Source organism: Salmo trutta, chromosome 12 (assembly GCF_901001165.1).
Source record: "Salmo trutta chromosome 12, fSalTru1.1, whole genome shotgun sequence".
Classification (NCBI taxonomy): Eukaryota; Metazoa; Chordata; class Actinopteri; order Salmoniformes; family Salmonidae; genus Salmo; species Salmo trutta.
The window spans coordinates 55,109,261-55,397,618 of record NC_042968.1 but is presented as its reverse complement, the minus strand read 5'-3'; the positions used below and the strand labels follow the sequence as shown (position 1 = coordinate 55,397,618).

At 42.3% G+C, this 288,358-nt stretch overlaps 4 protein-coding genes across 14 annotated transcripts; 1 reads left to right on the top strand and 3 right to left on the bottom strand.

Moving 5' to 3' along the window:
- Window positions 1–60,320: 60,320 nt before the first annotated feature.
- On the bottom strand, window positions 60,321–60,977 carry LOC115202577 (transmembrane protein 174-like). The gene has a single exon (XM_029766690.1). It carries the CDS (start codon window positions 60,975–60,977, stop codon window positions 60,321–60,323), a length of 657 nt encoding a protein of 218 aa, XP_029622550.1.
- Window positions 60,978–98,072: 37,095 nt separating this feature from the next.
- On the bottom strand, window positions 98,073–200,711 carry fcho2 (FCH and mu domain containing endocytic adaptor 2). 8 transcript variants are annotated; one of them, XM_029768840.1, is made up of 28 exons: window positions 200,441–200,711; window positions 178,385–178,476; window positions 171,684–171,758; window positions 171,152–171,293; window positions 169,708–169,860; window positions 169,194–169,298; window positions 161,126–161,224; window positions 153,415–153,511; window positions 142,999–143,043; window positions 142,619–142,691; window positions 141,974–141,998; window positions 141,643–141,699; window positions 141,492–141,552; window positions 141,088–141,263; window positions 134,573–134,597; window positions 131,593–131,635; window positions 131,278–131,354; window positions 121,002–121,616; window positions 120,390–120,502; window positions 120,043–120,175; window positions 119,731–119,817; window positions 119,444–119,503; window positions 118,608–118,719; window positions 112,518–112,673; window positions 111,539–111,671; window positions 110,999–111,198; window positions 101,941–102,170; window positions 98,073–101,626 (listed from the first exon to the last, which is right to left on the bottom strand). In XM_029768840.1, exons 1-28 carry the CDS (start codon window positions 200,471–200,473, stop codon window positions 101,604–101,606), a joined length of 3,240 nt encoding a protein of 1,079 aa, XP_029624700.1. In that variant the 5' UTR covers window positions 200,474–200,711; the 3' UTR covers window positions 98,073–101,603. The 8 variants fall into 8 exon arrangements, with proteins under 8 accessions (XP_029624700.1, XP_029624699.1, XP_029624701.1 ...); XM_029768839.1 differs by having other exon boundaries at window positions 131,278–131,357; window positions 200,441–200,710; XM_029768841.1 differs by lacking the exon at window positions 119,444–119,503 and having other exon boundaries at window positions 131,278–131,357; window positions 200,441–200,710.
- A 6,047-nt stretch (window positions 200,712–206,758) lies between these two features.
- Window positions 206,759–267,778, bottom strand: tnpo1 (transportin 1). 4 transcript variants are annotated; one of them, XM_029768836.1, is made up of 24 exons: window positions 267,431–267,778; window positions 266,242–266,317; window positions 258,190–258,339; window positions 250,797–250,903; window positions 232,230–232,363; window positions 231,109–231,190; window positions 229,959–230,081; window positions 229,452–229,570; window positions 229,025–229,085; window positions 228,384–228,561; window positions 225,496–225,648; window positions 225,052–225,277; window positions 224,583–224,754; window positions 223,560–223,646; window positions 221,827–221,934; window positions 221,176–221,334; window positions 219,984–220,071; window positions 219,777–219,875; window positions 219,556–219,651; window positions 215,828–215,903; window positions 214,552–214,651; window positions 214,297–214,371; window positions 213,527–213,666; window positions 206,759–210,546 (listed from the first exon to the last, which is right to left on the bottom strand). In XM_029768836.1, the coding sequence occupies exons 1-23, from the start codon at window positions 267,533–267,535 to the stop codon at window positions 213,559–213,561; spliced, it is 2,682 nt and encodes an 893-aa protein (XP_029624696.1). In that variant the 5' UTR covers window positions 267,536–267,778; the 3' UTR covers window positions 206,759–210,546; window positions 213,527–213,558. The 4 variants fall into 4 exon arrangements, 3 of the variants coding, with proteins under 3 accessions (XP_029624696.1, XP_029624698.1, XP_029624697.1); XR_003880258.1 differs by lacking the exons at window positions 206,759–210,546; window positions 213,527–213,666; window positions 215,828–215,903; XM_029768838.1 differs by lacking the exons at window positions 206,759–210,546; window positions 213,527–213,666; window positions 214,297–214,371; ... (2 more) ...; window positions 219,556–219,651; window positions 219,777–219,875 and adding an exon at window positions 220,978–221,014 and having other exon boundaries at window positions 220,026–220,071.
- Window positions 267,779–275,835: 8,057 nt separating this feature from the next.
- LOC115203815 (MOB kinase activator 1B) lies at window positions 275,836–279,898 on the top strand. Its single transcript, XM_029768835.1, has 6 exons — window positions 275,836–276,172; window positions 276,996–277,162; window positions 277,897–277,990; window positions 278,090–278,223; window positions 278,362–278,525; window positions 279,553–279,898. The coding sequence occupies exons 1-6, from the start codon at window positions 276,159–276,161 to the stop codon at window positions 279,628–279,630; spliced, it is 651 nt and encodes a 216-aa protein (XP_029624695.1). The 5' UTR covers window positions 275,836–276,158; the 3' UTR covers window positions 279,631–279,898.
- The last annotated feature ends 8,460 nt before the right edge of the window (window positions 279,899–288,358 follow it).

Below are 288,358 nucleotides of genomic sequence, written 5' to 3'. Positions count from 1 at the left end.
AGTCGCAAAAACCATCGAGTGCGATGATGAAACTGGCTCTCATGAGGACCGCCACAGGCAAGGAAGACGCAGAGTTACATCTGCTGCAGAGGATAAGTTCATTAGAGCTAAAAGCACCTCAGATTGCATCCCAAATAAATACTTCACATAATTCAAGTAACAGACACATCTCAACATCAACTGTTCAGAAGAGACTGCGTGAATCAGGCTTTCATGGTCGAATTGCTGCAAACAAACCACTACTAAAGGACACCAATAAGAAGAAGAGACTTGCTTGGGCCAAGAAACACGAGCAATGGACATTAGACTGGTGGAAATCTGTCCTTTGGTCTGATGAGTCCAAATTTGAGATTTTCGGTGTCTTTGTGAGACTCAGAGTAGGTGAATGGATGATCTCCGCATGTGTGGTTCCCACCGTGAAGCATGGAGGAGGAGGAGGTGTGACAATTAGTGGGACTAACATTTGTTTTTCAACAGGACAATAACCCAACACTCTGATATATGAACTCTCTGATATATGCTATGGGGGAGTATTGCCATTAACTGATGCAGAAAAACAGGAGCATTTGAGCAACACTGTGAAAGAAAACAATGTTATTTTTGAGAAAGCTCAACAAAACATGAGATGTCAAGATGAGGGAGAGAGTGCAGAGGCATTCATCACAGCTGTACACAAGCTGGCTGAGCATTGTGACTTTGGAGTGAATGAGTGTAGTCTGGCCCAGGAGTGTGAAGGTGAACGGAAAGGCACTGGAGCAACGAACCTCCCTTGCTGTCTCTGCCTAGCCGGTTCCCCTCTCTCCACTGGGATTCTCTGCCTCTAACCCTATTACAGGGGCCAAGTCACTGGCTTACTGGTGCTCTTCCATGCCGTCCCTAGGAGGCGTGCGTCACTTGAGTGGGTTGAGTCACTGACGTGGTCTTCCTGTCTGGGTTGGCGCCCCCCCTTGGGTTGTGCCGTGGTGAAGATCTTTGTGGGCTATACTCGGCCTTGTCTCAGGATGGTAAGTTGGTGGATGAAGATATCCCTCTAGTGGTGTGGGGGCTTTGCTTTGGCAAAGTGGGTGGGGTTATATCCTGCCTGTTTGGCCCTGTCCGGGGGTCTCATCGGATGGGGCCACAGTGTCTCCTGTCCCCTCCTGTCTCAGCCTCCTGTATTTATGCTGCAGTAGTTTATGTGTCGGGGAGCTAGGGTCAGTCTGTTATATCTGGAGTATTTCTCCAGTGTCCTGTGTGAATTTAAGTATGCTCTCTCTAATTCTCTCTTTCTCTAATTATTTATTTCTCTCTCTCGGGGGACCTGAGCCCTAGGACCATGCCTCAGGACTACCTGGCCTGATGACTCCTTGCTGTCCCCAGTCCACCTGGCCGTGCTGGTGCTCCAGTTTCAACTGTTCTGCCTGAGGCTATGGAACTCTGACCTGTTCACCGGACGTGCTACCTGTCCCAGACCTGCTGTTTTCAACTCTCTAGAGACAGCAGGAGCTGTAGAGATACTTTCAATGATCGGCTATGAAAAGCCAACTGACATTTACTCCTGCGGTGCTGACCTGTTGCACCCTCAACAACTACTGTGATCATTATTATTTGACCATGCTGGTCATTTATGAACATTTGAACATCTTGGCCATGTTCTGTTATAATCTCCACCCGGCACAGCCAGAAGAGGACTGGCCACCCCTCATAGCCTGGTTCCTCTCTAGGTTTCTTCCTAGGTTTTGGCCTTTCTAGGGAGTTTTTCCTAGCCACTGTGCTTCTACACCTGCATTGCTTGCTGTTTGGGGTTTTAGGTTGGGTTTCTGTACAGCACTTTGAGATATCAGCTGATGTAAGAAGGGCTATATAAATACATTTGATTTGATTTGATTTGAGTGCTCAATGAACCGATAAGAGACAGAATTCTTGTTGGAATAAAGAACAGGAAGCTGTCAGAACAGCTTCAGTTGGACTCAGACTTGACAATGGCAAAAGCTATTCAAAGAGTCAGACAAAGTGAATCTGTAAAGAAACAACAAACATTACTGCACAGCAATGCAGTAGGAGGAGAAACCACTACAAATGTGGACTCCATCAAAGAAATGTTTGAATAAAGGAAACAAATTCAAGCAAAGTGCACAGACAACATACAAAGGGAAAAACGAAACATATGACAATCCAAGTGAAAAGGGATGCAAAAGATGTGGAGGAGGACGAAAACATGGATGGAAGGACTGTCCAGCCAAGGAGGCTGAGTGCAGAAAGTGTTGCAAAAAGGGACATTATGCAGTAATCTGTTGTTCTGCTTAAGCTGTACACACAGTCACACAAGCACAGCCCAACACCGAACCACAAGACTATGCTTTCTTAGGTGAAGTGTTGTCGGAAGGTGCACAGCCGTGGATGGAGAAAATTAATCTGAATGGAGAAGTCATCAACTTCAAACTTGACACAGGAGTAGTTGGAACGGCTATAACAGAGAAATATTTCAAACAGCGTGATGATAGTCTGGTTAGAACAACCAAGAGGCTATACGGGCCGGGGCACTATCTGCTTGATGTGATAGGCTGCTTTAACAGCAAGCTGATAGCAAAAAGGGCACAGCACGGAACAAGATTTGTACATTGTAGCAGGATGGACACAACCACTCCCAGGCATACCAGCCATAGAGGCCTTACAGTTACTGCACAGAATCAAAGAAGTGATACAGCCAGAGACCATCTTCACCGCCGTCTATCCATCCATCTTTCAAGGACTGGGAAAACTCCAAGAGTCATACAAGATAAAGCTCAAAGATGGAACATTAAACAGTGCTCTTTCAACACCATGACGTGTTCCGCTCCCCATGAGAGAAAAAGTATATGGAGAGCTGGTCAGGATAGAGAACATGGATGTCATAACCAAAGTGACAGAGCCCAAAAGATGGTGCTCCGGAATGGTGGTTGTCCCGAAAGCAAATGGAGACATCAGTGTGTGTTGATTTCACACCCCTGAATGAATCAGTGATAAGAGAGCACTTGCAATGTTGACAAATGCAAAAGTCTTCATGAAGCTGGATGCTCGATCTGGATTTTGGCAATCACCCACTCACTACCTTCATCACACCGTTTGGGGGGTACCACTTCAACAGATTGCCATTTGGCATTTAATCGGCACCTGAGCATCTTCAGAGATGAATGTCTGAAATGTTTGAGAAATTCAAGGGTGTTGTGTGCCATGCTGATGACATTCAGGTGTTTGGACGTGACAGACAAGAACACGACAAGAGACTTCATAAAGTACTTCAGAAAATGCAGCTGGAAGGTCTAACACTCAACTGAACAGTTGAGGGAGAGCGAACCGTCTTTTTTTTGGCTCCTTGGTTTGCCAAGGATGAAATTATCTTCTTGGGTCACAGAACTGGAGCCAGATCCCAACAAGGTCAAGGCAATCAGGGAGATGCCGGAGCCTACATGTGTAGTGGATGTTCACCGACTGTTGGGCATGGCGAACAACCTTGCTAAAATACTATTTTTCAGAAGCTCAAGGAAGAACTGAGTTCTCCAAAATTGCTCACTCAGTACTCGTGCACGGTGGAGACGACGATTGCAGCAGACACATCGTCATATGGCATAGGTGCGGTGCTGACTCAGAAACAGGGTGACAACACTTGAAGACCTGTGACATACATCTCAAGAGTAATGACTGACACAGAGAAGCGCTACGCACAAGGAATCTCAAAGTGCCAACCAAGAGCCAAGCAATCAGTGTGGTGGCCAGGAATTGCAGCCCAGATCCGATAAGCAGTTGACAGGTGTGAAATCTGTCAAAAATGCAGAACACAGTACAGAGAGCCGCTCATACTTACCTCAGTTCCTGAACGACCGTGACAAAAGGTGGGAATGGACATGTTTTAGTGGAACAAGAAAACGTGCCTGCTGATTGCTGACTACTTCTCAGATACATTGAGGTAGCTGAAATGAGAGTGACTTCGGCAGAGGCCAACATCAGAGCTGTAAAAGAGGCCTTTGCCAGCCACAGAGTTGCGGAGATGGTAGTTTCGGACAATAGACCTCAGGTCTCAGCAGAGATCTTCTGAGTATACTCTCAAGAGGACAACTTCACACACATCACAAGCAGGCCGCAGTACCCGCAAGAAAATGGAGAATAATAATAATCTCTTGAAAAGAGACATGGACCATAGCAGAGCGCTGTTGGCATACCAAGCCACATCATTGGAGCGTGGATTCTCTCCAGGACAACTGCTTATGGGGAGCCCTCTGCGGTCAAGCCTACCACAAACAACAACCAAACTGGATCCCAAGAGGCTAGATGTGCAGACTTTCCCGCAAAATGGATGAGGAAGGAAGGCGGAAGCAAGCAAAGACCTACAACCGTCACCACCGCTCAAGATCACTACCAGAGCTCACATCTGGACACAAAGTTTGGATCACTACAGAACAAACTCCAGGATCACTTCTGAGAACAGCCACAACACCGAGATCCTACTTGGCAGAGACTGACAAGGGCGTACTCAGGAGAAACAGAATTCTCCTTTGTCCTACTTGTGATCCCCCAGTGCAAGAAACTTTCACTAGATCAGGCAAGGTTTCAAAAGCTCCAGAAAGGCTGGACTTGTAAAGACTGAAAAGAAACCTGAGTTCAGTATGCTAGAAAAGGAACCGTTTTCTTGGATAGAGAGAGAGAAAGAAAGAGAGAGAAAGAAAGAGAGAGAGAGAGAAAGGCAACGCTAAAGATTGTACCAAAAGCAGCAGTCAAATTATAGTTATTATAGTTTAGTTATTAAATTATAGCTATAGTTATTTGCTCAAGCAGGGCTGTGCTCTCCCTCTCTCTTAAGGTATAAAGATCGTTCCACCAATTCTGTGCCTTCTGAGTAGTGTAACTTGGTGGGAGAAAAAAACGTGCTTTATTTAACCTAATTAAAACATTCCGTCATAAAGAGATGTTCAACTTAATAAAAACATATTTTCCCATCGAGGTTAAATAACAAATTACTATAGTATGTGCCTATTAAATGCTATATAAAGTAACAGGGTTGACCATAACAGGGTTGACGACTTCATCTTAAATCAGCCATGAATCTCCTTGTGACAGGCATGAATGGAAGCTTGTTGTGTGCAACAGGAGGAGGCAATTGAATGCAAGCTTCACACATTTGTTTCAATTGTTCAAACTTTTCTTGCCTGTCTATCTATGGGTAACAGGGTTGACGTGTTATGCTCAACCCTCTCAGTTTTTCACCACAAAACACCAGAAAATGTCCAAAAAGAGTAGAACCATCTTACCTTTTTTTAAACTATGATTTGAGTGTTCAATGTCTCTTTTGAATATTTTCACCATATTACAACAAGAGTTCAGTTCACATATACGTTATAACCCTGTTACAACAGTGTTGACCTTAAAATGAGGGACAGGGTTTTTTATTTAACCTTAAAATGAATACCTGATAACATTAAATAAATAATAATCTTCAGAAATTACTTTGTCAAGGCAACAAAATAACTAGGGCTTAACAATGATGGTGAAAACATAGAGACATGTTGGGGTGAAGTGGGTTAAAATCTTCCTATAAGTCACAGAGGACGCACAGAGGGACATGTCAAAATGCCACATTATGCACTTTATTCATATAAAGAAATCTGATTTATAGAATTTCCAGTGTGGTCTATAAAGGGGACTTCATTTAATACAACAGGCTTTTAAAAAGCAATATTTGTGCAAAATGTCAAAATATCAAAGGGCATTCATTTTGTGGAACGACCCATAGCCAATTCCTTAACCTACTCTCATACTTCCTTGTTTAATCCAGAACCATTTATTTTCCAAATACAATTTCAAAGTTATTATGTAATTAAAAATTGTGTTTCGCTGCTGAAAACTTCAAAGTGGATAGCTGTTTTCAAAGACATTGTTTGCCGCTGATGAATTAATTTCCCTTGGATATTGAAGGTAAACACATTAGGCCCGAAAGAATTCAAAACTTGTCTCCGACTATAACGCCTGGGCCTTTTGATTGGCGTGAAGCGTGGAACGCTACTTTTCAGTGGAATCCTATGGGCCGTTCCCCTAATAGCTGACGTCTCCATGCTCCCAGGCAGTGTCAATTATAGGATAATAGGGTGCAGGCGATTGCAATGTCTGTTTATTCAATCCATTTCTTCACACAAGTTCCCATTGGCTTGTTCCTTCCCCCTGCCTGTGTGTGTGTGGTGGTCCTCTGATCCGGCTGACCCTGCCCATGTGTTTTCACTTTCTGCTCTGATCTCAGCTCCGAGACCAGCGGGGGAACCAAATACAAATTGAATAGTAACCATTCACAGGCCACCCTTTTCATAGCACTGTTAGGCCAGCTTTGTCTTCCCCAGGAGGGGCTGAAAGATAGATGGATGTTCAGTGTTTCGTCCCCGCCCCGCAGACCACGACACTCTTTTCTCATTTCCTCGAGTGTGTTCTGACCATTATTGTTGCATATGCAGTGTTTGGAGGCCTAAGTCGGATTCCTGAGAGATGCTGGTTTATTGCAGGCTGTAGAGTAGAATTTGATAGCCACTAAAATCCAAATCACAGTGTCGTCTCCTTCAAAGAATAGCAGGGCTGCAAAACATTGGACTACTAATAAAAATGCTTTAGCGTTTACTTAACTTTTAGGCTTTTGTGAAAGCAAGGCATCTACAGAGAGCAAGGCATCTACAAAGACAACCAATAGTAGAGCTTGATGGGTGGTGTTTGGGTGGCGTGTGTTTTATTATTTCTGTTAAGGTGACGTTTTCATAAGGCCCATAAGCCTCCCTTTTGAAAGCGAGACCTTTTTCTGTGAAACTCACCGGACAGCAGCAGCTCTGCTTGCAAGTGGCAGGGTATGTTTGTTCAGCTTTTATTGGAAGTTAAAAAGAACCCTTTTGTTTTCACTGGAGTTCGTCCATGTGCAAGCGTTGGTTCATTCTCTCCACACTGAAAACAAGAAGGGGGAGAAAAGTGAATCCAATATTTCACATAAAAAGAAGATAAACTTTCAATTGACTCCATGAATAACCTCTCTAAGATACTGTAGATAAGATTTTGACTTGATTTGGCGACAGCTAGTCTTACTGGGTTCCGACACATAACGAAAAAGACATTACAGACAAAAGACTTTACAATTTACATACATTTAAGCACATTAACATGTGTGTCAGTACATACACACAAGAACTGTTACATGGGGGAGAGGCGTTGTGCAATAAGATGTTTCTTTATTACATTTTTTGAAACCAGGTTTGCTGTTCACATGCGCAATATAAGATGTAATGGAGTTCCATGCACTCATGGCTCTGCATAATACTGTACGTTTCCTTGAATTTGTTCTAGACCTGGAGACTGTGAAAAGACCCCTGGTGCCATGTATGGTGGGGTAAGTGTGTGTGTCAGTGCTGTGTGTAAGTGGACTATGCAAACAATTTGGAATTTTCAAGAAGTGACGCAGTCTGTCTTTCCTCAACTCTTAGCCAAGAGAGATTGGCATGTATAGTATTGATATTAGCCGCAGCTTTAATAGGTCATTCTTTGCAGCATGTGACCATATGATTGGACAATAATCAAGATTAGCTAAAACTAGAGCCTGACAGACTTATTTTGTAGAGTGTTGTGTCAAAAAAGCAGAGCATCTCTTTATTATGGGCAGACCTCTCCCCGTCTTTACAACTATTGAATCTATATGTTTTGACAATGACCATTTACAATCTAAGGTAACACCAAGTAATTTAGTCTCCTCAACTTGTTCAACAGCCACACCATTCATTAACAGACTCAGCTGAAGTCTAGAGCTAAGGGAATTATTTGCACCAAATACAATGCTCTTAGATTTAGAGGTGTTCAGCACCAGTTTAAATACGGGCCACCCATTCCAAAACAGACTGCAACTCTTTGTTAAGGGTTTCAGTGACTTCATTAGCTATGGTTGCTGATGTGTACATGGTTGAATCATCAGCATACATGGACACACATGCTTTGTTTAATGCAAGTGGCAGGTCATTGGTAAAAAAAGAAAAGAGCAGAGGGCCTAGAGAGCTGCCCTGCGGTACACCACACTTTATAATAAAAGGCTGCACTGAAATCTAACAGTACAGCTTCCACAATCGTCATATTATCAATTTCTTTCAACCAATCATCAGTCATTTGTGTCAGTGCAGTACATGTTGAGTGCCCTTCTCTACAAGCATGCTAAAAGTCTGTTGTTCATTTGTTTACAGAGAAATAGCATTGTATTTGGTGAAACACATTTTTTCCCCAACAGTTTGCTAAGAGATGGCAGCAAGATGATAGGTCTACTATTAGAACCAGTAAAGGCCGCTTTAACATTATTGGGTAGCGGAATGACATTGGCTTCCCTCCAGGCCTGAGGACAAAGACTTTCCTCTAGGCTCAGATTAAAGATATGACAGATAGGAGTGGCTTTAGAGTCAGCTACCATCCTCAGTAGCTTTCCATCTAAGTTGTCAATGCCAGGAGGTTTTTCATTATTAATTGATAAAAATCCACCTCTTCCTAACTTTACATAAAGCTAACTTATAATGCTTTTCTTTCATAATTTTTTTTTTATGCATGAGTACGATGGCTCACTGTTTGTTGTTGGCATTTCCTGCCTAAGTTTGCCCACTTTGCCAATGAAGTAATCATTAAAATAATTGGCAACATCAAATGGTTTTGAATAAGTCATCTGATTCGATGAAAGATGGAGTTGAATTTGTCTTTCTTCCCATAATTTCATTTAAAGTAGTCCAAAGTTTTATTTGTTCTTTGGGTTCTTCTTTTTTGTTGTTGAGTTTAGTCACATAATTTCTCAATTTGCAGTAAGTCAGCCAAATGTGCAGCCAGACTTATTATTTTTTTAATTGGCAAGTCAGTTATTAAGAACAAATTCTTATGATGGCCTACCGGGGAACAATGGGTTAAATGCCTTGTTCAGGGGCAGAACAACAGATGTTTACCTTGTCAGCTCAGGTATTTGATCCAGTAACTTTTTGGTTACTGGCCCAACACTCTAACCACTAGGCTACCTGCCACCCTTCTGCACCATCTCTTTCAAACATACAGTTTTAACATTTCTCATCAATCCATGGAGGCTTAACAGTTCTAACAGTAATTTTATTAACAGGTGTATGTTTATCAATAATTGGAAGAAGCAATTTCAGAAATTAATCAAGTGCAGTGTCTGGATGCTCCTTATTAATCACATCAGACCAACAAATATGTTTAACGACATCCACATAAGAGTCACAGATAAATATTTTGTATGATCTCTTATACACTATTTTAGGCTCAGCTTTTAGAGCCGCTATATTGTGATCACTGCATCCAGTGGGTATGGATACAGCTTTAGAACAAAGTTCTGCAGTATTAGTAAAAATGTGAGTAATACATGTGGATGATCTTGTACCTATAGTGTTTGTAAACACCCTGGTAGGTTGATTAATAACCTGAACCAGATTACAGGCCCTGGTTACAGTGAGAAGCTTCCTCTTGAGTGGACGGATTTATAAAAACCAGTCAATATTCAGGTCCCCAAGAAAGTAGACCTCTCTGTTTACAACATATACAGTATCAAGCATTTCACACATATTATTTATATACTGACTGTTAACACTTGGTGGCCTATAGCAGATGAACCTGCAACCACAACACTTGACATAAGATCTCTCTAAGCATTACAGGGATATGGCTCTGTATACAGCAACACCTCACCCATAAGCATTCTTGTCTCCTCTGTTATATCCTTGTATTGCTAGTGCTGTATCATCAAATTATCTAAGTCAGTCTCAGAAATTGCTATTTGAATGTTGTCTGATATTAACAAGTTATTGATTACAATAACTTTATTTCTAAGGGTACATATATAAATATGAGCGATTTTCAGCCCTTTCATGGGTAGCTTAGACATAATATGGAAAAGAGAAAAAAACGCAAGAGAAAAAAATATACATTCAGCAGTCCATTAATCAGTTGGTGTGTGTAAGTGTGTGTGTGTGCTGCAGGGTTAAAGCTACGAACCCTTAAGCTTGGCTCTCTCATCCCTTCCAGGCTTTTGGGAGAATGGGTAGACAATGAGCCTGTCATTGTCCCCACGCGCTCTGGCAGCTTTCATGGCTGAGATAAGTTTTTTCCTCTTCTGGCTCACAGCTTCAGGATAGTCCTCATTGAGGAAGATATGTGTTCCTCTCAAGTTCTTGGATCTTACCAGAACAGCTACCTTGTCCTTGAACCTCAGGAACTTGACCAATATCGGCCTGGGCCTGTCACCTGTGCTGGTGGTGGGTTTTCCAGTCCTGTGGGCACGATCCACCTCAATCTTCCTGTGGTCCATCTTCAGTTTCTCCGAGATCATTTCCCTCACTTTGTCCTCAGACTCCGTCCAGGTCTCATGTGGAGATTCTGCAATTATTACATTTACATTTTAGTCATTTAGCAGACACTCTTATCCAGAGCGACTTACAATAGTGAATACATACATTTCATTTTCATTTCATGCATTTTTTTTTTTTTTTGTACTGGCCACCCGTGGGAATCGAACCCACAACCGTGGCGTTGCACACACCATGCTGGCATTGCAAACACCATGCTCTACCAACTGAGCCACAACCATGTTGTTCCGCCTTGATTATGCCTCGAGATAATCTGATTTCTCCATCATTGTTATCATGGATTCACATACAGAACTGATGTCCTCTCTCAATGGCTTACAGAGTTCTGTCATCTTGCCGTTTTCCTACTTAAACTCATCAAGCTGAACCTGGGAGAACTGCAAGCTGTTTTTCAGGTCCTGGACCTCTCTAGTCAGGCTGTCCATTCTTTTATTAGTTGACTCCACCAGTATTTGGACACAACACTTGAAGCTATTTTCTTGTTTTTGTAATTACTGCTTGTAGAATAATTTTTGTTTGTTTTAAAGATCCTTCACCTGTGATAGAGAGACACCACTGTCCTCAATGGTACTCCAGCCAGCTTTGGTCTTTGTCATGGTAGCAACGTCTGTTACACTGTTACTCCTCGCAGTTCCAGACAGGGCAGTTCGCAGGAAATATTGTAAACAACAACAAACAGCAGGGATCTAGACATCCACAAGCTGGGGACAATCCACAGTCCCAGTCACAATGGCTAACTGTGTCGTGGGCTGAGTTCAAGCCCTCAAGAAAACCCTGCTAACTTGACAGGCAGCTAGCTAGCAGCTAGGCTAGTTGCTACGCCAAGCAGCTCCTCACACCCGTCACGGTCACTGGACAGCAGTGGCGGTCAGTGCCGTTTAAGATGAGGGAGGATGATAAAAAATGTATGAGCATGGGGTTATTTATATTACAGCATATTGGATAACTGTCATTCATATTCCATGCACCCAGTTCAATATAAAATCGATAGATTTAGGCTACTACATAATACTGAAATGTTCCCTATACCCATCATGAGGCTGTTAAAACCTAGCCTATGAATGAAAGTTTACAATGTACAGTAGCAATCGAAAGTCTGCACACGCGCATTCAAGGGTTTTTCTTTATTTTTCTTATTTTCTGCATTGTAAAATAATAGTGATTGATGTCAAACTATGAAATAACACATACAGAATCATATAGTAACCAAAACATTGTTAAACAAATCAAAATATATTTTATATTTGAGATTCTTCAAAGTAGCCACCTTTGCCTTGATGACTGCTTTGCACACTCTTGGCATTCTCTCAACCAGCTTCATGAGGAATGCTTTTCCAACAGTCTTGAAGGAGTTCCCACATATGCTGAGCACTTGTTGACTACTTTTCCCTCACTCTGCAGTCCAACTCATCCTTAACCATCTCAATTGGGTTGAGGTCAGGTGATTGTGGAGGCCAGGTCATCTGATGCACCACCATCACTCTCCTTCTTGGTCAAATAACCCTTACACAGCCTGGAGGTATGTTTTGGGTCATTGTCCTGTTGAAAAACAAATGATAGTTCCACTAAGCGCAAACCAGATGGGATGACGAATCGCTGGAGAATGCTGTGGTAGCCATTCTGGTTAAGTGTGCCTTGAATTATAAGTAAATCACTGACAGTATCACCAGCAAAACATCCCCAAACCATCACACCTCCTCCTCCACAATTCACGATGGGAACCATAAATGCAGAGATCCTCCGTTCACCTAGTCTATGTTTCACAAAGACACAGCGATTGAAACCACAAATCTCACATTTGGACTCATCAGACTAACTCTGCGTCTTCCTTTCCTGTGGCGGTCCTCATGAGAGCCAGTTTCATCATAGCGCTTGATGGTTTTTGCGACTGCACGTGAAGAAACATTCAAAAATCTTGACTGACCTTCACGTCTTAAGGTAACGTTGGACTGTCGTTTCTTTTTGCTTATGTGAATGGTTCTTGCCATAATATGGACTTGGTCTTTTACCAAGTAGAGCTATATTCTGTATACCACCCCTACCTTGTCACAACACAACTGATTGGCTAAAACGCATTAAGAAGGAAAGAAATTCCACAAATTAAATTCTAACAAGGCACACCTGTTAATTGAAATGCATTCCAGGTGACCACCTCATGAAGCTGGTTGAGAGAATGCCAAGAGTGTGCAAAGCTGTCATCAAGGCAAAGGGTGGCTACTTTGAAGAATCTCAAATAAAAATTATATTTTGATTTGTTTAATCAACACTTTTTGGGTTACTATATGATTCCATATGTGTTATTTGATGTCTTCACTATTATTCTACAATGTAGAAAATAGTAAAAATAAAGAAAAACCCTTGAATGAGTAGGTGTGTCCAAACTTTGGACTGGTACTGTAGGTGCACCTAGTCGAGAGAAGGACTTGAGGTGACACATGGACAGACAGTGACGGGGTGTAATCATAAGACTAGACTGGACTACATTACAGCCTTAATTCTAAAATTGATTACATCAACCTACACACAATACCCCATAATGACAAAGTGAAAATAGGTTTTTGGAAATGTTTGCAAAACTTTAAAAAATTATTTGCATAACTATTCAGACCCTTTGCTAAGAGACTCAAAATTGAGCTCGGATGCATCCTGTTTCCATTGATCATCCTTAAGATGTTTCTACAACTTGATTGGAGTCCACCTGTGGTAAATTCAATTGATTGGACATGATTTGGAAAGGCACACTCCTGTGTATATAAGGTCCCACAGTTGACAGTGCATGTCAGAGCAAAAACCAAGCCATGAGGTCGAAGGAATTGTCTGTATAGCTCTGAGACAGGATTGTGTCAAGGCACAGATCTGTGGAAGTGTACCAAAATATGTCTGCAGCATTGAAGGTCCCCAAGAACACAGTGGCCTCCATCATTCTTAAATGGAAGAAGTTTGGAACCACCAAGACTCTTCCTAGAGTTGGCCGCCCAGGTAACTGAGCAATCGGGAGAGAAGGGAGGTGACCAAGAACCCAATGGTCACTCTGAAAGCACTCCAGAGTTCCTCTGTGAAGATGGGAGTACCTTCCAGAAGGAGAACCATCTCTGCAGCACTCCACCAATCAGGCCTTTATGATAGAGAGGTCAGACGGAGGCACGTGACAGTAAAAGGCACATGACAGCCTGCTTGGAGTTTGCCAAAAGTCTCCTAAAGGACTGTCAGACCTTGAGAAACAAGATTCTCTGGTCTGATGAAACCAAGATTGAACTCTTTGACCTGAATGCCAAGTGTCACGTCTGGAGGAAACCTGGCACCATCCCTACGGTGAAGCATGGTGGTGGCAGCATCATGCTGTGGGGAAGTTTTTCATTGGCAAGGACTGGGAGACTAGTCAGGATTGAGGGAAAGATGAACGGAGCAAAATACAGAGAGATCCTTGATGAAAACCTGCTCCAGAGTGATCAGTCTGGGGCGACGGTTCACCTTCCAACAGGACAATGACCCTAAGCACACAAGACAAGCAGGAGTGGCTTCTGAACAAGTCTCTTAATGTCCTTGAGTGCCCAGCATCTCTGGAGAAACCTGAAAATAACTGTGCAGCGATACACCCTAGCCAACTTGACAGAGCTTGAGAGGATCTGCAGAGAAGAATGGGAGAAACTCCCCAAATACAGCTGTGCCACCTTGTAGCGTCATACCCAAGAAGACTCGAGGGTGTAATCTTTGCCAAAGGTGCTTCGACAAGGTACTGGCTAAAGGGTCTGAATACTTATGTAAATGTGATATTTCCGTTTTCTAACTTTTTAATACATTTGCAAAAATTTCTGAACCTGTTTTTGCTTTGTCATTATGGGGTATTGTGTGTAGATTGATGAGGGGAAAACACTATTTAATCCATTTTAGAATAAGGCTGTAACATAACAAAATGTGGAAAAAGTCAAGAGGTCTGAATACTTTCCGAATGCACTGTATGTTTATCCCTGTTTTATTCCATTTGATTCTGTTCGCAAAACGTTTTTCAACAGAATCGGCGGAATGAATAGACCCCTGATCACACGCAAAAAGTTCACTTTCATAGCCAGATACAAACAGCTTGTTGTATTACTTCTTACATCTACGGGCTCTTCCTCTCTCACCTCGCTTGTGCAATTCAGCTGTCTGTGACCAGGCAAAAAAAAACTTTCCAAGTCAAACCTTCATAACAGCTACACACAGCCTACATCGTTGTCATCATATTAGCTAAAGTAACGTCCTAGTCAACATAGCTAAAATAACTGACTCGTTAGTAAACCCGCTACAATCATGCAGTACAGTCAGTAAACAATAATTTTTATAAAAATTGTATTTAACCTTTATTTAACTAGGCAAGTCAGTTAAGAAAAGATTCTTATTTACAATGACGGCCTACCAAAAGGAAAAAGGCCTCCTGCGGGGACAGGGGGCTGGGATAAAAAAATAACAAATAAAATAAATATATAGGACAAAACACACATCGCGATGAGAGACACCACAACTCTACATAAAGAGGCCTAAGGCAACAACATAACATGGCAGCAACACGACAACACAGCATAGTAGCAACACAACATGACAACCACATGGTAGCAACACATGGCAGCAGCACAACATGGTTGCAGCACAAAATATGGTACAAACATTATTGGGCAAAGACAACAGCTCAAAGGGTAAGAAGGTAGAGACAACAATATATCAGGCGAAGCAGCCACAACTGTCAGTAAGTGTCCATGATTGATTCTTTGAATAAAGAGATAAAACTGTCCAGTTTGAGTGTTTGTTGCAGCTCGTTCCAGTCGCTAGCTGCAGCGAACTGAGGAGCGACCCAGGGATGTGTGTGCTTTGGGGACCTTTAACAGAATGTGACTGGCAGAACGGGTGTAGTATGTGGAGGATGAGGGCTGCAGTAGATATCTCAGATAGAGGGGAGTGAGGCCTAAGAGGGTTTTATAAATAGCATCAACCAGTTGGTCTTGCAACGTGTGTACAGAGATTACCAGTTTACAGAGGAGTATAGAGTGCAGTGATGTGTCCTATAAGGAGCATTGGTGGCAAATCTGATGGCTGAATGGTAAATAACGTCTCCGTAATCTAGCATGGGTAGAATGTTCATCTGAATCAGGGTTAGTTTGGCAGCTGGGGTGAAAGAAGAGCGATTAGGATAGAGGAAACCAAGTCTAGATTTAACTTTTTCCTGCAGCTTTGATATGTGCTGAGAGAAGGACAGTGTACCGTCTAGCCATACTCCCAAGTACTTGTATGAGGTGACTACCTCAAGCTCTAAACCCTCAGAGGTAGTAATCACACCGGTGGGGTGAGGGGCGTTCTTCTTACCTAACCACATGACCTTTGTTTTGGAGGTGTTCAGAAGGGCAGCGAAAGCTTGTTGGACAATACGCTTTGTTGTAGAGCATTTAACACAAAATCTGGTGAGAGGCCAGCTGAGTATAAGACTGTGGCAGTAATTTTGTAAAACCAAAAGCTTACCTTGACTTGGAAAAGTTCCCTTGTTGGATAGTAATAGCCAGCTAGCTAACATAGCATTTCTTTCTGTTTGAGCTGGGTGTTTGAGAAGGCTAAACTAGCTAGCTGCATTTGCTACATTAATTTGTTCAAAACTGTTCAACTATTGTCTTTCTCTCTCTTTGCGTCAACTCCTTTCCACATTTTATGCACTACCTAGCTGTAGCTTATGCTTTCAGTACATTATCCATTCTCTGATCCTTTGATTGGGTGGACAACATGCCAGTTCGTACTGCAAGAGCTCTGATAGGTTGGAGGACGTCCTCTGGAAGTTGTCATAATAACTGTGTAAGTCTATGGAAGGGGGTGAGAACCATGAGCCTCCTAGAGTTTGTATTGAATTCAAGGAGGAGGACAGAAGCTAGCTGTTCTCTTTCTACACCATGGTGCTTCCCTACAGAGGCTACTGTCGACCTTCATTGCAAAACAGTGTGGTTTTAATCAATTATTTGGTGACATGAATATATTTAGTGTAGTTTAATCTGAAAAGGATAACTTTTCAAATGTTTCACTATTTTTATTTTCATGAAATTCCCTGAGGAGGTTGGTCCTCCCCTTCCTCCTCTGAGGAGCCTCCACTGCTGGACAGATAGTAGCGGTTCAGGCAACTGATGCCAATCGTGTCGCGGGATCCAAACTCATAAGGTAGCTAGCTAGTAACCAAACTTTTTCAATAGACTTTCAAAACTTTCCAAAACAACAAACTGAGCTCTCCCTCGTTTTGCGTTGAAGATGAACATGGGGAAAGCAGTGAGCTACATATTTCGTGGTAGAGGTTACCAACATCAAAGATATTGATGTGCTTCTTCAGCCTGCTTCAGATGGATCTTTTAACTGAAAAAAGTATAGTATAATTATTAACCAGGCTACACTGTTCACTGGTGGTGAGATAATACATAATATTTTATCAAAAGATTATATGGTCAATAATGATTAGATTTATTGGCTATTCGTGTAGTTTTCCTTAAAGTAACTGTCCAGTGATAATCTCCCTTTTTAAAAGTTAATATTCTATTCATTAACCTACTGGGCACAAACTGGTTCAATCAATGTTGTTTCAACGTAATTTGTCAATGTATTGTGATGTGGAATCTAAGTGGAAAATACAAAAAAGTAATCAATTGTTGTTTTGAGGGTGAAATTTCAACCACAGGATTATGCCATCATGGTAACAACATTTTAACATAGACAAACCTTGTATAAAATATGTTGAATTTGTACCTTTACAACAACAGATCTTCAACGTAATATCCACGATCAGAAAAGCACCTCCTACTGGAGAACTGATCTATCTACAGCTACCCTTTCATCACCCATCCAGGGTTTTAACCAAGCCCAGCCCAGCCCATCTTAGCTTTGATATTTGTCACTGACAATTACCAATGTGCCATTGTAAGAATGACTGTTGAGAATCAATCCAAAGGGTAGGTTTAACAGAGCAAATTAAATGTGACCATACTTTGACTCATATATCATCAATGATGCTATTTAGGTCTACATAGCATTTGCTAAGTATTCAACAGCTATTGTTTCAATTCAGCCCAGGATTAAACTAAAATAGACAATACATATAGGCCTAGGGCTTCAAGCTCTGGTTGATTTCAAATTGTAATGATATTAAATTGTGTTTGGTTGTCAACGCAACCAAATATCAACATTTGAAGGAGATGTAAGTTCTGCTTGGATTAAAGAATAGGACTAAATCAATCTTTATTTAAAGTGCATTTAAAATTTAATTTGATTTTTGGTTGATATGGAGACGTGAATCCAACATATCAATTATTATTTTGTAGACAAAGTGGAATTAACGCCAGCCATTAAAGTCTGTTACGGATAGAATTATCCAAGCAGAAGATGCATCTCCTTCAAATGTTGATATTTACAAACACAGTTCAATATTACTTTTGTAATACAGTAAATACACTGTAAAAAAAATCCTGTTGTTTTTACGGTAACTTACTGGTAGCTACTCGTACACTGTAAATTCCAAATAAACTTTGGTTTAAGAGTACATTACTGTAAGATTTACAGTTCAAAAGTCTTAAACTAATGTAACATTCAACCTTAAAATGAGTAACACATCCATGGCCACATTTTGTGGTTACTGTAACTATAAATGTCTTAAGTAATCATGTAAAGCGTGCCTGTTCAAGATAGCATGCATAGGTTATCGCAGGTATGTGGAGATGTTCACAATTGCTGTAATAATATGTGCAGAATCTCAAATGGCATTGATCACTTTTAAGGTAATCTTAACTGCATGCCAGCTCATTTGGTTCGACCATTAGATGAAGCAGTGATAACACATTCATCTGTTGTATAAATAAACAAAATAACTGACATTGTATTCCTATTTGACATCATTTTTCCATTGGAATTTTGTTGTGCTTTTAGATGGATGAAGGCATAACGATAACACATAAGAAAGTCAACTAACTTTTGGCTGTATTTGTGAGTGGGTGAATAAAAGTTGTAATGTCATTGACCAATGTCTCAGCCAAATATTTACCAAATTATCCATGTTGAAATGACGTGGTGTGCCAAGTGGGTGAGTATGACATGTCTAACACCCAGGAAGCTCCAATTCAAACTCCCATTAGACAGCTCTGCAAGCGTTATAATGTCAAAATACGATGAGCAACTATGTTCATTTATTTCCGTTACGGATGGATTGTACGTCCAAAAAAGGTCTAAAGAAAAATATACAAGCTACCGAAATGAGTGAATGGAGGTGCCAAAGAAGCATTTTTTTCGGTAACTTGTACATTTTTATTTAATCATTTTTTGTAAGTACCTACCGGCCTTAACTGAAAATAGTTGCTCATCAACACTCCATATTTTGTGAGTAATTAGCGTATTTAGACATTATAACACTTGCAGAGCTGTCTAATGGGAGATTGAATCGGAGCTCCCTATGCGTTAGAGAGGAGACACGTTATACTCATAAATCTGTAACGTACAGATACTGGGGCAGGGTACGCCCACACCATTCCAACACAGAAAAGCTGCCTTTTAACATGCATAATTAAACATTTTGGAAGGTAAACTATTTCACTCATATTGTAAGTAGTTATAGGTGCCATTTCATAGAAATCTGGAAACACTAGACAGTTACTTTAACACCCTCTTTGAAACCAGGAAGTAACCTACACAATCTCAGATGGTACATGTTGATTGGCAGTAGAAAAAAATTGTTCTACAGATATTTTATATGTAAGGGTGTAGTGTGATTTTTAAACTCTTTTCCTCACCGTGAATCCTTTTTGGAACCTCTTTATTGGTATAAAAACACATCCATCACCTGTTTCGCATTAAACTTTCACACATTTTTCCCCTCTTCTTTTCCCCCTTAAATGATTCTTGTAAACTCTGTTTGGTTTACTTAGCCTGGCTTTCATTGCGGCCGTTTTGCACGGTTTACCTTTGTTTAGTTCATTAACCCAGGGGATTACTTAACCTAAACATCCCTGTCGAATACTTTGGCTTTGGGTTTCAAAGTTTTTAACAAAATTTGTTTTCTTACGTCGTTGAAAGTGACAGGGGGTGAGGGTGTCAGAGTTTATGGTCCGTGTTTACAAACCGTTACGGTTGTCAACCGGGAATAACAAATCGAATAAGTGACATGTTAATCAAAGAAACATTTGTAACATTCTGCTTATTTGACTGGGATACCACACATAGCGCTCAGATCAGGATCTGTAATATTAAAGCCAAGTCTAATAGTGGTTTACAAAAAATGAATCTTACACAATTAAGTTGGAACTTTACTATTTTATTTATTGTTCCATTCTCAAACCTTGTAAAAATGACGCAATGAAATAAGGGAAGTTGTCAGGGTGTATATTTTCATTAATTCAGACCTAGTACAATTTGTTAAATAATGTTATAATATTTACAATAAAAAACCTGTAGCAAAATAAATACAATTAAACCCTAAACATGTGTCTTTCCCATTTTTCGTGGTTCAATAATTCTGTCTTAAATATCAATATGATTCACTTCTTCCTCCAGTATCACTACAGAGCTTCATCAATTCCGACAGCACATGCTTGGAACCCCCATAGGAATAGGCTTAAACAAATAAAGGCTTAAAGTGGCATTACAGAGAAGGCACCGGGTCTAGGCAAAGATAACATGTTCTTGCACTGAGAGTCACTGAGAGTCAAGTGAGACCGTCCTCATTTACAAACCCCCCCCCAAAAAAATTCCCCTGAAATAACTGCAGTGGTGCTTCTGGTGGGTGACTGACTTGGACTCTTGGTTCCCATGCTCCACCAACATTGTTATGCTGCTTCTCCAGCTGCAGAGTGAGGCAAGGAAGCAGTGAGGCAGGGAGGCACTCATGGGTGGTCCGCCTGGCCAGGCCCCACATGGTTTTCACTCCTCCTAGTGTTCTGTGGTTTGTACCCTTACATCTGATAGCAGTGGCTTTCAGCAGGGACTAGCTGGCGGTGAGAGCTTTTATTTTGGGACATGAATGAGGACAAAAAAAAAACATCCAACGACTGATGTTTTAAGTCGACACTGGCTGGAGCTGTTTACTTGTTCTTTCACCTGGCCCGGTGTTCACAGGTAGTAGTCACATTTCACATTGATTTGCCATACATTGGAGATTCTGTAATCATTAGTATAAGACCACTACTCAAAGCCATAGTTTGTTTCAGCGGGGAATCATTTCTATAAGGGATGATTGAAAACTCCTCTTTGATTTATTCTCAGTATTCTAACCACTTTCAAGTGAGGCACAATGCCATTTAAACATTGTCTCTTAGTGATCATAACTAGCATCTGATCTCTCTTACACACCATAGTTCATCTTAAACATTGCCTCCGTAAAGACCAGTTCACATGTACTGTTGGCTTGGGAGAGTCTCTCATACGTGAACTGTAACCCATGTCTTCCATACGAGATCACTAATCAAGTTTGCACGGCCAGAAGGTTTTCGCAACGTGAATGACGTAATTATTTAAAACTTGACTCACCAATCGTCATGTCAGTATGAAAAGGACTGTCTCTGGTGGATCATTTAAGTTTAAATCAAATGATCCTCGAAGCACACAAATGCACAGTTACATTTAAGAGGTTACCTTGAGACCTAAGTAACCACAGTTTAATGGAGTCTCATACCCTCACAGCCTAATCTGCAGAAGCTCCCAGACACAATTTGCTTCCTAATAAGATTTTATGGGAATCATCTAGAAAGCAGAGCCTACAGATGTTGGGGTTGGGGCTGTAGGGCCTTCGAGTGTGGTCCTCTACTTCTCACTACAGACATTGGGCCTTTCATCCTCTACACAGTTCTCTTCAGCAGAGAGGCCAGAAGCAATGATCCCTTTTACCCCAACCACACACGTACAAAGATGAGGTCAGTTGTAATGTCACAGCAAATTGTCCTTCATTTTGCCAGAGAAAAGGGGACTTACGAAGGGAAATGAACTGAGGTAAAAACACTAAATCATGCATATTAGGGTTAACATCCATTCGTTCTAGGATATAGAAGGGGGAAAAAACTACTGTTATTGTGATCCCTCTTCAAATGTAAGGTATTACCCCATGGAGATGAACTTGATGAAAATAATCGAATATGTTCTTGAATTTAACTGAAGTAATCTCACTCACACACACAGTCGCCTACGCATAACAACCATGTACACATCACTTTAGATTTGGTTAATCAGATCAATGTATTAATGTTGTTGTTTACATTCTGTCATTCCCACCCCTTCTCACCACCCCTAGGAGGGGTGCGTCACTTGAGTGGGTTGAGTCACTGACGTGATCTTCCTGTCCGGGTTGGCGTCCCCCCTCGGGTTCGTGCCGTGGGGGAGATCTTCGTGGACTATACTCAGCCTTGTCTCAGGATGGTAAGTTGGTGGTTGAAAATATCCCTCTAGTGGTGTGGGGGCTGTGCTTTTGCTAAGTGGGTGGGGTTATATCCTGCCTGTTTGGCCCTGTCCAGGGGTATCGTCCACAGTGTCTCCTGACCCCTCCTGTCTCAGCCTCCAGTATTTATGCTGCAATAGTTTGTGTCGGGGGGCTAGGATCAGTCTGTTATATCTGGAGTATTTCTCCTGTCTTATCCGGTGTCCTGTGTGAATTTGCCTACATGGCCTGATGACTCCTTGCTGTCCCCAGTCCACCAGGTCATGCTGCTGCTACAGTTTCAACTGTTCTGCCTGCGGCTATGGAACCCTGACCTGTTCACCGGACGTGCTACCTCGTCCCAGAGATACTCTGAATGATTGGCTATGAAAAGCCAACTGACATTTACTCCTGAGGTGCTGACCTGTTGCACCCTCTACAACCACTGTGATTATTATTATCTGACCCTGCTAGTCATCTATGAACATTTGAGCATCTTGGCCATGTTCTGTTATAATCTCCACCCGGCACAGCCAATAGAGGACTGGCCACCCCTCATAGCCTGGTTCCTCTCTAGGTTTCTTCCTAGGTTCTGGCCTTTCTAGGGAGTTTTTCCTAGCCACCGTGCTTCTACACCTGCATTGCTTGCTGTTTGGGGTTTTAGGCTGGGTTTCAGTACAGCACTTTGTGACATCAGCTGGTGAAAGAAGGGCTTTATAAATACATTTGATTGATACTACTACTCCTACTACTACTGTAGCCCTCCACAAGAAACATTGCACTTCAAAGAACATCCCTTAATTAAAAGGACATGTTTCTTTAAAGGTTTCCTTAGCACATGAATTATAAAATAAGCATCAGAAACAGACAGAAAATTGTGCCTTACACTTGTTGACAGGTTAATACAGTACGTATTGTCATCCTTGAATGATGCATCGCTAGCGTGAGTGTGACACATTCACCCATCCGTCCATACTGTTTGGATTAAGCCTCGGTCTTGGGTTAATTTTTTTACAAGCTGACGATGGTTGTTTCCATGGTTTAGTATGTTTGTTTGCCACCCTGGTTATAGGCACTCTTCCTCCACCCCTGGTGGGTGCCTCTTAGCTTGGACACAAGCAACATCAAAACTAACATGGCTGCATGTCCCGTGTAGCTCAGTTGGTAGAGCGTGGTGTTTGCAATGCCAGGGTTTTGGGTTTGATTCCCACGGGGGACCAGTGTGAATAAAGTATGAAAATGTATGTACTAACAACTGTAAATCACTCTGGATTAAAGTGTCTGCTAAATGACAAAAATTTACATTTCAATAATCAAAAAAGTATTCCTCTCATTGCTTCCTCTCTGTCATATGCTCTAAACTAAAAATACAATATGGTGGGTGCCTTTTTGGGAAGGCTTTTTGTATTCCTGTTCTTTTGAATGAAGAGTGGACTAAGGAAAGGGAACTAGGAAAAGTAGTTGCTTTACAATTTTAGACTATTGAGATACATCCCTTATGTAAAGACTATTCTGTAATTTGTGTTATGGTGGATGGTGGCCCCTTGTTTTTACAAGTGGTCACTGATAGAGATTGACTCTCTGGTCACTGCGGGCAGTTCTGAGGGGACACAGTTGACTTCTCAGCTTAGCCACTGCATTAGCCACTGCAAGCTTTACGTCAAGTGTGTCTCTGCTGTGAGTTTCATTGAGTGAAATGAAATAGGTATGAGTGGTGGGTGTGGGAGACAACTCAGAGCAACCTTTAACTCTACATTTCTCTGTTCAAGACAGAGAGAGCGAAAGGGAAAACGGTGAGACGCCTATTAGGTATGTGTGGGTGTTTGTAAGAGAAAGCATTGTGGGTATATGTCGGCATGCTGACAAATGTGCATGTGCCTGATTTCAAAGAACAAAGGAAGGTAAATGAAACGTAAGCCTTGAGAAGCAAAGCTGACAAAACATACCAGGCCCAGGTGGTTAATGGGCCAGAGGGATGACCAGTTGACCAGCCAGAAGCACCATAGAGGACTCCATTCTGGGGCTTACGTCCCAATTGGCTCCCTATTCCCTATAAAGGGCACTACTTTTTACCAGGGCCCATAGGGCTCAGGTCAAAAGTAGTGCACTATGTGGGGAATATGGTGCCATTTGGGACAGACACCTGGGGTGCCCTCTCCCGTGCAGGCCCATCTGCTAGATATTACACCCCATCAGAAGATCTTGTGTTTGTCCAACACGTGTTATGGATGGGTGGTCTTGAGAACACAACACAAGGCCCACGGTGTCACTCAATTACTGAGGGTGTCTGTCTTTATTTTACTTTTCTTTGTTTTATTCTTCATAAGAACTCCTGCCCATCTCACCATGTATACTGACTAATCCATAAAGAGATTACATGAGTAGATGCATGAAGTCAGCCCATCACCTGACTTTCCCTACCCAATATGTTTCTAAATTAAGGATGTTGTCATTATAGCTGTGTGTAGGGCCAGCAAGGCTTCGTAAAAAACACTTTGTAAAACCATTTTAGTTAATATTGGTTCACACTTGTTCACTTTGTCAGGCCAATTCTCCCATATCACACAACGCAGGAAACACAAAAATGGTGTAACAAAAAACAAAACATGCATGCATACATACTTCTTTTCTCGTTCTTTTTTAAAATGCTAAATCCCTGTTAAAAAATGTGCTGACCAATATAGGAAGTCATTCATGGCAGATGTTTTCCTGACTCGTCTCTGGCATTGTTTTTCTCTGGTTAAGCAGAGTTTTTCTTTGGTCTTCAGCTGTGTCCAACAAAGTTATGTTCATATGTTGTTTGCATCACATTTTAGTAATTACTCTGCTACTTCCAAAAAGTAAGATCAACTAACTAAACAAATGTACCAATAAAGGTGGCACCATTTATTTGAAAGCTCCGACCCAACTTTGCTACTTTGTGATTATTTTGGCGTTTATTTTGACTTTACCTTCACGAAATGTATATAATAACTGACAACTTTGAACATCAGGTCGCCAGTTACTTTAATACCTCAATTCTGGCTTCAACTTCGACTTTGACTCTTATTGTAATTCCGACCCAATTTTCTGGGTATCCAATAGGAAACGCTGGTGTTGCGAGATTAAGGGGAAGGGAAAACTGGTAAATTAGACCACGAATCTGTACTCCTGCTTTCTGTTTATAAGCAGAAGCTCAAACAGGAAGTACCCGTGACTCGCTTCTTTGAGAAATTGACATCAGAATCAGAGATTATGCTACAGGACTGCTTTGCTAGCGCTGATTGGAATATGTTCCGAGACGCCGATGACAACATCGAGTTAACCACCTCCTTCACTGACTTCATTAGGAAATGCATCGGTGACATTGTCCCCACAGTGATGGTTCGCTGCTTCCCCAATCAAAAGCCTTGGATTAACACAGAGGTTGGCGCTAAACTAAGGGCCATCGCAGACAACTCTGAGGCTATGGCTGAGGACAGGAACAAGTACAAGAAGTTTCACTATGACATCTGCAGCTTCAAACGAGCAAAAGGACAATATAACAATAAGGTGGAATCGTATTACACAGGTGCCGATGCCCCTCACCGGTATGTGCCAGGGGCCACATTCCATTACGTATTACCACGGAAGACCCAGCCATGATCTGCCTAACTATGCCGCTCTACCAGCCGACAATAACACTGTGTCACGCGTCATTTCAATCTCTCCTTGTCCCAGTCTGTAATCCTCCCATGTCTTAAGCTGACCACCATCATTCCTGTTCCCAAGAACTTTAAGGCTTCGTGCCACAATGACTACCGCCCTGTAGCACTCACATCTGTAATCATAAGGCGCTTTGAAAGGCTGGTTATGCCATACGTCAACCGCATCATCTCAGACACCCTAGACCCACTCCAATTTTCATACCACCCCAACAGATCCGTAGACGACGCAATCTCAGTTGCACTCCACACCGCCCTGACCCACCTAGAAAAGAGGAATACCTATGTAAGAACGCTGTTCATTGACTACAGCTAAGCATTCAACACCCTTGTCCCCTCCAAGCTTGTCACCAAGTTTAGGACCCTGGTACGCCCTCTGCAACTGTATCCTGGACTTCCTGATGGGCCGAGCCCAGGTGGTGAGGGTAGTCAGTATCACCTCCGCCACGCTGACCCTCCTGTAATCCCCTGTTCACCCACGACTGCTGGCTACGCACGACTCAAGCACCAGCATCAGGTAGGTGTTTGATGGCGGTAGTAGGCCTAATCCAACGATAAAGGCATAAAGGCTTGCGCTTTTTTAAATTATTTGTGTCTCGCTGTTGACGGTAGGTGCAGTTGATTCAGAAGCCCTGCGCATGGGTAAGCAATGTGTTCCCATTGTGAACCATTTCATGCGTCTGAAAATACAAACTTCCCCTCTACCGGCTGACCAGGAGATCTGTGGCTAAATGGAGTGTGTCTATTGCGCTGGCCAATCGGATAGCTCAAATCACCGTGTCTACAGAGCTTACACGAACCCCGGCCACAGCAGAGTTTGATACTACCCTGCGTAAGATTCAATCACTTTTAAAACCATGGCCACAGAGAGACTGTCAAAGAATACAGCAAAGAGCTGTTGTGTTTTTATAAGTGAGTTCATGTTAAATGTTTTATTCAGCAAGGTCACTGATTTTATTCAACACTATTACAAAACATGAAACACGCTTCTCTACTACTTCCAGCGCTGCAGCTGCAATGAATGAGTAGCCAAGTGCATTGATAGCCCTGTGTTTTTATTATTAGCTGCTCGTGGTGTCTATTTTAATATCTAGGAATATTTCACTTTCTCTGGTCATAAGAACAATATGAATTTGTGCTTGAGGCAGATGCGGTGTGACTTGACTTTTGCCATCAGGTGGAAGACGGTGTCCCCTCTCTCTGGTCAGTCTCACCGGAGGAAAGGAAGGAGAGAGCAGGGACGTGAAAGACGGACCCTCTGCTGTTCTCTCCCTCTCTCCATTGACACTAATGCCGTGTTCAAAACAACTGGTAACTTGGATATCTCAGACTTCAGTGAGTTCAAGACAACTGGGAACTCGGGGGGAAAAAACTAGATCCACCTGGGAAGAATCGTTTTGAACGGTCATCCAGCTCGGAATTCCAAGACGGATACTCTGGCATCTTTCTAGACCTCTGATTTTCCGACCTGAAGATCACTGACGTCATGACTTGACGTCGTTTTTTTACGGGTTCCCAGCTGTCTTGAAAGCACCATGACCATCGGATGCAGGTACCATCAGTCCAGTAAAATAAAAAAGCTATTTGCTAATTATTTCAATTTATGCTTAACTATGTCTTTCAAGTGCTACATCAACTGATCTATTTTGTAATCAAAGCTTGAGTTTTGATATATAATATGGTCTGAGAAGAATAATATTGGCAGGCCAGGCATATAGCCAATATGCTATGATAATGTATTAGGCCTACTGCACAAATCCCAATCTTACATAACTATTTTTATTGGGTTAATGTTACCTTTTTAAAATCATGTTTAAAAAAAAGTATTGCTTTTTGACTGCAAAAGTGATCTTGAATCAAAAAAGGGTGGTGACCACTGCTCTACATGCATACACATTCACATACAATCATCCACTGCTGTTTATCATATATCCTGATGCCTAGTCACCTTATATATAAAGTTTACGTACACTCAATTAGCATTTGGTAGCATTGCCTTTAAATTGTTTAACTTGGGTCAAATGTTTTAGGTAGCCATCCACAAGCTTCCCACAATAAGTTGAGTGGATTTTGGCCCATTCCTCCTGACAGAGCTGGTGTAACTGAGTCAGGTTTGTAGGCCTCCTTGCTCGTACATGCTTTTTCAGTTCTGCCCACAATTCTTCTGTAGGATTGAGGTCAGGGCTTTGTGATGGCCGTCTCCATCCTGAGCAGTATGACGGCTGCGTGGTCCCATGGTGTTTATACTTGCGTACTAGTGTTTGTACAGATGAATGTGGTACCTTCAGACGTTTGTAAATTGCTCCCAATGATGAACCAGACTTGTGGAGGTCCACATTTTTTTTGAGGTCTTGGCTGATTTCTTTTGATTTTCCAATGATGTCAAGCAAAGAGGCACTGAGTTTGAAGGTAGGCCTTGAAATACATCCACAGGTACACCTCCAATTGACTCAAATGATGTCAATTAGCCTATCAGAAGCTTCTAAAGCCATGACATCATTTTCTGAAATGTCCCAAGCTGTTTAAAGGCACAGTCAACTTAGTGTACGTAAACTTCTGACCCACTGGAATTGTGATACAGTGAATTATAAGTGAAATAATCTGTCTGAAAACAATTGTTGGAAAGATTACGTGTATCATGCACAAAATAGAGGTCCTACCCGACTTGCCAAAACTATAGTTTGTTAACAAGAAATTTGTGGAGTGGTTGAAAAACAAGTTTTAATGGCTCCAACCTAAGTGTATGTAAACTTCCGACTTCAACTGTATCCACCTCTATCACTCCAGTATCCCTGCACGTTGTAAATATGGTACTGGAACTGACCCCATAATTACTTCTGCTGTTCTTATTTTTGTTCTACCTTGTGTTATTTTTAGTACTACATTGATATTGATTACTGCATTGTTGGGTTTTTAGCTTTCAAGAAAGGCATTTCACTGTACTTGTGCATGTGACATTAAAACTTGATATACAGCAGAAAGGTTTCTTGGGCCTGTGAGTCCATTACAACATGGTTGCATAGAACAGCCATAGTAGTCCGTAGGACATCTCATTTATTGTGGGGTTGAATGGGTGAGCTCTTTCTTGTTGTGTCTCGAGAAACACATCGACAATGACAAGGACTTAGACCACAACCATCTTTTTACTGGTGTAATCCTTGTGTAACCCTTCGCCAGGGAGCCAGAACTAGGGGTTGGAGGGGGTCAAGGGTTAGAGGTTGAGGGTCGGAGGCTGTGGTGTGGGTGGTGGTGGTTTTGGGGAAGCTGGGGATCGATTGGATGGTCTGGGACAGACAGACACACAGATCATCCCTATTCATTTACTGAGGCTAATCACAGTGGATTCTCTTTGACAAGAGAGATTACAAACACAGATTGGGGCTGGACAATGGGGATTTGGCTGTCATGCAATGTCTTCACATTGCAGAGAGGACAAAAGGCTGAATCAGACAAGAGGAATGTGTGTGTGTGTGTGTGTGTGTGTGTGTGTGTGTGTGTGTGTGTGTGTGTGTGTGTGTGTGTGTGTGTGTGTGTGTGTGTGTGTGTGTGTGCCAGCCTGCCTGCCTGCGTCCATTCATGTGTGTGTATGTGTACCACCTTTTGGACAGCGTGCTGACGGGGAGTACAGGGGGGGTCAGGGACCCTCAGAGCACAAAGCTCAGGCATCCCACAGGTCTGCTATGACACTAGACAGTGATCAACATGTGCATTGACCATTGTGAAGGCCCATAATGGGACCAGAGGGCTGTGTTTACTTTTAAAAGGGCCTATTTGAAATGGAAGATGTTCACCAGGGGTAAAGAAAAGAGGTGGGCGGGCCGCGGGGGGTGTTAAGGGAACCTCTGACAGTGCAGGACAAGACAAGACAGAGACTTGTTGTAGGGCTATCAGCAACACTCAAGTCGATGGTACTTGTGGGAGTTTATCATTAGGCCTTAGGAGTATGTCCTTTTCCTATATGGCCAGGTTTATGATTGTGAAGTGGCCCACACTTAAGGCTTCACACTTTTCAGCTGGAATAAGAGTGGCTGTTTTTCTGTCGTACTTTACTGTACCTGCATGTTCTCTGAAAATAACATACATTTTAGAGAGGAGATATTTTTCTGAAGATGAGACCTATTTTCAAAGTGTTGGTCTTAACTTGAGACATTTAATCTCTTGAGAGAATTTTTCAGGCATTGTCCTCTCAGGGATGTCTGAAATGCACACACATACACAGACAGACAGACAGACAGACAGACAGACAGACAGACAGACAGACAGACAGACAGACAGACAGACAGACAGACAGACAGACAGGTGTGCATTTCAGACATGGTATTCCCTGAGAGGACAATGCCCGAAAAATTCTCTGTCTGTCTGTCCGTCTGTCTGTGAGAAAGAGAGGAATTAGGTCTCAAGCCACCAACCGCATGGAAAGCTCATAACTCAATGAGACAGGCCTGGCCATAGTGGTTTCTATGATATAGATGACTTTCACAGAGACAAAATTATCACATGCCAAAAGAAGCATATGTAGTGCGAATATACTATATTGAATGAGCTGGAGGTTCCAGAGGGCTTGCGTTGGTGGTCTAATTAATGCTACATTACATTTACAGACCTCATATAATAGGACCTAGTTATGATTCAGAGGTTGTCATGATAGTCAGCCTCAGACTCACCCACAAAGCCACTCTAGACACCCCCCCCCCCCCCGACCATCTCACGTTGGATGCTTTTTAGTACTTTCTTTAAAGCCACAGTCGGTAAGATCTCTATTAATTTAAATGAATGAAATAAAAGTACCCCATTGATTTAGAAGAATATGGCTTATAAATACCTTCAAGTGGCAATCAGCAGTTGGAACGATAACAAAGCGCTCTGCCCAGCCCTGTTTTAGTAAAAAGCTGAGGGACATAGCTATGGATTCAAGGACCGGCCAATCCATGATATCAAAAATATAGTTTTAATCATGTTTTGAAGTTATATAGTATTTATTTACATTTACTTTGTGTACGAAATGTGGTGAAACAAAATCCTAGTTTGGGTTCTGATTTGGTACAACAGTTAAACTAAGCTCATGTGGCATTTATGGGTACATTGCATTAATTCAGAAGTCCAAAGATGGATGAAGCAACTGCAGATTGCCCCTTTAATGAGGTGTTTAAACAACCTATTATTCCATTGCTTATGTTTTGGTTGGCAGCCCACACATTCATGATATGCATATATTGCAGAGTGTGGCTTTAATGCTCATGGAGAACTGACTTGGATGAAGTCTGTGCAATCAACCTGAATCGCCATGCAGCGGAGCAGAATTAAGAGGTATGATCAGACTCTGCAGGGAGCAGTTCCTGAATGGTGAGGGGCCATAGAGGGAGGTACCCTACTTCCTACTTATCGCAATCACATGACTTAATAGACATACTTTGATTAGAGCACGATTGTCAGGCAGACCAATGGAGAACAGGCTGGGGCGGCAACCATGTTGGATCTGCAAAATTGTTACCATGAATGATAATAATGCAAAACTGTGCTAATAGTGGCATAAGGCGGGATATGTTATATCCCTCATTTAATTTGATGATGGATTCTGTGTCTAGACTCTGGAGTGAGACTGTCTGTGGATCAGTTCAGGGTTCTATGTTCCATCCCCTCTGTGTGGATCCATTCATCTACCCTTCATTTGTTTTCTCCTCCTTTCTTCTCCTCTTATCCCTCTCTTTCATATCGACTGACTGTGGGCCATGTGAGACGTTTGATGGTAGTTTCCACGCAACATCTTGAACAAGTCTGTGAAAGCAAAACTGCCGGGCTTGGTTTTTATTCCTGTCCACGCTTTAGAGGCAGTATTTCCCTGCCTGTCACCCGGGACCACCAAAGATGTGAGCTGTTTGAAAACAGTTCCTCAAATCAATTACAATCTCTCACCCAGTCTGAATGAATATCCCTGTACTCATCAGTGAGGAGTTTCTCTCGCTGTCTGACATCTACTATGGAAAGCACATACGAGGTTTTTTATTTGTATTTGTGTGTGTGTATGTGTGTGTGTGTGTGTGTGTGTGTGTGTGTGTGTATGTGTGTGTGTGTGTGTGTGAGCACGCGCGTCAATGTACTGTATGTGTGTAAGTGTGCATGCGAGTAAATACATGAGTACATGTGTGTGTATAGCTTAACAAATGAAACCCTCCACACAGCTCTTTAGTACCTATCTAGCATCATCACATTAACAAAGAGAACAAATTAACTTCACAAAATGACTAAATGTAATGTGACTGAACATAACCTCTGGTTGCATACAGGTCAGAACCTCTCACAGGAATTTGGAGCGTTCACATTTTTAGGATAACTCACTTATCAGTGAAAGTTGGAAGTGGAACTTCTGAACCTATGAGCCCCATAAGGAACTTCTCAGCTCAAACACTCCATCACATCTAGTACTTTAATTCTCACGGTTACAGAGAAAAATATGGTGTCTCGAAAAACACCATGCTAGAAGAAGAGAAGGTAGGAAGAAAAGGACGATGTAGAGGAGGTGGAGGGTCACGACTGTGGTGCCTTGAATTAACAGCTGAAGTTTCTTTTGAAAGCCCAGTGCATATAAAAGCCTGCCATCAACACGTATAATCTCTTAGCTGAGCCCATTGAAAGCTGGGTCTTGGGGGTTAATTCACCAATCGCTCCGCGTTTGAATCAACTCTAGACTCACATTGAGATGAAAGGCCGTGTAGTCCCGGGACCGAGGGCTGCAGCTCTGGGGCCCGCTGAGCCAGGACGACTGGGGCTGATTATTGCATGTTCGTCTGGTCGGACCTCCATCGGGACAGGGAAACTGAAAAGAAAAACAATAATTAGAGATAATTGCTTGTGTCCAAACACGAGCGTTGAAGCCCTCATCTCCCCCTACCCCACCCTCCTCCCTCCATCCCCCCTTCTTCTCCCTTCTTCTCCTTTGGTAGTATGTGAGGTGGAATGAAAAGGACACCCCCCTGTTTGGACAGCTGGGCAGGCGAACATAATTTGTGACAGCTGAACTGAAACGTCTTTAACCATGAAGGGAGAGTAGAGAGAGAGAGAGAGAGAGAGAGAGAGAGAGAGAGAGAGAAGAGAGAGAGAGAAGGAAGAGAGAGAGAGAAGGAGAGAGAGAGAGAGAGAGAGAAGAGAGAAGGAGAGAGAGAGAGAGAGAGAGAGAGAGAGAGAGAGAAGAGAGAGAGAGAGAGAGAGAGAGAGAGGAAGACGAAAGAGAGAGAGGGGGTGAGGAAGGGAAGAAGGGAACCAGCTGAAGAGAGAAAAAAAGAGAGGTAAGGAAGTGAGAGAAAAGAGAGATGGGAGGGGAGACAGCAGAGAGAAGTGGGGAGGTGGAAGGGAGGTATGGGAGCGCTGGGGTTGGACACGCATCATAAACTAGCAGGAGAGTGTGGATTTGAAACCATCCGCAAAAACGGTAGACTGGAGACCAGCTCGACATCAAACGCTGTGCAATTGGAAAATAGCTAAATATTTAACGATAGAACGCCGCTGAACATGGTGTCATGCCAGGTTTGACGCATTGGGTTAATTTGCTGCTCCCTTCACCTCCTGGTGGTCGCGGGGTCAAGCTAAACTCAGAATGAGGCAGCCAAAATCATGTCACTCTGGGGAGGCAGGTCAGGGGTCAACGCTGAGAGTCCCAGTATGTAGGCCAAAACAAGGACCATATGTGAACGGATACACATTTTAAACAAATATAACTCCAGATTTTCCACCCCTTCTCCCTGCGGCTCTCTCACTCCCCACCCTCCACCCCCCCACATGTCGACCCACCACAGATATTCTGCTCTAATTCAATAAAGTCATAAATACCTCTGTAACGGTAAATTGACATATGTTGGCAGCGTGCCCTAGTGAATTCACAGTGGCAGAAGTTTTCCCGGAGGGAAAATATTACCACAAACACAGGATTATTTTGACAAAATAACCATGCTTCCAAAATCTCCCGTGTTTACTTTTCTCCTCAATCCCAATTTCTGTTCATTTGAAATGTAGTACTGACTAATGTATTTACCCATAGGGAGGGATAGAAACGGCATGGGAAGTTAGTCATGTGACTGATGCTGTTGGAAGTTGCTACAGGCTAGATAAGCAGGTCTCTCAAAGCGTTTAAACTACTGTGAAACCTAATTCTCACTATATCCCAATAGCGATTTCATGAGTCGTTACCTGATTATTTCAGTTTTTGATAGCCTAATAAAGTATAACTGTGTGGGCTTTCAATGACAGTTCTTTGAGTGCATTGTTGTTATCATTTTAACATATCTATTTAGATTGATATACAGTACATGGATCTAGTGTTATTGATGTATATCATTTGCTTTATTGCTATTGATTTGACTAAGAAGTGTTCATGACTGAATGTCTAAGAGTGACTCTCTAAGGTGTAAGAGGGCACACAGGTGTCAGCATGTCACCTCAATTTACATCCCAATTATCCAATCAGTGATTATAGTGCAGGTGGCCTTAGAGGGTGACTAGCTATAAGAGTGCTATGTTCAATGTGTTCTTCTGTTCAGAACTTTATTATTGATTCAGTCTGGCTTTAAGTCTCACTTTAATGTTGAACAACCATGGAATTCATTTGGAAATGTACTTTAAAAGAATTGCAGTTAATAAAAGTGTCTACATTTGATGGTTGGGAGTTTGAGGCCGGTCTTATATCATGCTGTTTGGATCGAAACCCTACATAGATTTAGATTTAGGGGGGATCCTGATGCTGGGGGAAAAGAAGTGAGAGCAGACTGAACTCCTGTCCTCACCTTTCTGGTGATTTACTGACACACACTCAGTTAATAGAGCTCTTAATACACAGCTTATTGCACCCTGATACACAGAGGATTGTGTGTGTGTGTGTCAAATCGAATCAAATTGTATTTGTCACATATGCCGAATACAACAGGAGTAGCCCTTACCGTGAAATGCTTAGTAACAAGCCCTTAACCAACAATGCAGTTTTAAGAAAATAAGAGTTATGAAAATATGGACTAAATAAACTAAAGTTAAAAAAAGATATATACACAGGGTGTGTGTGTGTGTGTGTGTGTGTGTGTGTGTGTGTGTGTGTGTGTGTGTGTGTGTGTGTGTGTGTGTGTGTGTGTGTGTGTGTGAATTTAATAATCTAAATTCTCAGTCAGACATATTCTGACGAGACCACAGTCTTGCCAGATAGCTGACAGAGTCACTGAGAAACGTGTTAGTCCCCTAAAACAGTTCCCTGAAGTTCACATACCTTACAGCCAAACAGATAGCATCTGTTTAAATAATCAATCAAGCGAGTTCAGGCTATTTTGATACATGATCATTTTGGGTCATTCTTACACAGGAAAAATCTGTCATATATAGCAAAAGGTATCCGTAAAACATATGAACAGACATTTTATCAAATGTGTCTACTTTTCCCATTTCATTCAATCTTCAGTGCATCTGTCATTGATATAACCAAAGAAAAGGGTAATACACTGAATGAAATAAGCGTAAAGCCAATAACGCTTCAAAACATACAACATAATATACATGTACATACAGTATTTACCACACTTCACATACAAATAAAAGTGGAAGCTCATCAACGAACTAATAACTAACAAAACTGTGGATGCACGTACAGGTGTAGGATCTTAATTTGATCACCCCGTTGTGTCACGGCTGTTCGAAGTAGCGGACCAAAATGCAGCGTGTTCGTAGTTCCACATATTTATTAAAAGTGAAACTGAATGCAATACACTTAAATACTTGAATATACAAAAACAACAAACCGTGACGCAGAGAGGAAAACACACTACTCAAAAGATAATAACCCACAAACAACAATGAGAAAAAAACCTAATTAAATATGATCTCTAATCAGAGGCAATGAGGGTCAGCTGCCCCCAATTAGAGATCAACCCCAAACAATCCCAACATAGAAATACAAAACTAGAACTTAAACATAGAAATAGAAAACATAGAACAACCCAAAACACCCCCTGTCACGCCCTGCCCTACTCTACTATAGAAAATGACAACTTACTAGGGTCAGGACGTGACACGTTGCAGGAGAACTTTCCATGTTTAACTAGTAGTGTAATTGAGTTTTAAAAAGGCTTCTGAAGTTTAGAATTTCCACTTATACGTTTCAGACTTGATTTTCCTTTCCGAAAAATATATCAACCCCTGTAAAAATGTCCATTAATTATAATCCACATAATAATTCACATTTCCAGCTGCTGCAGGATTATTTTCCTGCTGTAACAAACTGTCTTAAATTAAGATCCTACATCTGTACCATAAACATACAGTACATGTTTGCTATACAGTAATGTGAAAAATGACATTGACCCTTAGACCAACATATACAGTATGTAACACATATATAACCGTACTCAATAACATATATGTCTACCTCAGCCTCTGCTCTGTGGATTAGATGAGTAAAACACCTGCTCCTAGAGACTGAGCTAGGGGCCGAGTCTGAATACCAAATGAGACCCTATTCTCTATATAGTACACTACTTTTAACCAGAGCCCTGTGGCAAAAGTAATTCAATAAAAAAAGGATTAGAGTGTCATTTGGGATGCAGCTTGAGTCTCAGGCAGTAAAAGATGTGATGAGGAGCACTCTAAGAGGGTCCAGAGAGAACTGCTGCCTCCTGCCTCCCAGGCAATGGTTTTCTCAGGGCTCACTGCCTGAGTCAATGAGAGAGAGAATAAGATGACTACTGCTGATGTGTTTGCCACACTACAGCACCACCCCTGGATAACCAGGGTAGAGTACATTCATCTCAAAAGTCCCACTGTACTGTCATACTCCAGCTCGCCCACAACTGATGTGAAATTCCCTATGTGATGATTAGGTAAATAAGTGTGTGTACGAGTGTGCGTGCACACTTTTGGTCTGAGAGTAGTATGTACATGTGTTAGGGGCAGATTGCGTGTATGTGTGTGTGTGTGTCTATGGTCTATAGCCCAGCACCATATGTAAATAACTTATTATGCTGAGCAGGCCTGCAAATAATTTCCTGTGGACTGACTATTTATCAGATCCCCTTGAGCTTTACTGTTGGATGCTCCTCGTACAACAGCTTGGAAAGTGTGTGTGTTTAATCTATGTGTTTGAGTATTTGCACGTGTGTCTTTGGGTGTGTGTATGAGTTTTTGTTTGTGCGTAGGTCTGTGTGCATGTCTACCGGTATGTGTGTGTCTGCATGTGTGTGTGTACAATACTCTCTCCATCCATATACAGACCCAGACTTGCTCGCTGGGTGGCGACACTCCTGGCAAACAGACTGAAAACTGCAAAAGACAAAAGCTGGAACAACAGGAAGATAATTCGGATTTGATTGTTTTCACGTGTTCTTCATAAACAACAAAGTTTTCCTGTGCCTCCAGCGTGTTTTCCTGCAAACATGGAATCCATTTGTCCCCCAGTCCCCATGCCCTTTAGTTACGCTGAGTTACGTAACACGTTACACACACACACACACACACACACACACACACACACACACACACACACACACACACACACACACACACAGAGAGAGAGAGAGAGAGCTGGCAGAGACCTGGCCCTAGCCCACTGTGACTGTGGTGGTTATCTTTGATATAGAGTCAGGAACTTATTTCCAAAAGAGCCACTTTCAGCAGCTAAAAATAGTCCCGAGGGACCCAAAGACTGAAATATAACTGTCAAATGTCAGATCTGCCTTAGCCTGTGACAAATCAAACACACGTAATTACTAACAATGTCATGAAGGCAACTGTGCGCCCTCTACAATGTGATTTTAATGAAATGGTGCGTGTGCAACTGTGTGCATGTGCTTGTGTGCACAAATACATTGAAAACACATTTCCTACATGCATAATGCATACGTACACACACAAAAATACATTCATCCTGTTCATATATTATTATTATTTGTTTATATCATTAGTGGTAGTATTTTTTTGTATTTATTAGGATCCCCAATTATCTGCTGCCGAGGCAGCGGCTACTCTTCCTGGGGTCCAAACAGGAAACAACAAATGAAATACATAATAGAAATAAATATACATACATAGCACTACATTTACAATACAATTTAACCATTCAGCAGACGCTCTCATCCAGAGCATCCCACAGCTAGTGCATTTATCATAAGCTTGCCAGGCGAGACAACCACATATCACAGTCGTATCCCAACCATGTATCACATACATAGTACAATATATAATACAATACAAAATACAATACAATATTCATAACAATGTCTGTGTCTCTTCACAATCCTCGCCTTGCCGTAAGGTGTTCTTTGATCTGATTGAGTTACCTCGGGTGGCAGAGAGTTCCATTTAGTCACGGCTCTATTTAATGATGTGTTTCCCAGCCTCTGTTCTGGACCTGGGGACTGTGAAGAGACTTCTGGTTGCATGTCTTGTGTTGTACTGACGAGTGTCCGAACTGTGTGGCAACTGCTTGAATAGACAGTTCAGTACCTTCAACACCTAGTACAAAAACCAATAGTGATGCAGTCAATCTCTCCTCAACATTGAGCCAAGAGAGATTGACATGCATGCAATTGACATGCACCCGTCTACATCTAAGTACAATACATGCTGCTCTGTTTTGGACAAACTGCAATTTTCCTATGTCCTTTGCCACACCTGACCACGCAACTGGGCAGTAGTCCAGGTGCGACAAAACTAGGGCCTGTAGAGGCTGTCTGGTTAACTGAGATATCAAGAAAGCAGAGAAATGTGGTAGAAGAGTTGATGTAGAGTAATAGTTTATCAGTCATAGATTTAGTTGTGATATACAGTGCATTTGGAAAGTATTCAGACCCCTTGGCTTTTACCACATGTTGCTACATTACAGCCTTATTCTAAAAATGTATTAAATTGTTTTTTCCCCTCATCAATCTACACACAATACCCCATAATGACAAAGCAAACACAGGTTTTTAGAAAATGTAACAAATTTATTACAAATAAAACTAAAAAATGACATTTACCTAAGTATTCAGGCCCTTTACTCAATACTTTGTTGAAGTAGCTTTGGCAGCGATTACAGCCTTTAGTCTTCTTGGGTATGATGCTACAAGCTTGGCACACCTGTATTGGGGAGTTTCTCCCATTCTTCTCTGCAGATCCTCTCAAGCTTTGTCAGATCGGATGGGGAGCGTTGCTGCACAGCTATTTTCTGGTATCTCCAGAGATGTTCGATCGGGCTCAAGTCTGGGCTCTGGCTGGGCCACTCAGGGGCGAAAATCTGATATCAACTTTGGAGGGGACTATTACATGAAATTTTCTCAAGAGCAATTCCTGAGGGGGACACCAAAAGTAGTGCTGTAACACATAGCCTACATTGTAATATGGAAATGTATATTGAGGAACCAAAGAAATAAGGTGTTTGCCGTACTCCTAACTACCGGTACCCAAAACTACACAACTAATCACAACAGCAATACCATTGCCTTTAACAAATGTTAGTTCAGTCACCAGTTTAAGTTGAGAGTGGGGGTATCCATGGCATTTTCCAATTATGTTCCTATTTTACAAGTTAAAAAAATTGAGAACCTTTCATGATGTTGCCAAACAAAGACTCAACAAACTTACCTGAGACTCCCTGTCTCTGCCAGTCTGTCCCTGCATATCTGTCCCCAACTCTGCTGTCTGTGTGCCATCTGTTGCCTGCTCTGCCTAATGACATAATTGTGAAACATTTCCATTAGAATTTCATTTCTTTCTTATGAACATTTTATCAACTAGTCTTTGAGATATTAGGCTACTAGGGTTCTGACTATGCGTTTTGGTGTATTGAAAAATACTCTGATGTCCGTCTTTTATTTTTCTGCCATTTTTCTACCTGGCTGGCTGGCTGGCTACACACACACACACAGTGTGTAGGTTATTTACAGTAGGAGATGGGCTTCTATCATCTTCTATCATTCTATTTGGGCTTCGATCTAAAAGGTAGCTAGCAAATGTGAAACGGATTAAAATGACAAGAGTTGACAGCTGTATGAGTTCACCATTTACACAACATATGCTGCAACCTTTTGTAATTTTAATAGTTTGTTTCATATTGGCTGGCTTCCAACAATAACTGAATTTGCAAAGCTAGCGAGCACCAATTCAGTTTCAGTGGTGTTTGCTATAATCTTTGCTACCCGGGTTAAATAAAGGTGAAATAAAATAAATAAATAAAAGTTCCCTTGCGACAATTTAGCTTTTGCAACGAGACCATTAAATATATTTAAGACAATGGTAGAAGAGAGTGTATTTCTGTTCAGTTTGGACTTCAGTTTATCGCTAACCTTATCGCAGGGACTTTGAAGCACTAACTTACATCATCTGCATGCTGATCTTGGAATAAATTAACGATAGCAAAGATTCCATCTTTGACGAGGCCACATAAATGGAATAGGTACTAGCTAGCTTAATAGTTAATATTTGCGCGCTAGCTCTGCATACTCAGCTAGTGTGTGTGCGCGATTGACTGGATTAACCTTACGTCAGTTACGTTCATTGAGTGCCTTTCAGACAGTAGACACGATCCCTCTGTTACCTTGCCAACTAAGGAACTGGCAGTGGATCAAACCATTGTGAGGCAAAGGGTGGGGGGGTCGCAATCTTTTGAAACTTAAAAATGTGCTATTAAGTGTCTATAATCAGCACAATTGCTTTCATTGCGTATTATTAATATTATTTAAATTACATAGTTATGTTTCAGTGATATATTGAGGGGGACAAATCATATTTTTCCCAGGATGGGGGGGTCATGTCCTCCCCGTCCCCCCCGGGATTTCCGCCCCTGGGGCCACTCAAGGACATTCAGAAACTTGTCCAGAAGCCACTCCTGCATTGTCTTGGCTGTGTGCTTAGGGTTGTTGTTCTGTTGGGAGGTACCTTTGACCCAGTGTGAGGTCCTGAGCTCTCTGGAACAGGTTTTCATCAAGGATATCTCTGTACTTTGCTCTGTTCATCTTTCCCTAGTCTCCCAGTCTCTGCTGCTGAAAGTCATCCCCACAGCATGATGCTGCCACCACCATGCTTCACCGTAGGGATGGTGCCAGGTATCCTCCAGACGTGATGCTTGGCATTCAAGCCAAAGAGTTCAATATTGGTTTCATCAGACCAGAGAATCTTGTTTCTCAGGGTCTGAGAGTCCTTGAGGTGACTTTAGACAAACTCCAAGCGGGCTGTCATGTGCCTTTTTACTGAGGAGTGGCTTCCGTCTGGCCATTCTACCATAAAGGCCTGATTGGTGGAGTGCAGAAGAGATGGTTGTCCTTAAGGAAAGGTTCTCCACAGAGGAACTCATGAGCTCTGTCGGAGTGACCATCGGGTTGTTGGTCACCTCCCTGACCAAAGCCCTTCTCACCCGATTGCTCAGTTTGGCATGGCGGTGGTTGGTGATTCCAAACCTCAATGCTACCCTTCCACAGATCTGTGCCTCGACACAATCCTGTCTCGGAGTTCTACAGATAATTTCTTCGACCCCTCATGGCTTGATTTTTGCTCTGACATGCACTGTCAACTGTGGGACCTTATATAGATAGGTATGTGCCTTTCCAAATTATGTGAAATCAACTGAATTTACCACAGGTGGACTCCAATCAAGTTGTAGAAACATCTCAAGGATATCAATGGAAACAAGGATGTACCTGAGCTCAATTTTTGATACTTATGTAAAGGTATTTCTGTTTTTCATTTGTAATAAATTTGCTAAAAACTGTTTTACTGTGTGTGTAGATTGATGAGGAAAATGTTTAAAGAATATATATTTTATAATAAGGCTGTAACGTAACAAAATGTGGAAAAAGTCAAGGGGTTTGAATACTTTCTGAATGCATTGTATCTCCCATTGAGCTGGTCTTGGATTGGATATCACTATCAGATGTTTAGGATTAAAAGTTGTCTGCTTTGGGTTAGTCTCTTGTCCCCATGTACCCTCCCCCGCTAGAACATAAATAACCATTAAGCCCGGGTGGTACCTTCTCATTCATCGCCTGTCGATATGGACGTTCTCAGGAGATTTGTGGTAAACGGTTCTGTGCACTTGTAGAGCCCTCTTTCATTTCAGAGTAGTTTAAACGTTTGACGTGTTCCGTAATACTTTTAGAAAATGGCTCAAATGCAACAAAACTGCAAAATAATGAGCCTTGTCGGCCACCCACATTTTACTGTGCAGCAAAATTAATGGAAGTCACATTGAGCTGCGGTTTATACATCTACAAAGACAAAAAAAGCAACAGTTTTCACACAGTTTTAAACTGTTTTCGAAATAAGGAATTTGCACTCTTATTTCGGTGGGAACCATATAGGGCTATCTCAATTTGGGGGAATTTGTGGTTCAACGCTTCAAGGTTCAAAGCAGTTAGAAAGTGCTATTTTTGCAGTCATTATAACACACACACACACACACACACACACACACACACACACACACACACACACACACACACACACACACACACACACACACACACACACACACACACACACACAAAAACAAAGCCAAAGGAATTAGGGCTAGCCAGTAGCCTGCTGCCATCACTATTTCATTCCACTGCTTGTACAGTGGAATGTTAGCTAAAACGACTGGTACCCAGACTAAATTAAGGGTGCATGCTTGCCAAAACCAGTAGGTAGCCTGACTCACCTGTCTTCGCAACCCCCTGGTCTTGAAATAACAGCCTGTAGTGTGATTTAAACGTCATTAATGAGATGTATAGGCCACATGAGGAATCACGCGATGGGCATTTGCCAATAGCCTATTCGGGCTACATTAAATAGGCCCTGAGCCTAATAGAAGGTTCTGTATACCTACATGCTGTATTAGGGCCATGTTTTTTCCCCGGGTAAAAATGAGAGTTTCCTATTGGCACCTGTTAGGCTATACAACCTTTGTTGCAGAAGAACGTTGGGGCTGTTATGAACTTATATAATCATGTGGGCTGCACAAATATTTTCACTCTTCGTATTTAGACTGAACCTAAGATTTGTGAATTGTGAAACATCAAAACGTTTAAAATAGAGTTTATAATAGCCCAAAATTCCCAAAACTTTCTGTAAAATTATAGATTGTGGAACCACTTAGACAGGCCTATATGTTTTTTACAGATCAAAGTAGAGGCATGAATAACAAACCCGCAACGTCTACAGTAGGATACATTTATTTTGGAGTAATTCAAAATTAATTCCACTTCAAATAAGAGGAACTATGTTTCCAAACGTTGGATGCAGCAGAAAAGTGGTGATTCATCTTAATACAATTGAAGACAAATGTTTTTTGAGAGAGTGAGTTGTCAGACTATATTCATTTGCAGTAATTTTATTCGTCGTGATGTTTTATTTATTTTTGTCTTTGATGGGCACACTATGAATGGAGTTGCCTGATATTATTCAACTTGAGCGTTGCAGCTATTTTGAATGAAACACTTGTTGGTAGCCGAAGTAAAATTGATTAGTCTAAATGTGTCGAGTAGAATTAGAGTAGGCAAATTATTTATTTACGGAATGGTCCAAAACTCAATGGCCATGGTGGCATGATCTTCATCAGTTATATCATTAACAATGTGTGTAATTGAAGATAATTGGACATAATTGAACTTTCAGCCTTAAATGTTATTCAGATATAACAGTGGTGCAATTAGGCTAACATGTGGTAGCCAATAATCAACAATATCAAAAAGGCACAGGTGAACTGTTGCAAACTTTGGTGAACTCTATCATTGATGTCTCATATAAGATACTATATTTTTATGGAAACAATTGTAGGCTATTTAGGCTATTTAGTGGATATTTTGGTAGCAATTCCTTACAAGTCTAACCGTTTAATGTCAAGTCAATGTATTATTAGTAGTAGTAGTAGTATTAATACTATGATTATTATTAGGATTATTGTGATGTTGATTTTTTGGTTTTATTATTATTATTATTAGGCTACCAGCACCAGCCAGCCAGTTGTCTGAGCTGCCCCCGACGTCTGAGACCAGACTTGTCTGACCTGACCTGGAGACAGACAGAGGCTATATTGATTCCCTCAGTGTTTCCGCCCCCATGTGGTTAAGCAACACTTGCATTTAACCGACTGCGCCCCGGTCCCGTGGGAGGGCACCAACTCACTTAAGGTTCACGGCTTGAGACAAACGCTGGTGTCTTACAGCGGGCACTTTCAAATCAGTTATTCCTCTAAAGATAACGGTATAGGTCCTAGAGGAACATAGCCAGCGACGTGGAGTTTTTATTCCACTCAGGCCCTCATGTAAAATAAACAGCCACTGGGCGCCAGATCACTTCCCCAAAGCTATGGGATGGGATCAGTTACCTATACTATAGGCTAAGGAAGGAGAGCTGGGACATGGTCGAAATAGAAAGCTCTTGGAAAACGTATTGTATTGAATTGTATTGAATCCAAGGGACGTTTTCATTGGGTTTGATTAAATAATTATAGATAAACTGTAGAGTTTCAGTTCCAACTGGATTGTGGCCCACTGTTAGCTAAGTGATTCTAATATACCATCAGAGACAGAAAAGAGACATGCCTATATTTATCCAAAATGTAGGTTTACTTGTATTCATATACACATTCAATTAAAAACTGTAGGGGATTTCCACATAACACAATCATTTGAAAAGCCACTCTAGCTTCACCCTCATGTGGCTGCTAGCAAGCAGGCTAGGTGGTGCTAGGTATCAACAGCCAATTCAGTAGGGGCTGGATGCTTTAGTGAGCTTCGATTGGTCAATAGTGTCGTGATATCGCAGAGTATTTAAAGTTCAGCTTTCCCCAACTTTGGTCCCTCCCTGTTCACACTACCTCGTCCATGCTTGCGTCGCCCAATGGTCCCCCACCCACTTCCCTTCCGTCCATTGAAAATGAATGGGGCTCCGTTGTTTCATCGCCCCAACGTGTTAAGTGGAAATACATTGTCAAGCAAGGCCCTGCAATCTCCCGTTTACACTATACAAGGGGCCATCACCTAGCCACACTAGCCTTGCAAATGGTTAAGATGGCACCGAAGAGGATGGCTGACGTTTTACATGCTCCTGACCATTTGTGCTATTTTGTTAGTTTTTTCGTGTTGTTTGTAACTTATTTTGTACATAATGTTGCTGCTACCGTCTCTTATGACCGAAAATAACTTCTGGAAATCAAAACAGAGATTACTCACAACAAACTAGAAGAGGCTTTTCCTTTAACAAGTCCGACGAGAAGGATACACTGCTCTCCCGGGAACAGGCCGAAATCCCTGTCATTTGAAGAAAAGACGTAGGAACAGAGGATGCAGATCGGGCTGCCTTCTGAGAATCCATAGGCGAGTGAGTAAACTCCCACTACCGTTCTACTTTCTAACATGCAATCGTTGGAAAATAAAATTGATGATCTACGATTACGATTATCCTACCAATGGGACATTAAGAACTGTAATATCTTATGTTTCACCAAGTCGTGGCTGAACGACGACATGGATAATATAGAGCTGGCGGGATTTTTCATGCACTGGCAGAACAGAGATGCTACGTCTGGTAAGACGAGTGGTGGGGGTGTGTGTCTTTTTGTCAATAACTGGTGCGCGATGTCTAATATTAAAGAAGTCTCGAAGTATTGCTCGCCTGAGGTAGAGTACCTTATGATAAGCTATAGACCACACTATCTACCAAGAGAGTTCTCATCTATATTATTCATAGCCATCTCTTTACCACCACAGACCGATGCTGGCACTAAGGCCACACTCAACCAACTCTATAAGACAAAAGCAAACAAGAAAATGCTCATCCAGAAGCGGCGCTCCTAGTGGCCGGGGACTTTAATGCAGGCAAACTTAAATCAGTTTTACAAAATTTTTACCAGCCTGTCACATGTGCATCCTGAAAAAAAGAAACTCTAGACCACCTTTACTCCACACACAGAGATGCATACAAAGCTCTCCCCCGCCCTCCATTTGGCAAATCTGACCATAATTCTATCCTCCTGATTCCTGCTTACAAGCAAAAATGAAAGCACAAAGTACCAGTGACTCGCTCAATGCGGAAGTGGTCAGATGACGCAGATGCTAAGCTACAGGACTGTTTTGCTAGCAAAGACTGGAATATATTCTGGGATTCATCCAATGGCATTGAGGAGTATACAACCTCAGTCATCGGCTTCATCAATAAAGCATCGGCGATGACGTCCCCACAGTGACCGTACATACATATCCCAGTCAGAAGCCATGGATTACAGGCAACAGTCGCATCGAGCTAAAGGCTAGAGCTGCCACTTTCAAGGAGCAGCACACTAATCCGGATGCTTATAAGAAATCCTGCTATCCCCTCAGATGAACCATCAAACAAGCAAAGCGTCAATACAGGATTAAGATTGAATCCTACTAAACTGGCTCTGATGCTCATTGGATGTGGCAGGGCTTGAAAACTATTATGGACTACAAAGGGAAACCCAGACGTGAGCTGCCCAGTGATGCGAACCTCCCAGACGAGCTAAATGCCTTTTATGCTCGCTTCGAGGCAAGCAACACTGAAGCATGCACGAGAGCACCAGCTGTTCTGGATGCCTGTGTGATAACGCTCTTGGTAGCCGATGAGAGTAAGACCTTTAAACAGGTCAACATTCACAAAGCCACGGGTACAGATGGATAACCAGGATATGTACTCAAAGCATGTGCTGACAAACTGGCAAGTGTCTTCACTGACATTTTCAACTTCTCCCTGACTGAGTCTGTAATACCTACATGTTTCAAGCAGACCACCATAGTCCCTGTGCACAAGAAAGTAAAGGTAACCTACCTAAATGATTACCGCCCCGTAGCACTCACGTCGGTAGCCATGAAGTGCTTTGAAAGGCTGGTCATGACTCACATCAACAGCATCCTCCCGGATACCCTAGACCAACTCCAATTCGCATACCGCCCCAACAGATCCACAGATGACGCAATATCAATCGCACTCCACACTGCCCTTTCCCACCTGGACAAAAGGAATACCTTTGTGAGAATGCTGTTCATTGACTACAGCTCAGCGTTCAACACCATACTGTCCACGAAGCTCATCACTAAGCTAAGGACCCTGGGACTAAACACCTCCCTCTGCAATTGATTCCTGGACTTTCTGACCGGCCGCCCCCAGGTGGTAACGGTAGGCAACAACACGTCTGTCACAATGATTCTCAACACTGGGGCCCCTCAGGGGTGTGTAGTTAGTCCCCTCCTGTACTCCCTGTTCACCCACGACTGCGTTGCCAAACCCGACTCCAACACCATCATTAAGTTTGCTGACGACACAAGTGTCAATTTTTTTTTAAATAAATATGTTCCTCCAATCCGGCAACCAATCTGTAGATAGGCCTGATCACCGACAATGATGAGACAGCCTATAGGGAGGTCAGGGAACTGGCAGTGTGGTGCCAGGACCACAACCTCTCCCTCAATGTGAGCAAGACAAAGGAGCTGATAGTGGACTACAGGAAAAGGCGGGCCAAACAGGCCCCCATTAACATTAACGGAGCTGTAGTGGAGCAGGTTGAGAGCTTCAAGTTCCTTGGTGTCCACATTACCAACAAACTATCATGGTCCAAACACACCAAGACAGTCATAAAGAGGGCACGACAAAACCTTTTCCCCTTCAGGAGACTGAAAAGATCTGGCATGGGTCCCCAGATCCTCAAAAGGTTCTACAGCTGCACCATCGAGAGCATCCTGACCGGTTGCATCACCGCCTGGTATGGCAACTGCTTTGGCATCTGACCATAAAGCGTTACAGAGGTTAGTGCGTACGACCCAGTATATCACTGGGGTCAAGCTTCCTGCCATCCAGGACCTATATAATAGACTGTGTCAGAGGAAAGCCCATAAAAGTGTCAGAGACTCCAGTCACCCTAGTCATAGACTGTTCTCTCTGCTACTGCACGACAAGCGGTACCGGAGCACCAAGTCTAGGACCAAAAGGCTCCTTTACAGCTTCTACTCCCAAGCCATAAGACTGCTGAACAATTAATCAAATGGCCACCGAACAATTACATTGAACCCCCCCTCCATTTGTTTTGTACACTGCTGCTACTCGCTGTTTATCACCTATGTACAGTCACAACCCCCTGTATATAACCTCGTTATTGTGTTACTTTTTTATTATTTTTTACTTTAGTTAATTTGGTAAATATTTTCTTAACTCTTCTTGAACTGCATTGTTGGTTAAGGGATTGTAAGTAAGCATTTCACGGTAAAGTTTACAGTTGTTGTATTCGGAGCATGTGACAAATAAAGTTTGATTTGATGTGGGTGCTAACAAGCTAGCAAGCAAGCTAGTGGTACGTATCAACAGCCATTGTCAGCTATCTAGTAGGGGTTGGAAGCTGTGCGGAGCTTCGTTTTGTCACTCGCGAGGATTTGATTGAAAAAATGTCAGCTTTCCCCAACTTTAGTCCTGCCCTGTTCAGCTCCCTCGCCCACGCTAGCGTTGACCAATGGTCCCTGCCCACTCTGCTTCTCTCACTTTCCTTACATTGAATGAAGGGGCGCAACTTTCACTGGGGATGGGGGGGACATGACCTCCCACCTCCACATTCTGAAATTGCATTTTTGGCCCCTCCAGTTGTATCATTGGAATGTGATACAAAACGAGGCAACAGTGTGCTTTAGGACCGTGCGGATGCCTCCGAGCGGTCGGGTAGGCTGTGTGAAGTGTTAATGCTACTGGATACAATAACTATAAAAACAAACAAATTATGTCCCCCCTACTTCTAAAACCAAAGTAGCACCCCTGATTGATTAATGCATTAACAAGGAAAGAAATTCCACAAATTAACTTTTAACAAGGCACACCTGTTAATTGAAATGCATTCCAGGTGACTACCTCATGAAGCTGGTTGAGAGAATGCCAAGAGTGTGCAAAGCTGTCATCAAGGCAAAGGGTGGCTACTTTGAAGAATCTCAAATCTATAATATATTTTTATTTGTTTAACTCTTTTTTGCTTACTATATGATTTCATATGTGTTATTTTATAGTTTTGAGGTCTTCACTATTATTCTACAATGTAGAGAAAGAAAACCCCTTGAGTAGGTGTGTCCAAACTTTTGACTGGTACTGTATATCCCTAGATGTTTCATGGTAAATGCAGAGACGGAAGAGGAAGGAGACAGCCAACTAGCAGTTTTTTTTGTTTTCAATGAAAGTCAATGAACTAAGTAGACTTGACCCAGCTGCTATTGCATTGGTGTCTATGGAAGACACAACCAGTTAAATGTCAACTGCCCCTTAAAACCAACTTCTCTGGTTGTAAACGCCTATGTGTTATCGATATGAGTCAGAAACATTAATTATAGTGTCAAAATGTACTACAAAGTGTAAATAGAATCATTTTGGTCATAATGACAGTCTCGTCCAAAACTGTGTATTGTAAGTGAGCTTGTCACGACTTGGGTATGGATTTTACTTACATGCCCACTTTTGCCAACGATGCCCAATTGCCTAGAGACAACACGTTGTGGTCCGCCCCCACCTGCCATATGGACATTTGTTGTCAAGTCTGCATATGGGTGCAATGATTTCGCTTGGCAAATATGAAAATGGGCTTCCATAAAGTTGGTGCAAACTTTAATTGCGTTTGCAATATATTGCCATATGGTCAGGAATGGATTATATCCGACACTCTCACTTCTGCTGCCCGTCAACTGTCAAACCACTGGTGTTGGGGGGGTTCCCGAGTGGCACAGCGGTACAAGGCACTACATCGCAGTGCTGGAGGTGTCCCTACAGACCCTGGTTCGTTCCCGGTTTGTATCACAACCGGCCTGAATGAGTCCCATAGGGTGGCGCACAATTGGGCTAGCGTCGTCCGTGTTAGGGGAGGGTTTGGCCAAAGGGACTTTACTTGGCTCATCACGCTCTAGAGACTCCTTGTGGTGGGCCGGGCGCCTGCAGGCTGACCTCGGTCGTCAGGTGAACGGTGTTTCCTCCGACACATTGGTGCGGCTGCCTTCCTGGTTAAGTGGGCGGGTGTTAATAATCGCATTTTGGCCCATGACCCGGCCTTTGCCTCCCAAGCCCGTTGGAGAGTTGCAGCGATATGACAAGATCGAAATTGGGGAGAAAAAGGGGGTAAAATACCATAAAATTATGTTAAAGAAAACACTGGTGTTGGTTACTACGTTAGCAATGTAGATTGCTGGTGCTAGCTAGTAGATACTTTTGCTTATACAACATTATTTAATAATGATAGAAAGCCATGCTATGATACCACAGATGAAAGGGAAATGATAAGTAGCTAAATATATCAAGATTATGTGTAATGTGATGTAGTATGTCAGAGGAAGATGTGTGTAGCTCATTTTAGCTAGCTTCCTTGCTAACAACGGCTAACTGTAGCCCATTGACATTGTCAATATGGGGCAGGCAATTGGATACTAGCTTGCTAGTATCCAAGATACTAGCTTGCTAGCTAATCATAGGATGTAAGCAGTTTACTTTCAATAATGTTTAAACTCGAACTGGCTAGCTAACATTAGCTAGCTAGCCAACTCATTTCAACTTGGACAAAGATATGATAACTAACCTGGATTCGCAAGTTAGGTAGCTAGCTAGCATTCAGGGGCTTAGTCTGCTAACCCAAAACAACATGCCTGTTCTCATAAAAGTTGGTTGTGTATATTCTAGGACCACAATAAATGAAGGATGGTACTTAAATAAATGAAGGATGGTCTACTACAAATATACTGTCACACCCTGATCTGTTTCACCTGTCCTTGTGATTGTCTCCACCCCCTCCAGGTGTCCCTTATTTTCCCCGGTGTATTTATCCCTGTGTTTCCTGTCTCTCTGTGCCAGTTCGTCTTGTCAAGTCAACCAGCATGTTTTTCCTGTGCGCCTGCTTTTTCTATTCTCTCTTTTGCTAGTCCTCCCGGTTTTGACCCTACCCTGCCCTGACTCTGAACCCGCCTGCCTGACCATACTGCCTGCCCTGACCTCGAGCCTGCCTGCCACTCTGTACCTCCTGGACTTTGTTATGATCTTTTTGCCTGTCCACAACCATTCTCTTGCCTGCCCCTTGGATACTAATAAATATCATAGACTCAAACCATCTGCCTCCCGTGTCTGCATCTGGGTCTCGCCCTGTGCCCTTATACTACGAACTGGCCATGACAGACCAAGCAGACTTGGACCAGCTCCGCACCAGCTCCGCCACTCCTGCAGGGAGCCACTATTGGGGGGCATGTACTACTACTGGACCTTTTGGAAGGGCTTCGTTCCCTGACGGAACGCCAGGACCAAGGGTTTAAGGCTATTATGGAGCAAATCAGGGAGTTAGCTCATAGGCAGCCTGCCACCTCTGAGAACCCCAACTACCCAGTAACCTTTTTTCTATTAGTCGTGAGTTTGTACAGCCTAACCCGGCTCCCCGAGAATCCCGCTTATCTCCTCCGGAGCAATATTCTGGGGATCCTGGAACCTGCCAGGGTTTTCTTTCTCAGTACTCCCTTATTTTTGAGTGACAGCCATCTTTGTTCTCTTCGGACCGATTGAAGATAGCGTATATTATTACGCTAATGTCAGGAAGGGCGCTCTCCTGGGCTACGGCAGTTTGGGAGCAACAATCCGCCATTTTGTCATCATCTAGAGGATTTTTTGGCTGAGGTGAGAAAGGTGTTCGATTCTCCGGTATCCGGGAGAGAGGCGGCCCGAAAACGACTGGAATTACGTCAAGACTCCCGTAGTGTGGTAGACTACGCTGTAGACTTTCGCACGTTGGCCACCGAGAGTGCCTGGAATCCGGAGTCCCTTTTCGATACCTTCCTCCGCGGATTATCAGAGGTAATAAAAGATGAGCTAGCTGCTCGGGAATTACCAGTTGACCTCAATTCCCTCATTGCTCTCACCATTAGGATTGATGGACATCTACAGGAACGCAGGAGTGAGAGGAGGTCTGACCTGGGTCACACTCGTTCATCCACTATGGCTCGCTCACTTCTGAGGGATTCCGTAAGTCCCCAAAGACTGTTTTTCCGAGATGATCTGAAGACATCCAAGCTCCCTCGAGAATCATCGACGACAGGTGAGTCAGATAAACAGGAACCTATGCAACTGGGAAGAGCTAGATTATCGCCTAGGTAAGGTTCACATAGGCTAAGCTCCAACAGTTTTATTTTTTTAAATTTTTTTGTCATTTAGCAGACGCTCTTATCCAGAGCGACTTACAGTAGTGAATGCATACATTTCATACATGTTTGACTCCATACTGGCCCCCCGTGGGAATCGAACCCACAACCCTGGTGTTGCAAACACCATGCTCTACCAACTGAGCCACACGACACCAGTTGTCTGCATTGTGGGGCTGCGGGGCATTTCATAGCTACCTGCCTGCCCTAATTCATTAGTAGGTACAAGTACACTGGTGAGCCAGACTGGGAATCCTCAAATTCCTATTACCCGTACCCCTTTTTCTGTTATCCTGCTGTGGGGAGACCAGTCAAAGTCTCTTCGGGTGCTCATACGCTCTGGGGCTGATGAAAGTTTCATGGACGCTACCCTGGTATCGGAACTAGGTATTCCCACTCAACTCCTCTTCTTTCCCATGGATGCCAGAGCACTGGACGGACGTTCCATTGGTAGAGTCACGCACAGCACAGTTCCCATTAATCTGCGGGTATCTGGTAATCACAGTGAGTCAATACAGCTTCTCCTCATTGAGTCTCCTCACATCCTTGATGTTTTGTGATTTTCTTGGCTCCAGAAGCACATATTGACTGGAACATGTGTTCAATCCTGGGTTGGAGCCTGTTCTGCCATTCACACTGCCTAAAGGCTGCGCAGCCTTCCCTGGAACGTCTGCCTCCTGGGTTAAGTACGGCCTCGGATCTCTCTGCTGTTCCCGCAGAGTATCATGACCTCTGGGAGGTTTTCAGTAAGGCTCGTGCTATCTCCTTTCCTCCACATCGTCCTTACGATTGTGCAATAGATCTCCTCCCGGGCACCACACCACCTTGAGGCCGGCTATATTCTCTGTCTGGTCCTGAGACCAAGGCAATGGAGGAGTACATTGAGAACTCTCTGGCTGCTGGGAGCATTCTCCCTTCTGCCTCTCCTGCCGGCACAGGGTTCTTCTTTGTGGGAAAGAAGGACAAGACCCTGCATCCATGTATTGATTACCGGGGCCTCAATGACATCACAATCAAGAATCGGTACCCGCTACCACTCCTCTCCTCGGCTTTCGAACCTCTCCAGGGGGCAACCATCTTTTCTAAACTGGACCACCGGAATGCCTACCACCTTGTTCGGATACGCGAAGGAGACAAGTGGAAGATGGCTTTCAACACAGCAAGTGGACACAATGAGTACCTGGTCATGCCGTTTGGACTCACTAACGGTCCTGCTGTCTTCCAGGCCCTGGTCAACGATGTGCTCCGTGACATGTTGAATCGGTTTGTTTTTGTCTACCTTGATGACATCCTGGTTTTCTCCCGTTCTGCCCAGGAACACGTTCTCCATGTTCAACAAGTCCTTCAGCGCCTCCTGGAGAACCAGTTGTTTGTAAAGTGCGAGTTCCACTGCTCCACAATCTCTTTTCTGGGATACATCATCACTGAAGGGAATGTTCAGATGGATCCGGAAAAAAGTGAGAGTGGTGGTGGATCGGCCCCAACGCACGTCCAGGGTGCAACTACAATGGTTTCTGGGGTTTGCTCATTTTTACCGCCGTTTCATTCGGGGCTACAGCAACCTGGCGGCTCCCCACTCTGCACTCACCTCTCCCAAGGTACCATTCACATGGTCCCCAACAGTGAATAAGGCTTTTGTGGATCTGAAACAACGAGTCACCACCGCCCTCATCCTCATCCATCCGGATCCGACCCGTCAGTTTGTGGGGGTGGTTGACGCTTCCGACGTGGGAGTAGGGGCCATCCTTTCCCAGCGATCCATCCAGGACCAAAAGCTTCATCCCTGTGCCTTCATGTCCCATTGTCTCACCTCGGCGGTGAGGAACTACTGGGGCCGTGCATTATCATGCTGAAGCATGAGGTGATGGCGGTGGATGAATGGCACAACAATGGGCCTCAGGCTCTCGTCACGGTATCTCTATGCAATCAAATTGCCATCGATGAAATGCAATTGTGTTTGTTGTCCGTAGATTATGCCTGCCCATACCATTCGTGAACTTTGCTGGCGCAGTGGTATAAGCAGCGGACTCCGGCTCTGAGCATCATGACTTCGTACCCTGTGCTGGGCAGTTGTTTACAAGCATTTCGCTACAACCCCAATAACATCTGCCAAACACGTGTATGTGACCAATAAAATTAAATTTGATGGGGCACCCTGTTCACAACATTGACATCAGCAAACCACTCACCCACACGACGCCATACACGCTGTCTCCCATCTGCCCGGTACAGTTGAAACCGGGATTCATCCATGAAGAGCACATTTCTCCAGCGTGCCAGTGGCATTTGCAAGTTGGTTATGACACCGAACTGCAGTCAGGTCAAGACCCTGGTAAGGACGACGAGCACGCAGATGAGCTTCCTGAGACGTGGGACAAACACTTTATATGTTATGTTTATATTTTTGTTCAGCATACCTATGGCTCTGGCAGCAAATAGAAAAACGTATCAGCAACGTACACCGCTGGTTGCATAGTAATGGCTATTATGTAGTTACAGTCCCTCTATTAGCATATCAATTATTTCCAAACCAGAGAAAGACATTTTATTTAATTCACAGGGTAAGTACAAAACCTGGTGGAGTTGTTGTTCAGCAGCGTTGTGGGAACCCCCCTACCATATCAGAAGCTGTTTCAGAAGGCTGAGGCAGTGGCCAGACACCAGTCCCGCTTCAGAGTAATGGAGGATACTTGAATCAGGTTGGTCACATTTGATCTGGTCAAAATACTATCTGTCCTTGAATTCACCTAACCACCATTGATAATGTAATCGGTTCTGTGTGTATATGTGTGTATTGTATGTTGTAAGGAGGTGACACCTCCACTGTGCCAATGGACTATTCCTGGGCCCGAGTGAGTAATGCCAACCAGTCAGTGCCATGCTGGCACATGTCCCTTGTGAATTAGTTGTCAATCAGGATCTCTGATTGGCTATGTTCAACTGTGTATTTACTGTTGGCTTCCATGACTGTATGGTGACAGTCTTTCTCTCTCTCCCTCCCTCTGTGATCTAAGAGCTGGGTCGGATATAGGAGCCGAATTTGGGCTCCTTCATGACCAGTATCTGTGATGAGAGGAGCCTGGAGATGATCTACACTGCCATGCCCATCAGACGTTGGCAAACACCTCAGAAGGGACAAATGGTAATTTCTAATAAGACTGTACATCACAAGTGTTTAGTAATATCACCTTTTCGGTATTCTTCAAACATCTCAGGGAACTCCTGTCTTATACGGGACACCATACCGGAAGGTAGAATATTTGCACATTGTTAAATTAGCAGAACACTGCTTCTACAGTATTACATGGAACTGTTACACTCGAAAGTGATCAACACACTTTGTTTAGAATATCTACACAAGTTCAGCAATTGCACTCTTCTCATATTACTCTGTAGGCCGCTTCCTCCTGGAGGAAGCTTTGAATTGGTCAGTAGCCTACAGAGTGGTATGAGAAGAGTGCCATCCTCCTGTATTTCACATCTACCTGTAGTTATTAAACTCTACCTGCTGGACCCATAGGTTGAGGCAAACTCTGTCATATACAGGATGGAGTGCCACCTGACTGCACCTGTCCATAACCTGTAATGCATTACATAGATGGAAGGGACTTAATCACTCACTGGAGACTTGAAGACAGAACCTCACCCAGAGAGCTGCTCATGTCAAAGTGTACGGTTAGACACCCAAACCCTTAGATTTGGCCAAATAGACAAATAGAATGCCGTTCTAGTTCTGGTTATACAGCTGAAGTTGTACTCTACACACAACGTATTTGTATTTGCTAGGTAAGTGTATGCATACTGTCTTCATAAGCACATCAATATGATATTTACAGTATACATTTTTTTTGTCTTTGTAACATGAACACACACAAGCTGGGCGATGTTTGTGTAATGTCCACATGAAGCCTACACCAGTTGTAGGGATATTAGTACTTCTGGGATTTGTCCCGGGAAAGATCAAACAGAGGACATAAGGAGAAACGAGACGAGACAAAACTAGCCAGTTATAGAATATTGTGTTAGGACAGCTGAGCTGATTCAAGACCGGACATTCAATTCACAGTTGATACAATTTTCACGGTAACGTGTATTTACATGATGTGGTGAAACTAAGTTGCAAGCTACTTTCTTAGCAAGGTGTTGTAGAACAAATGTCTCATGAAACACATTATAGACACTGGCTCTTGCTATCTTGCCATAACTTATTTGAAAGATAAATATCAGCTAGATAGGATAACCAGCTACAGCTATCACCCAATTATGCTAGCTAGCTGCTTTCAGCTTGGCTAAACACAAGGTCTGTGCAGGCTTTAGCCTACACATAGAACTGAATTAGCTGGCCATATTGACATGGCGAGTCAGTCAGGAGGGGAGTCAGTCAGGAGTCCTCAACTTCAAAACGTTGTTCTCTCCATAACAAAACTAGCTGTACTCACTACTGTCCTTGTTTGTTGTGATTGAATGGTAAAGACACACCCAAGAAACACCCACATCAAACCACACCCCCAAGACAACTCTTGTTTGCCTTCAGTCCTTTTTAGCATTTCTTATTGATGAAAAACAATGCCAAATCAGGAAGTGCAGTCACCCTTTAAAGGTGACAGGCTCCACAAAAACCATAACACCTAATAATAATGCTCATTTAGGCTTCATTAAATAAGCCTGAACAACATTGTTGTCTATGACTACATTTTAGCTGTCATTTCTACATTTTGGTGAAGATGTCCGGCCATAGAATGCAAGAATGACATCATTTGAGGGGAAAAATAAAATAACAATGGCTTACTGCAAGGAAGACAAGCTACAGACATGGCTTTTATGAGTCATTGTCTGGATCATAAATTAAACAAATGATACTGACATGATGTGAGAAGACACTTGTATATCTGGGAAATTAACATTAACACGTATATCTGGGACATTAACACTCATATGCAGATAATGAGATAAGATCTAACTAGTTAGCTAGCTATAGCCAGGCAGTGTGTTCCCAATCAATTTGATTTATTTATTTATTTATTTCACCTTTATTTAACCAGGTAGGCAAGTTGAGAACAAGTTCTCATTTACAATTGCGACCTGGCCAAGATAAAGCACAGCAGTTCGACAACATACAAAAACACAGAGTTACATATGGGGTAAAACAACATACAATCAATGATACAGTAGAAAGAAATAAGACTATATACAATGTGAGCAAATGATGTGAGATAAGGGAGGTAAAGGCAAAAAGGGCCATGGTGGCAGAGTAAATAAAGTATAGCAAGTAAAACACTGGAATGGTAGATTTGTTATTTGAAGAAAGTTCAAAGTTAAAATATAAATAATATGGTGCAAAGGAGCAAAATAAATAAAATAAATTCATAAAGTAGGGGAAGAGGTAGTAGTTTCGGCTAAATTATAGATGGGCTATGTACAGGTGCAGTGATCTGGGAGCTGCTCTGACAGCTGGTGCTTAAAGCTAGTGAGGGAGATAAGTGTTTCCAGTTTCAGAGATTTTTGTAGTTCGTTCCAGTCATTGGCAGCAGAGAACTGGAAGGAGAGACGACCAAAGGAGGAGTTGGCTTTAGGGGTGACCAGAAAGATATACCTGCTGGAGCGCGTGCTACAGGTGGGTGCTGCTATGGTGACCAGTGAGCGGAGATAAGGGGGGACTTTACCTAGCAGGGTCTTGTAGATGACCTGGAGCCAATGTATTTGGCGACGATTATGAAGCGAAGGCCAGCCAACGAGAGCGTACAGGTCGCAGTGGTGGGTAGTATATGGGGCTTTGGTGACAAAACGGATGGCAATGTGATGAGGCTGCATTTCAAACAGCTAAGACTAGCTGGCTAAATGTTTTTGTTTACTTGTTGGATAACACAACACATGTATAATGAATGTTAGCTAGCTAGCTACCTAGCAAATAAACTTATAAGAAATATCCCAAGATGCAAACTCTAGCTAGCTACACTGGCTGCAGCCATTAAATCATTCAGCTACTTCTGATCAAATGTCACCATATACACTGAGTGTCCTAATATTGAGTTGCACCCCCTTTTGCCCTCAGAACAGCCTCAATTAGTCAGGGCATGGACTCTGCAATGTGTCCAAAGTGTTCCACAGGGATGCTGGCCCATGCTTCCCAAAGTTGTGTCAAGTTGGCTGGATGTCCTTTGGGTGGTGTACCTTAAATATTTTGTCTTGCCCATTCACCCTCTGAATAACACACATATACAATCCATGTCTCAATTGTCTCAAGGCCTAAAAATCTTTCATTAACCTGTCTCCCCCTTCATCTACACGGATTGAAGCGAATTAAACTGGTGACATCAATAAGGGATCAAGCTTTCACCTGGATTCAACTGGTCAGTCTATGTCATGGAAAGAGTAGGTGTTCCTAATATTTTGTACACTCAGTGCATAGCTAGCTAGACCCTTTCTGACAATTTCACTGTGAACACAAGGCTAGCTAGCTGAATAGCTGGCTAGCCAACATTACCTAGCTTAAGTGAGGCTTAGCTAGCCAATAATAGCCCTGGTCATTAAAAGCATTTTCTCAATCACAAATACTCTTACCACTTTGAGCAGTCTATAAATAAAGATCACTGTAGACAGTAGTTGTTTCAAGTGAATTATTATAGTTAGCTAGAAGGAGAACAGCGTCTTGTCTTCTCATTCTGCAGCATAAATCCAACCCACCACGGACTGTCACAGCGCAGCACAAGTGAAAAATGAAAACTACTTTAAAATCCCGGCACCCGGTTATTTCCTGAATGGAATACCTGGATCAAATGTAAAACTTAGAATAGAGTTTTGGTTGAGTTCTCAACAGTACAATATCGTGCATGTGAGCTCAGAGATGTGTGAAATAGTGTACTCAAATCAGATAACGTTTGAACCTTTTCAAATGATGGAATTTTCACAATGCCCTCATGACACCGTTTCCAAGCACTCCAAAGGAGCTTGTTGACAGGCAGACATGCTTCTTTTAAAACAGGGAAATATTTGCCTGACACCTTTTATGTAGACCAGAACTGACCCTTTCTTCAATGGTTAACGGCCTGAGTGAACTACCTTTGTTTATCCACCAGCTTTGGTAAAAGCACAGAGTTTTTAAACCCAGAGGCCCTACATTGCGAGACTTCCGGGAACGCTTGTGAAATAGACTTGGCAGACCAAAACGGGATTTGGGGTTTGAGAAGTCAATGTGAGAAGTGAAAACATCTTCCTAAGTTATTAATATCCTCTAAATCTAACAACCTAGATTCAAGCCAATATCTTAAGTAAATGTTATTACTCCAACCTTGTGAAAGTGACAACCTGATACCCTTTCATTTTCATCAAAAACAACTATATATTGAAAGGTGCCTTTGATTTGACAGCCTGCACATGCGCAGTTCGGGGCGTTACACCCAATGACCTGTGTCTGTGCATTAGCTTAGCTAGCCAACTTCGCCATGACATTGCCTACAAGCATCATAAGGGATTTCTATTGGAAAAGCAGTTTCTACATATCTTCAAACTAAACCATCATTGATAAAAGCGCCCCGAGGAACTCCAAATAAGCAGCAGGTCAGTTTATGGGGAAAACCATTTCCGTTGTTGTTTTACAGTAGTAGTAGTAGGAGGCATCAGGTTGAGGTAGCCGTCAGACAGTTAGAGAGGGGTAGATGGTTCTGTATGCTGGGGGAGGTGAACGAGGCTCAGTAGAACTGCTTCAGATCATTTTCCATCATCTGGGTGCTCGGTCCACACTGTTAGCCTGTTAAAGAAAATAGGTTATAGAAAACATGAAAGAATTATAGGAAATAGTTTGGGTTTGCTTCACATTTGGTTTTAATGTGAAGCAAACCCAATTCTCCATTCCTGGGCGAATAAAGGAAACTTGACTTGATATTATGCAGGGTGAGTGTTAGACCATACATAGCTAATTAAGAAATAAGGCCAGAGGGGTGTGGTATATGGCCAATATACCGCGACTAAGTGGCTGTTAGTATGCACCACGCAATGCAGAGTGCCTGGATTGGCCATATAACACAAACCCCTGAGGTGCCTTATTGCTATTATAAAGTAGTTACCAACGTAATTAGAGCAGTAAACAAGTAATTTTGCATCATACCAATGGTATATTGTCTGATATACCACGGCTTTCAGCAAATCAACATCCAGGACTCAAACTACCCGGTTTATAATAACACATTCACTATAGAGTAATGGGATCCATGGGGCTGCCCCTATTGGCTGAAGTTCATTGCTACAGGATCCCATCCTCAAGGGACACCATAGTAAAGAGAGAACAGATGAAAGTCAATTGGTTCACACTTGGTTGACAATTGTGTGACAACCAAACTAGCCTCTCAGTCGTCTTCCAATGCCAACAGACCATGGCTAATTAACTATTCCGCTTTAAATTGTTTCCTTCAGACCTATTGTGAGGAACATGGTGTTAAACAGTAGCTATCCAAATTGCTCTCTATCATCCCTAACAAACATTAACTTGTTAGCCATGTATTACCATCCACCTGAGTACCTGTTGCTGTCTTGTAGGTTGAGAGTCACACTATGACAGACAAACCCTCCAAACAACGTGCTTGATTGCGCTTTCCTGGTGCAATGGAACCAATGGAATAGTCTCATACGTGCCAACAAACCCCGCCCAACTGGCACTTTAGACATTCTCAATCAAACACTCAAAGTATTGAAACGAAAACAAATACTATTTGAACCCAGGTCTCACCTGGTCTATACATTCATTCATATGTTCCTACCTGCTATGTCTGCCATCTTGTCTGCAGTTGTTGTTTGGAGGGCTTTTGTTGTCTCCTATAAACGCTGGGTTACCCAATGGGCACACGGTGAAGTATTGAGGTGGCAAGGTTCTGGGAACCCCATTGGCTGAGCCAACATTGGGCTGAAACACATTGGATGGATTCACTTCCTGTGTAACAAATTCGTATGGAGCTTGGATATACTGCACTACCGTGGCTCTGTAAAACATTATTGGCTGATTGATCCCGTTGAACACAATTGATTGGCAGGACCCTGCGATCGCCAGTGACTCGGAAAACTCTTCGGCGTGGTCCTTCGGCTTACACACCCGGCAGGAGAGCATCCTGAACATACAGACGCTGATGAGGATGAAGGTGCCTCCTACAGACAGCAGGATGGGGTCGAGCAGCTGGGTCCAGTCGAAGCTGCGGCTGACGTCGTACTTAAGCCAACCCATGACTATGAACGTCATGCCCACCAGATCCAGGAATATCCCAGAGAACAGGAAGGTGGCTACCCTCTTCTCCCCGTCTGAGACCGACACGTGGCTGTCTAACTGGCTCAAATAAGGGATGGATCCGATAGAGATAGGTACCACCTTCAGAGAGAGATCGTCAAAGGTGCCGGTAACATTAGCGGCAGTTACTGCCATGTCTCCTCTGCCGGTGTTGTCGGCTGAGACCGAGGCTGCTGGCCCGTCATGCTCTTCCAGAAGTGGCGAACTCCAGTCCAGTCTGTCACCTCACTAAGGAGTGCTCTGGTTGCTTCTGTGTTTTGTGCTTTTAGTTGGAGCCATGCCTCCTGTCACTGTGGGTATTGATAAACTCTCTGAATTTCAACATTTCCACCACTAGCCCGCAGCTTGCCCCTACCCCATAGTCACTCCTGCAGATATGAAACAATCAGATGGAAATTTCCATCAAGCCTATCAGAAGGCAAGGTGACGCTATTACCATAATGCTTGAAACTGATCCAAAACTCTCAGCTCTGCAGAAGTGCCTAAATGGTAGAACTAAGGGGTAGGGGCTAGGAGCAGATTTGACATTCAAGAACATTCAAGAAGTGTCCATCTATTACGACACCGGCTAACCCACTGGCTAACTCAGAGAGCAGGTTGTTGATTAATATACACAGGGCTTTTGTTTCTCAAGGGTTTGTTTTCCCACATGGTGGTTGGTTCCTGTGTCCGTTCACATGTTTAAGCCCTCAGAACCGTGTCAGGTGAGGATGGACATGTGCAGAGCAGACAGAAATGGTGTCTCCTGAACATTCATGACTCAACATTTTCATATTGTAAAGATTCTTTTCACTGTCCATAGTACCGGCCTATTTGGGCAGATTCAGTGATCTGAATGAATTACTAATTACTCCTAATCACACAGGATTTGTTACACCCGGCCAAACAATAATAACAACATGCAGATACAGTAGGCTATATTGGATCTTCATGACGCTTGATCACAACTTGTTTACTTTAAGTTCATGACCTCACATAGCTGCTGCTGTGCTTGTTGTGGAAGTTGATGTCTTAACCACGCAGTTCATCTATTCGGACTACAACTCATATTTCATTGACAGAGATAAAAGCAAACCCAATCAACAGGTTTGGTATCAATATTTGAGTCAGTTGTTACACATCTCATTATCCAAAGGAGAACTACAACGCATGGAGAGTTCGAGAGACGAGAGTTGTGTTTGAACACACAGGAGTGTTCGATGTCTAACCCAGCTAGCACATAACAATCTGAGAACCATATATTTTTTAGAGCTTGGTAAGCCCGTTCTTGTCCTATGGTTATTTTGCATACAACCTTCCCACAACTTTCTGGGAATGGTGCAAGACAGTTGCTTGGCTATGAAACATTCTAAGGACATTTAAGGAACTTGGCAAAAAAAAACAATTTTCTTGGTATTTCATTACTTCAACAAAACGTTTCCTAAAAGTTTAAACATGGTTACATTGAATTTCAATTTGGTAATGTTCTAGGAACGTTCTCCAACTGGTTTGACATTAGGCATGTTCTCAAATAGTTCAGAGAACGTAAAGAACCAATGTTCTTCTGTGGGAATTTCAGTACTTCAGTATAACGTTTCCTACAGGTTTCCTTGTGGTTCTATTTAAAGTCGTCTTCTCAAATTGTTCCGGGAACATAAAGAATACATTCCATAAAAGCCAATGGAAAGCCTTAGTAATGTTCAGAGAACGTTCTAAGAATGTTATTTAAAAACATATACACTACCGTTCAAAAGTTTGGGGTCACTTAGAAATGTCCTTGTTTTTGAAAGAAAAGCACATTTTTTGTCCATTAAAATTATGTTTTCATGTCCAGATGTTGTCCTGTCCTATTTCATGTCTGTTTATTCATTAAATGTTTACTCCCTGTACTTGATTCTCGTCTCCAACCGTCTGTCCTCACAACTTCTGTTCTCAGAATGTCTTTTAAATGTTCTGTTTTACCGGTCAGGAAACACATGGCTTCGTTCTCACAACCAATGTGAAACCAAAAACATAAGTTCCCACAACTTACAAGGTATCAAGTGTGCTAGCTGGGAAGACAGAGGAGGGGAGAGAAAGAGAGGGAGGGAGAAGAAGTAGAAGAAGAAAGGGAGGTGCCTTCCTGCACGCACAGACCATGGAACACGAGCTGCAATCCACCTTGTCAAATATCATTTCACATGATCGCATCTCCAATCGCACTGTTATACATAACTTATCACCATCAGCCCCATATTGCAATTGTTGAACAATCAGTGTAGCATGGTAAGTGCAGGGGATTTAAAAACACAGGCATCACGCAAGACATGTCATCGGGAAGTGGGTAACAAGCTGAGCGTTGGGTAAAAACCAGCGCAACACGCAGTCTGCCTGCTACAGCAAAATAGCAGCCTAACTTGTAAGATACAGAAAGTCTCCTAACCACTTAACCCAAGGCGATTTCTTAGGCACTCAGTAACACATTAGATGACTTGGTTGCTAAGTTAGGCCCAATTTAGTCCCCAACACGCACGCACGCACGCACACACACACACACACACACACACACACACACACACACACACACACACACACACACACACACACACACACACACCGTTGTTCTGGTAGATCAAGTTAGAGGCACACTTTCACCCCTTCAATAGATTTGAACAACGCATCTATTCTATTAGGGATATCTTGCGACTGAAAAAACATTCCAGAAAATAGCCCATTCACTTGAGGTAAAATACATGTGATGTCTTATTTCAGGCTTCCCCAAAAAATGACCAAGAAAAAAAGACTCTCTGTGTTTTTTAAATGTCCTTCAATTATTTTTGTATGATTTATTTCTCACTGGAGAAAGCATCCAAGCAAACGAAACATGTAGCCCCTCTGTCTCTGTACATGTAGCCCATCTATGCTGGCTGGTCAAAAAAAGTATGACATTGTTGCAAGCATTTGGCCTCCCTTTATACAAAAATGATAAAATATTAGCCAAACAGTTCTGAGTTAAACTGAGCGAGCTCAACTGTGAATGGTCCTGGCGCACCAAAACAAAAGTGTCAGGGGAAGCCAGTTTGGATTTGGCTTCACAGCAATCACATCACGTTAGAAGCCAAAAGTAATTTACAGAAAACTTGAATTGTTGCATCTAGTTGTGCCGTTGTCTTTCGGTGGCAAGCTAGCTAGCTAAAATCAGCCCTTTCCTAAAAAAGCCATGGACGGCGATAGGGATTTGGATTTGTGGCTTTCGCAACAGCTAATGGGTATCCTAATAAAAAAAATACTTAAAACTTATTGGCAAGAATGCATTTCTGCACTTTGCTAAAAGCTGCTCAAAATCAAGTAAACAATTGTCAAATGATCACCCCCAAAGGAACATCAATGTGAAACTAAAAGTACTCAAGGACACTTGACGTAGAGTACACATTAATTCTTCGAGAATATGAACAACCTCGTGGTCAACTCACTATATGTGTATTTGTGCCAACCCTCAGTGAAAGTGTTGTATCAGTTTAAGTGTTTGATGGTCATGCCAATTCAACTAAAGCACCTCCTTTGACACTGTCTGTTATGCAGAACTGCAGAACGGACTATGTCAAAAGTGGTGCTCAACCAGGACTGTTGCGGTGACCATATTACCGCCACACCACACACTGACGAGTCATGAAGGCAGTCAAATTCCACGTGATTGTTTAGTCACAGTAATTAGGCTACTATGTCTCTATTTAGGTTTGGTCAGGGTGTAATTTGGGTGGGCATTCTATGTCTGTGGTTCTATGTTTGGGATTGCTTTGTTTCGGCCGGGTATGGCTCCCAATCAGGAACAGCTGTACATCGTTGTTGCTGATTGGGAGTCATACTTATTAAGCAGCCTGTTTTTCCTTTGGGTTTTGTGGGTAGATGTTTTCTGTTTAGTATTTTGTGACCTGACAGAACTGTTGGCTGTCGTTCATTTTCTTGTTTGTTTTGAAGTGTTTCTTATTATTAAAACATTAATATGAACACTCACCATGCTGCGCTTTGGTCCCCTTCTCTCTTCAACGACGGCCGTTACAGATCTACCCACCAAAAACGGACCAAGCAGCGTGAAGGGGAGCAGCACCAGGAGTGGAGGAAGCAGCGTGCTCGGGAGGTGATGGCATCCTGGTCGCTGCAGGAATTGGAGGGAAGAATAGACTGGACTTGGGAACAGCTATTTGACCATTGCAACAACCTGCCGGGGAAGCAGGTGGAGGTGAAGAGGCAGCCCCAAATATTTTTTGGGGGGTGGCACACGGGGAGATTGGCGGAGTCAGGCATTAGACCTGAGCCAACTCCCCGTGCTTACTGGAAGCGGCGTGGTACTGGTCGGGCACCGTGTTACGCAGTAGAGCGCACGGTGTCTCCACTGCGCGCTCATAGCCCGGTGCGCTACATCCCAGCCTCCCGCAAGCGCCATGCTAGAGTGGGCATCGAGCCAGGACGGGTTGTGCAGGCCGTGCGCTCTAGACCTCCAGTGCGTCTTCAGGACCCGGTCTATCCTGTGCCTGCGCCCAGAACCAGGCCTCCTGCATGTCTCCCCAGCCTGGTGAGTCCTGTGCCTGCGCCCAGAGCCAGGCCTCCTGCATGTCTCCCCAGCCTGGTTAATCCTGTGCCTGTGCCCAGAACCAGGCCTCCTGCATGTCTTCCCAGCCTGGTGAGTCCTGTGCCTGCGCCCAGAGCCAGGCCTCCTGCATGTCTCCTCAGCCTGGTGAGTCCTGTGCCTGCACCCAGAGCCAGGCCTCCTGCATGTCTCCCCAGCCTGGTGAGTCCTGTTCCTGTGCCCAGAGCCAGTCCGGAGCCGCCAGAGTCGCCCACCTGTCCGGAGCCGCCAGAGTCGCCGGCCTGTCCGGAACCGCAGCCAGAGTCGCCCGCCTGTCCGGAGCCGCAGCCAGAGTCGCCCGCCTGTCCGGAGCCGCAGCCAGAGTCGCCCGCCAGCCGGGCGCAGCCAGAGTCGCCCTCCAGTCCGGGGCCCGCTGCGAGGGTCCCCAGTCCGTGGTCGGCGGCAGGAGATCACGCTCTAGGGGAGCCAGTGAAGTGGGGTCAGCCAGTGGTGGAGCGGGGTCTGCGTCTCGCTCCAGAGCCTCCACCGCGGAGAAATCCCTCATTTGCTGAACCTGACATAGAGAGCCTTGACCAAAATGAGATGACCCACTCTTTCTGTGAGCCAGCACAGCCTGTGTGTGTGTGGAGGGGGGTCTGGAAAAAAACAAACAATTAACCTGATTTAGGGCCAGACTAGTTACCATAATTTTATAATTATAATTATAAGGCTTTGCCTTTTGAGTATGTTTTTGAGTTGTCATGTGTTTTTTTTACATCACTAAGTTTGGCGTAGAAATCAGCCTTACAATACAGGCAGTATGCCCATGTATCATCTCCAATAAACGGCTTCAACCCGCCTTTGAATTCAGGGTTTGATTCCCACTCCTTTCTGTATTTTTGAGTGTACAGTTTAGACTGAGACATGATGAGCTAGCCAGCTAGATGTTTAGCTTATGTCACAGAGAAGCACACACACACAGTGGACAAGGTGAGTAAGTGACTGAGGCTGTGTGAGTCAAATGCAGTGATTTATTTTTGTGCAGTGATTTATTTTAGACAATGAACATTTTACATTTACAACCAGCGGCGGCTTCCCGCATGCGCGATTCCTTTGCAGTCTGGACGCGGATGGGTGAACATTTCCTGCTCTGACTGCAGCTGGGAGGGACTGCTGCACGAGGACTGGGCCGCCTGTGAGTGCTTTAGACCATGCCCCCAAATATGTTAATGAGCCCCGACAGCACATTGGCCACACATACATTTCAAAGTGCAGTAATGATTGTTCCTTATGCTGAAATTCGTAACCAAGTGGGACGTGGAAATGTAACATATGACAGGGAAAAATCCACTTGAATGGCCCCCCAACTGGTAATTACTAGTGGGAAACGCATCTATCATCCCTGAGGTCCAACTTCTCCCACATGCTGACGTCACCTACTAAGGAAATTACCTTTGAAAACAGCACTTCCAGCAGTTAAACGTAACAACAAAACACTATTTATAAAATGTAAACTATTAATATTGTTTTTGAACCTCATATAAATATCTTGGAATTTTAATTGATGACGGCCTCTCTTTTAAATTGCATATTCAACAACTTACAAAAAAATTGAAGCTGAAATTGAGATTTTATTTTAGGAATAAGGCCTGTTTTTCTTTTGAAGCCAGAAGGAGGCTAGTATCAGCTACATTTATGCCTTTACTAGACTATGGAGATATTTTATATATGAATGTTTGAGTGTTTGAGATCAATTGACACCCTTTACCATGGCACTTTGAGATTTATTTTAAACTGCAAAACCCTTACGCACCACTGCACCTTGTATACCAGGGTTGGCTGGCCTTCTCTAGTCACTCATATGCTCAGTCACAGCTTTACTTTTATTTACAAAGCCATTTTGGGTTTACTACCTTTTTATTTGGGCATTTTTATTGTTCAGAAATGTGGTGGGTACACTCTTCGTTCGCTGGACTTTATCCTGCTAACTGTTCCGAATGTCCGAACTGAATTTGGTAAAAGGGCTTTTATATATTCTGCGCCAACGTCTTGGAACGCCATACAAAATACTTTTAAACTGGAAGAACTTGTCCCGATTGGTATTTTTAAATCACTGATGAATGATCTTGAGACTGATTCCCTGACCTGTCAATGTTTTTAATTTGTTGTTTTTGATTTTGTTATATTCTTGTGAATTCTATGGTTTTTACTAGATTACTTGTAGTTTTTCATGTTGTTTGTCTGTAATTTTTGTAGTGACTTGGTGCTGCCTATCTTGGCCAGGACGCTCTTGAAAAAGAGATTTTAAATCTCAATGAGCCCTTCCTGATTAAATAAAGGTAAAACATTTTATTTTTTTAAAGTTTTGTCACACAACACAAGGCCACAGATGTCTCAAGTTTTGAAGGAAAGTGCAATTGGCATGCTGACTGCAGGAATGCCCACCAGACCTGTTGCCAGAGAATTTAATGTTAATTTCTCTACCATAAGTCGCCTCCAATGTTGTTTTAGAGAATTTGACAGTACATGCAACTGGCCTCACAACCGCAGACCACGTGTAACCACACCAGCCCAGGGCCTCCACACCTGGCTTCTTCACCTGCGGGATCGTCTGAGACCTGTGCCCTCCCAGGCCCACCCATAGCTGTGCCCCTGCTCAGTCATGTGAAATCCATAGATTAAGGCCTAATTAATTTATTTCAGTTGACTGATTTCCTTAAATGAACTGTAAAATCGTTGATATTGTTGCATGTTGCATACATTTTTTTGTTCAGTATATAATACCTCTCTGCACATAACGAAAGTAGCAGTGCAGTGCTCTTTTGCTCTCAGTTATTCTGACTATTCTCTCATCGTGGATTTAATTGAATCATTTCAGCAATTTGAGGGTTTTCTGTATTGTTGTCTAATGTTGGTGGGGTATATTATTTTGTTTTATGTTACTCCTGAATCACTTTGATACATATAATCGATTTTCTTCAGTGTATTTTTAACAAACCTGAGATCTACTTTGAAGTCCAAAGTGTAAAAATACAGGTGAAATCAGTTAGAGACACAGACATGGTGGCATAGCAGGACGATTGGAATGCTGTGAAACAAGAGGTTGTGAGTTCAAATCCCAGGCAAGGCCATGTTAAATAATACTTAAAAAGGCATTACTGTATAAATATACAATGTGGTCAGGTGTGTCAAATATTGTGTGTTAAAAGCCCTGTGTGCATATCATAATAACACATTTTTGTTCGCAGGGCATTACTTGTGAAATCTCATGTGAAAATTTGAATTCACATGTGAAAGTTTGTGATCACGTGAAAATCCACTTCTGAAACTTTATTTAAAATATCATCACATGTGAAGTGTTCCAAACACATGTTTCAAATTATTTCACATATTCAAAACATGTGGAAATGGCACATGTGAAATCATGTGTTTTTCAATAAGGGGTGACAGGTAAGTGTAAAATATGCGACCGTAAATTCATTTTCCAGGCTAATAAACAGCATGCAAAAAAATGCATTTTGGCCGACCTTATAACTTTTAAATTAAGTCCATTCGTCTGTCCTTATATCACTGACTGCTTCAATCAAATAATTCTGTATTGTGTGTGATGCATCTGAAAACGAATCCTTCGTCTTTTTCAGCAAAGGGAGGCTATACAATAACTAAGGATGTAGCTGCTGTTAGCTCAGTTTACACCGTAGTGTATCTCTTTCCTAAACAATATTACTTTTATCCGATGTGCTCACCAGAGATGTGCTAAATTGTAAACAATTCTAGCTGTTAGGTCACTAGCCTATTTTTTGTTTTCTGTCAGCAAAACCTGTCATTTAGATAGGTTCACATTTCGTTTCATAAAGCTGCCTAAATGTTTTGTTTATGGACAATATTTCTTTGATGCGTTGGTTTTATCAAGATAGAATTCCGTTGTGATAGGACTCTTTTCGTTGTCATTTTGAATTGCATTTATCAGACATTTCGATAGTTTAAAAATGGGCATTTCGTTAGAAATCTTGTAGATATTATTTATGCATTATTTATTTATCATCATAATGCGTAGTGGAACGGTTACACGTCAATATAGGCATTTTGAATGATAGCAGTTCATATCTGTCGCACAGATGGATATGTTGACATCATGCACCATGCACGGTCACACTTGCTACGACACACGAAATAGGACAAACCAGTATCTACAGCAGGAGTTGTGTGAATGAATTCATGAATTAATTCACCTCGGTCTGTCCTGTACATTTGCAAGGCATCCGTTCATTGATAGCCATTTAGGGCCTCATTTCCCATAGTTATTGATACCCAACTTTTTAAGAGTGTTTCCCAAACAAGCACATAGAGAGAACGTTTGCTAAGTGCGTCTTTAGACCATGTGCCAATACTGATATGATCGAAATAAAAGCAACGCTACTCTCGGATCAGCCTTCTCCACTCAAAACGAATTATTCCACAATACTGACAACAGATCAGCTCATAGAGCAGGGGTATTCAAATCTTACTCTATGAGGTGGTTTTCTGTTCTACCTGATAATTAATTGCACCCACCTGGTGTTCCAGGTGTAAATCAGCCCCTGTTTAGAGGGGAACAATGAAAAAACGCAGTGGAACTGGCTTCAATATCCATAGTTGAGTTTGAGGGACCTATAGATACCTTATTACCACCTATGGCTGCAAATATTGAGGCAGCTTATTATGCTTTTTTTAAGAGCAACATTAAACGAAATGCTCTGGGAAACAGATCGGCTACTAAAGATATTTTTATTTTATATAACTAGTTAAGTAAGTTAAGAACAAATTATTATTTACAACGATGGCCAATCCCAGACAACCATGGGCCAATTGTGCACCGCCCTATGGGACTCCCAAACCCAGCCAGATGTGATACAGCCTGGATTTGAACCTGGGACTGTAGATGCGGTCCCAGGTTCTGGGACCTTTTGCACTTAGATGCAGTGGCTTAGACCGCTGTGCCACTCGGGAGCCCAAACATCATAATGATGATCTCAGCACTATGATGGCTCTGGGAAACAAGGCCCAGAGCGACTTCTCGCCATTCAAACTTCCCTCCAGTTCATTTCCAACCCTGCAGCCTACTATACTCTTAGTTAAAACAATTGCTCAAAAAAGTGACTAAAATATATTGCTATTCCTGAGCTATAGACTACTCCTTCAGTACAAGAGCTATTAGGAATAGAGAGAGGAGAGGGGAAGAGATAGAGGCCAGTGGAGCTGTATGCCAGCAGTGTTGAGTGAATTGTACAAGACGGAACAGTGAAGAGAGAGATGTGTTAATTAGAAATGTGGGTAGGCTAATTCATATCTTAATCTAGACATATTTAAAAATGTGGTGTCAGCAATCAGCCACACTAAAATGGCTAATGTGGTTGTGCATTTCATCTTCATCATATGCCTATGTAGCGTGGTTCATTCTGCGTTGTGTACTTTTAATTAGAACACTGTCACAACTGGAATTATGATGGTTGAATCATGTTTATTCGACCTGCACACGAAGAGACAACACACAATATGTTAGCCCTCGGTGCAGTCACAGCTCTCGGGCACCTTGCTAGTTGAAGGTCCGGCAAAAGAGCGGGAACTGCATACATACATTCAGTGCCCAACAGCACACTATACAATTAAAATTATATACAACATATTCGGAACAAAATAAAAGACATACCTGCACACGAAGAGACAACACACAATAGGTTAGCCCTCGGTGCAGTCACAGCTCTCGGGCACCTGCGTGAGCACATAGCAACTCACTCAAACACGGTCCCAAATACTCCCGAGTTACAATAGGTACCCTAATTAGCGAGCTTGGTGAAAGTTGTTAACATAAATCTTTATAATTGTTCACATTGTAACAAAACCTATAGTTGCGTAACAGTACTTTATGTAACTTTACCACAGTTTTAGATTGACAAATTACGGCGCCAAGGACAACATACCTTGCTAGCTGAAGGTCCGGCAAAAGAGAACGATAACAGGGTCCGCAAGTACGGATAACCCGCGATGGACCAAAATATACAAACTTTTACAATTAGGTGTATTTACAATATAGATATCAAAACATTTTGTACACCGAAAAATAACATTAACTATGCTGCTGTAATTAAATAAAGAAAACACATTGAATTATTATTATTGTTATTAACTTATTAACATCCCCTCTTGACCTGGCCTACTTGAACTGTCCTTGCATGCAACTTGGTGCATAATCTAGGGGAACAACATCACTCTACTACACCTAGTGTCTCATAGCTGTCTCTCTATCCCCTTCAAACTTTCCTTGTCAATTAATTTGATAGGCTACATTGTTTTAGCATTATCCTATAGGCCTAGGTTTTTAATAGCCTACGTTTTTGGGAAAGGATAAATATGATTTGCTGTTGTGTGTTTGAGATGCGCTGGGGGCTATGATTGATGGGTCCTTTTAACTGGTGTGCACGTGAGTTCTCTAATTCTCTCAATGTTCATTCAGAAAGTTTCCTAAAGCAAATTCATTCATTTCTGTTGTTGCATTGTGATGAGACTGTCGTGTTATCAATTTGACCGAGTGCTCCCACACCCCGAGATGTACAAAACAGACAAGTCGCCTTTCCCAATTAGTTACATGCCACCACATGCCACTGTATTCTGATTTACATTTATTTTGAAACCACAGTTGGTTAAATACGTTTTTGCCCTGGGCCCCATAATTTGTTTCTCTGGACCATATAAATGGCTCTGTTCTGGAGTATATTTGAACATTGTTAATGCTTTGCTCATTAGTTTTATTTTTTATTTAACCAGGTAGGCCAGTTGAGAACAAGTTCTCATTTACAACTGCGACTTGGCCAAGATAAAGCAAAGCAGTGCGACAAAAACAACAACACAGAGTTACGCGTGGGATAGACAAATGTACAGTCAATAACACAATAGAAAAATCTATATACAGTGTGTGCAAATGTAGTAAGATTAGGGAGGTAAGGCAGTAAATAGGTCATAGTGGAAAAATAATTACAATTTAGCATTAACACTGGAGTGATACATGTGCAGATGATGATGTGCAAGTAGAGATACTGGGGTGCAAAAGAGCAAAGCAAATAACAATATGGGGATGAGGTAGTTGGGTGGGCTATTTACAGATGGGCTGTGAACAGGTGCAGTGATCGGTAAGCTGATCTGACAGCTGATGCTTATAGTTAGTGAGGGAGATGAGTCTCCAGCTTCAGTGACTTTTGCAATTCGTTCCAGTCATTGGCAGCAGAGAACTGGAAGGAAAGGCGGCCAAAACAGGTGTTGGCTTTGGGGATGACCAGTGAAATATACCTGCTGGAGCACGTGCTACGGGTGGGTGTTGCTATGGTGACCAGTGAGCTGAGATAAGGTGGGGCTTTACCTAGCAAAGACTTATAGATGACCTGGAGCCAGTGGGTTTGGCGACGGATATGTAGCGAGGGCCAACCACTCACAGGTCGCAGTGGTGGGTAGTATATGGGGCTTTTGTGACAAAACGGATGGCACTGTGATAGACTACATCCAATTTTCTGAGTGGAGTGTTGGAGGCTATTTTGTAAATGACATCACCGAAGTCAAGGATCGGTAGGATAGTCAGTTTTACGAGGGTATGTTTGGCAGCATGAGTGAAGGAGGCTTTGTTGCGAAATAGGAAGCCAATTCTAGATTTAATTTTGGATTGGAGATGCTTAATGCGAGTCTGGAAGAAGAGTTTACAGTCTAACCAGACACCTAGGTATTTGTAGTCGTCAGAACCATCCAGAGTAGTGATGCTAGTCGGGCGGGCGGGTGCGGCAGCTTTCGGTTGAAGAACATGCATTTAGTTTCAATAGCATTTAAGAGCAGTTGGAGGCCATGGAAGGAGTGTTGTATGGCATTGAAGCTCATTTGGAGGTTTGTTAACAGTGTCCAAAGAAGGGCCAGATGTATACAGAATGGTATCGGCTGCATAGAGGTGGATCAGAGAATCAACAGCAGCAAAAGCGACATCATTGATATATAGAGAGAAAAGAGTCGGCCTGAGAATTGAACCCTGTGGCAACACCATAGAGACTGTCGGAGGTCCGGAAAACAGACCCTCCGATTTGACACACTGAACTCTATCTGAGAAGTAGTTGGTGAACCAGGCGAGGCAGTCATTTGAGAAACCAAGGCTATTGAGTCTGCCGAAAAGAATGCGGTGATTGACAGTTGAAAGCCTTGGCCAGGTCAATGAAGATGGCTGCACAGTACTGTCTTTTATCGATGGCGGTTATGATATCATTTAGGACCTTGAGCGTGGCAGAGATGCACCCATGACCAGCTCGGAAACCAGATTGCATAGCGGATAAGGTACGGTGGGATTCGAAATGGTCGGTGATCTGTTTGTTAACTTGAATTTCGAAGACTTTAGAAAGACAGGGCAGGATGGATATAGGTGTGTAACAGTTTGGGTCTAGAGTGTCCACCCCTTTGAAGAGGGGGATGACCACGGCAGCTTTCCAATCTTTAGGGATCTCAGACGATATGAAAGAGAGGTTGAACAGGCTAGTAATAGGGGTTGCAACAATAATAATTTTAGAAAGAGAGGGTCCAGATTGTCTAGCCCAGCTGATTTGTAGGGGTCCAGATTTTTCAGCTCTTTCAGAACATCAGCTATCTGGATTTGGTTGAAGGAGAAGCGGGGGGGGGGGGCTTAGGCAGGGTGCTGCGGGGGCGGGGGGTGCAGAGCTATTGGCCGGGGTAGGGGTAGCCAGGTGGAAGGCCAGAAACCTGTTGGTGGAAGATTTGTTTCATATACAGTACATAAATAAGGCATCAAATAGAGTGGAGAAAAGAGGAATCAAATCTCAGCCCTGCTTCCCGGCAGTAATGTGGGTATGGAAAGGAAAGCAAAGGATGGAATTCACAAGTGCAGATGAGGCCCTGGACACAGTGGAAGAATCCCTTCCAGTTGAAGGAGAGCCCCCTGCTTTGAGGAGAGGAAGAGGCGGGAAAAGGTCATAAACACACTAGGCTACATACATGGATGCCTATGACCAGCTCATCGTAAGTTGAGACAATATTCTTCCCCCCAATACAATCTATACTCTACCTTCCCCAAGTAATTATTATTCTTTATACAACGGGTGGGTCTAATCCTGAATGTTGATTGGTTAAAACCACATTCCAGCCGGTGTCTATACCACAAGTTACCACCGGCTAAGTCTATTAAATTAAAATACCTATTTAGTCTGTTCCATCTGACTGCGCAAGTCACTGTCCCATCAGCCCAGCCAGGTCATTTATAAACTTGATCTCCCTTATAAAAACACCAAGACATTATCTCACATTTCTTTTAGACTAACATGTAGTTTCAACATTGGAGATTTGTATAAACCTTGCTGTCTGTCTCGCCGACATTTGCAACATTGTTTCAATATTTAAATTCGATCTCCAGCTGTCCCATAGTAATTAACGTGTAGGGAGTCTTAACGAGACAGGCAGGCAGCGTTTCTCAGCCAGTCGAAATCATGAATCAGCTGGCATAATTTCTATGAATATATACAACCAAATGTCAATTTAAAAAAGGTCAAACGAAATGAAGTGCAGCTAGTTTGCAGTCTTTCCAGCTTCAGTTTGAAGTGATTGTGTTAGCTGCGGTGTTGGCTAGCTCCTCTGGACAACAGTGTCCTGGCGAGAGAGCACATCTTCTATGCCAGGCCAAATTGCTCTTCATTAGCTCATTGTTGTGGATGTATCAAAATAAATGTCTCTAAAAAACAGCTTAAATAAATGCAAATGCAGCTACTCTGTTGTTATTCTGGCTGCACTGTTTGATGTGACTAAGTTAGCCGTAGTTGGCTAGCTAGCAAGCAAGGGATAAGAACATTGCCAGCTAGTATGGGCTATACTCGGCCTTGTCTCAGGATGGTAAGTTGGTGGTTGAAGATATCCCTCTAGTGGTGTGCGGCCCGTACTTTGGCAAAGGGGATGGGATTATATCCTGCCTGTTTGGCCCTGTCCGGGGGTATCGTCGGATGGGGCCACAGTGTCTCCCGACTCTTCCTGTCTCAGCCTCCAGTATTTATGCTGCAATAGTTTATGTGTCGGGGGGCTAGGGTCAGTCTGTTATATCTGGAGTATTTATCCTGTCTTATCTGGTGTCCAGTGTGAATTTAAGTATGCTCTCTCTAATTCTCTCTCACTTTTTCTCTCTTTCTCTCTTTCTTTCCTCTCTCGGAGGACTTGAGTCCTAGGACCATGCGTCAGGACTACCTGGCCTGATGCATCCTTGCTGTCCCCAGTCCACCTGGTCGTGCTGCTGCTCCAGTGTTAACTGTTCTGCCTATGGCTATGGAACCCTGACCTATTCACAGAAGTGCTACCTGTCCCAGACCTGCTGTTTTCAACTCTCTAGCGACAGCAGGAGCGGTAGAGATACTCTGAATGATCGGCTATGAAAGGCCAACTGACATTTACTCCTGAGGTGCTGACCTGTTCCACCCTCTACAACCACTGTGATTATTATTATCTGACCCTACTGGTGATCTATGAACATTTGAACATCTTGGCCACGTTCTGTTATAATCTCCACGCACCACAGCCAGAAGAGGACTGGCCACCCCTCATAGCCTGGTTCCTCTCTAGCTTTCTTCCTAGGTTCTGGCCTTTCTAGTGAGTTTTTCCTAGCCACCGTGCTTCTACACCTGTATTGCTTGCTGTTTGGGGTTTAAGGCTAGGTTTCTGTACAGCACTTTGTGACATCAGCTGATGTAAGGGCTTTATAAATCAATTTTATTGATTGATTGATAGTATGGTAATGGAACATTTAGAACGAACAACTGGGTCGCGTCCAATGATACTGGGTTGCATCTCAAGCAACCAAACGGATAGAATGAACGACCAGCCAGCTTGGGTAGCAACCCTAGATTTGTGTCGGGTCTATATCTTGTGGAAGGATGTTTTTAATGAAAATGCTTTGAAATAGTATGAATAAATTTGTCAAAATAATGTTTTTAATGAAAATATGTCAATATGTTGGTAATCCGTTGTATAAAAGTGATAATTCTTTAACATCTAGCTACATATGGAATTCTATCCATCAAGCCAGGGGCACAATGTAGGAATCACCGTTATAATCACTGGCCAGTATGAAGTTTAACCACAAGTCCAAATCTCCATCTCCATCCATGGCTAATTTAGCAAAGGGACAATTTTAGCCAGCTAGCTAGCCACCGGAGGACAACAACACAACGAGATGTAACAATTCAAGTTGTTTCTATCAATGACATTTGGCTCTCGATGTGATGTAATTGGAGTGAAGCCAAATCCAAACTGGCTTCCCTTGACACTTTTCTTTGGTGCACCAGGACCATTCACAGTTGAGCTCAATCAGTTTAGCTCAACGCTGATTGGCTATTATTGTATTTTTTTATCAAGGGAGGCCAAATGCTTGCTGGCTTCCCTTTCTTGCATTCAATGCTACGGGTGGTAACAATGTCATACGCGTTTTGACTAGACAGCATCAGAAAGATTGCCTACACATACAGAGATCCTCATGGGTGCTGTTTTGCTCGCTCAGATGCTTTCTCCAGTGAGATACAGTCAGAAGAGAGAATAAATAATTTAACTATATGAAATTGTAATTGTATTTATTTTTGTGACTTTCAAACATGCTGTAAAATAAATAAGAGTTCTGGTAAGGAGATAAGGAGATAATGTTTATCGTTATTATTATGTGTTTGTTATTATAACTAAGATACAATGGTGGTTATTGGTGAGGGCGGAGAGGTGATTGGGACGGGGTGACTGGGAGGACATCAGACACTTCTTTGAGGTGTGTGTGTGAGGCCTCCACTCACCTCACTTCAGTCTCTCGGTGGACCAATTCTCCGCAATTAGACTCCCACCAGCAACTATAATTACATTTCATTTACAAGGTATTACAAACTGACCACAGTACTTAAGTGTCAGTCTTTCTTCAATGTATGTACTCCCCTGACTTTTGGTACGTTAGGAGAGGAGTTGGAGCGTAAAAGCCCTAAAAAGGTACAGCACCTCAATGTACAAAGATGTACTTTGCTTTATGTTTTTTGTGTGTTTTTTGTTAAATGTCTGCTCAGCCCATATGCTCACATGCTCTATATATGTAATGTATACAATAACTATGTATTATACTATGATCCTCACATGTTATGGAATGCCCAACGCCCTCATCATGTCTGCTAAAACGTTTTATTTGGTTCTTCAACGATAGACGGAACAGATAAGGTTAACGTTGATACAATACAGATTCTATACAGTAAAGACCAACAAAATCCACTTTATCACATGGAATGTGCACAGGTCTATGATGGAAAAAAGCATATGGTTCTCAAACACTTAAAGAGATTTTCAGCAGATGTGATTTTTTTGCAAGAGTTACATCCAAATTGTTTTTTGAAATGTAATATTTAAAGATGAGATTGGTTGGAGAGGCCTGTGCTGCCACCTACTGCAGTAACAGCAGGGGTGTAGGCATTCTGATAAATAAGAATACACAATTTCCCCTCATATGCCAGCACGGACCAAGAAGGCTGTTTTCTAATGTTGAATTGTACCTTACATGGTGAACAATACACATTGATTTAATTGTATATCTGTTTTTTTTATCGAAGTGAAGATATATTAGATCAAATCCAGACAGGAACTATTATTTTAGCAGATGACCTAAATCATAATTTTGATGAGATTGACAGTGGTAGTAATAAAAAAATACAAATTTAGGGAGCTCCAAAGAGGCTGAAAATATTCATCTCTACAAATAATTCACCTGGAGATTACTATTCCCAACTACAAAATACTATTCCTTTTTTTCACAAAGTACGAAAAGCTATTCATGTAACGGCTGTCGTCGGGGATAGAGGACCAAAACGCAGCAGGAATGTGGATGCTCATCTTGTTAATTTATTTTAAATCAAGAGAACACCAAAATAACAAAAACGAAGAACACACGAACAACAAAACAGTTGTCACGCTCACACAGGCAAAACAAGAAACAATCTCCCACAACACCAAACCAAACAATTACCTATATATAGGACTCTCAATCAGAGGCAACGAGAAAGCACCTGCCTCCAATTGAGAGACCAACCCCCCATCAACCTAAACATAGAAATACAACAAACCAGAAAGAACATAGAAATACAAAACATAGAACATAGACCAAAACCCGGAAATAATAAATCAAACACCCTACTACATAAATCACCACCCCGAAACACATAAACAAAATACCCTCTGCCACGTCCTGACCAAACTACAATAACAAATAACTGGTCAGGATGTGACAATTCAAGAATTGACACAATTTTTATTTCCAAAAATGCACTAAACAATTTACTGGATTAAAAAATGCATGATATAGTGATATCGGATCATTCTCTGGTATCATGCCTACCAACAGAAAATACACTTAGCGACAGAATATGGACCCGAAATGGACCCGAAATGTATTAAATACGTAAAACAAAATAATATTTTTTTAACCATTACAAATGTAGACAGAGGACAGAGAAAAGCCGACCCCCAATATAATTTGGAAAGCCGTACATTAGGGGACAGATAATTTCATACTCTGCAAAATAAAAATGACATCTGATTTAGACATTTTCGTTAAAGAAAAATAAATTACTCTTAGAAAAAGCCCATACAAAATCTTTACAAGGCAAAGAAGAATTTTCTGAACTTAAGCAAGAATATGATATTTTACTTTTGAAGAGAGTCAACAACTACAGGTTATTAAACTCAAATTTAGCATAATACTTCATGGCAAATAAACCTGGTAAATATCTCACAGCTCTCACAAAATGAATACACACTAAACCAGTTATAATTTTAAAAATATAAAGATACAAATGCGTTGATTACAAACAACAACACGATTAATGACAATTTTAAAAGCTTCTATGGAAATGAATATAAATCAGTTTGACAGATCATATTCCCTTCTTAGACTCAACAACCCTGAAGTATTTATCAGCAGACAAAAAACAATCACTAAAAACAGAGATGAAAATATACTGCTCAACAAAAAGAAAGGGAACACTAAAATAACACATCCTAGATCTGAATGAATGAAATAATCTTATTAATTACTTTTTTCTTTACATAGTTGAATGTGCTGACAACAAAATCACACAAAAATAATCAATGGAAATCCAATTTATCAACCCATGGAGGTCTGGATTTGGAGTGACACTCAAAATTAAAGTGGAAAACCACACTACAGGCGGATCCAACTTTGATGTAATGTCCTTAAAACAAGTCAAAATGAGGCTCAGTGGTGTGTGTGGCCTCCACGTGCCTGTATGACCTCCCTACAACGCCTGGGCATGCTCCTGATGAGGTGGCGGATGGTCTCCTGAGGGATCTCCTCCCAGACCTGGACTAAAGCATCCGCCAACTCCTGGACAGTCTGTGGTGCAAAGTGGCATTGGTGGATGGAGCGAGACATGATGTCCCAGATGTGCTCAATTGGATTCAGGTCTGGGGAATGGGCGTGCCAGTCCATAGCATCAATGCCTTCCTCTTGCAGGAACTGCTGACACACTCCAGCCACATGAGGTCTAGCATTGTCTTGCATTAGGAGGAACCCAGTGCCAACCGCACCAGCATATGGTCTCACAAGGGGTCTGAGGATCACATCTCGGTACCTAATGGCAGTCAGGCTACCTCTGGCGAGCACATGGAGGGCTGTGCGGCACCCCAAATAAATGCCACCCCACACCATGACTGACCCACTGCCAAACCGGTCATGCTGGAGGATGTTGCAGGCAGCAGAACGTTCTCCACGGCATCTCCAGACTCTGTCACGTCTGTCACATGTGCTCAGTGTGAACCTGCTTCATCTGTGAAGAGCACAGGGCGCCAGTGGCGAATTTGCCAATCTTGGTGTTCTCTGGCAAATGCCAAACGTCCTGCACAGTGTTGGGCTGTAAGCACAACCCCCACCTGTGGACGTCGGGCCCTCATACCACCCTCATGGAGTCTGTTTCTGACCGTTTGAGCAGACACATGCACATTTGTGGCCTGCTGGAGGTCATTTTGCAGGGCTCTGGCAGTGCTCCTCCTGCTCCTCCTTGCACAAAGGCAGAGGTAGCGGTCCTGCTGCTGGGTTGTTGCCCTCCTACGGCCTCCTCCACGTCTCCTGATGTACTGGTCTGTCTCCTGGTAGCGCCTCCATGCTCTGGACACTACGCTGACAGACACAGCAAACCTTCTTGCCACAGCTCGCATTGATGTGCCATCCTGGATGAGCTGCACTACCTGAGCCACTTGTGTGGGTTGTAGACTCCGTCTCATGCTACCACTAGAGTGAAAGATCAAAACATCAGCCAGGAAGCATAAGAACTGAGAAGTGGTCTGTGGTCACCACCTGCCGAACCACTCCTTTATTGGGGGTGTCTTGCTAATTGCCTATAATTTCCACCTGTTGTCTATTCCATTTGCACAACAGCATGTGAAATGTATTGTCAATCAGTGTTGCTTCCTAAGTGGACAGTTTGATTTCACAGAAGTGTGATTGACTTGGAGTTACATTGTGTTGTTTAAGTGTTCCCTTTATTTTTTTGAGCAGTGTATATATTAGATACTGTTAAAACATTCACGTAGAGAAAAGCAACATGAATGGGTTGCTTTCCCATAGAATTCTATTTAACATTTTGGGACAAAGTAGTGCCGCTATTAACACAAATGACAACACACATGTCACTCAAGAGGAGTATTTCTGTCTGTAATAAAGCCCTTTTGTGGAGAAAAACTCATTCTGATTGGCTGGGCCTGGGTCCCCAGTGGTAGGGCCTGGCTGCGTGTGGGCTTATGCCCTCCAAGGCCCACCCATTGCTGCGCCCCTGCCCAGTCATGTGAATTCCATAGATTAAGGCCTAACAAATGTATTTCAATTGACTGAGTTCATTATATGAACAGTAACTCAGTAAAATCTTTGAAATTGTTGCATGTTGCGTTTATATTTTTGTTCAGTTGCACTAAAGAGGAACAATGGGTACATATTGAAGATGCACATGCTCATCACCAGAATGATTCTACGTGGCTATTTTCAAAGGATAGAGCTAAGAACATTAACAACTTCATAGTTAAACATAATAACAATATGGAACAAAATGAAAAGTATTTTCTTCAAGAACCAATATCACTCGCTAAAAACACAACCTTGTGGAACAATCCTTGGATAGGTTTTCTGAATTCACAGATAAATTGGTCTACAAGGAAAACTAAAGGCATAGAAACCGTAAATGACTTGAAATGCATTTATTTCAATATCAAAGCCATATCAAGGGCCACACGCCAGGGATGTCCAATTTCACCTCTGTTATTTGCCCTGGCGATAGAACCCCTTTTTATTATGCTAAAAGCCACACCCTCAATACATGGCATCTGCAGATGGGGACTGGAACACAACATTTCCTTGTATGTAGATGACCTGCTTTTATATATCTCAGACCCTGAAGTGTGTGTCCCTGAGGTAGTGGACCTACTGCGTAGGTTTGGTGTGTTTTCGGGTTATACATTTCATTTCTCAAAAATGTTTTCCTATTAATGAATTAGCATTGCAAATTCCACAGGATACTATTCAATTTCGTATGTCCAAGTCTGGCTTTAAATATTTAAGGAACAATATCATCCGTACCTTGTCTTCCTTCCATGAAGAGAACTTTATTCCCCTGATTAGCAAACTTAAACTGGACTTTCAGAGATTTTTTTTCTCTTTTTTCCAGTCTTTTTTCACTTTAATTGGTAAGATTTTATATCTTTTATGGGGTGGTGGGAATCCAAGAATGGAGGACTAGCCCTTCCAAACTTTATGTATTATTACTGGACAATGAATATACAAAAGATTGTTTACTGGCCCTCTCACCCCAGAAACTGACTGGTGTCAAACAGAAGCTTTATTCACCTCCAATCTCCCTCTTTCAGCTTCGCGCTACACATCCAATCCAATTGTTGTCAATACTCTTAAAATGTGGGCTCATTTCTGTCAACATTTTACATTTTGTGATTTTTCTATTCAAGGTCCTATATGTAATAATCACCTCTTCCTTCCAGGCAAACTGGATTCAGCTTTCAGGCTGTGGCAGAAGAATGGTCTTACTAAGTTTAATGACCTTTATATTGATGGCACCTTTGCCGATTTCGAGGACCTCGCTACCAAATTTAATCTATCGCATTCAAGTTTATTTAGGTATTTCCAAATCCACCAGTTTATTCGCACTCAAAGCCCAACCTTTCCAATTTGATCACCCGGATCTGGGCTGGATGCCCTTTTGAAGACACCTTTTCAACTAAAGGGACTCATATCCTGTATTTTTTAGATAAGTATGTCCCTTTATAACCCATTACTCAATACAAATCCAATCTGAGGAGGAAAAGGAACTTGGTGGAGAGATCTCTGATGAAGTCTGGAATAGTGCCTTACTTAGGGTAAATGGAAGCTCCTCTTGTGCCCGGCTCAGCCTTATACAGTTTAAGGCACTTCACCTTATCCATTTCAGTTAGGCCAGATTGTCCAAATTCTACCCAAATATTGATGGTACATGATGGTAAAAGCTCCTTGGTGGACTTGACCCACATGTTCTGGTCTTGTCCCCGTCTGACAGATTATTGGTCCACTATATTTAAAACCCTTTCTGAAGCATTTGATATAAAGTTGCAGCCTAGTGCAGAAATTGTTATTTTTGGAGTACCAAACAACAATCCTTCTCTGACCAATAGACAGCTAGATGCCATTGCCTTTGCCTCTCTGTTAGACCGCAGACCGATTTTATTGAATTGGAAATCTATCAATCTCTTTAGCTCAAAGATCTGATGCTTTTCCTAAAATTAGAAAAAAAGTATAGCATTTGAATGTCAACCAACTCATTTTATTCCACCTGGAACCCGATGATATCCTATTTTGAACAGCTCCAAACACTTACTCCAGATTAGTACTCTTGGCCCCACCCCCACCCCTTGAGATTACTGCTTCATAGGCCTTTAAAATCACCTAATCCCCTGAAATTGTTAGCCTATTACATTTTTGCTTGTATTGAAGTAACATTATTGTATACTTTTGTTTTGTTTTCTGACATGTAACTCAATGACTTTCTCTTTCTTTTTAAATGTGTTGCAAGGCATTTAGATTTTAAATCTTTTGGACATCAAAGCAACCTTCAGGGAATCTTATTTGAGTCAGAAAATGATGTTCATATGATAGTTAAGATATACTGTCACGTCCTGACCAGTATAGGGGTTATTTGTATTTGTAGGTTGGTCAGGACGTGGCAGAGGGTATTTGTTTTGGTTGGTTCGGGGTGGTTGGTTGTGTTTAGGGTGTGTGATTTGTTAGTTCTGGGTGTTGGGTATGTTCTAGGTTGTATTTTCTACGTTCTGTCTAGTTTAGTTTTTCTATGTTTAGGTTTGGGTGTGGACTCTCAATTGGAGGCTGGTGTTTCTATTTTCCTCTGATTGAGAGTCCTATATATAGGTATGTGTTTGGGGTTGTTAATGGTGGGTAGTTGTATTTCGCACTGCTGTTATTATTGTAGCCTGTGAAACTGTCTTTCTTTGTTTTCCGTGTTCACGTTTATTTAATAAATTATAATGATGAGCACGCAACCCGCTGCGCCTTGGTCCTCTCTCTCCTACGACAGCCGTTACATATACAAAACATTGTAGAGAGCATATCCAACTTACAATCTCTTAGAAAAAAATATAAACTATTGGAAGCAAGACTTAAAAAGAACTGATGTTGGCACAAGATGGAGGGAATGTTGGAGCATAACTAATGAAATTACAATACCAAAGTTTATAATTTTTTATACGAGAGACAAAATTCACAAATTCTACTGCACAATGGCAGAGTCATGTCTTAAGTATAAAACTAACAATGACTCAGTAATCCATGCTTTCTGGGAATGCTGCTCAGTGAAATGTCCTGTCCTGATTTGTCTTAGACGCTTGCTAAAAAAACTTTAATGAGCAAGCCAATCGGCTTTTGTCAATTGGTATAGAATCAGCTTGATCCCCCTCTGTCGAAGAAACTTGGAGCTTCTTTTTTGATGTCTTCAGTGATATTGTTAACAAACACGCCCCCATAAAGAAAATGAGAATTAAAAAGAGGTTCAGCTCCTGGTTCGACTGTTATCTGGCAGAGTTACTCCACCTCAAGAATTGCATTTGGCAAAAGTCTCTACACACACATACTCAGGCTGACTGGCTCTCGTTTAGGCAAATGAGAAATAAGTGCACTCAGGCTATCCGGAAGGCCAAAGTTAGTGACTTTAAGGAGCAGTTCTCTCTCTATGGGTCTAACCCCAAGAAGTTCTGGAAAACGGTTAAAGACCTGGAGAATAAACCCTCCTCCTCACAGCTGCATATGTCCCTTAAAGTTGATGATGTGGTTGTTACTGACAAGAAGGACATGGCTGAGTTCTTTAATCACCACTTCATTAAGCCAGGATTCCTATTTGACTCAGCCATGCCTGTCCAACATTTCCTTATCTCCCACCCCTTCTAATGCAACTAGCCCCGATGCTCCTCCCTCTTTTCCCCCTGCCCCGCTACAAAGTTTCTCCCTGCAGGCTGTCACTGAGTCCGAGGTGCTAAAGGAGCTCCTTAAGCTTGACCCCAAAAAAACATGTGGATCAGATGATTTAGACCCTTTCTTCTTTAAGGTTGCTGCCGCTATAATCGCCAATCCTATCTCTGACCTTTTTCACCTGTCTCTCCTCTCTGCGGAGGTTCCCATTACTTGGAAGGCAGCCACAGCCAGTCCTTTATTTAAAGGGGGAGATCAAGCTGATCCTAACCGTTATAGGCCTATTTCTATTTTGCCCTGTTTATCAAAAGTGTTGGAAAAACTTGGCAATAATCAACTGACTTGCTTTCTTGATGTCTATAGTATTATCTCTGGTATGCAATCTGGTTTCCGCTCAGGTTATGGATGTGTCACTGCAACCTTAAAGGTCCTCAATGATATCACCATTGCTCTTGATTCTAAGCAATGTTTTGCTGCTATTTTTATTGACTTGGCCAAAGCTTTTGACACGGTAGACCATTCCATTCTTGTGGGCCGGCTAAGGAGTATTGGTATCTCTGAGGGGTCTTTGGCCTGGTTTGCTAACTACCTCTCTCAAAGAGTGCAGTGTATAAAGTCAGAACATGTGCTGTCTCAGCCACTGCCTGTCACCAATGGTGTACCCAAAGGCTCGATCCTAGGCCCATGCTCTTCTCAATTTACATCAACAACATAGCTCAGGCAGTAGGAAGTTCTCTGATCCATTTATATGCAGATGATACAGTCTTATACTCAACTGGCCCCTCCCTGGATTTTGTGTTAAATGCTCTACAACAAAGCTTTCTTAGTGTCCAACAAGCTTTCTCTGTCCTTAACCTTATTCTGAACACCTCCAAAACAAAGGTCATGTGGTTTGGTAAGAAGAATGCCCCTCTCCCCACAGGTGTGATTACTACCTCTGAGGGTTTAGAGCTTGAGGTAGTCACCTCATACAAGTACTTGGGAGTATGGCTAGACAGTACACTGTCCTTCTCTCAGCACATATCAAAGCTGCAGGCTAAAGTTCAATCTAGACTTGGTTTCCTCTATCGTAATCACTCCTCTTTCACCCCAGCTGCCAAACTAGCACTGATTCAGATGACCATCCTACCCATGTTAGATGTCATTTAAAGATCAGCAGGTAAGAGTGCTCTCGAGCGGCTAGATGTTCTTTACCATTCGGCCATCAGATTTGCCACCAATGCTCCTTATAGGACACATTACTGCACTCTATACTCTTCTGTAAACCGGTCATCTCTGTATTCCCAACCCACTAGTTGATGCTTATTTATAAAACCCTCTTAGGCCTCACTCCCCCCTATCTGAGATATCTACTGCAGCCATCCTCCACATACAACACCCGTTCTGCCAGTCACATTCTGTTAAAGGTCCCCAAAGCACACACATCCCTAGGTCGCTCGTCTTTTCAGTTCGCTGCAGCTAGCGAATGGAACAAGCTGCAACAAACACTCAAACTGCACAGTTTTATCTCAATCTCTTCATTCAAAGGCTCAATCATGGACACTCTTACTGACAGTTGTGGCTGCTTTGCGTGATGTATTGTTATCTCTACCTTCTTGCCCTTTGTGCTGTTGTCTGTGCCCAACCATGTTTGTACCCTGTTTTGTGCTGCTACCATTTTGTGCTGCTGCCATGTTGTGTTGCTACCATGTTGTTGTCATGTTGTGTTGCTGAGAATTGTAGCCTATACTCTGTCTCCGGTGTCCCGTGTCTGATTCCAAATCCTGCTACGCACGCACGCACGCACGCACGCACGCACGCACGCACGCACGCACACACACACACACACACACACACACACACACATATATATATATAAAGGGCCTGGTGATCCAGTTCTAGGCTGAATGTATTGGATCGACTTGCCACTTTTTTCAATACATTTCTTTAAAATTATAATAATAAAAAAAATTCACGATCAATGGACACACGTTAACAATGTTTTATTTTTTTTATTTTAAGCATTCAGGTGTTCATACATTCAACAAGGTGTTAGTAAGGCGTTCAGCTGCTTGCCCCCTTCGGTTCATTTATGGCCTTCATCACCCTTCGTGTGTGTAATCTGCCCTGCAGTTCATTGAATGTGGTTGGGTTTTTACAACTGCGAACACTAATGAATGCAGGGACCGATGACTATACATAGAATCCATATGAGCACAGAGTGTTTAAAAGAACCCACCAGAATTGGAGCGCCACACATTCTTTCAATTAAGACAAGTCCAAATATTTATAATCAGAACATTTCCTCTCTGGAGCTAGTGTGTGTGTGTGACGTGGGGGATCGATGACTCTGTGTGTGTCCTGCTGACTCATTTAGAGTTCAAATTGATTCCCTGTGTTCTTGCTTCACTTCCCTTCACTTCCCACTTTCCCTAGATCTACACCATCTATGAACAAGTTCATAAAAATACACATTTATAACTCCTAATAGTAGAGCAAAGGGAAACATATGACGGCCTTTCTTTGAATATCTAAAATTATTCTGGATGTTTTTTTAACTTTCACAGAAAAGTTACTGTCTGTCTCTCTCCACACTACACCCCTCCCTCCTTCCCTCTCGCATGCTCAGCTGCACACAGTCTTTAGCTGCACGCTAGGCTAGACTCCAAGCGTCGCTCCTTGCCCTCTGCCCGCACAGACAGATGGACGGACGGATGGGACATGGTGTCTGACCATGGAACGCTGTCCTGATTCGCCACCACACCCTGCTTTTACAATCCATTTCCTACATTAACCACACCCACCATAATACCACGCTACGAGTCCACAGCTGCTTTGATTGAGACAATGTACTTTTTTTGTGTTCATGATTGTTACATTAAAAGTCTCAGTTCAGAGTACTTTGCACTTTACCCAGGGAGGGGTTGAACTAGAATGACATGGTTGTAACGTTCGTCGTATGGAGTGAACTGCATCTTCTTTTATTGAAGGAAAAACCAAAACACTTACACAAAACAAACGACGAAACAGTCCCGTAAGGTGCATAGACTAAACATGAATCAACCACCCACAATTGCCTCTAATTGGAGGTCGTTCCAAAACCCCAACAAAGAAATAGAAAAACTAGATAAACACATAGAAATAGAAAACATAGAACATCAACCAAAAACCCTGAAACACACTAAACAAACACCCCCTGCCACGCCCTGACCAAACTACAATAACAAATAACCCTTTTACTGGTCAGGATGTGACAATGGTAGTAGTCTGTGATGTCTTTCTCTGAGGTCAGAGGGGACTAGAGAGGACAGGGTCCTTATGGAAAAACACATGAACACGGGATCTTGTATGATAACGTGACAACACGTGAAGCAACATGCAACAACGTGAAGCAACATGTGATAGCATAAATCTACACATGATCTCATGTGAAATAAATGTGACAACATGGGGGATGCAGAATTTCAACATGTGATAACATGACACTACACGTGACAACATGTGAGTGTAACAGGGTTATATTGGTGATTCCCCTTGCCACTTTATTGTTAACCCAATCGGTTTTTGATTTGATTTTTGTCTTGCCTTCACCTACCCAACATGGCATCTTATTGGTTGGTTTGCGTAGCTCACTTACGGGGGAGGATGTTTCAGTTAACATCGTCCCAGTGAACAAGCACCAAACCAGCGTGCGTGAGTGCAGAGTTGGATGCTGAGCCGTACATTGCATGACGTGCAATTGTGTGCTGTTCCTATCAGAATAAAGCTCCGCGACTGGTGGTACAAGTTGGAGTTCGTGTCGATGATTGATTGTACACAACGGAAGAAGAGTACTGTTACATGAGCACATGTGGAAATGCAATCTCATGTGAATAAATGTGGCAACATGGTGATGCAAAATGTCAACATGTGATACAGCTCTGACAGAGCTCCAGAGCTCCTCTGTGGAGATGGGAGAACCTTCCAGAGGGATCATCTTTGCAGCACTCCACCAATCAGGTCTTTATAGTGGAGTGGCCAGACGGAAGCCACTCCTCAGTAGAAAGCACATGACTGCCTGCTTGGAGTTTGCCAAAAGGCACATACAGACTCTCAGACCATGAGAAATAAGATTCTCTGGTCTGGTGAAACCAAGATGAAACTCTTTGGCCTGAATGCCAAGCGTCACGTTTGGAAGAAACCTGGCACCATCCCTACAGTGAAGCATGGTGGTGGCAGCATCATGCTGTGAGGATGTTTTTCAACGCAAGGTACTGGGATACTAGTCAGGATCAAGGGAAAGAGCAAAGTACAGAGAGATCCTTGATGAAAACCTGCTCCAGAGCGCTCAGGACCTCAGACTGGGGTGAAGCTTCACCTTCCAACAGGACAACAACCCTAAGCACACAGCCAAGACAATGCAGGAGTGGCTTCAGGACAAGTCTCTGAATGTCCTTGAGTGGCCCAGCCAGAGCCCGGACTTGAACCGGTTCAAACATCTCTGGAGAGACCTGGAAATAGCTGTGCATTCAACCTGACAGAGCTTGAGAGGATCTGCAGAGAGGAATGGGATAAACTCCCCAAATACAGGTGTGCCAAGCTTGTAGCGTCATACCAAAGAAGACTCGAGGCTGTAATTGCTGCCAAATGTGCTTCGACAAAGTACTAAATAAAGTGTCTGAATACTTATGTAAATGTGATATTTCAGTTTAAAATGTCTAAAACCTGTTTTTGCTTTGTCATTATGGGGTATTGTGTGTATATTGATGAGGGAAAAACAATTTAATACATTTTAGAATAAGGATGTAACGTAACAAAATGCGAAAAAAGTCAAGGGGTATGAATACTTTCCGAATGCACCGTATATAAATGTTTTGTTGATGTTCTGAACCCACTGACCGCAAGTCGTCGTTAAATTCTCATCTGCGCTTCAAAACCAAAAACAATCTTGATTGTTCACCAATGACCAGTCATTAGCTTTGGCACACAAAGGCGGGCGTGCATGTCCAAATTAGAGACCAATTTTGGTAAACACAGAGTAGGCCTATGTTTATTATCCATAGAAAATACAGTTGAGCAATCTACTACTGACTCATCTTTGCTAGAACAATAAGTTTCACCACTGATGGGGGGAATACACAGCTGTCCTTGATTGTGAGCTAGGATGAAAAGTTGAATGAAATATGTCCGACAGAAGAAGTAAACAATGGTTTTCCATCAATAGAATCAATATAGGGAGGTAAGATGATAAGCCAGATCATTCAAGATTGATGTAAAAGTGTGACTTCTATCCATGTCCTGAGGACGTTGGGAAATGCCTCCTAAACTGGCCACTAGGTGCAACGGTCAGCGCTATAACCATCAAGTAGGCATAGGTTTTGCTAAGGTGTCCTTATGGAAAAACATGAACACGGGATCTTGTATGATAACGTGATTCAATGTGAAGGTCATGTGAAGGTAATGACTCTGGATCAGAAAGTTGCATGTTCAATCCCAGTCTTGGACACTTTTTTTATTTTGAGTTTTAACCTTATCACAAACGTTAATCCTTACCTTAACCATTGGAATGAGTGCCTAAACTTAACCCTTAACTTCGAAATTTGATGTTTCGAGAAATGGAACTATACAGAGCAGCAGGATCAACAAAAACACTTTGAAATTTGATGTTTGGAGCAACTTCTACATTTTATCATAAGGGAATTGCTTAGACCACACTTACCAGTAGGACTAGTTATCTCACGCTCTCTGGCAGAGAATTAGCCTATATGTGAGTGCTTTATCAGCAGTCTAAACGCACAGTTAGAGTATCCATCATCAATAAATGAATGAACTTGAGGATGGATTATGCTGCAAACAACATGCTTCTATTAGACCACCAGAATTTCCTACAAAAAGAGGTTTGTGACAGGCCTTCAATTGAGATTTGCTTGGTAAGCAAAAATATTGATTTGAAAGCATCCTCGAGAAGGAGTGGCGAGGGGGTTGCAAACTAAATCCTCACATTGCAGGGATCAACTTGCTGTGGCAGTTTTATAGCCTCATGCAGTAGTAGCAGTAATAATAATAATAATAATAACAAATTATTACTAGTTTTATATTATGCGCAGGCTGACGCAGACCGATTTGGCTATTTCAAATACTTGAAGCTACCAGGAGTCAAAAGCAAAAACATTTTGGAGGTGGGCATGGATTATTTGGACAATAATGTTGTGTGGAGTCCTTTTTATTAGTGGGAAGAAGTTTAATTAATATCTAATTATGGTGTCTTTGGTAAACAAAAGTGACACAATATTTATCAATCAGGGCAGTTGAAGCCGAACAGAGATCATCATGCCTTCTGCCAAACCTGGTCTGAAATCGCAAAGAAGATTAAATGAAACATCACAGCACAGTTGAAAAATATATGGCAAATACAAAACTGGATAATGTTCAGAGATAGATGGAAGGGGTTGAGTGGAGATGAAGGGTGGGACTGAAAATAACAAGATAACTAAAGTAAAATGTACTGTGTTCGTAAAATGTGTACACAGTACCAGTCAAAAATTGACACACCTACTCATTCAAAGGTTTTTCTTTATTTTCCATATTTTCTACATTATAGAATAATAGCGAAGACGTCAAAACTATGAAATAACACATGGAATCATGTAGTAACTAAGAAAGTGTTAAACAAATCAACATTTTACATTTGAGATTCTTCAAAGTAGCCATCAATGCTATCTTAGTGCCAGCCTCTGACTGTGGTGGTATGTAAATAGCTATGAAAGATACAGATGAAAACTCTCTAGATAGATAGAGTATCTCATGATAAGCTGTAGACCACACTACCTCAGGGAAGCAATAGCTTGAGACTTCCTTAGATATCGTGCACCAGCTGTTATTTACAAAAATACGTAGCCCGCCGCCCTTTGTCTTACCAGATGCTGCTGTTCTATCCTGCCGGTACAGCGTATAACCAGCCAGCTGTATGTTGATAGTGTAGTCATTCAGCCACGACTCCGTGAAGTATAAGATATTGCAGTGTTGAATGTTCCATTGGAAGTTTAATCTTGCGCGTAGGTCATCGATTTCATTTTCCAAAGATTGCACATTTGCTAGCAGAATGGAAGGAAGTGGGGGTTTATTCGATCACCTACGAATTCTCAGAAGGCAGCCCGCCCTCCTGCCCCTTTTTCTCCACCTCCTCTTCACGCAAATCACAGGGATCTGGGCCTGTTCCCGAGAAAGCAGTATATCATTCACGTCGGGCTCGTCAGACTCGTTAGTCTTCCCTGTGGCTCAGTTGGTAGAGCATGGTGTTTGCAACGCCAGCATGGTGTGTGCAATGCCAGGGTTGTGGGTTTGATTCCCACGGGGGGCCAGTAGAAAATAAATATATATTTTTTTTAAATGCATGAAATGTATGCATTCACTACTGTAAGTCGCTCTGGATAAGAGCGTCTGCTAAATTACTAAAATGTAAATGTAAAAAATGTTAAAAGAAAAAAAGGATTCTGCCAGTCCGGGGTGAGTAATTACAGTCCTGATGTCCAGAAGTTATTTTCGGTCATAAGAGACAGTAGCTGCAACATTATGGACAAAATAAGTAATAAAAGAAGTTACAAAAAACGCTAATAAACGTACAAAAAAACACAATCGGTTGGGGACACATAAAACGTCTGCCTTCTTCTCCGGCGCCATTTTCTTAGTGTGTTATGGAATATACAAACACAGAATACCAATTGAGAAGAGACTGTAATTTTGATAATAAGATTTAAATACTGGATACTTGATGTACGTACTTTTCTTCATGTGACATGCCAATGCATGTGAGTCAGTAAGTGAATACTCAACTTGACAAATACACTAGAAAAAGCAGGGAAAACAGTACATGCATGCAACTGAATAATAGCTAGAGATACATTTTCTATCACAGGCCTGAAACCTATCCTTTTGTTCCTATTTTCAGTGAGCGGGGATGAATAGTTCAGGGACTGCGTCCCAAATGGTACCCGATTACGTATATATAGTGCACTACTTTTGACCAGAAACCCATAGGCTCTGGTCAAAGTAGTGCACTACGTAGGGAATTAGGATACCATTGGGGATGCACATGGGGCTTGAGCTGCTCTTCCAAAGGAAAATATGATGAGAGATCATTCACTTGGATGTAAACTGTACTACTTCAAGCTCTGAGTTATACTGAAGAGGTCTTCTGGGCTTTAGAGCATGGCGAAGGAGGATAGGAATCCATATTAATGTAATAAACTTACACCATCCCTGTTTGTTCAGATGGTTTTCCTCGTGTTTGAGAGAGATCAAATAAGCACATCAATTAAATGTAACTGATGTTGCTCTCGTTCTCTGATTTCTAAAATAACTCATGTCTATGGCTCCACTGGGCCTCTGGACAAATATGACTCTGTGTGTGTGTGTGTGATGGCAGCCAGCAAAGGCCAACTGCTCCCTGTGCTCCAGGCTCAATTGGAGTCCATCTGAGGCCCAGACCCTCTCAATCTACACCAGACACACAATCTCAATCTATACCAGATACATATCCTTACAGAGTACATCAGACACACTGACCCCCTCAATCCACACCAGATTCATAGACCTTCAGGGCTATAGTCTAAGTGTACACTGTAGTCTCTCAAATAGATTTTGTTCAACCTACACCACCCTCATAGACCCTCTCAGTCAACTCCAGACTCACTGATCTGTCAGGTGCGTCATAAAAAGTGGACCAAGCGGGTCTCGTGCTCATGTTCCTTATTTATTTGGATAAGCGTGAACACTTAACAAAATTAACAAACAACGATGAAAAACAGTCCTGTAAGGCTACACAGCTATACATGGAACAACTACCCACAAACACAGTGACAAAAAAAAAACGACTTAAAAATGGCCTCCAATTAGAAGCAACGAAGAACAGCTGCTTCCAATGGAAGGCCAAACAAACCTGAACATAGAAATAGACTAAATAGACATTCAAACATAGAAATAGACAACATAGAACATTACCCAAAAACCCAAGACACATAAATCAAACACACCCCTGCCACGTCCTGACCATACTACAATAACAAAATGACCCCTTACTGGTCAGGACGTGACGAGATCAGTGGTTCCCAAACTATTTATAGTCCTCTTCAAACATTCAACCTCCAGCTGGTACCCCCTCTAACACCAGGGTCAGCGCACTCTCAAATGTTGTTTTTTTGCCATCATTGTAAGCCTGCCCCACTCTATACAATACATTTATTAAACATAAGAATGAGTGATTGAGTTTTTGTCACAACCTGGCTCGTGGGAAGTGACAAAGAGCTCTTATAGGACAAGGGCACAAATAATAATATAATAATAATCAATCATTTTGGTCTTTATTTAACCATCTTGCATATAAAACCTTTTTTGTTCATCAAAAATTGTGAATGACTCACCACAGGTTAATGAGAAGGGTCTGCTGGAAAGGATGCACATATGTTGGGTTGTGATGGAGAGTGTCTCAGTCTTAAATCATTTTCCACACACAGTCTGTGCCTGTATTTCGTTTTCATGCTAGTGAGGGACGAGAATCCACTCTCACATAGGTACGTGGTTGCAAAGGGCATCAGTGTCTTAACAGCACAATTTGCCAAGGCAGGAGCGCAGCCCAATCCAGAAATCTGGCAGTGGCTTCTGATTAAATTTTCACAGAACAGCTTGTTGCAATTTCGATGAGGCTCTCTTGTTGAGATATTAGTAAGTGGACTGGAGGCAGGACATGAAAGGGATAATGAATCCAGTTGTTTGTGTCATCCGTTTCATTAAAGTACCTGTGTAATTCACTCAGGTGCTTCGTTATATCACATTTGACATTGTCCGTAAGCTTAAGTACATTTGCACACAGAAAATCATACAATGATGGAAAGACCTGTGTGTTGTCCTTGTTAATGCAGACAGAGAAGAGCTCCAACTTCTTAATCGTAGCCTCAATTTTGTCCCGCACATTGAATATAGTTGCTGAGAGTCGCTGTAATCCTAGATTCAGATCATTCAGGCGAGAAAAAACATCACCCAGATAGGCCAGTCGAGTGAGAAACTCGTCATCATGCAAGCGGCCAGACAAGTGAAAATTATGGTCACTAAAAAAAACTTTAAGCTCGTTACTCAATTTAAAAAAACGTATCAATAATTTCCCCCTTGATAACCAGCGCACTTCTGTATGTTGTAGAAGCGTTACATGGTCGCTGCCCATATCATTGCATAATGCAGAAAATACACAAGAGTTCAGGGTCCTTGCATTAACAAAGTTAACCATTTTCACTGTAGTGTCCAAAACGTATTTCAAGCTGTCAGGCATTCCCAAGGCAGCAAGAGCCTCTCGGTTGATGCTGCAGTGTACCCAAGTGACATCGGGAGCAACTGCTTGCACCCGCGTTACCACTCCACTATGTCTCCCTGTCATGGCTTTTGCGCCATCAGTACAGATACCAACAATTATTGACCACCAAAGTCCATTTGATGTCACAAAGCTGTCTAGTATTTTTAAAATATCCTCTCCTGTTGTCCTGGTTTCCAGTGGTTTGCAGAAGAGGATGTTTTCCTTAATTGACCCCCCATAAACGTAACGGGCATATACCAGGAGCTGTGCCAGGCCTGCCAAGTCTGTACACTCATCCAGCTGTAATGCATAGAATTCACTGGCTTGGATGAGAAGCAGTAATTGTTTCAAAACATCTCCAGCCATGTCACTGATGCGTCGTGAAACAGTGTTGTTTGATGAAGACATTGTCTGTATAGTTTTTTTGGCCTTTTCCTCCAGCATTGTCCCAGCCATATCTGCAGCAGCAGGAATAATTAAATCCTCCACAATAGCATGGGGCTTGCCTGTCCTAGCCACTTGGTAGGTCACCATATAAGATGCTTCTAGTCCCTTCTTATTAATGGTATCTGTTGCTTTTATACATCTTACTACTCGGAAGTCGTCTTTATTCTCGCTCAAAAAACTCCTGTGGTTTATTTTTCAAATTGTCATGTTTTGTTTCTAAATATCTGCGCAAGAGTGAAGGTTTCATCGAGTTATTAGATAGTACTTTTGCACATATAACACCTTGTGGCTGAGGAAAGGCACTACTCCCAATATAAGTGAACGCAAAATCAATGTAGTTCTCATCATATGTGCGCCTCTTCGATGGTCCAACGTCCCTGTCTGTTGTTCGGTGCTTTCCCGAGTAAGAGGGCGGTAGCTCTTCAGCTGCGTCAGATTCTATCAGTGTCCATGCTAGCTGGGCTAACAACAAATGTAGAATTACTGATGCTAGCATTGGATGTGCTCGTGGAAGCAGAACAACTTGTGTTGACAACAGGTGCAGGTGTAGTACTGCTGGTAGTAGCAGTACTAGCAGTAGAGATGGTATGTGTCTATGGACGCGGGCCTTACATTTTTTAACCATTTATCAATTTTCGAGCAAACGGAATGAGCAGCAGCTACGTTTGGCTACATACGGACCGTTACTGGAATTCCCGCGAGAGAGTAATGGTTAATGTGATTGGATATTCATTATTTTACTAGGTTACCTGTATTTTGACATTGTGTTGTTATTTCGCTGAACACTAGATATGGTTTAATTGTATTTTTGGCAGTGAAACAAGGCTACTCAGGCAAGAGAAAAAAGCATCACCCAAATGTATAGCCATATTGGGAAATGTTTGAAAATGTGAAGATTTTTTACAATAATTTCTTTATAAAAAATAAATAAATGTGAATCACACTTTTATTTGGCGTACCCCCGACGGCATTGTGCGTACCCCTTGGGGTACGTGTACCCCAGTTTTGGAATACCTGATCTAGATTAATGCTGTTCGTGGACTAGACACATTACACAGGTTCCCCAAAAAATATGATTATGACATTGAACTTGTGCGCACACACACAGACGCACATAGTCCATGCCCAGCACACACCACAGTCAGAGGTCCACCAGGGAGAGAGAGAAAGAGAGAAGGGAACATGGTGATGGTTCACACATGTGCCTGTGGACCGGCGGGCCGACCGACCAGGCGGCTCAGAGAAGCTTAATTTCAATTAGCAAGGAGGTCTGGAAGTGGAGCAGCTGTGACATAAGGCATGACTGGCTGTGTAAATATGCACAAGGAGTCGATGTAGTGCCCGTACGCACACGCCATTACCTCAGCCTCAGAGCCTGATGCTCTCATCTCGTCTCCCGTGACACACTCCCTCTCTCTGATGGTTGGTCTACTGTAGGCCACTGCTTTTACATCACATGTGAAATAGCTTCAATGCCCTCATTATGAAATACTCAGAATGATACATCTTGAATAGAGTATGCTGTACAGACAGTGGTCGTATGGAACTTCATGAAACAAAATAGTCAGGACATGAGCAAAATGAAGCAATGCACGCACACATACTCACACATCGTACACATGGGTGGGTGGGTATGTACACAATGTCTCACAGATTGTGAGTGTCAGAGGCCTAATTAGCTGAATAAATTAGGCTAAAGGTATACCAGTGAATTTATTGGATGTGTTTGCTAGTCTCTGAAGGCCAACTCAGCCTGCCTGAAGAAAAAGAAACACGGCCAGGACCGTTCATATGAGTATATTAAGGCTATCAGGTTATATTTATTCCACTTCAAGTCCTTTCCCCTTATACTAAAATCAAAAAACTCTGAGAATATTGTCATCCTAACAGTAACCGGTCATTTGTTGACTTAAAAACTCTAAAGTCATTGTGGGGCTGAATGAAGAGAGGCAAAGGAGAAGAGAGGCAAAGGCCAGTCAGTTGGACATAATAAGGTCTCTGGAAGGTCAGTGAGAAAATTGCTCCAAATGCTGCTGTAATAGGGTTCATACTAACAAGGTCTCATCATCCTCTGTTTTCCATTCAGAGCCTGGGCTTGTTGAGATCCCCAAACACAAATCAGACCTAAATCGAGGCTCTATCTCAACCCAGAAATCAACCGTCATCTCTTAAAAAGCAATATTATGCAAGTGTGTCTCTTACAGATTGTTCTTGCACATAGTGACCTAGTTATGAATCTACCTTTAGTTGACATAAGGTTCATGTCTGATTTTTTTTTAACATGATAGTGATCTCTGAATGATCTCCCCTTGACAATAGCCTTATAATGCATCATCAGGAATTTAGGATCTACATTTAGAATCTAGATGATTCACACAGGTGCACGGGAAGAAAAACAAAAACAAGAGACCATTTTAAGTAGTCATTTTTATATACACATTTATATATTCATATATTACACATTTAATACAGGCATATTGAGATTGATCATGAAGAGAAGAACAGAAAAAAAGTGGCTGAGATATTTGTAAAAATGTACATTTCATGAGAAATCATATACACACACAATTTTGCTTTTTTGACTCTCCTTTTGACAGACATACATATAAAGAATTCCCATAATGACAAGCTCCCCCCCAAAAAATCACAGGGTGTTATGTAGAGACAGCAAGAACCAGCTTGCTAAATATACGTTGCATATATATTCCCGTTTCTGTGTGGGGTTTCTCTGATCGGAGGGGTGAATCGAGAGTAGCCTGTGCTGTTTAAAGGAGAACTCCACAAAAATATGTTGTTCCACTATAAACATTCCTCACCTGCTACATTTCTTTTGCATGATAATGCTTTAGTTTAGTTAAACTCCATTCAGATAACCTCACATCATTTGGTTGGGACAGTATGGTGTCATATAGTGTTCTTGAAGAGATTTAAATAAATGTTGAATTTTTTTGTGTATTATTTTACCCATCATACAACTAAAGTAAGTATCTGCCTCTACAATGCTACTGAAGGTTGCAAATCTCATCTTTAAAAAACATTGTACACACAATTTAAACATTTCCAATAAAAACAGTGGTGATTCAGATTAATCCGTGCCCTTACAAAACGAAATATTGACCGAATCGTACTGTGTACAAAACAAATAATATTTTAAACATCAACATTGTTAAACAATAATTACTTCTTTCTCATAGTTATTAAAATCTGTGGCCACATGGTCTAAGTATTTTGTTGTTATACTGAACAGTTTTATTTGAGGATAGGTTGGATACAGAGATACATAGAGATAGATAGAGAGGAGTCTAGATGGATATATATGGAGATGAGTCCTCTAACTATCTCTATGAGCGGATCACATATTAACTAGTAAGCGATGCGATGTGACGAAAGGCACCTTTTTATACAAGTAAGAGAAAGGCTTGGATTAACCAGATCTACTCAGAGTGCCTCTGAAATGGCACACTATTCCATAGTGCACTACTATTAAACAAAATAATTGAACTATATACTGTGGGGCATAGGCTGTCATTTCAGAAGCAGCAAGAACGTTAACAGTATCAAACCCTAACTGTTCCAAAGACCAGGTGTCTACAAGGATACAGTGGTCAGATGGCCACATACAGGATGGACATTAACAGTACAAATCTAGTATTGAAGTAACCTACAATGCCTAGAGGGGCCTTTAGAAAATAGTCCACAATCACAGTGTTGCTGATGTGCCCATTATCAATGTTTGTAATGACAATACAGTACTGATCATTTACCTATACCTATGTCAAAACAATGGTTTGGGGGAGGAGGCATTGGATGAAAAAGGCATACAAAAACATGTTTGTGATATTGATAGAACTAACTGCTACATAACATGTATGCATATCCCTCCATCTAGGAGATGTAACCCATCTAGATACTGGTCCTCCATTGTTATATAAGGCAAGAATGAATCCCTCAGTATGACATCGAGTCAGCACCAAGAACCTTTGTCTGTCTCTCTCCTCACAGGCAAACATGGCAGTTACAGTATGTAAATTATCCCATCTGGATAGAATTGTATTACCGTTATCAACAGATGTCAAGGTATATTTTCTTAAGGCATTTCTAGAATTGATTTGGCCTGATTTTGATTAAGAAGCTAGGTCAGTAGGCTGTCCAGTGCTCTTAAATAGACAGAAGGCTTTTTGGGAACAAAGATCTCTCTCTGATCAAAGAGAGAAAAATACCCAAGATTGAAAAGACTTTCAAAGGTGACATGGTAGCAAAGAGTGAACTGAGACAGTGAGTCCACTGGATCAGTGGTTTCTGGAAGACAGATGCCTTTGGGTTTGACTGGTGTAGAAACTGGAGGCATTTTCCTTTCAATGTCCGAAAACAGTACTATTATAAAACAACAACTGGCACAAGATTAGTGCTTTCTTTTTTGTTAGCAGTGTTTTTTAACATACAAAAAGGGCAGAAAGAAACGATAGGCACGTTTCTCCATGAATTTATCCACAGTAAAGAAGAGGCACTGAGGTCAGTTAAGTATGAGTTGCGCCTGTTACTCGGCCGTGTCATTGCCATTGTTATCAATGTTCTAGACGTCACAGCCATTTTGATACCCAAAAGTAAAACGTGGGCTAATGACTTTGAACGGGGGCTAATGACTGTTTTGTCTAAATTACACTATAGTGGCATGGAAATACGATGACATTGCTCAAGTAGGCAAATATTTAGTAAGAAACAACTTTGCCATCATTATCATGCTGTCAAATGTACTTCATGCAGATGGAAATGTTGTCATTACATAGCACAGTTCGTCCAAAATAGCTAGCAATGCTAACGTTAGCTGTCCGGTGAATTCCACTCAATCTTAGCTAGCCAGAAAACATTATACTGCATCTAAAGTTAATATAGAAACATCAAAATGATGACAAAAGGTTTTCCTACAAATTATTTGCCTTCTTTAGTAATATAATTATATTTCCAAGCCACTGTAATGCACTTTTGATTAAAAATTCATCATCACAAATTGACAATGCATTGAGTGGAATGATCAGTCGGGCATCAGTCCTAAAACCAATGTTCAAAACAATATTGTGACGAAACGTGCAGCCCACAAATTGTTTTTTTCCTTTGAACAAAAACACTTAAAATGTACTTTGTATGGTTGTCTGAAGCAACATACAACCAATTAAGCTTGTGCCATGACAGTTTTAGAGAAGCTGTTTAGTTTAAGGCAGCTTCTACTTCAATTTCTTCATTGCACACAATCAGAATAGAAAAAGACAAATCTGTAAAAAGAGGTCGAGTTAAGTCTTGCAAAGTACAATCAATACTCAGCAACCGTATTTCGATTGGAGAAGAGAAGGAGAGGGGGGTGAGGGAAGAAACTATGTCCTTTCCACATCTTCTCTTCTCACTGTTTTACACAAAACCTTTGTTACTCAAGAGCTTCATTGGAACACAGAACATTTACAAAGGAAAGAAAATAAAATGTCCGGAAAGATTGTTAGTGCAGAATTTTTTTCCCAATTTTTTTGTGTGGATATAATATATATATAAGCCATAAATTGTCACCTATACATAACAAAACACTACGATTCTGACTTTATAAAAGCCTGAATTAAATCAGAAAGCATTACACTTCTCAATATCTATACCTTTACATTTCCTGACAGCTCAACGTTTATTTTTTATTTTTTTTAAACAGTGTTCAATACTCAGTGCTGCTTTACTGCAGTAAGAAGCTCTCTTCTCTCTTCCCGGGGACAGACAGGTACATTGGGACATAATATTAAGACTGTTTCCAAAATGTCTGGATGTGTCACAAAAACCTGTTGTATTCGCTGCACCTCTCCCCTCTAACCCTCCCTTTCCATAAATATGAGAGAAATGACTACAATATTAAAAATAAAAGCTTTCAATAGAGCCGTTGTGCTTGGGGGTCCAGGCCGGTGTGCCTACTCAACAGTCTGCCATGTAACGACCTAGGAGAATAAGGAACACAGACATTAGACCCCAGTGTAGACCACATCATTCACATTTGACTAACCAAAAGGGCGTGTCTTCACCTCAAGTCACAACAGATACATTAAAACAATAAATTGGTGACAAGTTAGTAGTTATTACCTGTAGCTATTCACTTATAGCTAGGTAAGAATAGTGTATGTGGTGAGTAGGAAAGAAAGAATCTACCATACATGATATATGCTCCTTTGCTTTATTCCTGCACCCATATGTTTTGGCTGCAGAAGCCTTTATCAGGTGTCAGCTTGTGTCTAGATCTTGGTCCTATACGTACCTGTGGCAAACCTCTTCTTGTTGAGGGACAGTCTGTACCCGGCTCCCAACAGCTCCATGTCCACCCCTGACAGCGTGCTCCCCTCGCTCATAAACTGCACAGCCAGGGTGGATGGGGTGGACGGGCCGTCCGACAGCTCAAACTTAGCCCTCAGAGACCCCGAGCCTTCATTATCAGACTTCTCTGAGATATCACTCAGCTTCCATAGAGACTTATTCAGCTCTGAGTTCCTGGTGGAAAGAGATGAAAGAAGACATGTGAACATGTATCTTACACAAGTAGTTGCACATCCACTCTACCATAGAGACATGACAAACACAGATACACTATTCAGTGTTTCCCCTAAATTCATTCATTTTAAATCGTTGCCACAAAAAAGGTACATTGTGAGTCTCATAGCAAAGGGTCTGAGAATACTTATGTAAATAAAGTATTTCTGTTTATTATTTCAAAGATTTTGCAAAAAATTCTAGAAATCTGTTTTTGCTTTGTCATTATGGGGTATTGTGTAGATTGATGAGGAAAAAAAGATATTTTATACATTTCAGAATAAGGCGGTAACGTAACAAAATGTGGAAGAAATCAAGGGGTCTGAATATTTTCAGAATGCAATGTATATATAAAGTATATATAGAATTCAAATGTTTTTCTGCACAGATGGGCTTTTAAAATCAGAGTGACAAGTGGCAAAGTTACATATCTTCAGATTCTCATCAGATGGTCCGAGAAACCTCCAAGGTAACTAGCTAGCTAGCGTGTAATCCTGGAAGTGTAGCCAATAGACACATGTAATAATTGTTAGCTAAGATGCAGTAATGTTAAGCTAGCTAAATTCTTTGGGGGTTAATATAGAATTGGCTGGTGATGTCATTGAGTTCAAGAAATACAATTAAAACAGTCCTCGATTTTCAAATGTGGTAAGAAAAATGAATTTCAAAAGTAAGAGAACATAATTAAATGTTCATGCATTTTGGAGTAGGAATGTCCTTTTAAAAAAAGTGTTAAAAAATGACCTCACAGTCATTCAGGAAGACCCCACCCTCACCACTACCTCTGCCCCAATCCTAGAGGAAACACTTCTGTTACTACAGATATACAACAACAAAAACACACATGTAATGCTAACGATTAGTACAGTACAACATTAACCATGCTCACAGCTGATGCCAGTGCTGTGCTGTCTTGACTGTTGTGGTCTGTTTTTGTAATGGAAAATCAATTTATCAATATGAGTCAGTCAAGTCGAATCAATCAAGCAAGCAATATATCAAAGCATCAGTGACTGGCAGGTGGCAGCGTGGTAGGAACAGCTTGTCCCATGAATTAAATCACAAAAATTGAGGATTAGCTGATAACTATGAAACAAACATTCTGGATAATATAGAGAATCTGGAACTACTTATTAATCAGCATTTTGATATGCTCGAAAAAGAAGCGAACAAGAGAAGACCTTTAATCGAGTTCTGCGAGCAAAACTGAAGAGAAGCCGTCTAAAATTGCAAATGTAACATTGGAGGGGGACGTTTTTATAACTAATGTCTCCAGAAGATAGAGCATTGATTACAAGTATGAGCGAGCAGTTAAAAAAACTGGATCTATTTCCTGGGCTACTGGGGGAGGTTTAGGCCTTAAAAACAGGAATGGATTACAGTAATAAAATGATGGAAGAAGTACGAGTGGATAATAAGATATTAAAACTACCGTGGACTCCCTACAAGACACTACAGAGAGGCGCTACGGTATGATAATAAAACAATGAAAGCCGAATTACTTGATCTAAAGTGCAGAAGTATGAAAAATAATATTGTTATAATGGGAATAAAAGGAAAGTCAAGGTGTTCATGAAACGTAATCTCAAGATGACGGACGAACAGGTGGAAACAATTGATTTTCAAAAAGGGCTCACCGTTTCGGTGGCAATGCAGAGGGAAGGCCACGTCCGATCGTAGCTATGCTAACCCACTACAAAATGAACATTGCCTAGTTACGACAGGGTAGGGAATTGAAGAACACCCATTCTCAATTAATGAACAATTTCCCCATGAAATAGTGGAGAGACGACGTGCCCTGTACCCCACTTTCAAAAAGGCTCTGAGCAGAGAAGCAGAATGTTCGTCTAGTGGTCGATAAATGATATGTAAACAACCAAATGTTCAAGGACTCAAAGATTACAACGTGGCTGTGAGTGACAGCTACCTCCTGTTGAAGTAGTTCCCGATACATATTTGCACCGCATTACACAGTAAACATATATATATTTTTTTTTACTGCTCCTCTTTAATTACTTTTATCTCTTATCCGTATTTTTTGAAACTGCACTGTCGGTTAAGGGGCTCGTAAGTAAGCATTTCACTGTAAGTTCTACACCTGCTGTATTCGGCGCATGTGACTAATAACATTTTATTTGATTCATTTGTTTTTTACATGAATGACTTATTTGTTTTTTTCATGCAGTATGGAACCGTGGACTATGTGGACTTAAAATAAGGTTGGACTTATGATAATGCAGAATGGGTATGATGAACTTATCCTTTTTCTATTTAGGCAATATGGAACTTTGGACGTAATATCAGGTTTTGATTCAGGGGAAGGCGAAGTTGGGTAAGGCTGATCTTTTTTTCTGTATGACTGTTTATTTATTTAATTCGAAGATTGAACATTAGAACTACCAAGGTTGTTTTTTTAGTTTAATATGATATGGCCTAATTGTAGAGGTCGGGTATATTATGACTTAAAAGCTGTTATATAGTGCAGCCCTTGTTCGCCGATGTGAATCGGAACGATTTGCTTTTAAGATAAAAACTTAATAAATATTAATAGATTTATTATAAGGCTAAATTATTATATAACTAAAAACCGGTTCTCCATTGGAATAGGCCTATACGATCCTAAAATAATTGGTGTTGTTACCCTTTTACATTTAAAATATAAATCTCAATATAAAAAATGTAAAGGATGATTATTGTTCCGATACACACCGGCAAATGGAGTAGGTATTGTCAACAGGGTTGTTGTCTCTATTAGTGTGTGGCGGGCTGGTTAAGACGGATAAACTGATTGAAGTTAACGGTAGAATTAACACAATCACTGGCTTATGGAAGCACTTCTCTAAGCGAGAGAGAGGTATATTATATTTCTATATAAGCTATTTATGCTAACTTTTATATTATTGACCCTAATGATATAGGCCTATGTGTAAAACAGCCGAGATGATAGAGCAACGACCCTGGAATAAAAACAAAATGTGTATCGGTGGAGAGAAGGTTGGATTTACAGGTTTACTCGCTCTGGATTGTCAGTAATGCATGTATTCTTGGCTATCGTGCCATGGCTGTGTCAGAGTCGATCGTAAGTTAAACTTGGGTATTCCTTTATGGGCAGTGTGATGCCTAAGACACATTTTTACTTGTAGTCATTAGCGGCCGTTAGAATCTATGTTCCTTTTTCCTTCCTCCTTTTTTTGTCGGAATACAACAGGCTATATGAGGACTACATGAAATATGTCTTGCATGTAATGGACATTAAAAAAAAGGACTGGTCTTGCGATATATGTAGGTTGTTTTGTCTTCTTTTTTAATTTATTTTTTCGAACAATTGAATCCAATGAACTGAGCAGGCTGGGCTGACATGCTTATAGCCTTGCTAGGACTTTCAAAATATGAGCATGCATTTATGAAATTGTGCTGTTATTATTTCTATTAATATGATCTATTATTGGTACTATTTTTTTTCTGACTATTTTCCATGTTATTTGGTTAGTTCCCTTAAACACCCTCATAGTTATTTATGTTATCATGGGACTGCCCATATTTCCCTCTGGGCAACTCCAATTGGCGGCCAAGGGTTTGCGTCACGAGTCAGGGAGATGGTTGAACAGACCTAGATATGGGGGGGAGGTTTTAGTGGGTGGAATATTAGGACAATTGGAGGTTTACAAAGTTGCAAATGATTATGGTACTATCATCATGGTGCTTTTTAATGGTAAGTTTACAAACATTGGTTGTGGTAAGTATAATTGAAACTTGGGTATCATTACGGTAAGTGCGGAAATAAGTATAGCAGATCATAAAAAAAGATATACATTTTTTACATGGCTAAAAGAGAAATAATATAATATCTATTGTTTACAGGAAACTCATTCTACAAATATAGATGAGGTTGGGTGGAAAAAGGACTGGGAGGGAGAAATAGATTTTTGTCATGGGCAAAGAAACTCAAAAGGGGTGATTATACTAATTGATACAAATTTTGATCAGATGGCACAAACAGATCTGCAAGGAAGATGGATTATTTTAAATATGCTATTGGACCAAAAACAGATCTGGCTAATTAATCTATATGGGCCAAATAATGATGACCCACACTTCTTCGAAAATTTATATAATAATTTATTGAGCTCACAAGCAACAAAATAATCTATTATTATGGTGGGAGACTATAACACGGTTTTGAGTACATCGATGGATTGTAAAGGAAATCATTCTACAAACTATCACCCTCAAGCACTTAAGGAGATCCCAAAGATCATGTATACATTAGAACTAGTGGATATATGGAGGTTGAAAAACCCTGACCTAGTGAGATATACATGGAGGCGGCTTAATCAAGCTAGCCATCTTGATTACTTCCTAGTCTCATTCTTCCTGAAATCAAAAGTTTTAAAAAAGTATTAATAGGAGACCGAATGCGATCGGACCACCATCTAATTGGCCTCCATATAACTCTTACTGAATTTCCACGGGGATATTGGAAATTTTAATCAAAGCCTATTGGATGACAATTTGTTCTTAACTAAGACAAAATAATTTATCATTTACTTTTTTTTGCACAACATAGGTACAGCATATCCCCTTATTGTATGGGACACTTTCAAATGTACTTTTAGAGGCCATCCAATACAATACTCAGCATTAAAACAAAAGTAGTTTAGGTCAAAAGAGATTAGACTAATAAAGGAAATAGAGGAAGTAACATCGCAGAACTGTACTATAGAGGCACAAAATAGGAAAAACAAAAATAAATGGAGGTACTTATTCAAGAACGATCAAGTGTAATATATTACAAAATAAAGTTAATTGGATGGAAAATGGTTAAAAATACACAAAAATAATTTACAGAAACTTGTTACAAATGGAGTTATCCATGATTCACCAAATTATATTTTGAAAGAGGAAGCAAAATATTTTAAGCATATGTTTTATTTTCAGTCTCTTCCATTTCCACTGAATGATGTAAGGATTTCTTTCCTAATAATAATCATCATCATGTAAAATTAACACATTTACAGAAAGACCTGTGTGAAGGCCAACTTACAGAAGAATAACTTTTTGATGCAATAAAATCTTTTCAGTCTGGAAAAACACCAGGGCTTGACAGTATACCAGTAGAGGTATATCAAACCTTTTTTATGCACTCAAAGATCCATTATTAGCCTGTTTCAATTACTCTTATACAAATGGTAGACTTTCAGGTACTCAACAAGAAGGTCTGATTTCATTACTACTAAAGCAGTATCCAGATGGTAAGTATAAAGATCCAGTCCATTTAAAAAACTGAAGGCCTTTAACACTTCAATGTTGTGATGAAAAAAATCACAACATTGTAAAATAGTAAATAATGGTTACTTCTCGGAAAGTATTGAGCTTTTAAGAGGAGTAAAACAAGGCTGTCCGTTGTCTCCATATCTATTTATTATGGCCATTGAAATGCCAACTATTAAAATTAGATCCAACAAGAACATCAAGGGGTTAGAAATCCTGGGGATAAAAACAAGTGTCAATGTATGCTGATGAGTTTTTTCTTAAGTCTGCAATCTGGATCTCTGCACAGTCTCATTGAAGATCTTGATCACTTTTCTAGCCTCTCTGGATTAAAACCTAATTATGACAAGTGTACCATATTACGTATTGGATCGTAAAAAAATACAGTGTTTACACTACCTTGTTTACCAATAAAATGGGCGGATGATGAAGTAGACCTACTTGGTATTCACATCTCAAAAAATATAAATGAACCAGAATTTCAATAGAAAGTTAGCAAAAATAGATAAGATTCTGCAACCATGGAAAGGTAAATACTTATTTATGGAAAAATTGATTAACTCTTTGGTCCTATTACAGTTTACTTACTTACTAATGGCACTGCCTACTCCAGAGGACTCGTTTTTTAAATAATATGAGCAAAAGATATTTCATTTTATTTGGAATGCTAAGCCAGACAAAATTAAACGTGCCTATTTATATAATGAATATGAGTTTGGGGGGTGGGGGGTGGGGGGCTAAAATGATTAAATATTAATGCTTTAAACCTCACTAAAATCTTCACTCATGCATAAGTTATACTTAAACCCAAAATGCTTCTCCAGTAGATTATTAAGAAAGGCTCATCCTTTGTTCAAAAATTGCCTTTTGCTTTTATACAACTTCTAATTTCCGACTAATTGAAAATGTAATTTTGTTTAAAGTATCGCCCTTTTAAACAAGCCATACAAAGCTGGTTACAATTTCAGCTTTATCCTCCATAAAAGATAGAACAAATATTACAACAAATGTTATGGTTAAACTCAAATGTACTGATTAATAAAAAAAAATATTATATTTATTCATGATATTATGAATAGAAACGGAGGAGTTATGTCATATGCAGTTATCGAAAATATATGGGAATATCTGCTCAATCCAAACTTACAACCAACTGATTACAGCACTACCACAAAAATAGAGGAGGCAAGTGGAAAAGGGAGAAGGTAGGGAACTTGTTTGCCTGCCAAATATTAAAGATACAAAATGGCTGAAAGGAACTGGCATTAATAGAAAAATATACCAGTTTCATTTGAGGACAAAATTGTTGACAGCTGAGCCATACAGGTTGCAAAATAAATGGGAAGAGACTTTCAATGTACCAATTCCATGGCATATGGTTTATGAACTGGTACAAAAAACTACACTTGATTCAACAGAGTTTTTCAATTTAAATGATTAAAATCAGCAAAAAAAGAAACGTCCTCTCACTGTCAACTGCGTTTATTTGCAGCAAACTTAACATGTGTAAATATTTGTATGAACATAACAAGATTCAACAACTGAGACATAAACTGAACAAGTTCCACAGACATGTGACTAACAGAAATGGAATAATGTGTCCCTGAACAAAGGGGGTGTCAAAATCAAAAGTAACAGTCAGTATCTGGTGTGGCCACCAGCTGCAGTAAGTACTGCAGTGCATCTCCTCCTCATGGACTGCATTTGCTAGTTCTTGCTGTGAGATGTTACCCCACTCTTCCACCAAGGAACCTGCAAGTTCCCAGACATTTCTGGGGGGAACGACCCTAGCCCTCACCCTCCGATTCAACAGGTCCCAGACGTGCTCAATGGGATTGAGATGCGGGCTCTTTTCTGGCCATGGCAGAACACTGACATTCCTGTCTTGCAGGAAATCTCGCACAGAACGAGCAGTATGGCTGGTGGCATTGTCATGGAGGGTCATGTCAGGATGAGCCTGCAGGAAGGGTACCATGAGGGATGAGGATGTCTTCCCTATAACGCACAGCGTTGAGATTGCCTGCAATGACGACAAGCTCAGTCCGATGATGCTGTGACACACCGCCCCCAGACCATGACAGACCCTCCACCTCCAAATCGATCCCACTCCAGAGTACAAGCCTCGGTGTAATGCTCATTCCTTCGACGATAAACACGAATCCGACCATCACCCCTGGTGAGACAAAATCGCGACTTGACAGTGAAGGGCACTTTTTGCCAGTCCGGTCCAGTGACGGTGGGTTTGTGCCCATAGGCGACGTTGTTGCCGGTGATGTCTGGTGAGGACCTGCCTTACAACAGGCCTTCAAGCCCTCAGTCCAGCCTCTCTCAGCCTATTGCGGACAGTCTGAGCACTGATGGAGGTATTGTGCGTTCCTGGTGTAACTCGGGCAGGTGTTGTTGCCATCCTGTACCTGTCCCGCAGGTGTGATGTTCGGATGTACCGATCCTGTGCAGGTGTTGTTACACGTGGTCTGCCACTGCGAGGACGACCAGCTGTCTGTCCTGTCTCCCTGTATCGCTGTCTTAGGCGTCTCACAGTACATTGCAATTTATTGCCCTGGCCACATCTGCAGTCCTCATGCCTCCTTGCAGCATGCCTAAGGCACGTTCACGCAGATGAGCAGGGATCCTGGGCATCTTTCTTTTGGTGTTTTTCAGAGTCAGTAGAAAGGCCTCTTTAGTGTCCTAAGTTTTCATAACTGTGACCTTAATTTCCTACCGTCTGTAAGCTGTTAATGTCTTAACGACTGTTCCACAGGTGCATGTTCATTAATAATTGTTTATGGTTCATTGAACAAACATGCAAAACAGTGTTTAAACCCTTCACAATGAAGATCTGTGAAGTTATTTGGATTTTTACAAATAATTTTTGAAAGACAGGTTCCTGAAAAAGTGACATTTCTTTTTTTGCTGAGTTTATAAAATTCTTGCCACCAACAGATTGCTATATATATGGGACATACAACTATCTCAGCTCTGAAGATTTTGCTACAAAGAGACAGAATCAATAGATAATTTATTCTGGTATTGCCCCTATGTAGCTTGTTTTTGGTCACAGGTTCAGGAATTGTTAAAAAATAAAAAATCACAACATGCACTTAAAATTAACTTTACAAATAGCATTGTTGGGCGATTTGGAAAGCCATTGTCAGTCAATAAATAATATAATAATATTCGTAGGAAAGGTTTTCAACTTTAGCTCACAATCTGTGGATACTATACGATTAGATTTTTTTGGTCTATGGTGATAGGCTGAGAGTGGCTGAGGGTTGGGATTAAAGAGTTTATGTTTGGTATTGTATTATTGTTATGCGACTGCTTTAAATATAAAAGTAAAATTTGTATGTAAAATGTGTATACTAAATTTGTATGTAAAATGTATGTATATGTAGCAAAAATAGCTGTAAAAAAACTAAAATATATTCGTCCTCTGAAGAGGTGGAGGGGTTAATAAAAAAAAAAGATATAAACTAAATAGTACTGCTGTCCACATGTTCTCTGGTCGTTTCGCTCACCAGACAGCATTGGGCAGGGACTGCATGTTGATGACCTCTCCGTCTACGGGCACTAGGACCTGTACGTTGGAAAGAGGGCCGGGGCAGAGCATGGACTCTGGGTTGTAACGGTAGTCCAGCCTCAGGTCAGTGGTGGTGGGGGTACACTTCCAGTACACTGCCAGGTTCAGAGGGGTGGACTGGATCCCATTAGAGGACACCTAGACAGAGGAACAGGTCAGAGGTCAAGTCAGTGGTAGCGGAGGTGCACTTCCAGTACACTGCCAGGTTCAGAGGGAGGTCGACTGGATCCCATTAGAGGACACCTGCACACCCAGTGATACAGCATAAGGTCAGAAGGAAAACAGCAAAGATCATATTATTGGAGAGATGCCAAAACAATTAATAAACTAACAATATGTGAAATAAATACATTTACAAACACAAATTGGATGGTAATAAACGTTTCATTTTTGAGTATAACTTATTTTACTTCTGGAGTATATACTGTAGGGGTATACAATATACTAAAGTGAGTATTTAGTTTAGTCTGGGACTAACCTGGTATTTGAGGATGTCCACATTGTAGTAGGATGCAGCAGGATTCTGCTCTGATGCTTTCCTGAGGTAGGATGTGAGAGCTTGCATGTTGAACCAAAAGTCCTTGGTATTAGTGTCACTTTGCGAGGGATCACTGGATAACACACACACACACGAAATTATCAGAGACTCAAATATTCATTGCTCTGTGTGTGTGCATGCGCACTTGCACAGAGCTCCAATAGCTTGGAAACCCTTTTATTGCCCCCCAGCTATTAAAAAATGAATTCCGTTTGATTCAATTAGTCCAGCCATGTGGACTCAGAGTTACCCAGAGGAAGCAGACCGAGAAGGACAGAAAGAAAACAGGGAAGAAAAGATCCTCTTTTCCTTTGGGGGAAGAAAGGAATCCACTCTTCAAAGAGACTCTCAGGTGGCTGTCTGTTTTCCACTGATGATTCACTGCTAATAAGTTGGCTAGGGCTAGACACATGGTGGCTATGCTGGAGAAAACACAACATGAAGCTTCAATTTAGAGGTGATATTGTAGCTTGTTGAGAGTTGACGCAACACTCCTCTAGACATGGCCTGTGGAGAACCTGATGTCTGAAGAGGAATGGTGGAAAATAGTTCGCTGCCAGGATAATGATAGGTTTATGACCGATGCTAATAGAATTTCCCCTCAATGACGCAAGCTAGGTTTTCCCTCATCACCCCACAACCCCTATTCCCTCCCTCTCTACGGGCTGCCACCCTGATATGCTTCAGTCTTGTCCACTGGTGTTCAACCAGTGTTACAGCCTTTCATTGGGTCCAAACGCGCGCACACACCTGTATTGGAATCTGGTCTTTACTGATATAGCTGAATGATTCTCTTTGGTCCTGTATGCCTGATTGATGCCACACATCAATCAGGTTCATTAAAACGTTGTATGAATGTTTATGTTAACCACATTAACTGTGAATAAAACGTTATCAGAATGTTGGAATCTCCACTCACCTGAACAGTAGTGTCTGGTTGGGGAGGATCTGCTCCAGTTTGGAAGTGCTCTTCAGTTTGAAGGTGAGCACGGCAGGGGAGGGGTTACTGGTGAACACCTTGATGATACCCATGGGGAAGGACAGGGTCATGTCACCAGTGATCTTTACTATGCACCTAGAGAGTGAAGGAGAGCAGCACGTAAAGGGTTAAACCTGTGATCTTCACCACACCTGAGGAGACGAGAAAAGCAGCAGAGAGAGCAGGCCCTACAGCTCACGCAAAGAGACAAATTTGCCACCACACTGGATAGTTTTGTTCACGTGACATGCGGATGTTGCAGCACATCAGAGATTGTACTGCCGCGGATGCGCACAGAAAAGGAAACAGTATGTGGGACATGTCTATGCATGAACTCAAAGCATTTATTGCACTCATATTAACTTGGTCTGATAGGTTTGAGGTTTTTCCCAAGAGACCATGCCACGCAACCGCTTCTGAGAGATTATGAGACACCTGCATTTTGATGGCAAGGATACCAACACGAGTGCAGACGGACGAAGATCACCACCGTCTCAGACACCTGGAAATGTTGTGTGACGAACTGCATTGCCAGGAGAGAATAACTGTTGATGAGCACCTATTCCAAAACCAAATCTCGATGCCATTTCACCCAATACACGGCCAACAAACTGGACACAAGTTTTGGTTGGCCGCCGATGTTGAAACCAAGTACTTGCTCAATGGCTTTCCATATCTGGGGAAAGATGAATCCAGGCCAGCGGGTGAGCGACTGTTTGAGCCTGTGGTTTTGAGACTCAGAGCGTTACATGGGCAAAGGCAGTGACAACGGACAACTGCTTCACATCAATTTCCCTGGCAGACAAGTTGATTGCAAAGAAGACTAGCCTGCTCGGAACCGTGAACAAACAGAGTAGGGAGCTGCCGCCCTCTGAGCAGAACATACCAGTGGAGCTGTACTCCATACCAGTGATGGAGAGTGACAACTGCCTGGTTATATTATCTTTCACTTCCTACATTGTCAAAACTGTATTACTTACGATAACTCTATTACCAATCAAATCTACAAATAAAATTGATCAAATGTATTACACTGTAATGTTTTATTGTAGAGAACGAAAATATAGCGTTTTTCACTAGGACTTTGTAGAACGTTACAAAACTTATCCTTGACTCTATCCAAACAAATAACGATTGTTTTAATACCTTGTCATCGATATATTTCCACATCCTTTATAATTGTTTATGCACTATTTAGCAAATCAAATTTTTATTAGTCACATGCACCGAATACAACAGGTGTTGTACAATAAAATGCTTACTTACGAATCCCTAACCAACAACGCAGTTTAAAGAAATACGGATAAGAATAAGAAATAAAAGTAACAAGTAATTAAAGAGCAGCAGTAAAATAACAACAGCGAATCTATATACAAGGGGTACCGGTACAGAGTCAATGTGCGGGGGCACCGGTTAGTTCAGGTAATATGTGCAGTTGAAGTCGGAAGTTTACATACACCTTAGGAAAATACATTATAAACTCAGTTTTTCACAATTCCTGACCATTTAATCCAAGTAAAAATTCCCTGTCTTAGGTCAGTTAGGATCACCACTTTATTTTAAGAATGTGAAATGCCAGAATAATAGTAGAGAGAGTGATTTATTTCATCTTTTATTTCTTTCATCACATTCCCAGTGGGTCAGAAGTTTACATACACTCAATTAGTATTTGGTAGCATTGCCTTTAAATTGTTTAACTTGGGTCAAACGTTTCAGGTAGCCTTCCACAAGCTTCCCACAATAAGTTGGGTGAATTTTGGCCCATTCCTCTTGACAGAGCTGGCGTAACTGAGTCAGGTTTGTAGGCCTCTGTCACGGTTGTTGTAAGAGACGGACAAAGGCGCAGCGTGTGTTGAGTTCCACATATTTATTTAAAGTGAAACTTCTTCAACAAAACAAATAACAAGCAACAAAAACGTGACTACGTGGTGCAACAAGCACAAAACCAAACAATATCCCACCAACACAAGTGGGAGAAATGGCTACCTAAATATCCCCAATTAGAGGTAATGATTACCAGCTGACTCTAATTGGGAACCATACAAAACACCAACATAGAAATATTGAACTAGAACACCCCCTAGTCATGCCCTGACCTACTACACCATAGAGAACCAAGGGCTCTCTATGGTCAGGGCGTGACAGTCTCCTTGCTCGCACATGCTTTTTCAATTCTGCCCTCAAATTTTCTACAGGATTTAGGTCAGGGCTTTATGATGTCCACTCCAATACCTTGACTTTGCTGTCCTTAAGCCATTTTGCCATAACTTTGGAAGTAAGCTTGGGGTCATTGTCCATTTGGAAGACCCATTTGTGACCAAGCTTTAACTTCCTGACTGATGTCTTGAGATGTTGCTTCAATATGTCCACATAATTTTCCACCCTCATGATGCCCTCAATTTTGTGAAGTGCACCAGTCCCTCCTGCAGCAAAGCACCCCCACAACATGATGCTGCCACCCTCGTGTTTCACGGTTGGGATGGTGTTCTTCGGCTTGCAAGCGTCCCCCTTTTTCCTCCAAACATAATGATGGTCATTATGGCCAAACAGTTCTATTTTTGTTTCATCAGACCAGAGGACATTTCTCCAAAAAGTACTATCTTTGTCCCCATGTGCAGTTGCAAACGGCAGTTGCTTCTTCCTTGCTGAGTGGCCTTTCAGGTTATGTCGATATAGGACTCGTTTTTACTGTGGATATAGATACTTTTGTACCCGTTTCCTCCAGCATCTTCACAAGGTCCTTTGCTGTTGTTCTGGGATTGATTTGCCCTTTTCGAACCAAAGTACGTTCATCGCTAGGAGACAGAACGCATCTCCTTCCTGAGTGGTATGAGGGCTGCGTGGTCCCATGGTGTTTATACTTGCATACTATTGTTTGTACATATGAATGTGGTACCTTCAGGCATTTGAAAATTGCTCCCAAGGATCAACTAGACTTGTGGAGGTCTACAATAGTTTTTCTGAGGTCTTTGCTGATTTCTTTAGAATTTCCCATGATGTCAAGCAAAGAGGTACTGAGTTTGAAGGTAGGCCTTGAAATACATCCACAGGTACACCTCCAATTTACTCAAATTATGTCAATTAGCCTATCATAAGCTTCTAAAGCCATGACATAATTTTCTTGAATTTTCCTTGCTGTTTAAAGCGCCTCAGTGTATGTAAACTTCTGACCCACTGGAATTGTGATACAGTGAATTATAAGTGAAATAATCTGTCTGTAAAGAATTTTTGGAAAAATGACTTGTGTCATGCACAAAGTAGATGTCCTAAACGACTTCTCAAAACTATAGTTTGTTAACAAGACATTTGTGGAGTGGTTGAAAAACCACTTCACAAATGGCTTTAACCAACCTAAGTGTATGTAAACTGTACATGTAGGTAGAGTTATTAAAGTGACTATCCATAGATGATAACAACAAAGAGTAGCAGCGGTGTAAAAGGGGGGGCAATGCAAATAGTCTGGGTAACCATTTGATTAGGTGTTCAGGAGTCTTACGGCTAGGGGGTAGAAGCTGTTTAGAAGCCTCTTGGACCTAGACTTGGCGCTCCGGTACCGCTTGCCATGCGGTAGCAGAGACAACAGTCTATGACTAGGGTGGCTGGAGTCAATTTTTAGGGCCTTCCTCTGACACCGCCTGGTATAGAGGTCCTGGATGGCAGGAAGCTTGGCCCCGTTCGCACTACCCTCTGTAGTGCCTTGCGGTCAGAGGCCGAGCAGTTGCCATACCAGGCAGTGATGCAACCAGTCAGGATGCTCTCGATGGTGCAGCTGTAGAACCTTTTGAGGATTTGAGGAACCATGCCAAATCTTTTCAGTCTTCTGGGGGGGAATAGGTTTTGTTGTGCCCTCTTCACGACTGTCTTGGTGTGCTTGGACCATGTTAGTTTGTTGGTGATGTGGACACCAAGGAACTTGAAGCTCTCAACCTGCTCCACTGCAGCCTCGTCAATGAGAATGGGGGCGTGCTCGGTCCTCTTTTTCCTGTAGCCCACAATCATCTCCTTTGTCTTGGGCAATTCCAGTCATCGAGGGCCTGATTGGTGTCACAGTTTGCCCCTGCTTACACCTTACTCCAATAATAACCTAATCATCATCATAAGCATTGGTGCTTATGTTTATTGCAAATAATTTGGCCTGCACACCTTGCGAGTTGATATGCATCTGATGCGTATGCTAAAGGGGACGCCCGGAAACGTTCTCTATCTAGCCTAGGGGGTACTCATAGGCTAAAAAGCCCAGCGGTTCTAGTGTAAACCTGTGATCTTCACTATGCGCCTGAGCGGCACAGCAGAGTGTTAACACAAAGGGTTAAACATCTGCCCACTAGTCCAGTCTATCACAGTACTGTACCTTTAATAGAATTGTAGTCCGAGGCAGTGCACAGTCTCAGTCTTAGTTAGTCCACTCGTTTAACTCCAAATGTAACTCATCCACGTCTAAATTCGACCCAGTACAACTCAGGCCAAGGCTACCTCAGTCCAAATGTAAACAAGGCCCGGTAGTCTAGCCCCATCCCAGTCTGCTGTGGTGTGGTCTACGTGCGAGCCCCAACCCTGCCCTGTGTGTCCACTGCACTGCTTATGAAATGTTCCATTTGCTAATCCCTGCAAAAATAATAATTTTGCACAGCAGCAATTTAACAGCAGTTAACCAATAAAAGGGTGTATGTTTTCTATGTCCCAGACTATAATCTGCCCCATGTGGGTTATCCACTCTGAAAGAGTAGTGTCGGTCTAACCAAAATCATTGCACGCACAGACATACGCACACAGACAGACAGACGCACACAGACAGAGACAGACGCACAGACAGACAGAGACAGACGCACAGACAGACAGAGACAGACGCACACAGACAGGCACACAGACAGATGCACAGACAGACAGACAGATGCACAGACAGACAGACGCACACAGACAGACGCACACAGACAGACAGACAGACGCACACAGACGGACACAGACAGACAGACAGACAGACAGACGCACACAGACAGACAGACGCACAGACAGACAGACAGACAGACGCACAGACAGACGCACAGACAGACGCACAGACACGCAGACAGACGCACAGACAGACAGACAGATGCACAGACAGACGCACAGACAGAGACAGATGCACAGACAGACAGAGACAGACGCACACAGACAGGCACAGACAGATGCACAGACAGACGCACACAGACAAACAGACAGACGCACAGACAGATGCACACAGACAGACAGATGCAGACAGACAGACAGACAGATGCACACAGACAGACAGACACACAGACAGACAGACACACAGACAGACAGACGCACAGACAGACGCACAGACAGACGCACAGATAGAGACAGATGCACAGACAGACAGACAGACGCACAGACAGACGCACAGACAGACGCACAGACAGACGCACAGACAGACGCACAGACAGACAGACAGACAGACAGATGCACAGACAGACAGAGACAGATGCACAGACAGACAGAGACAGATGCACAGACAGACAGACGCACACAGACAGGCACAGACAGGCACAGACAGACGCACACAGGCAGACAGATGCACACAGACAGACAGATGCACACAGACAGATGCACACAGACAGACAGATGCACACAGACAGACAGATGCACAGACAGACAGACAGACAGATGCACAGACTGACAGACTGACAGATGCACAGACAGACAGAAAGACGCACAGACAGACAGAAAGACAGACTCGCAGACAGACAGACGCAGACAGACAGACGCAGACAGACAGACAGACACACTGGCTCATCATGTGTGTGAAGTATGGAGCAAAGTTTAACTTTAATATTTGAGTAACATATTATGTGCATGGACGAGTTGAATAGCAGTATGCAGCAGTAAATGCAGTGGAACAATGGTTGTTCATAGTGTGTGTGTACGCGTTTGTGTGTGTCTATGTGCAAGGTGTGTGTTCACTTGCGTGCAGGTGGTGTGTTCGTGCTTGGGTGCTGTGTGTGTTAGGCCCAGGCTAGCTCTCTGAGCTGTAGGTGGTCATGTGAGACTCACTTAGTGGGATCAGCTCCTTTGAAGTAGGCATTAACAGACTCTGTGAAGGCCACAGCGATGGGCAAGGCATCCTGGGATGCCAGGGTCACTGGGCTGGGACCGCGAGATGTCCCTGAGAGAGGGAGAGATAGAAAGGGAGAGAGATAAAGAGAAAGAAAGAAAGAAAGAAAGAAAGAAAGAAGAGAGAGAGAGTTGTGGGGGATAGAGAGGGAGAGATAAAGAAAGAAAGATCAAATGAGTGTACTGTTATGACTGAAGTGTACAATTCAATTTAACTTTGACATCAAAACGAGAAAGGCTCACACTCACTCATGCAACAGACAACACAACCTGAAGAACACAGTTAATTTACTACATAATAAGGTCATTCATTCAATTATATCATTATGGAAAATAGGCTAATAATCATTCCATTATTTCAGAGGAAAAGTACATTTAAAAAATCCCAAGACAATACATACCAAAACAAATCACACCTCTCTAGGAATTAAAATGTTCTAGATTTGGGTAAAATATGATGTATTGTTAAGAATTATTATATATGTACCATTGGAATTAATTACTGTCTGGGATTCTTTGAGTAAGAACTGTTAAACACTGCAATTAACTTCCAACCTCTAAATGATTTGTTATTTAACAGAACACAACCATGCTTTACGGTTTGTTGATTACATGGACGTTCACAGTGAGAGACGGGCGTATGCTGACAGACGCGTTGAGAAGAGAGATACATTTCATAAGCAGGCAGACAGAGATTAGACAGCCAATCCGAGTGGCCGTTGTTAGTGTGTCACACACAGAGAGGCGTGTCCGGGCTATTTGACCACACCCCCTACCTGCAGGCGTTTCACAGCGCTTCTCAAAGGTGGGCAGCTTCCCAATGAAACCATCATCCTCTTTAAAGGGCCCAACAAAAGAAAAGAGGAAAGAAACCCAAAAAAACCAAGAACGTGGTGAGATGAGGTGAGATGATGGCACAGGGCAATGGGCTCCAAACCAACACACCCGGGTGTGAATGTGAGCATGTGTACGAAATCAGGATGGGTGACAAACCCTAAAGACACACTGTGTGCATTAGGTGCTTTACGGAGTGAAGGAGAAAGGTGGGAGAAAGGAGACTCACTTTGGCTGAGGAGAAACAGAGGAGAGGGAGAAAGGAGGAACTCTGGTTCCGGAGAGGAGCGGGAGAGATGTAAGGTATGCTCAGGCCCTGAGAGGAGGAGAAGAGTGAGGGAAGGAGAGAAGCCCAATAAGATTTAAAGACAAGAAGTGGGGTTAGGTCAAGTGAGAGTGGAGGAGAGGAACAAGCTGAGAATTGTTTGAGAGGAAAGGACGTTGTTAAGAAATGTGAATTGCAGTAGAGGAGGTGAAAGGAGAAGACTGTAAAGAGGAGGTACAGAGATGGGAAGGTGATGGAGCTTGGTCATGTTCTTACCCACGGTGGGTGTGTTGGAGGCACTGAGGGAGGCGGTGGAGGACAGGGAGGAGGAGCTCTCTGCCCGGGCGAGGGGAGCAGCCAGAGGAAGACTGGCGTTGGACAACGTCTTGGGCGGGCTGAACGGCCGTACCTGGTTAGACCACACAAACCCGGAAATGTAACCAATAGTAACGGATATGGCGAGTAAACCCCATACAGGGTACTGTATATAGCAAGAGTGAAAAACTCTAAATAAAATGTGGTCCATTATCATGAATTAATGGAGAATGGTTTCATCAATCAATGCTCTAATGCACAAAGAGATATGTTAGATACTGGGCAGATACTCTGCCGGAGACACTCACAATTTCAGTGATTCCTGTGAGTTTTCCTGTGGGTAGTTTGGGTCTGGAGGAGGGTCGTGGAGGAGGCACCAGGGCCCCAGCTAGAGGAGTAGTGGGTCTGGCCAGGGCAGGCACTGCAGAGGGACGGGGAGGAGGGGATAGAGAGGGTCAATCAGACTAAAAGCAGAAGTGAGCTAGGGTATGATAAGGTAACGCCATACTGCGATACTTGTGATGGAATTCTAAAACAGGTTCAGTGAATTTAAACTTCTTAGAGAACAGAATCACTCAAAGCAATGCAAAAATCATGCATCAACGCAGAAGTCACGACATGCAAATTCCAAATCATAGAATACAAACAGAAAAAAAATTAACATAGCTCACAAAACTTTGGGTTAACAATTCTCTAAGGCAAACAAACATATGCCCCGCAAAACAAACACACAAATAAAAATGTATTATTCAACCAAAAATATTGTAAATAAGATTAAAAAAACAACATTGTTATGAAAAGGTGGACATTTCAAACTGAAAAGACAATTTAAAAAAAGTAGAATTAAAAAAAAAAAAACTCACGTCAAAACTTCACTCAGACAAAAAAAAAACATTTGTTTGTGGCATGCTAGAGGTTACCGTTGTTTGTTTGGCTAGCTGCTGAAGCTACCATCCCCTCTGTCAGTGCTGATAACACCTCCGAGACACAGGAGGCGCTGTCCTCCACAACCGCACAGCTCAGCGGCATCTTGTTATAGGGGTCAGCAGGGTCCTCAGAGAAGAAACGGATGGACCGGCCAGACTGGACCCTGCCAATAGGAGGGTTAGACTGGGTCCTGCTGGTAGGGGGGTTTGACTGGGTCCGGTCATGGCTGACCGGGCCTGTACCCGTACCAGGACCGCAACTCTGTTGGCGTCGGAATGGCACAAAGTCATCGTTGAAGGCTATCCACTGGCTCTGGGACCAGGAGAATGCTGACTGGTCCTCTCCCTGAGGGAGCCCGGCTTGGGCTGCAGGGGTTGGGGTTGGATCCTGGGGGTCTAGGGGCTCAACCTGCCAGGTGATGGGGGCACTCTGGGCCCGGGCTGGTATGGGCTTCAGAGCCAGGAAGGGGTCGTCCAGTGAGGCCTCCCATGGAGAGAAGGTATTAGTGGTGGTGGAGGCGAGGGGAGGGAGAGGGGTGACCTCTCCTTTGGTCTGCAGGCTGTCTGCCAGTGGGGGAGAGGAGAGCTCCTGCTGTAATATCACTTCAGCTGTGAGGGGTGCCGGAGAGTGTCCAGGGTGGGGCAGAGTGATAGACACATGCCACAGATTAAAGAGAAGGAACCAAATATATTCATGCAAACATCTTTACATTCCTACCTCATCAGGTGAATGATAATGGAAAGGAGAAGTAATCAACATTTTAAAATGAATAGATTTGATAGATAGTTTTTCATTATTTTGACCTCCCCACATTATAATTGAAAGAGGAAGTGTAAACTCTAACATAGCCTATTAGTTAGAAAGGTGACTCCAAACACATGTTCACTAAGAGCAGCTGTTTAACTGGTTAAAACAAAGGTTAGCCATGTGTTGGCAAAAATGTGTCAGAGCTTACCAGCAGCCAGCGACACTTGTCGCAATGGTGCTTTATCAAAGCCTATGTCGGATACTCCAGTGAGTGTAATTTGCTCAATATTAGGAGTTGAGAAACAAACACACACACACACACACACACACACAATATTTTTGTCCATTAACATAACATCAAATTGATCAGAAATACAGTGTAGACATTGTTAATGTTGTAAATGACTATTGTAGCTGGAAACGGCAGATTTTTTATGGAATATCTACATAGGCGTACAGAGGCCCATTATCAGCAACCATCACTCCTGTGTTCCAATGGCACACTGTGTTAGCTAATCCAAGTGTATCATTATATTAGCACAGCTGAAAACTGTAGTTCTGATTAAAGAAGCAATAAAACTGGCCTTCTTTAGACAAGTTGAGTATCTGGAGCATCAGCATTTGTGGGTTTGTTTACAGGCTCAAAATGGCCAGAAACAAAGAACTTTCTTCTGAAACTCATCAGTCTATTATTTTTCTGAGAAATTAAGGCTATTCCATGTGAGAAATTGCAAAGAAACTGAAGATCTGGACAAATAAAATGTGCTTTTCTTTCAAAAAGAAGGACATTTCTAAGTGACCCGAAACTTTTGAACGGTAGTGCTCAGTCGTGGCCAAAAGTTTTGAGAATGACACAAATATTAATTTCCACAAAGTTTGCTGCTTTGTCTTTAGATATTTTTGTCAGATGTTACTATGGAATACTGAAGTATAATTACAAGCATTTCATAAGTGTCAAAGGCTTTTATTGACAATTACATGAAGTTGATGCAAAGAGTCAATATTTGCAGTATTGACACTTCTTTTTCAAGACCTCTGCAATCCGCCCTGGCATGCTGTCAATTAACTTCTGGGCCACATCCTGACTGATGGCAGCCCATTCTTGCATAATCAATGCTTGGAGTTTGTCAGAATATGTGGGTTTTTGTTTGTCCACCCGCCTCTTGAGGATTGACCACAAGTTCTCAATGGGATTAAGGTCTGGGGAGTTCCCTGACCATAAGACCCAAAATATTGATTTTCTGTTCCCCGAGCTACTTAGTTATCACTTTTGCCTTATGGCAACGTGCTCCATCACGCTGGAAAAGGCATTGTTCATCACCAAACTGCTCCTGGATGGTTGGGAGAAGTTGCTCTCGGGAGGATGTCTTGGTACCATTCTTTATTCATGGCTGTGTTCTTAGGCAAAATTGTGAGTGAGCCCACTCCCTTGGCTGAGAAGCAACCCCACACATGAATGGTCTCAGGATGCTTTACTGTTGGCATGACACAGGACTGATGGTAGCGTTCACCTTGTCTTCTCCGGACAAGCTTTTTTCCAGATGCCCCAAACAATCGGAAAGGGGATTCATCAGAGAAAATGACTTTACCCCAGTCCTCAGCAGTCCAATCCCTGTACCTTTTGCAGAATATCAGTCTATCCCTGATGTTTTTCCTGGAGAGAAGTGGCTTCTTTGCTGCCCTTCTTGACACCAGGCCATCCTCCAAAAGTCTTCGCCTCACTTTGCGTGCATATGCATTCACACCTTCCTGCTGCCATTCCTGAGCAAGCTCTGTACTGGTGGTGCCCCGATCCTGCAGCTGAATCAACTTTAGGAGACGGTCTTGGCGCTTGCTGGACTTTCTTGGGCGCCCTGAAGCCTTCTTCACAACAATTGAACCGCTCTCCTTGAAGTTCTTGATGATCCGATAAATGGTTGATTTAGGTGTAATCTTACTGGCAGCAATATCCTTGCCTGTGAAGCCGTTTTTGTGCAAAGCAATGATGACGGCACGTGTTTCCTTGCAGGTAACCGTGGTTGAGGAAGAACAATGATTCCAAGCACCACCCTCCAATTGAAGCTTCCAGTCTGTTATTCAAACTCAATCAGTATGACAGAGTGATCTCCAGCCTTATCCTTGTCAACACTCACACCTGTATTAATGAGAGAATCACTGACATGATGTCAGCTGGTCCTTTTGTGGCAGGGCTGAAATGCAGCGGAAATGTTTTTGGGGGATTCAGTTCATTTGCATGGCCAACAGGGACTTTGCAATTAATTGCAATTCATCTGATCACTCTTCATAACATTCTGGAGTATATGCAAATTACCATCATGCAAACTGAGGCAGCAGACTTTGTGAAAATGAATAGTTGTGTCATTCTCAAAACTTTTGCCCACGACTGTACATACACACACACACATTTTTTTTCTTCTTCCATTTAAAAAAAACAACATTTTTTATGTGGACCCCCTGCAGGACCCCCGGTTGAATACACCGGAGTTATTCCATTCAATTAAATTGAACAAACCAGCAGCGTAGTTTTCTTTATAATCCTTAAAATGGTTTCCATCTAAACCATTGAAACATTAAATCCAACCCTGCTATGAGACAGCCAGGTGTAGGCTTAGTTCACGGTGAACTGCAATCAAATGCAATCGCTGTGCAACATTAGGCAATGTGAGTGTCAGGCTATGATAGGAATGTCTGACATGTTTAAAATTTAACTGTGAAGGGTTGGTTGTGGGTAATAAATGTGTTAGAGGATTATAGTTGGTTGAGGGGAGCTCAGTTACTCGGACTGTTTGGTGTTTGGTCATCACACCCTGCAGACACGCAGCGTCACACAGATCTCTCAGCTTATCAAAGCTTAGCAAGGCCTTTCAATCTACCACTGTTTAAATTAGCCATTTTCCTCACAGGCTTGATTGGGAAAAAAGTCAACATAGCTACAACTCATAACTATGAAGTCCTACGATAACAGAGTGGATTTTTGGAGAGAGACAAACAAAGCAAATGTTGACACAAAACGTGTTCATTTGAAAAACCAAAAATGACACACAAAAAAAACAAACACACAATGACAAGCAATTGAATCAAATGTTGGATGCCATGTAAAGGCTATTTGTAAGTGAGGTTAGATAGTTGAAAAGCTATTGGATACTTGGAAAACTGTTTAGTACAGTGAAACCACACTGCTCTAAAGAGGGGCAGCTAAGGAACAGATGTACCTGGCTCCCCTGGCAGAAAGACAGGTGCCTCGTTAATGTGTAGAGGAGATAAAGGGATGGAGAGGAAAAGACAAAATGTCTGAGGAGGGGGGGGGGGTGATAGGGGAAGAAAGGTGGAGGAGAAACACACATACAGACAGCAAAAAAAACACATACAGACAGCAACAAAAACAATACAGCAACCAAACCAAACACAAGACTGCAAATCTTACACACAGAAAATAAGACACAAAAAGAATGAAAAGCAAAAGAACCAACTTCAAAGTTGGAAAGCCCCTGAATAATCAACTATAAATTCTTACAGGTTTCTCAAATTAACTGTTTGCAGTTCAGTCAGGGCTAGCTGAATGTGATGAATGTGTTATCGCCTGGTAATGCCTCCATTGTACAGAGAGAGCTTAAAAAGCATCATCACAGTATCTTAACCAGGGAACTTTATGCTGCTCTTTTGGCTTTTAAGCTAGGACCTTTGACAGTAACGAGGTAGTGTTTGACAGCATACGTGCCAGTGGGCTTTAAGGCCAGTCCTCTGACCCACACTAGGTGCAATTAACTGTGGATTACGATTAGCCCAGGCAATGGTTCAGCAGTAACGTCACTCTATATAAAAACACACACAGTCAGTCACACAATGGGCTGTGGCGGTCTTGAAATGTTGTCAGCCAGTGACTGTACCTGTGGATAATTTTCATGCCAGCCAGGTAGGCTATACTCCTGTTGTAAAGAGAAGCAATGTGCTTAATATTAGAAAAGGTGAGAAATAAGTATAATAGGCCTAGCCTATAGAAAGCTGATGGGATCCACATTATAATAGAGGCCATCACTCTGTTTTCTCACAGAATTTCATAGCCTATAGAAATGTTGCGCAACATGAGCTCATGGGCTCTCTCAGTGTATGATTCGATTTTTGATGACATTTGCACTTATGTTAGAATGATTAAAGCGACAATAGAATGCTGAATACCAAGCAGTTAGCGAGTTTGGTAGGCTACTAATGACCATCAGCAGCATCAGAGCTTTGAGAAGCCTAATTACCATGACTTTATTTAACCAGGTAGGCTAGTTGAGAACAAGTTCTCATTTGCAACTGCGACCTGGCCAAGATAAAGCAAAGCAGTGTGACAAAAACAACAGAGTTACACATGGGATAAACAAAAGTACAGTCAATAACACAATAGAAAAATCTACATACAGTGTGCGCAAATGTAGTAAGATTAGGGAGGTAAGGCAATAAATAGGCCTTAGTGGCGAAATAATTACAATTTAGCAGTAACACTAGAGTGACAGATGTGCAGATGATGACGTGCAAGTAGAGATACTGGGGTACAAAAGAGCAAAAAAAAAAACATGGGGATGAGGTAGTTGTGTGGGCTACTTACAGATTGGCTGTGTACAGGTGCAGTGATCAGTAAGCTGCTCTGACAGCTGATGCTTAAAGTTAGTGAGGGAGATACAAGTCTCCAGTTTCAGTGATTTTTGCAATTCCTTCCAGTCATTGGCAGCAGAGAACTGAAAGGAAAGGCGGCCAAAAGAGGTGTTGGCTTTGGGGATGACCAGTGAAATATACCTGCTGGAGCGCGTGCTACGGGTGGGTGTTGCTATGGTGACCAGTGAGCTGAGATACGTTTTTTTTTCTTCTAGCAAATACTTATAGATCTGGAGTTAGTGGGTTTTGCATCGAATATGTAGCGAGGGCCAGCCAACGAGAGCAGACAGGTCGCAGTGGTGGGTAGTATATGGGGCTTTGGTGACAAAATGGATAGCACTGTGATAGACTACATCCAGTTTGCTGAGTAGAGTGTTGGAGGCTATTTTGTAAATGACATGGCTGAAGTCAAGGATCAGTAGGATAGTCAGTTTTACGAGGGTATGTTTGCAGCATGAGTGAAGGAGGCTTTGTTGCGAAATAGGAAGCCGATTGTAGATTTAATTTTGGATTGGAGATGCTTAATGTGAGTCTGGAAGGAGAGTTTACAGTCTAACCAGACACCTAGGTATTTGTAGTTGTCCACATATTCTAAGTCAGAACTGTCCAGAGTAGTGATGCTAGTCGGGCGGGCGGGTGTGGGCAGCAAATCGGTTGAAGAGCATGCATTTAGTTTTACTAGCATTTAAGAGCAGTTGGAGGCCACGGAAGAAGTGTTGTATGGCATTGAAGCTTGTTTGGAGGTTTGATAACACCGTGTTCAAAGAAGGGCCAGATGTATACAGAATGGTGTCGTCTGCATAGAGGTGGATCAGACACTCACCAGCAGCAATAGTGCCATCGTTGATATGTACAGAAAAAAAGAGTCGGCCCGAGAATTTAACCCTGTGGCAACTTCATAGAGACAGCCAGAGGTCCGGACAACAGGCCCTCTGATTTGACACACTGAACTCTAACTGAGAAGTAGTCGGTGAACCAGGCGAGACAGTCATTTGAGAAACCAAGGCAATTGAGTCTGCCGATAAGAATGTGGTGATTGACAGAGTTGAAAGCCTTGGCCAGGTCGATGAAGATGGCTGCACAGTACTGTCTTTTATCGATGCCGGTTATGATATCGTTTAGGACCTTGAGTGTGGCTGAGGTGCACCCATGACCAGCTGGGAAACCAGATTGCATAGTGGAGAAGGTACGGTGGGATTCGAAATGGTCGGTGATCTGTTTGTTAGCTTGGCTTTCAAAGACTTTCGAAAGGCAGGGCAGGATGAATATAGGTCTGTAACAGTTTGGGTCTAGAGTGTCTCCCCTTTGCAGAGGGGATGACCGCGGCAGCTTTCCAATCTTTAGGGATCTCAGACGATACGAAAGAGAGGTTGAACAGGCTAGTAATAGGGGTTACAACAATTGCGGCGAATAATTTTAGAAAGAGAGGGTCCAGATTGTCTAGCCCAGCTGATTTGTAGGGGTCCAGATTTTGCAGCTCTTTCAGAACATCAGCTACCTGGATATGGGTGAAGGAGAAGGAGAAGTGCTTGGGCAAGTTGCTGCGGGAGGTGCAGAGCTGTTGGCCGGGGTAGGGGTAGCCAGGTGGAAAGCATGGCCAGCCGTAGAAAAATGCTTGTTGAAATTCTTGATTATCGTAGATTTATCGGTGGTGACAGTGTTTCCTAGCCTTAGTGCAGTGGACAGCTGGGAGGAGGTGCTCTTATTCTCCATGGACGTTACAGTGTCCCAAAACTTTTTGGAATTAGTGCTACAGGATGTAAATTTCTGTTTGAAAAAGCTAGCCTTTGCTTTCCTAACTGACTGTGTATATTGGTTCCTGACTTCCCTGAAAAGTTGCATATCGCAGGGGGCTATTCGATGTCAATGCAGTACGCCACAGGATGTTTTTGTGTTGGTCAACGGCAGTCAAGTCTGGAGTGAACCAAGGGCTATATCTATTCTTAGTTCAATTTTTTTTGGAATGTGGCATGCTTATTTAAAATAACTTTTAAAGAACAACCAGGCATCCTCTACTGACGGGATGAGGTCAATATCCTTCCAGGATACCCGGGCCAGGTCGATTAGAAAGGCCTGCTCGCTGAAGTGTTTTAGGGAGCGTTTGAAGGTGATGAATGGTGGTCGTTTGACCGCAGACTCATTACGGACGCAGGCAATGAGGCAGTGATCGCCGAGATCCTGGTTGAAGACAGCAGAGGTGTATTTAGAGGGAAAGTTAGTCAGGATGATATCTATGAGGGTGCCCATGTTTACAGATTTAGGGTTGTACCTGGTAGGTTCCTTGATAATTTGTGTGAGATTGAGGGCATCTAGCTTAGATTGTAGGACGGCCGGGGTGTTAAGCATATCCCTGTTTAGCAGTATGACAGTACAAACTCCTAAGATAGATGGGGGGCAATCAATTCACATATGGTGTCCAGAGACTTATTTCTGGAAAGGTGGACTTTTAAAAGTAGAAGCTCAAACTGGTCGGGCACAGACCTGGATAGTATGACATTACTCTGCAGGCTCTCTCTGCAGTAGATTGCAACTCCGCCCCCTTTGGCAGTTCTATCTTGATGGAAAATGTTGTAGTTGGGGATGGACATTTCAGAATTTTTGGTGGCCTTCCTAAACATGACTAAACGGTCATGTGGAATTTGACTGCCATCATGACTCGTGACCGCCAGTGTGGCGGTAATATGGTCACCGTAACAGCCCTAGTTACACACGCGGTTTTGATAGTCACACCACATAAACCTTGCCACTAAAAAACAGGTTCTCACATATCTGTACTGGAGTGAGGCAGGACAGAGTGAATGAGAAAAAGTGGGATGTAAATGAGATGCCAAACAAAGTAAACATACATTTGTGTACTTACAGCTGAAGACAGCCAAATGCATACTAATCAAAACTGTGACAAGAATTCCACACAAAATAATCTGTACAATTATATACACTGTAAATAAAAGGTATGAGCAAAACCTCCTCACATGACACCTTTAAGTCAAATTTTAAACAAATAAAAAATAAGGTCACATCATCTACTAGAAACTCATAACCAACACAAGCAGTACACAAAACATGAGCACTGGAGAGTTCCCTGACCAAATAAGATTTGTATGAGGAAGACTGATGTCAATGTGTAATGTGTACACAGTAGGAGCTTCCTAATGTTGTTGAGCTCTGCAGGGGACTGCCTGGCCTACCTGTGGAGCTGTGTGGGGTCATGTCTGTATCAGTAGTAGTCTGAGATGATAGTGAAAACATGACCTAAATGATTGGCACCCTCGATAAATGATCAAAAATAAATTAGGAAAAAAAAGACCATAAAATAAAATCTACAAATACTGAGCTATATTACATGCAAAACATATGTTTAATTGATATTATTTTATACTAATACAATTGCTAAGAAATTTTGATTTTGTTAAACAAGTAATGAAAAAAAAGATAAAAAAGATATGGGTAAACATTATTGGCACCCCTGTTTTCAATACTCCGGCACCCTCCCCTTGCAAGGACTGAGCCCTTTTCTAAAATGTTTTATAAGATTGGAGAACATATTGAGAGGGATCATAGACCATTCCTCCCTATACAGTGCCTTCTGAATGTACAGATTTCCCTTCACTTATTCCACATTTTGTTGTGTTACAGCCTGAATTCAAAATGGATTAAATATTGCTTAAATATTTTTTTTAGATCTCACCCACCTACACAAAATACCCCATAATGAAAGGTCTAAAAACATTTTTAACCCAAAATATATATAGTGACCCCCTTCTTGACAGCAGAGAGAAACATTTATGTTTTAAAGTAAATTTACTGCAATTCTACACATTTTGCCTTGGGGCTTGCAGAAAAATTTGCTGTTTTAAAGCACGTTTCATGCAATTCTACTAATTTTGCCATGGGGTGGAGAGATATCTTTGCAGTTTTAAAGCTAAATTCCTACAATTCCACACATTTTGCCAAAATCAAAATGGGGGCACCCTGGGGGTCAGGGCCCCTGGGCATATGCCCTGCGTGCCCGGTCGGTATCGGATATCATTTCTACAATTTTAGATAACTGGCTAGACTAACTTACTAATCTAAAACTTGTTAGCTGACATGGCTAATTGAGTGACTGTTAGTGACTGACATTACAAGAGAAAAACTGCTGATGCACAAGCAAAGTTTTTAATTGCACGTTGTGTATTCTACTATTCTAATAAGTTCAGACCCCGACTGAGATCATAAAAAAAATATTTACAAGGGCCTCCCGAGTTGCGCAGTGGTCTAAGGCACTGTATCGCAGTGCTAGCTGTGCCACTAGAGATTCTGGGTTCGAGTCCAGGCTCTGTCGCAGCCGGCAGCGACCGGGAGACCCATGGGGCGACGCACAATTGGCCCAGCGTCGTCCGGGTTCGAGGAGGGTTTGGCCGGCAGAGATGTCCATGTCCCATCGTGCACTAGCGACTCCTGTGGGGGGCCGGGCGCAGGGCACGCTGACACGGTCGCCATGTGTACGGTGTTTCCTCCAACACATTGGTGCGGCTGGCTTCCGGGTTAAGTGGGCATTGTGTCAAGGAAGCAATGCGGCTTGGTTGGGTTGTGTTTCGGAGGACGCACGGCTCTCAACCTTCACCTCTCCCGAGTCCGTACGGGAGTTGCAGCGATGAGACAAGACTGTAACTACCAATTGGATACCACGAAATTGGGGAGAAAAAGGGGGTAAAAAATATAAAAAAATACAAATATTAAATAAATAAATGTATTTATTCACACACACACATCATTAACATGGTCGTGACCCATACTTTAGGAAAGTGATCTAGATAGAACTCGCCCAGCCACCCATAGGAGTACATTGGAACTCTGTTTATACAGCTCTGGGAAAACATGGTGGGTGGGGGCGGGGCTTACCCATCGATGAGGAGGAGCCTCCCAGGGTCGGGCCGAAAGGATCCAGAGAGAGAAGGTCATTATTGAAAGCTGGCCTACTGCTGAGAGAGAGAGAGCAAGAGAGAGAGCGAGCGAGCAGGAGCGAGCGAGCAGGAGCGAGCGAGAGAGGGACAGGGGGAAGGGAGAGGTAGGGATAGAAAGAGGCATGGAAATTAGAGCAATTACTAAACAGTGAGAGAATAGCACTAGAGGGTGTCAGTCAAGGAGCTTTTACTTTTCACTTTTAGTGTTTCTGAGCCCGTTTTTAACTGCGAAAGTTAAGGGACATCAACTTACTCGTTGAAAGATGCTGGAATCCTGGTCTTCCCCAACTCGTCGCCTGGTTGAGGAAAGAACATACAAATTACAGACTTAACCTCAGCACACACACACACACACACACAAGGTTACATAGGTGCAGAGGAAAACCCTGTCTCATACATACCCAACCAGACACGCACATAAAACACACACTGCAGAGAGCCGATGTTAAAGGACAGGGCTGCAGTGCTCTGCGTGGCTCAAACTAGAATGTGTGTTTAGGTGCTATGTGAAGCAGAGGTTCCCCACCAGCAAGACATTCCTTGGACACATATTTGTTCAGATCTACATCAAACTACTTAAACTTAAGTGTATCCTCTCTAAGACCGTGGCAAATATAGCCACAAAGCCATAGTGTTAGCAAATCTCTAGCTTTAACTAGAATATTCTAGTTTTGAAGCATTGCTAATAGCATTGTTATTAGCTAGCTATGTTAGCTTTATCTGTAGAGAACAGAATAAGCCAAGGTACTGTATGGTCCACTAGCCTAGGCTGTGGCAGTTGGCGGTGGGACTGAGGTGGAGGTCAGGAGGACTACCTGGCACCTGAGAGCCTAACCCCGGGGTGGAATACACTCCCAAAAGCCCTGAGCACGTGTAGAACACATGGCTATCAATTACTTATCTCTACCAAATATACCCAGTAACAGTCGTAAGGTTTGAACTATCACTCTTAAACTCTATCAAAAAGTTGGAGGATTAGTCTTAACTCTATCAAATGGATAAAATACTTTAAAACTATAACTTGATATGAACTTGATATTAAATATGAATAAAGGGATAATAAAGTGAAGTTATTTAAACCTTCAGAAAGTATTCATATCACATTCAAAATTGATTAGATATGTTTCTCACCCATCTACACAAAATAGCCCATAATGAAAAAGTGAAACCATGTTTTCAGAAACGGTTGCTAATGTATTGAAAATGAAATATAGAAATATCTCATTTACATAAGGATTCACACCTGAGTCAATATTTTGTAGAAGCACCTTTGGCGGCTATTACAGCTATGAGTTGTCTGGGGTATGGCTATACTAAGCATTTCGCTACACTCGCATTAACATCTGCTAACCATGTGTACGTGACCAATAATATTTGATTTGATCAGTTTACACATCTGGATTTGAAGATGTTCTCCCATTCTTGCCTGCAGATTTTCTCAAGCTCTGTTAAGTTACATGGGAAGTGGTGGTGAACAGCAATCTTCAAGTCTTTCCACAGATTTTCTGGGCTTTGGCTGGGTCACTCACATTCTTGTTCTGAAGCCATTCCAGCATTGCTTTGGCTGTATGTTTGGGGTCATTGTCCTGTTGGAAAGTAAATCTTTGCCCTAGTCAAAGGTATTTTGCACTCTGAACCAGGTTCTCATCAAGGATTTGCCTGTATATGGCGCCATTCACTATTCCCTCTATTATGTTTATCATTTAGTAGACGCTCTATCCTAACCAGTCTCCCAGTTCTGCTGCTGAAAATAATCCCCATAGCATGATGCTGCCACCACGCTTCACAGTAGGGATGGTATTAGACAGGTGATGAGCTGTGCCTGTTTTTTCCCAGGCATAGCACTTTGCATTCAGTCCAAAGAGTTGAATTTTTGTCTCATCAGACCACAGAATCCTTTGCCTTATGCTTTCAGAGTCTTTGACGTGAATTTTTGCAAACTCCAGGCATGCTGACATGTGCCTTATTCATAGGAGTGGCTTCCATCTTGCCACTCTCCCATATGGCCCAGAATGGTGAAGTGCTATACTGTTGTCCTTCTAGCAGGTTCTCCCATCTCAGCCAAGGAATTCTGTAGTTCTGTCAGAGTGGTCATTGGGTTCTTGGTCACCTCCCTGACCAAGGTCGTTCTTTCTCGGTTGCTCAGTTTGGTCGGACGGCCAGCTCTAGGCAGAGTCTGGGTAGTTCCATACTTTTTCAATTGCTCTTGGAGATTTTCACAACTCAAGCAATTGTTTGATACCCTTCCCCAGATATATCTAGGAGATCTACAGCCAGTCCTTGGACTTCATGGTGTAGTTTCTGCTTTGACATACACTGCCAACTGTGGTACCTTATATAGACAGGTGTGTTTCTTTCTAAATCATGTCCAAATTGAATTGGCCACAGGTGGACTTCAATCAAGTTGTAGTGACATCAAGGATTATCAAAGGAAATTGGATGCACCTGAGCTCAATTTGGAGTGTCATAGAAAAGGGGTGTGAATACTTATGTAAATGAGATTTCTGTATTTCATATTTAAAAAAGAGGAAAAAAATGAATACATTTCTAAGAATATGTTTTCACTTTGTCATTATGGGGTATTGTGTGTAGATGGGTGAGAAAATAATTATATATTTATAACATTTTGAATTTAGGCTGTAACAACAAAATGTGGACTAAGTCAAGGGGTTTGAACAATGTATACAGTACATGTATAGTGTGTATAAATAATATACTTAATATATTTTTCTTTCTTCATTCTTTACTTGCTAACTCCCACTAATACTTCATAGTGAGTTCACAGTTTGAGACTACGTGACTTGTTGCATTCCTCCATAGATAATTAATTAACTTGTTCAAGCACTAATTTGTCCAAGCAGAAAATCAAACGTAGGAAAATATACAAAATTGTTGCCAAAGCGCAGGAGGAAAAATATAATTTCTGACATGCAAAATAGAAACAAGAAATTAAGCAATTCATCTTACTCGTAGCTTAGAGGGGGAATGGAAGTCATTTCTCAAATACACACATAAAAAACAAACTATGTTTACTTTCGCTGGGGATGTGTTGGTTTTGGCGAGGTCGCTAGGATTTCGGGAGAAAAAAAAAAGAGCGAACTTCTTCAAAAATGACCGAGCTAAGAAAAACGAAGTTGAAAAGTTAAGTGGTAGCCCCCCTGGTCGCAGCCACAGAAGAGGAGGAAAGAGAGAGAGCGAGAGAAACAGAAAGGAGTGTAAAATAAAATACTCACTGGATTGATTCCTTCGCATCTGACCCTGAGAATATAAACACACTAATTAACTACAGCACGGATAAGTTACACACACACACACACACACACCACACACACACCTTCAGCCCTCATTCTCCACAACAACAACAAACAAAAAAACTCCCTAGCAAATCCAGAACATACTTCTTAATGTACAAAGACAAACCGAAGATCAGGGAAAGTACATTTGAAGTAGGTACGGTAACGTATGTAAAACATGTTTGTATCTGGAATATGCTTGAAAAGTATCCATACTTTAGATGTCATTATCACAGACTATATATGATTTTAAGACCTGGCTTAAGTACTACCTAGCCTCAGGACATATATTGAGTAGAGCAGGGTCAATTCACTTTTACCTGTTTACAGGGACTGAAACTAGACCTACTTAAAATGACAGCACAAAGTTCCTCAATGTATTACTCTTTAAGAATCAACACTTGAGTAATATCTTACTTTCTGAATAATACTTCCTAAAAACAGAGATGTGCAGTACAGGCTATATTTATCAGTGGTGACACGGTACTCGCAAACCCCCCAAATTGTCCCGAACAGTTAGAGTATACACTGAGTATACAAAACATTAAGGACACCTTCCTAATATTGAGTTGCACTCCCCCTTTTGCCCTCAGAACAGACTCATTTCATCAGGGCATGGACTCTACAAGGTGTCGAAAGTGTTCCACAGGGAAGCTGGCCCATGTTGACTCCAATGCTTCCCGCAGTTGTGTCAAGTTGGCTGGATGTCCTTTGGGTGGTGGACCATTCTTGATACACATGGGAGACTGTTGAGCGTGAAAAACCCAGCAGTGTTGCAGTTCTTGACACAAACTGGTGCACCTGGCACCTACTACCATACCCTGTTCAAAGGCACATTGTGTAAATCTTTTGTCTTGCCCATTCTTCCTCTGAATGGCACACACATGTCTCAACTGTCTCAAGGCTTAAAAATCCATCTTTAATCTGTCTCCTCCCCTTCATCTACATTCTACACTGATTACAAAGGATTTAACAAGTGACATGAATAAGGGATCATAGCTTTCACCTGGATTCACCTGGTCAGTCTATGTCATGGAAAGTGTTCTTAATGTTTTGTACACTCAGTGTAATTGATACATGGAAACTTTAAAACTGTATTATTAACTATGAACTTTTTTCACACCAGTGTTAAAAGACAGTAAATCACAGGATTAAGCCTCAAACACACATAACACATTAAACCTAGGGGGAAAGATTCAGCTGCACAGAACAGCCAGGACACTGTATCTAACCCTGCACTGTGATCAATCAGGTACTACACACAGAGGGAGAGAGACAGACAGACAGACAGACAGACAGACAGACAGACAGACAGACAGACAGACACTGCTACTCTAGCTCCCTAACAGAGGACATAAATCAGTTGTCATGGCAACCAACAGAAGATCTGCATGTACTTTTGTGTGACCCAATGGAAACTAAAGGCCATCAATCCCAATAAAGCCTTTATTCACACACTGAAAAAGATAAGGAGAGGGGAAAAAGAAGAGGGAGAAGAAGAGAACCAGAAGGGGTTTAGAGGGACGCAGCTAAAGCGTTAAACCACCATAGCGCTTGTGAGGTCAGGGTTTAGTCCCACAGGCACTAAGCAGCAAATGGGTTCAATCACAGCTGTAGCCAGCAACACAAACGCTACAGATCTCCACACACACACACACACACACACACACACACACACACACACACACACACACACACACCACACGCACACACACACACACACACCACACACACACACACACACACACACACACACACACACACCTTTCAAGACTTCTATACACAGACACACACCATTCCGGCTTCCAACTGTGGTTTCAATAAAAGGAACAAAAAGCACAGAAGTGTACCGGGCAGGAAAAGGAGAAAGACGAACAGCAAAGAATGAGGAAGAAGAAATGTGTCTTCAATAATTCACACCAGATGATGCAATGTTCGTCTCGTCACCTAGATTTTTTAACTCAAGAACTCTGAGCACAGAACATTTCCTTCAACATTAAAGTGGAAAAAAATGGTGAAGAGATTTGAAGGAGGTAGCGATAAGAGAGAAAACATGGAGGGAATAATCCAGTATTTAGGTGAAAGTCAAAGTAAAAAAAAAGAAACAGTAGGTTGATGTTTTCTGTCGTTGGACTGAGAAAATATTATTTGTAACGAACCAAGTCAGAGGTTCAGGCCTTGGTAAAGCCATAGAATGTTTTTCCTCAAGATACTCCTTAATGCTTAGAAAATATCAATAAATTATCCATAAATTTAGGAATTTTCGCCAAAGTGGAATCACTCTGTTTAAAACAAACAGTATGAATAAAACATATCTGGAAAAACATTTCTACACACTTTGTCACATTTAATGGGCGACTAACCCCTATAAAGCGTGCATAAATAATCACATACAAGTAATGTCCAAACCAAGAAGCAAAATGACCCTAATAAAACAAGAGCGCAGAAGACCAATAGAGAGAGAGATATAAAGAGAGCGTGGCAGAGTGAATGAGAAAATGATAAAGAGAGAGAGATTCCGTGACAGTTGTTTAGTGAGCAGTAGGACTCCTCTCGCTGATATGGGAGGGGGGGGGATTCACACGACCTCTTTTAGAAGAATCAGCACACTGAGCGTGCCCCCTACCGCACACAAACACGCACACTGTAGTGAAGTTTAATGGCAGGCGCTAATTCCAACCTGAGCAGGCAGGTAGGGAAAGACAGAGGTGAGAGAGAGAGAGAGACAGAGGCTCAGAGATTGAGAGATTTTATGGCTAGTCAGTTAAGGTTGAACGGAGAGCTTAACTCCAGGCAGAAAGGTCAAAGGTCAGGCCAGGCTTTGCGTGCAGCTCAGCTCTGACAGTCTCTGCATGCCAGCGCATCCTATCCCATGCCATGCCATGATGTGACAGCAGGGTGAAGTGGTGTGTGTTTGTCTACTGACTCTACTGTGTAACACCACGCAACTAACTATACAGAAGCGGCATCCCTGCTGCCGTCTAAGCCGGGGGGGTTCTACTAAGCTAGATGGAATTGTTTTAAGAAAGTCATACCAAGGATTATTTAGCCCTTTGATTTTGAATTTTAAGACTCTTTGAAGTATTAAAAAAAATATACAAAAACATTTGATTCAAAATTTATGGTTGGCCTTCCTGCTATTAGCCCATACAAATGCATTGAATAACAGATTGACCAAAAAACGACCTAAAAGGAAGTTAGTTCTGAAGTGACTGTCTTATATCTGAGAGATGGAAGAAAGATTAGGAAACTTTTTTTTATTTTTATGCATTTAACCTTTCCATGCATGAGTTCCAAATATCTCTAACGGTCGTCCCCAGCGTGAGTTTTTTTTTTAATGTGTGTGATGTCAGAATGCCCTCACTGTTCCAAAATGTGGTTGTTACGCAACAGGACAGTTCACCAGCGCTGCCTGCTAATTATCTATAGGCTACGTTTCAACTTACCAATTTCTAATTATTTTCTAACAAGTTTTATTTTCTAACAACAGTTTGAATTGAGGTGTGTTCCGCCTCCTCATTAATTCACATAGAAGTAGCCCATTTCACTGTTGCGGACAATTTACCTTTGAGGCTTTACTGAGCCGGACAAACGTCTCTCTTCGACAAGAGATCGAGCACAAACTTTTTCCTCCCTGGCACATTTTCCGGCTGGCACCCGCATTGCTTTCACTACTAATAAATAACTTTGGACGTGTGCGTTCCTATCAAAGTGCCTTATTACGTTATCACTATAGTTTCTGAACATTGTGTTGACGTTTCTTCTGTAGCACACCATATGAATGTATGGAGCATAATGTATTTACTGGTTTATTCACATATTTTCAAGTACTGATGACAAGTCATGCATTCCGATTTTGCATAGATTGTAGTGGACACATACTGTATGATGTGTGTAAAATACTTTTTTGAAGGTTGTACTGATTATGATGAGCAAATGCTAAGTTAATTGTTAAGTTAAATGTGTGGTGCCATGTTTGCAATGCAATCTGGCCAAAGATGTTATAACAAAATGAGGTGAAGGGATGGTTCACTCAACTTTCGAGTAAACTTCCGGAAGTGAATGAAGGGAAGTGAATGATGGTAGATGACACACCTCCTTCAACATGCATACTGTAAACAGACCCAACTCATCTTGTAACTTCTAATCTTTGGTTGACACGAAAAAGAAAAAAAAACATGGCGGCGCACACAAACTACACATTGTCTGATAACTTCAGATTAAAAAAAAAAAAGTGGTTTACTCAATTATTTCGATCACTGGTGAGGGCACCCGTGGTGTGATGAATTGCAAATAGTAATTGTTATTAGCTAATTCATATTATGGTTTCTATCAGTCAAGAGTTAGCTAAATATGACCGCCTGTGTAAGGTCACTCTTTCCCCAGTGCTACGACTAATTGTGTTATGCTGTCCCTACTTCTGTGAATGTCTGAACATTGCATCCAAAAATAAACGTCTCACATTGAGGACATAACGTTGTAAAGGCTGTCTGTGCAAAATGTTTCTGTGCAAAAAAAAAAATGTGTGGCCAGCTCAAACACTGACTGTTGCGTCAATCGTAAGTGGACGTTCTAAGCGTATATCTGAGAGATATAAGAAAGATCAGGAAACATTTTGTTTTTTTAACATGTATTTAACCCCTTACAGTCTCCATACACACTACTTCCATATTTTTTAAAACTGGAACCGGGGGACCTTCAGATGAGTCTCGTCAGGCCTGTGGGCGTCCTAGAGCAAAACATCTGATACGTACATGTTCGCGAGAGTCTCACCTTTCCACAGAGGGGTGTAGCGTGTAGCCCAAACTGTTCGGACGCTACAGAAAGAAGTTGACAGATGGGCAGGACTGACTTCACACAAGTCCCAAGACGCTTGTGGGGTGGGGTCATAAATTACAGAGAACAGCCCCTCTAGCTCTGTATCTTCCACCACAGATGCAGAAGTGACGTCGGCAGATGGGGTGAAAAAAAACAGATCGCTCTAGATTAAACTGACAGATTTATGAGGTATTTTTAAATTATGTTAATTCGATTTCCGTGGGGGTGCGGACATTGACTCTAGGGGGTTAAATAGGAGTGTTGGAGAGACAAGAGACATTGCCATTCCACCTGTGCCATTAAACAGATGTACATGTGTTCAAGTCAAGTAAGAGAAAACAAGCGTCCAAAAGTGGACTATTTGTGACACTTTTTTCCATACTACCGGTCTTGTAAATAACAAACACAGGCAAATGAAAAATAAGGATGTTTGAATTCTAACTCCAGATGATCGAATTTCAATCTTTCAAGAAAAACTGAACATTCTGAATGAGCTCACTCACTCACACTGTCCACAGTGACTCATCTTAGAGAACAGAGACAATGGTCCAAACAGGAAGAACAGAATACCTCAGGAAAGACTTTCAAATATGAATGATACAGTGACTGTCTCATTTTTTTCAGAAGGAGTACCCAGTTTCCCAGAACTTACAGGAGAAATACAATGTACTGTTGCCCCCTAGTGTTAGAGAGGAGATGGGACAGACTGACAGACAGACAGACGGGGGAAACTGTACTGCTCCTCAGACAGGCAAATTGAGAGGGTAGACGTACTGAGGTTAGTGAATGGGTCCAGATGAAGTGTACAGAGGAAACATCTTATGGAGTTAGATAGGATATAGATCAGAATCAATTTGTTTTGTATGTACATGACTAGAGTGATAATGGTAGTACTGTATATCACTTTCTTGGTCTTAACATTGTAGGATATGGGATCTCCTTTATCCCAAATCGCTTTCTTGGTCTTTTCAAAGTATTGAAGTATGGAGGACTGATTCATTATTGACTGATATATAATCAAATGGCCACCCAGACTATTTACATTGACATCCCCCCCCTTGTTTTTACACTGCTGCTACTCACTGTTTATTATCTATGCATAGTCACTTTACCCCTACCTACATGTACACATTACCTCGACTAACCTGTACCCCGCACATTGACTCTGTACCTCCTGTATACAGCCTCGTTATTGTTCTTTTATTGTGTTACTTTTTATTTCATTTTAACTTTAGTTTATTTAGTAAATATTTTCTTAACTCTATTTCTTGAACTGGATTGTTGGTTAAGGGGTTGTAAGTAAGCATTTCACGGTAAGGTCTACACCTGTTGTATTCGGCACATGTGACAAATACATTTTTATCATAATATATAATAATAATAATAATACCACCACCATTAAGCAAATGCTTTTATCCAAAGCAACTTAGCCATGCGTGCATACATTTACCTATGGGTGGTCCCAGGTATCGAACCCACTATTCTGACATTGCAAGCACCATGCTGCTCTACCAACTGAGCTACAGAAGACCAAAACTTTTGTGACTGTCTACAATATGTGTGTGGAATCTCTGACAGAACTGTGGAGCAACAGGTTTCTATCAAATGAAGTTGTAAAGACTACAGAATTGACGTACCATGTTTGGAGGCGACAGGCTGATGTTTCCGATGGAGGCCTTGAGTTCGTCGATGGTGGCTCGGCTCTGGTGCGTCCCGTTGTTGGGCGCCACCGGCTTGATCTCCACGCGGAACTTCCTGGGTTCATCCTCGTCCTCCGAGTCACTCGATGAATAGAACGAGTTATCTTTGGCATGTGGAACACACGGTTAAGGAGCAGAACAGATCATAACACACAGCCAGAGAGATTAGTGGCTCTATGGCAATATAGTGGCTTCATGGAGATATGGTAACATGAAACCAACAGTTACATCTTACTGAATGCATGTTAGAATGGGATCGGTGCCAAAAGGAACGATAAAATGCGTTTGAATACAAAATAGTTTTTGAACAGTGTAAAGCATTGAGGAGTGTTGGAGGATATCATTTTCGTTGCGGTCTTCCGGTCTGATACAGAAGCCATCTTCATCAACCGTGGGGACATTCTAGAAGAGAGAGAGACGACAAAAATATTGGGTCATTAATGCACATAACTTGCTGTGGTATTTTGCTGTTAGTGTGTGTGTGACACTCACAGCATTCTGGAAGTCTATGGTGCCGTAGTACCCAGGAGGAGCTCCGTTGGTATTATTCTACAGCCCAGAGAAGAAGAGAGAGAGACAGGCAGAGAGCGAGACAGGCAGAGAGAGAGACAGGCAGAGAGCGAGAGAGAGAATTACTATAATTTCAACAAATGTAATTACGTCGACAATTTCTACAATAATTGACAAATATTTGCAATACTATTGCATGATGACGACACTACAAAATAATTCACTAGTATAATAACACAGTATCGTACATACTATTGAATTAATGTCATTCAAATAAATGCCATTTTAAAGTATGTAACTGAAGGGTACTCACAGCAGCTTCAACTTCTGTCGACTCCCTGAGAACATGCCAAAAGAAACAACCAAGAGTAGTTTCATACTCATAAAAAAGCCATGGTCATAAAAGTGAAACATTTTATCATTGAGTCCAACGAAGCTAAAGGAGTATCACCTATCAGGGCACCAAACCTGGGTTACATGAGTATTTGATTATTTGTTATTTAAATTCTTGTTTTCTGTGTATTTTCAAATAACTACTTCTATTGGAAGTACTTGAAAGTATTTTCTAATAATTTCCTATAAATAGCCTACTATTTCAAAGAGTTTTCAAATACTTATTTCAAATACTATTTTCAAATACATGGGAATGTATTTGAGTCCGTGCATGAGTATTTTGAAATACTATCCGAATATGTATTTCGAAATGTATGTGAAACTATTTGAGATATTTGAAATAGTATTTGAACCTGGGTCTGCAGGACACCCCCATTAAAAAGCAAGATCATTTGAATTTATCTTGGATAATTTGAAACAGAATCAGTCATTTAAAAAGACTCTCCACAAAGCCATCCCATCCTATTCCCAGACAGTGGAAAGTACACAATTAACAGTATAAAAACGACTTACAAATCCTTGATAAATACTCTTCAAAATGTAAAAGTAGAAGCTGTATACTCACGTGGAGTCTGTGTCCTTGTTGTCTTTCCGGCGGCCAGGGAACGCATATGTTTTTCTCTTTCTGGGTTTGGCTCCTAGAAACAAACCAAAGGAGTGCGTGTGACACTGAACAAATGGATTTGGTTTTGACAAATATGAGTGACAAACTCCAAACCCAAACAAAAAGTGATAAATCAGTAACTTTTAGAAACACTCATAATTCTTCAGATTTATCACAATTGAGCTGGGAAGAGGTCAGACAACTTAAAACATCTTATAAATATAAAAAGTCTGACTTTTCACATTTATTTCAGATTTTCATCCAGTTCTCGGTTGGTTTGTTTGTTTCATTGAGGTGGGAATAGACTATAGAAAAGCAGGGTGTGTGTGTGTGAGACTTACCTTCAGTGGCGATGGCAGTGTTGCACTCCTCAAACTCAATAGGACCTGATAAGACAGAAACAATCATTTAGAGGGGCCGCAGTGGCTCGCAGGTCTGCGTACCCACATCCTTACCCACACATGCAGTCAGAGCCGGCCCTAGCCTTTTGGGGGAACTAAGTGAAATACGTTTAAGAGTTCATTTCCAGCGATTTTATGCATTTTGCCATGGGGCGTAGAGAAAACGTGGTACTTTTAAAGAAAGTTTGCTGCAATTGTACACATTTTGTCATGGGGCGGAGAGAATATTTTGCAATTTTATTACTGATTTCATGCAATTTGACTCATTTTTGCGATGGGTTGGAGAGAAATGTTTGCAGTTTTGAATAATGTGGCCACCCATCCCTTCTCTAGAGTCTCCTGATAAGACAGAAACAATAAGTTAGGTTCATTTGCCATTTAAGAGGTGAATGCAGGGCTGTGACGGTCATGGAATTCATCGTAATAACCGCTCAAACAGCAAAACATATATTTTTTTAAACGCACATTTTCTCCTCTCCTCCGCTCCGGACTACATGTGCTGACAAAGAAATAGAATTAATAGAATGGGCATCCAAATTCAAGTCAATGATGGCAAAATGGGTAGACTAGCGGCCATTGCGAGTGTACCCATAGGAAGTAAAAGCAGGAAGTGTACCCATCAATGCGACGTGATTTGTGGATTAAACTCAACTGACATAAAAAATATGAATGAACCACACCAGTTAACATCATTTGAATGAACATCCTACATTACCATGGAAATTATTGCATCACAATACCAGGCAGCCATTGCAAGTGTACACGAGTTTACCAGTCAAATTGCCAGGTTTAGAACATCCATGCCCTGCTGCTACATTGTGGGGGGGTGTTGCCTAGGCAACCGACTTGTTTGCTACAACTTGCTTGTTTTCGCAAGTAGCAACATTTACATTTACATTTAAGTCATTTAGCAGACGCTCTTATCCAGAGCGACTTCGTTTCAATACATTGTTAAGAGTCCATGTTACCGCAGAAACGGACTCAACCGAATGAATGCCCGGCCGTCCGGTTTTCAGTCAGCAGGTTGTTGTTCATTTTACTTTCATGACAGTCTTCATCCATAACCGTCGGTCACATGGTTATACGGTAGTTGTGCGAGCCCGAGGTGAATGACCCTCTGCTGGCAGTGTTGTGAATGTCGCGCACGCACGGCTTGGCAGGAACAGACAGCATCCAGTCAGACACACACACACACACACACACACACGCTTGGTAAATTGTCTATGCTGATCCTAGAGGGCAGAAAGGGTCAATAGCACATTCCACACAGTGTCTGGTGGCCATCAGCGAGATGTGTGACGCTCTATCCTGAAACAGGGGAAAACACTACAGCACGCAAAGGTGCAGTGCAGTACAGCACACATTCATTGCACTCATGAACACATACAGACACACACAAGCACTGCAGCACGCAACACAAACAACAGCACACTACACACACATGCATGTATAGCCACACTAACAAGCAATCGGTATTCCTCAGTCTCTCTCTCACAAACACACACACCCTCAACACTTTTAGCCACACACTCTCATGGACATACAAGACAATTATACTGTACATACTGTAAACCGGAGAAAGACACCAAACAACCAATCAAATGAAATAACACCTGCCATTCAAAGGAAGCAGACTAGCAGAGTTGGAGGGATTTAACAGGTTTGAGCCACTGAACCACTTAAAGTGTCATGGAGTGAGGTGTTTAAAACCCATGGACAGACACACCCCACTAGCCTGATCTGCCCTTCTCGTAAGCGAGAACGGACGCACACACTAAACACACAGAGCTTGTGAGTTGGCTCCATCTCAGTCTTGACAAACCAATGATAATGCATATAGTGATAATTCAATAAGTAGACACGTTTATAAAAAAGAAAAAAAGGTCAAGTCTGCTCGGAGGAATGACCTTGATGTAATTTTGAGCCGAACTTGATTTTCACAACAACAAAAAATGAATACATAAATGAATAAGAAAACCCCCTATGAAAAACAACAAAGAGCTTGCTTCATTTAATGTTCATCAATTATGCATATTTACCTCGGAGCACTTGGAATGCCACGAGTCTTGAGAAAAATGCCTCTAGCATCTCAGTGCTAGAGGCGTCACTACAGACCCTGGTTTGATTCCAGGCTGTATCACAACCGGCCGTGATTGGGAGTCACGTAGGGCGGCGCACAATTGGACCAGCATCATCTGGGTTTGGCTGGGGTAGGCCGTCATTGTAAATAAGAATTTGTTCTTAACTGACTTGACTAGTTAAATAAAAGGTTGAATAAAAAAATACAAAATAAAAAGCTGTGGGAAAAACCAACACTCACGATGAATGTGCGTGTCAATAGTACAAGGCCCCATATGATGTTAGCACAATGACAAGTCAGCCAGTCAAAAGCTATCATCTTACGGTTTACCATGAGCAGAAAGACGATGAGTGTGAAATGGGGACTTTTACCTTGTTTTATGTGAATTTTCTCAGAGGAATAATCTATTAACAATAAATGAATTCCTATTAACATAAGATTAAAGTGGTGTAGTCTATAGTAGATGGAATAACTAGGATTTTATAAATTTTGTTATCTATTTTGTCTGTTGATAAAGCAATCTTGGGATTCCGTGACTACACAGCCTACTCATCAGAACACAGATCCGTTCCAAGTGCCTTTTTGGGCATTTTCCTTTGTATTTATCTTCTTAAAAGCTCATGCACGACACACAGTCTGCGTTTACTAGCCTATACCAGACCATGGAAAGAGAAAGAAGAGAGGGGAGGAGGCCAGCCTTGGGCAAGATTTTATTTCCATGGCACCAAAATGCCTTGACCTGAAAAAACAAAGCTAATGATATTTTAGTCAAACATATACGGCAACAGCGCTTCAATGCATCCTTCCCCAGAGAACGTCAGTCGCGAGCAGAATTGACGCATTGTTCAGGGCGCGCAGAGCTTGGAGAAGCGCATGGAAGCGGCGAGTCACGAGAGGCACGCATCACGCCAAGTGAAGTGGATAGAGTCCACCAATGACCGATCTACTCTACAATATCAGAGCGTCTATCGTTAGCTCTTCACCGCCGGCTAACACACACTGACCGATCTACTCTACAATATCAGAGCGTCTATCGTTAGCTCTTCACCGCCGGCTAACACACACTGACCGATCTACTCTACAATATCAGAGCGTCTATCGTTAGCTCTTCACCGCCGGCTAACACACACTGACCGATCTACTCTACAATATCAGAGCGTCTATCGTTAGCTCTTCACCGCCGGCTAACACACACTGACGTGACTGCTGTTTGTGTGTGCGCTACGCTCATCCGAGAACTAGTTCACGAGAGAGAGGAGAGGAGAGGAGGAGAGGGATCCTTGCTCAATGCCTAATCCCCACAGTGCTGACATGAAGCAGGTAGATTTACTTAGCCAAGAGGGAACACTTACATTTACCATAATCTCCGAAAGTATTAAACAGTTGCTGCCATTGCCAAACACCCCATAGTAACCAATTCTAAGAGAATAATAAACATATTTGAAAGAACATTTCTAAAGCCTATACTTAGGCTACTCCACATTGCATGACTGACCAAAACGGCTATTGCCTGAAATAAAGCAAGAACAGTGCAGGAACCTTTCGCTGACAGCATCCTAAAATTGCATCTGACAATATTTACGCATACATGGACTACAGCAAAAAAAAACTACAAACTAGACACGCTAATCTTACCTAAATCTGCACAGGCGGCATTGGGAACCGTTTAAACATTTCATAAACAGACAAGACGACTTTGTTTATATAGAGGAAGAGATTTCTTTTCTATTTCTCTCTTTGAGAGAAGCATGCAGTCGAGTCACACATGAGCGGAGAATGGTTTTTTAAATTGTATATGCTTCATATGGTGCTCGGAGCGGAGCGGAGAGAGAGGGAGAAGGGGCGGAGGGGTTGCGTGTCTGGCTAGCCGCCAGTTGACAGCTCAGCTGGATATCGGTGAACACTGCGAACCCCCCCCCACCCACCCTCGCAGCGTGTCACTTTAGGATTGTTTCCGCAGTAGAAAGTTTATTCAAGCTCCCTCTCTCTAAAGGCACTGGACCAGCCATCCGTTCAGCTATTTCATCAAGGGACAGGCAGGTTATTTTTCTGACACGGCCTAGGCCACGGTGCGATCTCTAATGAACAGCTTGATAAGGGGAGGAATTTTACAACTGTTTTCAGCCCTCAATTAATTCTGCTGTCAAAACAAAATGAAGGCCGCTGCTGTCTGGACGCCACGTCTGGACACAGAGGTCAAGGGTCACCATTTGTATACACACAAACACACCCCAAGTAGGGCCCTTTGTGTTGGCTACCTGATAAGATACAGTGCAAGCCCTGGGAAAGCCACAATGCATAACACAACATAGGCTGTAACCATAGATTACCATGTACCTTCCCCAGGAGTCAAAAGGATGGCATAAGCTATTCATGAATATGGAGATGAGAGAAGGATGTGTAAGGTAAAGATGTGCATTATTCCCCATTATCCTTGCCATATTTACAGTGCCTTGGGGAAAGTATTCAGACCTCTTGACTTTTTCAAAATGTTGTTAGGTTACAGCCTTATTCTAAAATTGATGAATTAGTCCCCCCCCGCAATATCAATATACACATACAATACCCCATAATGACAAAGCAAAAACAGATTCAGAAATGTTTGCTAATTTATTCAAAATAAAAACTGATATCACATTTAAATAAGTATTCAGACCCTTTTACTCAGTACTTTGCTGAAGCACCTTTGGCAGCGATTACAGCCTCGAGTATTCTTGGGTATGACGCTACAAGCTTGGCACACCTGTATTTGGGGAGTTTCTCCCATTCTTCTCTGCAGATCCTCTCAAACTCTGTCAGGTTGGATGGTGAGCGTTGCTGCACAGCTATTTTAAGGTCTATCCAGAGATGTTCTATCTGGGTGGTTCCAAACTTCTTCCATTTAATAATGATAGAGGCCACTGTGTTCTTGGGGACCTTCAATGCTGCAGAAATGTTTTGGTACCCTTCCCCAGATCTGTGCCTCGACACAATCCTGTCTCGGAGCTCTACGGTCAATTCCTTCGACCTCATGGCTTGGTTTTTGCTCTGACCTTATATAGACAGGTGTGCCTTTCCAAATGTCCAATCAATTGAATTTACCACAGGTGGACTCCAATCAAGTTGTAGAAACATCTCAAAGATGATCAATGGAAACAGGATGCACCTGAGCTCAATTTCAAGTCTCATAGCAAAGGGTCTGAATACTTATGTAAATACAGTATTTTTGCCTTATTTTGCCAAAGAGGCAAAAATGTCTAAAATCCTGTTTTCGCTTTGTCATTATGGGGTATTGTGTGTAGATTGCTAAGGATTTGTATCTATTTAATCCGTTTTAGAATAAGGCTGTAACGTAACAAAATGTGGAAAAAGTCATACTTCCCGAAGGCACTGTATGTGATAGTCAACCCATTTTCTTTAGGCCTACCATGATTGGCTTTGAGATTAGGATCTAATAAACTCCTGACACGCAAGGTTTTACACAGACGAGTGTGCGCGAGAGCGCAAGACCAACCGAGCAAGAGAGAGGTAGAAGGAGTGACACCATTTGGAGAGATTTCCCTTGATTACTGTAGCATGTCGTAGTTTACACAAGAACCAATGTTGAGCTCCTGACCCCCAGAAGAGCTTGGTTCTGGTTGCTTAGTTCAGTCTGCAGCCTCAACACAGCAATGTGTGTGTGTGTGTGTGTGTGTGTGTGTGTGTGTGTGTGTTAGCAGTGTGTGTATATATATATATATATATATATATATATATATATACACACACTGCTCAAAAAAATAAAGGGAACACCTAAACAACACATCCTAGATCTGAATGAAATAAATAATCTTATTAAATTCTTTTTTCTTTACATAGTTGAATGTGCTGACAACAAAATCACACAAAAATAATCAATGGAAATCCAATTTATCAACCCATGGAGGTCTGGATTTGGAGTCACACTCAAAAGTAAAATGGAAAACCACACTACAGGCTGATCCAACTTTGATGTAATGTCCTTAAAACAAGTCAAAATGAGTCTCAGTAGTGTGTGTGGCCTCCACGTGCCTGTATGACCTCCCTACAATGCCTGGGCATGCTCCTGATGAGGTGGCGTGTGGTGCAACGTGGCGTTGGTGGATGGAGTGAGACATGATGTCCCAGATGTGCTCAATTGGATTCAGGTCTGGGGAACGGGCGGGCCAGTCCATAGCATCAATGCCTTCCTCTTGCAGGAACTGCTGACACACTCCAGCCACATGAGGTCTAGCATTGTCTTGCATTAGGAGGAACCCAGGGCCAACCGCACCAGCATATGGTCTCACAAGGGGTCTGAGGATCTCATCTCGGTACCTAATGGCAGTCAGGCTACCTCTGGCGAGCACATGGAGGGCTGTGTGGCCCCCCAAAGAAATGCCACCCCACACCATGACTGACCCACCGCCAAACCGGTCTTGCTGGAGGATGTTGCAGGCAGCAGAACGTTCTCCACAACGTCTCCAGACTCTGTCACATCTGTCACATGTGCTCAGTGTGAACCTGCTTTCATCTGTGAAGAGCACAGGGCGCCAGTGGCGAATTTGTCAATCTTGGTGTTCTCTGGCAAATGCCAAACGTCCTGCACGGTGTTGGGCTGTAAGCACAACCCCCACCTGTGGACGTCGGGCCCTCATACCACCCTCATGGAGTCTGTTTCTGACCGTTTGAGCAGACACATGCACATTTGTGGCCTGCTGGAGGTCATTTTGCAGGAATCTAGCAGTGCTTCTCCTGCTCCTCCTTGCACAAAGGCGGAGGTAGCGGTCCTGCTGCTTGGTTGTTGCCCTCCTACGGCCTCCTCCATGTCTCCTGATGTACTGGCCTGTCTCCTGGTAGCGCCTCCATGCTCTGGACACTACGCTGACAGACACAGCAAACCTTCTTGCCACAGCTCGCATTGATGTGCCATCCTGGATGAGCTGCACTACCTGAGCCACTTGTGTGGGTTGTAGACTCTGTCTCATGCTACCACTAGAGTGAAAGCACCGCCAGCATTCAAAAGTGACAACAGCTGGTGTGCAATCTCTAATATTAAGGAAGTCTAGAGTTTGATCGCACGGGTTAGAATACTTCATGATAAGATGCAGACCATACTATTTACTTTTCGTAATGGTCTATTTACCACCACAAACCAATGTTGGCACTAAGACTGCACTCAACAAGCTTTATAGGGCCATAAGCAAACGAGAAAATGCAACATCCAAAGGCTTCGCTTCATGTGGCCAGTGATTTTAATGCAGGGAAACATATCAGTTCTCATTTTTACTAGCATGTCACCTGTGCAACAAAACTCTTGATCCCCTTTACTCCACACACAGAAAGGCATAAAGCTCACCCTCGCCCTCCCTTTCGCAAATCTTATTATAACTCATCCTTCGGATTCTTCTTTACAAGCAAAACAGAAAAGTACCAGTGATGCGCTCAATACGGAAGTGGTCTGATGAAGTAGATGCTAAGTTACTGGACTGCTTCGCTAGCACAGACTGGAATATGTTCCGGGATGCATTCGATAACATTGATGAGTTTTACCACATCAGTCACCGGCATCATTAATAAGTGCATCGACGATGTCCCCATAGTGACCGTACGGACATATCCCAACCAGAAGCCATGAATTACAGGCAACATCGACACTGAGCTAAAGGCTAGGAGTGGGACACTAATCCGGACGCTTATAAGAAATCCCGCTACGACCTCAGACGAGCCAAACAGGCAAAGCATCAATACAGGACTAAGATCGAATCCTACTACGCCGGCTCTGATGCTCGTCAAATGTGGCAGGGCTTGCAGACTATCACGGATTACAAAGGGAAACGCAGCCGCAAGCTGCCCAGTGACACAATCCTACCAGACGAGCTAAATGCCTTCCATGCTTGCTTCAAGGCAAGCAACACTGAACCATGCATGAGAGCACCAGCTGTTCCAGACTACTGTGTTCTTGCTCTCCGCAGCCGATAAACAGGCTAACATTCACAAGGCCACAAAGCCAGATGGATTACCAGGATGTGCATTCAGAGCATGCGCTGACCAGCTGGCAAGTGTCTTCACTGACATTTTTTACCTCTCCCTGACCACCATAGTAACACCTACATGTTTCAAGCAGACAACCATAGTCCTTGTGCTCAAGAACGTCAAGGTAACCTGCCTAAATGACTATCACTCCGTAGCACTCACATCTGTAGCCATGAAATGCTTTGAAAGCCTGTCATGTCTCACATCAACACAATCATCCCAGATAACCTAGACCCACTCCAATTTGCATACCGCCCCAACAGATCAACAAATGACGCAATCTCTATTGCACTCCACACTGCCCTCTCCCACCTGGACAAGAGGAACACCTATATGAGAATGCTGTTCATTGACTACAGCTCAGCGTTCAACACCATAGTGCCCTTCAAGCTCATCACTAAGCTCAGGACCCTAGGACTGAACACCTCCCTTTGCAACTGGATCCTGGACTTCCTGATGGGCCACCCCCAAGCGGTGAGGGAAGCCCACGTCAGACTCCAACACTGTTACAGGCTTTGGTTTTTCCATTTATGTTTTGAAGTTGGACTTTAGCACATATAGTTTGTTAGCACATAGGGCGCATCTATTGGTGTCACCTCGTTAGTCAGTATACTGTATGTTACACCTGTGCTGTTTGCCATCTCATTTGTGGGAAGGTGTTTCACCTGTGCGAGCCCAGGTGCTATTTAAGAGTGGCTGGCCCAGTGCTCCAATTGTCTTGAGAGATGCGGAGGGTTAACACCTTTAGTTGGCTCTCCCTATTTTTATTTCTAGACAACCCTTTTTTGTTATTTAGTTTTTTTGGTTTGCTTCCTGTCTTTAAGTTTGGTGTTGGTTTTCCTTTTGGTTTGCCTTTACTAAATTGAGTGGGTGCTCATGGTGGGTGTTTTAAGGTCCCAGTTGTTGCTATGCAACTTTCAGTGGACACCCTCAAGAGTGTCTTTTAGAACCCCTCCTAAAACCCCACCTGTTTCGTTTTGGTAGTTGTCAGTGAATGTTTGTTAGTATCCTCTTTTGTTTGAGTGACATTATTTGTTTTTTTTTGCTGGAAAACGTAACACACCATCATTAAGTTTGCTGACAACACAACGGTGGTAGGCCTGATCACCAATGATGAGACAGCCTGTAGGGAGGAGGTCAGTCAATTGGAAGGCCCACAACAACCTCTCCCTCAACGTCAGCAAGACAAAGGAGCTGATCAAGGACTTCATCCACATCATTGGGGCTGTAGTGCTTCAAGTTCCTCTGTGTCCACATCACTAAGGAATTAACAAGGTCCACACACAACAACACAGTCGTGAAGGCACGAAAACGCCTCTTCCCCATCAGGAGGCTGAAAAGATTTGACATGGGCCTTCAGATCCTCAAAAAGTTATACAGCTGCACCATTGAGAGAATCTTGACTGACTGCATCATCGCTTGGTATGGCAACCGCTTGGATGCATCCGACCGCAAGGCAGCACATAAGGTAGTGCGTACGGCCCTACAAATTGGAAGGCCCTAAAAGGAAGGATGGCCCTGCAAATTGTCAAAGACTCCAGCCAACCAAGTCATAGACTGTTCTCTCTGCTACCGCATTGCAAGCGATATCGATGTCGATATCCACTGGACCCTAAACAGTTTCTACTCCCATGCCATAAGACTGCTAAATAGTTAACCAAATAGCTACCCGGACTATCTGCATTCACTCCTTTGGCTCATCATATATGCTGCTGCTTATTATCTATCCTGTTGCCTAGTAACTTTACCCACCTATATGTACATATCTACCTCAATTACCTCGTACCCCTGCACATCGACACAGTATATATCCAAGTTATCATGTGTGTAAACGCCCCGACCACTGTCCCAGCTTGCATGGTGTCACATGCTAAGTGGAACATCACCTACCTACCTTTACAGCAGATTACATCCATTGAGTCAGATGGCCTTTTACTGCTCTCTCATTGGCTCTCCCTATCATAGGCCCATATCCATCTTAAAGACAGAAAGTTACTTTCAAGGAAGTTGCCTCTAATAAAAGGACACTGATACAGGGTCAGATTCAGCCACATTGAAGGAGTAAGTATAGAAGTTGCCCCTAACTAACCACTGATCCACAGTCAGATTCAAGCATACTGAAGGAGTAGACAAATTATATAAAATTGCCCCTAACCACTGAAGTGCTTCACCAGTCATACACAATAACATATGTGTAATAAATTGATCTGCATACGTGTTTTTCCTATCATCGCAAGTGTGTCTGTGCGTGTAGGGCATCTTACCTGGTCTCTCTTTGCCCGTTCCTTTACTTTCAGCCAGTTTCTGTATCAAGCCCTCCACAGAGGTGTTCTCCATGTTCCGCAAAAACTCTGTATGGACCTGCAGAGGGACAACACAACAAACACATAGGGTCAAGACGTGCGCCTCGTTTACAGATTGAGTAAGTTAGAATTTTGTCCCCAAATGTATATTATATAAACTCAACAAAAAAAACATCCCTTTTGCAGGACCCTGTCTTTCAAAGATAATTTGTAAAAATCCAAATACCTTCACAGATCTTCACTGTAAAGGGTTTAACCTGTTGAGGATCTTATCCCGATCTTATCCCGGTATTGGGATTCATTGTCATGTGACCATGGCGGGGAATTCAAAACTGCAAGAGTAATCATTTCAAAAAATCAAATAATCAACTATTTTCCTCCATTTGAAAGATATATCTCCTAAATCTAACCACGCTGTCCGATTTTCAGAGGCATTACGGAGAATGCATAAAGTTAGGTTATGTGAGGAGAGTACATTGACAATAGCTGCGTGTAATGTTTAGCCAATTCAAAGAAGGGCATCAACAGACAGAAAACTAGCTAGAATTATGCACTTACCTTTGACAATCTGCATCAGATGACACTCATAGGACATTATGTTATACAATACATGCATTTTTAGTTCCATCAAGTTCATATTTATATCCAAAAACAGCATTTACAGTCGCGGTGAAATTCAGAATTTTTTTCGGCTCGAATGCACCCAGTGAATCCAGCATTACAAATCACGGAATTACTATTCGAAAACATTGGTAAATTATAATGTCATTCAAAGAATAATATATTATCATCTCGTAATTGCTACCGAAGGGCCAGATCTCAAAATAACTTTACTGGGAAATCACATTTTGTATAAACTGGGTACTATGCTAACAACAATAAGCTATATGCTAAGCTAAGCTAAGCTATACCGTTAGCATTAGCATCATCTAATATCGATAATAACATTCTAAATATCCCCTTACCTTTGATTATCTCCATCAGAAGGCGCTGCCAGAGATCCCAGGTCCAGAACAAATGTGGTTTCTTTTGACAAAGTTCATAATTTATGTCCAAATAGTTAGCGTTCAGTAGGCTCCCACAAAATGAGGTGGGCAGTGTAAAGTCACGTCGAAAAACTAAAGAAAACCTAGTAAATAATCTATTTACGTTTGTTTAAACATGTCAAACGTTGTTTAGCACTAATCTTTTGTTCCATTTTTAACGTGAAACATCAGTAAACATCAGTAATATTTTCACACAACCTATCAAGTGTCTAGAATAAACGATAATGACAAAGGCACTCTTCTCAGATTCATGCGCAGGCGCAAAAAATGAAGTGATGACGTGTCAACTTGTAAGCTTTCTAATTCGGTGTGTATTTATCACAGATGCTTCCAACAACTTTCTAAAGATCGTTGACATCTAGTGGAAGCAGTAGGAGTTGCGAACTGAATCCTTTCTCACTGTGGTATCTTTAAAACAATGACACTAAATAGTACAGCCACAAAATTCTCATTTTTTTAAATCTATTTTTCTCAGGTTTCTGCCTGCAATATGAGTTTTGTTATACTTACAGACACCATTCAAACTGTTTTAGAAAATTCAGAGTGTTTTCTATCCGAATGTGTTAATAATATGCATATCCTAGCTTCTGAGTTGGTGTAGGAGGCAGTTAAAAATGGGCACATATTTTTTTCAAAATTCTCAATACTGCCCCCGTGGCCCGTAGAGGTTAAACACTGTTTCCCATGCTTGTTCAATGAACCATAAACAATTAACGACAGTTCCACAGGTGCATGTTCATTAAGACACTAACAGCTTACAGACGGTAGGCAATTATGGTCACAGTTATGAAAACTTAGGACACTAAAGAGGCCTTTCTACTGACTCTGAAAAACATCAAAAGCAAGATGCCCAGGGTCATCTGCGTGAACGTGCCTTAGGCATGCTGCAAGGAGGCATGAGGACTGCAGATGTGGCCAGGGTAATAAATTGCAATATCCGTACTGTGAGACGCCTAAGACAGCGCTACAGGGAGACAGGACAGACAGCTGATCTTCCTCGCAGTGGCAGACCACGTGTATCAACACCTGCACAGGATCGGTACATCCGCACATCACACCTGCGGGACAGGTACAGGATGGCAACAACAACTGCCTGAGTTACACCTGGAACGCACAATCCCTCCATCAGTGCTCAGACTGTCCGCAATAGGCTGAGAGAGGCTGGACTGAGGGCTTGTTGGCCTGTTGTAACGCAGGTCCTCACCAGACATCACCGGCAACAACATCGCCTATGGGCACAAACCAACTGTCGCTGGACCAGACAGGACAGGCAAAAAGTGCCCTTCACTGACTAGTCACGGTTGTGTCTCACCAGGGGTGATGGTCAGATTTGCGTTTATCGTCGAAGGAATGTACTCTAGAGCGGGATCGATTTGGAGGTGGAGGGTCCGTCATGGTCTGGGGCGGTGTGTCACAGCATCATCGGACTGAGCTTGTTGTCATTGCAGGCAATCTCAACGCTGTGCGTTACAGGGAAGACATTCTCCTCCCTCATGTGGTACCCTTCCTGCAGGCTCATCCTGACATGACCCTCCAGCATGACAATGCCACCAACCATACTGCTCATTCTGTGCGTGATTTCCTACAAGACAGGAATGTCAGTGTTCTGCCATGGCCAGCGAAGAGCACAGATTTCAATCCCATTGAGCATGTCTGGGACCTGTTGGATCGGAGGGTGAGGGCTAGGGTCATTCCCCCCAGAAATGCCCGGGAACTTGCAGGTGCCTTGGTGGAAGAGTGGGGTAACATCTCACAGCAAGAACTGCCAAATCTGGTGCAGTCCATGAGGAGGAGATGCACTGCAGTACTTAATGCAGCTGGTGGCCACACCAGATACTGACTGTTACTTTTGCCCCCCCTTTGTTCAGGGACACATTATTCCATTTCTGTTAGTCACATGTCTGTGGAACTTGTTCAGTTTATGTCTCAGTTGTTGAATCTTGTTATGTTCATACAAATATTTACACATGTTAAGTTTGCTGAAATTAAACGCAGTTGACAGTGAGAGGACGTTTCTTTTTTTGCTGAGTTTATAAAGAGTTTATGGTTAGTGAATGCCATTTTGTGAGATACTTCTCCTTATTAGCTGAAATCATGTTTTTTCAAAGCCATTTTAGCTGTCAACCTAGCTGTTCGGTTCGAACAGATTCACAAATCATGGGAATTTGTTGCCCTATGCAGAACGTTTTCTCCCTCCAAGGCACGTGTTGCTCGGCAACCCCCCTGAACAGGCCTGCTTCCTCTGGATAAAGCCAGTGTAAGAATGCTAACAAACGTTTGTGCCATGAAACTAAATACATGCTGCATTGACCCACAAAACCTAAGTGTTAGATTCATCATAGTGTTAGACAAAGTAAGGAAAGTGAAATTCAATGTTGTTTTATTTTAATTTGCAGCTGTTGTTGGTAAGTAATGAATCTGCTAGCTTCTGATAAGACTCACTGAATCTTTATCTTGGAGTTTGCACTTTTGGGACTATTCCATTGGTTCCATTGTACAGGGGAAACTAAATCAAGCTCAGCTCAAGTATTTTCACATGTATTTGACCCCGGTATGGCATCAATACAGTTAGCATTACATGAATAAACTAAAAAAAAAATCACTTGAAGAACTGAAGGCAGAGAGGCAGACACTTGGAATACGACACACTTGAATGGGTGTTGATTGAGTCCATTGAGGGCTCACTCTGTGTTAGTAGTAACACTGGGAAGTGCTGGTGCAATAAGAAAATGGGGCAGTGGGGTGTGTGACAGAGAGTGGGTGTGCCTGTATCTGTGTGTGTGTGATAGTCATGTGTGAGACAGAGAGAAAGGGGGGAGAATGTGTGTGTATTTGCTGTGTGGTGTGTGATGGTTTGTGTTGTGAGTGACAGCTCGGGTCCTTGGGGACTGCTCTCTGGGTGTCTCTGGTTTTAGAATGCTCAGAAGGAGTGACACATACAATATGGCTCTGTGCTTTCCACTGTATACTCCCTCTAATAGACTGTACTACCCAATGTTTGCTTCGCTCTCTGTTATTTAAGAAAATATAAAAATCTCTGTACAATGTGTCTCAATGGCCTGTGGGGACTGGCTTACATAATACATTTTGGTATGGTTTTGTGTCGGTAGGTTTGTTGTTGACAGAGCGGTTTCCTGATGCCCTCTGGGTGCTCTCACAGGAAGGATGGTGTTTGTTTATTTGTTTTGGATGTCAGTGGCGTGTGTGTCCGTGTGTGCCGTTTGTTGTCAGTGGTTTGTGTGTGTGTGTGTGTCAGACTGTATCGGGGGAAGGGTAAAAGGACCAGACAGATGACGAACAGGGACTGACTGACTGTGCCATCTCGCCAAACGATTCAGATGTGCGTGATACTGTAAGCACAACAGAGTACCTCCATCCACTATCATGACCATACATACACATCTCCCCATCCCCCCTCCTGAGCCCCTCCGGCAAGGCGGAGTGCATTAGCCCCCTGCACCCTCACGGGGGGGGCTTGGCGAGGTCGAATGCTCACTCCAGCACACGCGATATGTCAGGTGCTCTAGCCCAGCTGCTCACTGCTGCCGTGAGGAAATGCACTGTAATGTCATCACCTGCGTCTCACACACACACACACACACACACACACACACACACACACACACACACACACACACACACACAACCCCCCCTCAAACCCCTCCTTACCGGTAGTGATTTTTCACACATGCACAGAAAAAACACACATCTGCACTCAAGGGCACTTCCCTCACACACAAATGCTCGCTTACAAATACAAACATTGCACGCACAACAAACACACAGACTACACACACACACACACTTGCCCGCCTGTGACTCTGCACAGCACGGAGGCATATCGTTGAAAAATATCAACCAGAATAAACACGCAGTAGTAAAGAAGTAGTACCAAATATGACTTTTAGTTAAATTGTCGTCATATATATATATATATATATATAAATAAATATATAAATACATATATAATAGTATATGCCAATTAGCAGAGGCTTTTATCCCCCCAAAAAACAACATATGGGTGTTCCCAGGAATCAAACCCAATATCTTGGCATTGCAAGCTCCATCCTCTACCAACTGAGCTACAGAGGACCTCATTCTCCTCTTAAACCGCATTGTACCGTGTGACCTCACATCCCCTCTTTACTTCCATGCAGTCTCTTTACATCCTCCCCTCTTCCCATGCCGTGGTCTTTAGTGGTTTCTATTCATGTCCAGAGAGTAGAGGGGTAGTAGAACTAGAAAATGGCTGAGACATGCAGACTGCCACTGTTTAGACCCCAGCCCCAGGTTAACATGAAACTACACTTAACGCCAGACTAGCCAGTGTGCCAAACAGCCAAACTGGGGCTGTGTGCATGTCAGTACACATTGTGGTCACCTGGCCAGTTAATGGTGTGTTGAGTCAGTAGACCGTATTAATTATTTTAGTGTGTTGATGTGTTTGGAAAATATGGATTGTTTAAGAGTATGTGTTTACTTGACCATGTGTGTGTACAGTGTAATGTCCATTTGCGTGTGCAGAGGTGTAATGTCCATTTGCGTGTGCAGAGGTGTAATGTCCATTTGCGTGTGCAGAGGCGTCATGCCCATATGGGGCACAAGGGCACATCCGATTTTCCATGTTCTAAAACATTGCAGATGTTAAATAAATTACTCAACTTCATTTTTAAGCCCATGTTTTATCATCGTTATTTTGTGGTATTTTTGAGGGGGCACAATGGACCAGGAAAAAAGTACCCCCCCCCTGTTCTCCCTAGTACGTGGTTCCTTCCATAGTGCACAATGGAGCATTTGATTTGATTTTAGCCGTCGGTGAAGGGCAGGACTCACAGGAGGTATGTTTGTAAATGAATTTGATCAAGCTATGCAGCCTATTCATTCCTTCTTGATGAATAAATAAAACTAACATGTGTTGCTGTTTCTCTGTAATAATAGCCACCTAGCAATTTTATGAAGTTGGCTTTAGCTAGCCAGCTAGAATGGGAATCTCTCAACCTCACAACTGCCTACCAAGCCATTTCTGGCTATCAATCAAGTTATAGTTAGACAAGCTGCTCTCTTAGCTGGCATGCCTGTTGGAAATGTGGCTACACTTCAGAAAAGCAAGCCATTATAAAACGCAATAAGACTCACATTCCTTTTAATATTTTACCCAGATTTTAGAAGAGAAGCATATTAAGTTTCTTTTTAAAAAAAAGCACCAGTCAGGAGGATACAGACAGCTCAAGAGGTATGCTTAGATATGCAACAAAAAAAGAACTTGGTTTACAAGTAAATCAGGCACCTTATGATAATGAATCTACAAATACCATGATATGTGCCTGTGTTGTTGATGTATGTTATGATCCCATGTACTATGTTGTGATTTGGATGTAATATCATCGGCATGTTAATGCAGTATATTGAGATGTGTGATTTACAACAGTCAAAATGACACCCTCATTGAAATGTCAATTTAACAGATAAAGATAATTTATGCAAAAAATATATATAATATTTGTTTTACATGGCATAAAATATTATGGCTCTAGATTGCAGGGGGGAAAAAACAGTTTCATCCTCACACACTTTGTGCCCCCTCTAGAATAATGGGAGCAAGACACCCCTGTGCGTGTGTACAGTATAATGACAGTGTGTGTATTTGTTTGTCTATAGTGCTGGTCAAGTAAGTGTACTGTGTGCGTGCGTGTTTGCATGTCTGGGCCGAGTTTGAGTGTCTGTGGTCTAACTGATGAAGCAGAATCTTGCACGATTAGAGTGGCCACATTCTCCCTTCCTCGGATCCCTCCTCTCCATCTCCCCTCCAATCTGGTTTAAAGGGTATTCATCACGGAATCACAATTACTTGGGCTGCCTGCGCGTCATTTCCCAGCTGTTTGGGACAGCACTCACCCACCTTTAGGCTCTATTTTAATTAAGCCCAGCCCAGCCTAGCCAAGCTAACACAGACAGGCAACGTTGTCCTTCTCCTGTTCAAATGCATGGTAAGACTGGAGCTTTAAGGCAGAGAGTGGGGCTGTGGCTCCCCCTGTGGACACTACTGGGACTGCAGCAACAGCCATTGCACAGTACACACTCAGTGGAGCGGAGTTTCTTTTGAGTTGTCTATTCCGTCAAGTAGTAAAACCTCTAGAATTTCTTTAACATCTATCATAGAAAAACATTTGAGATTTAAAAAAAATTATATTATGTTGTAATTGGAACGATCAACATTGTAATTATCACTGATTCAGTAATATATGTACAGCAAAACACAGTAAAGTTCAGTAAAATATCCACACTTCTTAAGATCAGAGTGCAATGCCTAGTACAGTTGGCATGCCTCTGGTTGCATGTTGAAGGTGTTTTAGATTGGTCGAGAGGGAGTTTTGATCAGTTTTTAATTGGTTGATATAAACCACTGAATGGAAGGCTTCCTGGTTCTCAGTTAAACGATTAGAGTGATCAAAGACTACACTAATTAATCTGACGCACAGTGAACCCACTGAGCAAGGGGACAGGACACAAACCCCACCCCGCCCACAGGAATGTGTGTGTGTGTGTGTGTGTGTGTGTGTGTGTGTGTGTGTGTGTGTGTGTGTGTGTGTGTGTGTGAATGCACGTATATGTGTGTGTTGACTCACCTCTCCGATCTGAACGTGTGTCTCGTCAACAGATTGTGCGTACGACTGAATGATATCCTTCATGTGAACGATGTGGCTCTCCTCGATGTTCTGAAATTTCTGGAACACAGAAAGAAAACACAAAGGAGTAAATATGCAGAAAATCATCCACTTACACTTAGGAGTCACTAAACTAGAGGAAAACAAATATGCCAGTAGAAGAGTTAGGACCCAGAGTTTTCCATGACGTTTGACCTGATCAGGAAACACAGCCCCAGCTGATTTTTGTTTTGCATTATACCTGCTATATTTTTGTATTCTGAAAGTTACATACAGTATCTTGAAAACCTGATTGCTGACATGCAAAATATGTTGGGACTATATCAACAATGGGACTAATGAAACAAATACCAAAAGATTTTCCTTTAAGCTACTTTTGACTTATGACGTGCTAGACGCCTTGCGAAAGATGGATGTAAAAAATCTAAAACATCCACTTGGGCTGATTTGCTTGATCCTTTCTTGCATTAGCTTTCTGCTCCTCTGATCGCAGAATCTTTAACCTTACAATTATTTCAGGTACCATCCCTGGGGTCTGCAAATATATATACTCCCCCCTTCAGAAAGGTGGTGACACATGTGACCTAAATCATTTTCGCCCCATTTCCAAACTGTCTTGCCTAGCAAAAATGATAGAATCCTTGGTAAATACTCAACCTTAGATTGTTTTTAACTACAAAATATATACTAAAATGTAGTCGTGGCCAAAAGTTTTGAGAATGACACAAATATTAATTTCCACAGTTTGCTGCTTCAGTGTATTTAGATATTTTTGTCAGATGTTACGATGAAATACTGAAGTATAATTACAAGCATTTCATAAGCGTCAAAGGCTTTAATTTTTTTTATTTTTTTATTTTAGTAAACCTTTATTTAACCAGGTAGGCTAGTTGAGAACAAGTTCTCATTTACAACTGCGACCTGGCCAAGATAAAGCACAGCAGTTCGACACATACAACAACACAGAGTTACACATGGAATAAACAAATATACAGTCAATAATACAGTAGAAAAAAAGAAGTCTATACAGTGAGTGCAAATGAGGTAGGATATGGTAGGTAAGGCAATAAATAGGCCATGGTGGCGAAGTAATTACAATATAGCAATTAAAAACACTGGAATGGTAGATGTGCAGAAGATGAATGTGCAAGTAGAGATACTGGGGTGCAAAGGAGCAAGATAAATAAATAAATACAGTATGGGGATGAGGTAGTTGGATGGGCTGTTTAGAGATCGGCTATGTACAGGTGCAGTGATCTGTGAGCTGCTCTGACAGCTGGTGCTTAAAGCTAGTGAGGGAGATACGAGTCTCCAGCTTCAGAGTTCGTTCCAGTCATTGGCAGCAGAGAACTGGAAGGAAAGGCGGCCAAACGAGGAATTGGCTTTGTGGGTGACCAGTGAGATATACCTGCTGGAGCGTGTGCTACGGGTGGGTGCTGCTATGGTGACCAGTGAGCTGAGATAAGGCGGGGCTTTACCTAGCAGAGACTTGTAGATGACCTGGAGCCAGTGGGTTTGGAAACGAGTATGAAGCGATGGCCAGCCAACGAGAGAGTACAGGTCGCAGTGGTGGGTAATATATGGGGCTTTGGTGACAAAACGGATGGCACTGTGATAGACTGCATCCAATTTGTTGAGTAGAGTGTTGGAGGCTATTTTATAAATGACATCGCCGAAGTCGAGGATCGGTAGGATGGTCAGTTTTACGAGGGTATGTTTGGCAGCATGAGTGAAGGATGCTTTGTTACGAAATAGGAAGCCGAGTCTAGATTTAATTTTGGATTGGAGATGCTTAATGTGAGTCTGGAAGGAGTGTTTACAGTCTAGCCAGACACCTAGGTATTTGCAGTTGTCCACATATTCTAAGTCAGAACCGTCCAGCGTAGTGATGCTGGACGGGCAGGCAGGTGTGGGCAGTCATTGGTTGAAGAGCATGCATTTATTTTTACTTGCATTTAAGAGCAGTTGGAGGCCACGGAAGGAGAGTTATATGGCATTAAAGCTTGTCTGGAGGTTAGTTAACAGAGTGTCCAAAGAAGGGCCAGAAGTATACAGAATGGTGTCGTCTGCATAGAGGTGGATCAGAGAATCACCAGCAGCAAGAGCGACATCATTGATGTATATAGAGAAGAGAGTCGGCCCGAGAATTGAACCCTGTGGCACCCCCATTAGAGACTGCCAGAGGTCCGGAAAACAGGCCCTTCGATTTGACACACTGAACTCTATCAGAGAAGTAGTTGGTGAACCAGGCGAGGCAATCATTTGAGAAACCAAGGCTGTTGAGTCTGCCAATAAGAATGTGGTGATTTACATGAAGTTGATGCAAAGAGTCAATATTTGCAGTGTTGACCCTTCTTTTTCAAGACCTCTGCAATCCGCCCTGGCATGCTGTCAATTAACCTCTGGGCCACATCCTGACTGATGCCAGCCCATTCTTGCATAATCAATGCTTGGAGTTTGTCAGAATATGTGGGTTTTTGTTGGGTCTGGGGAGTTTCCTGGCCATGGACCCAAAATATCAATGTTTTGTTCCCCGAGCCACTTAGTTATCACTTTTGCCTTATGGCAAGGTGCTCCATCATGCTGGAAAAGGCATTGTTCATCACTAAACTGTTCCTGGATGGTTGGGAGAAGTTGCTCTCGGAGGATGTGTTTGGTACCATTCTTTATTCATGGCTGTGTTCTTAGGCAAAATTGTGAGTGAGCCCACTCCCTTGGCTGAGAAGCAACCCCAAACATGAATGGTCTCAGGATGCTTTACTGTTGGCATGACACAGGAATGATGGTAACGCTCACCTTGTCTTCTCCGGACAAGCATTTTTCCGGATGCCCTAAACAATCGGAAAGAGGATTCATCAGAGAAAATTACTTTACCCCAGTCCTCAGCAGTCCAATCCCTGTACCTTTTGCAGAATATCAGTCTGTCCCTGATGTTTTTCCTGGAGAGAAGTGGCTTCTTTGCTGCCCTTCTTGACACCAGGCCATCCTCCAAAAGTCTTCACATCACTGTGCGTGCAAATGCACTCGCACCTGCCTGCTGCCCTTCCTGAGCAAGCTCTGTACTGGTGGTGCACCGATCCCGCAGCTGAATCAACTTTAGGAGACGGTCCTGTCACTTGCTGGACTTTCTTGGCCGCCCTGAAGCCTTCTTCACAACAATTGAACCGCTCTCCTTGAAGTTCTTGATGATCCGATAAATGGTTGATTTAGGTGCAATCTTACTGGCACCAATATCCTTGCCTGTGAAGCCCTTTTTGTGCAAAGCAATGATGACCGCACGTGTTTCCTTGCAGGTAACCATGGTTGACAGAGGAAGAACAATGATTCCAAGCACCACCCTCCTTTTGAAGCTTCCAGTCTGTTATTCAAACTCAATCAGCATGACAGAGTGATCTCCAGCCTTGTCCTCGTCAACACTCACACCTGTGTTAACGAGAGAATCACTGACATGATGTCAGCTGGTCCTTTTGTGGCAGGGCTGAAATGCAGTGGAAATGTTTTTTGGGGATTCAGTTAATTTGCATGGCAAAGAGGGACTTTGCAATTAATTGCAATTCATCTGATCACTCATAACATTCTGGAGTATATGCAAATTGCCATCAGACAAAGTGAGGCAGCAGACTTTGTGAAAATGTATACTGCTCAAAAAAATTAAAGGGAACACTTAAACAACACATCCTAGATCTGAATGAAAGAAATAATCTTATTAAATACTTTTTTCTTTACATAGTTGAATGTGCTGACAACAAAATCACACAAAAATAATCAATGGAAATCCAATTTATCAACCCATGGAGGTCTGGATTTGGAGTCACACTCAAAATTAAAGTGGAAAACCACACAACAGGCTGATCCAACTTTGATGTAATGTCCTTAAAACAAGTCAAAATGAGGCTCAGTAGTGTGTGTGGCCTCCACGTGCCTGTATGACCTCCCTACAACGCCTGGGCATGCTCCTGATGAGGTGGTGGATGGTCTCCTGGGGGATCTCCTCCCAGACCTGGACTAAAGCATCCGCCAACTCCTGGACAGTCTGTGGTGCAACATGGCATTGGTGGATGGAGCGGGACATGATGTCCCAGATGTGCTCAATTGGATTCAGGTCTGGGGAATGGGCGGGCCAGTCCATAGCATCAATGCCTTCCTCTTGCAGGAACTGCTGACACACTCCAGCCACATGAGGTCTAGCATTGTCTTGCATTAGGAGGAACCCAGGGCCAACCGCACCAGCATATGGTCTCACAAGGGGTCTGAGGATCTCATCTCGGTACCTAATGGCAGTCAGGCTACCTCTGGCGAGCACATGGAGGGCTGTGCGGCCCCCCAAAGAAATGCCACCCCACACCATGACTGACTCACCGCCAAACCGGTCATGCTGGAGGATGTTGCAGGCAGCAGAATGTTTTCCACGGCGTCTCCAGACCCTGTCACGTCTGTCACATGTGCTCAGTGTGAACCTGCTTTCATCTGTGAAGAGCACAGGGCGCCAGTGGCGAATTTGCCAATCTTGGTGTTCTCTGGCAAATGCCAAACGTCCTGCACGGTGTTGGGCTGTAAGCACAACCCTCACCTGTGGACGTCGGGCCCTCATACCACCCTCATGGAGTCTGTTTCTGACCGTTTGAGGCCTGCTGGAGGTCATTTTGCAGGGCTCTAGCAGTGCTCCTCCTGCTCCTCCTTGCACAAAGGCGGAGGTAGCGGTCCTGTTGCTGGGTTGTTGCCCTCCTACGGCCTCCTCCACATCTCCTGATGTACTGGCCTGTCTCCTGGTAGCGCCTCCATGCTCTGGACACTACGCTGACAGACACAGCAAACCTTCTTGCCACAGCTCGCATTGATGTGCCATCCTGGATGAGCTGCACTACCTGAGCCACTTGTGTGGGTTGTAGACTCCGTCTCATGCTACCACTAGAGTGAAAGCACCGCCAGCATTCAAAAGTGACCAAAACATCAGCCAGGAAGCATAGGAACTGAGAAGTGGTCTGTGGTCCCCACCTGCAGAACCACTCCTTTATTGGGGGTGTCTTGCTAATTACCTATAATTTCCACCTGTTGTCTATTCCATTTGCACAACAGCATGTGAAATGTATTGTCAATCAGTGTTGCTTCCTAAGTGGACAGTTTGATTTCACAGAAGTGTGATTGACTTGGAGTTACATTGTGTTGTTTAAGTGTTCCCTTTATTTTTTTGAGCAGTGTATATTTGTGTCATTCTCAAAACTTTTGGCCACGACTGTACACCAGTCAGGTTTCAGACCAGGTCATATAACAATTTCTGATACTTCTTTGGTTTTAAATTATGTTCTTAATTGTGCATAAGAAGAAACACTGCGCGGCCCGTTTTATTGACCTGTCTAAAGCCTTCGACACTGTGGACCAATCATTACTTATTCAGAGTCTTTCATCAATTGGCCTGGACCTGGCTGTGTGTAGCTGGAATGTATTTAAAGGACAGAACACAGTGTGAATTTACTGGTGGTGTTAAATCAGGGATTCTTGGGATCAGCAATTCTTGGTCTGGTTCATTTCACTATTTACATAAAAATGATTGTTTTTTACAGAAAAAACTGACTTTCACCTGTATGCAAATGGCAATGTTGTGCATGATATTGCCCCCACAGCTGACCAGGCTCTGTCAGAGCTTCAATCAGCCTTTATTGCCCTGCTGAAAGCCTTTAACTACCAATTTCAGTTCAATGTAGGTAAAACCAAGTATATGTTATTTTCCAAATCAATTAAAAATGTTTGATGATTTGTGCATACGTACTTTGGATGGTGCCCTCATTAATCGTGCCCCCGCTTATAAATATTCTATTAGGACACGGTCCTGTCTTACTTTAAAATAGCAGAAAACAAATAATTCACTTAACATTCATTCTGGTTATTGACTATGGCGATATCGTCTATATGAATGCAACTGCTACTGTATTGAAGCCATTGGACGCAGTTTATCATAGCGCATTGCACTTTATTACGGGTGATAGAAAACGCAATGATGTGTACTGAACCTATCAGAAAGTAGGCTGGCCCTCTTTGAAGGCTAGTATATTGATGCGTTGCACACTCAATGTCTATAAAGTACTCTTGCATAAACTTCTGCCATACCTTACCTCATTGTTAACCTTCAGACGTATAAGTTACCAGACCCGGAGTCAGGAGTGGCTAAACCTGGGGATCCATTCAATCTCCACCGAGTTCGGGAAATCTGCTTTTAGGTTTTTTTGTTGCGCCTCTCATGTGGAATGATTTCCAAATGTTGGTGGAGTTGGTGCCTCGAGGGCAATTCAGACGGATGTTACAGGGCTTTTTACTGAATAATGTGTTTGTTTCATATGATTGTGTTTTGCTTTTCGTGTTTTCCGTGTTTGCTTTTCATGTATTGTGTAACTGATGTGTATATAGATAGGCTACGTAGCCAATAGTGTAATGGTTGTCTATTGATGTGTTGATGCAGGGCTCATCTGCAAAAGAGACCGTAACCTCAGCATGACCCCCTGCTTAAATAAAAAGTACCGTAACCTCAGCATGACCCCCTGCTTAAATAAAAGGTTAAAAAATATATAAGGAAACACCAACATAAAAGTGTCTTAATAGGGCGTTAGGTCACCACGAGCCACCAGAACAGCTTCAATGTGCCTTGGTGTGCGTAGCTTATAGATAACTAAGACAAACACTTTCTCCTGGTCAGGCCAGGTCAGGAAAGACTTTGGGCTCTGTCACGGTCTACGAAAAGAGGAATTCAAAAGAGCCCAATGTGTGTGTGTACAACAGAACATGTGCACCGTGTCCAATGCAGGAAAAACAGTGCACGGAAGGATTACTCTTGGATTGATAAAAACACATGTATACATTTCCCTAAAGACTTCCTCTTTGTGCCCTGGCCACTTCCTTCTTGTGTGTGTGTCATCTCTATTTGGGTGGTCTGGAAACGAAGGGACACCAACACAGATCCCCCTGCAGCACAAGGTGCCAATTATCCAGGGTGGGCCAGCCACAAGGAGCTGGGCTCATCTCTGGTCTCTGGGTTTGGAGCGGTCTGTGTGTGTGAAGAGTGTGTGGGGGGGGGGGGGGGGTGTTTACTCCCATCAAGTGCTGGCTGGAGAGAGTTTGGGGTAAACTGAGGAGAATGACTATAAATAATCATAAACTCCTAAATCACATGGTGGAGAGAGGGGAAGATGAGCGTGCCTGACCACATAAACACATACATCGCAGACACACACACTTCGCTCACAAGCTCGTAAAATGTGCACTAGCATGGATATAGGCAATCTCATATTCTTTCACACACAAACATCCATGATTGCTCGAGCAAACACTACCACATTTAGTGTACACACAAAAACGCACGACACACAGAGTACATTCACAGGCGAGCGCACGTGCATAAGCCCCAGTATTCACGTCAGCCTACAGACACACTCAGACAGAGAGTCAGACAGACAGATAAGAGACACAAACTCAAAACACACACACACACACGCAAGTGACGTCACAGAACACGTGCGCCCGCGCCGTGTTTATAAGTCATGTGCACATGTGTTGAATTTGAGATGAGCCGTCGACTGTGATCTAAGGAAGCAGAGCTGTCCTGCTGTTTTCTCTGGGGGGGAAACAGAAACGCTCCCCTAACTTAAACCAGTTTGGCCGTGTGTCTCGCTGCGGTGCAGGAGGATATGGAGGGCCAAATTCTGTTGATCTGATTTTAATTTAGACTTGATCTAATCAGCCGTTCAGATGGTTCCAATCAGAGTTTTCCACAATGATTCCGTTAGGGAGGAAAAAACAAGCTGGAGATGATAAAGGCATGGAACGCAGAACACACACAGCACGGAATACTGAGCGGTGGACACACACACACACACACACACACACACGACTGACAAAACACACACAGCAAGTACGTTAGAACATGCACACAAAGCACATAAGAGTACAGTACACCACACACAAAAACAAGAAACACACAACCACATTCTACTGTGGTACTAGAAAGTGCACGGAATAACCAAATCACACAAACCCACACCTGTGTAGTTTCAGCCATCTTCTGTTCAAACTCGGACTTGGCTGCGGCGTATTTCTCCACAAGGCCCTTGTAGGCTTCTGTGGCTTTCTTGGCCTTCACTCCCGCCTGCAGAGAACAGAGGGAGACAGACAACAGGAAAATGGCCATCTGTTCTCATGTGTCACCATCAGCATTAGAGTCGCACAGTGCTCTATGGAGTAACAGATCTCGCCAGACCAGAGACACCACTACTACTCACAACAACCAACCACAGTATGCGATTCAGAAACAGATTGTGGCAGTAAACAGTTCTTCTGGCTTTACTATTACGCATGTACATAATGACAGACTTGGGTATGGAAATGGAGGCAGAGAATGGGCTAGTGATAGGAGGTATTGGGAATCTACAGCTGCACACTTATTGTCTTCTGTTGTCTACCTGTGATTTCCCACATTCCCACCTTGTCCACATTGCTCTGTGTGGCTCTCTCTTAGAGTAGTTTGGTCTAGTGTACTTAAGTCTAGTGTAGTGTACCTTGTCCACTTCTCTCTGTGTGGCTCCCTCCTTGCGGAGTCTCTCCTGATCCACAGTTTTGGCGTTGTAGTTCTCCTTTGACTTCTGTAAGGCCCCCCCGGTTGTCTGGATGGTCTGCACTGCCCCATTAGTGGATGCCACCTCCTCCTTTGTCTGTACAAGACAGAGGGAGGGGGAAGACAACAACCATTAAAACAATCATTTTAGCATAGTTTGAAAAGCCATTTATTGAAACCACTTAACGGCAACAAAGATAATGAAAAAAAAGAAGAGATTGGTTAAAACCACATTCGCATGAGGAGAGGGAGAGAGATGGGCACCGTGTGTGTGTGTGACAACACTTTTGTTATGCTGAAAGCACAAAAACACATCTCCGCTGCTAATTCACAGTTCCTGTTTCGTTAGTTGGACTGAGACCTCCTGACTCATGCATGAGACGACACTCCGACATTTCAGGCTGCTTAGGGAAAGACGGCTCATCATAATGTCTGGGACGGAGCGAATGGAATGTCATCAAACCATGCGTTTCGTTGCATTTGATACCACTCCACCCAGTCCGCTCCAGCCATTACCACGAGCTCGTCCTCCCCAATTAAGGTGCCACCAACCTCCTGTGCGCTCCGGGTCTAAATCGAGCAGGGAGAGAGGGGTGTCTAAAATGCAGGCTTCAAAGCACAGCCCTGGCACGACAGCAACAACTAGCCTAGCTACTACTGATCAGCAGACTCTGGCAGGCTGAAAGACTGATCAAACGCAGCCCCTGCTTTGTTACTCTCTAGAGAAATGAAATGATTCATCACAAGCAGAACCTCATGGTTACTTTAGGAGGCTCCTCTAAAGTAGTGACATCATGTCTGCAAGCTGATCAGGGGTGAGATCATTCAGGACGGGCCATTTTCTAGAACAGAATCAATAAAGCCAATAGAACTCAGAACGGGTAAACACATTGCACGTTAACTGGACGATGGGTCAGATCCACAAGCAGGGAGGGAAGACTGATCAAGCTCAACAGCTACACAGTGTGGCTACTGCAGGCAGGACAGTGAATCCCAAACAGAACACACACATTCTCTCCAGAATCAGTAGAATCACTCTACTAAAAAACTCTTCCCCGTAGTGGTGACTGAAAGGAATCAACTTTATTGATCTTGAGGGTGAACATAGGTTTGTCCCCAGCAGCAGCCTACGTGGACAAACAGTACGAACACACAGGCATACAAAAGGACAGACTAGCTGATGCCTAAAGGAACAAAGTAGCGGTCCTCCGGGGCTCAGTTGGTAGAGCATGGCTTTGGCGTTTGCAATGCCAGGAGAGTGGGTTCGATTCCCGGAGCCAACCATACATTCAAAATGTATACACGTATGTCTAAGTTGCTTTGGATAAAAGCATTTGCTAAATGGCATATTATTAGTGTGTTGTTGTGTGCAGTTCTCCATGCCATACCTTTTTGTGGACCTTGGCCTGGTCGTCCACATACTTCTGGACATCTTTGATAAGCTCCTGTAGCTTCCTCACTAGCTCCAGGTGGCAGCTGGCCAGCTTCTCTGTGGACGTCTTAAACACATCCCACACCGGGGCAAATGTCCTGCGGGACACACATGCGCACGCAGGCACACACACTTTATTAACTGGGGTGTGTTCAGTGGAGCATTCAGGGAAGACTTGTCTTATCTATAAAGAGGGAGGGTTGATATGGAACTCAAACTCATCCCTCTTCCCCAAAGTCCCCACGAGGATAGTAAAACAAGGGAAATTCTCCCCTTGCGGGGACATTTCATACATCCCCATGAGGATAAAAGACTATTTCAAGCTTTGGGGTTAGAATTAAGGTAAGGGATAAGGTTTAGGAGTTAGGTTTAGGGTTACAGGTTAGGGAAAATAGGATTTTGAATGGAAATCTATTTTAGGTCCTCACGAGGATAGAAGAACAAAATGTGTGTGTGTGTGTGTGTGTGTGTGTGTGTGTGTGTCTTACCCAAGCTGAGAGAAGTTGCCAGCTGACTTGGCAAGTTTGGTCATTGACCTGGCATAGACCTCTTCTATGGTAGCCCTAGAGGGACAAAACACATCACGTCATTACCTTCATCATTTTCACCTACTGAATCAGTAACATCACTCAGTGTGTGTTCCAAATGGATTCCCTATATAGTGCACTACTTTTGACCCTATGGGCCCCTAGTCAAAAGCAGTCCACTATATAGGGAACAGGCTGCCATTTGGGATTCATCCTCAGTCTCTTCTGAATAATTTCAACCAATATAAATCCAACAACACAGTATTAAACGCCCTCAAAACCTCTACCAGTTGTAATGAGTTTTAATTGAGTGATTACAACAAGTACTGCACAGGACAACTCCACTCCCACAAAACACACACAAACACAGGTAACATACATGTTTGACTGCAGGCACAAAGTTGAGTGTTGGTTGGACTTTGCTTTGACTAAGTGTGGCTCATCTAGCAGCTAGAGCTGCTCGTCACAGTCTCCCATCTAGTGTCATATCGAAGCACAGAAAGGAAAGAATTGCCCATCCCACCCTCATCATCATCCCCCATTTCTCCTGCATGGAAGTGACAGAAGTAAAAACTTAAAACGTTGGTTTAGTGGAGGCCTGAATTATGCATGTGTCATTTACTCAGCCTCCCACTGCAGTCACGTCAGCACAGGAGGAGAAGAGGGTCAGGCAGGGGGAGCAGGAGGAAGCACGCATTCGCACACGTGCGGGCAGGCAGGCACAAAGACAGAACCTACCTTCACTAACAGATATTAGTGTAACTTCGCCTAGATGCACGGGAACGCAACCAAACGAAGGTTTATAGAATTTATTCTAGACAGGTTACCATGGTTGGTCATCCTTATCTGTTGTGGCATACTCTCTCTATATTCTCACCCTAGGAATAATACAATCGCCCATTTCCCAAATCCATAACTCAAGGCTCTCGCAAAGACACACACACACACACACACACACACACACACAGGAAAAGCCATGACTCCACAGAGAAAAAAACTAAACACTCCAGGTGTGTAAATACACTCTGGGCCAAGACAATTCTTCCCCTCCTAAAAGCTCATTTATGCTTGATCCGAAAATGTGGTCGGAGGCTCCGTATGGATGGTGTAACGCAATTGCGGAGCCGCCGGAGGCACGTAGAGGCCAAATTGAGCTCCGTACCGCATCGCCATGCGCCTCTCGAATTTTGTAACAATGCAGAGGGCTCCGTATAACTCCGCATTGACATGATTGGTTGATGGTAGGTGAGGGGGCGGGAGGTCCTATATAAACACAAACTCACTTCCTTGGCAACTTTACATTTACATTACATTACATTTAAGTCATTTAGCAGACGCTCTTATCCAGAGCGACTTACAAATACAACTTCCTTCACAACAGCTCTGCACTGCTTCGCAAAGTGCAAGAAGTACAAATGACCGGTCTTCTGCAGAGGCCACATCACCATAATTTCTCGCACGGCCAATGCAGACGTCGGATTGACCGTGCAGCGCCTTTGACTCACACAGACCTGCCTGCACCCCTCCACTCCAAACTAAAACACTCACGCTCAAAGTTACTGACCAAACCTCTCTCAAATCTATTTATCTTTGACTTAAACATTGATTGTACAAAACATTAAGGACACCTGCTCTTTCATTGACATAGACTGACCAGATGAATCCAGGTGAAAGCTATATGATCCCTTATTGATGTCACTTGTTAAATCCACTTCAAATCAGTGTAGATGAAGGAGGAGACAGGTTAAAGAAGGATTTTTAAGCTTTGAGACATGGATTGTGTATGTGTGCCATTCAGAAGTTGTATGGGCAAGACAAAAGATTTAAGTGCCTTTGAACGGGGAATGGTAGTAGGTACCAGGCGCACCGGTTTGTGTGAAGAACTGCAACGCTGCTGGGTTTTTCACACTCAACAGTTTCCCCGTGTGTATCAAGAATGGTCCACCACCCAAAGGATATCCAGCCAACATGACAACTGTGGGAAGCTTTGGAGTCAACATAGGCCAGCAGAATTAAAGCTGTTCTGATGGCAAAAGGGAGGGTGGGGGGGGGTGCAACTCAATATTAGGAAGTCGTCCTTAATGTTTGTACACTCAGTTTATAGATAGAAACAAGTTAACAACTCCCTGCAGGACGAATATTGGTTGTGTGTTTGAGAGGCCTGGGAAACAGGCCACAAGCCATAACAGCAGGCTATCACTTTACACAATACAGTACTGTGGGTGCATGTCTGTTTCTGACCACCAGAGGGAGGCACAGTGCAGTGTTTCTAAGATATGAGAGACTTCCTCAAGGGAACAGCCTCAGAAAACCCAGATCCAGTCACATGTCAACAATGATTCTGATGGGTAGGTAAGTGTGCAAGATGAGTATCAGTTTCACAGAGGAGTAAAGATATAGCATAGGCCTAATCCTGAGATGTAGGCTAGTAAGCTACACCACAGGCCGTGTCTACACTTGACACTTACATGTGACTTCTGCTATTAGAATATGAGTATCGTATTGAAGAGACGGGTCGAGGCGCACAAAAGTCACATTGTGGTCTGATTGTGTTCAGATCTGGCTGACCGCTTCAGGAGGTGGTCAGGGATGTATTGTGTGTGGATTTCTCCTCAGTCTGGACGCAAATCAGGCTTCCGAAAGTGCATAAATTGGGCGACATCATCAGCACTCCTCCCACAAGCCTCCAGAAAACGTGTTTTTGGAGCGAGGCACCTTTTCATTATAGCGTTGGAGGAAATGCGTTCCTAGTGTGTTAGGAACGTGTTTGCTGGCCTTGTAAATTCTAGCCAGCTAGCTAATATTTAGAACAATTATTTTTGTTAGACTAGAGCTATGCTAACCAGTTTGGGGTGCGGAGAGGTAGCGGGACATGAACAAAGGCAAAAAAATATACATTTTTTTTGTTTGTTAAGGAGCTCAGGTCATGCTTTCATCTAACTCTTGAAAGTTGTACTTGTACATAGAGTGCACAAGGTACAATTTCAAAAGAGTAGTGCATCAGCAGTTTTCGTCTTGTCATGTCAGTCATTGCAAACCTTAGAGAGCTACACTGAACAAAAAGATAAATGCAACATGTGTTTGACCCATGTTTCATGAGCTGAAATAAAAGATCCCCAAAATGTTCCATATGCACAAAAAGCGTATTTCTCTCAAATTTTGTGCACAAATTTGTTTACATCCCTGACAAGTGTGGCATATCAAGAAGCTGATTAAACAGCATGATCATTACACAGGTGCACCTTGTGCTGGGGGACAATAAAAGGCCACTCTAAAATTAGTAGTTTTGTCAGATATCTCAAGTTTTGAGGGAGCGTGCAACTGGCATGCTGACTGCAGGAATGTCCACCAGAGCTGTTGGCAGAAAATGACTTAATTTCTCTACCACAAGCCGCCTCCAACGTCATTTTAGAGAATTTGGCATTTCCTAATGTTTGGTATACTCAATGTATTTTGCTGAGTACAAAAGGCTGTGGAGAAAGTAGATGAATATTGCAGCATTTCATATCACCCAGGAGCGAACACGATCTGGTTAAACCAGCCTAAGGATTTACAGTCCCTTTTAGCTCTCCTAAGCACAGAGAATTTGCTGTGAAGGTGTCTGCGGTGTAGCCTATTCACACAGGTTTAGGCCTATTTAGTTCACACCATAGACTGTAAAACACTGGCCTAGTGGACTGCATAACTGTAGTGTCTAAACCATAATAAGACCTTAATCCTACCTTCCTTGATAATTCCTCTCACACCTTGAGATGTCTTGCATTGTGTCTGAGCTCTATATTTATAACCTCATCTTCTAAAATGTTTGACGGTGCGGAATTCCACTGCTTACCTTCAGGCCAGGCTGGCCCACACAAAAATGTGATCATCACTTTTTCACCCATGCCACCCTTTTTCCCGCTCATGCCACCCGTTCATCATTAGTGAACCAGTGCTTCCCTAGCAGCAGTGGCAGGCTGAGGGGGAAATGTGCTGCTGCTAAATGCATGTAGGGGAAACACTGGTAATAAGTTAGAAATATACTGAACAAAAATATAAAACACAACATGCAACAATTTCAAAGATTTTACTGTTACAGTTCATATGAGGAAATCAGTCAATTGAAATAAATAAATTAGGACCTAATCTATGGACCATTCTTGATATACACAGGAAACAGTTTAGCGTGAAGAACTAAACCAGAAGAGTCGCAGTTCTTGACACACTCTAACCGGTGTGCCTGGCACCTTTTACCATACACCGTTCAAAGGCACTTTATATTTTGTCTTGTCCACCCTCTGAATGGCTCCCGTTCATCTACACTGATTGCAGTGGATTTAACAAGTGACATCAATAAGGGATCATAGCTTTCACCTGGATTCACCTGGTCAATCTATGTCATGGAAAGAGCAGGTGTTCTTAATGTTTTGTACACTCAGTGTACAAGTCAAGTAATTGATTAAATACAACACTGGCTCCCTCTACAGCAAATAAGTTGTCTAGCCCTAGTCTCACAAATATTTTAACCAACAGTGAGGGGAAAAAAGTATTTGATCCCCTGCTGATTTTGTCGTCTGCCCACTGACAAAGAAATTATCAGTCTATAATTTTAATGGTAGGTTTATTTCAACAGTGAGAGACAGAATAACAACAAAAAAATCCAGAAAAACGCAGGTCAAAAATGTTATAAATTGATTTGCATTTTAATGAGGGAAATAAGTATTTGACCCCCTCTCAATCAGAAAGATTTCTGGCTCCCAGGTGTCTTTTATACAGGTAACGAGCTGAGATTAACGAACGAGCTAATCTCAGTTTGTTACCTGTATAAAAGACACCTGTTTACAGAAGCAATCAATCAATCAGATTCCAAACTCTCCACAATGGCCAAGACCAAAGAGCTCTCCAAGGATGTCAGGGACAAGATTATAGACCTACACAAGGCTGGAATGGGCTACAAGACCATCGCCAAGCAGCTTGGTGAGAAGGTGACAACAGTTGGTGCGATTATTCGCAAATGGAAGAAACACAAAAGAACTGTCAATCTCCCTCGGCCTTGGGCTATGCAAGATTTCACCTCGTGGAGTTGCAATGATCATGAGAACGGCAAGGAATCAGCCCAGAACTACACGGGAGGAGCTTGTCAATGATCTCAAGGCAGCTGGGACCAGTCACCAAGAAAACAATTGGTAACGCACTACGCCATGAAGGACTGAAATCCTGCAGCGCCCGCAAGGTCCCCCTGCTCAAGAAAGCACATACATGCCCGTCTGAAGTTTGCCAATGAACATCTGAATGATTCAGAGGACAACTGGGTGAAAGTGTTGTGGTCAGATGAGACCAAAATGGAGCTCTTTGGCATCAACTCAACTCGCCGTGTTTGGAGGAGGAGGAATGCTGCCTATGACCCCAAGAACACCATCCCCACCGTCAAACATGGAGGTGGAAACATTATGCTTTGGGGGTGTTTTTCTGCTAAGGGGACAGGACAACTTCACCGCATCAAAGGGACGATGGACGGGGCCATGTACTGTCAAATCTTGGGTGAGAACCTCCTTCCCTCAGCCAGGGCATTGAAAATGGGTCGTGGATGGGTATTCCAGCATGACAATGACCCAAAACACACGGCCAAGGCAACAAAGGAGTGGCTCAAGAAGAAGCACATTCAGGTCCTGGAGTGGCCTAGCCAGTCTCCAGACCTTAATCCCATAGAAAATCTGTGGAAGGAGCTGAAGGTTCGAGTTGCCAAACGTCAGCCTCAAAACCTTAATAACTTGGAGAAGATCTGCAAAGAGGAGTGGGACAAAATCCCTCCTGAGATGTGTGCAAACCTGGTGGCCAACTACAAGAAACGTCTGGCCTCTGTGATTGCCAACAAGGGTTTTGCCACCAAGTACTAAGTCATGTTTTGCAGAGGGGTCAAATACTTATTTCCCTCATTAAAATGCAAATCAATTTATAGCATTTTTGACAAATGTTTTTCTGGATTTTTTGTTGTTATTCTTTCTCTCACTGTTCAAATAAACCTACCATTAAAATTATAGACTGATCATTTCTTTGTCAGTGGGCAAACGTACAAAATCAGCAGGGGATCAAATACTTTTTTCCCCTCCCTGTACTTTAAGTGATTGATTGACTTGAGAATGTAATTTGGTTACTCATGAAAAAGTGAGCATGTAGGCAAATGTGGTTGAAGATAGAAGGCAAGAAAATGGAAAATGGGTTTCATAAAGTCTTGAGAAACTTCTGTGTGTAAATCATCTATTGATGTCAATGGCAAATAGGTGCAAATCTTGAGATGCGTGTGAATCTCAAGTTAGGGTTAGGCTATGAACGAATGCCAAATAACAAGTCAAACGGAAAATTCCCCAACATTTAATTTGCATAACCATTGAACCGAAAGACTGAAAACAACACCTGCACTGAGAGAAAACCAGATTGAACATGAAATGTTTTAACAGACGGTCAACTCAAAGGTTAACTAGAAAAAGAGGGTTGAGTAACTTTGAAAGTAAGCCTCGAGATTCAAATTCACCTCTGTGATGAGAAGAACAACATTGGGTTAAAGGCTCAAAATGAGGGTGAGTGGAGGTTTAAGTAAGAAAACCCCATAGCCTGGTTCCAACCATCGTTAGCACATGACATAGCACAAAACAGATGTGGAACCAGGCTAACCAACAACGTACCTTTCTCTGATGAAATCAGTCAGTTCCTTGGAGGAGATTTGGCCATGCTTCATGTTATGGTAGAGAACATCAAATCCATTGTTTTTTTCGCCCTGGGGTAAAAAACAACAGATGGTTAGTAAACTGAAATACTAGTAGGCAGTAAGCCTAAAACCACTGAGAACATCAAAACGCTCTATAGAGTTCCCTTGAGTTTGAGTTAAGCGGTTCATCCATGCTTTACCGCACTGGCATTCTCCACTATCAGCGTTCTCATGGTCTGCATGGCTGTCAGCTGCATCCTCAGCAGCCTTGACTGGTCCACCATAGTCATCCTGGCCATAGTGTTCAGGCTCTACTATGCTCCCTATACAGCTCTATGGTCCCTAACAGAGTTCTATGGTCCCTGGAATACTTCTAACGATCCCTGTACGATTCTATGCCGCCTAAAACATTTCTACAATCCCCATACATTAAGCATGTTCTGAATAACATTGATGGAGCAGGTTGACGATAGTCTGACTGTTGAAGACCTGTGTAGACACTGGACCAGACTGTTTGTTTGTGTGGTCAGTAACCATCACTACTCTGGAGAAGGGTGTCCAGTTGCACCATGGGTATTTAAAAATGCATACATCACTAGGGCTGTGACGGTCATGGAATTTTGGATGCTGGTAGCTGGCAAGGCAAATGGCCACGGTTTTCATATCAACTGCACTTGCACTTTCTATGTTTCAGCAAGGAGCAACAAAGTCTCATCACGTTAAGAGTCCATGTACTGCAGAAACATCCATCTTCAGTCAGCTGTTACATACATACATACATACATACATACATACATACATACATACATACATACATACATACATACATACATACATACATACATACATACATACATACATATATTAGTTAAAATATAATGTATGACGGTTAATTTTTTTTCATGACGGCCTTCATCTGTAACCGTCGGTTACACGGTAATTGTGCCAGCCCTATACACCACCACTCAATAATTAATATGCCGTGGACATGTCTAAAACTGTCTGTTTGGCTAGTTTAAAAGGTCCTGTGTGGCTCAGTTGGTAGAGCACGGTGTTTGCAACGCCAGGGTTGTGGGTTCGATTCCCACGGGGGACCAGTACGGAGAAAATAATGTATGAAATGTATGCATTCACTACTATAAGTCGCTCTGGATAAGAGCGTCTGCTAAATGACTAAAATGTAAAATGTTGATCTGTAGTTAAAACAATAAGAAAGTGACCACCCCACCTCTGTTTTGGTAAATAGCTGAGTGGATGGGGCTGGAGAATTGTAACAACTACAGGGAACTACAGTTCCTGGGGTCCAGCAACATTAAGGCACTTATATACAATTTCAAATATTCCCTCAGGCCAATACTCTACTAATCACATATCTACAATACAAAATCCATGTGTACGTGTGTGTAGAGTGCGTGTCTTATGTGTATGTGTCTGTGTGTGCGTCTCTCTTCACATTCCCCACTGTTCCATAAGCTGTATTTTTATCCAGTTTTTTAAAAATCTGATTCTACTGCTTGCATCAGTTACCTGATCTGGAATAGAGTTCCATGTAGCCATGGCTCTACGAAGAACTGTGCGCCTCCAATAGTCTGTTCTGGACTTGGGGACTGTGAAGAGACCTCTGGTGGCATGTCTTGTGGGGTATGCATGGGTGTCTGAGCTGTGTGCTAGTAGTTTAAACAGACACCTCGGTGCATTCAGCATGTCAACACATCTTACAAAAACAAGTAGTGATGAAGTCAATCTCTCCTCCACTTTGAGCCATGAGAGATCTACATGCAGCCCTGTTCTGAGCCAATTGTCATTTTTGAGGTCCCTCTTTGTGGCACCTAACCCACACGACTGGACAGTAGTCCAGGTGTGACAAAACTAGAGCCTGTTAAAAAGGCAGAGTAGCGCTTTACTATGGACAGACTTCTTATTGACAGTTGAAATAAGCTTGTGAGACATTTAGGGTTTTTTTCTTCAAGAATCAATGGCTAAATATATATATATAGTAGCGCTAAAGTGACGAGGTATCTATTCATCACATTCAGAGCACAGTGATGCAGAGGTCCTTTGCTAGACATTGCATTTCATACACGTGGGGGAAGTGGCTCCTCACCTAAAGACATTCTGGTTTGATCATATACACGCCAAAGGTATTTCTTCCCATTATTTATTGAAGAGCAAGTTGTGTTTTGTCTATGTAGCCTATTTATTAATTCAGTCACTTACAAACCTTTAACAGTTCTAAGATAACTTATCCACCATCTCAAACCTCTGCAGCAAAGTGTTTGTATGTTTAATTATTTCTTTATTTCAATTGGCTGAGCTCTAATGGATGTGGCTAATTGACACAGCTGATTTTAACCATGGCAATTAGGTCACCTGCCGTTTCAAATAGGTGTCCCAAAATGTCGGTTAAGCTAGGTGAGCCACGGTTTTAAAAGTTGCCAATGTATTATTTATGGTTAACTTGCTCTGGAAATACAGTTTTAAAATAAACACAATACTTTTGAACAGTTTTTATCTCGGTCTTTGTTTTAAGCATTAAGTAGTGGAATAAGGCCAGCTCTTTCACAACACAGCTGAATCATTAAGTCTATTCACAGCAGAGGAGACAATAGGGCTGACACAGTAACACTGCTAATGTACCTCAAACACCAAAACCGACTGAGAGAAAGAGCACTGGGTAGGTCAACATTATAAATACTGTTCAAAAATATTAAACACAACATGTAAAGTGTTGGTCCCATGTTTCATGAACTGAAATGAAAAAAATCCCAGAAATGTTTCATACGCATTAAAAGCTTATTTCTCTCAAATGTTTTGCACAAATTTGTTTACATCCCTGTTAATGAGCATTTCTCCTTTTCCAAGATAATCCATCTACATGACAGGTGTGGCATATCAAGAAGCTGATTAAACAGCATGATCATGGGGTCCTCCCGAGTGGCGCAGTAGTGGTCTAAGGCACCGCATCGCAGTGCATGAGGCGTCATTACAGACCGGGGCTCGATCCGAGGCTGTGTCACACTGGCCATGACCGGGAGTCCCAAAGGGCGGCGCACAATTGGCCCAGCGTCATCCGGGATAGGGGAAGGTTTGACTGGAGGGAGCTTTATTTGGCTCAACGCGCTCTAGCAACTCCTTGTGGTGGGTCGGGCGCCTTCAGGCTGACTTCGCCTCCGACAAATTGGTGCAGCTGGCTTCCGGGTTAAGCGGGAGGATGTTAAGGAGCATGGTTTGGCGGGTCATGTTTCTGGGGACGCATGACTCGACCTTCGCCTCTCCCGAGCCTGTTGGGGAGTTGCAGCGATGAGACATGATCGTAATTGGATATCACGAAATTGGGGAGAAAAGGGGGGTAAAATACAACAACAAAAAATACACACACAAAAAAACCAGCATGATCATTACACCTTGTGCTGGGAACAATAAAAGGCCAATTTAAAAATGTGCAGTTTTGTCACACAACGCCACAGCAATGTCCACCAGAACTGTTGCCAGATAATTTAATGTTAATTTCTCTCCCATAAACTGCCTCCATCGTCGTTTTAGAGAATTTGGCAGTACGTCCTACCGGCCTCACAAACGCAGACACGTGTAACTACGCCAGCCCAGGACCTCCACATCTGGCTTCTTCACCTGCGGGATCATCTGGGGGTGGGGGGATGGTTGTGCTGGTGCTGAGGAGTATTTCTGTCTGTAAAAAAAGCCCTTTTGTGTGAAGAAAAAATGAATTCTGATTGGCTGGGCCTGGCTCCCCAGTGGGTGGGCCTGGCTGCCAAGTGGGTGGGCCTATGGCCTCCAAGGCCCACCCATGGCTGCATCCCATGCCCAGTCATGTGAAATCCATAGTTTATGGCCTATTGAATTTATTTCAACTGACCGATTTCCTTTTATGAGCTGTAACTCAGTAAAATCGTTGAAATTGTTTATATTTTTGTTTAGTATTTTCCCAAAATAGGCTACATGTGCAAACTTCACTGAGCCGAAATAAACAACAAACTTCACTGTGCCAAAAGTATAAACACCGTTTTCCGGACCTCATGCTTTCCTCTGAGTAGTAGGCTACGGTTTAGGAAAGTTCAATGGTCGTTCGAGGAATACCTTACAGTGCCATAATTTTACCCCTACACATTATGGAGGTCAAACACAAAACTGACCTAAGATCAGGTCTTAGAGGCAACTTCCTCCTGCAGCAAAGGGCTATCCTGTTGCAGAGCCTAGATCTGTCCAACAGAGGGCAGAAATTAGCAAGCTCATCCCAGCGCACACAACTCATGTGGACTTCCTAGTCTCCTGCAGCCTTTGGAACTGCCAATCGGTGGTCAACAAGGATGAGTTCATCTGAGCCTTTGTCACCTTAAAGTCCTTAGATTTTCTGATGGAGACATGGATAACCCCATGAGAACAATGCTACTCCAGCTGATCTCTCATCATTTATGTGTTCTCTCATCGTCCGAGAGCATCTGGTCGTCACGGTGATGGCACAGGACTACTAATTTCTCCTAAACTGAGACGTTCTATTTCCCCCCCCCTCCCCTTCTCTCACCTGTCCATTTGAATTCCATGCGGTCACTGTCACTTGTCCACTCAAGATTTGAGGTCCATGTTAACTACAAAGTAGCTTATGCCTACCTGGCAAAATGACATCATGATTATTTGCATCTATTCAATGGCAATTTGTTTTGCAAACTCTAATCACATGAGCGCTACAGAAACATTGCTAACCAAACAACAGTCTCTGGCTTAAATACATTTAAAAAAACATGAACAATTGCAACATCTGGATTGCTTAATAAAAGACATTTCAAATGATTTATACTTTTACTTTCGATACTTAAGTATATTTCAAACCAAATACTTTTAGACTTTTACTCAAGTAGTATTTAACTGGGGGACTTTTATTTCATAGTAAGGTATCTTTACTTTTACTCAAGTATGACAATTGGGTAATTTTTACACCACTTGGTATGCATGTAATCGTTAAGGAATGGGGATTGTTTCAGGATAAAGCAGAAATGGATTAGAGCTAAGCACAGGCAAAATCCTAGAGGAAAACCTGGTTCACTAGACACTGGGAGACTAATACACCTTCAGCAGGACAATGACCTAAAACACAAGGCCAAATATACACTGGAGTTGCTGACCAATAGTTCAGTGAATGTTCCTGAGTTGCCTAGTTACAGTTTTGACTTCAAAATATATGGCAAGACTTGAAAATGGCTACCTAGCAATGATCGACAACCAACTTGACAGTGCTTCAAGAATTTAAAATTCAAGTGCAAATATTGTACAATCCAGGTGTGCAAAGCTCTTAAAAGAGTTACCAAGAAAGACCTACACCTATAATCACTGCCAAAGGTGATTCCAATATGTATTGACTCAGGAGTGTGAATACTTATGTAAATGAGATATTTCAATTTAAGAAAAAGTGCTAACATTTCTAAAAACATGTTTTCACTTTGTCATTATGGGGTATTGTGTGTAAATTGGTGGGGGGAAAAGGTAGGCAAAATCCGACCATGGAAACGATTATTTTATGACGACTTCATAGGCGGCTCCTGAGTTGAGTTATTTATATCTTTTTTACTTTATTTAACTAGGCAAGTCAGTTAAGAACAAATTCTTATTTTCAATGACAGCCGAGGAACAGTTTATTCTACAATTTCCATCCGTTCTGCGTGACAGTTCCAATTTTCATATGTGCATTTTCGTGGAACAGTTTCATTTAAATAACTTTTTGTTTCTCAAAATCAATGTCAAGTGTTTAATCATAAAAATCTAAATTAAAATGATACAAATCTCAAAGTTAAAAGTCAACGAATGCGAGATCACCAGCCTCTGCCATAAGGACACATTGAAACAGAGTAATCCATTGACGGCTATAGAAATGAGAGCTGGAACTCATAGCCTATGCAGCACTAGGCCAATAACTTCTACTGCTCTTTCACACCAAGGAATGGTGATTATCGAGGGGGAGATTGCTGTAAAGATTTTTCAAAATAGCTTACTGTGAGGAGCTATAGTTTTAATATATCATTCGGAAAGGATGTAAAAAAAAAAAAAAACCCACAAAAACATTTTCCTAAAAAACCCACTTTCCTACATTTTCGTGCAGCAGGCCAGGTAATTCTGTAAATGCTCAGGCGCGAGCACTCCCTCATCATTGCTCACATGGAGCACTCCAAACAAAAGACAATGAAAAAAAAAATGGACAAATCTCATAAATGATGGTATGAAATAAACTAAAACTTATTCTCACAAGTGTAGCAGGTTGTGAACTCTGCAAACCACGTGTATTGTGTGTAGGCCAGCGACAAAAAAACAAACAAAAAAACATTTTAATCTATTTTAAATTCAGGCTGTAACACAACAAAATGTGCAAAAAAATCAAGGGGTGTGAATACTTTCTGAGGAACTGTCCCATCCTACATTCTGATATTACCAGGTTGACCTGCATTAGGTGATGCTGCATATTTTTTTTATGGACCCCCCAATGTTAAAGGGAAAGTAAACCCAAATACAAAATATTACAAATTGGTTTCCTTACCCTGTAAGCAGTTTATGGAGAATGTATGACAGAAACCAATTCTTTGGTTAAACCATCAACCCTGGCACAGCATAGATATGAAATACCCTCATTCGTCCATCTGTGCACCAGCTGTGATTCACCTCATCAACTGAAATAACCCTTGACTGCCACACAGCCACTTCCTGGTTGCGTCCTGAACAGGGCCACAGTCAGCGCTTTGTGTCGGTGTCATACATCATTATCACACCCCGCTGTGCTCAATTAACACATGGGTTCATTTAATTCCACCATATTGTGTGCCCCCTCCTACCTATCCCCTCCGAGAGGTCAAGGGTCATGCAAGGCTCATTCCAAACGAACCTGCAGCCCAGGCCTCAGCTCTGTGGCTATAATCAATAGTATGACTTTAGCACATGACTCACACACCATGCTTTACATATCCTAGGCTAACAACTGCAAACTATGTCCACTGTCTCTGCTACCTACTGTAAAGACCGTGACTGTCCCAGACCTTAGTCACCGTAATGACTAGATACCAAGAGACCTACAGAGAGTGACAGGCAGAGGCAGAAAAAGAGAGAAATTAAGATTGTGTGTGTGTGTGTCAGTAAAAAAAATACAGAGTGAGAGAGAGAGAGAGAGAGAGAGACAAAATAAAACTCAAAACAAAATGTTTACAGCAACAGGAAGGGCTAATATTATGTGCTACTGGAATGCAGCAGTATAGAAAAAGAAAATGAACACAAAAGCTAAATAAAAACAATCACAGGAAACAGGTCTGGGCGTTCTTGCTTTCTCCGCCCCACCAGTACAATGCCCCATAGTGACTCGCAAGGAACAGTCACACACATTCTATACAAGGGAAAAGATGTCATGGTTATGAGTCTGAAAACAACCGTGCTGTGTTGTAACACTACTGACTCAGTGATACTAGGAGACAGGAGTGCCACATGGCTCTTGACTTTAAATGCCCCATTTGGAGACTTATTGACCAAGGCTCTGGTGTGGTGATTAAAACTCTAACCACACTTTGTGAAATTCAAGGCCAGTCATTACTCTTGGCCTGGCAGTAAGTGGCCTGTTAAGACTGCCCTCCGCCCCAGTGAAAGATAACCTGTGGAGGGGTTGGCACGTGCATATCAATCGATGCCTCTGTGGAGCGAGACTAGAGATGTCCACAATGCCTAATTGAAAGAGCTCAAAGCTTCCCAAGAACTGAGAGAGAGAGAAAGAGAGAGGCTGAGAAAGCTGAAAGAGCTGAGAGAGAGATCACTTTAATAAATGTACCCATTTACCCAAATAGAATCAATAGGCCTATTCAATTTGTCCCGATGATTAGCAACTGATACAGTACAACATGCTACTTTTACGCCGCGGAAAGAATGGATTCTGTAATGTTTTGCATGCCAAATGCAGTAGAATATTGTTTTGCCAGTGATAGACCAGACCATGGAAAATCGCTGCTATGCTTCTCTGCTACAGTCAGCAAACAAACATTGGCCTTAGTTAGACAAAAGTAGGCAAGAGTGTAACCATGCGAGAAGTTGACAAATTAAGACTGCATGGAGTGTGTATGTGCACAAGCATACGTGCAAACTTGTGTATTTCTACTGGGAACACTGGTTTCACTCACACAGACAGCTAGCCAGGTGGAGAGGTAGTGACCTCAAGCTAAATTGTTGTAATGACTCTCGGTCTTTCATGCTCAGTCTCACTTAAAGCTTCACTCAAACTATCTCTGTACGTCTCGCGTTAGTTCACAACTAGCCTATATTCTCTAATGAGTGGAAATTCATTGGGACATTTTTGCTAACAAACAAAAGACAACATGTACTGTACCTTACACATACAGTAGTCAATAGGCCCTAGTGGAAAAAGTAGCACACACATTATGCAATTGACATTTCCACCAGTTAGCCTATAGCGCCGCCCGATCAATTCAGGGGACACAACTTTGGCTTTAGAAGTGGGCGGGGACTTCATATCCGACTACCCAGAGGCATCCGCATGGTCCTAAAGTGCACCGTTGCCTCATTTTGTATCACATTCCAATGATAAAACTGGGAGGGGGCGCTATAGGCTAACTGATGATAAAATGATAAAACAACTCCCTCAATGCTTCTAAATCTCATGTGCAACGGTTGCCCGCTAAACATAGTTTTTAAGTTAAGTTTTAATGTCACGTGCACAGCATTTCGTCAGTTCCAATATCAGATTTACAATGTGCAGTGATACTGGAGGGACAGAGGTACATTACATGACCAAAAGTATGTGGACACCTGCTCGCCGAACATCTCATTCTATAATCATGGGCATTAATATGGAGTTAGTCCCACCTTTGCCGTTATAACAGCCTCCACCTTTCTGGGAAGGCTTTCCACTAGATGTTGGAAAATTGCTGTGGGGACATGCTTCCGTTCAGCCACAAGAGCATTAGTGAGGTCGGGCACTGATGTTGGGAGATTAGGACTGGCTCGCAGTCGGGGTTCCAATTCATCCCAAAGGTGTTCGATGGGGTTGAGGTCAGGGCTCTGTACAGGTCAGTCAAGTTCTTCCACACCGATCTCAACAAACCATTTCTGTATTATCCTTGCTTTGTGCACAGGGACATTGTCAGGCTGAAACAGGAAAGGGGTTTCCCCAAACTGTTGCCACAAAGTTGGAAGCACAGAATCGTCTAGAATGTCATTGTATGCTGTGACGTTAAGATTTCCCTTCACTGGAACTAAGGGGCCTAGCCCGAACCATGAAAAACAGCCCCAGAAAATGATTCCCCCTACAACAAACTTTACAGTTAGCACTATGCATTGGGGCAGGTAGCATTCTCCAGGCATTCGCCAAACCCAGATTCATCTGTCAGACTGCCAGATGGTGAAGCATGATTCATCACCCCCAGAGAATGTGTTTCCACTGCTCCAGAGTCCAATGGCGGCGAGCTTTGCACCACTCCAGCCAACATTTACATTTTAGTCATTTAGCAGACACTCTTATCCAGAGCGACTTACAGTAGTGAATGCATACATTTAATTTCATGCATTTTGTTTTGTACTGGACCCCCGTGGGAATCGAACCCACAACCCTGACGTTGCACACACCATGCTGGCGTTGCAAACACCATGCTCTACCAACTGAGCCACAGGGAAGCCAACACTTTGCGATTGGTGATCTTAGGCTTGTGTGTGGCTGCTCGGCCATGGAAACCCATTTTATGAAGCTCCAGACGAACAGTTATTGTGCTGACGTTACTTCCAGAAGCAGTTTGGAACTCGTGGTGAGTGTTGCAACTGAGGACAAACGTTTTTTACACGCTTTGAACTTCAGCACTCTGCGGTCCCGTTTGGGAGCTTGTGGGGCCTACCACTTCGTGGCTGAGCCGTTGTTGTCCTAGACGTTTCCACTTCATAATAACAGCACTTACAGTTGACTGGGAAGCACTAGCAGGACAGACATTTGACAAACTGACTTGCTGGAAAAGTGGTATCCTATGACAGTGCCACGTTGAAAATCAATGAGCTCTTCAGTAAGGCCATTCTACCGGCATTGTTTGTCTATAGAGATTGCATGGCTTTGTGCTCGATTTTATGCACCTGTCAGCAATGGGTGTTGCTGAAATAGCCAAATCCATTCATTTGAAGGGGTGTCCACAGTCAGAAGTTTAAATATACTTTAGTCATTAAAACTTGTTTTTCAACCACTCCACAAATTTCTTGTTAACAAACTATAGTTTTGGCAAGTCGGTTAGGACATCTACTTTGTGCATGACACAAGTAATTTTTCCAACAATTGTTTACAGACAGATTATTTCACTTAATCACAATTCCAGTGGGTCAGAAGTTTACATACACTAAGTTGACTGTGCCTTTAAACAGCTTGGGAAATTCCAGAAAATTATGTCATGGCTTTAGAAGCTTCTGATAGGCTAATTGACACCATTTGAGTCAATTGGAGGTGTACCTGTGGGTGTATTTGAAGGCCTACCTTCAAACCCAGTGCCTCTTTGCTTGACATCATGGGAAAATCAAAAGAAATCAGCCAAGACCTCAGAAAAACAATTGTAGACCTCCACAAGTCTGGTTCATCCTTGGGAACAATTTCCAAATGCCTGCAAATGCCAATGCCTTCCAAATACCACGTTCATCTGTACAAACAATAGTACACAAGTATAAACACCATGGGACCACACAGCTGTCATACAGCTCAGGAAGGATACGCGTGTGGTCTCCTAGAGATGAACGTACTCTGGTTCAAAAAGGGGAAAACAATCCCAGGACAACAGCAAGGGACCTTGTGGAAATGCTGGCGGAAACAGGCACAAAAGTATCTATATCCACATAACCTGAAAGGCCGCTCAGCAAGGAAGAAGCCACTGCTCCAAAACCGCCATAAAAAAGCCAGACTACGGTTCGCAACGGCACATGGGGACAAAGATCGTAGTATATGGAGAAATGTCCTCTGGTCTAATGAAACGAAAATAGAACTGTTTGGTCATAATGACCATCGTTATGTTTGGAGGAAAAAGGGGGAGGCTTGCAAGCCGAAGAACACCATCCCAACCGTGAAGCACGGGGGTGGCAGCATAATGTTGTGGGGGTGCTTTGCTGCAGGAGGGACTGGTGCACTTCCCAAAATAGATGCCATCATGAGGATGGAAAAGTATGTGGATATATTGAAGCAACATCTCAATACATCAGTCAGGAAGTTAAAGCTTGGTCTCAAATGGGTCTTCCAAACAGACAATGACCCCGAGCATACTTCCAAAGTTGTGGCAAAATGGCTTAAAGACTACACAGTCAAGGTATTGGAGTGACCATCACAAAGACCTGACCTCAATCCCATAGAAAATTTGTGGGCAGAACTGAAAAAGCGTGTGCGAGCAAGGAGGCCTACAAACCTGACTTAGTTATACCAGCTCTGTCAGGAGGAATGGGCCAAAATTCACCCAACTTATTGTGGGAAGCTTGTGGAAGGCTACCTGAAACGTTTGACCCAAGTTAAACAATTTAAAGGCAATGCTACCAAATTCTAATTGAGTGTATGTAAACTTCTGACCCATTGGGAATGTGATGAAATAAATAATAGCTGAAATAAATAATTCTCTAAACTATTATTCTGACATTTCACATTCTTAAAATAAAGTGGTGATCCTAACTGACCTAAGACAATGAATATTATTAGGATTAAATGTCAGGAATTGTGAAAAACTGAGTTTAAATGTATTTGGCTAAGGTGTATGTAAGCATCCGACTTCAACTGCATCTACACTACATGTACAGAAGTATAGGGGTAAGGTGACTAGGCATCAGGATATATAATAAACAGAGTAGCAGCAGCGTAAATTAAGACACAAAACATGTAAAATATCCTATATCCACACACGTGGCAGATGTTATAATCCTAATCAAACACCATGCTGCTTTATGCCGTGTGAAATGTGCCTGGCATTCCAATATATGCATTTCATTCTATGCCAGTAAGAGGCCTCCATTCTGCGCCAATATAACCACATGTAGTTCACAACGTTCCATATCCTGAGGAAGTTATTTGTTTATGGCTGAATTGCTGCTTCTGCAATGGATAGCATTAGAACATGTCTGTTCCACCACCACCTTCTACTACACTAACTCTACAGTATTCCCATTTCTCTACCTACCATTATAGACCATTAAGAGATGTTGGTGTGTGTTTGCACACCAGACGTGGCGATTGTGTGGTTTTGCAGAGCCTTATGCTGGGAGAGACAGTACAGAGCTCAACTCTGATGATCATGAATGAGTGCTCATTTCAGTCACTTAGCAAAATCGTGCATTTGTTTTAACAAGAGCTGGCCTGTGGTAGAGGTCTTTACAGATCCACCTGTACCCGAAAACCCAGATCCAGAATTCAAAATAATGTCACGGGTCCTGGTCAGATCTGATTGTTAAGGGTCTGTGTCATTTTAACGGACTTGTCCGGAAGGACCCATACAGATCCAAATGCTGCAGTGTGGGGTCGGGGGAAGAGACGGAGAGAGAAATGATATAATTTATGCTACTGCTCTTTGCTTTTCATGAGAGTGGCGCGTGTAGCTTGTTGTTGGTCAATTATAAGTCATCATAGCAGCAATAGGCTACAGTCATAGAGCCTCTGTGTGGGGCAAAAGTTAGGGGATAAATCAATGGAAGATGGAATTAAAATGATGGAATTAAAAGAAGGATAGGCTACAACGACCAAGATCCAACAGGTAGGCCGCTACTGTATATTCTGAATGGAGTTCTTGTTTGTAACTGTAGGATGAGAAAGCACATGCGGCCTCAAATAGCCTAGCTATCTAGCTAGCGTAACTAGCTTCTCCGGGCTTCATTACAGTCAAGACATGTAGCTACTGCGTAACCATATTGGATGATAAATAACCTAGCTATGGCAGGTATTAGTCTACCATAGCGTGAGTCAGCTTGGTTGATTGCTGTGTCTCATCTCTCCCTCCCTCCTCCCGGTTACCTGTGTCACTCGCTCACACTCACGCTTTATCAGCTCTGGTTAATAAAGTAGCTTAAAAATTTACTTTTCTGCTGCTTCCCGCACTCGGATCAGGTCTGACCATGTATATATATATATGGAACAGGTCTAGTTGTCCTCGGATTCATGCTGGTCTCTATATTTTACAAATGAATTGATGCATATCGATTACGGATGGGAATGCCCCAGGTCCATCTGTCTTTCTGGCCTCAAAACAGAGAATGTGTCATGTGTTCTGTTTGCTTTGGTAGAACAAATTATGCTAAACTAGGTCTTTATGGGAAATAGCCAGTTAGCATCAATCTTCACATTTGAGCCAAGCACAAAATGTACACAATGACGAATAACATGGATTTAAGCAACTCAAAACAAAGGAAAAAGAAAATTGCAGCGCATAGATCAGAACACTAGCACAGGAGCGAAAATAGGTTGCTGTAATTCTCAAAAGAAAAAAATGGATTGGAAGAGAAAATATGTAACAGCAACCAGACTAAAGAGCCCATTAGCCACCAGACCAGAATGTGTATCCTCGTCTAAACTTCATGATATGATTTGATTTGTGAGATGTGGAAAAAACAGAACATGGTTTATTTTACCCGTTCAAACAAATACAGCTAAAATCCTTGGTTGAAGCTACTCCCTAAATCACCATTGGTCATCACTGTATAAATAAACGAGGCAAAGAGTCTCTGGTTCTCTTCACTCCCACTAGGCTTGGACAGGAACTTTGTTTTGTACTTGTGTACATTTTGATCAAATAATATCAGATCAAACATGTTCACATATCCTTTGATTCTTCAGTAGTGGAAACTTCAGTGATGAAGCCAAAAGAAGCCTCGGAGCAGTTAGTTGGCCAACGGTACTTATAACCCAGGTAGACACTCACACTGGCCAAGTGAAAGCTACGAAAAAACATCCTTGTCTGTACAAACTCACTAAGGCTTTTAGTATGTGTGACAGCTTAACAAGTCTCACTCTCTCTCTCCAGACATATTGTAAAAGGTTTCCCCTCTGTAAATGGGTGGGAGGCAGGGAGGGAGCCAGCGAGGGAGGGAGCCAGCGAGAGAGCTCTCCTCGACACACGCACGTGTAAACCCAGACGCCCTCATGACGTCATCAGAATGTCTGCCTGCCGACGGCGCTGAGGATCATGTGACCAGAGAACGCCTGCGAGGCGAGCAGAGCAGCAGCACGCAGGTCTGTCACAACATGTCAAACCAACAGTAACTCACTGACTCACACCGGACCGGAGAGTTCCATGGTTAAGTAAGTATACACAAGGTTGTAGTGTAAACTCACATTAGGTTCGCTATGACTGCATGAAGCTAGGACAGATGGGCAGTATGTGTAAGTCCTCCTCCTCAATGTCATGACATTTGGTGTTTTATTAGGATCCCCATTAGCTGTTGCAAAAGCAGCAGCTACTCTTCCTGGGGTCCACACAAAACATGAAACATAATACAGAACATCATTAGACAAGAACAGCTCAAGGACAAAACTACATATATTTTTAAAAAGGCACACGTAGCCTATATATCAATGTATACACACAAACTATCTAGGTCTAATAGGGGAGAGGCGTTGTGCTGTGAGGTGTTGCTTTATCTGTTTTTTTTAAACCAGGTTTGATGTTTATTTGAGCAATATGAAATGGAAGGAAGTTCCGTGCAATAAGGGCTCTATATAATACTGTACGTTTTCTTGAATTTGTTCTGGATTTGAGGACTATGAAAAGACCCCTGGTGGCATGTCTGGTGGGATAAGTGTGTGTGTCAGTGCTGTGTGTAAGTTGACTATGCAAACAATTTGGGATTTTCAACACAATGTTTCTTATAAAAAGAAGAAGTGATGCAGTCAGTCTTTCCTCAACTCTTAGCCAAGAGAGACTGGTATGCATAGTATTAATATCAGCCCTCTGATTACAATGAAGAGCAAAAGGTGCCACTCTGTTCTGGGCCAGCTGCAATGTAAGTAGGTTTTACCTTGCAGCACTGGACCACACGACTAGACAATAATCAGGATTAGACAAAACAAGAGCCTGCAGAACTTGCTGCGAGGCGAGCAATTACCATTCTAGACCTATATTTTACCGCTGTCTCCACCACACCCCATTCATAATCAAGCATTCTGTTGGCAGAGGAATAGTTGCTTTTCCAAGTTGCTCCCAAGCACAAATGTCTACAGGGCCAGGAGTTTCCCTGACAACGTGACCTGACGAGGAAAAACTCCGGGCAAAAGTTCTTGACCTTATTTGGGAGGTAAAATATAAATTGACTCAACTCAAGAGTAGCCGTTCCCTGTGGAAACCCATGTTTCCCCAACTCAATGTTGACCTATACCTCCCAACCCCAGATACCAGGGGAGAATGAAAAGATTCCTCCAACTGTCATTTGGCTAGGCCCATCTCTGATGAGCTCACAACTGAATCTCATGGCCATAACCCAAAACAAACAGAAAATACTCCTATATTCCTCTCCACAGAGCAAGAGAGTGAGGGGTCAGAGCCAGGAGCTATCCTCTTTCTAGCATGACATTTTGTGATGACCTCATATTCAACGCTCAGCAGAGGCAAACAAATAAGAGGCAAGACAAACAAAGGCAGCCATTTATTATTTGGACAGTGGCTCTTCACAGTGAGGGAGAGGTCAGAAGCTATGGTAATGTTACTAGGCCCGGTGTCTCATCTCACCATGTTTCATCACACATTGGATGGATGGAGTGATTTGAAACTACATCGGAGGCTAATCAAAGTAAAACCCCAAACCAATGTCGACAGTCATTTTCTAGAACATTCTCAGTGTGTTTCAGTGTGTACGAATTATGTGGATGTGTGTGTGTCCCTAGGACAGCTTTCTCCTTCCTGGTGTGTGGTCTAATAACTTCCCACTAGCTCCCTTCCCTTTCCACTAGTACACACACACACACACACACACACACACACACACACACACACACACACACACACAAGCTCCTCACCACAGGGATGAGAAATATGTCCCAGGGCTATTGGCTCTATTAACACTGTTTGCTTATCGCGGTGCCATCTTATTGTCCTATGAAACGCTGAGGGGGACAGACAGTTCACCACACACACAAGCCACACAACACTAGTTTAGTGGGCTATAGAGAGCTACAGTGCTCTCTCAACCCAACCTGCTGATCCACTGACACACAGTTCACTTGGAGGGCAGTAGGCTATATGCCTGGCCTGGGGTACAGTCACATTCAGTAGGTTGAGACATATTGAAATAGCAGACAGAAATCTAATGTTTAGAGCCGACACAAAGCTATTCCACACGGTAGAGAGCCATGTCTATTCTGCACAATACATGTCTATCTGAACATTATTGAATACGCTCCTGGTTTAGATGGAGTCTACTGTACACGAACACAATGCATTATGCTTGCAAACAAAACGCAACATAAAAAAACAGACTGCAAACAATACTGAATATTGTACTGTTTCAGTACAGCTGCAACTGTACTATACAATCGACTGTTGAGTAGAAAGTATTCAAAATCAGAATGGAAAGAGGGAACAGGTTCATTTAAAAACAGGGAGCAAAGCTATTGAACGGGAAGCATAGCAGTGACACAGTAGACACTACACTGTGTTTCCTGTATTCCTAAAACACTTGTTCGTGTTTTAAGGGAAGAGATGCTGCCGTGTCAACATTTGAAATTCAGGAGTCTGTGAAAATATCTGTGTGTGTGTGTGTGTGTGTGTGTGTAAGAGAGAGTGTGTGTGTGCCCAGCATCCCACATAGTTCATGACTTTATTTCTCTTGTAAATGATTTGATTTCTCTCTAGAGAAACGACATGTTGGCCTCGCAACAACAACAAAAAACGACAACTAAATGGAGTTCAATTAATTGAACCGGCGTCGGTTTCTTTTGATTGTGTGGCAAGACATAATCAAAGCCGTTCAAGCTGAGAAATAAACCTTGAACTTCAGAGTGCTTGTGATGTGGCAGAGTAAAAATACACCTTGCGGTCTTCATTCTTTCTCTCTAAACCTGATTTCCTACCATCATATACCGGTTTCTCTAGTCTAGTAAGTTGAAGTACATCAAAACATATATTTTAAAAAGTCTTCAAGAAATCAGTGGTGGTATTTAGCCTAGGCCTATATTAAAAAAATATATATAAAAACCTTTATTTAACTATGCGCAAGTCAGTTAAGAACAAATTCTTATTTACAATGAAGGGCTACCCTAACCCAGACAACGCTGGGACAATTGTGCGCCGCCCTATGGGACTCACAATCACAGCCGGTTGTGATACAGCCTGAAATCTAACCAGGGTCTGTAGTGACGCCTCTAGCACTGAGATGCAGTGCCTAACATGCTGACCAAACCGGACGAGTGCATGCGGACAGGTCGAAAAGCATTAAACATTTATGTCAATTTAGCTAGCTAACTTGCTCTTGCTAGCTAATTTTTTCTGTGATATTAACATTGGGTTGTTATTTTACCTGAAATGCACAAGGTCCTCTACTCCGACAATTAATCCACAGGAATTCGGTTTACCGTTTTTTTCCTCGACCTAAGTTCATCTTTCAGTCACCCACGTGGGTATATGCTTCTAAAAACCTATGAGGAGAAGGGAGAGGCCGGACTTGCAGCGCATTGAGCGTCACAAATAGAGACGATTTCTATTTTAGCACCTGGCCACGCAGACCCTCGCGACCAGTGTGGGTGCAATGATTGAATAACATGTATGTGTACATTTATTTACCAACGCTTGAGCACACAACGTGTACGGTCTGCATGTTAGACCGCTGTGCCACAACAAGATTAGTCCAATTGTCTTGAGTGAGTTGAAAGTGACCAGTTGTATAAAATTACTTTAGTAAAAATACTTTAAAGTACTACTTACAGTAAGTCATTTTTGTTGGTATCTGTACTCTACTTTACCATTTATATAATTTGGCAACTTTTACTACACTACATTCCGAAATAAAATAATGTGCTTTTTACTCCATACATTTTTCCGTGACACCCAAATGTAGTTGTTACATTTTGACAGGAAAATGGTCCAATTCACACACTTATCAAGAGAACACCCCTGGTCTTCCCTACTGCATCTGATCTGGCAGACTCACTAAACACAAATGCTTCATCTGGAAATGATGTCTGAGTGTTGGAGTGTGCCCCTGGCTATCCATCAATAACAACAACAAAAAAAGAAAATTGTGCAGTCTGGTTTGCGTAATATAAGGAATTTGAAATGATTTATGCTTTTACTTTTTATACTTAAGTACATTTTAGCAATTCCATTTAATTTTGATACTTAAGTATATTTAAAACCAAATACTTTTAGACTTTTCCTCAGGTAGTATTTTACTGGGTGACTTTCACGTTTACTTGAGTTATTTTCTATTAAAATATATCTTTACATTTACATGACAATTGAGTACTTTTTCCACCACTGAAAGTGAACAATCAGTTGTGTAGCCTACTATTAGTGTAGGCACACAGTCATCCTCCTCCTTCCTCTCCTTGTACTATGATGTGGCAGAGTAAAAATACCCTTTGTGCTCTTCACTCTGAACCCAATTTCCTTGTATCATATACCCATTGCTCTAGTAGATAAAAATATATATATCAAAGGTCTTCAAAAAGTCTGTGGTGTGTGTGTGCATTTTACATGATCTTCATCAAGATGAGTTCTGCTGTCATCAGCCGATATCAACCTACTGTATCACAGACTAGGCTAACCACAGTGTGGTTTCCCAGACTTCTGGCCACTTTCCTCTCCACTGTACTGCTCCATCTCAGCAGGACCTCCTTTCTGGGTCTGGTTAGTCCAGCTGACTGTTGTGATTGTTATGAAACAGAACAGAAGGGACGCACCCTGACCGCTACTTCCTTATGATCTCAGCAAACATCTGTGGAATGCGGCCCCAAACACCAGCGATTACACACCACAGGCACTGTCACTGTCCGTCTGTGCCCTTCAACAGGGAAATGCTGATGTCATGTTACGGTAGGGTTACTGTATATGTGTGTGATGTACAGTAGGCATGGGGGTGGAGACAATATCCAAGTCCATTGTCATAAAGCCTAGGCTGTCAAAGTAGCAGGTTGCTGCACTAGCCAGCAGATCCAACGCCTTACGCTTGCCTTCAGCTGCACTACAGGGTAAGACAGGCCTTTTGCTTAAATGAAGACACTGCGGAGCCGGTGCGAGATATGGCTCGGAAAACGTACCTCAATCAAGGGATGAGAAATCTGTTGTACTCCAAATTGTCCCACTATTCCAAATGTTACACAGAGAAGATTGAACGACTACTAAAAAACTAAAGCAGGAAGCACCAGTGACTCTGTCAATAAAAAAAAGTGGTCAGATGAAGCAGATGCAAAGCTACAGGACTGTTTTGCTAGCACAGACTGGAATATGTTCCAGGATTCTTCCGATGTCACTGAGGAGTACACCACATCAACAAGTGTATTGATGATGTCGTCCCAACAGTGACCGTACGTACATCCCCCAACCAGAAGCCATGGACTACAGGCAACATCCGCACGGAGCTAAAGGGTAGAGCTGCCGCTTTCAAGGTGCGGGACTCTAACCCGGAAGCTGATAAGAAATCCCGCTATGCCCTCCAACAAACCATCAAACAGGCAAAGCGTCAATACAGGACTAAGAATAAATTGTACTACACCGGATCCGATGCTCGTCGGATGTGACAGGGCTTGCAAACTATTACACACTACAAAGGGAAGCACAGCCACAAGCTGCCCAATGACACGAGCCTACCAGACGAGCTAAATTACTTCTATGCTCACTTCGCAGCAAGTAACACTGAAACATGCATGAGAGCATCAGCTGTTCTGGACAACTGTGTGATGACACTCTCGATAGCCGATGTGAGTAAGACCTTTAAACAGGTCAACATTCACAAGGCCGCAGGGCCAGACGAATTACCAGGAAGTGTAATACGAGCATGCGCTGACCAACTGGCAAGTGTCTACACTGACATTTTCAACCTGTCCCTGACGGTGTCTGTAATACCAATATGTTTCAAGCAGATCACCATAGTCCTTGTGCCCAAGAACACAAAGGTAACCTGCCTAAATGACTACCGACCCGTAGCACTCACGTCTATAGCCATTAAATGCTTTGAAAGGCTGGTCGAGGAATCCACACCATTATCCCAGAAACCCTAGACCCACTCCAATTTGCATAACGCCCCAACAGATCCACAGAGGATGCAATCTTGATTGCGCTCCACACTGCCCTTACCCAGCTGGACAAAAGGTACACCTACGTGGGAATGCTATTCATTGACTACAGCTCAGCATTCAACACCATAGTGCCCTCAAAACTCATCACTAAGCTAAGGACCCTGGGGCTAAACACCTCCCTCTGAAACTGGATCCTGGAGTTCCTGACAGGCCGCCCCTAGGTGGTATGGGTAGGTAACAACACATCCGCCACGCTGATCCTCAACACGCGTGCCCCTCAGGGGTTTGTGCTCAGTCCCCTCCTGTACTCCCTGTTCACTCATGACTGCATGGCCAGGCACGACTCCAACACCAACATTAAGTTTGCTGATGACACACAGTGGTAGGCCTGATCACCGACAACAATGATACAGCCTATAGGGAGGTCAGAGACCTGGCCGTGTGGTGCCAGGACAACAACTTCTCCATCAATGTGATCAAGACAAAGGAGATGATTGTGGACTACAGGAAAAGGAGGACCAAGCACGCCCCCATTCTCCTCGATGGGGCTGTAGTAGAGCAGGTATTTGCATGAGTCCTCGGATCCTCAAAAAGTTCTACAGCTGCACCATCAAGAGCATCCTGACTGGTCGCATCACTGCCTGGTATGGCAACAGCTCGGGCCTCTGACCGCAAGGCACAACAGAATGGCCCAGTACATCACTGGGGCCAAGCTTCCTGCCATCCAGGACCTCTATACCAGGCGGTGTCAGATGAAGGCCCTAAAAATTGCCAAAGACTCCAGCCACCCTAGTAGTCATAGAGTGTTCTCTCTGCTACAGCACGGCAAGCGGTACCGGAGCGCCAAGTCTAGCCCCCTCACCCTCCCTATTTTACGCTGCTGCTACTCTCTGTTTATTATCTATGCATAGTCACTTTAATAACTCTACCTACCTCAATTACCTGGACTAACCGGTGCCCCCGCACATTGATTCTGTACCGGTAGCCCCTGTATATAGCCTCGCTATTGTTATTTTACTGCTGCTCTTTAATTATTTGTAACTTTTATTTTTCACTTTTCACTTATTTTTCTTAAAACTGCATTGTTGGTTAACTAAGGGCTTGTAAGTAAGCATTTCACTTTAAGGTCTACATCTGTGGTATTCGGCGCACGTGACAAATACAATTTGATTTGATGCTAAATAAACATTGTGGACCTTATGGGAAAGGCCTTCATACGACATAATCGATTAAATCGATCTAGCTTCAGTCACAATGTGGCCACGTCAAAAACAGAACCGATCGCTCATGGAGAATTCATTGTTTCAACATAGTACAGTAACGGAAACTGCAACATTGTAACCATTCTTACTCAGACAAATGTTGCAACACCGTAGCACCTTAGTTAGCATAAGCCTGCATCAAACTTATTAAAACATCTGGACTCACTGAAACATCAGTATGGAAGAAAGTGACGAGTAGGGATTGTGAATGACAATGACAAAGGTCCAATCATTTCCACGGGAAAGACCATAAACATTCCAAGACACTCCTTAACAGCCAATTGACTGCACGAGAGGTGGATTCAATTCAGCGGTCATGTTAGATATCATTCAGAGGCCCAATCCCCGGGGTGACAAAATAATATTCGCCGAGAAAAGTAGCGGGGGTGACATTGTGTTGACCCAGATCCTTCAATTTCACCGGAAAGATCACGCATAAATCTGGTTGAAGCGAATAATATATTTGTTAATGTCTTTGTCACATCCACTTGCGGGACTGTGGGACTTGAGCTAAACAATTTAGCCTACTAACCCGGCCAACAACAAAAAAAGCAGAACCTACCCAGAAATTCTCTAGGAAGTAGGGCGTTATCATCTTGGTTTCTTCTTCTTTCCTCTCTTCAACTATATTCGTGTTTAATTTAAATTCAGGCAATTGCTCCGCCGTTCTCCGTTTCCGTTGTTTGCCTTTTGCTCCTTTTCCTTACGTTCCTCTTTCTTCTCCCTCCCCACCTCAGACTCCACCTCCTTTAGAAAGCGAAAGGCAACTGAATTCAATCTTTCTCCTCCAAAAATTCAGAGACGAAGAAACAGCGCCACCCATGGTGGGAAGAAAAACAGCAGTTTCTGCACTGATATTCTAGAATGGTTCTAGAATTCGACTGAACACATTTTTTTTACTTGTTTTATTTTTTTATTATTATGAACACAACAAATACAAAAAAACACAAATATACAAACAAAAGTACATAAACCTAACAGACAGGGGTATTACATATCAATATTCATTTTCAATTTTTTTAAATTATTTTATGGTGCATATTGCTTTTTTGTTTTTACATTTACTGATCATTTCAAAATAATATTTAAATTCTTAAATAATGTGAAGAAGGGTTTGTTCTCTGCCCACTTCATTTTATGGATAAAGGATCCTCCATGAAAGATAAACAAATGAACAATGAAAGTTAAATCAGGTTCCATATCATTTGGATCAAAATAAAACATATCAGAGTCTCTCAGATTAACATTAATAGTTGTTTCTTTTAAAATAGAATCTTCTAACTCACTCCAAAATCTTCTGACATAAGAACAGTCCCAAAATAAATGGTCAAGAGTTTCTGGGTCACAACCACAAAATACACATTTGTTATCAATAGCTATTTTAAATCTGTGTATAATAAAAGGTCTTTACAGGTTAGATTCTATGAATGAGTTTGTATGATACTTCTTTCACCTTATTAGATATACAATATTTACCAGACAACAACGAAACTTTGTTCCAATTCACTTGTCCTAAGGCTGCATTCCAGTTCATTTTAGCAGAGGTAATAGTAACATATTGATAGTTTCCTTATATACATGTTATTACATTTATAGTTTAAAATGTAAATTCCTTCTAATTGTATTGAGGCTACAAAATCCTCAACAGTTGCACTTGTAGTATTGTTATATTCTCCTAAAAGAAGAATAGCACCTTTAGGGACAGCTCTAACAACAATGTGATACTCCTCGGGAGTGAATGTAACATTGTGTGTTCTCATGAATTCTGGATAATCATATAGTTGTCCATCATTATTCAATAATTGTTTAACCCAAATAATGTTGTTGTCAAACCAGTTCTGGAAAAATAAAGACTTGTTTTTGTATTTTATGTATACCTACGTGGGGAAAAAATGTGTTTGTACATGAGGATCCAAGTTAGAAGTACTTGTTTATGAAAGTTAGCAAGCTTAATAGGGATTTTACCCATATCAAAGTTGCATTTGAGTAAGAATTCTAGACCACCAATCCGTTGGAATATTAAATTAGAGATTATATTCCAAATGCAATCCTTATTTCTTAAATAGTTTTGTATTGATTTGATTTTAAAGATTATATAAGAGGTTTTAAAATCCAGAGCATTCAACCTCCCTCACTTTGGGTACTACATATTACCACTTTTCTTAAATAATGAGGTTTATTCCTCCATATGCAGTTAAATAATTTAGTATCAACCATTTTAGTTACTGACAGGAACATCCAAGGCAAGGGAGGTATAAACTAATCTGGACAGACCTTCAGATTTTGATAACAGTACACATCCAGATAAAGAAAGATCTCTTAATAACCAGGAGTTAAATCTCTTTCAAATTTTCTCTACAATAGGAGAGACATTTAAGTTGGCCCTTTCTTTCTGATCTTTGCTAACAGTAATACCAAGATATGTTATCATATCTTTTACAGGGATATTACACACCGAGTTTAAGTCACATCTTTTCAACGCAAATAATTCACATTTCCTAATATTCAGAGATAAACCTGATACATGTGAGAAGGCATTAATACACTCAATAGCTTTCCTGACTTCATTATGATCTTTAAAAAAAATGGTGGCGTCGTCAGACAATTGTGAACATTTTATCTCTTTGTCTTGTATCTGAATACCCCTAAAACTATCCTTATTTATATGAAGTGCCAATACTAATAAGAAAGGAGAAATTGGGCATCCTTGTTTAATTCCACGTCTAATGTCAAATCTCTGTGAAGTTCCATGGGATAACAAAAATATAAACGCAACATGCAACAATTTCAAGTTTTTTACTGGGTTACAGCTCATTTAAAGAAATCAGTCAATTGAAATACATTCATTAGGTGCTAATCTATGGATTTCACATGACTGGGAATACAGATATGCATCTGTTGGTCTCAGATAAAAGAAAAAAAATGAAGGAGCGGTGAATCAGAAAAACAGTCAGTGACTACCATTTGTCTCATGCACCATGACACATCTCCTTCGCATAGAGTTGACCAGGCTGTTGATTGTGGCCTGTGGAATGTTGTCCCATTCCGCTTCAATGGCTGTGTGAAGTTGCTGGATACTGGCGGGAACTGGAACATCCCAAACATGCTCAGTGGGTGACATGTCTGGTGAGTATGCAGGCCATGGAAGAACTTGGACATTTTCAGCTTCCAGGAATTGTATACAGATCCTTGCGACATGGCCATTATCATGCTGAAACATGAGGTGATGGTGGCGGATGAATGGCACGACAATGGGCCTCTCGTAACGGTATCTCTGTGCATTCAAAATTGGCATTGATAAAATCCAATTGTGTTCATTGTCCATACTTTATGCCTGCCCATGCCATAATCCCACCGCCAACATGGAGCACTCTGTTCACAACACTGACATCAGCAAACCACTCACCCACACAATGCCATACACGTGGTCTGCGGTTGTGAGGCCGGTTGGACGTACTGCCAAATTCTATAAAATGACGTTGGAGGTGGCTTATGGCAGAGAAATTAACATTAAATTCTCTGGCAACAGCTCTGGTGGGCATTCCTGCAGTCAGCATGCCAATTGCACTGACCCTCAAAATTTCAGACACCTGTGGCATTGTGTTGTGCGACAAAACTGCACATTTAGACTGGCTTTTTATTGTTCCCAGCACAAGGTGCACCTGTGTAAGGATCATGCCGTTTAATCAGCTTCTTAATATGCCACACCTGTCAGGTAGATGGATTATCTTGGCAAAGGAGAAATGCTCACTAACGGATGTAAAAACATTTCTGCATATTTGAGAGAAAAGCTTTTTGTGCGAATTCAACATTTCTGGGAAACTTATTTCAGCTCATGAAATAGGGGACAAACCCTTCACTTGTTGCATTTATATTTATTTTCAGTGTATTTTAATGTTCTAAATTTCTGTGATGACTATCAGCCTATGTGGGCAAGGATACCAGGCTATGCAAAAAGGTTTTATCATAACATTAGAACCACTGGGTATCTCATATCACCTCCTTCAGGGCAGTTAGTACAATCCTTTTCTGTGTCAGGTATCAGATGCTGTGTCATGTGGGCTATTCTCGTCGGTGGACCTCTTGGTGCCTGTCAACGACTAACTATTGTTCAGTCATTATCGCATGAATGGGAGATAGAGAAACACTGCTCTAAGAGAAAGTCTTAAGACTGGTGATGCTATGTCAGAGTGGTAGATCATTCCCTAGCTATGTACTTCCCATTAACACACTTATCTGGGTACACTAGGCTGCAATGGGCTCCTCCATAGGGACATTACACTGTCGTCATCTACATAACCACCTCGCCTCAAATTGTCTACGGTGGATGAAAGTATGGGGTCAATGGGGGTAATCGATAACTGGTCTATCCAACCTGATGTTTACCAGGTTCAAAACCATTAGATCAAATTAAACTTTATTTAAAGTGCATTTAAAATTGTAACACTAAAGTAACAGAAAAGAGCAGTCCCAGACTTATGTAAACAATTTATTCTCAACTATGTACAGATCCAAGCAGTGATTACCGTTAACATCCATCACATCATACAAATGTCATTACAAAATTACTACAGTACAATCTAGATTCTTTGCATGATCCAAAATATTTGGTGGCCCCAAAAATAATTTTACCTTTAAAAAAAAAAGGTCCAACGCAGCTGTTTTTATCTCACTATCAAATCATTTCTGGGAAACAATTAATTACATTTTAGTCATTTAGTAGACGCGCTTATCCAGAGCGACTTACAGGATCAATTAGGGTTAAATGCCATGCTAAAGGGCACAGACATTTTTCACAGTCGGCTCGGGATTCAAAACAGTGACCTTTCAGTTACTGGCCCAACGCTTTCAATTAAAATGGTCCAAAATAAACAAAAATAGCTTCTTAGCAAAGATCAATTTCTCAAGCAAAAATTTTGCTTGGACTGTTTGGGAGTGGGGAGGGGAAAACTGAAAATTAGCTGTTATTGGCAGAGAGGTTTATAACCCTCTTTCTTATTGGTCTATTAGCCAATTTACCTCATGGTGATGTCACCATGGAAGGCCAAAACTCCATCCCACCAAAACAGGCTGAAATTTCAGGTGTCCTTTTCAAAAACCTCTCACACTAAAAGGGCATTATAATTTTCACAGTATTATTCCAGCCTCATAGTGTGGAAATATATATAAAACAGTTGAATAAAGTTTGACTGCACTGGGCCTTTAAAATTTCAGCAGCATTTACAGAAACCAGTCAAAAGTTTGGACACACCTACTCATTCAAGGGTTTGTCTTAATTTTTACATTTTACATTGTAGAATAATAGTGAAGACTTCAAAACTGTGAAATAACACATATGGAATCATGTAGTAACAAAAGTGTTAAATATTTTATATTTGAGATTCTTCAAAGTAGCCACCCTTTGCCTTGATGACAGCTTTGCACACTTGGCATTCTCTCAACCAGCTTCATGAGGTAGTCACCTGGAATGCATTTCAACTAAGAGGTGTGCCTTGTTAAAAGTGGATAGGTGGAATTTGTTTCATTCTTAATGCGTTTGAGCCAAATCAGTTGTGTTGTGACAAGGTAGGGGTGGTATACAGAAGATAGCCCTATTTGGTAAAAGTCCAAGTCCATATTATGGCAAGAACATCTCAAATATGCAAAAAGAAACGACGGCCCATCATTACTTTAAGACACGAAGGTCAGTCAACACAGAAGATTAAGAACTTTGAAAGAGTCAAGTGCAGTGGCAAAAACCATCAAGCGCAATGATGAAACTGGCTCCATTGAGGACCGCCATAGGAAAGGAAGCCTCAGAAATCTGCAATTAACTGCAGCCAAAATAAATGCTTCAGAGTTCAAGTAATAGACACATCTCAACATCAACTGTTCAGAGACTGCATGAATCAGGCCTTCGTGGTCGAATTGCTGCAAAGAAACCACTACTAAAGGACACCAATAAGAGGAACAGACTTGCTTGGGCCAAGAAACACAAGTAATGGACATTAGACCAGTGGAAATATGTCCTTTGGTGTAATGAGTCCAAATATAAGATTTTTGGTTCCAACCGTTGTGTCTTTGTGAGACGCAGAGTAGGTGAACGGATAATCTCTGCATGTGTGGTTCCCACCGTGAAGCATGGAGGTGGTGGAGTTATGGTGCTTTGCTGGTGACACTAATTTATTTAGAATTTAAGGCACACTAAACCAGCATGGCTACCACAGCATTCTGCAACTATACACCATCCCATCTGGTTTGTGCTTAGTGGGCCTATCATTTGTTTTTCAACAGGACAATGACCCAACACACCTCCAGGCTGTGTTACGGGCTATTTGACCAAGGAGAGTGATGGAGTGCTGTATCAGATGACAAGGCATCCACAATGACCCTACCTCAACACAATTGAGATGGTTTGGGATGAGTTGGACCTCAGAGTGAAGGAAAAGGAGCCAACAAGTGCTCAGCATATGTGGTAACTCCTTCAAGACTGCTGGAAAAGCATTCCAGGTGACTACCTCATGAAGCTGGTTGAGAGAATGCCAAGAGTGTGTCAAGCTGTCAAAGGCAAAGGATGGCTACTTTAAAGAATTTGAAATGTTTAACACTTTTTTGGTTACTACATGACCACATGTGCTATTTCATAGTTTTGATGTCGTCAATATTATTCTACAATGAATGAAAATAGTCTACATAAATACAAATCCTTTAATGAGTAGGTGTTTCCAAACTTTTGACTGGTACTGTATATAAATAAATTACTAGTTTCTTACATTATTCAGCAAAAAAGGGTGAAGGCAGACTTGGGAGAAATTCTAGTTTTTTTTCTCATGGCTAAATGAAGGTCATAGGCTATTTGTTAGAGGTGTTCTTTAAATGAGACATTCTACTGCGGTTGGTTGGTGCTGTAAAAAGAGAATACGACTTTTAATAAAGCTTTTTGCCCCTCTCTTCTTCAAAATGAAAGACCTCAATTTGCAAACAAAGCTGTAAGAAGCCATGAGCATATTTGTTTTTCGCTTACCGTGCAAGGTCTTTTTCCCATTATTGGAAAACATTATGAATCACCATCATTACAAATCACCATCAAAATCATCCAGTTGTTATCAAGGCATCATGTACATATTACATTTTAACACCATCTAGAAATGTCTTACAATCACTTTGCCACAGTTGCATTAATTATGTGCAAGTTCTCTTCCTAATTTCATATTCCTCAACGTTCTAAGTCAATTTGAATGTCTGTGTATATCTAGATACAATTATTCTTTGACAGTAACTCTGGGTGTGTGCAAGTCTCCGTGTCTTAATGGTGAGCTAGCACACAAACACATCAGTGAACTGAACACCCATAGACGGGTATATGCTCTGTATTCAAGGGTTAAAGCAGGAGAGGCTTACTAATCTCTTATCGGTAAAGGGAGATGGAAAAAAGGCATACATTTGGAAAACAATAAGAAAAATAAAACGGTAAACATAACCTCCTGCGGTTACTACAAACAAATATTCAAGTAAAGAAACAACATCATAGCAGCAGCAATATCGGTAAAACAGCACACCAACAGAGATTGTTTTATGATTTTGTTTTTTTCATACTTTTTGGGGGCGGTTTTGTGGGGGACACAGATAAAGCTAATTCCTGGACTAAACAAATATTTCCGTGGATATTCTCCATTCACCGTGCTTTATAGACCATCACTAGGTTTAACCTGTGTCTCGGAAACCAGCCCTCTATGTTTGTATTTTTTCCATTCAGTGTGATAAGTAGTGGTAGGACAAAACCAATCAAGCCATGCCTCATCCAATTTTTTACATGCCAAACAGCTGGAATGTGACAAAAACGAAATACATTTCAACTTCAGGACACAACAGACATGGCACAAAAACAACAACTACAGAAACATGTGCCTCCATATATCCCATGATGTCTTATTTGTGTTACTTGGCATTAGCCTGGTGAAGTGAAAAGGAACAATCCTGTTTGGATCCAGGCTAACTTGACATACCATTTTTGGGGTTTTACTAGTGTTAAATTGTCCCATTAACTACATGTTACCAATGAGTAAAACCCCCCATCAATAAACAGTTACAAAATAATAATACAAAATGTATAATAATAATAACAACAACAACAACAACAACAACAACAACCTTAGTTTGTTGGCTTTGGAAAGGGTTGTGGCAATATCTGCAGTACTTTATCCCCAGGCTTAGTTCACACCAATTATCTTTTAGAGCATTTCTGATATTGAGAATCTTATATTTAAAACAGGTCAAAAACACCCACACAAGTTTAAAAATATACATACCTTAGAAGTGACTATACCATATCGAATAGCCAGTGAAGTAATACATGAGGTGTTTAGTGTTATAAGTCTCCTGTAAATGAATACTTTATGAGTAGGTAAAATGTGTGGGTCTACTAAAGTATGCATTTATGTGCAGTCTTTGAACAAGTGCTTCTAATGTTCTTTGTGAGGGGGACAAAAATACTACAATGATTACTCTGACCTACAGAGTGAATCTGATTAGTTGGTTGGGCATAAAGCTGCTTTCTCCCCCACCCAATCCCTGCCCACCATGGGATAAATTCAGGCAATCAACGACTTCAAGACTTCTGTACTTAACAGTCAAAACAATAACACTCAAAAAAAAAAATGAGCCAAAAATAGTTCAAGCTTCACAGTATTTAACAAGATAATACATTTGGATGTGGGCTACAGGTAAAAGGTTAAGGGAAAAAATGCTCCTGCAGGTATGTATGAGATACAAGGTCCAATATTGCACGTCAACTAAATGGTTTGGGAAGTTAAGGGCCACCAACACGCAAGGGATCAAGCATTAGAGTACGCTGCATTCAAAACGGTCATTACAATCATCCTCAAAGGTCATGCTTTTAAAACAGAAAGCAAAGCAACAATAACAGTACAGACGGGAAAAAAAAATTCATTTAAAACAACGATTTGCGTGCTGTTGAGTTTTGGATCGACAACCAACCAAGGTCAGAGACAGACACGCTATCAAAACAGTGCCATAGTCCCAGTAGTAATACTCAAGGAACACAGGAACACGTTCAGCTAAAGCCCTGTATGCCCTTTCTCTACCCCTCTCCCTACCTCCCGCTGACAAGGTTAGAAATACGTCGCCACAATTCCAAGTTTTGTTTTCAGAAAAAGGTGAGAAAGCTGGAAATTGAGATTTTAAACAATATGAGTCAAGAGACAGGTAAGCATCTAAGAGACTGATATGATGGCCACTAGTAAAACGTCCATGCATGCAGAGAACACGTCACTTCCACAGAACAGAACAGAGGCAGCCTGAGAAAGTTGACCTTAAAGTTATGACATGTATGAAGCAGTGTTCATGGTCTCTTTGGAGAATCACAACCAAAACCCCTGCTAGATGGATTGAACTAGATGAGAATATAAAATATTGTTTCCAGACTTATGTTTTCTAAACTGTTTGTAAACCTGGTTGATGCTAGACACAGACGGGAAAGCCTCTGGTAAACAAAGGGGTGGTGGAGAGACAAAAACCTGAAAAACGAGAAACTACATGGTTGTTTAAGAAACCTTATCACAGGGCTATACAAGAAATACCACAACTATCCGATGACGCCACACATATCACTCTAACGTACACCCACTGTCCTCACTTCCAACTTTGACGTAAGCATGCTACTTAGTTATTTCCTGTTTTTAAGACAAGTCACTCTCAACCACAACAAATAAAAATCATGTGCACTTCTGTCTGTGATGCATGTTTGACTGACTGGTTTAGGCAACACAACTTCTGACCTGCCTAAAAAGATTTAAACTCTGATATTACTCTAAATATGCACTGACAAGATTTTTCATTAACTCAATGTAATTACTTTGATGACTACAAGAAAATACATGCTATTCTTATTCTAAGATATGTAGAGGCAGTTTCCCAAAGAAAAAAGAAAAACTTGCTGGTTCGATTTTTTTAAAATAATGATAGTTTCAGCATTTACTTTACTCGAATACCCTTCGCTGCTGTTTGGCTAGCAGCCGTCCTGGCTGTTGAGGATACTATGTTGTCTTTGAGACCATTAACAACATTTCCATGCGACTTCCTGATTTTTTTAACCACCCCTACATACATTTTATGGTTGGTATCCTCCAGTCTACACCAAGACCCTCCCCTTCCCCTACCTCTGAGTGCCACTTTCCGGCCGATATGTATTGATTTAAAAGCTCTTCTTCACTGTCCGCTTACCCTCAAATCAGCACTACCCCCTCTAAATATAAAACCATGATTTTACCACAACTAAACGACAAAAGCTTTTCCCCCCCTTTTTTTTGGTTTTGTTTAACGTCGCTGGAGAGCTTGGATGAAAGAACATTTTAAAAAGAGACTAAACAAAAATGGCTAAGCTGACATCTTTTCATTATTGATTGTGATGTTGAAATGATTAAATTCATTTTTCCTCCCTAGATAAATTTGGCCCGCCGGTCCCCATGTCCCCCTCGCCTGTTGCGTGGGGGGGGGGGCGCCGAGTGCCTCGGCTGGCTAACACCTCCCTCCCACCCATCCAGAAGGTTGAGGAGGGGTCACGTCTGCACCCCCTTCCCCTCCCCAGCTGGCAGACCCTACCCCCAGTAAAGGGTAACATGTTCCCTGGGTATAAGAGGATCGCATCCGTCGTCTCCCATAGTGAATGACCTGGTAGGAGAGCGACAGAGGGAGACCAATATTAATGGACAAATATGCTTTAAGCCCATCCCCCACACATACAGATCCTTCAGAAAGTATTCAAACCCTTCACTTACTCCACATTTGGTTGCTACAGCCTAAATTCAGAATAGATTAAAATATTTTTCTTCTGACCCATCTACACATGACAAAGGGGAAACATGCTTTTAGACATTTCCAATTTATTGAAAATTAAATATAGAAATATCTAATTTACATGTATTCACACCCGAGTCAATACTTTGTACAAGCACCTTTGGCAGCGATTTCAGCTGTGAGACTTCCTGGATAAGTCTAAGAGCTTTCCACACCTGGATTGTGCAACATTTGCCCTTTACTTTCTTCTAAATTCTTCAAGCTCTGTCAAATTGGTTGTTGATCATTGCTAGACAACCATTTAAGTATTGCAATAGATTTAACCTGATTTAATTGAAAACTAACTCAGCTACTCAAACGCAAGGCCAAATATGCACTGGCATTGCTTACCAAGAAGACATTGAATGTTAAAGGTTATTGTCCTGCTGAAAGGTGAATTCATCTCCCAGTGTCTTGTGGAAAGCAGACAACCAGGTTTTCCTCTAGGATTTTGCCTGTGCTTAGCTCTATTAAGTACATTTTTTTATCCCCATAATATAATACCAGCCACCACTATGCTTGAAAATATGGAGTGTGGTCCTCAGTTAAGTGTTGTACTGGGTTTGCCCCAAAATAACACTTTTGTATTCAGGGCAAAAAGTTAATTGTTTTACCACATTTTTTGGAGTATTACTTTAGTGCCTTGTTGCAAACAGGATGCATGTTTTGGAATACACTATATACCAAAAGTATGTGGACACCTGCTCATCAAACATTTAATTCCAAAAATGAATTGGATTAATATGGAGTTGGTCCCTCTTTTGCTGCTATAACAGCCTTCACTCTTCTTGGAAGGCTTTCTACTAGATGTTGGAACATTGCTGCAGTGAGGTCAGGCACTGACGTTGGGCGATTAGGCCTGGCTTGCAGTCATCGTTCCAATATATCCCAAAGGTGTTTGAAGGGGTTGAGGTCAGGACTCTGTGCAGACCAGTCAAGTTCTTCCACACCAATCTCTACAAACCATTTCTGTATGGACCTCGCTTTGTGCACGAGGACATTGTCAAGTAGAAACAGGAAAGGACCTTCGCAAACTGTTGCCACAAATTTGGAAGCACAGAATCATCTAGAATGTCATTGTATGCCGTAGCGATCAGATTTTTCCTTCACTGGATCTACAGGGCCTAGAATGAACCATGAGAAACAGCCCCAGGTCATTATTATGTTGCTTCAATATATCCACAGAATTTCCCTTCATGATGCCATCTATTGTGAAGTGCACCAGTCCCTCCTGCAGCAAAGCACCCCAACGACATGATGCTGCCACCCCCGTGCTTCATGGTTGGGATGGTGTTCTTCAGCTTGCAAGCCTGCCCCTTTTTCCTCCAAACAGTTCTATTTTTGTTTCATCAGACCAGAGGACATTTCTCCAAAAAGTACAATCTTTGTCGCCATGGGCAGTTGCAAACCGTAGTCTGGCTTTTTTATGGCGGTTTTGGAGCAGTGGCTTCTTCCTTGCTGAGCGGCCATTCAGGTTATGTCGATATAGGCCTCGTTTTACTGTGGATATAGATACTTTTGTACCCGTTTCCTCCAGCATTTCCACAAGGTCCTTTGCTGTTGTTCTGGGATTGATTTGCACTTTTCGCACCAAAGTCCATTCATCTCTAGGAGACAGAACGCATCTCCTTCCTGAGTGGTATGACGGCTGCGTGGTCCCCTGGTGTTTATACTTCTGTACTATTGTTTGTACAGATGAATGTGGTAACTTCAGGCATTTGGAAATTGCTCCCAAGGATCAACTAGACTTGTGGAGGTCTACAATTTGTTTTCTGAGGTCTTGGCTGATTTCTTTAGATTTTCCCATGATGTCAAGCAAAGAGGCACTGAGTTTGAAGGTAGGCCTTGAAATACATCCACAGGTACACCTCCAATTGACTAAAATGATGTCAATTAGCCTATCAGAAGCTTCTAAAGCCATGACATAATTTTCTGGAATTTTCCAAGCTGTTTAAAGGCACAGTCAACTTAGTGTATGTAAACTTCTGACCCACTGGAATTGTGATACAGTGAATTATAAGTGAAATAATCTGTCTGTAAACAACGGTTGGAAAAATTACTTGTGTCATTCACAAAGTAGATGTCCTAACCGACTTGCCAAAACTATAGTTTGTAAGCAAGAAACTTGTGGCGTGGTTGAAAAACAAGTTTGAATGACTCCAACCTAAGTGCATGTAAACTTCCAACTTGAACTGTGTGTGTGTGTGTGTGTGTGTGTGTGTGTGTGTGTGTGTGTGTGTGTGAGTGTATATATATATCTGTGTATTGTTATTCTGTACAGGCTTCCCTGTTCTTTGTGGTTGAATCTGCTCGCCTGAAGGACCTTACAGATAATTGTGTGTGGGGTACAGAGATGAGCTAGTCATTCAAAAATCATGTTTAAAAACTATTATTTCACAGAGTGAGTCCATGCAACTTGTGACTTGTTAAGCACATTTTTAACCAAGAATTTAAGCTTGCCATAACAAAGGGGTTGAATACTTACTGACTCAAGAAATTTAATTTTAAATTAATTTGTAAAAATGTAAAAACATAATTCCACTTTTGACATTATGGGGTATTGTGTGTAGGCCAGTGACAAAAAAAAAATCACAATTTAATCTATTTTAAATTCAGGCTGTAACACATCATAATGTGGAAAAAGTCAAAGGCTGTGAATACTTTCTGAAGGCACTGTATATCAACTTCGTTTTGCTTGCTTATCGTTTTGCTCAAATAAGGTGGATGACAAACTGAGACACGAAAATGCCTTAGATCCGATAACTCAGCTCTAATTAGATTAACAACCATTTTTAAACATGAATGTGCGACTTACCCCCTTGAACAGGCCTGTTCCTATGGAAAGCGTTACACCCCGTAGAAGGCGGCCAGTCGTTCCTTCAGAGGCAGAGGGAACTGGCCTGAGAAACGCCCCCAGTTCTCCTCGCCCACCTGGTTCTTAAACCCATGGAAGATCTGAAAACATCAACACATAATTACAATGTACGCACAAAGCCATGCACGCACATGCATACACACACATTGTGGATCAGGATAATCTCAACTTCTCCTTTCTCACACACAGGTACTCAGTCTTGGCCCATAGGCCTTTCCTCAATTGGAGTTGCTCAACTCCTGTGTCCTCTCTCCACCTTCCACGCTCGCCTCCTTTTGAAAAAGGTCAAAAGGTAATCGAGGAGAGGTGGCAATGTGAAGGAACGTGGACGAAAATGCGCTTGTACGAAATAACTCCACTCGCGCGTCATCAGGCAAATTACGTTTACAGGGGTGGAATCCCAAAATAAAATGTGTAAAGTCATAAAACTAACGTAGCTAGTTGTGCAAGACATTTTATAGATTCACGTATAAGTAGGATATCATTTTTAAACGTTTGCATGCTTTTCTCCTTCGAGAAAACAACTGCTTCAAAGGGGGTGTGGCAGATGTCAAAACTCTTCCATAAAAAGGACTGGCTATCAAGGCTATCACCCGTTCACCTACTAAGAAATTGACACTCTCCTCAACCACTTACAAGTTTCCAGGTCACGGAAGTGTGGACGGAATTTTGCCCAAATGAAAAAGGCCACAGTCACGATCAGTTCTTACCTTGCCAAACATGTCACGCAGATCATCCTTTGGATTTACCCATGAGGCCACTGCATCACAGAAAAATATAAAATCCTGGAGGAAATGAGAAAAAGTCTGGCTTGAGACAAGTTTTACAACTAACATCCTTCATGAATAGTGCCATCTAACCAGTAAAGCAGTTCCTTTATTCTTCATCTTCCTCAATTGATTGGGCCATGAAAAGTGCAGTTCATACGTTATCCTCAAGAGGGCAGCGTTGCCAAGGGGCCTCACCTGCACAACTCCTCCTGGGTTGACACTGATCATAGTGCAGATGCCTCTGAATGCTGAGTCTTTCTCCTCATTGTCTCTTATGTTACGTAAAGAGGTACACCTGCCAACAGGAACAACCACGTTTTACACCAGGCCAGAAGGGCTGCCTTTAAGTACTGCATAGAATTACAATTCAATACCCTTATAGCACTCTGAAGTTACCATTGACTGCATTCAATAACTTACTTGTACAGGTATGCCATATTACTATTACTTTTCACTAATACATTCTAACACAAATCAAAAACATAAATTCCACTATGAAATGTCATGTATAAGTAAAATACATTCTAAAATATAAAAATACTACATATTGCCTCAAAGGGTTTTGTTGATTATATGTTACTGTAAACATTTTTATAAATAGAACCTATAGTATAAATGTCAACTTGCCATTTTTACTCTATACATGCGAATTCAATCTACGACCTTTTAGATCTTTCGAAGATTTGATACTACCGGAAGTACTTTTACAAAGACGACTTAGTTCGGTACAACACATTCTTGTGGGGAGAAAATTATTTCTCTCAGGTTATCTAAAACAGTATCAGAATTGTGCATGCAGATCAAACAAACCTGTCATTCTGAGACTGTGTGAAGGCACTTAACTCTATTCACTTACACGTGAATCACTAAAACTGCTTGATCACTTAAAATAACTTAACTTTGGCCGATATGGCATTCAGGGAAGCCTTTACTGTAACTTTTTTCTTAAAGGAAGTTTTGAGGCATTCTGGGATAAGCACGTGCAGCTGGAGGACTATTGGACGAGAGGGGTGGGATTTGGGAATGATCTGGATCTGGGAATGCTTTTGGGAATTGTTTTGGAATGCGTCTGGAACTTTTGGGAAGCCGTTTGTTTTCCCTTTCTCGTTCTGAACCAGCAGGCATGTGACAATCTGAATCCCATGCACTAATTAGTAGTTACCGACAATTAACAACGACAACAACAAAAAGTAAAATAAATAAACCAATAATGTATCAAATACATGAAAGTGCTACTGAGGCAAAAATAAAATCACAGACTGAGGGGACCTAAAAGAGGACAAGATTAGTCACATGGTTGGCAATGCTTACAGACTGATTCAGGAGAAACAGAAAATACTTATTTTAGAAAGAAAGAGGGATGAAGAGAGAGAGAGAGAGAGAGACAGTGACAGGGAAAAGCGAGAATGCCAGGACAGGGAGCGACAGACCCAGAGAAAATGAATAAAATAAAAGATTGAATAATACACACCAGGGTCTTATAAACTGCTGTAGCATCGGTGCCACCTCTTGAGGACAAACGTAACCAAGACGACCAATTGTTATTGCTAAGGTAACGCAATCACGGTTATACACCACCAAACGCCAACGAAGACATGAGCAATGAGGAGAAAAAAAACAACAACAAAAACAAAAACAACTCAGAAACATAAATCAACAGAATCTGTGCATGACAATAAACAGAAGAATTCACTAGTGTTGATTATTACTGCCCCACTCACTACTGGGGAGGAATTTAAGATAGTAAAAACAAGAAATGTATTTAAGGGAGAACACTTTGACGACACAATATCAATCAAATGGCAAATGCCTGCTCGGACGTCAGAAATATGACGTCAGAAATATGAATGGCGAAATGGCCTCTGTTCTCTTGCAACAAACTCCTCTCTCCAAAATGTTAATGATCTTTGTTAAAAAAAAGTATAAATGTGAAGTCATTAGTTAACTGCCAGCATGGAATGTTTACACGGTTATTATTCCTCTCAAAGTTGGTAGCTGGGAATTGAGCTTTCATAGGGTTCTCCCTTAAACTCACAAAAAGGTTAATCTTTCCTTAAGAAACAGAAACTTTTTCTTTTGGTTGTAAAGACATGACATTACTCCAAGCCAACTACATGGAAGGAGACTAGTATCCAGCACAGCAGGTTCTTATGAAGAGGCAGAGGCAGAGAGGACCTAAGTTTAAGAGACACAAAACTATGCAACATTCTCATTAAGAAACAGGCATTTATGAACAGTCCAATGAGACATGCAGAAAGCAGATGATAGGCTCATTAGAAATCGAGTTCAGTGCAGGATAGGCTGATTAGTTTCAAATGAGGGTGGAGGGGAGGAATTATAGCTATATATGGCCTCAAACCCAGTCCACCTCAATTTTAGTGTTGATGTGACATTAAATGTGTTTTAAAAGTGCTCTGAATGATCAAATTGGTGAGGTATAAGATAATCAACATTAATATATTTCTGAAAGTTTTGATTGGTTAGGGGAAAAATTGAGATTGGGAAACCAAATGGAAACAAAATGGAAACAGAGGTTTATGTTTCAATTTATCATACTAAAATAGAATGGCAGTGGTCTGAGCTCAACAGCATAGTGCTATGGCTCCATCAATCCATCACGTATCCTGCATCAAACATTTGCCATCCTTTCACTAAACAACATTCAACATCTATTGGCAGATATGCATTCACATAAAAACTAACTAAAAACAAATAAACTGACAAACAGAACAACATCTACAAATTCCCTAGTTTTCCTGGTAGGGTTAGTTAAGCAGGTTACACTTCACCCTCATTTTGGCTCAGTAGTTCTAGTTTATGTCAGGCGGCCATTTTGGCTTTCCCAAGCAGTTTACAATTCGAATAGAGCTTCTAAATAAGAGCAGAGTGTAACCGAAGGTTTGTTTGCTAAGTGTAGGTGCTATAACATTTTAACACCACAAAAATGTTTAGGGTGGGATTAGCTCTTTCCTCAATCAGCAAAGAAGACTAGTTATTATTATTCATTACTATTATCCGAGTGTTCAGTAAACATTCAAGTAACCGTATGAACTCTAAGCGTTTAACTATAAGTGAGGTTGGGAGACACTCATGTCTCAGTTAAGGCCTCACTGTCAGCTACTGATGCTGCTCAACACTTCAACTTCACTTCAATGGAAATACAGCTAGAAAAAGCTGACAACCACAGGTACAATAGATTCAATTCATTTCAGTTAATCACGCCAAGACTGTACACTTACAGGGTTCGCTCGGTTTTTAAAAACTTTCCAAGATTCTTAGTCTATAGCTAGGTTTCCATCCAATTGGAGACAGATTTTCATGCTAATATTATAAAATCTGCATAAAAACAATATGCGCATTTTCACACCAGCGATGTGTTTCCATCAAATTGACTTGTTGCAGATAAATGGCTGAGCGTGATGACGTGGTGCATATAAAATAACGTTTGCGGTTAAATTCCCATGTAACGAATAAAGAAATACAAGTTAAATTGGTTTCCATCGCATTTTCAACTCTACTGATGGTTTTATCACAACAAATGTTCCGTTATATTGCGAATGTGCCCACTCTGGTCTTCGCATTTGTGTACTCTAACCAACAGCTTGCAGATACAGTGCAGGTAGGATACCTACATGCTAAGAGCATACATTTTCCCCCTTGTCAAACAGCCATCAAGCATCGATCCTCATGTCACCACAATAAGACCCTCAATATTTATTGGAAAGGAGCATCAAGCTCATCACTGTGCTCTTTCACCACCCTGTGACTTTAACCGTCATTTATTTCATCTGTAGCCTAATAAACTGCATGCTTTCCCGAGTCGTAGTGGGAGGACTACGTAACATATTTGCGTTACTCCAAGTTTACTTCGATATGATGGTTATTATATCAATATTTGTGCATAAAGGGGTGTCAACCGTGCCTGGCTACCCAGAAGCCTTGCCTCGGCCAAACGGTACACCACGCCCATGGACATTAGTTTCTTCTCTGAAATGAGTCTGGATCTGAGTACCTCCCTGACGCGTCACCGAATGCGAACAAATTCAGGGCCATCTGATTGGTCCAGAAACTGATGGGTTGGGCCAGAGCCAGAACACACGTGGGTAAAGCGGCAGTTTGAAAATCCGTCATTGGCTTTGATAATCTGATTGGTTGGAGATGATACAATCGATGATGACTTTTGTACAATGCCCATCGTCACCACAAATTACTTCAATGATTGCAGACTAAAGTATGTAGTGAATGAAAAAGCAGCGGAAGAACTTAGTATGGGTCACCAGTCTAGTTTCCGACGCCATTTTGTCACACAACTAATTTTACCGACAAAAAGATCATCTTGTCTAGCGTATTTTCTTTTGTCAACATTTGGAAAGTTTAGACAAAATGTGCCATTCCCATCAGGCCTGTCATGACATTTTTTATCCGACATGTACTTTACTCGCATATAAGGATTTCAGGAGGCCTCCTGAGTGAGCGGCCTATAAAAAAATATTTTTTTAAATGTCTCATCGCGCTCTAGCAACTCCTTCACGCAGGCCGGGCGCCTAAAGGCTGACTTCGGTTGTCAGTTAAGAAGCGCAGTTTGGCGGATCATGTTTTTGGAGGACGCATGACTCAACCCTTCGCCTCTCCCAAGCCCGTTGGTGAGTTGCAGCGATGAGACTAGATCGTAATAATGAAATTGGGGAGAAAAAAAAGGGGTAAAAAAATAAATAAATGGGTGGAAACCTGGTTCACTCCCTCTTTCCACCTGAGCAACATTTCATTTAGTTCAGCTGGGATCCAACAGCCCATAAACAGAGCCTCTAAGCCATAGATCGGTTGGTAGGAATAGTTGGAATATTTGTGCGAAACCGGCGAAACCTGTAAGGCATAGGGCTTGAGGAGGCTTTCAGATAAGAGATGAATGGCCTCTCTCCAGTCAGAGCGTGCGTCCCAATAATCTCTCCTTCATCCTGAAGTGTGCACTCGTTCACTACTCCCCAAAAATGTAAACGCTTTGGATTAGTCTTGGCACGGGCAAGGGGGAGTTTTCATATACCGGTCATTTCCTGTCAAATCCATGAAGGGAAGTGAACAAGTGCACACTTTTGGAGAAGGGAGGGACGATTGGGACAAGCTCAGAGCAGGCCTGATGGACTGTGCGACACCTCCCTGCGCTGTGGCTGGCGGGCTCAGCAAAGTGCCACCTTGTGGTACCTGTGTTCTCCAGCAGGGTCTTTGGGGTGTTGGGCCTGTTGATGATCTCAACCAGCTGGTGCAGCACCATGCCCACGTATGGTTGCATCTCAGCACCTGGGGAGAGGCGGGAAAAGGTCCATGAGGGAGGCTGTGTGTGTGAGTGCAAGTGCGTGTGTTCATTATAATGCATGTAAGCTGGTGTGTGTGTGACTGTTTTGTGACATTTTGTGGACACTCACCCATTTGTATAGATATCTCTCCGATTGCCCATGTTGCATTGTTGCACACCGATATCAATTCTGGGTTCAGATTAGTGCCCAATATTGGCATGAAATCAGCTGCACAGGAGAGAAAGAGGCTTATACCATCGGTAATTGATAACCTGACATTTGGACTACTAAGCGGTGTGTTACTGCCAATGTGGATTAAGAGAAAATAGTACTTACCAATGCACGGCTTTACGTGCAGGAAACAAGCCTTCGTCAGGTCACCCAGCAGAGCAAAGGAGCTCTGACGCACCTCGGGCATTTTGTCCTGAGTGGGAGAAAAGAAAAAAGAAAGAGCGAGAGAGGGGGAGATGAAGGGGAAGAGAAAGGAAGAGAGAAAGAAAGCGAGGGAGAGAGGAAAAGAGTTGGGAGAGGAAACGATAAAGAGGAAGAAAGCGAGGAAAAGAGGGGGAGAGAGAAAGAGAGGAATTTGTCGATAACAACAAATAAAAAAATAATAATAATATTTAATGTATAGTAACTTTACATTAGCAGCAGTGCCAAGACAGACAACTGTGACGGTAGCCTATAATTTAAAAAATAAGCCATTTCATCTAACATATCCAGGAAATGCACGATTGATATTTTGATGTGCAACCTTTTAATGTTGGATCCAGACTTTTCCGATTTATTTTTGGTGCTTCAGAGAATTTTCGGACATCTTCGTCCATATTGGCCTACACTATAGGCTATATTATTCACCACCTGAGGAAGTGGGAACTCAAAACACTTAGAGAGATTGCTAACTCTAAACTCTAAATATGATAATGTTGCTAGATAGCCATGTCGGCTAATTGATTCATCATTCTGTAAATGTAGCCTGATGCCCTACACAAACTTCCCAGTGCTAGGCCTAGGCTACTATTCACTGCAAACGGTGCGCTGCGCTCTGCGGGAGCATCAAAATCATACTAACTACAGCCTCCTCCGGATGTAGTGGTACCATCAACTCAATATTGAGGTGAGAAATACATGATAAAAATCACAGAAAGTCGTGACTCTCCTCTACGTAACAACAGTAGTTGCTTTGAAAACTGTATTTTTCCCGCAATAGCATTTTGAGCTTGTGCTTCTCAGAATGCGTCTGTCCCTCCTTGTGCAGAGCGGGGAGAGATTGAGAATGGCTCGCTCACACAGCAGCCGACAGCGAAACGGGGTCAGGCAGATACAGTACCTTCATAGCAGGAATCAACATAATCCATAGGCTATTCCTGTTGACCAAATAATGGTTTTAGAACAATCTACAGCAACTTTGTGTAGCAAAACAAAATCACTGAAAATGACCGATGTAAACTAAATGCGCCGGTAAGAGGAAGGCAATGGCGGTAAATTTCAGTTTATCGTCACAGCTCTAGGTGAGGACACAGGTTACCTGCATGCACTGGTACATGAGCGTGAGGATGTTGCTACGTGCGACCAGCTGCTCGATGTTGCCGCCCAACCCTTCAGCCAATCCACTGAGCAGGTCCAGGGCCACAATCATAAAGTCCTTATCAGGGGCCTCGTACTGGTCTGGCTGGGACTGGTGGAGCTGGATGGGGGGGAGGGGGGGTGGGGGTAGACAAGTGGTAGAGGAAGTGAGAGTGTGGATTAGAATTGGGAAAGGAGGGATTGTAAACAATTAGATGGCACATTCCCCAAGCATGACACCCTACTGCAAGCAGATAGTCTTCTGAACGTTCTCACGCACAATCTGTGCCAATTGCCTCTCCCTGGTGTGTTCAGTGCCAACTCACGCAGCCAGTTGGCACAAACAATATATTGTTTACAGGCAAGAAAACAAGCATTGCGCTACAGAAACAAAGTTACTCATGCAACAGACTGATTAGGGGAGCCAGAATCCTGGCCAAACATTTACATCATTCACTAAACAAACACATGGTAGGGTGTAGGCCTTAAAAAATGAATCTTATCCATTTTAGAATAAGGCTGTAACGTAACAAAATGTGGAAAAAGTCAAGGGGCCTGAATATTTTCCGAAAACACTATGTCCACTGTATGCGTGCGTGCCCGCGTGTCTCACCATAGTCTGAGCGAGGGTCTTCTGCACCAGGTTAACACAGCGCTGGTACACAGGCTCACAGTAGGGCAGGAAACCACTCTGGAGAGCCGTGGCTACTGACGACAGGCACTGAGAGAGAGGGATGATGAGAGCGAGAAAGGACAGATGCGGGGGGGATGGAGAGAAAGGGGATGTGACAAGAGAGAGGACATAAGAAAGAATATTATACTTTATAACCTCAGTTACAGGAAGTAATTTATTGTTTTACAGGGTAAGCATTTGTTGTCGGTAAAGAGTGAGAAACTCCCCTTGAGGCTAGTGGATTGGTCTGATTAGAGGACAGTGAGTAGGGTTGCAAAAGGAGGGTATATACTGGAAACTTTCAAAGTTTATCAGAGGGACAAGCGTTCATCTATGTATACGGCTAAGACAGTCTAGCTAGCTACATTCAGATATTATACATTTCTAAATTGTCAGAAAGTCATTTTCATTTCTAGTTAAAGTGTACAAAATACTCCACTATGCAAGTAACCATTTCACTGTACCATTTACATCTTCTGTATCCTGTGCATGTGACAAATAAACTTGAATTTTATTTGACATAGTGCGTGTTTACCAGCGACGGTAATGTGAAGAACATGACCTGCACCATATTAGGATATAACGTTACGCCAACGAGGCAGTGTCCAAGTTCTAGAATTCTCCGGTAGAATGCCCTGCTTTTATTTCCTCACACTCACAACCGCAAGCTATTTTCTGTCATTAGCTCACCATTAACTTGTAAAAAGTGATCTTGTCAGTTTATTTTCCTGTAATATTAAAATACAAATTAACAAAATTTAATATGTTGTCAGCTATATGATATGGTTATTATTTGAACTGTCTAACAAGCTAGAAACTAACCAAAACACTGATGTCATGCAGCCTGTTCTTTTTGTGTTTATACTTTTTCATAACGACAAGTTTGATGTCGGACGACAATTGAATGTTCATGATGTCACAGCGACAACAGTCTACAGACATGTCGATAGACGTAGTATAAACCAGCCTTTAGTCTTGAAATCTTTGGTTGTTTAGTACACTACCGTACTCACTCTGTTTAGCACATGGCCTCATGTGAATCCTTCAAGGAGATGGGTGGGGCTAAGGCTTAAGAGGGGGTGTGAACGATGCTGAATGGGTGTAGACAAAGAAGGGCTCTCCAGTAGGTGTACCAAAACATTTAAGGGCCATTCTCTCAAAAGTGGGGTTACAAGTTTATCAACTTTAAAAGCAGAATTACTTTCCCATTGTTTCTCAACTGTAGTATATGATAAACCTTTTTCTAGCTCTGAGTCTCTACTTTTATCCAATGTAAAAAACTGCATTTTAAATTTTGCTACATAAGGCCGAATCCTGCTGGTCGGTCACATATGTATTTTTTTGTCAATGTTTTTGTGTCAAACTGGTGGCAGTTGTGAAAAAAGTCAATAGTTGGAAGAGTTGCAGAGTTAATTGAAAATAATGCCATTGTTGATTAGATGCTTTCCTCTTGAACCATATGGTCTATCTATCTAATAGAAACTCATGGACAATATGGACACAAATAAATAAAAAAATTAAGAATATATGAATACATTTTTTAAAAGTCAATCAAGAATACATTTCCAGATTTACAATAGATCGACAGATTCAGTTAATTACCTCAATTACTTAAGATTCCGGTAACTTTGGTAAACTACCTGTAGCTTTGCAACCCTAATGGTGAGGCTCACCTCTAGTAAAGGGAACAGATCCTTGTCTTCATCTTTCAACTGGTTCCATTTTGCTATCAGTGGAGGCATCAGCATCTGAATGTACTCCTAAACAAATACAGTAGTACACACATTAGCAATCACAATCCGACAGGCACCTGAAAGGGGAAATCAAATGCAAGTGCAGATTCTGTATTGCTCAAGTCATTGTGGTGTGTGTGGGAGACATTGGCGGAATGTATGTGTGTGTCTAAAGAGGGGTGGGCGAAAAAAAAAATAGTCGCCCCCCTCCACAAATTTTGGGGTCAGAGTGCATCTTCCTCGCCGGCTCTTTCACTTCGTTAATGATGCAAGTGTTTTAGTTCTTCGGTCTGTTGCATGTAGAATATCCTCAAGATGATTTGGTCTCCAGAGAAGGTTCCGCGTCGGCATTTAAAAAGCTGTAGTGTACCCTTACAAACAAACGGGCCAATGTGGAATTGTGTTATTGTTTTAATTCTTAAGAGTCTGACGCACCAGTGCATCAATCTAAATCCTTCAGTTTAAGCTGGAGATATTTTTTGCACGGGCTCTGTCTCAATCCACCGCATGCGCCTACGTCGGTCTTCCACATCTGCAGTGGAAGGTGGCCCGAGCTACAGCAGTGTTCGTCAGACCATGAATCATCCTAAAAATCGGTCTTCTCACAAAAACGTCTGTAGTGTCCAAAAGGTTTGGCCTCTGTGGAAAGGGGACTCTCACGAACACGGTGTTCTCCGTTTTTCTCTACAACCCCCACAAGTGTCACAGGACTCGTCTGAAGGTAACCCATACAAATGAATGGAAGTATGAAGGTACAGTAATTTAGTTTTGAGATGTCTCATGGTCTGACAAACACCGCTGTAGCTCAGACCCTTCCACCGCAGATGCGGAAGGCCGACATTGGCGGATGCGATCGATTGAGAAACAGCCCATGCAAAAAAGAAATGATCTCTCGAGCTTAAACATTAAGCAAAATGTTCCATTTATCACATCCCTAGTATCTGTGTGGGCGTCCGTGTGTACCGGCTTGTTGAGGTGGTGTCCCACAGAGTCAGCGAGCGTCCCTATAGCGTCGTACAGTATGAGCAGGTTCTTGTGTTGGTACTTGCTGAAGGCAAACACCAGAGTGTCCAGAATATAGGCCAGGTAGGGAACCAACTCTGTACACGCCTCCTCTTCTAGAGTGGCAAAGGCACTGAGAGGGGAGAGAAGAGAGGAGAGAGAGAAAAATAAAGGGAAGTTTTGAACGTCACTTCGCAATCATGCTGTTCAAAAACGTTTCATTGGGTCAACCAAACATCACAATGATCATCATGTTTACTTCCACTCCCAAGGACAGTCATCACCAGCTTGAGTGGGAAAACCAAAAGCCACTTATTACTGGTGATCTATCGATCATTTACAATTAAAAAAAAAAAAAGGACATCTGGACAAAAGTAACCACAGCAAACCACACACTGACCGCAACTGAACCACAGTCAACCTCCCTCACCTGCAGGCGGCCTCCTGCACCCTCTTGTTGGAGTCCAGGATGCGTTTGAGCAGCTCAGTCATCAGGGGCTTCAGGTAGGTGTCAGGTGGCTGGCTGACCACCCAGTGGGCATAGCGACTCAGGGTCCAGCAGGTGATGGAGCGCACCAGGGCCTTCTTATCACTCAGACACTGCACCAGGTGGGGGATGAGCTCTGGCAGGTAGGTAATCATACCCTGCATACAACCTGGGAGGACGAAGCTGGGTGTTATTACTATAATTAACATGTATGCCAATGATGTCTGCTGGTTTCAAAGTTTACATATAGAAGATATTCTAGCACTCCCAGGTGATTGTCATTCTCCCATCTCTTTCGGCATAACACTTCCTTCCCTTTCTCTCCCCTCGGGTTTCCAGTAGTCGCCCCCTGACCTCAGGGGTTAGGGTACTATAACAGGGCCTTACCCTCAGCGATGGCCCCCAGAACAAGTATTCCAGACTCCTTGATGACCCACTCTGGGTGGAAGAGGAGCTCTTTGAGGAGAGGCAGGATAGGGAGGAGCAGGTCGTCTCTGAACACGTTAGCCAACACATCTAACGCCGCTGCTGAACACTTACCTGAAAACAGAGAGAGAGAAGAACATGTAAGTATAGAGAGGGGTACACAGACAAGCACCCTTGCCCACAAAAAAAGGTCAACAATATCGATGGCATATTAAACATATGTGGGGTAAGGCTGGAAGAGAGACGGCAAGAGAAAGACAAAAACAGTGGACCAGATTGGAGAGGAGGGAGAGCTAGAGCAATTGTGAATGGGGAAAGAAAACTGAGTATATGTTTACATACCACAACAGTCAGAGGCTGGCACTAAGATGGCATTGAATGAGCTGTATTCCGCCATTAGCAAACAAGAAAACGCTCACCCAGAGGCGGCGTTCCTAGTAGCCGGGTACTTAAACGCAGGGAAACTTAAATCCGTTTTACCAAATGTCTATCAGCATGTTAAATGTGCAACCAGAGGAGAAAAAAAATTATAAAAAAATAAAACTCTGGACCACTTTTACTCCACACACAGAGATGCATACAAAGCTCTCTCACCGTCCATTTGGCAATTCTGACCATAATTCTATCCTCCTGATTCCTGCTTACAAGCAAACATTAAAAGCAGGAAGCACCAGTGACTAGATCAATAAAAAAGTGGTCAGATGAAACAGATGCAAAGCTACAGGACTGTTTTGCTAGCACAGACTGGAATATGTTCCGGGATTCCTCCGATAGCATTGAGGAGTACACCACATCAGTCACTGGCTTCATCAATAAGTGCATCGATGACGTCATCCCCACAGTGACCATACATACATACCCCAACCAGAAGCCATGGACTACAGGCAACATCCGCACTGAGCTAAAGGCTAGAGCTGCCGCTTTCAAGGAGCGGGACTTAAACCCGGAAGCTTATAAGAAATCCCGCTATGCCCTCCAACGAACCATCAAACAGGCAAAGTGTCAATACAGGACTAAGATCGAATCGTATTACACCAGCTCTAATGCTCGTCGGATGTGGAAGGGCTTGCAAACCATTACAGACTACAAAGGGAAGCACAGCCGAGATCTGCCCAGTGACACGAGCCTACCAGACGAGCTAAATTACTTCTAGGCTCGCGTCGAGGCAATTAACACTGAAACATGCATGAGAGCACCAGCTATTCCGGAAGACTGTGTGATCATGCTCTCCGCAGCCTATGTGAGTAAGACCTTTAAACAGGTCAACATTCACAAGGCCGCAGGGCCAGACGGATTACCAGGACGCGTACTGCGAGCATGCGCCGACCAACTGGCAAGTGTCTTCACTGACATTATCAACCTTTCCCTGTCCTAGTCTGTAACACTAACATGTTCTTAGCAGACCACCATAGTCCCTGTGCCCAAGGACGCGAAGGTAACCTGCCTAAATGACTACCGACCCATAGCACTCACGTCTGTAGCAATGAAGTGTTTTGAAAGGCTGGTCATGGCTCACATCAACACCATTATCCCAGAAACCCTAGACCCACTCCAATGTGCATACCGCCCCAACAGATCCACAGATGATGCAATCTCTATTGCACTCCACACTGCCCTTTCCCAGCTGGACAAAAGGAACACCTACGTGGGAATGCTATTCATTGACTACAGCTCAGCATTCAACACAATAGTGCCCACAAAGCTCATCACTAAGCTAAGAACCCTGGGACTAAACACCTCCCTCTGAAACTGGATCCTGGACTTCCTGACGAGCCGCCCCCAAGTGGTAAGGGTAGGTAACAACACATCCACCACGCTGATCCTCAACACAGGGGCCCCTCCTGTACTCCCTGTTCACTCATGACTGCACGGCCAGGCAGGACTCCAACACCATCAACAAGTTTCCTGATGACACAACAACGACGAGACAGCCTATAGGGAGGAGGTCAGAGACCTGGCCGTGTGGTGCCAGGGCAACAACTTCTCCCTCAACGTGATCAAGACAAAAGGAGATGATTGTGGACTACAGGAAAAAGAGGACCGAGCACATCCCCATTCTCATCGATGGGGCTGCATTGGAGCAAGTTGAGAACTTCATGTTCCTTGGTGTCCACATCAACAACAAACTAACATGGTCCAAGCACACCAAGACAGTCGTGAAGAGGGCACGACAAAACCTATTCCCCCTCAGGAGACTGAAAAGATTTGGCCTGGGTCCTCAAAAGGTTCTACAGCTGCACCAGAGAGCATCCTGATTGGTTGCATCACTGCCTGGTATGGCAACTGCTCGGCCTCCGACCTCAAGGCACTACAGAGGGTAGTGCGAACGGCCCAGTACATCACTCTATACCAGGCGGTGTCAGAGGAAGGCCCTAAAAATTGTCAAAGACTCCAGCCACCCTAGTCATAGATTGCTACCGCACGGCAAGCGGTATCGGAGCGCCAAGTCTAGGTCCAAGAGGCTTCTAAACAGCTTCAACCCCCAAGCCATAAGACTCCTGAACACCTAATCAAATGGCTAGCCAGACGATTTGCATTGCCCCCCCTCCCCCTCCTTTACACCACTGCTACTCTCGGTTGTTATCATCTATGGATAGTCACTTTAATAACTACCTTCATGTACATATTACCTCAACTAACCGGTGCCCCTGCACATTGACTCTGTACCGGTACCCCACTGTATATAGTCCAGCTATTGTTATTTTACTGCTGCTCTTTAATTACTTGTTACTTTTATTTCTTATCCATATTTTTTTTTAACTGCATTGTTGGTTAGGGGCTCATAAGTAAGCATTTCACTGTAAGGTCTAAACCAGTTGATTTGAAAAACAGATAAGAGGTCCACTCACGGAGGTTCCAGTCAGAGATGGTGTCATCATCTTCCAGGTCATCGTCTTCATCATCGTCTTCCTCAATGCCGTCCCGGTCACCCTCGTGTTGCTGGGCAACCGTACGGGAGCGGTGGAACCTGGGCCTGATGTCCTGCTCGTTGTCAGGGATGGCCTCATCATCTTCCTCCACGTCACCCTGACACACACTCACACAGTTAAACACACAAGTCTCACAAAAACACAAAGTTAGACACTCGCAAGTGTACAGTCTCTCACACACACACAATTATAATTATTTATACTACTTTAAGACATTGAGCTGCCTTTAGGCTGTAACTGGGTAGCTGTCATTTCACCTATCAGACTATAATCTTACAAGCAGACAGAGACCCATATATATTTATGCATCTTTAAAAATGTATATAATTGTAACCACAGTGACAGGCCAGTGACGGGTGATACTCAAACCTCAGGACCAACACATACCCAAGGTTGAGACACAGCCATGCACAGCAACAAGATTGATATGCCTTGCAATACCCTCCACCCTCTCCCTCCCCCAGGGTTAAGGTGTGATGTGTCTAGTATATCTTAAATCACAGTCTCCAGTCCAGCAGCCCATAGATCCATTTCCTGGCTCACACTCGGAGCAGACTTACCTTGAGCAGAATGATGTCGATCTCCGAATACTTCATCCCGTTGACGAGCACCGGAGTCAGCCTGAAAACAGACAGGGGGTGGAGGGTAGGGGAGAGGGGGCAAGGACAGGCCACATTAATACGTCAGCATTGTCAACAATGTGTAACAGATGAGCTCTAACAGCTATGTCTCTTGAGCAATGGCCGAGGTGACAGGATGAGGACAGTACACCCAGGGGTGAGGTCTAGAACGACTTAGTGTGGGATTGGAGCAAATGTTATAGCTAAAGCTTTGATATGGAGGCTGGTGTTGTACTGTGCATGTGTCACAAAGCATTTGTGCTGCTATGACCGTCTTTGCTTTCCCATATGCCATTTATAACATTATTGTAGCATCATCTGTGAGCTGTTGTGTGTGTGTGTGTGATATATATATAGGGTTACTCACTTGGAGAGGTGGTTACACAGAACGTCCTTACATACAGGCTGTTCAGCCAGGGTCAGCCAGAACTCACAGGCCTCCAGAGCCACATTCTCATCCTGGTCCTGAGTCCTCTGCAGCATGTACTGAGGAGGAGAGGACCATGGGAAAATTAGTCATTTTGCATTATACTTGTAGTGCACTTCCTCCATCAACATTCAGGATCCATTACAAGGCCACAAGCTGGGCAGCCACAATCACCCAACTGATTATGGATCAAGTTGGCTGGAAAACATAGCTTTTGGCCACTAGGTGGCATCTTGAGCTCATTTGACTTGAGCTGAATCTATTCAATTGTCTTGGTTTGTTTTCTTCCCTTCTTTTCTCTCTATATGCCTCCCCACGCCATCTACCTCCATCTCAACCGCCTTCCCTCCCCCTACATCTCTCTCCTCTAACCCCATGGTTGTCCCACAGTCCTACCCCACCCAGCCCCACGCCGCCCAGCCCCACGCCGCCCAGCCCTAGTCTCACCTCTATGATGTTGTGCATGTGTGGTAGGAGACGGTCCATGCGGACCTCCAGCAGCATGACCAGAGCTCTGCACACGTTCTTCCTCACCTCCGGTTCTTCATCAGTCGCCAGGGCAAACAGGTTCTACAGGGAGGGAAGGGGGTCAAACATCATACACCTATGTAGCCATACTAGTCTCAAAGGGGCTATCATTCCTCACTTTACATTATTTGTAAAAACTAATAATAATCCCACTACTATTAAAATCGCATTTCCAATCTAGAAGACAAAGGGAAGGAGACGAGATGACACATTTTAGGGCAATTGAGATAGAGCCAAGGAAAGGTTCCTTGAGTTCAGACAATAATGTCTTCATGTGCGTCCTGAGGTCTGACCTGTACCACTTACGACTACTGAGCCTCTAGCCGTCTCTCTGCCTGTTATCACATAAAGAACTCCAGTAAAAATAGCTCTATCAAAACACCCTACAGAAATAAACCAATTTAGAGGATGCAAATCAGATTCCATGTGACCTGTGCCTCTTCTACGCCGAGTGCCCGCTCTCTCACCCCTACAGCTAAAGACAGAGGGACTATCAACAGCAGCCTTCTCTTCATCCCTTATCCGCCTGCAATATTCTTCTGCCTGTCATCTATTGTCAATGTCACTGTGCTGGGTGCATCCGTCCTCATCCAGGGCCCAGCTGGCTGGAATTTAAGCTCATCAGTGGTTAACCTGATCTACTTCCAACGGCTTACCAGCCCTGATCCAATCGGAGGAATTGGGGTTTGTGTACTGAACTGAAGCTAGGTTAGAACAGTGTTGTGCTGCCTAGAGGCACAGAGATAACCCACTGACACACTGCACTGAGAGCTAAGGCCATATACCTGCCTGCCTGGATGACACATTCTGGGACTTATGGCTGGGGTGGGTGTGTAATGACGTCTAATGGCCATGTGTGATGGTCAGCAGAGGTGTTGTGTGTGTCAAGGGGAATATGTGCTAGTTGTGTGTTTGGTATATGACATGTTTGCATAACTTAGGGGTCAAATAAGCCTCATACCATACCATGTGTCTGACTTTGTGGGGATATTAGACAGTTACAGGGCTGTCTGGGGGTTATGGGAGGTCAGAGTGTATAGGTCAGAGGTCACTGCGGGGTCAGACTTGCCTCAATGAAGCCATCGATGTGCAGCATGAGGGCCTGGGTCCTACTTATGATGAACTGGTTGACGCAGGCGATGGCATGAGACCTGCAACACAACAACATACCCTTTAAAACCTTAACTTCACACAACCCAAATTCACATGATCCCCCTCATTAACGCTGCCTCGGTCTCTGTTCCTCCCCCCAGCTCCCTTTTCCCCCAGTCTCCTATCTGGGATCTCAGACCTTGATAACACCAAAGGATGGATACAAATCAGAGAGAAAGTTTAATCTATAAGCCTGAGGAAAGAGGGATTTGAGGGGCCATTTTGGATCAAAGCGCCTGTGAATATATCAATTTTTTTTAGAAATACTTGGCTATGGGTTGTTTTGGGACCGATTAGAGGGGCAAGGTGTTGGCTCCCCCGGAAGTGAGGAGTGGGGGAAAGAGGCAAGGCTGTGAGCAGGGAGAGAGAGGAAGGCACAGTACACTCATACTAGAGTACAGTCATTCCTTCTAGGGACTTTTGCTTACCACTGTGCTTCAGCTTGCCGTCTGTGGTCTAGGCCAGATTATTGTAAGGCACTTTGTAGTGTGTCCAAACAAAAATGCATCTTTTGACCAATGGGTAAGATATGTTAATTGTGTAGATACTCCTCTAAAGAAAACCAATGGTCCAAACCTCATGTCTTTATCATAATCCGTTCAAAGGTTATTGGAGTTTACCCTTGTAGGATGGCCAAAATTAGGGCAACTAAATCAATGGAGGCCAAAAAAAATTGTCAGCTAGGCTGGATGCTGTACACGAACTGAGGCTAACTGATAGGCTCACCGTTGAACTAGTCATCTTTCTTCATAAAATCCAGAGGACATAAAACAATATAGGAGTTAAGATGGATATCAATTTTGAGACATGACATGTAGTTTTTCACATGTTATTATATACTTTTCATATTAGTGCACACACACCCTACACATTGTGACAACTGCTGTTGTAGAAAAAAAGGCTTTATAAAATATATTTGGTTTAATTTGATTGCATGACCAGGCGGTAAGGGCTGTTAAGGAACCTCATTGGCCAAGGAGTGAGGACTGAGGGAGAGACAAGGCAGTGAGCAGGGGGAGCAGGAGAGATAGCCAGTACCTGATCTTGGGGCTGCTGTGCTTGAAGAACTGCAGGAACTTTGGGATCATGACATTGAGCGGACGGTCCAACATGTCACTGTCCAAGACCTCTGCGGAGTCCTCACAGATTTTCTGAAGAGCTCCAAACGCCCCCTAAAAGATAGGGGGGGAGAGAGAAAGAGTGAGCGATAGATCGAAAAATAGCAAGATGAAGGGTTAACCAATATGTTTCAGGGTCAGACAGTCGCCTCAAAAGACAGGAGATGGAGCAGAGACCATATGGACAGTAAACATGTCATACTCCATCAATCCTGAGTCAACCTATAAAAAAAGGACAAGTACTAGATCTAACATCAGCACAAGGATAAACACATAAACCCGGACCCGGCTGGCCAATTAGGACATGAACAGCAGGAGGTATTGATGAATTTGACAGTTAAACATAAAAACAGCTACAGTATAGGCCTAGTCACGTGAGAGGCAGTCAGTGTGTACTGTAGTCGCTCTATAACGACTAAAGTAAAGAAAGTGTTCACCATAAAAGTCAACAGCTCTTCCGTGATACATAGTATGACACGCACTAGCAGTGAGCACACACACACACACACACTAAACGGAGTCCAGCAGGTGTCCACTTGGCAGAGCAGTTAGATATACACTACCAAAAGTATGTGGACACCTGCTTGCCGAACATCTCATTCCAAAATCATGGGAATAAATATGGAGTTGCCCCCCCCTTTGCTGCTATAACAGCCATGGAAACCCATCGCAAGAAGCTCCCGACGAACAGTTCTTTGCTGACACCTGTCAGCAACGGGTGTGTCTGAAATAGCCGAATTCAAATCATTTGAAGGGGTGTCCACATTCTATTGTATACATGGTGTATCAATGAGAGCCATATGAGCACGCGTCTATGCACTAAGCTTGACTACTCTACAGGAGTGTCTTATTTTCCACACTTAAGATGTATTATTTTTTCCCAAACTCTGTCACTCAATGCCCTTGAGCCCACAACTAGCAAACATCACAGCTGTCCATTATATAGAGTGCCTATTCACACCCCTAGACTTTTTCACACATTTTGTTGCGTTACAGCCTGAATTTAAAATGGATTACATTTAGAGTTGACACTGGCCTACACACAGTACCCCATAATGTCAAAGCGGAATTGAGGTTTTCAAAATGTTTACAAATTTATAAAAAATGTAAAGCTGAAATGTCTTGAGTAAATATTCAACCTCTGTTATGGTAAGCCTAAATTTCAGAAGTACACATTTTCTTAATCACATTATAAGCTGCATGGACTCTGCATGCAATAATAGTGTCATTTTTTGAATGACTACCTTATCGCTGTACCCCACACATACAATTATCTCTAAAGGTCCCGCAGTCATGCAGTGAATTTCAAAACAGATTTAACCACAAAGACCAGGGAGGTTTTCCAATGCCTCGCAAAGAAGGGCACCTATTGGTAGATGGGTATAAAAAAAAAAGCAAATATTGAATATCCCTTTGAGCATGGTGAAGTTATTAAATTACACTTTGGATGATGTATCAATACACCCAATCACTACAAAAGATACAGGTGTCCTTCCTAACTCAGTTGCCTGTGAGGAAGGAAACCGCTCAGTGATGATGTCATTGGGGACTTTAAAAAAAGTTAGGGAGTTTAATTGCCATGATAGGAGAAAACTGAGGATGGAACAACAACATTGTAGTTAATCCACAATACTAACCTAATTGACAAGTGAAAAAAGGAAGCCTGTACAGAATACAAATATTCCAAAACATGCATCCTGTTTGCAACAAGGCACTAAAGTAATACTGCAGAAAAATGTGGCAAAGCAATTCACTTTTTGTCCTGAATACCAAGGGTTATGTTTGGAGCAAATCCAATACAAAACATTACTGAGTACCACTCTCCATATTTTCAAACATAGTGGTGACTGCATCATGTTATGGGTATGCTTGTAATCATTAAGGACTGGGGAGTTTTTCATGATAAAAAAATAAATAAAAAATGGAGCTAAACACAGGCAAAATCCTAGAGGATTTTTTCTGCTTTCCACCAGACAGTGGGATATGAATTCACCTTTCAGCAGGACAATAACCTAAAACACCAAGGCCAAATCTACACTGGAGTTGCTTACCAAGAAAAAACGGAATCTTCCTGAGTGGCCGAGTTACAGTTTTGACTTAAATCTACTTGAAAATCCATGGCAAGACCTGAAAATGGTTGTCTAGCAATGATCAACAACCAATTTGACCGAGTTTGAAGATTTAAAAAAAATTATATGCACATATTGCACAAACCTGGTGTGCAAAGCTCTTAAAAGACTTATCCTGAAAGAATCAAAGCTGTATTCGCTGCCAAAGGTGCTTCTACAAAGTATTGACTCAGAGGTGTGAATACTTATGTAAATTAGATATTTCTGGATTTAATTTTCAATACATTTGCTAACATTTCTAAAAACACTCTTTCACTGTGATTGTAGGGTAATGTGTGTCGATGTTGAGAATTATATATTTTTTGAAATACATTTTCAATTCAGGCTATAACAAAATGTGGAATAAGTCAAGGGGTATGAATACTTTCTGAAGGCAATGCTCACACACATAAGAACAAGCCCCTTGAAAAGCTCAATTGTCTAAATCTAAAGAGGACATTGACAATGTAAGCCTGCGTAATGTTTGAATGCAGCTGATGATTTGCAGTTCTGTCTGTAAATAATGATAATGCAGCCTTGGAACATCTCTGCCCAGGGAAATATATATTCTGGGATTGACGGCAGTGGCAGACAAATTCAATATGCCGCCAGTCGCACATTACACACACGGAGAGGAATGCAACAAAGACAAAGGCGGCCGTGGTGCCATCTGAGGGCCGTTTCCTAGGTAACCATTTCCAGGGCGGGCTCCCTTTCCTTCCAACTAGTCAGCTTAGAGACTGAGATGATGTGGTTAAAGAAAAGATAAGGTTTCTGTCTGTATGCGAGACAGCCGGTCCAACCAAGGTCAGCAATGATGTAGCTTACAAGGAAGTGGATGCAGCCAATTAGGATGGAGACTGTGGAGGCAAAGGTTAAGGGCTGTATCCAGGCACTCCGCGTTGCGTTGTCCATAAGAACAGCCCTTAGCTGTGGTATATTTGCCATTTACCACACCTCAGCCCTTATTGTTTAATTGTTAAAAAAATAATTTCTGATTGGCTAGGACATTCTAGAGCAGACATATTTACTTTAGATACACGGGACAGCATTTTCTCAAATGAGATACTGCTGATCTGTCTGATATGATCTGTCTGAACTTGCAAACGCTCATGGGATTGCTAAAAATAAGTTTGGCCAGTTTCTAAACCTTTAGACCGGATGACGTGCTTCTGAACATGAGCTTAGCTAGTGTAGCACATGGGGATTTGTGACTCCTCAGCCTTAAAAATGTCCTGCTTGCGTCGCCTCATTATTGAGCTTTTGAGGTGGCACGATCGGCTAAGACGCTTGAGGAGGGAGGCCACGTGTGTTTGTGAAGCGTAGAACCAGGTATGGGCCGAAATGAGAGGGAGTGGTACTCACTAAGCGAGCAGCGTGAAGGCGTTTACAATAGCCAACGTCGCCATGACGTCGTCTAGAAATGTAATCTGAGATTTCTATTGAAGAAGCAGTTTCTTCATACTGCTACAATAAGCTGCCCTAACTAGGGGTGTGAATGTTTAAACGACATTGGGATCGTTAACATAAAATCACAGTGCAGTTATCAGAAAACTACCACTAACAGGCCCCGACCATCATCATCATCATCATCATCATCATCATCATCCTCATGAAGGGAAAAATAAATGCTGTAACATTAGTAGGAGATATGCATCTTTCAAATGATTTGCCACGGATGGAAAGCGCGCCACATAAATGTTAGACGTCTATGAATACGCTGTCATACATCACTGCAACGAGCAATCACATTGATGAGAAGTGGCACATGAAGCAGGTACTGGAAACTGAGAACATGGAGGAGAGGCACACAGAGAACCTACAACGGCATTACTACCATCGCGCTGAGTGGGTGTGGGACAGCAAGCAGTAAGGTGTGTGCCGTCTCGTAGGGTTTCCACTAGTTACCACAGTCAAAAAACATATTTGGATGGGCTATATCGTAAACATTTATGAAAATAAAAATGAATTTAAGGTTATGGTTAGGCATAAGGTTAGCAGTGTGGTTAGGGTAAAAAAAAAATATCATTTTAACCCTTGTGTTGTTTTAAGGGTAAAAAAAAAAGGACCGCCACTATGTTTAACAGCAGAGAAAACCCCCTAAATTATATTTTTTCAAATTGAAATTTGATGACTTTTCCTAGAGTGACCCCAACATTAGAAAAAGTGAAACATCGCCTTTGTTCATATTCCCATGAAAGCTGTACACCACCAGGGTACAAAGATTGTCTTAGGGTCATTTTTGACCCGGCAGTTATAAAATCATTTACACACCACAAAGTCACACAATGAAAAATTGAGATTGTGTGCTACTGATTGAACTCAGAAAAATAAACCTCTTGTGCAGCACTTCCCCTCAGCGACCCCACACGACTCAAGTTCACAGACAAAATAAAAACAATGACAAAAAAAAAAAAATTCTGGCAAAATAAACATTTCTTGAAAGCATTGTTTACTAACAGGGAATGCAGTCAGAGGTTATAAAGGTGCTGCAGATGACAGTCCCCCCCTAAGTTCTCTTTGCTGAAGCCATGACTGCACGTTTCAGTGCCCAACAGGTCATCGACCTGATTTTTCAGACGTCCAGGAGGAATAATGGAACAATGATTTAAAAGAGGAGGTGGTATCTGAAGAAGAAGATGGGGAAGAATACAACACAGAGCACAATGCATCATCTTCAGATGAAGAAATCCCCCAAGCTGAAAGAGAGACATTTCTGTCAAAGAACAGCAAAATAACATGGTCCTTGTCACCATATGATAACCAGGGCAGGATGGCAGCACAACATGTCATAAGGATGACCCCAGGGCCCACAAGACATGCAGTTGCCCATGTCCAGGACATCACCTCAACATTCTACATGTTCATCACACCAGCCATCGAAAAAAATCATCCTGGAGATGACAAATTTGGAGGGTTTCCGTAAATATGGAGACAACTGGGAAAGGATGGATGAGATTGACCTGCGTGCCTACATAGGGCTGCTAATCTTAGCGGGTGTGTATAGGTCCTGAGGCGAGGCTACATGTAATCTCTGGGATGCAGAGAGTGGAAGGGTGATTTTCCGTGCCACGATGCCACTGAGTCTTTCACACTTTCTCAAGAATGTAACAATTTGATAACCATGAGGCAAGACCTGCAAGACGTGTGAGAGAAACTGACGGCCATAAGAGAGGTCTGGGAGAAGTGGGTGAAGAGTCTGCCATACCTCTACAACCCTGGGCCTGAAGTAACAGTGGATGAGCAACTGGTTCCATTCAGAGGTACATTTTGAAATATCTGTAATGTAAGTGATTTTCACTGTTCATTTTATTAAATAATGATATTACAGCAATACATATGTGAATGTTTTCTGTGACACTGATACTAATTACTGATAGTAATCTCTTTTGTCAAAAGGTTGCTGTCCTTTCCGGCAGTATATGCCCAGCAAAGTATGGCATCAAGATATGGGTGGCCTGTGACGCACAATCCAACTACACTTAGAGGATGGGGAGAGAGGCCTTCTCATCAAAGTTTGCCTTCACCCCCACCACCACTCTAGTTTCTTACCTCCCAAAGAAGAACAAGAATGTGGTCCTCCTGAGCGCACTGCACAAAATGGCTAAGATCAGTGATCGTGAGGACAGGAAGACAGCCATCATCCTGGACTACAATCACAACAAAGGAGGCGTGGACAACCTGGACAAGGTGATTGTAACTTACAGTTGCAGGAGGATGACCGACTGCCCACTAGCCCCTGGTCATCTTCCATCTTCCATAACATCATTGATGTGTCCTCATACAATGCCTTCGTGATATGGAACAAGATCAACCCTACCTGGATGCCTGATAAGCGGAACAAGAGGAGGGTGTTCCTGGAGCAGCTGGGAAAGGCACTTGTAACCCCACACATTCAAAGAAGGGAGCGCCTCCCCCGAACAGCAGCGCTTGTGAAAGCCGTTCAGGAGGTTGAATCTTGTCCTGATCCACCTGAGGCTGCAGCTGGGGCAGGCAAGAGAAGGGAGATGCCAATTCTGCCCCCCAAAAGGACTGTAAAACATATACTATGTGCTGCACATGTGAGAAATACATCTGCAAAGTCCATACACACACACACACACACACACACACACACACACACTTGCATACTGTCCTACATGTGCTAATTAGAGTTGATTGATTTATGTTCTTCACGTTTTTGTTTTGTATCTATTATCTTATTCTTGTTGTTTATACACCTTGTGGGTGGGGGCAGTGGTTAAAAAAAAAACATGGGAGAAGACCAGTATTTTGTAGTTGAATTCCTCATTGTAGAGTATAAGAATATATCACCATGTTGCCAAAAAAGTTCGAGATCGTTTCCCTTCAATAAAATGCATTCAAAACTACTTTCTGCACATTTCTGCTACTTTCTTAGGCTATACAAGTGCTATCTCTTGCTAAATACATATATACATATATATACATATATTCATATATATACACATACATACACACGTTTACACCTATGCAGTACCTTTAACAATAATAAACCTGTACTTTAGTAAAGAAAATTATGACAGGTGAATTATAATAAAAACGAGTGGTGTCCACTGATTAAATGCAGTCTTTCTGCATTGTGAAGAGGGAAAACCCAGATATTCAAAGTTTGTGATGGATGACTGGTTGTTTCTTCATGCAAAACAGATTTGGGGTTTAAAATTGAATTAAGCTGCTTTATTTTAGGGGTTTAGTGAAGGCGGGTCATTTTTTACCCCGAGAGGTGCAGCGGTAAAAGACACTGCAGTGCAAGAGGTGTCACTACAGTCCCTGGTTCAATTCCAGGCTGTATCACATCCGGCCATGATTGGCGTGGCAGGTAGCCTAGCGGTTAGAGCGTTGAGCCAGTAACCGAAAGGTTGCTAGATCGAATCCCAGAGCTGACAGGGTAAAAATCTGTCATTCTGCCCCTGAACAAGGCAGTTAACCCACTGTTCCTAGGCCGTCATTGTAAATAAGAATTTGTTAACGGACTTGCCTAGTTAAATAAAATAAAAATAAATTGGGAGTCCCATGGGGCGGCGCACAATTGGCTAAGTGTCATCCGGGTTTGGCCGTCGTTGTAAATAAGAATTTGTTCTTAACGGACTTGCCTAGTTAAATAAAAAAATTAAAAAACAGGCTTTATGACTTTATGGCAACTGGTGATGACCAGTAGCTAGTAGCCAGGACCGTGGTGGATTGAAGTGCATTGCCACCTAGCGGTCACACGTAGAACCACATCTGAACTGTGAACTCGTCATTTAAGTGTGTGTGTGTGTGTATGTATATATATATATATATATATATATATATATATATATATATATATATATATATTATTTTATTTTTTTCTTCCCAATGGCACTTTAAACGTTAAGACAAAACGCACATCCCTAGTCCTAACATTCGAAAAGGTTACCAAGATGACGTCGCCCACTGAATCCCCTTTCATCCTCAAAAGAGTTCATCTTAACCAAAAACTATAAACCTGTAGCTAATATTTACGTTTTTCTGCATGAGCAAGACTTCACTACCTAAATCTACATCTAGCTAAGGTGTTTGTGGTGGTACAAATCAGTATTTATGAAATTTGCAAGAAAACTAGCAAGTATCTGCTTGCTGGCTGAACCAGTCTCAAATCAATCCATGAAACGAAAAGGGAAGGATGCTAGCAACACCAGTTCACACACTCAATGCTGAATGCTCCCTCTAGCTAGCTAGCGCAGAAGTTGTAGCTAATGCACAAAATATGTTTCATGATTTCAACACAGCTGACTTTTCTGCAACGTTATCACGGTGGCCAACTGTTACAAAGTAGCAAGTCACAGTCCCAGCTTCTGTCAGTGTCAAATACATGGCAATTTCTGAGAACAGTCCCATAACTTTGGTACCGTACAACTTCACCAACAAGCTGGCAAACTAGCTACCGTATGGCCATTCAAACCAGCTTGCTCTGCTGATCGAGCATGGCTTTCCGCCAGTGCGCCATAGCTACTAAGGGCGAGAGAGGAGCGATTTTCAGAATTAGGAACTAGTGTTTGGCATTTTATGAATTCCAAGTCCTAAAAGACAGATCGGTTGAGGGACGAGCAGCTCGTAGGAGTGACGACATCTGACGTGAGAGAATGCACGGGACAGTTGGAAAAGTTATAGGACACCTCCGAAGTAGAGGTCGACCGATTAATCGGAATGGCCGATTAATTAGGGCCGACTTCAAGTTTTCATAACAATCGGAAATCGGTATTTTTGTATGCCGATTTGGTCGTTTTTTTTTGTTTTTTTTACCTTTATTTAACTAGGCAAGTCAGTTAAGAACACATTCTTATTATTTTCAATGACGGCCTAGGAACGGTGGGTTAACTGCCTTGTTCAGGGGCAGAACGACAGGTTTTTACCTTGTCAGCTTAGGGATTCAATCTTGCAACCTTACGGTTAACTAGTCCAACGCTCTAACCACCTGCTTTACATTGCACTCCACGAGGTTACGCGAATGCAGTAAGAAGCTAAGGTAAGTTGCTAGCTAGCATTAAACTTATCTTATAAAAAACAATCAATCATAATCACTAGTTAACTACACATTGATGATATTACTAGTTTATCAAGCCTGTCCTGCGTTGCATATAATTGCTTAGGTACACGTTGCGCCAACCATAAACATCAATGCCTTTCTTAAAATCAATACCCAAGTATATATTTTTAAACCTGCATATTTAGTTAATATTGCCTGCTAACATGAATTTCTTTTAACTAGGGAAATTGTGTCACTTCTCTTGCAAACAGAGTCAGGGTATATGCAGCAGTTTTGGCTGCCTGGCTCGTTGCGAACTGTGAAGACTATTTCTTCCTAACAAAGACAGCCAACTTCGCCAAACGGAGATGATTTAACAAAAGCGCATTTGCGAAAAAAGCACAATCGTTGCACGACTGTACCTAACCATAAACATCAATGCCTTTCTTAAAATCAGTTTGGGCCGACTGGCTCGTTGCGAACTAATTTGCCAGAATTTTACGTAATTATGACATAACACTGAAGGTTGTGCAATGTAACAGGAATAACGTTTTGTTTTCGAGATGATAGTTTCCGGATTCGACCATATTAATGACCTAAGGCTCGTGTTTCTGTGTTTTATTATGTTATAATTAAGTCTATGATTTGATAGAGCAGTCTGACTGAGCGATGGTAGGCACCAGCAGGCTCGTAAGCATTCATTCAAAATAGCACTTTCGTGCGTTTTGCCAGCAGCCCTTCGCAATGCATTGCGCTGTTTATGACTTCAAGCCTGTCAACTCCCGAGATTAGGCTGGTGTAACCGATATGAAATGGCTAGCTAGTTGGCCGGGTGCGTGCTAATAGCGTTTCAAACGTCACTCGCTCTGAGACTTGGTGTAGTTTTTTCCCTTCCTCTACGTGGGTAATGCTGCTTCGAGGGTGGCTGTTGTCGATGTGTTCCTGGTTCGAGCCCAGGTAGGAGCGAGGAGAGGGACGGAAGCTATACTGCTACATTGGCAATACTAAAGTGCCTATAAGAACATCCAATAGTCAAAAGGTATATGAAATAAAAATCGTATAGAGAGAAATAGTACTGTAATAACTACAACCTAAAAACATCTTACCTGGGAATATTGAAGACATGAAAGCTGGTGGTTCCTTTTTAACATATGTTCCCATGTTCTGAGCAAGGCACTTAAACATTAGCTTTTTTACATGGCACATATTGCACTTTTACTTTCTTCTCCAACACTTAGTTTTTGCATTATTTAAACCAAATTGAACATGTTTCATTATTTATTTGAGGCTAAATTGATTTTACTGATGTATTATATTAAGTTAAAATAAGTGTTCATTCAGTATTGTTGTAATTGTCATTATTACAAAAAAATTAATAAAATAAAAAAACTTTTTTTTTTAAAGCGGCCGATTAAAAATCGGTATCGGCTTTTTTGGCCCTCCAATAATCGGTATCGGTGTTGAAAAATCATAAATCGGTCGACCTCTACGCCGAAACAGTTCCAACAATAGGCACCTTTTTACCGTTCTAAAGCACTACACCATGCAGTACATACTTGCTAGAAAGTTACAGAAATCTATACCACCACATAAACTGAAAAAGGATTAATTGTAAATGAAAAACTTAGCTAGCATTCTTTCATTTATTTTTGCACAAACATATTTTTTGCAGCTTCTAATGACTGGGACAGGTGTGTGTGCGCGCGCAAGCAGCAGAGAAAGCGGGAGGGCAGTCAGACTAAGAGCACATACCAATGAACCTGGATAGTCCTTGTAAGACTAAGAGCCTTGCTGTGGAAATGTGCAAGAATTACAACTACGCAAAATAATCGGAGCCTGTTGAGAGGAGAGAGAGAACGGGATTAAATAAAAATAAATTTTTTATTACTCCTTTATCCTCTGTTAGAAAGCTATGTTCAGACAACATGCTAGAGTATACAGTACAATGTCTGAACGAGCAAGCACCAGCCAGCGCTACACTTGGTTGTTCGGTCAGACGACAGGAACACACACCAGCACCTTCCAAACACCCGTTAATCACCACAGTAAAAACTGCTCTCCATCAAAACCTAAATAAAGCAATCAGCCAATATTCTATAAGCGTGAGATGACAACCCACACACATACCTGCTCTGGTCTTTTTATAGAGCGAGGGGCGCAGAGGGAAGAGAGGGAAAGGGGTGACAGAGGAGAACGGGAACAAGGGGAAATAGGAGAGAGGGGTATTGAGGGCCCCTAAGACTGCTGTGACAAGAGACAGAACAGGTTCGGACGCGGTCTGCGGTCGTAGTGACTGCTGTGCTGACGGTCAGAGACAGACACCTGTGTGGAGTTAGCATTAGGGTTGGGTGACGTCTGGAATGACACATCATCCCATCCTAACATTGTTGATATACGATTGTATAGTCTACAAAAAGTCCCTCTGTACCCAACATCATTACTAAACTTTAGACAAGTTACCACACCAGGTCTCAGGGATGGCCAACTCTGGAAATTCCTTTGGTCTCTACGGAGTTTGGTAAATCAGATTTTAATTTTCTTATACCTTATTTTTGGAACAATCTTCAAAATGTTCTTAAATGTGATGTTTTGGTGCCTCTAGGCCAATTCAGAAAGCTGATTGAGGACCTTATTACTAATGAACGTGTTTATGACAGTGTTTTTCCCTTTCTGCTTTCGTTTTGTATTTTAATTTGGATGTGTGCATTTTCTGTAATTCAGGGCTCATCTGTAAAAAAGACCTTGGTCTCAGTATGACTCCATGATAAAAAAAGGTTAAAAGAAAGAAAAATGAAAGCTATGGCATTTAGGGAAAATACCATTTGGCATGTTGCCCTGCTGTGTGCTCACTGCCAGACTCCAGTGGTACAGTCAAGTCCAAATAGGCTAAAAACAATCATGTGACATCACGATGTTGTCACCATCGACGATGGCTGTCGAACATCGTCGACAGACGACGCAATCGTAAAACTGCCAAACCTAGTTAGCATTCCATACTGCGGTAGAGTGTACTCAGCTCACAGGGATCTCAGTGCAGACAGAGGGACTGAGATTCATCTAATACTTGGGAGAGCAGGAGAGGGCTAAACGCAGACAATGAGACTGCAGCACAGAAACTCAAGATTGTGTCTTTGAGAGCACTGCAGATTTCAACACAAATATAGTCTGCGTGCAATGCGGATTTTAACACACACAGCTCAGAACAGTGTGTGATGTGGATAAATCTAGTAATAGGCTAGCCGCTAAAGGATCATCTTTATGTATAAACACATAAAAGACACACTGCTCAGAGCCAAAATCAGAGCCACGCCACCCAGTGCCAATAGCACTGCCTGTGAGGCCCGGTAGACTTCGAGGTCGTCAACTCTCATCACGTAATATGCTACCCAGAGCCCTGTACCACGCAAAGCTGTTAGGACCACTGCCAAAGAGCTCAGTCAGTGGAATGCCTTTTTTACACACACACACAAATGTACCAGTCAGCTAGAATTTACAAGTCCAACGGCTGTCTGTAACATGACCCGGCTGAGGCTCATCCATATGCTCTGAATAACTCACATCAATCAATGACATATTAACAGCAGGCCTAATACGCTACATGCATACTATTTATATTCTCTGATGAAAGCAACTACTCTTTCAGCAAATTAAAAACAGCAGAACTAGGCTACGCAGATCTCAAGGCGACACTTCTAAACTGACTGGCGAGGTTTATCTAGCCGAGTACACCAAACCCTTGGAGTACCCGCCCGCCTGAAGAGTATTACCAAAACAAATCACAGCTCACTCCAGCTCCACCGCAGAAAATAACTTGCGCTAAATCTCTGCTTCTGAACCAGCTCTGTGTTGGAGGAACACCCTGTGGCAATAGTGAGAACCATTGTACAGGCTGTCCTTTGGGATGTCTGCCAGGCCCAGGAGTACGGGTCAACTCGATCTCCCGTCGGCTTTACTTGGATTCCCTTTGATGAGTCCAGATTGTGTCCCGTTGAAGATAGCACTGGGGCATATTTAAGTGTTAGACTATAAGAGTGATCCATGCTTCCATGGTAAATGATCAATGGCATGCAGCTTGTGTCGATCTGAATGAGCCATTGACAGACAGACAGACACACACACACACACACACGCTCTGGTTCAAAGAGATGGTAAAAGGAAGTGGAGACACTAATCTATCATCAAGCCAAGATTAGGTCATTCTGAAGTACAAAGGTCATGTGTTGTCTGAGTCCAATCAACACTACACACAAGTGAGTAAGTAGAAAATGAGAGGGTGTCTGGGCTTTACTGTAAGTGAATGCATGTAGGTGTGTGAGCTCACCTGTCTGTGTGTGTCGTGTCTCTGTGTGTGTGTCCTTCAGAACACAGTGATCCCCAGCCACACATCTGTATGGAGGCTGCTGTCCAGCGTGTATATTAGGGCTGGAAATTGCCAGGGATGATAATCACGATACTTAGGTGCCGATACGATATATTGGATTCTCATGTTTTTCTATATGTATTGCGAGTTGATATTGCGTATTTATTGCAATTTGATGTTCCAAATATATTGCTCACTATATGTCTGCCGCAGAGAGACAAGAGCGCATGAGAAAATAAGAAAACATGTTGACTCACTATTTAAAAAAGATGGAGAACAAGCTATATGATGAAAAATAGTGGAGTTGGCACAGGTACAGCAGACTAGTTGCTTGCGAACGCAACATTTTGATTCGATTTTGTTTAAAAAAAAAAAGTGTTTGACTCTAAGCATCCATATAATATAATGACATTTAACTGTGGCAATTACCCCCCCCCATCACTAGTGTATATGAAGAACTCTGTGTGTGTGTGTGTGTGTGGTGTGGCACCCTCAAATCAGCTCATTTGTGAGGCGAGTGTGTGGCTTTATATTTACTGCTGCTGGCAAGCCGCCAGGGGCCACCGCAAAGCATCCTGGGACAGCCAGGCTATTTTTGGGGCTGTTGCAAGGGAGTGTTTTCCCACGATGCAACTCTGCATCAGCAGCGCCAGGCTTGATGCAAAGTATGACGCCCCAATCAAATTGGTATTTAAAAATACGCTAGCCTCCATGCAAACACACTACATCCATTCCTTCGTAGTTTGATCATCAAATGCATTTAGTGGATTTTTCTAACCCTCTCCATACCCTTTACCTGACTTGAATATCTATGAGCACAGCATAGCCACACACACACACTAGAGAGAAAGCTATAACTCAGGACACACCCATAACTAAAGGCGTGTCAGAGAGGAGAACTGTGAGAGGGGACTGGCTGGCCAACAGCAGATAGAGTAACACCTGAGGTGTATACTACAAAACGAAGCAAGATCTTTTCAGGGTTTTGTAGCTTCAGATTGCAGCTCAGGCTTCATCCGTACTACGATGGTGGATATTTCTCGCCCGCCTGCAGCCAACTCTAGCAGGCTTGTAACTGCGGATGCATGTCACGCGTGGCTAGTCAAAACGCCGAACTCTTCACCGATAACGCTGGAACATCAATCCACGGGCGAGTCAGTGCCACGTTTTCATGTGCCGAAGTCAAAAGGAAAGTTACCTAGCAAATTCAGCAGGCTATCGTGTGAAATAAGCTTGTTGAAGTACCATCTTAAATTTTATTACTTATCATTAATGCAGTCTTTGGAAGGTAGCCTAGTGGTTAGAGCGTTGGGCCAGTAACTGAAAGGTTGCTAGACCGAATCCCCGAGCTGACAAGGTAAACATCTGTCGTTCTGCCCCTGAACAAGGCAGTTAACCCACTGTTCCTAGGCCGTCAATGTAAATAAGAATTTGTTCTTAACTGACTTGCCTATTTAAATAAAGGTTACATTTTAAAAAATTGGAAAATCAGTGCACAAGCACCTTTTTTGCACACCTATCAATTTTTTTTAAATTAAAGACAAACAAGTTACATCATTGTATGACGCAAGGAACCACTTTACAAAATAACCTACATTACCATATTTGTTTACCATCGAGAATCAGCCCAAAAAATGCACACTCTGCCCATTGGCTTCGTTGCATATTCAAGCTGGTCTCAAAATACAACACTGCCCCTTTAAGGCTCTCCTGGAGGATGGCCACCCTTGCTAGCCTAAAAAAATACTGCAACATTACAATTACAACCAAATATACTGAACAAAAAATAAAATTTAACTAGGCAAGTCCGTTAACAAATTCTTATTTACAATGACGGCCTACACCGGCCAACACTGGGCCAATTGTGCGCTGCCCTACGGGACTCCCAATTATGGCTGGTTGTGATACAGCCTGGATTCAAACCAGGGTGTCTGTAGTGATGCCTCGAGCACTGAGATGCAGTGCCTTAGACTGCTGCGCCACTCGGGAGCTCAAGTTACAACTCATATAAAAAGGAAATCAGTCAATTGAAATAAATTCATTAAACCGTAATATGGATTTCACAACTGGGCAAGGCCACAGCCATAGGTGGCCTGGGAGGGCATAGGCCCACCCACCTGGGAGCCAGGCCCAGCCAATTAGAATGATTTTTTGCACCAAAAAACGGCTTTATTACAGACAGAAATACTCCTCAGTTTCATCAGCTGTCCGGGTGGCCGGTCTCAGACGATCCCGCAGGTAAAGAAGCCGGATGTGGAGGTCCTGGGCTGGCGTGGTTACACGTGGGCTGCAGTTGTGAGGCCAAATTTTCAAAAATTGTTGGAGGCGGCTTATGGTAGAGAAATTAACATTAAATTCTCTAGCAACAGCTTTGGTGAACATTTCTGCAGTCAGCATGCCAATTGCATGCTCGCTCAAAACTTGACATCTGTTATATTGTGTTGTGTGACAAAACTGCACATTCGAGTGGCCTTTTATTGTCCCCAGCACAAGGTGCACCTGTGTAATGATCATGCTGTTTAATCAGCTTCTTGATATGCCACCCCTGTCAGGTGGATGGATTATCTTGGCAAAGGAGAAATGCTCACTGTCAGGGATGTAAACAAATGTATGCACAATATTTTAAAGAAATAAGCTTTATGTGCGTATGGAAAATTCCTGGGATGTTTTATTTCAGCTCATGAAACACGGGACCAACACTTAACTAAACAAAAATATAAAGCGTTGTATTCTTTTTAAATAATTCCCTCCAGGCCTAAAAAGAAAAGATATTGATACTGTTCAAAACAGACTACAAAAGCAATGGTTGATGCAAAAGACTTAACTTAAAATGCTGATCGTTTTATTTCTTCATATTATAAGCTCGACGAACCAATGAACCATGCCTCAAGTAGGTCGACAGAATCAAGCCTTTTGACGTTAATTATCATTCATTACAAACTGGGTGGTTTAAACCCTGAATGCTGATTGGCTAACAGCCAGGGGATATCAGACCGTATACCATGGGTATGACAAAACATTTATTTGTACTGCTGTAATTATATTGGTAACCACTTTATAATAGCAATAAGGCACCTCGGGCGCTTGTGATATATGGCCAATATACCACGGCTAAGGGCTGTATCCAGGCAGTCCACGTTGCGTTGTGCGTAAGAACAGCCCTTAGCTGTGGTATATTGGCCATATGCCACACCTCATCGGGCCTTACTGCAGCCAATACTGTAGCCAATATGCATATCACCTACACTGACATGTAGGCTTTTTTATTTATGTACACTGTGTTCGGAAAGTATTCTGCCCTAGACTTTTTCCACATTTTGTTACAGCTTTATTCTAAAATGGACTAAATACATTTTGTTCCTCAAATCTACACACAATACCCCATAATAACAAAGTGAAAACAGGTTTAGACAAATTTGCAAATATTGATTTAAAAATTAAAATGAAATACCTCATTTACATAAGTATTCAGACCCTTTGCTTTGAGACACGAAATTGAGCTCAGGTGCATCCTGTTTCCATTGATAATCCTTCAGATGTTTCTACAACTTGATTGTAGATTCAATTGATTGAACAGGATTTGGAAAGGCACACACACCTGTCCATATAAGGTCCCACAGTTGACAGCGCATGTCAGAGCAAAAACCAAGCCATGAGGTTGAAGGAATTGACCGTAGAGCTCCAAGACAGGATTGTGTCGAGGCACAGATCTGGGAAGGGTACAAAAACATTTTTTGCAGCATTGAAGGTCCCTAAGAACACAATGGCCTCCATCCTTAAAAATTGAAAAGTTTGGAACCACCAAGACTCTTCCTAGAGCTGGCCGCCCAGCCAAACTGAGCAATTGGGGGAGAAGAGCAGAGAATAAAGGTACAGATTGATACTTGATGAAAACTTGCTCCAGAGCACTCAGGACAACGACCCTAAGCACACAGCCAAGACAAAGCAGGAGTGGCTTCAGGACAAGTGTCTGTCCTTAAGCGGCGCAGCCAGAGCCCGGACTTGAACCCGATCGAACCTCGATGTAACAAAATGTGGAACAAAAAAATCAAAGGGTCCAAAAACTTTCCGAATTTACTGTATATGAACATTCGATAAGAATATTATTCCAATGTTGGCCTCACTGATCCAATTCATAGAGTAATTGCTTGATATTGTGATTTTTATTTTACTTGTCCCGGACAAGAGAACAAGTGTTAATGTTGAGCCCTGCACTACATTCAGGATAAATGGAGTTAGCCTGCCCGGGAGCAGGTTAGTAATGAAGGATTAGTTACCATATACATTTACCTGGCTAAAAAGGTGAGCCACTTTCATGGTACCAGTTATTCAGAGTTGACCAAAGTTACGTTACCTTGCTACCTTCTCAAATCACATACATAGTATAGGGCTTTAGTCTTAAAATGTCCCCCAAACATGGCATGATGACACATCAAATGAATGATCACAAATCTGACTGATCGATTGACTAACCACAGATCTGCTGTGTCAACTAGGAGGGATACTGTGAGATTCTGACATAAAAATGGATACCGTTTTATTTATTTTTTATGAAGGAAGTTAGTGTTAGTTTCAAGAGCCAATGCTAACTAGCTTTAGCACAATGACGAAGTCAAAGTACAGTAGCATTGTGTCCATCCCTTTAACCTTACTAACTCTTCTTGCAATAATCAGTCATTCTAATAGTTGTGTTAGTAACGCTAATAGTAGGGCAGCCACCCAACATTGACACCGAATGTGATTAAGTGCTAAGAATATTCTCCCCCCCCCCAAAAAAAGCTTAACTTAGCACCACCACTTTGATGTTGTTGGCTTGCTCTTAACCAAAGACGGTATTCTTGGTCATGGCGAGAGCCAGTCAAGAAATGAGGTCAGATTATATTCACTGGTATAAAAGATAGGCAGAGAGAGAGAAAGAGGGATAATATAAGTGATTTCATGTTGAATAAGCTGCAGTTTTGGGTTAGTTCCTATCCAGCTGTGAGTATTTGCCTTCAGCTGAGCCGGTCAGCAGGACTCCATCCAGATGCTGCTTTATTTGACCCCCCCCTCACCAGAGAAGTGCACAGGAACACTAACAAACACCTACATATTTTTTTGCTTGTGTCTGGTATTGAATGTGAAAAAAGGACAAGACAACCAGATCACTCATTCAAAACATCAAGGTCACTCATTCAAACGCAGATCATCTCTGATTAATCCACCGATTACAGCGACGGGACAACAACTCTCAAACCAACCTCTATCCTAAACCATACTCACCTCAGTAGCAGTCATGAGACCATATTAGTAGTACAATTGTAAACCTGAGCTCCCAGATGTAGCAGTGTAGTCCAGTTGTATCCTAATCTAGTCTTCTCCTCACAATATTTAGCGTATGACAGTTCAGAAAACAAATCTGCAGCCCAGTCCTGTGTTAACCTAGATCGTCACATCACGGTAGTGATCGACATATAGCTCAGCTCACAGACCTGGCAGCCCAGACCCTGTCCTAGTCTCGTCCCTCACCTCACAGGTGTTGTAGTCCTCAGAGTCCAGCAGAAGGCAGAGTTTGGGCAGCAGCTCAGGCCAGTTCTGCAGCTCCCCTTTGGAGGCGATGGTAGTGATGAGGATACCTGGGGTCGAGAGACAAAGACACAGAAAGAGAGAGAGACAGATGACAGGTCTCCTCGAAGCAACTCCACAACCCTCCCTTATAACAATCACCTCCTTGCTTAATCATCATGATCACCATCAGGATTGGCAGAGCCAATATCCTGCACTTTGAGTCGGTTTATAATAGGTGCTTTACACACTCCTGTTTGTTCATTTCTGTCAGATGTTTGGTAACCATGGCAACAGAGCCCCGGAACAGTCTGTTGCTTGCCTGCTGACTCTGATAAGGAGGCACCACGCAAACACCATTGGCTATCTCAACAAGCCAGCTGGCTAATCAAACCTTCAGAAATAACCATGCAGCCAGACACCAGTGAGACGAACGGAGTTATATTACCCTGAGCCGTGGTGTACCAGTCTATGGCCTGTGACGTAAACAGGCAAAAGCGGTGAGGGAGGAGTGCCTTTCTCAAATCAAACAATAATCTGTGCCGCTTGGTCATGTCGGAAATAAGGCAGCATGGTACAGCATCCAGAAACATAACATATATTTTCCATAAAATATGTTAGAATTTTCAAAGTAGTTTTAAATTGGGAAGGCAGATAAAGCGTTTTTTTGTTTGTTTTTTAAATGGGAAACAGAGAATCCTACTCATTGCTTCACGTACATAATCTAGCCAATGCTACGTCACTTTTATTTTGAGCTGATTTTGCAGTGGGCTTTTTAGGGTATTTATATTTTTGATAACTTTAACTTTACTACATTCCTAAAAGGAAAATAACGTACTTTTTACTCCATACATTTTCCTTGACACCCAAAAGTACTTGCTAAGCATTCAAAATGTTACTTAAGAAATTAAAATATATACATTTTTTTTTTTTTTTAAATGGTGCCATCTGGTTTGCTTAATATAAGGAATTTTAAATTATTTACACTTTTGATTCTTAAGTATATTCAAAACCAAACACTTTTACTCAAGTAGTATATTACTGGGTGACTTTTACTTGAGCCATTTTCTATTAAGGCATCTTTACTTTTACTCAAGTATGACAGTTGGCTACTTTTTCCACCACTGGCTCTGAACGGGGCACCTGGCTCACGCCCACGAGGCAGCCCGGTTCCAAAAAGAATGCAAATCACTTTTCACCCGTTGCAAACTTCTCCAACCGAGGTAACCCGGGCCAGAAAATCGAATCCCCCTCAATGACTCAAAGATTCAGGTTAATACAGTACGAGTCATAATACCCATAAAAACACAGTGGTCAAAAATGTCAATGATTTCAAATCATTTTTTCACAATTCATTTTTCCATGTTGTGTTTTTTTTTACCAATTCAAATAAGGTCTGTGTTTAGTGTAGGCTTACCCTGTTGTGACTTTTTGATAATGATAAGTGACCTTATCTTTCGGACAAGGTGACTTATCAATATATTAATCTGTAGTCACTCCTCAAAAATTAAACGCTAATTAGCCGCTAATGTGGCTATCATACAGAACTACACATGCCCGTCACATGCTTCACGTATGTCACCAGGGCCATGATGATCTGGACGAAACCGAGGCAAAGGTAAGAATATCTGGATCAACTATCGAATGCTTGCTAACATTTGCAATAAATAAATTGGCGACAATTGTTTAAATTGACAAGTTTTACACAATACATTTACATTTGTCATATAGCAGACGCTCTTATCCAGAGCGACTTAATGGCGCAATTAGGGTTAAGTACCTCGCTCAAGGGCACAGAGATTTTTCACCTAGTCACATTATTTAGTCCTACCTGCTATGGTGGGTTTTAAATTAATTGTTATTCACACGTTTGTTTTTGAGGTAAAGTTACTGTGATGTTATTGATACCAAATTGCAAATCTTATTTGCACCTCCTCTATTCTAGAACCAATGGGTGTGTCTGAGTCTTATCACCTTTAAAAACTAGGTAAGCGGTTCCAATGTTCCCTCTAAGCTGCGTGTGGGCGCACAGCTCACCAGGGACTGACGCGCATTTAAAAAAAAAAAATCATAATAATAAATTCCACCTTCGAGAAAAGTACAAGACTGAACTGAACTAACGGGGAAAACTCTAGAAAGGTAACACTATCAACGTTTCCCTTTACTGTTGGAATTGTGATGGAATCAACGCAATATTAGCCACTATCAATGCAACATACCGAAACAAAACGAACTATGCAAGACTTCGTACGCAAAACTAAACTACGCAAGAGATTATTATTTTACATAGGCAGAGAGCAATCGGACTAGGATTCTATTGCATTGACAGGCACGACTCAGGCCTGTACTCTACACAGACCGGTGCGCCATAACCAATCAGAGCTGCAGTAGACCTACATGCAATTAGAACATTGCCATATATGGATTTGTGCCATTTACTTTGAACTGGACTGTTTTACAGCATGAGCGGTCGCAATTATTATGCGCTTGTTTTGAGATCAAAGCGAGAGCTGCACATTTGTTCACATTTTTAGCTAGTTAGTGAGTTATTAGCCCAGTTATAGCTCATTTGTAGTAAGCAATGTGGGAGCACAAAACTTCAACATTTCTAGACATCTTTGAAAAGCTTTTTTTTTTATTATGTCTTAAAAAAGGGGCGGTGTTGTATTTTGAGACAGGCTTGAATAAGCCAAGTAGCCAATAGGCAACGGGTAGCATAATCTGTCTGATTCTCTGTAATAAATGGTATTGGAATAATAATGCATTTTATTTTGTAAAGTGGTTTCTTGCATTACAACAAAATGTTCAGTCGCCTCCTTGTCTGAAGGACAAGTGGCTAAACAACTTCATGTCAAGCCCTGCATGTTGTTTTTTGTTGTTTTTTTTCCAAAAGTGTCATGGAATGTAGGCCTACGTTGGCTGCTACTGTAGGCTGAATGATAACATTTTATCATGGAAATAGCTGTTACGGTATGCATTTTCTCCATTGTTTTTGATGGTAGGGCACTCCGGTAGACCTACATTATGATTTTTTTTTTTTTTTTTTTTTTTTTCTACTGCATCAATGATTGTATGTTGTTTTACTCCATGTGTAACTCTGTGTTTTTGTATGTTGTCGAACTGCTTTGCTTTATCTTGGCCAGGTCGCAATTGTAAATGAGAACTTGTTCTCAACTTGCCTACCTGGTTAAATAAAGGTGAAATAAATAAATTAAAAAATTAAAAAATGATCAAATAGCCACAGTAGCCTATTTGGCCACTGTTAAAACAGTATATTAAAGCGGGTACAGCCTTGAGGGTTCGCAGTAAACGCACACCGGAAGATACACACAAGGTTCAAGTTAGCGATCAGCAGACCAAAAATATTGCTCAATGTCTAAAAATATTAGAGGGAACATTGCCTGGAACACCATTCTCCTGCTTTGATCAGTTTCAGTCATTGAAGAGAAGGAGTGTGTCAAGGGTTTTGTAATCAGGTATGAGCTGGGCTGGAACAAAAGCTTAAAACACTACTGCCATTCAGATCTGGAGCTGTCCATCATTAAGTCATTTTTCTGCACTATGGGTACAATGGTATTGACAGTCAGAGTGTACAAAACATTAAGAACACCTGCTCTTTCCATGACAGACTGGCCAGGTGAATCCAGATGAAAGCTATGATCCCTTACTGAGGTCACTTGTTAAATCCATTTCAAATCCACATTGATTAAGGGACATGGAATGTGTATGTGTGCCATTCAAAAAGGTTGAATGGGCATGAAAAGATTTAAGTGCCTTTGAACAGGGTATGGTAGTAGGTGCCATGTACACCGGTTTGTGTCAAGAACTGCAAAGCTGCTGGGGTTTTCATGCTCAACAGTTTCGTGTGTATCAAGAATTTTGCCCCAGCCAATGGTCATCCAGCGAACTTGACAACCATGGGAAGCATTGTAGTCAACACGGGCCAGCATCCCTGTGGAACGCTTTCGAAAGCATGTAGAGTCCATACCCCAACGTATTGAGGCTGTTCTGAGGGCAAAAGGGGTGGTGGGTGAAAAAAAAAATATATATATATATATATTATTTTTTTTACTGGTACTGTGTGTTATATAAAAAAAAAATTGAGTTTCACCCCCCCACCCCTTTTGTCCTGTTTGTTTACACACACACAGACAACCAGTAATATATATAATTTATTTATTACTGGTACTGTGTGTGATATATATAAATAAATAAACAGTACCAGTAAAACGTTTGGACATACCTACTCATTCAAGGTTATCTTTAAAATTTTACTATTTTCTACATTGTAGAATAATAGTGAAGACATCAAAACTATGAAATAACACATATGGAATCATGTAGAAACCAAAAAAATGTTAAATCAAAATATATTTTACAATCTTCAAAGTAGCCACCTTTTGCCTTGATGGCAGCTTTGCACACTTGGCATTCTCTCAACCAGCTTCATGAGGTAGTCACCTGGAATGCATTTCAATTAACAGGTGTGCCTTGTTAAAAGTTACATTTGTGTGATTTCTTTGTTACTTAATGCATTTGAGCCAATCAGTTGTGTTGTGACAAGGCAGGGGTGGTATACAGAAGATAGCCCTATTTGGTAAAATACCAAGTCCATATTATGGCAAGAGCAGCTCAAAAAAAGCAAAGAGAAATGACAGTCCATTACTTTAAGACATGAAGGTCAGTCAACACAGGAAAACCATCAAGCACTATGATGAAACTGGCTCTCATGAGGATCACCACAGGAAAGGAAGACCCAGAGTTACCTCTGCTGCAGATGGTGTAATTGCTGCAAAGAAAGCACTATTAAAGTACACGAATAAGAAGAAGAGACTTGCTTGGGCCAAGAAACATGAGCAATGGACATTAGACTAGTGGAAATATGTATTTTGGTCTGATGAGTCCAAATTTGAGATTTCTGGTTCCAATCGCCGTGTCTTTGTGAGACGCAGAGTAGGTGAACGGATGATCTCTGCATGTGTGGTTCCCACCGTGAAGCATGGAAGAGGTGGTGTGATGGTACTCTGCTGGTGACACTGTCCGTGATTTATTTAGAATTGAAGGCACACTTAATCAGCATGGCTACCACAGCATTCTGCAGTGATACACCATCCCATCTGGTTTGCACTTAGTGGGACTATAATTTGTTTTTCAACAGGACAATGACCCAACACACCTCCAGGCTGTGTAAGGGCTATTTGACCAAGAAGGAGAGGGACGGAGTGCTGTATCAGTTGACCTGGCATCCACAATCATCCGACCTCAACCCAATTGAGATGTTTGGGATGAGTTGGACCACGGAGTGAAGGAAAGGCAGTCAACAAGTGCTCAGCATACAGTTGAAGTCAGAAGTTTACATACTTAGGTTGGAGTCATTAAAACTCGTTTTCAAACCACTCCACAAATTTATTGTTAACAATCTATAGATTTGGCAAGTCGGTTAGGACATCTACTTTGTGCATGTCAAGTAATTTTTCCAACAATTGTTTACAGACAGATAATTCCAGTGGGTGAGAAATGTACATAAACTAAGTTGTCTGTCTTTAAACAGCTTGGACAATTCCAGAAAATGGTGTCATGGCTTTAGAAGCTTTTGATAGGCTAATTAACATCATTTGAGTCAATTGGAGGTGTACCTGTGAATGTATTTCAAGGCCTACCTTCAAACTCAGTGCCTCTTTGCTTGACATCATGGGAAAACCAAAAGAAATCAGCCAAGACCTCATTCATAAAATTGTAGACCTCCACAAGTCTGGTTGATCCTTGGGACCAATTTCCAAATGCCTGAAGGTACCACGTTCATCTGTACAAACAATAGTATGCAAGTAGAAACAGGGGATCACGCTGCCGTCTTACCGCTCAGGAAGGAGACGCGTTCTGTCTCCTAGAGATGAACGTACTTGGTGTGAAAAGTGCAAATCAATCCCAGAACAGCAGCAAAAGACCTTGTGAAGATGCTGGAGGAAACAGGTACAAAAGTATCTATATCCACAATAAAACGAGTCCTATATCAACATAACCTGAAAGGCCGATCAGCAAGGAAGAAGCCACTGCTCCAAAACCGCCATAAAAAAGCCAGGCTACGGTTTGCAACTGCACATGGGGACAAAGATCGTACTTTTTGGAGAAATGTCCTCTGTTCTGATGAAACAAAAATAGAACTGTTTGGCCATAATGACAATCGTTATGTTTGGAGGAAAAAGGGGAGGCTTGTAAGCCGAAGAACACCATCCCAATCGTGAAGCCTGGGGGTGGCAGGATCAGGTTGTGGGGGTGCTTTGCTGCAGGTGGGACTGGTGCATTTCACAAAATAGATGAGGATGGAAAATTGTGTGGATATATTGAAGCAACATCTCAAGACATCAGTCAGGAAGTTAAAGCTTGGTTGCAAATGGGTCTTCCAAATGGACAATGACACCAAGCATACTTCCAAAGTTGTGGCAAAATGGCTTAAGAACAACAAAGTCAAGGTATTGGAGTGGCCATCACAAAGCCCTGTCCTCAATCCCATAGAAAATGTGTGGGCAGAACTGAAAAAGCATGTGCGAGCAAGGAGGCCTACAAACCTGACTCAGTTACACCAGCTCTGTCAGGAGGAATGGGCCAAAATTCACCAAACTTATTGTGGGAAGCTTGTGGAAGGCTACTCGAAACGTTTGACCCAAGTTAAACAATTTAAAGGCAATGCTAGCAAATACTAATTGAGTGTATGTAAACTTCTGACCCACTGGGAATGTGATGAAAGAAATAAAAGCTGAAATAAATCATCCTCTACTATTATTCTGACATTTCACATTCTTAAAATAAAGTGGTGATCCTAACTGACCTAAGTCAGGGAATAATTACTAGGATTAAATGTCAGGAATTGTGAAAAACTGAGTTTAAATGTGTAAGGTGTATGTAAACTTCAACTGTATATTATTTTTGTTTTATGTATTGTTGGACATGAGACTGTAAAATACGCCAGGAAATCAGTTCCAAGTGATTTTAATTTTGGAAATCTGTTCAGGTATTCCCACGCATAACAGAAAGACATGATCTTTTACAAATGTAAGCAAGGTTTGACATGATTTTGTCAAATATACCCGTTTGGGCATCTCGCTTTCAATTTGCAGTCTACAAATTATTTGTAATGATATTCCGCCCCGCCGACCATGTACTCAAGAAAAATACTATTATAATCAGCCCCCGACTAAATCTAGTTGATGATCCCTGCTCTGTCTTAAATCAACCTTTATTACACTGCATTTGATTATAGTGATCAAATTGTCCATCATGGACGTGACCACTTAGAAGAGAGCACTATAATTCAATGAGGACAACATTCTTTGTTACAAATGCAGGCTATGACACTTACCCACAGTGGCCCGTATGAGGGGTGAGGAGTCTCCGATGTTCTGCAGACACTCGCTCTTGATGAAGTCAGACACTCCATTGGGGAAGTTCTGGTAGTGGGCCTTCACATTGTTCTTCAGGATCAGACCACTCAGAGACCGGGTCGGCTCATCTGGAGAGAAGGGGGGAGTAGGGGCAGTCAATTTAGGGGTCAATTCCATTTTCTATTAACCTCACTAGGGTAGGGGGCACTATTTTCACCTCCGGATAAAAGGCGTGCCCAAAGTAAACTGCCTGCTACTTAGGCCCAGAAGCTAGGATATGCATAGAAAACACTCCAAAGTTTCTATAACTGTTAAAATAATGTCTGAGTATAACAGAACTGAAATGGCAGGCGAAAACCTGAGGAAAATCCATCCAAGAAGTGCCATTATTTTGAAATGGCTGTTTTTGAAATGAAAGCCTATCCACCATTTAAAGGGATAGGACCCAGATTCCATTCCCTATGGCTTCCACTAGTTGTGAACAGTCTTTAGACATTGTTTCAGGCTTTATTCTGAAAAATGAGGGAGAATGACAACTTTGAGTCAGTGGATAGTGGGATGTCCCCAGAGCTGTTTCTTGCGCGTGACTGAGCGCGCCTTTCTTGTTTTTCTTTTATATTGACGACGCTATTGTCCGGTTGAAATATTATCAATTATTTAGACTAAAAACAACCTGAGGATTGATTATAAACATCGTTTGACAAGTTTCTACGAACTTTACGGACACCATTTGGAATTTATCTGCCTCTTCTGACCGTATTTGAGCCATTGGATTACTGAACAAAACGAGCCAACAAAATGGAGGTTTTTGGATATAAAGAGGGACTTTATCGAACAAAATGAACATTTACTGGGTAACTGGGAGTCTTGTGAGTGCAACGATACGAAGATCAAAGGTAAGTGATTCATTTTATTGCCATTTCTGACTTGTGACTAATCTACTTGGCTGGTAACTGTATGTAATGTTTTGTGTGCTGAGCGCTGTCCTCAGATAATCGCATGATTTGCTTTCGCCTTAAAGCCTTTTTTAAATCTGACACGGCGGCTGGATTAAACAACAAGTTAATCTTTATTTTGGATGTATTGCATTTGCGATTTCATGAAAGTTAAATATTTATAGTTATTTAATTTGAAATTGGCGCCCTGCAGTTACACCGGATGTTGGCCAGGTGGGACGCTACCGTCCCACACCCCCTAGAGAGGTTAAGTCAATGTACGATTAGTCGATGAGCCGAAATGCATAAATTCTATTAGGACTAAACATTCAATGAAGATTTTTCCAAATTAACACTATTCTAATTTTACAAAATGTTGTTTTAATAGAATTAACACAACTTGTCCTAACTTACATGATGCATTTGATTGGCGTCTAAATAGACAAAACAAAAATATAAAAACACAACATGTAAAAGTGTTGGTCCCATGTTTCATGAGCTGAAATAAAAACATCCAAGAAATATTCCATATGCACAAAAAGCTTATTTCTCTAAAATGTGTTTACATCCCTGTTAGTGAGCATTTCTCCTTTGCCAAGATAATCCATCCACCTGACAGGTGTAGCATATCAAGAAGCCGATTAAACATGATAATTACAGAGGTGCACCTTGTGCTGGTGACAATAAAATGTGCAGTTTTGTCACAACAAAATTCCACAGATGTCTCAAGTTGAGGGACTGTGCAATTGGCATGCTGACTGCAGAATTGTCCACCAGAGCGGTTGCCAAAGAATTGAATATTCATTTCGCCACCATAAGCGGCCTCCAAAGTCATTTGAGAGAATTTGGCAGTACGTCCAAACGGCCTCACAACCGCAGACCACATGTAACCATGCCAGCCCAGGACCTACACATCTGGCTTCTTCACCTGCGGGATCAGGAGACCAGCCACCCAGGCAGTTGCTGAAACTGTGGGTTTGCACAACAACAGAATTTCTGCAGTGTCCGAAACCATCTCAGGGAAGCTTGTTTGCGTGCTCGTCGTCCTCACCAGGGTCTTGACCTGACCGGAGCTTGGCATTGTAACTGACTTCAGTAGGCAAATGCTCACTGTCGATGGCCACTGGAGAAGTGTGCTCTTCATGGATTAATCCCGTTTTCAACTGTTTCAGGCAGATGGCAGTATGGCGCCGTGGCCGAGCGGTTTGCTGATATCAATGTTGTGAACAGAGTGCCCTATTGCGCCGGTGGGGTTATGGTATGAGCAGACATAAGCTACGGACAACGAACACAATTGCATTTTATTGATGGCAATTTGAATGCAGAGAGATACCGTGAAGAGATCCTGAGGCCCACTGTTGTGCCATTGATCCGCCACCATCACCTCATGTGCATGATGCACGGCCTCATGTCGCAAGGATCTATACATAATTCCTGGAAGCTGAAAATGTCCCAGTTCTTCCATGGCCTGCATTCTCACCAGACATGTTACCCACTGAGATGTGTTGCGCTTCATAAGGCAAATTGTGGCCCACCAGATAGGGACTGGTTTTCTGATCCACGCCCCTACCTTTCAGGTATCTGTGACCAACAGACGCATATCTATATTCTCAGTCATGTGGAATCCAGAGATTAGGGTCTAATGGATGTATTTCAATTGACTGATTTCCTTATATGAACCGTAACTCAGTCAATCTTAGAAATGATTGCATGTTGCGTTCATATTTGTTCATTGTAGAAGGGAGTTTGAATACACAATTAAGTACACTACAGACAAAGGCTAAACATCTAGTGAGCAGGGGGTTGCTGTATAGCCATGTCTCATATTGCAACACTACTAGAAAACCCAAACAAAAACATGTCATACCCTCTCTACTCAGTACAATGGCAAACCACTGCTTTCACTGGCTTCCCTGATTCAAAAGTACATTTTCTTTGACTCATTCCCCTAACACTGTGATGTTCAGCTTGGTGTAGCATAACTACAATAGGCCTACAATCAAAGTCATAGCCTCAGTCATGATTTCTGTTTTATCAAAAGGCCTTTATAGCAAGGAACAAGTTTCCCTTAATACTACTGAATGGGCATTCCCCATTGGTATTTCACTGTCTGATAATTCTCCTTCATGGCCGTTTGATCCAATGTCTACCTCTGTTCTGATTTAAAAGTACACTCAAATTTGATTACCGCTGCATCTCTCTCGACCCAGAGCAGTATAACAAATGCCATCCTCAAAAGGCAATGGCTCATCAGCCTAAACCGTTGGGTCATCTATTCTACTGTACACAAACAGGTTGTCAGCAGGTCAGGAGTTGAGTTGTGCCCGGCCGGGGATTAGTTTTAAAATTTGAGTGACCCATATTCTAGTGGTGTGGTGCCACATCAGTGACAAGACATTTGATTTGATTTATTAAGATCCCCATTAGCCAATGCCTATGGCACCAGCTAGTATTACAAGGGTCTGACACAACATTACAGACAAAATACTTTACAATTTACATAAATTTAAAATCATTAACATGTGCGAGTGCCTATCAGTTACACATATACTGAACTAAAATATAAAAACGCAAAATGTAAAGTGTTGGTCCCATTTTCCATGAGCTGAAATAAAATATCACAGAAATGTTGCAGTCTCATAAAAAGCTTATTTCTCTCAAATGTTGTGCACAAATGTGTTTACATCCCTGTTAGTGAGCATTTCTCCTTAGCCAAGATAATCCATCCACCTGACAGGTGGGGCATATCAAGAAACTGATTAAACAGCATGATCATTACAGGTGCACCTTGTGCTGGGGACAATAAAAGGCAGTTGTCGCACAACACAATGCCACAGATGTCTCAAGTAGCAGGATCGTGCAATTGGCATGCTGACTGCAGGAACATCCAACAGAACTGTTGCCAGAGAATTTCATGTTTCATTTCACAACCATGTAATTTTAGAGAATTTGGCAGTAAATCCAACCAGCCTCAACCAGACCACGTGTAACCACACCAGCCCAGGACCACATCCAGCTTATTTACCTGCGGGGATTGTCTGCGGAAAGGGTGGTGGCTGAGGAGTATTTCTGTCTAAAATAAAGCCCTTTTGTGGGGAAAAACTCATTCTGATTGGCTGGGCCTGGCTCCTAAGTGGGTGGGCCTATGCTCTCCTAGGCACACCCATGGCTGCGCCCCTGCCTAGTCATGTGAAATCCATAGATTAGGGTATCATTTATTTATTTCAATTGACTCATTTCCTGTAACCAATTTAAGTTAAAATCGTTGAAATTGTTGCATGTTACGTTTATATTTTTGTTCAGTATACATGTCAGTACATACACACAAGCAGGTCACATGGGGGAGAGGCGTTGTGCCTTGAGGTGTTGCTTTGTTTTGTTTTTTTGCTGTTCACTTGCACTATATAAGATGGAAGGGAGTTCCATGTACTCATGACTGTATAATACTGTACTGGACCTGGGGGAAAGATCGCTGGTGCCATGTCTGGTGGGTTAAGTGTGTGTGTGTGTGTAAGTTGACAATGCAAACAATTTGGAATTTCCAACACAATGTTTGTTACAAAAACAAGTGACGCGCCTCCCGAGTGGCGCAGCGGTATAAATCACTGCATCGCAGTGAGGAGGGTTTGGCCATCCGGGACGTCCTTGTCCCATCGCTCTCTAGCAACTCCTTGAGGTGGGCTGGACGCATGCACGCTGACTCATGTCACCAGTTGTACGGTGTTTCCGCCGACACATTGGTGCGGCTGGCTTCCGGGTTAAACGAGCAGTGTGTCAAGAAGCAGTGCGGCTTGGAAAGGTCATGTTTCGGAGGACGCATGGCTCTCGACCTTCGCCCCTCCCGAGTCGGCACAGGAGTTGCAGCGATGGGACAAGACTAACTACCAAATGGAAATTGCGAAATTGGGGTAAAAAGTACAACAACAAAAAAAAAGAGACGCAGTCAGTCTTCCCTCAACTCTTCGCTAAGTGACTTGCACGCATAGTATTAATATTAGCCCTCTGATTACAATGAAGAGCAAGACGTGCCGCTCCGTTCTGGGCCAGCTGCAGTGTAAGTAGGTCTTTCTTTGCAGTACTTGACCATATGACTGGACAATAATCAAGATAAAACTAGAGCCTGCAGGACTTGCTTCTTGGAGTGTGGCGTCAAAAAAGCAGAGCATCTCTTTATTACGACTAGACCTCTCCCCATCTTTACAACCATTGAATCTGTATGTTTTGACCATGACAGTTTACAATCTAAGGTAACACCAAGTAATTTAGCCTTCTCAACTTGTTCAACAGCCTCACCATTCATTACCAGATTCAGCTGAGGTGAACAACATAGGGAATGATTTGTACCAAATATACTGCTCAAAATAATAAAGGGAACACTTAAACAACACAATGTAACTCCAAGTCAATCACACTTCTGTGAAATCAAACTGTCCACTTAGGAAGCAACACTGACAATAAATGTCACATGCTGTTGTGCAAATGGAATAGACAACACATGGAAATTATAGGCAATTAGCAAGACACCCCCAATAAAGGAGTGGTTCTGCAGGGGGTGACCACAGACCACTTCTCATTTCCTATGCTTCCTGGCTGATGTTTTGGTCACTTTTGAATGCTGGCGGTGCTTTCACTCTAGTGGTAGCATGAGACGGAGTCTACAACACACACAAGTGGCTCAGGTAGTGCAGCTCATCCAGGATGGCACATCAATGCGAGCTGTGGCAAGAAGGTTTGCTGTGTCTGTCAGCGTAGTGTCCAGAGCATGGAGGCGCTACCAGGAGACAGGCCAGTACATCAGGAGATGTGGAGGAGGCCGTAGGAGGGCAACAACCCAGCAGCAGGACCGCTACCTCCGCCTTTGTGCAAGGAGGAGCAGGAGGAGCACTGCCAGAGCCCTGCAAAATGACCTCCAGCAGGCCACAAATGTGCATGTGTCTGCTCAAACGGTCAGAAACAGACTCCATGAGGGTGGTATGAGGGCCCGACGTCCACAGGTGGGGGTTGTGCTTACAGCCCAACACCGTGCAGGACGTTTGGCATTTGCCAGAGAACACCAAGATTGGCAAACCTGTGCTCTTCACAGATGAAAGCAGGTTCACACTGAGCACATGTGACAGACGTGACAGAGTATGGAGACGCCGTGGAGAACGTTCTGCTGCCTGCAACATCCTCCAGCATGACCGGTTTGGCGGTGGGTCAGTCATGGTGTGGGGTGGCATTTCTTTGGGGGGCCGCACAGCCCTCCATGTGCTCGCCAGAGGTAGCCTGACTGCCAATAGGTACCGAGATGAGATCCTCAGACCCCTTGTGAGACCATATGCTGGTGCGGTTGGCCCTGGGTTCCACCTAATGCAAGACAATGCTAGACCTCATCCGGCTGGAGTGTGTCAGCAGTTCCTGCAAGAGGAAGGCATTGATGCTATGGACTGGCCTGCCCGTTCCCCAGACCTGAATCCAATTGAGCACATCTGGGACATCATGTCTCGCTCCATCCAACAACGCCACGTTGCACCAGACTGTCCAGGAGTTGGCGGATGCTTTAGTCCAGGTCTGGGAGGAGATCCCTCAGGGGACAATCCGCCACCTCATCAGGAGCATGCCCAGGCGTTGTAGGGAGGTCATACAGGCACGTGGAGGCCACACACACTTCTGAGCCTCATTTTGACTTGTTTTAAGGACATTACATCAAAGTTGGATCAGCCTGTAGTGTGGTTTTCCACTTTAATTTTGAGTGTGACTCCAAATCCAGACCTCCATGGGTTGATAAATTGGATTTCCATTGATTATTTTTGTGTGATTTTGTTGTGAGCACATTCAACTATGTAAAGAAAAAAGTATTTAATAAGATTATTTCATTCATTCAGATCTAGGATGTGTTATTTTAGTGTTCCCTTTATTTTTTTGAGCAGTGTACAATGCTCTTAGTTTTGGTTATCTCTGTATACCGGTCGCAAAACCCACTGGTTGATACTTATTTATAAAACCCTCTTAGGCCTCACTCCCCCCTATCTGAGATATCTACTGCAGCCCTCATCCTCCATACAACACCCGTTCTGCCAGTCACATTCTGTTAAAGGTCCCCAAAGCACACATCCCTGGGTCACTCCTCTTTTCAGTTCGCTGCAGCTAGCGACTGGAACGAGCTGCAACAAACACTCAAACTGGACAGTTCTCAATCTCTTCATCCAAAAACTAAATCATGGACACTCTTACTGACAGTTGTGGGTGCTTTGCGTGATGTATTGTTGTCTCTACCTTCTTGTCCTTTTTGCTGTTGTCTGTGCCCAATAATGTTTGTACCCTGTTTTGTTTTGCTACCATGTTGTGTTTTCATGTGTTGCTGCCTTGCTATGTTGACGTCTTAGGTTTTTCTTTATGTAGTGTTGTCTCTTGTCGTGATGTGCGTTCTGTCCTGTATTTATATTTTTATAAAAAAAATTAATCCCAGTCTCTGTCCCCGCAGGAGGCCGTCATTGTAAATAAGAATTTGTCAACTGACTTGCGTAGTTAAATAAAATAAAGTCGCTTTAGAGATGTTGAGGATCAGTTTATTACTGGCCACCAATTCCTAAACAGACTCCAACTCTAAGGGTTTCAGTGACTTCATTAACTGTGGTTTCACACACACAGAGAGACGCAGAGACGCAGAGAGACGCAGAGAGACGCAGAGAGACGCAGAGAGACGCAGAGAGACGCAGTCTGTTTAGGAAAGGGTGGCCAGTAATAAATGCATATATATGGTTAAATCAACAGCATACATGAGCACATGTACATACATGAGCACACATGCTTTGTTTAATGCCAGTGGCAGGTCATAAAGACAGACACCAGCCTTGGGGTTCTCCTCCAGGGTTCGCCACTCTTAGAACAGACAGACATGCAGCCCCCGTCACTAGACTAGGTGGTCAGAACGTCAGCCTGTCTGTAACCTTGTCCCCAGGCTAATTTGCTAGCAGAGAGAGCTGGTTGGTGGACGAGATAAGCCTGTGACTGCCAGCAACCATTCTGTAGCCTACAGTTGTCTTTTGTGCCAATAAGCAGTAAAACAAAACAAATAGGAGATGGAGAATGAGAGTGGAGGGGTAAATATCTTACCTTCCGATTTCAACTTTGTGAGCACGAATATCAAGTAGTTGTTGAAGTCTGGGTAATGGTTGAGCTGTTCCAGTCTCTTTAGAGAATATGGTTAAGGAAAGAGTCAACATTGGGCACACAACCATAGAAGTAGACATGCAGTGTGTGCTGTATACACAAAAACAAGCTGTTTGTAAAGTTTGATGTTAAATGGCAATTAGTGTTAAAAGGTTTTTAGAGGGCATCAATGGACACCACGAATAACAAATCAGAAATCAGTCACAGTTATCATAGGATGCTCAACAGGCTGATGCTGTGCAGTCTGAGCAGTATAGTCAAATAGAAGCACTTGGCAATTCAACACCACCAATCAGTAAGAACTCTAATCTGCATTACATACATGGACAATATTGCATCACTCACGTTACAACACAACGTCTTGCCCGTTATTGAACGCACACACCAACGTTCATGATTCGAAATGCACCTTGATACTGTAACACCTGTATTGTATGATGATGACAATGTGACAGTGAGGCTCGTATACATGATCACTGCCAAGAGCGGATGGCTGGCTGAAAAGTCACGTTCCTAAACTCAAAGGTTCAACAAGATGTCAGGACAGAAGATTAAACCAAAATGAGAACGTTGTTTTCAGCTTTCTTTCCCCTTTCTGACATTGTATGACGGGAGAAAATCGAAAGCATACTGGGGGCGACAGGGGGATGACTCGTTCTAAACACAGGCTTGCAGTTTCTTTGTTGCGTTTAAGCCCAAAGGGTCGGCAATCGCTAGTAACTACACTGTACCCGCTAACGTTACATTATTTCAACAACACTAACGTTACTCGGAGATCAAAGGATGTGAGACTACGAAAACTAAACTATCTTTGGGAAAACATTTGTTTAAGACTACTTGATTAACTAATGACTGATGGCTACTGCATAACACCCCATTTATAACATTCCCATCATAGTATGTGGCTGACTCAATAGAAAAGTATATTTGTAACATTGTAGGTAGCTAACTACATGCAGTATACTATAACGGAGTCAGGCGCTAGCCCTGTACAGAACAGAAGCCTAGCGCCTGCCCTACCCGCGTGTCATGTTTGCCAAGCCAAGCTAACCACACAAACTACCACAGAAACACCTCGAATACACCATCAATGAGGTCCAAACTACCATGTTTAGACGAGAGCGAAGGATACTTGCTGGACGGATCTTTGAGTGGACGTATCGGGAGACTGGGACTCTTTCAAAAGCTGTAGAATTTGCTGAAGTCCTTGGTCGTCTGGTTTCCACTCGCACTCCATCTTGGTTTGCTGCAATGAGATGAAAGGGAGAATGCAAAACTGGCAACACACGCTGTAAATTAACGTTGTCTTTTTCACAGTTGAAGAGAAGCCATTAGCTAAGCTGTGTGACTTTTATATATTATAGTGTCAGCTTCCCGATATATCGTAGGCTTTCTTCCTCAAATGCTACTGTCTGTAATTTATTGACATGGGGCTGTCAGCGCAGGAACATTCCGTTTTCGCAACAAGCTAACGTTACTCATGTGGATACATGGCGCATTTATGATCCAACTGTGCTGTGAAGTCTGCGAGGTCCTATTGCTCCTCCAGTTTTTTCACTCTGACCAAGATTGGTTCAATTGGGGCCAAAGCCGCGTGAAGTATGGGTACTGAGGGTGCTGCAGCACCTGCTGAAAAATCAGAATACATACATTTTTGTATGTTTTTAAAAATAAAAATACAAAAACAGGGGGCGCTGGTGAACAGGAACTCGTGAAGACGTGTTTTCTCTGTGCTGTCCAGGGCAAACAATTTACTAGGTCTGCCTTCAATGACGTGAGGGGGCTCCTACATTGCTTTCTGGACACCAAGTTCAGCATTCCCTACCCAGCAGTAGATGATGCCGATTAAAAGTGGAGATAGGGTGTCAAAGAAGATTGGTGTCAAGTGCAAACAGAGTGAGTCGTGCACCGAGTTCTGGAGATGAAATGGAAGTGAATGAGGGTGAGTTAAATGAGGTGGAAGGTGTGGTGAAGAGCTCAGAGCCCAAGCATGGCACCGGTGGATATGATAAAGAAGAATCTGGTCCAGTAGGAGTGACATTTTGGGAGAAAGTGGATTGTTGCATTTTGGTGGATCCATTTGTGGTTTCAGGGTAGTTGGGAAAAGAGTTGGGTGCAGTTGAATCAGTGAAGGTAACCTCTAGTGGACTTGTGATATTTGTTTGTGTTTTGTTCTAATCAGAGGGAGCATGCGCTCCGTGTCACGCAACTTGGGTCAAGATCTGTTTCTTGCTTTGCTCTAAGAAACAGGGCACCATTGAAGAGTGATTTCTGGGGTAGCGTTAAGTGTGAAGGTGGAGCAATTGAAGTTGAATATTCCTGGTGTTTGTGATGCCCGCGGTTTAGTGCGATGCAGACCCGGTGGTGAGTATGGTGAAACAGAGGAGTCACTGTCAGTCCTTCTGAGTTTTGGGTCTTTACCCGACAAGGCAATGTTAGGATTCATCAGTTATCCTTTTAGAGCTTTTGTGGCTAATCCGTTTCTGGTGCAACATTTATGGTAATGTCGCAGCAGTCTGTAGGAGGGAGATTCCAAGATGTGGGAAGTGTGCAGGAAGGCGTGGGATAGAGGATTGTGTCGTTTTTGGTGGATACAGTTGTGTAGGGGTGCACATGTTGCTGGGGATATGAAGTAGAGTAGAGTCAGAGTAGTGGAGAAGGTATCATATGCTGTGGCAGTCAAGAAAGTAGAGGAGGATGGGTCAAGGGTGAAGGATTCTGAGAGGATCCCTGTGAATAGTAGATCTGTGCCAGCATAGAGACATAGGCCAATGAGTGATAAACTCAGCAAAAAAGAAACGTCCTCTCACTGTCAACTGCGTTTATTTTCAGCAAACTTAACATGTGTAAATATTTGTATGAACATAAGATTCAAAAACTGAGACATAAACTGAACAAGTTCCACAGACATGTGACTGACAGAAATGGAATTGCGTGTCCCTGAACAGGGGGGGGGGTCAAAATCAAAAGTAACAGTCAGAATCTGGTGTGGCCACCAGCTGCATTAAGTACTGCACTGCATCTCCTTCTCATGGACTGCACCAGATTTGCCAGTTCTTGCTGTGAGATATTACCCCACTCTTCCACCAAGGCACCTGCAAGTTCCCGGACATTTCTGGGGGGTTTGGCCCTAGCCCTCACCCTCCGATCCAACAGGTCCCAGACGTGCTCAATGGGATTGAGATCCGGGCTCTTCACTGGCCATAGCAGAACACTGACATTCCTGTCTTGCAGGAAATCTCGCACAGAACGAGCAGTATGGCTGGTGGCATTGTCATGCTGGAGGGTCATGTCAGGATGAGCCTGCAGGAAGGGTACAACATGAGGGAGGAGGATGTCTTCCCTGTAACGCACAGCATTGAGATTGCCTGCAATGACAAGCTCAGTCCGATGATGCTGTGACACACCGCCCCAGACCATGACGGACCCTCCACCTCCAAATCAATCCCGCTCCAGAGTACAGGCCTCCGTGTAACACTCATTCCTTCGACGATAAACGTGAATCTGACCATCACCCCTGGTGAGACAAGACCGTAACTCGTCAGTGAAGAGCACTTTTTGCCAGTCGTGTCTGGTCCAGCGACAGTTGGTTTGTGCCCATAGGCAACGTTGTTGCCGGTGATGTCTGGTGAGGACCTGCCTTACCAACAGGCCTACAAACCCTCAGTCCAGCCTCTCTCAGCCTATTGCGGACAGTCTGAGCACTGATGGAGAGATTGTGCGTTCCTGGTGTAACTCGGGCAGTTGTTGTTGCCATCCTGTACCTTTTCATAACTGTGACATTAATTGCCTACCGTCTGTAAGCTGTTAGTGTCTTAAGGACCGTTCCACAGGTGCATGTTAATTAATTCATTAAGACAGGGTCCTGAAAAAGGGGCGTTTCTTTTTTTCTGAGTTTATATACTTCAGTAAGGTTGGCTCCTTAGCATTCACAGCAAAGGTTATCAACTGTACCGCAGAAAAGGAACGTAAAAAATCACAGAAAATAAATGTTGTGGTGGCAGCTGCAGAGAAGTACTTAGGGGTACGAGATTTGACTTCAGAAGAGTTACAGCGTGTCTTGAGTGGTAGTGTCCCGTCCTCTCAGGCCGTTGGCCTGGGGTAGGATCAGATAGGGTTAAAGTAGTGGAACAAGGTGATGGGTTTTAATGTGTATAGGGTTACTTGGTAGGGTAATTCAAATATACATTGCATTCAGAAAGTATTTAGACCCCTTGACTTTTTCCACATGTTGTTATGTTACAGACTTATTCTAAAATGGATTACAATGTATTTTTTCCTCATCAATCTATACACAATAAAAAACTTAAATAGCACATTTACATAAGTATTCAGACCCTTCACTCAGTACTTTGTTGAAGCACCTTAGACAGCGATTACAACCTCGAGTCTTCTTGGGTATGATGCTACAAGTTTGGCACACCTGTATTTGGGGAGTTTCTCCCATTCTTCTCTGCAGATCCTCTCAAGCTCTGTCAGGTTGGATAGGGAGTGTCGTTGCACAGCTATTTTAAGTTCTCTCCAGAGATGTTCGATCGGGTTCATGTCCGGGCTCTGGCTGGGCCACTCAAGGACATTCAGAGACTTGTCCCGAAGCTACTCCTGTGTTGTCTTGGCTGTGTGCTGTTTTTTCTCTAGTATCCTTAATGTTATGACATGCTATTTTATCAAATTGATTACCTAATGTTTAATTATTTGATTAAAATAATCAGGCAATAACTAACTCATTAGGAATCCGGGGCACCACGGAAGCATTAGTTTATATAGAGTGGCTACCTCCCGAATCCACTCTTGAAGATCTGAAGATCTTTTATATCAATAGCAGTCAATTATTAATTATTATTTACCTTCTATCAGTCTCATCTGAATGTCGTAAAATTCTTGGTTATATGCATGAACCCTAGCACGCACCCTAACTTAAATTATGAATCAGCGATATAAAAATTGGCTTAATTATTTATTTACTAACTAATCAAATCACAGAAATACATGAAAACAAACAGTAGATATTATACATTGGGTTGCTAACAATGATACAAAGAAAAAGTCCCTAGCGAGCAAAGCCGATATGACGGATTGGTAGACAAAAGAAAGGGGGTGTGGACCGATAAAGAGTGGGAAACTCATAGAGGATTACTACGCTCACAGAATTGCTAATATTTTACATGAATGACTGCTCATTCGAAAAGAAAATGCAATTCATATTTACGCCCGTTTGTCGTTGCTGTCTTCTCTGTTGGAATCCGGTCCGCCTGCTGGAGAGTTCATCAGTCTCTCTGGTTGCGTTTCCCCGAAGATCAAAGTCTTTCGTGGTTGTCAGAATGAATACTTCAGAGTACCATTCGGGAAATGTTCTCATAGATTAGATGTTTTGGTGGTTGTCTGTATTCTCATCCTAAATTTACGTCATTTCTAACTGCAGACTAGTAATTCGTGTCATCTAGAATTTCTCATTATTCTGTAGTGAATCGATAGTCTCAGAGATTAACCATTTCCAGCCGTGTAGCCAATGCTCCACGTGGTATAGTCTTGTCCTTTGGTAGAGTTGTAGTTTAATCCACTTCACACACCAGCGTCACCCGGCATGTTTTTGTCTTAGAAATTCAACCATTTGCAACCTTAGCTTACATCGGGGTTTGCGTGGTCTGGTGTGAATTTCATCAGGAGTGGGTTTTATACGTTTCAGTAGAAAAGGGTGGTCCATGATGCCTAATGTGATGTCTGGCCTCACGGGGGTGTGGCCACTGACTAGTTCATCTTTGTATGACAATCCATACTCTCATTTAGAAGGTTAATATCACATTACATCTTTTCACAAATAGTTTCATGTTTAATCACATACTTTTCACAATTTAGATGTAAACCTGACAGCTGGGAAATGTACACTTTAAGAGAAACTGTTATGTGTGTTTCCTGTCCTTCATGAGATCACCAAATGAAACACACTCATCATAACTGTACCTTAAGCGTCCACGGACCATTCCGACATTCTCAAAAGTAGAAATGATTTAATTCTCCTATTTTGGGGATTTAAGAGCTTTCTCTCTGTGCTTTCTCCCTATCTTTCTGCATGACCAACAGGAGAGTGTCTCTGCAAGGAATTTATGACCTGAGATAACAAAACCTGGGTTTAGGAGAGAGAGAGGGGGGGGGCACGATCTACACCCAATCATGACAGTGGTTAGGGTCATTGTCCTGTTGGAAGGTGAACCTTCAACCCCAGTCTGAGGTCCTGAGCGCTCTGGAGCAGGTTTTCATCAAGGATCTCTCTGTACTTTGCTCCGTTCATCTTTGACTTGATCCTGACTAGTCTCCCAGTCCCTTCCACTGAAAAACATCCCCAAAGCATGATGCTGCCACTACCATGCTTCACCGTAGGGATGATGCCAGGTTTCCTCCAGACGTGATGCTTGGCATTAAGGCCAAAGAGTTCAATCTTGGTTTCATCAGACCAGAGAAATGGTCTGAGAGTCTGTTAGGTGCCTTTTGGCAAACTCCAAGCGGGCTGTCATGTGCCTTTTACTGAGGAGTGGCTTCCGTCTGGTTACTCTACCATGAAGGCCTGATTGGTGGAGTGCTGCAGAGATGGTTGTTCTTCTGGAATGTTCTTCCATCTCAACAGAGGAACTCTGGAGCTCTGTCAGAGTGACCATCGGGTTCTTGGTCACCTGACCAAGGTCCTTCTCACCCGATTGTTCAGTTTGGCCGGGCGGCCATCTCTAGGAAGAGTCTTGGTGGTTCCAAACTTCTTCCATTTAAGAATGATGGAGGCCACTGTGTTCTTGGGGACCTTCAATGCTGCAGAATTTCTTTTGTACCTTTCCTCGACACAATGCTGTCTTGGAGCTCTACGGACAATTCCTTCGACCTCATGGCTTGGTTTTTGCTCTGACATGCACTGTCAACTGTGGGACCTTATATAGACTGTTGTGTGCATTTCCGAATCATGTCCAATGAAGTTGTAGAAACATCTCGAAGATGATCAATGGAAACAGGATTCATCTGAGCTCAATTTCGAGTCTCATAGCAAAATGTTTGTTTTTTTAAGTAATACATTTGCAAACATTTATAAAAACCTGTTTTTGCTTTGTCATTATGGGGTATTGTGTGTAGATTGACGAGGCAAACATTTAATTCATACATTTTACAATAAGTTTGTAACGTAACAAAATGTGTAAAAAGTCAAGGGGTCTGAATACTTTCCAAATGTGTGTGTATATACAGTGGGGAGAACAAGTATTTGATACAGTGCCGATTTTCCTACTTACAAAGCATGTAGAGGTCTGTAATTTTTATCATAGGTACACTTCAACTGTGGGAGACGGAATCTAAAATCCAGAAAATCACATTGTATGATTTTTAAGTAATTAATTTGCATTTTATTGCATGACATAAGTATTTGATACATCAGAAAAGCAGAACTTAATATTTGGTACAGAAAACCTTTGTTTGCAATTACAGAGATCATACGTTTCCTGTAGTTCTTGACCAGGTTTGCACACACTGCAACAGGGATTTTGGCCCACTCCTCCATACAGACCTTCTCCAGATCCTTGAGGTTTCGGGGCTGTCGCTGGGCAATACGGACTTTCAGCTCCCTCCAAAGATTTTCTATTGGGTTCAGGTCTGGAGACTGGCTAGGCCACTCCAGGACCTTGAGATGCTTCTTACGGAGCCACTCCGTAGTTGCCCTGGCTGTGTGTTTCGGGTCGTTGTCATGCTGGAAGACCCAGCCATGACCCATCTTCAATGCTCTTACTGAGGGAAGGAGGTTGTTGGCCAAGATCTCGCAATACATGGCCCCATCCATCCTCCCCTCAATACGGTGCAGTCGTCCTGTCCCCTTTGCAGAAAAGCATCCCCAAAGAATGATGTTTCCACCTCCATGCTTCACGGTTGGGATGGTATTCTTGGGGTTGTACTCATCCTTCTTCTTCCTCCAAACACAGCGAGTGGAGTTTAGACCAAAAAGCTCTATTTTTGTCTCATCAGACCACATGACCTTCTCCCATTCCTCCTCTGGATCATCCAGATGGTCATTGGCAAACTTCAGACGGGCCTGGACATGCGCTGGCTTGAGCAGGGGGACCTTGCGTGCGCTGCAGGATTTTAATCCATGACGGCGTAGTGTGTTACTAATGGTTTTCTTTGAGACTGTGGTCCCAGCTCTCTTCAGGTCATTGACCAGGTCCTGCCATGTAGTTCTGGGCTGATCCCTCACCTTCCTCATGATCATTGATGCCCCACGAGGTGAGATCTTGCATGGAGCCCCAGACCAAGGGTGATTGAACGTCATCTTGAACTTCTTCCATTTTCTAATAATTGCGCCAACAGTTGTTGCCTTCTCACCAAGCTGCTTGCCTATTGTCCTGTAGCCCATCCCAGCCTTGTGCAGGTCTACAGTTTTAACACCTGATGTCCTTACACAGCTCTCTGGTCTTGGCCATTGTGGAGATGTTTGAGTCTGTTTGAGTCTGTTTGATTGAGTGTGTAGACAGGTGTCTTTTATACAGGTAACGAGTTCAAACAGGTGCAGTTAATACAGGTAATGAGTGGAGAACAGGAGGGCTTCTTAAAGAAAAACGAACAGGTCTGTGAGAGCCTGAATTCTTACTGGTTGGTAGGTGATCAAATACTTATGTCATGCAATAAAATGCTAATTAATTTATTAAAAATCATACAATGTGATTTTCTGGATTTTTGTTTTAGATTCCGTCTCTCACAGTTGAAGTGTACCTATGATAAAAATTACAGATCTCTACATGCTTTGTAAGTAGGAAAACCTTACGAACATCTCATCCGCTACTGGTTGGACAGGTGTAGTGTTTGTTACGCAAGATGGAGGAGAGTCGTGTCTCGTCAGAGATCGCATTTATTTTGGGAGATTAATATGACCTTTTCATTGAAGACGGGAGAAACATATTGTTTCAGCTGATAATAAAACATGTCTCGTTTAGTTACTTTTCCTTCAACTTATTTCTAACTTTCTAGCAAGTCACGCTCAGAGCAGGTAGCTAGCTAATTTAGCCAAAAACGAGGCTATACTGTAGCTACTCTCACCTAATAATTATCATCACAATAACTAAAACGGGAGGTAACAGTCACAACGTATAATTGGCTTATTAGCCAATGTGTATTATTTAACATACTATTAATGGAGGATAGCTATTGTGATTGGTAAAGGGATTGCAAAAATGTGACCAATAGGAGTCCATATTGAAATATGTAAACCCCTTCATTTTTCAATCTGTAAAACCCATGATGGCAATGGACCAAAAAAAATAAGAAAAAGTAAAGTAAAGGCCTATCTCAATTGAATCACTTGTTCTAGTGCTAAATACTGTTGGTGATTCTAACATAAAGTTGAGAGCACCAGTTTTACCAATGAAAAACGATGTAACCATATTTACATTCACTTTGATTCAACACTGCTCTCTGCTGGTCCTAGTAGAGTACTATGAAAACGTTAATGTGATTCTATCGCGAGATTTCATTTCCAAGTAGGGCTCGTTGAAGAGAGCTGTAAATAAGTGTGCTGAGCAGTTTGCCAGATCTCACAGAAATGTTACTCAATCAACCAGATAAGTAAACGTTTAGGGCGGTCGAATGTATATTACGGTGACTAGGTAGCTAGATGTTGCAGAGCTCGCTGATGCAAAGCTACATTTTAGTGGTAGGACGAAGTTTTGTTTCAGGCCAGGGGCCGCTTTAAGCAGTCTGTGAAATTTGGACTAGTTTGACAAGCCACGGCACTGGCACTGTGCTGATACTGACTGGACTGGAATCATTTGTTTTGACTTCATCTCTCTCCACAACGGCCTAGCGAAAGCTCCTCTTGTATAACGATAAATAAGATAAACATGAGCTTTCTATTGTGAGTATTCGTCTGCCTCTTATTATTTTGATGTGCTTGTTCAATGTGCCTGCCTTTTCAAGATAGTGTTACCATTTCCACCGTTGTTTGCTATGTTAATGTTAGCTAGCTAAGCTAACACATAGTTAACTAGTTTAAGTTAACTAGCTAGCTGGCTAACAACATGTAAAGCCAGGCTAGCTAGCTGAGTGTCTGCAGTGAGTGTAACTAGCTAAGCTGTTGGTTAGGTAACTAGCGCTAGGTCTATAACGTTAGCTGAGCGCTGCCTTGTATAAATTGCTAATTTACAATGTCTAGATTAACTAGTTAGTCTAGCTAGCCAAGGTTAGCTATTATAAATATTATATATTGCTAGCTAACTAGGTAGCAACTTACCCAAATGTACTATTTCTCTCTGTAGTGTATTTAAACCATTAGCAATTTTGTGGCATTAATTTAACTAGCAAGATGCAAGTACATAGGCCTTAGTTATTAGCTGGCCATGTCTATCTAGCTTGCTAAAAAGATAAGTCGTTTTACATTCAGTGTTGTCTCTTTACCATTTGCATAACTTTGTCAAAGACTGGAATGAGAAATGTAGATAGCTAAATTGTTAGCTCAGTTGCTAGTTAGCTGACTGTATCAAAGAGCACTTTGGCTGTTACTATTTATTAAGAGGGTGTGAGGTCAGCTTTTGTTATTGTTGAAATCAGATTATATGCTCTTTCCTATTCCATATCAATTTATTTCAGTCAAATAAATGAGTAGCTTCACTTCACTTATCTCCCATTATGAGACACACACGATCCAACTCATTGTCTTTCCATTCTAATTTCTCACACAGTGGCAATCGGTCTTCCAAGACCTTCAAACCCAAGAAGAACATCCCAGAGGGATCTCACCAGTATGAGCTGTTGAAACATGCAGAGGCTACACTGGGCAGTGGGAACTTACGCATGGCAGTCATGCTGCCTGATGGGGAAGACTTGAACGAGTGGGTGGCTGTCAACAGTAAGGAACAAGTCTGCTTCTCTATCCAATAAACACCACAAACATAGTAGGCCTAAAAAACAACTTTGACTGTTAAACAGAGCTCATCATCCACTCCTGTTGGTGCTTTGTTTGCTGTCTCTGGTCTTCCACCAAGACCAACGACTCGTCCGGTGCATATCTCACATCCTCTGGCGCACACACATTCTCTCTTACACACACAAACAGATGACCTCTGTCAGTCAGTGGACCGACTAGTTAGGATTCTGCTGTGAGATTAGCAAATAGAGAACCAGGCTACGCTACCATCATTAAGACAGAGTTCAATCTATGACAAAATAATTTCTGAGTTGTTGTTCCTCATGTTTCAAGATAGAATGGGAGGATGGTTTGACAGGTGGAACTTTCAGAACATTGCTCATTTACTGACTTCAGTGTGTATTAGATGAGACGGTATTTGTTTTCATGTGTGTTTGAGAGGAATGCATGGGAGTCTAGCTATTTGGGGACCCTGAGCAAGATTTCATTTGCAGTAGACTGCGTATAGGGAGAGGTGACTCTGGATGGGTGGAGAAATATGAGAATGCCTTTGTGCCCCTTATGTCTGCCAACGCACTAATTAGATCTGAGATCACACACTAGCACTTTTATTTTCTTCAATGTGAATGTTGTCTGTAGGATATAAAATTCTCTGAAGCTCAGCTAACATGTCCCACATGATGCCACATGTCCTTGTTATTTCTTTATTTCCACAGCTGTAGATTTCTTCAACCAGATCAACATGCTCTATGGTACCATAACAGACTTCTGCACTGAAGAGAGCTGTCCTGTCATGTCTGCTGGGCCCAAGTAAGTGTGGGTGTGGTTGTGTAGGTACGTGCATGTGCTTGCATGCCTTTTTTTCATGTCATAATGATAATTGCCATTCATGAAACTTCTCTTCTGTAGATATGAGTATCATTGGGCAGATGGAACCAACATCAAAAAGCCGATCAAATGCTCAGCTCCCAAGTACATTGATTACCTAATGACCTGGGTGCAGGACCAGCTCGATGACGAGACACTATTCCCATCTAAGATAGGTATGAGTTCATTTCTGTCATGTTTTGCCATTACCATGTCTTTCACATTGCATTTCTAGTAAAGTGACACCATAATTTATCAGAATACCCCGTCTCTGTTATATCTGTACACTTTGTACCCTTGTCTTTGCCCTCAAGGTGTCCCGTTCAAGCGCAACTTCATGTCGGTGGCTAAGACCATCCTGAAGCGCCTGTTCAGGGTCTACGCCCACATCTACCACCAGCACTTTGACTCTGTGATGCAGCTGCAGGAGGAGGCCCACCTAAACACCTCCTTCAAACACTTCATCTTCTTTGTTCAGGTACTGGACTGGAGCCCACTATCAATGTAGCCTGGTTCCCAAGTCTATTTCAGTACTGGAACCCACCTCCATGAATGTCACAGGAATGAATAGGCCTAAAATTTGTTGGTAATTGCAGTGGTGGAAAAAGTACCCAATTGTCATATTTGAGTAAAAATAAAGATACCTTAAAAGAAAATGACTCAAATGAAAGTCACCCAGTAAAATACTACTGGAGTAAAAGTCTAAACGTATTTGGTTTTAAATATACTTAAGTATCAAAAGTAAATGTAATTGCTATAATTCACTTACGTATCAAAAGGACAAGTGCAAATCATCTCAAATTCCTTTATATTAAGCAAAGCAGACGGCCACATTTTCAAGTTTATTTTTATGGATAGCCACGGGCACGCTCCAACTCTCAGACATAATTTACAAATGAGGCATGTGTTTCGTGAGTCTGCCAGATCAGAGGCATTAGGGATGACCAGGGATGTTCTCTTGATACGTGTGTGAATTGGACCATTTTCCTGTCCTGCTAAGCATTCAAAATGTAATGAGCACTTCAGCAAAAATGCATGGAGTAAAAAGTAGATTATTTTCTTTAGGAATGTAGTGAAGTAACAGTTGTCAAAAATATGAATAGTAAAGTACAGATACACCAAGAAAACGACTTAAGTAGTACTTTAAAATATTTATAATTAAGTACTTTACCCGACTGGGTAATTGTATAGTGCTGGCAAGGCTACGCTAAAAGATAAAGATGTAAATACCTGGTTCACAGTCTAGCATATCTTCTTTAGCAAGCTCATTTTGATTTTGACTCAAACAAAGTTGCAACCAGGCTATCCTCAAGAGTATGCCACCAAGAACTGGAGGCCATGACCCTTTGAGTAGGACTGAGATATTATCTTTATAACGATGAATTGGGTTTAAATAGCGCTTTTCCAGATGCTCAAAGTGCTTTGCAATGGTAAGGGGTAACTCACCTTATCCACCACCAATCTGTAGCAATTGCCTGCTTTAACCCAAGTTTTCTCTTTTTCAGGAGTTTAACTTGATTGACAGGAAAGAGCTGGTCCCACTACAGGATTTGATTGAGAAGCTGACCACCAAGGACAGATAAACCCAGGCTGACTGATCATTTTAACTCTGTGATAGTCTACTATTCTTTTTGCACAGATACCACTTCTGCCCTGCCCTGGCCTATATTTATACAGCATACGCTAACGTTGCGAACTTGTTCTCTAGAAAGCCAGGTAAGTAAGGAAGAGTCTTGCACTGTTATAGGCACTAGGGTAATACTATGGGGGAGTTCTCTACTACTGTCTGAGCCGGTATGTGCTCTATAGTTGGATGTACTCTATGCTTTTAATTTGGACGGATCTCTAAAACTGAAATAACTATATATTGACATCCTCTGTTTGTTGTATATTTACAGTATCAGTCAAAAGTTTGGACACACCTACTCATTCAAGGGTTTTTCTTTGTTTTTACTATTTTCTACATTGTATAATAATAGTGCAGACATCAACTATGAAATAACTAATGGAATCATGTAGTAACCAAAAAAGTGTTAAACAAATCCAAATATATTTAATTTGAGATTCTTCAAAATAGTCACCCTTTGCCTTGATGACAGCTTTGCACACTCTTGGCATTCTCTCAACCAACTTCATGAGGTTGTCACCTGGAATGCATTTCAATTCATAGGTGTGCCTTGTTAAAAGTTAATTAGTGGAATTTCTTTCCTTATTGCGTTTGAGCCAATCAGTTGTGTTGTGACAAGGTAGGGGTGGTATACAGAATATAGTCCTATTTGGTAAAAGACCATGTCCATATTATGGCAAGAACAGCTCAAATAAGCATAGAGAAACGACAGTCCATCATTACTTTAAGACATGAAGGTCATCAATCCGGAAAATTTGAAGAAACTTTCAAAGTTCTTGAAGTGCAGTCGCAAAAACCATCAAGTGCTATGATGATACTGGCTCCATTGAGGACCGCCACAGGAAAGGAAGACCCAGAGTTATCTCTGCTGCAGAGGATAAGTTCATTAGAGTTACCAGCCTCAGAAATTGCAGCCCAAATAAATGCTTCAGAGTTTAAGTAACAGACACATCTCAACATCAACTGTTCAGAGGAGACTGGTCGAATTGCTGCAAAGAAACCACTACTAAAGGACACCAATAAGAGTAGGTGAACGGATGATCTCCGCATGTGTGGTTCCCGCCGTGAAGTATTGAGGAAGAGGTGTGATGATGTGGGGGTGCTTTTCTGTCGACACTGATTTATTTAGAATTCAAGGCACACTTAACCAGCATGGCTACCGCAGCATTCTTCAGCGATACGCCTTCTCATCTGGTTTGCGCGTAGTGTGACGATCATTTGTTTTTCAACAGTACAATGACCCAAAACACACTTCCAGACTGTGTAAAGGCTATTTGACCAAGTAGGAGAGTGATGGAGTGCTGCATCAGATGACCTGGCCTCCACAAGCACCCGACCTCAACCCAATTGAGATGGTTTGGGATGAGTTGGACCACAGAGTGAAGGAAAAGCAGCCAACAAGTGCTCAGCATATGTGGGTATTCCTTCAAGACTGTTGGAAAATCATTCCTCATGAAGCTGGTTGAGAGAATGCCAGGTGTGTGCAAAGCTGTCATCAAGGCAAAAGGTGGCTACTTTGAAGAATTGCAAATATAAAATATACTTTAGTTTAACACTTTTTTTGTTGTTGTGGTTACTACATGATTCCATATGTTTTCTCATAGTTTTGATGTCTTCTATTCTACAATGTAGAAAATAGTACAAATAAAGAAAAGCCCTGGAATGAGTAGGTGTCAACTTTTGACTGGAACTGTTTATTAACATTTATCATCTGCTCATATTGAAGTTCACCACTACAGATTGCACATTTTTAACAGAGGGTATAAAAGTTCAAGGGACTACATAAGTATTTGAGCATATTGGTCACATTGTGATTTGCCTCAAAACATATAGTCATTTTGTAAAAGTCTGTTTTCAATACAATACTGGTAATCCAGTAAATTGCCAAAGCTTTATTTGATGGGCCACATACAGTATACAAGTAAAATATTGTCTTTGAGATCAAGAGTGCCATATTTATAGCCTGGTTTCTCATGTTCTCCCCATAGAATGTTCTGGCTAATAAGCCATCAAATGAAATATAACAGCACATTCAGTGCTATATGCTTCTGTTTCAATAGTGTGATGATTCCCTATGCCTTTTGTAAGGTCTGAGTAATGTATTGCTGTGCTGCAGACTGCTGAGGGATGGAATCCAAAATGAAAATGTTTACTATGCAATAAGTCATGCCACTCTTCAAAGTTTCAATGATTACTAGTTTCCATTCACCCAGATGGGAACAAATGCTTTTCTTTACGTGTGTTATTCATAGTTAGTGGTGTTACTTTAAAGTGGTAGATGTTGGGACTGAGACGTTGCTTTTGGATGACTTTAATATAGATCGACTACAGTATGCAGTAAGACATGAAAGCAATGGAATGCTTTGTTAAAATGCCATTTTATCTTGACATCTTTTCAGGAAGATTTGATATGGAGATATAACTAACTTCTGTTCAGAAATCCACACTGTAAATACAACAATAAGGCCAGAAATTTGCTGTGATATCATATTTTGGTAGCCGGCATGGACTGGTAGTTGTAGGTCTATTAAAGAATTTAGAATGTTATTAGGTCTCTTTTAGAGGTTGTTTCTTCTCCTCTTTCTACCATGTCATAGTCCCTTCTTCCTTATCATTGCATTTAATTTGTTTACTTAGATTTATAGCTTTAGAAAATTACAACTTAATGTGATTGTGTTGATCATAAGGTGATAAAGCAACAAAGCCATCTGCCATGCTTCTCTGGGAACATTGCAGCAGAATTTGATCCCCTGTCTATACTCTTCCTTCAGAAAGTATTCATACCCCTTGACTTATTCCACATTTTGTTGTTACATCCTGAATTCAAAATGGATTAAAAAATAAATAAATACTAATTCTCACCCATCTACACACAATACCCCATAATGAAACAATTTTTTGCAAATTAAATATATCATTTACGTAAGTATTCACACCCCAGAGGCAATAATTTGTAGAAGCACCTTTGGTAATGATTACAGCTGTGAGTCTTTCTGGGTAAGTGCTTTCCACACCTGGATTGTGCAACATTTGCCCATTTTTATTCTTTTTTTAAAATTCTTCAAGGTCTGTCAAATTGGTTTTTAATCATTGCCAGTCAACTACTTTCAAGTCTTGCCATATTTTATTCCATTTAGATTTAAGTCTGCCACTTAAGAACATTCAATGTCATCTTGGTAAGCAACTCCAGTGTAGATTTGGCTTTGTGTTTTAGGTTATTGTCCTGCTGAAAGGTGATATTTTTATTTTATTTAACTAGGCAAGTTAAGAAAACATTCTTATTTACATTGATGGCCTACCCAAACCCTAACGTCGCTGGGCCAATTGTGTGCCGCCCTATGGGACTCCCAATCACGGCCGGTTGTGATACAGCCTGAAATCGAACCAGGGTCTGTAGTGACGCCTCTAGCACTGAGATGCAGTGCCTTAGACTGCTGCACCACTCGGGAGCCCTCTCCCAGTGTCTGGTCAAAAGCAGACTGAACCAGGTTTGCCTCTAGGGTTTTGCCTGTGCTTAGCTCCATTCTGTTTTCTTCTTTTTTATCCTGAAAAACTCTCCAGTCCTTAATGATTACAAGTATACCCATAGCATGATGCAGCCACCACTATCCTTGAAAATATGGAGAGTGGTACTCAGTAATGTGTTGTATTGGATTTGCCCCAAACATAACACTTTGTATTCAGGACAAAAAGTTGAATTGCTTTGCCACATTTTTTGCAGTATTACTTTAGTGCCTCGTAAACAGGATGCATGTTTTGGAATATTTATCTTTACAGGCTTCCTTTTCACTCTGTCAGTTAGGTTCATTTTGTGGAGTAACAACAAGGTTGTTGATCCATCCTCAGTTTTTTTTCTCTCCCTATCTCAGCCATTAAACGCTCTGTTTTAAAGTCATCATTGGTCTTATGGTGAAATCCCTGAGTGGTTTCCTACCTCTCCGGTAGCTGAGTTAGGAAGAGTGCCTGTATTCTGTAGTGACTGGGTGTATTGATACACCATCCAAAGTGTAATTAATAACTTCACCATGCTCAAAGGGCTATTCAATGGTTCTTTTTTATTTTAATTTTTTAAATAGCCATCTACCAATAGGTGCCCTTCTTTGCGGTGCATTGGAAAACCTCCCTGGTCTTTGTGGTTGAATCTGTCTTTGAAATTCACTGCTTGACTGAGGGACCTTACAGGTAATTGTATGCATGTGGTACAGAGAAGAGAGAGTCATTCAAAAATCATGTTAAACACTTATTGCACACAGAGTCCATGCAACTTATGTGATTTGTTAGGCACATTTTTACTCCTGAACTTATTTAGGCTTGCCATAACAAAGGCGTTGAATACTTATTGACTCAAGACAATAAGTATTCAACTTTTCATTTGTAAAATTTCGAAAAACATATTTCCACTTTAACATTATGGGGCATTGTGTGTAGGCCAGTGAAACTTAATTTCTATTTAATCCTTTTTAAATTTAGGCTGTAACACAACAAAATGTGGGAAAAGTCAAGGGGTGTAAATACTTTCTGAAGGCACTGTATATTCCCCTTACTGTAATATATAATCTTTTGATAAATTAGTTGTAAATAATGAATTTGATTAGGGTGTTGAAAGTTACTGAACTGTAATATACTGAATGCTGTTTATAAGGCAAATAAAGGTGTTTGACCAGATTGCCTAGTTTGTCTCACTTTTGTGGAAAATAAAGTAGACTTATAGCATAATGTATTTTGTGGTGATCAGAACATATGTGTTGAAAAGATGCTGTATAGGGATATTGGAACCAGTATATACACACAAACTGGAAAAAGGTAGGCGGATCTACAGTATCTCCCGCACCCACACCCGAGATAGGTGAGGCTTTACAGACACGCCTGGTGCCCAAATGGTTGACGTACATCACGCAGCTGAGAGTCTTGTGTGGGGACAAATGGATTTATTTCAGTCATTCCTGATAAGCCCTTTCTGCCCTTTGCAGTTTAACCTGTCCCCAGACTTGAATTGCTATAGGGTGTGGTAACAGTGTGGGACTGTTTAGAATTTTAGGGTGTGTGGATTTACTGAGTGACGTGCTAATCAATTCAAATTCTGTGCTAATCACACAACTATGAGGTGTGGCTCTAAATTGAGGCAGCAGGGGGTCATCACTAGTTAACACATCCAAAATCATAAACCCTGCCTATTTCTATTTTAAACCGAACACTACCCACACTGCTAACCTTATGCCTAACCTTAAATTAAAACAACATGTGTAGCCAATTTTGACTTTGTGGCTAAAATTGCAAAAATAACCTATCACATTAACCATATTATTTTGGGGAAGACCAATTGATTCGGAGTTCTGACATATATGTGAAAATGGGTGGGCTGGCATTTCGGTTAAATGCCAAATTGTCTGGTAAATTTTTGGGGTGAAATTATCTGGCTAATAATGGGGGCCTCAAGGAATAAAATGGACTGGTGTGGGGGCCTTGAAACACTTCCTCTGCTTGCACCAAAGACAGTACAGCATGGAGAGAGGCTGAAACTGCTTCTCCAATAAAAATCGCTGATAACACTTGTAGGCGATGTCATGCGTAGACACACGTCATCGGGTTTAAACGGTCACCTCGCGCCGAACTGCGCATGTGCAGGCCGTCAAATCAAAGGCACTCCTTCGATACAAAGTTGTTTTTGACGAAATTGAAAATGTGTCAGTTGGTCACTTTCATGAGGTTGGAGTAATAACATGTTCAACTACTTAAGACATTGTCTCGAATATTGGCTGTGCCTTTAGATTTTGAGAAAATGAACAACTAGCTACTTCTCAAAACCCAGCCTGGTCTGTTTGGGTTGTTTCGCAAGCGTTCCGGGAAGTCTCGCAATGTTGCGTCTCTGAGTTTAGAAACTTTGCTTGCGCTTTGAAGTCCACAATGTAGAAGGGAAGATCTAAGGTTTGAGCTAGATATATGGTGATAGCCTGAGAGATCAGCCAATTAAAACCTGTTCCTGCTATAGTGTGCTTTCGAGCGAATCACTTGTCAAGTAGGTGACAATCGTCACCGCCTTTCAATATGTAGCATTATGGGGATAACAATTGTCTGACTTGCGCCTACATGTCGAATACAAAACGTGTATTTATTCTTCGACACTTTCTGTTTCTTATTAAAATATATTTTTCTTTCTGCATTGTTAGTCTACACCTGTTGTTTACGAAGCATGTGACGAATAACATTTGATTTGAGATCTTTGCGCTGCAAGCCGACAACACAAACAACACAGACAGTGTCCTTCGCTCCGTGAAATGCTTACTGACCTTAGCCAACAGTGCTGTTCAAGAAAGAGTTAAGAAAATATTTACCAAATAAACTAAAGTAAAAGATAATAAAAGTAACACAATAAAATAACAATAACGAGGCTATATACAGGGGGTACCGGTACCGCGGGGGTTCAGGTTAGTCGAGGTAATTTGTACATGTAGGTAGGGGTGGAGTGACTATGCATAGATAATAAACAGCGAGTAGCAGCGGTGTACAAAACAAATGGATGGGGGGGGGGTGTCAATAATGTAACATGTAAATAGTCCGGTGACCATTTGATTAATTGTTCAGCAGTCTAATGGCTTGGGGTAGAAGCTGTTAAGGAGCATTTTGGTCCTAGACTTGGTGCTCCGGTACCGCTTGCTGTGCGGTAGCAGAGAGAACAGTCTATGACTTGGGTGACTGGAGTCTCTGACAATTTTGGGGGCTTTTCTCTGACACCCAGTATATACTGTAGGTCCTGGATGGCAGGAAGCTTGGCCCCAGTGATGTACTGGGCCATACACACTACCCTCTGTAGTGCCTTACGGTCAAATGCAGAGCAGTTGACATACCAGGCAATGATCTGGGGACCTATGCCAAATCTTTTCAGCCTCGTGAGGGAGAAAAGGTGTTGTCGTGCCCTCTTCACGATTATGTTGGTGTGTTTGGACCATTATAGTTTGTTGGTGATGTGGACACCAAGGAACTTGAAACTCTCGACCCGCTCCACTACAGCCCCGTTGATGTTATAATGGGGGCCTGTTCAGCCCGCCTTTTCCTGTAGTTCATGATCAGCTCCTTTGTCTTGCTCACATTGAGGGACAGGTAGTTGTCCTGGCACCACACTGCCAGGTCTCTGACCACCTCCCTATAGGCTGTCTCATCATTGTCGGTGATCAGACCTACCACTGTTGTGTCATCAGCAAACTTAATGATGGTGTTGGAGTTGTGTTTGGCCATGCGTTCGTGGGTGAACAGGGAGTACAGGAGGGGACTAAGTACACACCCCTGAGGGGCTCCAGTGTTGAGGATCAGCATGGCAGGTGTGTTGTTGCCTACCATTACCTCCTGGGGGCGGCCCATCAGGAAGTCCAGGATCCAGTTGCAGAGGGAAGTATATACGCTGAGCTGTAGTCAATGAACAGCATTCTCACATAGGTGTTCCTTTTGTCCAGGTGGGAAAGGGCAGTGTGGAGTGCGATTGAGATGGCATCATCTGTGGATCTGTTGGGGCGGTATGGTATGTGAATTGGAGTGGGTCTAGGGTATCCGGGAGGATGTTGTTGATGTGAGCCATGACAAGCCTTTCAAACCACTTCATGGCTACCGACGTGAATGCTACGAGGCGGTAATCATTTAGGCAGGTTACCTTCGCTTCCTTGGGCACAGGGACTGTGGTGGTCTGCTTGAAACATGTAGGTATTACAGACTCGGTCAGGGAGAAATTGAAAATGTCAGTGAAGACACTTGCCAGTTGGTCCGCGCATGCTTTGAGTACACGTCCTGGTCATCCGTCTGGCCCCGTGGCTTTGTGAATGTTGACCTGTTTTAAGGTCTTGCTCACATCGGCTACTGAGAGCATTATCACACAGTCGTCCAGAACAGGTGGTGCTCTCGGGCATGCTTCAGTGTTGCTTGCCTCGAAGCGAGCATAAAAGGCATTTAGCTCGTCTGGTAGGCTCGCGTCACTGGGCAATTAGCGTCTAGGTTTCCCTTTGTTGTGCGAATAGTTTTCAAGCCCTGCCACATCTGACGAGTGTCAGAGCCGGTGTAGTAGGATTCAATGTTAGTCCTGTATTGACTCTTTGCTTGTTTGATGGTTTGTCTGAGGGCTTAGCGGGATTTCTTATAAGCGTTCGGATTAGTGTCCGGCTCATTGAAAGCGGCAGCTCTAGCCTTTAGCTCGATGCGGATGTTGCCTGTAATCCATGGCTTCTGACTGGGATATGTACGTACGGTCACTGTGAGGACGACATCGTCGATGCACGTATTGATGAAGCCGATGACTGAGGTAGTATAATACTCAATGCCATTGGATGAATCCCGGAACATATTCCAGTCTGTGCTAGCAAAACAGTCCTGTAGCGTAGCATCCGCGTCATCTGACCACTTCCATATTGAGCGAGTCACTGGCACTTCCTGCTTTAGTTTTTGCTTGTAAACAGGAATTAAGAGGATAGAATTATGGTCAGATTTGCCAATGGAGGGCGGAGGAGATCTTTGTATGCATCTCTGTGTGTGGAGTAAAGGTGGCCTAGAGTTTTTGCTTTCCTCTGGTTGCACATGTGACATGCTAGTAGAAATGAGGTAAAACTGATTTAAGTTTGCCTGCATTAAAGTCCCCGGCCACTTGGAGTGCTGCTTCTGGATGAGCATTTTCTTGTTTGCTTATGACCTTATAGAGTTGGTTG

Bases quoted from the DNA above. Each gene is read 5' to 3' on its own strand.
- LOC115202577 (XM_029766690.1), bottom strand. From the start codon at position 60,977: ATGGCAGTAACTGCCGCTAATGTTACCGGCACCTTTGACGATCTCTCT.
- fcho2 (XM_029768839.1), bottom strand. From the start codon at position 200,473: ATGATAACGCCCTACTTCCTAGAGAATTTCTGG. The intron at 169,861-171,151 runs GTATGGCATGGA...TGTCTTGTACAG, and splicing joins AGGCCAAGGTCCACAAAAAG to ACAAAGGAGGAGGTGGCATC. The intron at 120,176-120,389 runs GTGAGTGTCTCC...TGGTCTAACCAG, and splicing joins TCACAGGAATCACTGAAATT to GTACGGCCGTTCAGCCCGCC.
- tnpo1 (XM_029768836.1), bottom strand. From the start codon at position 267,535: ATGGAGTGCGAGTGGAAACCAGACGACCAAGGACTTCAGCAAATTCTA. The intron at 221,335-221,826 runs GTGAGACACGCG...CCCCCCATCCAG, and splicing joins AGACCCTCGCTCAGACTATG to CTCCACCAGTCCCAGCCAGA. The intron at 214,372-214,551 runs GTGAGGCCCCTT...CATTTCCTCCAG, and splicing joins ACCCAGGAGGAGTTGTGCAG to GATTTTATATTTTTCTGTGA.
- LOC115203815 (XM_029768835.1), top strand. The intron at 277,991-278,089 runs GTAAGTGTGGGT...TCTCTTCTGTAG, and splicing joins GTCATGTCTGCTGGGCCCAA to ATATGAGTATCATTGGGCAG. The intron at 278,224-278,361 runs GTATGAGTTCAT...TTTGCCCTCAAG, and splicing joins ACTATTCCCATCTAAGATAG to GTGTCCCGTTCAAGCGCAAC.